Source organism: Lacerta agilis, chromosome 10 (assembly GCF_009819535.1).
Source record: "Lacerta agilis isolate rLacAgi1 chromosome 10, rLacAgi1.pri, whole genome shotgun sequence".
NCBI classification, from domain to species: Eukaryota; Metazoa; Chordata; class Lepidosauria; order Squamata; family Lacertidae; genus Lacerta; species Lacerta agilis.
Genome location: NC_046321.1, coordinates 37,991,984 through 38,250,146, shown reverse-complemented (window position 1 = coordinate 38,250,146; position 258,163 = coordinate 37,991,984). Strand labels below are relative to the sequence as shown.

Sequence of the window (258,163 nt, the reverse complement as noted above, 5' to 3'; positions counted from 1 at the left end):
GAACCTATATGCTAGTGACTTAGCACCATTGTGAATGCTTTGTATCATCTCTGCGCTGATTATAACAAACAAAACAGTACTCCAAATGTGAGCTTCAGTGGTTAGCCACAAAGTCCCAGAGTTTAAAAGAAATGACTTCGGCAGAGCGCTGTCTGGTGTTTTGTTTTTTAAAAAGAACAAACCCACACAAAACTGTATCCTGATGCTCAAAATTATCCAGTACTGAATATAGTTCCTCATCTCTCTATATCCCCAAGTGACCTTGCCAGCTTGTTTCACATGTGGGTGCTGCATGCCTACTAGAGCCGTAGGACATCTCTTCCAAGCTCAGCCCATCGTCATTCTCCAGACTTCTGCTGCCTCTCCATTATTCCATTACAACTCCCCAATCTAATTTGGCAGATACTGAGCACCATTCATTTTAATTGGTGAGAAGCATTAGGAAAGCATTCCAAAACTGATCATCTTTTTGATGATGATGATGATAATAATTTTATTTTAGAGCTGTGTGTCTTGATCACATGGCTGTGCACGTGGCTTTCATGACTGATCAGAGTCTGCATTCATTACCATACAGTGGCTTCATCTGCTTACGCAACGGGATACACCAATTAATCAACTCTCTCCACAAACTTCTTTCCCATTGCAGCAGAGCTCTTGAATCTGAGGAAATTGAGCTAGGGGTGGCTCATTGTTAAAAGCCACACCATTACAAGTATCCCACATTTGAATCATGTGCTTATTTGGTTTTGTTTTCCCAAAAGCATATAGTGAAGCTGCCAACATATACCCCAAATCAGGTGTACAGTGTACACATACCTGCATACTGCTGCTTTCAGAACTAAGGCTGCAGTCCCACATAAATACTTAACCTGGGAGTAGGTCCGATTGAAGTTAATGGGACTTACTCCTAAGAAAACATGCACAGGATGATGTTAAGAGCACAAGAAGAGCCGCTGGATCAGGCCAATGGCACATCTGGTCTAGCACCCTGTTTTCACAATGGCCAATCAGATGCCTGTGGAAATACAACAAGCAGGACCTGGCTTCCAATAACTGGTATTCAGAAGCAGTTGGCAGTGTGGTATAAACCACAGAGCCTAGGGCTTGCCAATCAGAAGGTCGGTGGTTCGAATCCCCGCGACAGGGTGAGCTCCCGTTGCTCTGTCCCGGCTCCTGCCAATCAAGCCATTCGAAAGCACACCAGTGCAAGTAGATAAATAGGTACTGCTGTGGCCACCAGAAGCAGTTTAGTCATGCTGGCCACCTGACCTGGAAAGCTGTCTGTGGACAAACGCCGGCTCCCTCGGCTGGAAGCGAGATGAGTGCCACACCCCATAGTTGCCTTTGACTGGACTTAACTGTCCAGGGGTCCTTTCACTTGACTTATTCAGAGGCATTGCTGCCTCAAACCATGGAGGCAGAGCAGAGCCATCACAGCTCGTAGTCCCTGGTCTCCCCCCCCCCCAATGAATGTTTCCGATCTTTGTCAGAGTTGGTGCTTATATGTTATGAAGAGTGTGTGACGTAAATGCAGAAAATAGTTGCCAATGATGCATAAATATTCCCACATACATGAACAATAGCCAAAACCATAATGGATTTGATGTACTGAAGGATGTTTTGGAAACACAACAACAGCACTCGGTTTAACAAGCACAGAAAACAATAGTAGGGCTGATATAATTAATTAATGAAAACCAGGTGTCAGTGACTGGGGGGGAAATGGCAGCACTGACCACACCAACCGATTGTTGGAGGGAGAATAGACATGATAATCACTACCAGTTATTTAATGAATCTGCTTGTTAGAAATCTTACATATGCACTGTGTTTTGTACGCTGTTCTTCTCTAATGGAAAAAACCTCATTCCCTCTCCAGAGGTATCAGAGGTTTACATTACTTGTTCGCTACAACTCTTCCTTATATAGAGTTTTCTTCTGACATTCTATACACTGTGCATTTAATTGCTGGTTATTTTTAGCAGCATAGATATTATATTCTATTTCTACTAGAGCAGAAGTGTTTTCATATGAGAGGAATACTGTGCTGAGGTATACACTGATCAAAGTTGTGGGCTTTTCTTCGGAGATTGTATCATTGGTAGTCAGACCATGGAACTGTCAAACACAGCAGTAGTAGGCTCCCATAGCTCCCCACAATAGTGGCCCTGGTGGTCACTAAAAGCCATCTGTTTGGACTCTGGCCTCTTGTTCAACTGCACAGACGCAGCCAGGGTGAAGAAAGGATATCCAATCTGGCCTAAGAAGAGACCTACTGGATCACATCAAAGTCCTACCTGTTTTCTACAGTGGCCAACCAGGTGTCTTGGGGAAAGCCCTTTTGCAATGGTTCCTCAAAACTGGCATAGTGCCTCTGATCCTATAATGATCACGATTAGTAGCTATTTCCCTCTGTAATGCAAACATATGTGGGTCCTTTGGGTCCATAACTTTGCACATTAGAATAAAATTGGCAACATCCAATTAACCTGTTTGACATACTGTCTCGTACCTCCAGCTCACACCTCAAACTTGCATAAACAGTTAAATCTGCATTACCCTTAAAGCAACTGGTTCACATCACAAAAGTCTGCAGTGCTTCTGAGCCAACTGGTACAATAACCCTAATGATGAAGGGTGAGTTTGCTTTCACCCCTACAGTCTGATTTCCTCACATCCAGACACCAAGTCACAGTCTGTAAGATTACCTGAGACTTAATTGTCTGTCTGTTGGAGTTGGGCTGGAAGATGGTGACTTTAAAATCTTACTGGAAGAGGACTGGATGTTAAAATCTCATTGGAAAAGGGTTCTATGAATTATGAACTTTTTAACTGGACTTATTTTTGCCTTTTGGATTTATTTCAACTAGATTTCTGCGATCCATGACATCCTTTTGACTTGCCTCCTGTTTAAATAACTTCCCTAATGCTGTGGCCTTTAAATAATCTGCCATTTGCTCTTGGTGCAGCTTATTGGTTCACAATGGTTCTGTGATTGGTTCATAAATCCTATGTCCCGTGTAGAGTTTTGTCACGGCAAAGTGATTATAACACCATTAGGCTCCAGAGAGCTTCAATTATTCTATGTAATGCCTTGTGTGTAGAGGGTCCTACATCTGATTGCAATGAGCAATACTGAACATTTTGCAAAGTAAGCTCGGGATTGTTCTGCCAATTCAGATCCTCTATATTGGAATGTAATCACCTGTGAGCATTACAGGAGAAGTCATTGTCCCACTTAAAAAATTAAAAAGCTTCTCAGCATGTGGAGGTGTTCCATTATCACAGGACAGGGAACCAGTAGCTGTGGCCCAGGTTGAATTAAAAACTAAATCACTGTTCTACCCAGTGTGAGGAGCAGAATGAAATCTACTGTCCCTGCTGCTGTGCAAAAATTATTAGCAACTAGGTAGGAGGAGAGAGGCTATTAAAATATACCTTAAAAAAACAGCCATATACTGCTAGGCTAATGAAGCTAAATATAGACATTTATGCAATAGTAGTAGTAATAATTTTGCACGCCTCAGCTCAGCACCCTGTGGGGGCAAACACCCACACCACCCTAAATCCAGTGCTGATAAGGATCCAGTAGGTTCTGCATGACACCGAACCTGCTGCAGGGGATTGGACAAGACCAGTGGTTCCCAACTTTTTTTTGACTGTGCCCCACCTAAGCATCTCTAAAATCCTGATGCCTCCTCCGTGACATAGAATTATTATTATTCAAAAAGTGAACTCCTATTCATGTGGAGGAAGCCTAAAAGGCAATCCACTGTTAATAACTCATTCTCAAATTGCCCCCCTTAAAAATCAAATTGCCCCCCTGTGGGGCATGTGCCCCACGTTGGGAACCATGGGACTAGTTGATCGTCAAGCAGGGCCGTCTTAGAGGGATCGGCCGCCATGGTGCAGCGATCCCTCGGCGCCCCTGGCATGCCGCCTCTCCGCCCGCCTCCCTCCCGCGCTGGCCGCCCCTCGGGAGGGGGGTGGGCGAGCGGGGGATGAGGGGCGTGGCGCTGGAGCAGCGTGGGGCTTTGTGCGCCCTTCCAGCGCTCCAGCTGGGGCTCCGGGAGGTGAGGGTGGCCGGCTTGCAACCCGCTAGCCCGCCGGCGCGTGAGCGCCCGCCCGCCCATGGGGGTGGGGGCGGGTTGGGGAGGGGGCGGCCGGTATGCTGGCAGGCGCACGGGGGCGCCCCTGGGGGGCCCGGCGCCCTGGCGCACCGCGCCACCAGCCCCTATGGATGAGACGATCCTCGTCAAGTTCTCTTCCAGCTCTGTCATTCACTGTGGATGGCATTGGTTGTCATCTGGGTAATACAAAATTGCAGCTTCTGTTACACCAAAGTTTTGGCTATGTAGACTCCATGTGTCTCTTCCAGTGAACAGACATGTGTGGGACTCTGCCACCAATAGCCATGCAGCTCCATGGTATTGATGAAGCTGGAATTAACTGCAAGATAGAATCCCATACCATATGAATATATGTGGCCTAATCCACCTATTAAGAGTGCAGCTCTTAATGGCTCTAATTTCCCAGCATTTTGTAGCTTGAGTGAACGCAGAAGACCCTTAACAGAAGATGTTAAACCGAAATGTTTTGGGGTTTTTTGTTTTTTTGTTAATTGAATAAATAAAATATCTATGCTTCCCAAAGTTGTCTTGAGACACTGTTACATAGTAAATTATGCATTAGCACTCAGAATTACTGCAGTTCTGGTGGTTTAAATGGCACAGTGTTCTATGCTCAGATAAATCTTTTCATATTTCTTAATTATTGTATTTGTGTCAGAAATCAGGCTAGGCTTAACGAGAAATTAGTGGCTAATAAAAGCTCCCCTTGGAAACAGAGTAAGTTTGGGGTTTTCTGTTTGCTGATGAGCTGTTATGTTGTACACACCAGTACCTGATTTGTGAGCACAAAATACATGGTTCATTAGTCCTTTTCACAAGCTAAGTACCCACTGCTCCTAATGCAAATGCAAATCACTTTTTAATGGTCAAGCTGACGAGATAGGGAGTGCTTTTGTTAGAGCTATGACTTGTAGTTAATTAAGCCAATTAGCATTTGATGTAGGCACCTTTTCCAGGCTCTCAAGAGATGGTGAGACACTGGGCAGAAATGTGACAGTGAGAAACAGAAAGTAGGTCAGAAATGGTTTCAAATCTATTCCGCACCCCTCCACTAAAGTTCTCACTAGAATATTATAATGGGCTTCTTTTTCGGGGGAAAGGACACTGGAATCTTTGGCCTCATCTGTGTTCTACCTTTCAAGCCGTATCATAGCAATTTTTAAAAAAATCATGGCTTTTCCCAAAGATTCCTGGGATTGTAGTTTGCTATGAGTGCTGAGCATTGTTAGGAATCCCTAATTCCCCTCACAGAATTACAGTCAATCCCTCTTCCCAAGGAACTCTGGGAATTGTAGTTCTGTGAGGGGACTAGTGTCACCTACTGGCTCCATCTCTACCATCACAACAAGACTGGGAGGTATATTAGGTTGAGTGACAGATCGTGACTGGCCCAAGGTCACTCTGTGCACTTCAAAGCGGAATAGGGAGTTGAATCCAGGTTTCACTTCCTGCTCCTAGTGCAGCGCATTATGCCAAACTGGCTCTCGCATTGTTGACTTATATATATACATTTTCAACAATACTTTAGATTGCTTTCCAAAAAGGATTTTTGGCTACGAATTAGGAAGTTAGGAAATCAGCTTGGCCCTTCTAAACTGCTGCTTACACACAGTTTGGAGGGAGTTTAGAACTGCATTCTCACAAAAGAGCAAAACAATGAGAAAAATGGAAATGCAAGCAATCTAGTCATAAGATGTAGCCTTTGAGGTAAAATCCATGACACACCACCCCCCCCCCATGTAAAACCCCAAGTATAATGTCTGTGATGTGCCAAACCATAACTTGTTCCAGTTTTCCACACATTCAACTGAATTTAATTATTTCAGTATCAGACCTACATAATGAAACATGATGTATCTGTTAGAATACTTAGATTTTCTTTAGTGCAACAGGATATATGGCTTCTTCTTGGTAGGGAGTTTTTCACAATGTTTTATACAGGTGAAACAATAAATTCCCCTTTCAGTCAGTCTTAATGCATTTGAACTTTAGCACTCGTTTGCTGTATATATATAATTCTGACTTGGTTATTTTTAAAATAATAATAAAAAAATCACGATGTGGAAAATGATCCTATCTGACCCAAATAAAGCAGGATTAAATTAGTATTTCGAAGACTGTCTCTCTTAGTAATGAATCATTTTCTTTCTTTCTTTCTTTCTTTCTTTTTAAATGGGAAAATATAATGAGGCAAAAGTAAAGGGAAGAGGACATTTTTTCCATAGTTATTCATTTCATATTATTGTATTCATAGTGGAAGTTAATGATCTGCGGATGAGGAGAAATGCAATCCTGGAACTAACAGCATTTCCAAAGGTCTTTTTTCCTCCCATCTCCATAATTTCCTTACACTTCTTTATTGAAAATAATAATGCTTAAAGTGACATTGAACATCACAGTAGCAGGGTTCTACTCATGCAATGGGAAGCCCTCTTCTGCTCTCCATGCCATCCCGAAACCTGCTCTAGATCACACATCATCATCATCATCATCATCGTCAGGATTTCCCCAGCCACTCTGGGCAGCTTACAGAATATAGAATACATAATAAAACATCAAACATTAAAAACTTCCCAATACAGGGCTGCCTTCAGATGTCTTCTAAAAGTTGTATAGTTCTTGGACTGTGCTTTTGACATCATTGTGAGGAGCGTCACAAGTCATTTCCACGTCTACTCACACCATTCAAAATAACCCACCAATATTAAAAAGCTCTCCCTTCCTCCTCCTCCCTTTTCTCTTTTTTTGGAAAACAATGGGTGCATGGGCACCCAAATGAATTTTTCCAGGGGGTTAAGGGCAAAGTGAAATATGGAAATATAGGAGCAAGTTGTTCTGCACGCGGAACTGAAGCAAACAATTGCTGTAAATGTGGCCTCTTAGCTCAGGTTCTATAGATGCTAGAAACTTAACAGAAAAAGAAAGCTGGGGATTGTGTGTGTTTTATGGTGAATCTGAGGAGCAACTGCCCTGCTTTGTGTCCCTCTTCTCCCCCCCCCCGACATCCATGCTCCCTAGTGCTTGATAATGTGTCTTTACCACTTACGTTTAAAAACTACTGGACTGCTTCAATCTATGCAGATAAACAAACAGTGGCCTTAACGCCCACCCCCACCCCCATAGCCCTCATCCATTGTATGGGAACTTGGTTATGACTTGATTTGGCTTGCGTTGGAAGTGCTAAGTGAAAGGAGCATTACTCTCATGAGAGGGGACCTTTGTCTGAGAGGTTCTTACTCTAAAAATGAACAGAACATCATTAGGGAAGTTCTGCACTAATTGTGGGTTACTAATAAGCATCCAGAATAGCTTGTTCTTGCAATTCTTATCAGAGAAACAAAACGCTGCACCTCCAAGGTATTGTCTAAAAAAACCGACCCTATTTGGTGAAACCTCTCATTTAACAAACATGCATACATGCTGAAGTTGTTATGGCTCAGTCAGTAGAGCATGAGACTCTTTATATGGGTTTGAGACCCACATTGGGTGAAATATTCCTGCATTGCAGGGGGTTGGACCAGATGACCCTCGTCATATGATTCTATGATATAAACCACTACACACACACACACACACACACACACACTACCAGTTTATGAATTGGAGGTGCATGAATAAATTAGCAGAAGTCTCTTAAATCCCCAAATAATTAAAACTATTAAATTTGTCAAATATCCCTGTATAAGTGTAATCCTTAACTATAATTATATCTGCATTTATTTCATCTATATCTGCATAGCCACACACATACAAATACTGCATTACATAGGACTCGTAACCATTTTTTTTTTAAAAAAACACTATGAATTAATTGGAGTCTGACATAGAGTTTCATTTCATAAAGTGTGTTTTACAAACATGCAAAGGTTAAGTGTTGGACCAGCTATTTGCTGCTGCTGCTGTTACTGTTGAAGTGTTCTGGGCCATGCTATAAAATCATGTTCCAATATATTTTTTTAAAAACTATGACTGAAAGTTTGTATGTTGCTGCATTTTTTCCTGTTTACCTTGATATTAATTATAACTGGTTTACTGATTTTCATTTCTACAGCATTTGTTAAATGAGCAAAGCAGCTAACAGTACATGTTTTATAAAGCTTTACAACAAACCTGCAAAATAGACTACTGCCAGGAATTGGCAGACTCCTCTTACTGAATGAATTCACAAACTTTCTTTCAAATACTTCTCTTTTTTTGGGAGGGGGGTTATCTTTTTTTTTTAAGTGGTCTCTCCTGGCTCATTTGGAAATGGCAGCTTTGCAAATGCTGCCTACTCATTTTCACATTGCTCCCCTAGGAATGATAGTTCTTTCCCATCGCCCAAATCCCATGGCAACTGTCTTGACCGAGGGAAAAAATCAACTGCCCCCTTTCCACAAATAAACACACTTGCAATAAGAGACTCCTTTAGATCTGGATAGTGGACTGCACCCACATAAAAGATTTGCAACGAACAATCAAGAGCACTGATTGAGCCACTTAGAAACGATACTTACCAAACAAATGGTTGGGTGGTCTGGTCAGAAGAGGTTACTGTAGCAATCCATGAGAGTTGCATGAAGAGAAAGCAATCAGCAACAATGAGGCCCGTTCCCACAACTACAAAGGCAGCAACAAAAGCTACCCTGTTCCCCCCATATAGAATCAGAAAGGCTCAAGGGGCATCTTCCACATGTTCAGCTAAACACACTTGGAATTCATATTTTAAGATAGACATATTTAAATATCTGAAAGGTTTTTCCTCCATGGAAGATGGAGGAAGCTTGCTCCGGAGGGTTGCAATGGACTCAAATTGCAAGAAAGGATACTCTGACTAAAGATCAGGATAAACTTTCTGATGGTATGAGGCTGCTTGACACCAGAATGGACTACCTTAAAAGGGGATGGACTCTCCTTCATTGGAGATTTAAAAAATGTGGTTGGTTGGTTGGCCATGTGTTAGCTGTGATTCCTGCATTGCAGGGGTTTGGACTGGATGAATTTTCTCAATGATCAAGTATCCTGATTGCACATGATTCTCTGTTGCAGTGAGTTCTGTGAGCCAGTTCAACTGAATGTGCAAAGAATCTCCTTTCAGATCTTCCCAAGCATCATGAGGTTGGAGCTGAGCTGGCACTGATGGGAATTGTGCCAAAATGAGCACACATGACCTCCGTGCTTTATCTCCCAACCCTTTGGGTTATTTAAATCCTATTCAGGAGATAATATTTTCAAGGCTGTCAATATGACTTTTATTGAATAAGAAGTTAAGGCCATTCTGTTTATGTGCCCATGAAGCCACTGGCTCTGGGCCTCTGGTCTGTTGAATGCCATCTGTGTCTGAGCAGGTACTTGTCTAACATTCCAAGCCAGAGAAGACCTTATCCAGGATATAGTGCTCGATTTGTTATATAGCCAGTCCTTTGAACTGAGCAAACTCATGTAATGAATTTGGCAACATCACCATTGTTGTGTTATGTGGCTTTGATATTCCCTGCAGTGAGGGATTACACAAGTACACATAAAAACAATGTCTTATAATGATAGTAGTTTGGTGATCTCTCTCTCTCTCTCTGTGTGTGTGTGTGTTTAAGAGGATTATTGTACTTGCAGCATCTGGTTAAAACAGATTGCTCCTTGCTGATATTAGCTCATGTGTTTGCTTGCACAGTTATGATTAAATGCATAAAATGCACTACTGTACTTTTTTCAAATGTAAAGTTGACTGCCAGTAGAGGTCACCATTTACCATGTTCAATAAACTTAGACTATGAGTTTTGGGAAAACAGAGTCTGTGTGGAGGTGGGGAAAATATGCTCTACTGTACATGAAGAGCTCTGCAGTTATTTCAGTAGAAGAGCAAAAGTAAAAAGTAAGCTTGCTTACATCAGAATGGTTGATTCTAGGAATTCTTTCCTTTGCAAGCTTCCAGCCATTCATAGTTGCAGACTAACACTTGGACATGATATGTGGGCTCAGTCTAATGAACAAAAGATAGTTCTTCATAGAATCATAAGGTGTCCTATTTTAGTCAACAATAATTCATGTTACACCAGAAAACAGATTTATGGCCAGTTCCTGTGGCCAGATGCATTGCTACTATTAACACAGGTGTCTCTTCCTAGCCTGGTGTCCTTTGCTGACTGTCTGGGTCTCCTGTTCATAAATCTTTTCCACCCACTGCATCCCCTTGCTGATACTCTTTAATGTCTTACAGTCATAAGGACTAGAAACATGATTTTTAAAAAGAGAAACAAGTGAAATAATGAAGAGGCTGAAATGGCCCAGTAATTGATTCATACAATTGTTATGTTAAACTACGTGCAGTCTTCCCTTAAATAATTAAACTAGCACAAATTCTACCTTTCCCCCCATGCCTATGAAATGAGATTTACCTTTTAAAAACTGTCATCCACAGCAATACTGGTCCTTATATGGCTGGGCATTGTTTAGCAGGCAGGATATTAGAACAACCAATGGAGATTATATTTCGATGGCTTACTTACTGTTTTATGGTGATCACCAGACTATAAGGAATCTCTGCCATATGGATCAATATGGATATGACAAGAATAATTACACTGCAGGGCATAACTCATTTGTATAAAACCCTTGTTTGCTCTTGAAAGAAATATCTTTTTTTCAGCTGTTAAAAAAGTACATTACTTTTAGGACTAAATAAATGGAATCCAGATTTTCCTTCTAATTTTCTGTGCAGGACAACTATTTGATTTTTTTTTCTTGCCCAAAAAATTCAAATAGTTATCCTGCACAGAAAATTAGAAGGAAAATAGGGCCTAAAAACAATATCTTAATGGCAATTTAACCATAATAACAGCAACATTCATTAATCCCAATCCTGTAGTATTAAGGCTTGGATTGGATACTTTAACAGATTGAGTAATAAGTGATAGTTAATATTTTATAACGATTAGTTGGGAAATGTGATTGCGCTTTAATGGTGATTTGATTAAATGATGTTTTTAATGACTTTTAATGAACATTTACATCGATATTGTATGAAGGTAAAATCCATTTTCCTTGTGACCTTTCATCTGTCATGAGTTTTGAAAGAAATGACTCCCTTCTCATAAGGCAAAATAGGCCTCTGGTCTGATCCAACAGGTCATTTATGTTGGAGGGTCTTTGACAGGAGTAGTGGCACTTCTTTTTTATTTGCTGCCCATCATGGCCATTTTGTGCTGTACCCTCAAAACTTTTATCAAAATATATGTGAACTTCATTTATATATATATAAAAACCAAAATCAGTACTGACTAAAGTCATGGAAAACTCTTCTCAGGAAGGCTTGCCTAGTCCCTAGTCTGGTTCTTTTCTTGGCACCCATGAAACTGTTTTATATTTCTCCAGTTGAATCTGATTTGGGACTGGATGCTTGCATGTCTTTTATAACTGTCACTGGTATTCTGAACTTAGCTGTTGCCGTTGAAGGAAAGCTTACTGCATCCAGGTTGAAGGAATGGTTTGGAAATGAAGTCTGCCCTCTTGAGACACTCTTCAGCCACCCATCTGATTTCTGATGTATAGAAGGATTGGCCTCTAAAAAGCAAATTTCCATAAATTCCACTTCATTTTTCACTGCAGCTCAAACAGCTGCATTGCATTATAGGTTCATAATATTTCGTTGGAAACTGCCTGAAAAGCTTTGGTGGCCCATCTTTTGATGCCCTTTTTGGAAAAATCTATCATTGGCTCCACTGCGGTTGGGATGGCCATATGTCTTACATTATGGAGGAAAATTCTCTGTCTGAATGACTCCTAATCTGTTTGAAGGGCTATCTAGTCCAGGAATGTTTTAAAGATAAAGAAGCCTGAGAAGGATGGAGCCTTGAAGTACTACATCAACAGCACCTGAACAGCAGACTGTCACCTGATCACAGTCTGTCTCATTATCAGGAGATATATTTCTATTTAATTTATAGTAGAAATAATTTTCATCTATATATTATGCTAATATGTAGCCTTTATTCTTTTGTAATTGCAATACTTTTTGTATTGTCCTCACTCTTTAAATCCAGTGGCAAATATGCATTGGCAAGAATGCACAATGGTTTTCAAAATGCCACCCTTCCCTTTCTTATTCCACATACTCATCTATTGTTACCACACTTGAAATTCCTTTCGATGTAGAGAGACCAGACATTCTGCTCTCCGCAGTGACCAGGCAATCATTTTAGATTTCCTATTTCTTGAATATGGCAACTGCTCTAGAAGATTAAAGTTCCATGGAGCCACTAAACAATAACTCAAAGAAATTTTTCATAATATGGGAAGACTTTCTCGCTGGTAGTTTTTCAACCTTTTATTTAAAAACCTCCAAGAGAGATTCTACAACTTTCTTACACAGCAAGATCCTAATTTTCTGGAATTTGTGCTTATTGTGTTTATGTGGAATGTGGAGTTTAGTGCACAAATTTAACATAATAATAATTTTACAATCCCATACACATGTTTGCAATTATATCCGTGGCATGTATATATATGCCATGGGGTGACCAAAGTTCCTTTAGGGCAAATTGTCTCAGTCCTGTTTCTCTTCTCACCTACTCTGCCATGTTGATGAAGTTTTTATGCTGTGAGCCATGCGATTGTGTTGTCCATTCTTTCTAGGTTTTGTGTGGCTCAGTGTTCTTGATCTAAAATTGCTTGAAATGTTGGTTGCACCCACCTTAGGAAGGAGCTGAAGACCAGTTTTGCCTGGTCTGGCAGATCATTTGAGAAATGGCCTCAGCGGGAACAATCAGGAGTTGGTTGGAGCATGAAAGATATTTTAGCGTGAGAGCTAGTTTGGGGATATGTGGGGTGGGGGAGAACTGGACAGATGTCACTGTGAATCTAGTTTTGCCTGCTAGCTTTTGTGTCACAATAATAATTTCTCAACCATTGTATCAGCAAACAAAGATGTTATCATGAAGACTTGTTAAATCTCAAGTGCTTTGTCTTTGAAAGGAATCTGATATTTTGAAGTCTCAGATGCTTTGTCTTTGAAAGGAAGTCTGCTTCTGGCTTCTCACTATTCAGGAAAAGGACAATGCGAATGACTGTATTTGGCAATAGTGACTGTGGCCAGGATCATGCCATGATTCATGATCTCGATATGTAGTAGTGCCTACTGGACATCATCCTGGCTGCTTCATTCTTGACACAATGATCTAATGGAACTGGTCTTTTGTGAGAATGTCCTTGGTGATGAATTTTCACAGGAATCCGTATCAGTTATTTGTACCAAATTCACCATGCAAGTTCCATTTGTAGATGTGCACATGTTTTTTGTAAGAAACAGAACCATGTATATACACATTCTATAAAAACTGCAGACAAAAAAAAAATCAAAGGGTTTTCTTTCTCAAATAACCTAGAGAAAAAAGAGATTACGATGAAATCCCTCTACAATAAACTGCAAAACTTTACACCTTACAGCTGCCAGTTGTAATCCTCAAGGAGCCAGACTTCTTAATCATTTACAACAGGGAAGTAGGTTAGGACCTTTGGTTGCAAATATTAGTGTCTCTTGAGGCGTTTTGTTTTGTTTTGTTTTGTTTTGTTTTGTTTTGTTTTGTTTTGTTTTGTTTTGTTTTGTTTTGTTTTGTTTTAAACTAGGGATTGGGAACCTATGAACCTCCAGGTGTTGTTGGACTACAGCTCCCATCCATCCCAGCCAGCCTGCCTAATTATCAGATATTATGGGATTTGTAGTTCAGCCAAATCTGGAAGGCCACAGTTTCCCCACCCACCTTTTAAAAACTCACATTTAGGGAGGAAAAGTTTCATATTGTTGAGGAATGTAATCCGGTTCTCATGTATCAAAGACCTCTGTACATAATTACATTAAGTTTGTTGTTATAATTTGAATATAATGTCTAAAATGTAAACCACACTAAGCCTGACTAGATTTATATTCTTTGAAGTTTACATAAGTCAAAGAAAAATGGGCTTGTGTTAATGGTGGCAGCCAATGTTGGTGATGATTTAATGATTTCAATTTAAACAGAAGTAATTCGATTAAACTTTCAGTGACCACATTGAACCTGTTATAGCTAAACATTTTTAGACACAGTATGAGAACATTCATACTACAGTGGTAACTCCAGTTATGAACTTAATTCGTTCCGGAGGTCCATTCTTAAGCTGAAACCGTTCTTAACCCGAGGCACGCTTTCGCTAATGTGTGGATGAGCATGCACAAAATTGCACATGGAAAAATCAAATTGGCACATCCCATTAACACTCTGGTATGCACACAGTCTAGAACTGTGAGAGCTGAAAGCTTTCTTCTTATTTTTTTTTTTTAAAGATGCGAAGCTGAAACTTTGAGGACAGAACCCTTCTATTTTTTTCCCCAAGGTGAGAAGCTGAAGCAAACTCTATCACAGAGTGTAAGTTGCTGCATACGATGGTTATGTATAACAAAAATAGGCAGGCTACGCCGCCTTATGTAATCTTCTTTACAGGGCTGAGCCATGTGTGCTGCCTAACTTGAAGGAATAGGATGAAAAGGCAGCTGAAGCAAAATACCTATTAAATCTCTGTTAAAAGAAATACTGCCTAAATAAGGAAGACAGATGAAGGGTAGGAGTGAAATGAGAATAATGTACAAATGGTGCAGTGGGTGGTTAACATCAGTTTTGTCCTATATTATAAGAACAGTACAGTCTTTGGAATAAATCTGGACAGGAAGAGTTGTGTGTGTGTGTGTGTTTTGTTTTCTTCCTTTCAACTACAGTGTTCTCATAAATGTTCTACATTTGGCAACAACAAGTTGCAAAACCATTCCGATTCGGAATCTCAGAATTGTGTTAAATAATGTATCTTTTGGTTTGATTAGATGGTGACTTTGGCCCACATTGAACAATATCAGTGCTATGTGTTCTTTTCTTTTCTCAGAAGATAGGCACTATGGGTGATATTTGACTAAGTTTTATTCAGAATAGACCCATTGAAATTAATGAACATGACTAAGTTAGGCCTATTTATTTCTATAGATCTACTCTGAGTAAAATGTAGATAAATATCAATCAATGATTTTAAAGTCTCGCCCATGAATACACACACACACACACACACACACACACACACCATCTTGAGGTAACGTGGCCAGCATATACTAGGAAATGTTCTTTACATAGTTATGGAAATTACTGTTTTATTTATTGATATGACAATATTATTTTTCCTATGTGCAGTTTATAAACCACTTTGGAGACAATTTCCTGTGGAAAAGCAACATAACAAGTTAAACAATGATATGATGATGGCTAGCAGCCATTGACAGCCTTATGCTCCATGAATTTGTCTAATCCTTTCATTAGTGGTTGGCTGTCACTAGATTTTACATTAGCAAATTCCATACCAATTTAACTACGTGCTGTATGGAGATGTAGGGTTGCCATGTGTCCTCTTTATCTAGGACACATTCTCTTTTTCAGGAGTAAAATTTCTGTCCAGGTGGGTTTTTTTAAAAAAAAACTTGCAAAAATGTCTCTGGCTATCATTTCTGGATGAAATATAGACATAAGTAGTGGCGGAAGACCAGCTTTCCTCTTCTCTTCTCCTGCCCCCCTCAGCAATATATCACAGCTTCTATAGCCTACACATAGTAGGGGTATTTAAAATGAGTCATCATAGCGTCCTCTTTTTTACTCTTCAAAATATGGCAACCCTAGGAGAAGTACTTCCTTTTCTCTACCCCATGTCACCATTCGGCTTCATTGGATGGCCCTGGGATCCTGTGAGAAGAGGAGAGAGAAAAAATATGCACAGTGTCTCCACATTCTGCATAATTTCAGAAACCTTTGCTATGCCACCCTTTACTAGCTCTTTCAACCAGACCTTGATAATCTGTGCTAACTGTCCCCTTCAATTACACATTTTCCCGCCCCCTTTGTAGCCGGTATGTGGAAATTAGTGATACATTCAAAAGGATGCTGCCTTTAATTTCTAAATTGAGAAGCACTAGGATTCAGGCAATGACATGTGGGAAGGAAGTCTCATCCCATCAATGGTGGCGGGTCCCTATCAGGTGAATAAATACAGCAGGTGCATGTTCAGATCCTCCTTTGCCTACAGATGCAGGGTGAAAGTGTCATTAGATAACGACTGGTTTAGGAAATTGATGTTCCAGCGTTTGACAATAACAAATTATGGGGTCCAACATTAGCTACTCATTGCAGAAAGCAAGAAAAATAATGCTTAATTTTCCATCGGCCTAGATGTGATGGTGACCAGGTTGCATAAAATCACCTGATGGGCACATTACGTCCTCCTGGATGGAAGCCCACCTGCAAGTTCATTTGGGTATGCTTTATATTACTGTACAGCCAATGCAATAGAAGATGCCATTCTTTAATAAGAGATATTCAAGCAGATGGAATGTGGCTGGGTTCATATTTTGTCCTGTGCCCCTACTGAACTGCCATCTTTTCATCTAAGGATCAATGGAGAGATCCTATAGGTGGGAAGTGTTGCCAATGTCCTATTTGGAGGTCTGGTGTGGAAGAAGCTCTGGGTAAGCTGTACTTCCTCATTCCAGGGTGAGGTCAGTGCATCGGTCAGGTTTTATGGTTGCAGAGTCCCATGGCCTCTCAAAGGAAAGTGATAGCCAGTTGTTCTCTTCCTCACAATGTCAGGTCCTTTGGGACCTTGTGACACCACAAGTTCCAGGGCTGGGCCAAGGCAAATCCTACCTCAAATTAAACCTGGGTAGAATAGGAATTTTAATATTCAAGTAATTTTGAGTAATCTCTTCCCTTTTGTGCATGTTGACAAAGGAAATGTGTTCCAAAAGGCAGAACACACAGGAAATCTATGTGCTCAATGACCGTATCTTTATCTTGATCAGCTTCATCTGTTCTCCATCTCTTTAGAAATACAGGCAAACATTCCAATCCTTTGAGCCAGCGAAAGCAAATTGCTGTGTGTGTGTGTGAGAGAGAGAGAGAGAGAGAGAGAGAAATAGTGCTGCTAGACAAATAATCCATCTTCTAAAAGTGATTGCTGCTACCTTAAGGCAGCAGGTTGGCAGGGCGATTTGACCCAGAGGTTAGTGATTCTTTCTCATTCACTACTCTATTGACAAGTCTTTATTTTATTTTATTTTTTAAAAAAGACCTGTCCGTGGTTTCATCTCATCTTAATCCTTTCTATTAGTGCCTGAATACATCAGTATAAAGTGCTCTGGAAGAACATGGCTAATTAGTACAGTCAATGACCCTTGTGAAAAGATACAATCATGTGGTGGTCCTTTGATTTTGCGGTGACTATTATTTTAGGTGATCAAAATACACAGTATGGAAGCAGCCTCCCACAGATTGTGTTTTTATATTTTTGAGTATGGGTGAATTGAGAAGTCTGAAATAACATTCTTCAGGGTAACTATCTTAGTTGTTGTTTGCTTTGATATCGGCAAGGAATTTCAGAGGCATTAGCTGTGCAAGCAGTCGTAGAACTGAAGGCTGAGAAAGAGAGAAATCACCAAACATCACCTTGCTCTCACTCTTTACCATACGGCTGGCTCTGCACAGCTTTGTCGATGCCATACAGGAGCTGGTGTGTTGCCGAAACCTACAGAGCAAATGCACCAGCTGGCTAATCAGATGGCATTCAATAGGACCCCACCCCCAAAATGTTACTGGATACAATTCCACACCATGGAACATCCTTTTTAACACTGTAACGATGGTTGATGCATCCAAGACTGGGAATGAAGACAAGAATCATTATGCAGATTATTGTATCTTTCAGGTGTTTGCTCCTGCTCTCTGAATGTGGGTTGTTTTTGTATGCAGGTTAAAGTGAATTTGGGATGGGATCCATAAATTATTGTTTGCGTATGGGGTTCAGCTTAACCCCTGTGATTCCATGAGAAGCAATGGATTTGTCCTTCATGTAGCGTCACTTTCCAAGGGGAAAGCAAGGGTCTTTGCAATAACTGGTCACATCCACAGCATACGTTAAAGCATATTTATACCACCTTAACAATCATGGCTCCTCCCCCCCCCCAAGAAATAATCCTGGGAATTGTAGTTCACAGAGCTACAAATCCCAGCACCTTTAACAAACTACAGTCCCCAGGGTTATTTGGGGGAAGCCATGTGCTTTCAATATATGGTGTGGATTTATGCCCTATGGTGTTCACAGTGAGTCATTTACTAGCACTTGGAATTGCATGGAAAAAAACCCACCTCCAGTTGTGCAGCCAAAGTGAATGGCTGATTCACTAGACAAGACATTGTGGGTAATAATTAGGTAAGGTGACTCACGCGGAGAAATACTAACTTTGGCAGAAACTTCCCACACAATTTCCAAGGTTTGCTCCGGAAATCTGAGGGCTAGATACGTTTAAAGCTCTATTCTCTCCCCCTGACCCCACTTTTTATTGTATTAAATGAGATTGTTTTGAAGATGAGAGAAGCACTTATGCTGCAAAACGATATTACATTATTTGTTTTGTGACTGCTATCGCACTAGTTTCAAAGCCTTCTACAACATCTTTTGTGACAGGCTGCATTGAACTTGGAGGGACTTGTTTCTGAGTAGACATGCATAGGATTGCACTGTGAAGTGATAAAGCCTGGAGGTAACACAACTTTTGTCTCTGGAGCCTGAATAAAGACTATACAGAAATAAATAAAGAATGTATAATCACAGAGGGTTAAGCACTGAATTTGGATCCCATCTTGCCCTTTGTCAGCTTCTCTTGGGTATTTCTAGAATCAACTAATTTAACCCTTTAAAGGCTCAATTACCTTTTGTGAGAAAGCACCAACATAATGCCTTGCAGAGAGTGAATGCAAGACAGGTTCAACATACCAGAACAACAACAACCCCCAAACAACCCCCCAAACCCTTACATTAAAGGATCATATATGAATTAATATATGGGATGCGGGTGGCGCTGTGGTCTAAACCACTGAGCCTAAGGCTTGTTGATCAGAAGGTCAGTGGTTCGAATCCCTGCAGACAGAAGCAGCGGGACCTGCAGCAGAAATCTCCCCAGACCCAGGAATGTTCTTGTTCAGAGCTCCAGTCAGTCTGGAAAGGGAATCTTCTTGCACTGTATGGGCCAAAGGGATGGCAGAGTGGTTGATGGGGGCTGGGGTTCCCCTCTGATCAGCTAAAGGAAAAGGACAGTTAATTTGTGGTGTTATGTGATTTTGTATGCCCGTGGTGAGGATGCAGGTGGCACTGTGGTCTAAACCAGTGTTTTTCAACCTTTTTTGGGCAAGGGCACACTTGTTTTATGAAAAAAATCACGAGGCACACCACCATTAGAAAATGTTAAAAAATTTAACTCTGTGCCTATATTGACTATATATAAAGTAATTCTCTTGAATAGGAATCAAATAAACACAATTTTTCCCACGGCACACCAGGCAACATCTTGCGGCACACTAGTGTGCCGCGGAACAGTGGTTGAAAAACACTGGTCTAAACCACAGAGCCTAGGGCTTGCCAATCAGAAGGTCGGTAGTTCAAATCCCTGCAATGGGGTGAACTCCTGTTGCTCAGTCCCTGCTCCTGCCAACCTAGCAGCTTGAAAGCGCGCCAAAACTGCAAGTAGATAAATAGGTACCGCTCCGGTGGGAAGGTAAACGGTGTTTCCTTGTGCTGCTCTGGTTCGCCAGAAGCGGCTTAGTCATGGTGGCCACATGACCTGGAAGCTGTACGCCGGCTCCCTCAGCCAGTAAAGCAAGATGAGCGACGCAACCCTAGAGTTGTCCGTGACTGGACCTAATGGTCAGGGGTCCCTTTACCTTTACCTTTATGAATTAATATAATGGCTCCATCCTATTGTTTTGTTAAGAGAAACAGATGATGCATAAAGGTGGTTAGATCATTTTGCTGTTGACTTACTCCCCTTTTTATTATGTCACTCAGATGTGTGTGTTGCTCAACAGTGTTATGGCATACTGCTGATCCATTTGTGCTCATAAATTTGAAGGGAAATTATTAGAATGGAGATTCTTGAAACCATTGAACCATTCTTGTACAGTTAGGGTTGTTCAAGCAGGGCTGAAATGCACAACTCCCCTTCAAATGAATGGCACATCAGTGCATGTGATCAGCAGCATATTAGTATGTGTTCCACACATTTTGAGGTTTATTAGTGAGCTAGAAACTGGGCATATCCCAGAAACATCCACAGAATATTCTCAGTTGCACTTTCAATTTCCAGTTTAACTAAAGCCTGATGTGAAATCGTCTTTGTATGTTTTTTAATGGACAGGCATGTGTGAATGATGTTTAAGGTAAAGAATAAAATGCCTAGACCACAATTCTCTGCAAGTCCTCTTGAACTCAATGGGGCTTGTTTCTAAATAGATACCTGTAGGATTGCTCTGTTACAGGGAGCAGAATGTTTGCTTTCTATAAAATGATGAAGCAGAAACCTTGAGGACTGGAAGTTTTTTTTTTTAATTAAGTATTTTTTATTGATTTTCACATATAATGACAAATCTGAAATAAAAGGAAACTATAGGTTGGTATAAAGGTTTCCTGAAAAGGAACAAACAGTTCAAAGAGAAGAAGAAAATTAGTCTGAAATTGTCCTTTTGTCCTTCTGACCCTCTAAGCTCAGTTCCCGTGAGATTATAGAAATGACTTGTCCTTCAGTTCAAACGAGTGCTTGGAACAAAATCTTGTTTAAAAGGAGTCAATTGGGGGGGGGGGGGGAATGGGAGATAAGAGAAGGGAAATAGCACTGGAGATTCCCTCCCCCCTCTCTCTCCCTCCCTCCCTCCCTCTCCCCCTCCATATATATTCTGTATTGTCCTACACACCACTTAGAGCAGATTATATATAAATGTTTAAAATAAATCAATAAATATAGCAGAAGTAAGTCTCATTCAGTGGGGTTTATTCCCATGTAAAAATGTAAAGGGACCCCTGACTATTAGGTCCAATCACGGACGACTCTGGGGTTGCACGATCATCTCGCTCTATAGGCCGAGGGAGAAGGCATTTGTCTGCAGACAGCTTCCGGGTCATGTGGCCAGCATGACTAAGCCGCTTCTGGCGAACCAGAGCAGCACACAGAAACACCGTTTACCTTCCTGCCAGAGCGGTACCTATTTATTTACTTGCACTTTGACATGCTTTCGAACTGCTAGGTGGGCAGGAGCAGGGACTGAGCAATGGGAGCTCACCCCATCACGGGGATTCAAACCGCCGACCTTCTGATCGACAAGCCCTAGGCTCTGCGGTTTAACCCACGTGCCATCCCGCATCCCTTTATTCCCATGTATGTGGGTGTAAATTGAGATAGCTTAGCCACAGCTGTCCATGCACTGGTAACCTCAAGGCTGGATAGCTGCAATGCACTCTGTGTGGGGCTGCCCTTGAAGTTGGTGCGGAGGCTGCAGCTGATGCCAAATGCAACAGTTAATTACTTGTGGGGGGGTGGGGGGTGGAGAGAGATGCTTGTGTGATTTGTACCGGCTGCCAATCTGCTACCAAGTTCAAGGTGTTGGTACTAACATATGAGACATCATAAAGTCATACATATATGGCACTATAAAGTCTTAATGTGTTACAGGATATGGCAGTTGTTTTCCACCAGGGGTGCTGCGGGCAACATTGGCCACTGTTCCTCTTTCCTTCCCTCCCTCTTCTGATGAGTCTCTGCCTCCCAAAGGCTTGCACAGCTGTGGGTTGCAGCAGCCCTGGCTACAAACTCCCCAGGTGAACAGTGCCTCTGGGGCTGGCCAGGGGGTGCTGGTTGCCAGGAGCTGAAGTGGCCTCGGAGTAAGCAAGCAAGTGGGCAAGGGAGCCCAGCCAGACAGTCTGCCAGCCCTTGCTGTTGGGAATGGACAGACATGTTCCAGGCCCCTGTGAGGCAGTATGAGGAGGCATATCTCTTTGGGGTACTGGGGGGCAGCTTAAAGACCAGGGGCAGCGGTGGCAGCTGCCCAAAAGGACTCGCAAGGAGACAAGAGAGGAGAGGAGACTGAGGAAACACTGGAGACTGAGGGAACACTCCACAAGGAAGGGTGTTCAAAAAAAGGTGAGAGGTTGGCAGCTCTGCAGGCAAGGGGTGCCATAACTGGGCTCCTGAGCCCCACAGGGGTGCCACAGAAAGAATGTAGTTTGTCAAGGGAGCAGTGGAATCAAAAAGGTTGAAAACCTCTGGGATATGGTATCCATAGCTGTCAACCGTCCCTGCTGTTCCCCACTGCTATATACATAGCTGTCAACCCTCCCTGCTGTTTCCCAATGCTATAATAAGGGAATTTCCCATCCCAGATTCTACCTCATTTTAGCCATTCTTCTGGTATATCTGGAATGTTCTGCTGATCTGTTTTTCATATCTTGTGTTTCATTGGCAAGTGAGGGCTTCTTCAAAATCCAAGAGCCACCCCCCAAATCATATGAGTCTAAGTTTGTACACTAAATTTGTGCAAGTTTGTTTCATATTTTTTTTCAATGATGCATGCTCCTTATAGGCTATGGAGATGACTAGTTAACTGCTGCATATAAATCATCTGCGTCACTTAAATAATAATAAAATTTTACACTTCACTGTGGCCTCGGCAGTTTTCTGATTTCCACTCCAGCCGCTTGGAGATCATATATCTCTGCTGAAAGACAAAGACACCTGTCAATTAGCTATCTTCACACAGAACAAATTATTAGCAGCCTAGGAGGGTTATAATAATGTTTATTTTAATGCTTGTACATTCTTATTTCTGAACTAGGTATATAATAGCTTTTATCCAGACATTAAGAACCTGACTATGGGAAGGTTTCTGTTGGCACTATTTGTTATAACAACCATATATTTCACAAATAGTATGTTATGATGCCTAGGTAAAGGGTAGAGTGTGTATCAGTGAGGCTCACAGCGAGGCTCCTTATCATCTTTACAGCAAGAATCAGAGGGTGTAAAAAACATGTGCCTAAAGTCCTGGTGAGCTACTTTTGTAAACTGGTGATAATGCCTTTAAATGCAGCTCCTTATATCATTTGTTTGCAGTTCTTAGGGCTGTGAAGATGTAGTGCCAGGAACAGTGGCAGGCCTTAAGGGTCTCAAATTTCAGCCATGCCCTGTACGATGCCAAAAATTGGCATGTCCCTAAATCATAGTTGCAGCTCAGTGCCACTGAAGCAGTCACTGCCCCCTAAATCCACCTCTGTCAGGAACCACTGGCACCAACTATAGGGGGCCCTGGCTGCCTGAGCACCCAGAATTTTTTTTGTTGTGGGTGCTTAGCACCCACACCACAGGGCCTCTGACGTGACTGCTTGTGGTCAGTGCACACCCTTGGTGTATATACAGAATACTGTGTCAGTGGAGCAGATTTAAGAATTTATTCTATTTGCTGTGAATTACTTCATTGTAATTGCACAAAGAACCTAAAAAAGCATTCCAGATGTGAACTGCAAAATAAATAATATATAGTATGGTAAAGGTAAAGGGACCCCTGACCATTAGGTCCAGTTGTGTCCGACTCTGGGGTTGCGGTGCTCATCTCGCGTTAATGGCCGAGGGAGCCGGCGTACAGCTTCTGGGTCATGTGGCCAGCATGACTAAGCCTCTTCTGGCGAATCAGAGCAGCTCACGGAAATGCCATTTACCTTCCCACTGGAGCAGTACCTATTTATCTACTTGCACTTTGACGTGCTTTCAAACTGCTAGGTGGGCAGGAGCTGGGACCAAGCAACAGGAGCTCACCCCATCGCGGGGATTCGAACCGCTGACCTTCTGATCAGCAAGCCCTAGGCTCTGTGGTTTAACCCATAGCGCCACCCGTGTCCCGTTAATATATAGTGGTATTTTGTAATTAATAAAGCTTTGGTCCACAATCTGTTCCAAAGCTAATTGAACCCAACTCTTACACTTGACAACAGTTAAGTGATATGATACCTAAGTAAGATGTTCACACCAGGTGCAACTTGACAAATGCCTCCCATCATGATGACAGATTAAAAGCTCTTGCAGATTTCAACAGGAGGGCCAGTTGATTAAGGCCAGCACCTCCAGCTGTTATAGTTCAAATGATGTGTCTGAGCTGCATTGCTTCAAATACAAAATAAAATAGTTTCAGTGGGGTTGTTTCCTTGTCTATGCGTTCTCCAGGACAGGAAGAACCTTGCCAGATCAGAATGGTCCATTCCAGAGAGGATGGTCAGGTGGTACAGATCTTGTTTGACTCTAACCACACCAGAATACCATGGACTGACCAGATGAACAAGAAGGTAGGCCTCCTGAAAGGTTAATAGTTGTGTAGAAGAGGTAATTTCAGCAGGCTGCAGAGGTGCCTTCTTCTACGCAAGTATTAAAGGCTGTCTATTCTATTCTCTGAAGCATCAAGCTTCTATACAATCCTATGCACCTGACAGAAGTCAACATCATTTATTGTTGACAGCGTCTGATATTCAGATGGAGCATGGAGACACTTAGCTATTATCGCTAGCAGCCATTAATAGACCTGTTACTGTCCAACTACATCCTATGACAGGCAGTTCACACAAGGTGATGCGTATTTCCTTTCCTAATGAATTTCATAGCATGACTTATTACTAATATTATGAGAAGAGAGAATCCTCTCTCTTTTCATTCTCTCATTTTATAAACTTCTGCTGTAGTCCCTTTTTTTGCCCAAATGCTTTAGCCCATTCCTCATAGGCAAAGTTTTCCAACCCTTTGATTATCCCCTTCTCCACCCACCAGTGCTATGACCTTTTGAGATGGAATAACTAAAACTGTGCACATTACTCCAAATCCAGCTGCACCCCAAATTTATATGGATGCTATTGCATTTGCAGTTTTGTTTTTGTGCTTTCCCCTAATTATTCCCAGCTTTGAATGAGGATGTGCTGGCTTTTTTCACTTTCATTTTCAGTGAGCTATCCCACTCCCCCATCTTTTTCTTGGTTAGGCATGGACCACCAGTCCAGACTCCATCTTTAAATTTGGGTGTTTTCTTGTCTTGTTAGCATGCTCCCTTGGGGAACATCTTTGGCCCAAAGGTGGGATATAAATAAATCATAATATAATATATCCCTTTCATTTTATTTATCTTGAATCTCATTTGCCATTATGTTGCCCATTCATAACTTTTTTTTGGGGGGGGGGGGTTGGAGAGTCTGGAGTCCTTCATGGTTTTCTTTGTATTTCACCATCCTGAATCATTTGGTATTATGTTTAACCTTTCCTCCATCTCCATACAATACAATAAAACATACATACAATAAAACTCTCCTAAGGAGTCAAGCACTTCTTAGCATTCTCTGTAATTTGAGCTCTCTGTTTGAAGAGCTTTCGTAAGCATTTTCTAAATTTTCCTGTGACTACTCTATAGATACTATTCTAGCCAATTTTATTCATTTGGGAAGGGCACTTGAAAAGCAGTATAGGAATACTTTAGATAATCAATCAAGTCTCATTCCAAGAAAAAGGAACACAACACTTTGAAATTCTGGGTCTGTTCATTTAGACCAGATGCCACACCTAGATCAGTAATCTGACCCTCTTCTAGTCTTAGTTTAATTTACAGCTTACATTTCAAACTTTGTCTGAAGACTAAATGAAAACTCAGTTTAAGTCTACACATTGTTTTAAAACTTAGCTGTTCTAAAACTTCAGTACTTCGGAACATCCAGTCTTCCAAATGCTTTTACCCAGCTTAACTGAGGTTAAGAATTTTAAGAGCTAAATCCAGACCTGAATACTGACTCTACACTCAATATCGTTTTGCACTGTGAATTTTGATTAAGCTTAAAGCCTATAAGAGTTTTAGCAATACCTGCTTTGAAAGAACAAAAATCCTACTGCTGTAGACCAAATGTACAGCTAATCTGAGGGATGCAAAAGGTACACTTTAGCTGAAATAATCTGAGAATTTAATTGAGTTCAATGGGTTTTACTTCCAAGGAAACCTATGTACATAGTATCGCAATGTAAATTTTTAAAACATAGCTTGAACTTTAGCTTTCCTTCCTAGTGGTGTTATCCTTGGTTTAGATTTCAGCGTGAGATGGCTTTAAGTGAGTAAATGAATAGCACTTAGCTTTCCTATAAGGAATCAAAAACTCTTCCTAGGAGTCAGTGTCTCACATTACCTTCCCAATGATGTTGTAGTTCTCCTCCTTTTTATTGGAACTGTTCAGTTTTAGGGAGAAGAGAGAGAATGCCATGTTTCTAGGGGTGTAGAGGGACACCAGTTAGGGAAACTAGGGATGCCTGCTCACCCTCCCCATCTAGACCATCTTATTTTTCCTCAGGCACACCTTATATCTAGCCAATTCCAGTTTTGAATGACAGTATCAACAATGCATTAGGCTTGCATACTTAGTATCAAAAGTACAAATCTGTAAAAAGAAAAGAAAAAAGGAGTGAGTCTCTGACCTCTGTTGATTACATTTCTATAGTTATTTTGAATTTTCAGGCCTGTGTTGATTAAATTGTCACAGCTATTATGAAGCAACTACAGAAAATACCCTTGAAACACACTGTTATTTTTCATTTTGATGTTGAATATACCTAAGAACAGGCCTTTAAATCCTGTTGCTCCTCCCAGTGAAATCTCTGCGTCCCTGAAAGCAGAAATTCCATCCCTAGAAATATTCAAAAGTCTCCACTTGCATTCTGCTTCCTATCTACCGGTAGTCCCATGCTGAGGCATGCTCTGGATTGCAACCTGCTGCAGACCATTCTCTCTCCTTCTCCAGAAGCCCTCTGGGCAGAGACCATCTGCAAGCTACCAGATGGCCCATGAAGGGCGCCTGACCTATCCTGCTAGTGGCATTGCCAAGTGTGGTGGCAGAGCCAAGAACGAGTATAGGAGTGTTTTCACAGGATGGAACAAAGGGGATGAGGTTACATTGGGAGAAAATGAAAAACAATAGCTTGTGAGTTTTCATGGTTCAGAACAGAACATCTGCTCTCTTGGCCTTTGAATCTACCCTGCTGCTGAGGATGCTGTTTTGCCTCCCTCTGAAATGCTTTATTGACAGAGCTTGAGGAACAATAAGGGGAAATCTCCCCCTCTTATTTCCTTGTCAGGTTTTACAGCTTCTCTCTCCCTCACCCCAAACTCTAAAGCACTTTTCTCCCTCGCCCTCTTTTTCCCATAACAAAATCCTCCTGATTTGGTAAAATGAATTTGTTTCTGAGCTGTATTCTCCAGCTAAAATTAAGCCAGGTCCACAGAGCCTGAACATTATTTGGTTTCACCAAGTCATGAGTTTGGCCAAACTGTGGGAGGCATTGAAAGATAGGCATGCCTGGCGTGCTCTGGTCCATGGGGTCATGAAGAGTCGGACACGACTGAACGTCTGAACAACAAAAGTCATGAAAACAAGGCCTGTGTGTGCCTGTTGCCACAGAAGTAGGCCCCATTAAGGATGATGTGTATATTGAATAATTCCATCAGTTTCTTGCTTCTGTTGTTTCTACTCCTTCTTCCTGTATCCCACCCACCACTCCCAACTTGCTCAGATGCTATGGGTCTGTCTTTCTCCTAATGTAAAAAAGAGGTGCCCAATTTATATCAGGAGACTCTGGTGCTTTTTTCTGGTGGTATGCGCCAGCACCTTTTTAAATTTTTTTCAAAATGAATAAGCAAATGATCATGTGTAAGATTTCTGCTTGAAGGATATTGTTATGAGTTTGGGAGGTGAGGGATAAGCTGTATGCTGAGACCCTTCTAATCCAGCAAGTGTTAAAATATAAGCAAGGGTTCACATTCCTGGAATAGCCAGGCTAGCTTCCTGATGAGGTGATAGCCTAGTTAATGGGCCATTGTTGTTGTTGTTGTTGTTGTTGTTGTTGTTGTTGTTGTTGTGTCGTTTAGTCATGTCCGACTCTTCATGACCCCATGGACCAGAGCACACCAGGCACTCCTGTATTCCACTGTCTCCTGCAGTTTGGTCAAACTCATGTTAGTAGCTTAAAGACCACTGTCAAACCATCTCGTCCTCTGTCGTTCCCTTCTCCTTGTGCCTTCAATCTTTCCTAAAACCAGGGTCTTTTCCAGGGAGTCATTTCTTCTTATGAGGTGCCCCAAGTACTGGAGCCTCAGGTTCAGGATCTGTCCTTCCAGTGAGCACTCAGGGCTGATTTCCTTCAGAATGGCTAGGTTTGATTTTCTTGCAGTCCATGGGACTCTCAAGAGTCTCCTCCAGCACCATAATTCAAAAGCATCAATTCTTCAGTGATCAGCCTTCTTTATGGTCCAGCTCTCACTTCCATACATCACTACTACGGTAGGAAAACCATAGCTTTAACTATACGGACCTTTGTCGGCAAGGTGATGTCTTTGCTTTTTAAGGTGCTGTCTAGGTTTGTCATTGCTTTTCTCCCAAGAAGCAGGCGTGTTTTAATTTTGTGACTGCTGTCACCATCTGCAGTGATCATGGAGCCCAAGAAAGTGAAATCTCTCACTGCCTCCATTTCTTCCCCTTCTATTTGCCAGGAGGTGATAGGACCAGTGGTCATGATCTTTAGTTTAGTTTAGTTTAGTTTAGTTTAGTTTAGTTTAGTTTAGTTTAGTTTAGTTGTTTAGTTTAGTTTAGTGGGCCATTAAGGGAACAAAATAAGTGGATTTGTGCACTCAGAGATTGAGTTGGCATGCAACAATATCTACAAACACCACCCAGAGCTCCACATTATAAACTATGGATTACGGTAAAAGAAAATGAAATTTTGGAATGGGTGACTTTCTCTTTTTTGTCCAAACAGTCCTTTGTTAGGTTAAGATGCTGGTTTTCTGCTCCTCTGTCTTTGAATCGGAATGAAGAGCAATGAAAAAGCTGGCTCCTCTTTGCCATAACATTCCCTTCAAGATTTCTGAAAATATGCATAATATATGTCCTCCTTGTGACGTGTGACAGACTGACATTCCAGGCCTCTGATTGTCTCTGTGTACACAACAGGCACAGCAGCACTAAAACTGTCTTCACATTGCCCTGAGAATGTGCACCTCAATAATGACTTAGAGGGGTTACTTCTAGCACTGAGTGAGAGCATGGAGGTCATTTAGTCTACGAGAGATTTGTATGGTCCCTTGACTAGCACCATGGAGCATGAGTGATTGAGAGTGCCATCGATCAATATTTTATACTGGAATGTGATGAAGTGTAAAAGTGTGATTAATGGGGCAATCACATTCTTTTGCTTCTCATGGGGATGTGGAGCTGCTGTTTTGCTATATTAACCTTTTATGCAGTGAAAAGTTATGTTAACTTTCTGCACTGCTTTTGCTGTGATTTACATCACGGGCAAAACTGCTTGATTATCATCTTGCATTAACCTTGTGACTATCCTCCTTCCCCCCCACCCAAGATCTTGAGGCAGATTTGTTCCACATCTTCGAGGTTCTTGGGAGAGGCCCAGCTATGAGAGAAGATCAGTGGCTTTCTACTCTTGCAATGGTGAAGTCATTAACAACAGGCTGGGGACAAAGGACTGTGACTACAACCTTAAGCCCACCTGGGTGTATAAATCCTACCAAATACAACGAGTAAATATATATCTATAGATGCACTGAAAACCTCATTTTTTTCAAGATCAAATATATACAAAGAGTAAAAACAAAAACCCAGCCATTTAGCCTGCAATCCTATACCCACTTAGCTGGGAGTATACAATTGGGTGGGATGTGGGTGGCGCTGTGGTCTAAACCACTGAGCCTCTTGGGCTTGTCGATCGGGAGGTCGGTGGTTCAAATCCCCGTGATGGGGTGAGCGCCTATTGCTCTGTCCCAGCTCCTGCCAACTTAGCTGTTCAAAAGCATGCAAGCGCAAGTAGATAAATAGGTACCACTGTGGCAGGAAAGTAAACAATGTTTCCATGTGCTCTGGCTTCCGTTACGGTGTCCTGTTGTGCCAGAAGTGGTTTAGTCATGCTGCCCACATGACCCAGAAAGCTGTCTTTGGGCAAACACCAGTTCCCTCAGCCTGAAGCGAGATGAGCGCAGCAACCCCATAGTCACCTTTGACTGGACTCCAGGGGTCCTTTACCATTTTACCTTTTACCTTTAAAGCATTAGGACTGACCTGTAAGGTTTTCTGGATCATAGGTAGCATAGACAGTTACACAAATATAGCTGTATGACTGAATGTTCTAGTTCCATTATCATTTGTATCAATGTGGATCATTATTATCAATCACATAAATAAGAGGGGCAAGCACTGTTATCTTTGGGGAGAATGGCTCCTGTGCTGATATCTGGTCAGATACTTAGTAAGGCTGGACACATTATCTTCCTTATATGACAGAGTTCTACAGTTTAGGTTTCTGTGTGCACTGATGTATGGAAAGGAAGGGGTACACTCTAATCCTTTTCAAGAGAGATCAAAGTGAGAAACATTATTTTGGGATATGTTTGAAGTACCGGTAATTATCAGGTGCAAAAAGCATTGTCTGTAGTCCATTAGTGTGTGTGTGTGTAGCGCCAGCATTTCAAATGCTAAATAATTATTAACTGTTTTACTTAGAATACCAAGTACACTTTAACTTCAACCATGACTGATTAACAAATATAATGGAAAATTGATTTTTTCCTGTTTACAGCAAGAAATCAATGGTGATTAAGAACAAGATAAAAGTGCAAAACTGAATAAATTGGAGGGCCATGTCCACTTTTAGATAGCCCTAGAAAGAGCAGCATACAAGATACAGTCTACAGTCTGTGGGTATCTTTCTAAAGCCTCCTAAATCTTTGCATTAGGATAATTTAATCCCATACATAAACTCCAGGACAGATTTAAAATATAGATTCTAGAGAAATGTAGAAATAGTAATAATTCTGTACCTGGCAAAGGGCACCATCTCCTCATTCAACAATTTTCATGGTTCAAATGATTTCACTCCAAAATTCATACTTTGTATTCATTTTTTTTTATTCATACAGATACTGATGAACCTCCTGCTAATGTAAAATTGAGGCAGTCTGCAAAATTTATGCAGGTAAAATGAAACATGAGATACCACAAAAACAAGAGCCTTGACAGGAACACTTTCTCTGTCCACCAGGAAATCTTCCACAGTCTCCAGAAATCCATCAGAGTTCAACAATCTCTGAGGGTAAACCATTCACATTGGTACCCCCACTCTGGCAAGTAGGAATAGTCTTCATCCCGTAGAGACAAGACTGGCGCTATTGTGTCAACACACCATCAACATTGCTACCACTACTGTTACTGCTTAACATTGGCATAAACAATGTGCTACATAGAAAACCAACATGACCCCTGATGTCTTTCCCCCTACATTAGAGGATCTACCGGTATAACTGCATGGCAAAGCATGGAATCTTGATATTTCTTCCCTTAACAAAGGGCTCCAGCTTCTCAGGTGACCCTGCTTAAATTAACCATAATGGTTGCATGAGAAGCAAAATTCTGAAGCACTTCAACTATATATTGGTTCAGCTCAGATTGTGTGTAGATCAAAACTAATGCTACATTAACTGTAATGTAATCCATAAGGTAACACACTGGCAATAACAGTTACTTAACATTGTTGGCATGGTTCTTCTCAATTTTTATTCCTCTGTGATTTCCAAGTTCTAATTTTCCTTACTAGATGGGCTGTCAGATACGCCTTCTATATTTCTGTGTCTCAATATGCCTATTGATCAGAAAATCGCCGGGTCAAAAGCCACTCCAGATAATTCTTTAAGCTTCTATGACAACTTGCCATTAAACAAAAAACTTCAATGAAAGCAGTTGCTGTGAAATGAATGTGTGCCAGACAGGCATGTCTCTTTGATTAGTGGCACCGTTTGTTTTTTGTCTGAGAAGCATTTATTTTTGCATCTACTTTGTTCCAAATGTTTGCATTTAAACTGCACTTCGTTAAAAAAATATGAGAATGTTTCCCTAGGTTCTGAGATAATATGCCAGCAAACTGCTTTTTCTTTTATAAAAAAAGGACATTCCATTCCTGAAATAATAATCACAAAGCAATGTTGCCTACGAAAACTGGGCAAATATTGGAGGACCATGTCGGCAAACCAATATTTGCAGGTGGGATGGGCCATTTTTCTGGACTATTTGAACCAAAGCAGTGATTGCAGTTTCTGATAGCTATGACTCTGGCATCATCACCATCTTTGTTGCCATATATCAAATATTTTGTGTGCCAGAGTCCTGTCTGAATGAGTGTTTGAGAAGCAGTTGTTATTCATAGGAAACTGGGTGTTCATGCACAATCGAGCACATTCATGCCACAAGTGTTCACCTGGGTAGCTCATACAAAATGGCTTTTGTACTCTGGGCTGGCACTGCTTAGAGTCACACAAAGAATACCACAACACTGAGCGAGGGGTGGGAGGAGAATGAATAAACAGACCTAGCTGTCAGCTTTGTTTAAATAAAAAAAGCCACAACTGTGACACCAGGCCTTGGGCTGATTAACATTCTGTGGCCTTTTAAATGTGCTGTGTGTGTGTGTGTGTGTGTGTGTGCGCGCGCGCGCCTTCTTGGTTTGTTTTTGTTTTATCATGCATTATGCATTCTCACTTCGTAATTTTATGTTGTGACCCATCTCAGGGCCACATTTAGGGCTGATGAGCCCCTAAGCTACTGAAGGTAATGGGGCCCTTTATGTGTCCAGCTGTCCTTTGTCAACAACAAATTGTCACTGTTTTTTGTGTTGAATATATGCTATATGGTAATTTATGGACCTAATAGGTATTTAAAGCCATTTACACATGTTGCCATGCAACCGGCCCATGCAGAATGTAGGTACCCTATATATAGAAATGAGCAAACCAGTGATATTTTAGGGAGCAGGCTAGCAGGCGGGGCCCATTATTAACATCATAGGAGCCTACACAACACAAAACACTGTTGCTGTAATTAGGTTTTATTTTATTTGTTTTTTTATCTTATCTTTTGGAAATGTACATCCAGGTGTTTTTTTCCTTTAATTTTTTTGGGGTCCCAAGAGAGTGGGGTCCTAAGCTATAGCTTGTTTAGCTTATACGTAAATCCGGCACTGACCCACCCTGTGATCTTTGGATGAAGGGTGGTATACAAATCTAATAAATAATGAATAATGGTCCTATGCACTACCAAGAGAAGAGAGCAGGAAAAACACCAGGTTCAGAAACAGTGGGGGAAATCCCATAATTGCAAGATATAGGGGAATGCAACTGTTAATTAGGGGAACCAAAGTACAGTGGTACCTCGGGTTAAGAACTTAATTTGTTCCGGAGGTCTGTTCTTAACCTGAAACTGTTCTTAACCTGAGGTACCACTTTAGCTAATGGGGCCTCCCACTGCTGCCACACAGCTGCTGTGCGACTTCTGTTCTCATCCTGAGGTAAAGTTCTTAACCCGAGGTACTATTTCTGGGTTAGCGGAGTCTGTAACCTGAAGCGTCTGTAACCTGAAGCATCAGTAACCCAAGGTACCACTGTATAGAAAATCAGCAGACCACAAATAGATAGTGTTTCTCTGGGTGTTCAAATCATTTAAAGTCATACCTTGGTTCTCAAACAGAATGCGTTCCGACTCCCGGAACTGTTTGAAAACCAAGGCGTGGCTTCTGATTTGCTGAAGGAGTGTCCTGCAGCCAAGCGGAAGCTGCGCCGGATGTTTGGCTTTCGAAAATCATTTGAAAACCGGAACACTCACTTCCGGTTTTTGATTGTTTGGGAGCCGAAATGTACGAGTTCCAAGATGTTCGGCAACCAAGGTACGACTGTATTGAGAAAGCAAAAATGGGCCCATGTCTTTCTTCTTACTGAATCTATGTTGCATCCACTGTGGGGCACTATGTGGCCCCAAGCTCTACCCCTTCTACCTTAGCTATTCTGTTTACAGCAGGGAAAGGGAATCTGTAGCCCTGCAGATGTTGCTGGACTTCAGCTTCCATCAACTCCAGCCAGCACAGCTATTATTCAGGGATGATGGGAGCTGCAGTCAACAACACTCCCTGTTCCTTCCTGTCAAGAAAGCTGGATTTGCAGTTGTAACGAATCGGAACTAAGTTAAGGGATTTTCAGAAACCCACGGTGTTTTATGAGTTAATGGGCACCCCAGTTTGAGTGGCAGGTATCTCATGGGAGGCAGGACATTCCACTCTTTAAAAGGAGGGAGCAGCCATTAGAGAAGGAGGGTGGTGACTGGAAGAAGGAGGGCGTGGGGCCAGGATAGTGGTGGGTAGGTTAGGGTAGGTTAGGATAGGTTGAAGATGTGTATATGATACTGAAACAAAGAGTTTACACTGTTGTGAAACTAAGCTTATAAACGATTGCATTACTGAAACCGTTATGTTCTGAAAGAAATAAAGACTTCTTATTGTTGAGCTAAGAAAGTATCGTCGTTTATTTGGTCCAGCGAGTTATGTATGCTCATGAGGAGGTGAACTCAGGGAAAAGACAAAACTGACCTGCAGGGTGATAGTTTGTGTCTTGAAGTTCCCTCAGGAGGGGCTAGCGGGCGGAAACTTTGGTATTGCCACAGAGTTGCTAAGAGGGCTTAGCTAACTGATATAGTGAGAGATCTAATGAAAGAGAAACCCCGAACTGTAGGCAAAGAAGAGTTTAACCCCTGAAGCCGAGAGTGGAGGATATAACCGGCAATGGCCGCTGGATAGGAAAACTCCCGTTACTAAGAGATTCCCAGATTATTAATAAAAGGGGATTGGACATCACAGACGGACCTCAGAGGGACAGGTGGGGTGGATTGGAATTTGACCCAGAACACCTGATTAGAAATTCACTTAGTAACAAGGGGAGAGTGTGAAGAGGAGGTTCGTCGCAGCAGTTCATCCCATTATGCCCAGTCTCATGGCTACTTTGTTCCCTAGAGCCAACCCCTGAAATTCCAGTACTGACTACTGCACATGGTATTTGCTTTTGGACATGAGTTCCCAGTCCTACAACAGCCCCGTTTTTCAACAATGAACCATTCTGTGAAAAGACACAGTCGGTTTACAACTCAACCTTGTGTATAAATGATATGATGCTGCACACAACCAAAACCATTGTTTCATGCCCATTAAGTAAAGGAATACGACAATTCCATACAGAGTGGAAAATACACTGTAGATATTGTAGACCTCCCATTTACAAACACTTCATTTGGTTTTTAAGTGGGTGGGTGGAGAGTCCAGGGAGCTATTTGAAAACTGCCTTTAGATTATATTTTTAAGAGATAAGTACAGCTATGAAAATTAGCTATTATGTCATGGTTTCCCCATATTCCATCTCCTGGGCTATAACATTGAAGAGATAGAAGAAAGTAGCAAAATGTGCAGATCCGGATACAAATTCGCTATGGAACAAAGCCATATTCTAACATCTGCCTCACCCGGGTAATTTTGCCAGTCCAGTTCCAGTGAAAATATATGACTGATGGACAAAACATGATAACTCACTACTTTCAGCGGGAATTGAGATGACAAGAAACAGATTTCGGTTGTTGCTGAAGCCTTTTCATTTAGTGGACAATGTATCTGCCAAGAAATGATGAAAGACAGGATATGATACACACACTGTGAATGCAACCTCCTTCCCTCCCCACCTGCAGAAAATCCAGGCCACAGGCTACAATTTCCTTGTACCTCTGTAGACGTTGGACATGTGGAGCTTCATTTCAAATTATCTTATTTGATTCCAATCCCAGGCAAATATATTCTGCTTTGTAGAGGGGCTGAACTAGACATTACTAGTTTTTAAAAAAATAAAAAGCAGACCTTTTGGGGGGGATTTTTGTTCTAATTTAGATTATTTGTAATAAGTATTCTTAAATATGGAATGATGAATGCTGTAAGGAGTGCTTAACCCTTTCACTGCCAGCAAGTTGGTTTTTGTTTTTTTGTCAACAACAACAATCTTTATTACGCTCCAGAGACCCAACAAATTAGGCATCTCCTCCCCTTGCTCAAACCTTGCAAGGCTGCTTTTCATTAATGCCTTTCATTAAAGAGCCAGTGTGGTGTAGTGTTTAAGAGCGGTAGACTCGTTATCTGGGGAACCGGGTTCACGTCTCCGCTCCTCCACATGCAGCTGCTGGGTGACCTTGGGCTAGTCATACTTCTCTGAAGTCTCTCAGCCCCACTCACCTCACAGAATGTTTGTTGTGGGGGAGGAAGGGAAAGGAGAATGTTAGCCACTTTGAGACTCCTTCGGGTAGTGAAAAGCGGGATATCAAATCCAAACTCTTCTTAATGCATAACCCTAATATGTATATCATCTAGTTTGGCCTTAAGAGTGTTTAAAAAAATTAAATTGTGATTTATTGCAATAGCATTAGGCTTGTAAGCATAAATTGCATGCACATGTGCATAATACAATGTCAGTAACTGTGTGACTGAACATTCATGCATGTATCTTTAGCTGGCTAATGTTTGGTGCCAGTAATCTGTATGGATGTTTAATGCAATAGATGTGCCGCCTCACATCTTCAACCACAAATCCACAGACAGTCGGTAGACCCACTGAACAAAGCTCGGGAACTACTGGTGGTTCACAGTCTGGGACCCCCTGTTTTATAGTTCATGACATGTATTGTACCTTCTATGAACTGGAAGTGGGAGTTCAACACCAATTGATGGGTGGGGGGATGGGGGACGACACAGGTTCTCCATCTCAGCTCTATAGATCATGGGTAGGCAAACTAAGGCCTGGAGGCCGAATCTGGCCCAATCGCCTTCTAAATCCGGCCCACGGATAGTCCAGGAATCAGCATGTTTTTACAGGAGTAGAATGTGTCCTTTTATTTAAAATGCATCTCTGGGTTATTTGTGGGGCACAGGAATTTGTTCATTTATTTATTTTTTTCCAAAATACAGTCCGGCCCTCACAGCGTCTGAGGGACAGTGGACTGGCCCCCCTGCTGAAAAAATCTGCTGATCCCTGCTATAGATAATTACTCAGGAATACCTGATTAATGCTTATTTTATTCATTACCTGTGAATTATTTGCATTCTTTTTTTTTCCTTTATAGAAATTTTATTGGGAAAGTATTTTTTTCAAACATTCTAAAAGCATTTGTTAACAAGTTGGGTTTTAAAAAGGTTTGTATTCTGTTGCTCCTTCTGGTGAATCCCTGTGGTCATCTTGCAATGACATCTTGAGCATTTTTTTATTTTTTTTATTTTTTTTACCATCAGTAGCCTGCCAGAGCATCTTAGGATGGTCTCCAAACCTTTGCAGTAGCATTTCCCGAAGCTGATAAAATGTAGGAGAGCCTCTGGTGCCAAAATCAAGAGGAGGGGCAGGAGATTCATCAGCATCCCTGTCTTTCTTCTTCCGGAGGGGGGCACTGCCAGGCAGTCACCTCTTTGATTCTGTTATTGTTTTCGCCTCTGCTAGCAGTGACCTCCAAGACCTCTGGAGAAACTTTGTTCTTACAAGTTGCAATGTGCAATTTTAACTCCCACTTTGGAACTCAGCGATGGGCATTGCAGGGGCACATTGCTAGTTCTCTGCCGACCTTCTGGTTGTTCTTTCTGCAATTCACCAACTGGTACGTTAACCTGCAGGCTCTGATCTGGTGGTTCTTATCAGAAGGGCATTGGGCAAGCCATTCAGGCTGCGTACTGTGCTCCTCCACACACACACACACACACACAAACACACACACATACACACAAAATTAAGAGCATCTCACTTTCTCAATTATTTGCATTCTTGTGATATGTATTTTACCTTGGGCTTCATAGATGTAGGTATCCTGAAATATCCAGCACAACAGGCCTGCAAAAGATTACTAAGAAAACTGTGGGCCAGGTGAACATGGTTGGTGTGAATAGTGAATGTTCAGGTTGCATACTAGAAGAAGTTATGCTAGAAGCTTGACTGTGAGCATTGGGATCACATACATACTGCGTCACATGCATATAATTTGAAAACGGATGTGATTTTTCAACTTCTGACTTGATCTCCAGAGACACAATATGGAAGTCACTTAGGCAAGGAGAAAACAAGTCTACTCACCATACTATTTTAATTTTGGCTTCGCCACACCCTGGATTCCCTGCCTGCCAATCTATTTGAGACATAGAAAAATACCAGATACATCTACTGCTTCCTCTCTTCTCTGCCTGCAGTTGTGATCAAAGAGAGCAGTTGCGGCCACTCAAACCAAGCCATCATTTCAACCTAAGAAATCTGAAACCTCCCAGGAACTCCTATTTCATGTAAAGGTTCTTCCTTGATTCCTAGGCACTTCTTAAGCATAATGAGCTGGTCCAGTGAAAACTGATATCTAAACTGAGTCTTAAGTCAAGATCCAGATTTCAATCCACACTTTCTCAATTGGTTACACTCAGACTGCAACCTCTCATAATAGCCTTTTCTATTAAAATATCAAGAGCGAGTGGGTTGAAGTTATTTACATTAAATGTAGTAAACATGACATAAAACAAGGTTTGAGCAGTCTCACTGGAAGAAGCTAAAAAATAGGAAACAAGTACATTTTCACGTAGCAAAAGAACTTTATATTGGTTTTACCACTGAATCTGCACAGTGTCACAAACAATTATGTTGCACTCATTTTGTAGGGACGTTACTTTGGGATTATTAACAGACACATCAAATACTTAGGATTTGGATTCCAGAAGTACGCCTGTCTTTGGAAACATTTGCATGTGCCTTACCTTTCTTTATTATGGAAAACAAATAGCCTAATTGTCATAGCACTTGCAGATGTTAAGGAGGAATGCAAAACCAGTGACCTCTATTTTCAAAGATAAACTCCATTATTTTACTGATAATCCCATGTCTGTTGGCCATGAGATTATGGATAATAGCACTATAGGGCTTTTCCAGACAGATGCTTGTCTTTATACTGCTGTATAAATATATGGTTGTCTTTATACTGCTGTACTTAATTAGAGGGGGGTATAACTGTATGTAAAAAAGGTAAAGATAAAGGACCTCTGGACTATGGGGTTGCGGTGCTCATTTTGCTCCAGGTTGAGGAAGCTAGCATTTGTCCACAGACAGCTTTCCAGGTCATATGGCCAGCATGACTAAACTGCTACTGGCACTACGAAACACCATGACAGAAACAAGAGCACACGGAAACGCTGTTTACCTTCCCACCACAGCGATACCTATTTATCTACTTGCACTGGTGTGCTTTCGAACTGCTAGGTTAGCAGGAGCTGGGACAGAGCAACAGGACCTCACCCCCATCACAGGGATTCAAACTGCCAACCCTCTGATTGGCAAGCCCAAGAGGCTTAGTGGTTTATAGCATGTAGCAAATATCAGTTCCCATGGGATTTTTGTAGAACCGTTGAATCTGGGGCTGCCATTTGCATTTATGCTGCTAGTTTCCACTCTGTAGTTTGGAATCTCAAAGATTGGCATAGTCCTTTGAAGGTGCCCTATATATCAGGTGCACCTGCTAAGTATTATCTATTTCAGGTATGGGCAACCAGATGTTGACCCTATGTTGATGGGAGCTGGAGTCCAATAGCATCTGGGTGGGTTCCCCAAATTTGACCTATTCTGGCAATGGCATTCTAGGATTTCAGGCAGAGGTCTTTACCAGTCCTGCTCAATGAGTACTAATCCTTTTAAATTTAGAGATGCCAGGGATTGTTTCTGGGGCCGCATGTGTGCAAAGCATGTGCTGTACAACTGAGCTATGGTGTTTACCACATCAAGGCCTGCAGGCATCAGACAGGAGAATAAACAAATCCCTGAACCTTAATGCATTCGTTCTTTTTCTCCTTAGGTGTGTCTGTCCTGCTGCTATACTTTAGCTCAGTGGCTCTCAAACTTTTTTCTCCAGGCCACACTTTCAGAATGAAAATTGGCTCATGCCACACTGATTTTTGTTGTTGTTAAGAAATACACCGGAAAACAAAAATAAACAACTCCTAGCAGTGCTTGATTTATAGCATAGAACACAAGTGCTTTGTAATAGGATCATGGGACATCCAGAAAATATAAAACAGTACACTAAATAAGAAAAAAATATATATTTTGATACTATACTATACTACACTGAAATGTTTAAATTGATTGCCCTTGAATCCTGCACATTGCCATCCTCTCCTGCCACACCAGTGTGGCCTGCTACACCCCTTGAGAACTGCTGCTCTAGCTCCACTGACTGATCAAAATTAGGAGCTAGTCCTTCCTAGAAACAAAACTTTACATTAATTGCTCTGCAGAGATTCTTTCTGAACTTCTCTTTCATTGTAAGTATTTTCCTTGTGGAAATAACGGCTTACACAACCCATTTTCTGCTTGGGGCCCTGGGAAACAAGGAAGTCAAATGGCACAGCATAGATTTTATTATTGTGAAATGGATTTGCTTTGAATACAATGGTTTCCTATTTCAGAGTAAATCATGCAGAAATGAAGGAATGCTGCGATGGTGATCTCCCTTGAGACAGAACGAATCTTTACATATATGACACCGTGGCAGGAGGCCAGCAGCTAAACCTCTGAAGATGTCCACAAATGATTGCTTTTAAGCAACCCCTGCTCCTGTGAATCCCTTTGTGATTTAAAAAGAGACTCTAGGAATGAAACATGGATTCCCCCCTCCCCTCTCTCACCTGATATTTCCCTCTAAATAAATGGGTAGCTTGTAGATCTATAACTCATCATTGGGAGTAGCTACCAAAGCATACTTGAGCACATGCTTTGAATGCATAAAGTCCCAGAGGCAAATCTCTAGCATCTCTTGAATTGTTTGATGAAATTTCAGAAGAGTGAACATGTAAAATTATGGCTTTAAAACCCAAATGCAGCTCATAAATACCTGATTTAATTTGAACCATAAATGAATAGTTCACAAGAGAAACACATTTTCAAATATAAGTTTAGTTAACCTGGACCAATGAAGACATGTTTTTCTTTAGGATAGGTCAGCTGCACTTGTGTAATGAAGACTGCATTGCCATCCTTAGGAATGATTACTCAGAATTAAGTTCCATTCTGTTCAGTGGCGCTTACATCTAGAGAAGTGTGCACAGGATTGCAGCATTAGTTTGGTGCCAGTTGTGACTGTCAAACACATTTGTTCCCATGATCCACTGATTTTAGACACATATGTTTCATAGAATTGTGGAATTTAAGAGTTGGAAAGGACCACGAGGGTGCTGGTTATACTTTGTTTTAAAAGTCTCTTCCTAATACTTGCACTTAAGCATACTGTATTACAATGGAGAATATATTGAACTCTGTAACATGACACACAGCTCATTGCAATAATCAAGCAACAGTATTTTTATGCTCTTCTCCAAGTTCCTTCTGTTATTTAGGTGTTAAATACAAAGTATGTTGCCCCTTTCCAAAGCATGTTCTTCTACATTACTCCTTCCAAAGCGTATTAGCACAATTCCCTCTTACTTCTTAGAAGGTTCTTTTATTCAGTTTGCTGAGGATTTATTCTTTGGACAACCTTATGAAGTTGGCACACTTTCTAGAAAGGCATAGGGAAATATATGATAGGTGATATGAAGCTGTTTTGTCAAGTCTTAGACCTGAAGTAAGGCAAGCAAGTTGCCATTTGGTTGGCAGAGAGAAAGAACCTGGTGGCGTCACTGCCAGCAAGCTGTCCAGACTGAAATAAGGCAGCAGATGTGGGATGTTTACATCAGCCAGTAGCACCACATTGGCCACCTGGTGTCACCTGATTTGCCAGGTCAGGTCAGCAGGATAATATGGTGTGGCTTGAATGCTGCAGCTTCAACTGTCTATAATTTCTTCCTCTAACCAGCCACGATGGCTGCACAAGAAAGCAATGTCTATCCACAGGGTTCCTAAAGCAAGCTCAGCTGCACCTGACAGAAGACATTATTCCATGGAGGGGTTCACCATCATTATCAGAAGGCACTGCAGTTTTGCCCATGCTAGTGAACTTGACGGTGTCCTACTATAACAGTGGTGTCCAAACTTTTTTCAAAAACGGACAGATTTGATGAAATGAAGGGCTGTGGGGGCCAACCAAAGTTGTAGAGTTTTTTTTTTTTTTTTTAGGATTTTACCCCAGGAAATAAACTGCCCCAGGAGCTGGATTAAACCGACTGGCATGCCGGATTAGACCCCGGAAATGGACTTTGGACATGCCTGTATTATAAGTTGTTTGTACTGTACAGTAGTAATTTTAGACTCTGGACTTTGCCTTATGGGAGGCACCCTCTTTAGATGGCAATGTGCATTACTTCACTTACTTGAAAAAGTGATAAGACAGCGTTGCTTCCCTTGGGAACCCTTTCTGCTGAGTGGGACACTGGACTCACCCCAAGTCCTCCCCTGACAGCACTGCTACTGTGGTACCACAACTGTTATCCTCCAAACACGGCATTGTGCATTTTATTGGGTGAATGGATATTATGCTCCTATGCTGCATCTGTTTGTCCAATGTGAATAGGGACTTTCACAACACCATATGCAGATGTGCCTTTGAAATAGCAAATTAGACACAATTTCAGCACCTCTTGAATAGCTTTTAGGTTACGCGGCTCATCTCATCTCCACAATTACTGTTATTAGTATGTGTTGTTACAACCCTCCCACACTTCCCTTCCTCCGAGAGACTGTGACAATGTTCATTTCATAGAATGAAAAGTTATTTTGAAAATGACTACTTGGTGGTATATGTGAACTCCTAAATTACCTCTCCTTATACTTGGTAATTATTGCACATGTCAAACACTCAGCCTACTGAGGAACTTGCCATCTTTGGAAGATCTGCTAAAGCATTTCACAATTTAGTGCATAGCATGTCATTCATTTATTTCAACCAGCTAAATGAAAAGGGGGTACACTTTCTCAAGCCTTTACTCTCCTGAATATATATTGTTCTCTCTGTCATATGGAATTATTTCCTCTGTTGGTCAGAGAGACTCTGCAACAGCAGGTGAAGCAGAACCTATTTCACCTGATGTTCTGCAGATTTAAAACTTGACAGAAATTCAGCTGTGTTGAATCCTGCTTTATACTTTCACACATTGCCATTTCTCAGAAACTATTGACTGCAATGAAATCCTTGCCTTAATGCCAAGTTAATGACAAAGTCAATGTTATTATTAGCACAGAGGAGAAACTTGGTGTGGGGTGGTGGTATGACACAAAATGTTCATACAATAGCCACTGGGTTAAGCTAGCCCAAATGTGAAATGCTCTTCAAATGTTGCTGAACTACAGCTCCCATTATCTCTGACTGTTGGCCATGCTGGTTGTAGCCGATGGGAGCTGTAGTCCAAAGCATCTGGGGGATACCAGGTTGGCGGAGGCAGCTGGATATTTTCTTCGATAAATTTAAAAAGCTGAAATAGCTGGAGACCTGTGGACTGCAAGTCTCCTCATCCTGATCATTGGTCATGTTTGTTGGGATTGGTTGGAATTGAAGTCCAATAGCATCTTGAGGGCTGCACCAATGTTACAACAAATGTATGCATGTAAAGCAGATCAATATGGAGGTTTGCCCTCTAAAACATTTTTTTTTGGGGGGGGGGTGTATCAGGTTCCTTGTTGTTTAATGGCAAAATCTAATTTATAGCTGGAGTAAACTAGATGATGCTTCCTCCTGTTGCTGCTGCTTAGAAGTTATGACTATGTTTTCAAAATAAGGTTTGGACACCTGACTATGGCAAATGATTCATTGGTGGAGTTGCAAATTCCAGAGAGATAGCTGTGTCAGTCCATTCCATCCAAAACAACAGAATCTTGCGGCACCTTCAAAGCTAACACCTAGATTGTGGCATAAGTCTACGTGAGCCAGAGCACATGTTGTCAAATACATGGATATACATACACACACACACACTGAACTTATAGGTGCAGAAATTTTAAAGGAACAAATTACAAAGTGAGGGCAAGCAGTGCAAAAGAAAGCAGTGGCTCGCTGTGTCACACCATTGTGTAAGCACAAACACGAGCCAAAGTTCAGTTGAATGAACACCAGAATCAAAGAGAGTGGGAGCGACCTACTAGTGTCTTGCGTGTCTTCAGACAGACGTGTTATCCCAACCATCCTAATACAATATTTGCACAAAGAATGCTTTCATTTTAATTATTTGCAACTTTGCTGTGTGTACAGTAATTGCAATTGATTTCTATGTTTTTTTTTGCTGCTGTAATTTTATCTCTTGTGAAGCACCTCGAAAACTCTATAGAAAAGTGACAAACATGTGCTTGAAGTCAGTCCATAAACACAAATTATATTCATAGTTGATTTGTGTAGGGGGGAAATCTGGTCTTCTTTTTAGCTGTGCAGAGCAGAGAGGAAAAGGCGTAAAACAGGGATGGCCCTCAGAAGTCTCTACCCGGCCCTCAGAACTCTTCCTAGCCCATCTCACTTCTCTGGCGATACCTTTCTCCAGACCACATTCCTCTCCAGCCCTGTTTTGTACCCTCTGAGTTTTTGCCTGGATAAAACATTTCCTCGAACTCTGGTTATTCTTCTTCCTTGTTTGGTTGGAGGACAGAGTGAGGTGTGTGCATTAACATTGGCTCATAGCCCTGATTACCATTGGCAGGTGGCCCCTGAGAGGTTGCCAAGAAGCAAATGTTGTCCCCAGGCTGAAAAAGTTTCCTTTAGCTTCAAACCTAAAGCTAGATGATGCCGACCTAAATTAATATCCTCCAAGTGGAAGGATTTAGCACACAGTGGCTTCCTAGAAATCAGCACACTCCATTGAAGGTTGACTAAGGACTCTCTCAGTGCTTTAATATTTCACACATAATGCATCACGCCCCCAGTTCCGAAATTACAAGGATTGGTGATGACACATTGAAGCCATTGGAACTGAGATCAGCAGGGGGGGAATGGTGACATTCAAAGACAGGCTTCACAAGAGCACTTTAAGCGCTGCCGGGGAAAAGGCCCAAATGTGCTTAATGCCTGACTTGTCTGGAGAGGATTGTGTTAAATAATAATGGGAGGGGGGTTTGATGGGGGAGAAAAGAGATTTGTTAAAAGTTAAAAGGGTTTCTCACCCTGCAGCGGGGCATGTAGTGCTCATGCGAATTGCTGCACCGCTTGAAGAAACACTTTCATTGCAGATGGCTGCCGTAAAACATGGAGGAAAGGTGGGGGGCAGAAATATATATATATATATATATATATATATATATATATATATATATAGTATATATATATATATTGTATATATATATATATATATATTGTATACCTGCCGGAAGGACACTACCCACATTGTGGCTTCTTTGGGGGAGATCAAGCTCTTTAAAATATTAGCAGCACAATAACCTCTGGAAACCCCCAATCGTGTATGCCAATGTAGTTTTCACTAGACACACAAAAACAGACTCAGGGTCTAGGTTAAGACGTTCCTGTTTGCCCAGGGGTTGCATTTGCATTTAGTCTGCAGTTTTGTTTTACATTGCATTGGCGTCACAAATTATCCTATTGACATTACGGCATTATTGTCATGCAGCAATGAATGCGATTGTTTTATTGCTTGTTTTAATTGCAGATGTTGATATTGTAATGCTTCTCTGATTGGTTTATCTATCTGCAATCCACTTAGAATCCTATTTAGCACCAAGCAGCACATAAATTGATAAAGGGTAAGGATGATGGTGATAACTACAGTAAAGGATTTCAGATGCCTTTCTCAGAAAGACTCAACTCGAAGAAATGGACAGTTTGCAAAGTTTAAAAGTAAGCAATAAAAACAATGCTGTTTATAATCTTTTCAATAAATAAAAATGGATCGTTGCAGCTTTTTTAAAAGAAAAATTAAAAAAACCACACCATTATTGTTTGGGAGGTATTTCCCCACTTCTGCATCCAAGTCCCGTCCCCCCCCAACAAACCAGCTTGCACTTCAGGACACTTTTAAGAAACACAACCCGGCCAGAGAGGTACGACAAAGCAGCCAGGGCAGAACAATGCGATGCCCTGCCAGGTTGCCACCCCCACAGATGCCTCGGCAGCATCCTTCCTCGTTGTGGCGAGACGAGTTTCCACCTGGCTTGCTCCGGAACGGGCGGGGAGAAGTAGGGAGCCTGTGCCAGTGGCGGACGCAGCCAGCCAGCCAGGCAGCCTCGCCCCTCCTCTCCATCCTCAACCCAGCCCTGGCTGGGCTTCCCTAGCAAGCAACCTATTTGTCTCCCGCCGCTTCCAGCGTGAAAGTAAAAAATTAAAAAAAGGAGGAGGAGGTGGGGAGGGAGGGAGTGGGTGGGGCAGGAGCGAAAAGACCCTCAGTCAAGGGAGCGCGCGCGCGGGGCGGGGGGAAAGGGAGGGAAGCGGTCCGGGGGAGGCCGAGGGGCGGGGGCGGAGGCGGGCCGAGCGCGAGGAGGGCGGGGCGGCACGCAAGCGCGATGGGAGCCTCGCAGAGCCCCACGCGGGCGCTCTCAGAGCCTCGGCAGCGGAGCTTCCAGTTGAGCCGCGAAGGGGCCTCAGGGCGGCGAGGCGCGCGGAGGAGCCGGCGAAGAAGAGCGGAGCCGGGCGGACAGGCAGGCAGGCAGCGCTCGCTCGCTCTCTTTTTTCTCGCGGCGTGCGCAGGGGCGGAGCGGCCAGCTTTTCTCTCCGGCGGTTGCCCAGCCCCGGCCAGTCAGTCAGTCATGGGGTAAAAAGGGGGAGCGAGCGAGCGGCGTGGAACAATAAAAGCGGCGAGGCGGCGGCGGCGGCAGCGCTGACTGACTGGGCGAGCGAGAGAAAGCGGGGGATGCCGGACGCTCGCTGAGCGGACCGAGCGGCGCACTCGGCGGCGGCAGCAGCGAAAGTGGAGCGAGGCGGCGGAGCAGCGGGCGTCAGGGAAAGCGCGCACGGCGGATGCTTTGCGCGGCCGGCGGGAGGCGGCGGCGGCGAAGGGGGAGAAGACGGAGGGCGGCGGCAGCGGCGGCAGCAGCAGCAGCAGCAGCAGAGGAGAGATGATCGCGGAGTTGGTGAGCAGCGCCCTGGGGCTCGGCCTCTATCTCAACACCCTCGGCGCGGATTTCTGCTACGATGACAGGTAGGTGGCGGCGGAGGAAGAAGAAGAAGCGGACTCGGGGCTGCCTACTCGGGGGGCGCGTCCGGCTCGGTTGCGCTCGCCGGCAGCTCCAAAGGGAGCGCGCTCTCTTCCCCCTCTGCGCCGTGGGGTTTTGTGCAAGGCTGTGAAAACACAACACGCAACTTGGTGTCCTCACTTTCCTTGCCCGGACTGCCGCCTCTTCCTTTAATCCGCGCTCTCACCTGCGGAGGAAAGGTTAATCCGATTATCTCTCCCCGGTTTAACGCTTTACGGATTTCATCGCACCTTTTCTTCCTTTGCGCGTTCTCTCTTTCTCTCGCGCGCCTGCCTTTCCCCTGGGTAATTTCGGTTCAGGAGGGGTGGGAAAGAGAGTTCAGGGCTTCCCTGATCGACTTCGCTTTGCGCTCGAATCTACCAATCAGAGGCAGGTGCAACAACAACAACAACAACAAAAGGCACGCAGTTAGAATGGAGGAGCTTGGGTGCCTTTGAGGACATTCTCCGGCTACGGATTTGTTCCCAGTACCTGAGCTGAACTTGCAATCCCTTCCACTCCTGGTTAGCAGCGATGTGCCAGTAGATCCCGATCTACCATTTGCCCACCCTAGTGGAGAGACGCAGTTTGCAGGGCTGGCTGTCAAGTTAGTTTGCTGGAAGGGGTCGGGGAACATAGGTCCCCTGGTACAGCTGAGCAGGCGAGGAGTGCAGGCAAACTCCTTCCATACTGAATCTCTTAATTCTTTCGCTCATTATGCCTTTGCCAAGACCACTCTTTCTGGTCACTTTTTGGAAGTTGGGGGAAGGGAAATCTTTGTCCTTTGGGGAATAATTCCTTACACACACTCGTGTGATTTTCTAAAACAAAAACATTCTCCATCTGCCCTTGCCCTGCCAACCAATTTGATAATTAAATGGTGTTAAGTTTGGGTTAGAAACAAGCCCTTTCCCCATTTCATCCTCAAAGCGATTGCTTTTTGAGGGGGGGAGTGGTGGATTCAACTTGTTTCTCTTGATGCTCTTGTTTCTGGAACATTTGACACTTAAACTTCCTTGCGCTTGTAAGTGTATTAAAGGGACAGCGATGCTCTGAATTTTTAAAGGGAGAAGTGTCCAAGCTGCTGCCTGAATGGAAATTAGGCTTTCTAACTAGGAACCCCTTCCCTTTAAAGCCCACAGATGTGCCCAAGTTTCTTTGTAGATAATGAGTAGTGAAGGAGAAGGTAAACTGCACATGCTGCTGTTGAATAGAAGTTGCCCTGTCATTGAAAATGCTTGTTCTGGAGCTAAAGTGCATTGATCCCTGCCTGAAACTGAGCCTTGGAATAGGAACCTCTGCTTTAATTTTGCTCACAGGGGCAGTGCTTACTTTAAAATCATCAGTGTGGCTGTTTTTGCATGTTAGCTGTGTTTGCATGTTTGTGTTCGTGTGCGCATTTGCCCTCTGAAGATCTGCTGAGCAGCTTTTCTTCCTGAAAGCTCTTCTATTCTGCTCCCCAGACTGTATGTTCAACATTCCTTTATGCTAATTAGCAAAGATGAAGCCCCCCCAGGACTTGAATTTGGCTCTTTTGAGTTTGGGCAGCTAATGAGAAGTGAACTGTGTAGTTGAAGAAAACTGCATCAAGTTCTAGAAAATGTCACAGTTGTTCTGGGTGCTTCTCCCTCCCCTTAAAACGGACAAGTGCTCAGGCACTGCTGAGAAGCTGTATTAGCAATTAGAGAAAATTCCAATTTGCGCCTTTTCCGGTGACTTACTCTGATTACAATTAAAACAGATGCATAATTAAAATATATTAGGGAGAGCAGCACGCCTGGCTGAATTTATGAGCCATCTTGGGGTGTTTGCATGCTCCATTGACGTTAAACCATCCAAAAAGTGAGCATAGATTTACTTTGACAGCTTTTCATCATTCCCTCTCTGTTTGGAAACTGAATAGATCCCCTGGGTTAGGCTGAACTGCCTTTCAGCAGAGTGCCTTTGTATTGAGGGATGCGCCTTGAATTCTCATATATGGGAGTATCAAGCACCAGAGTGCCAGAAAAGTCCAAACTAAGTGAATCTTACAAATGGTATATTGACAGTTCTGCCTTCATATATTCATTCTGTTACACTATTGTCAACTGTGACTACAAAGATATTATTCAGTCATGTGTGTGTTCAGAGATCATGCAGTAAACGCAGACGTAAGAGCTAGAGCAGCATAACTGTTGCCAGAAAACACGTCTCAAACTTTCAGGCAAATAGTGAGGGAAATGATCTACTCTAGCTTTGAAGGATCATTTGCATTGGGACATAAACTGGTTGTACTTAAGTCAATTAAGTTGCTTGATCCTGAATTTTGGTCTGCTTTGCAGGGCACTGCAGCACCTGTCAGAGTTTGGGAGTTACTAGTAGGATAAAGGCACGATTTTCTCTTTTTCCTTCTACAAAAATTGAATGCAACTTGTGTGTTTCCTTCTTAGCTATTGCAGGTTAGCAGTTCAGCAACTTAACCCTAAAGGATTTCCCAGTTTGACAGATCGTGATCTTTTCTATTTCCAAGTATTTAAGAAAACCATTAACTGCATTCTAGTGTGTTAGTGGTCTTTTAATGGGTGTATAAAGTTGTTTAATGATTATACACTGCTTTGTGCAGTTTTATGGAAAAGTAGCATAAAAGCTTTTGAAATCAGACCTGATATAACTCTGCTAATGCTGGCAGATACTTACAGGTGTTTACTATGCAGTATTACAGTAGTTGGAGGATATTAATATGGCCATAAGTAAACATACCGGGTACATCGTCGGAGTTGGAAAAATCCTGTGCACCTGGTTGTTGGCTTGCCTAAATATGTGATAATGGTACCTAAGAATGTGGATATTATTATTTTTTTGCAGCCCTGCCTTCTGCTTTATCTAGGGGCTGCATTATCAAGGTTGCTTGAGGACACTGATTGGGAATTTAGTGCTCTTTGCCAGTTTAAATCTCCTAAAATTGTATTGCAGTTTGAAGTATTGCTGAACATCATGGATGTAGAGGTCAAGCTCTTTGTTGATTTTGACATGATTGCTCTTACAGAATGTTAGTGGCAATTTAATTGCAATTTAATCTCTTTTAATTTCTTTCTGTTAATCCCAAAAGTACCGGTTTAGCATTACTCTTGTGTTGGATAAATGACATTTAAACTGCAGGTTTGTTTAATTTGTCTAAAAGCTAAAGACATAAACACCTCTTGCATTTGGAAATTCATTGGCATGTGTAAACTGAAATTATTGATTATGCTGTAGAGTAGGTCAGTTAATTACAGCATTTTCAATTACACTGGGAAGGAAAGCTGCAAACAAGCAAATGCTTTTCTAGTTCACCACTGCAAATCTTTTTTCTTTAAGTGAAACTCCAAGACCTAAAATATTTTAACTACAATCACAGGGTTGTGTGGACCATCAGGAGCTTTCTTAGAATGTAACTCGATGAAATGTGAACTGAGTAGAAGCTGTGGGATACTGCCTTCCAGGTGGGATATGGATCATACGTCCAAGTTAAATTGAATCAAAATTGTGCATATAAACTTTGAAGCTGATGATCACGTATAAGAGCAGTGCCAAATCCTTCAGGTTTTCTGTTCTATCAGATGTGACATTGATTTAGACTGTTTTTCTTCTTGATACAGTGACCAAGATTACTATATAAAAGGTGTCTGTAATTGCATTCTGTGTTTTTTAGTAGGTTGGCAAAGATTAAATGGTGTCATAAAACCTTCTTTACAGCGAGATCAATTTCTTAATGATAAAAAGTAATGGAAAACAATGTGCATTACTCGCCTGGAATGAAGTTACTTACCGTCTCAAAACAAGCATTTATTCTGAGGCCAAATCTCATTTTAAGGAAAACGAAGTCAATTCATTATTGAGTTTAAAGAGGAATTTGAAAAGATCTGACATACACCAATGTATGTGGGAAGAGTGGATGAAGGCATGGCGAGAGGGGGAAATAAATACTTGCTTGTATCCATATGACTGGTCCAGCTGCTGAAACATGAAACTAAGGACTGCCAATTCAAAGATATGATAGAGAGAAAAGCACCTCTCCCAGTTCCTGAAAAATGCATGTGGGGTTTAGTAATCATTGCATAGCAAGTGCCCCCCTCCCCATGCCGCCTTCTGTAGTTCTAAAATTCCATATATTCTGAGTCGTCTGCAAAGATTAAAGGAGTGACCAAAGATAATGTGACACGTTAAATACAGAGAAGGGGAAAATGTGGTAGTATTTTCAAAGGCTTGATATATGGGAGAAAGGGAAAGTGAGGTCTGGCAAGGGTTTGTTCCCACTTGGAAGCAAAAATGGCAAGGGAAAATTTAGTGTGCATCCTCTTAGAATTGTGTGTTCATCATGGTTGTTAAAGATGCCTACTGCATCAGTTGAAATACCATACTTTGAAAACTTTTTAAAATTTTAAATAGTGTTTGGCTTGTTGGCAGGTCATTATTTAAGTTGAGATATATGGGTGATTGGTATAAAGAGGAAAAGTGATTGTTGGTGTGTAAGATTTGGTGTCTTGGGATACTGGCAATCATACATAATTGCAGCTATAATCTAAAAAACGCCCATGCAGATCCATTGAAGTACTGCATTCCAGTATACACTCAAATGCTCAACAATCTGCACACTCTAAGGAAAGCATTATATTACCCTTTAACCTTGCATGATAAACTTTTCTTACAAAACTAATGTCTTTGAAACTTAGTTTCTGCAATCATGGGCATTGATTTTTCATTCTACAACTTCACTTACAACATTTCTGAGTGCTTTCACAAGTTCCCAGAAATGGTGTGTCATTTTTTTCACTGCTTCTGTAATGTTTCAAAGGGATCTCATGCATGCACCCCACTTTTAAAGAAATGCTTGTATTTTCCTTTTAGGAAAGTTAGGAAAAGAAAGAGAGAGAGAAAAGTATGAGGCATTGTTTTTCTATTTTGCTGCCTTTTGAAATGTGTGAAAGCACTTCACTGCAGGCAAATATGTATCAGATGCTATTTTTAAGTTGCCCAAGTGATTTATTGGCTTTATAAATTGGCCAGTTAAGTTAGTATTCAGTTGGGACCAAATTTTAATCTGTAGTGGAGTTTGAAGAAAGAAAAATATTTCTTTTAACAGTGTTTGTTTTACTAGGGTATAAATTATTTCATTTATCCTGTTTCATCAGAAGACACACTGGGATTTAGGTGAGATTGGTTAGAAGAGACCAGCTAAACATTATTTTTGTAGTGCTAATTGAAGCAACTTCAAGATGACTCGCATGAAAAGGTATATATTGCTGTTATCACAAAGTTTGGCTACACGTCATATCACAACTTTCTTAAAGGCTTATCAAATAATTCTGAAGCACATTTTTATTAGATCAGTTTAATGATACAGTTTGCGTAGAACCTCATAATTTTTTTAAAAAAGTATAAAGAAATGTGTTAATCTATCACCTGAGCTTGGTTCTACAGATTTAAGAAACAATTCTTACTAAAATTTAAAAATGGTACATTATATGCCGTGATTGTCCCAATTAAAATTTTGTAAGCTTAGTACGCTATTGCTCAGCTCCTCTGTCTGTTGTGCCACAAAAGACATTACAGCAGTATCTTGGTACTTGAACAGCTTGGCTTCCGAACAAATCGACTCACAAACGCTGCAAACCCAGAAGTAAGTGTTCCAGTTTGCGAACGTTTTTCAGAAGACAAACGTCTGATGCGGTTTCTGCTTGAGTGCAGGAAGCTCCTGCAGCCAGTCGGAAGCCGCACCTTGGTTTTCAAATGATTTTGGGAGTTGAATGGACTCCTGGAATGGATTAAGTTCGAGAACCAAAGTGCCACTGTATCTGACAACTGATCCAATACATGCAATGGAAGAAAGAGTGTAAAAACCAGAGAAGAATAGATAGCCATCTATCTCTAAATTCTTACAGTTTTTAAAAACTTAATGGGTGGCATTTACTTTTAGTCCTACCCTGAGTAGACGCATTGAAATTAATGGACATGACTAACTTAAGAGTCATTAATTTCAGTGGGTCTACTCTGAGTTGAATTTGGTTGAATACAACTCACTATATCATTTCCATAGATGTATGTAATTGTGTGGATACTGTGTGTTCATTACAGGATTTCCCTGGGTTGAATTCAGTTTTGTGCTATCATGAACATTACACCTGTGCAAGCATTGCAACTTGACAGGTGGAATGAGCCCCCATCTCCTCCCCCATGTGCTGTTCTGGGGGGGGGGTCTTCTGACACACACCCCAAGCCAATTTTAAGGAGCATGAAGTGGGAGGAGGGGGTTAAAACCCCATTTTGAAAGCAGAAGTTCATGTGCAGGCCTTCTCCTTTTGGGGCTTGCTGGTAAATCCTGCCCCATGTTATTACATTTGACCTTTCACTTTAAAGGACAATTGGGTGGTGGGTTCCTTCTAGGAAGTGTGGCACTTTCTCCACCGAGTAAGTATTCCTGTGCAAAACTGTTTTGTACTTTGCCTCTGATCAGAGCTCAGACTTCGGCAAATTTTTGAGCATGACCTCAACAGGATGCATGGAGGCATACATCCCATAAAATTGGAGATGAATTGACAATGGGAAGAAAAGTACAAGAAGTAGTGTAAGAATTCTGGGCTGCATCAATAGGAGTATAGTGTCTAGATCAAGGGAGGTAATAGTACCACTGTATTCCGCTCTGGTCAGACCTCACCTGGAATACTGTGTCCAGTTCTGGGCACCACAGTTCAAGAAGGATACTGACAAGCTGGAACGTGTCCAGAGGAGGGCAACCAAAAAGGTCAAAGGCCTGGAAACGATGTCTTATGAGGAATGGCTTAGGGAGCTGGGTATGTTTAGCCTGGAGAAGAGAAGGTTAAGGGGCAGAGCCGTCTCACCCATAGGGGCTAGTGGCGCGGCGCGCCAGGGCGCCGGGCCCCCCAGGGGCGCCCCCTTGAGCCCGCTGGCATACCGGGCGCCCCCCTCCCCAACCCGCCCCCGCCCCCACGGGCGGGCTGGCGGCCGGGCGCTCGCGCGCCGGCAGCACAGCCTCTGCCGCCCATGCCACTCCCGGGCGGGCTGCAAGCTGGCCGCCCTCGCATCCTGTCCCGGGACTGGAAGGGCGCGCAGAGCCCCGCAGCTCTCTGCCCCTGCCGCTCTGGAAAGCCAGGGGTGGAGGCGGGGGGGAGCAGATGAGCAGATGAGGAGCCAAGGGGTCTTTTGGGAAGGACGGATATTGTTTTTGGCCCCTCTCCAAAAGCGGCCCCAGCGCTGGGTGAGCGCACCCGACCGTGCGCCGTGCGCGCAACCTCCCCAGCAGCACCTCGGCAACCCAGCGGCCTCGATCCGCTCCTCAACCCCTCTCTCGCCCCCGCGTCGTCCGCTCCTGCAGCGGATCCTCCCACTCGGGCGCTGGGCTCCAGCCCCTTCCTGCCGGCTGTCCATTCCCGATTGCAACCCGGCCAGCTCCTCGGCTTCCCGAGACGGGAGAAAGAGGAGGAGGGCACCTTGGCTCGCGCGCCCCAAAGAGGCGGCGCACCAACTTTGGGCACACGTGCGCCTTTAAGAAAACAACCCCCCCCCAGCCTGCATTAATGCACAAAGCCAGGCTCTCCCCCCCCCCCCCAGCAAATGACGCAGGGAGCCGTGTAGGAAAAGCTTTCCACGTTACGATAATTCTCTCTCTCTCTCTCTCTCTCTCTCTCTCTCTCTCAGACTGAGGTGAGTGAGATGCTCCTAATCTGAGAGCCTCTGAAAAGAGGTGGTGTTTTCTAACTTTGCCTATTGTTGCTGATACTCTGTTTCTGGTTAATTGTTCCTTCTGCACGTTTCCCTAAGGAACCAAAAGACAAACTGTGAGTTTCTCTGCTTGCTTTAAACCGTTTTGAGTATTGCGTTTCAATTGTTGTGATAATAATAGTAGCTTATATTAATGCATTCTCCTCTGTGTTCTAGTTAGAGGTAGGTAGCCATGTTGGTCTGCTGTAGTCAAAACAAAATTTAAAAAAAATTCCTTCCAGTAGCATCTTAGAGACCAACTAAGTTTGTTCTTGGTATGAGCTATTGTGTGCATGCACATAAAATAACACACACTACTTCAGATACACTGAAATTGGTCCTGTAAGACCAATTGCTGTCCTTAAGTTGTCAACAGGTTTACCACACCTATCAGCCAATCACCCATTCCCACCACCCTTCTGAGTAATATCCCTCCCCACCCTCTCACTATACCTAAGGGTCTGGTGATTTCTATTTCAGTGTATCTGAAGAAGTGTGCATGCACACAAAAGCGGCCTCGATCCGCTCCTCAATTGGTCATCCAAGGTTTGTCTTAAAGGGCTAGTGGCCTCCTACATGACAAAATGACTGCTCTCTGCTCCTCACTTGCCCCTGCTCATGGAGAGAATATTTCCCATTCTGGTTCAAAGGGGTTCCTGTGCTTTAAGCAGCTTTGCCTCAATAGCAGAAATGCTTCCTGCAATCCACAGAAGGGGAGGGTGATGTTATGCTTTGATCCTGCTTGCAGATTTCCCTTAGGCATCTGGTTGGGTTAGGGGGCGCAAATTACTTGCCTTGCCCCAGGTGCTGACAACCCACGCTACGCCACTTGCCGCCGCTCCTTTGAGCGCTTCTCCAGCCTGCCGCTGCGCAGGACTGGAGTAGGGCGCGGGGCGACGGGAAGGAACCCAAGGGGTCCCGAGCCGGGCACGATCCCTGGCGGCTGCTGCTCCTCTGAACGCTTCTCCAGCCTGCCGCTGTGCAGGACTGGAGTAGGGCGCGGGGCGGGGGAAGGAACACGAGGGGTTCCGAGCGGGCGCTGTTTGCCAAAGGATGGGGGGGCGTGGGGGCGCCGGAGAGATCCCTGCACCACGGCGCAGGATAGGCTTAAGACGGCCCTGTTAAGGGGTGATACGATAGCCATGTTCAAATATATCAAAGGATGTCATATAGAGGAGGGAGAAAGGTTGTTTTCTGCTGCTCCAGAGAAGCGGACACGGGGCAATGGATTCAAACTACAAGAAAGAAGATTCCACCTAAACATTAGGAAGGACTTCCTGACAGTAAGAGCTGTTCGACAGTGGAATTTGCAGCCAAGGAGTGTGGTGGAGTCTCCTTCTTTGGAGGTCTTTAAGTGGAGGCTTGGCAGCCATCTGTCAGGAATGCTTTGATGGTGTTTCCTGCTTGGCAGGGGGTTGGACTGGATGGCCCTTGTGGTCTCTTCCAACTCTATGATTCTATGAATTTGCCACAAAATGAAGTATTACAAGAAGCTATAGAAGACAGGTGGGTATATAGAGTGAGACACCTGCCTTAGGCTATATTTGCAGAAGACCTTGTTAAAAGGGAGGTGCCAATTCACTTGTTCCAATTTATGTATTGGAGGATGATAAAGGAACAAAAAAGCACAACGGTTCCACTCATACCCTACAGCTGTAATTGTTGAGTTCTAATAGCTAATAATGTGAGGTTTGTGCTTGTCTACTTGTATAAACATGCTGGAAAATGCAGTGGTATGATTTAATCCAAGTGGCTAACATGAAAATTGAGTTTGTGCTTTGCACAGATATCTGCTGATGAGTTGTATGTGAAATGCACATTCAAGTGAAGTTTGTCTGAAGCCAAACTGTAGTTCCGGTGAGCCTAGTGTGCTAGCTGCACCCTTCTCAAAAGTGTGAGCTGCTATTGTACCCAGACCATGCTCAGCTGGTCATAATAAGCAGTGCTGATTGCAGAGACGGACAAATATGTGCAGCTGGCTTTGCTAACAATATTGTCACGGTAAGCCCCCAAACAGCTTTAAACTCTTCACAGTTTAAAAAGCAAAGTGTTGCTCAGCAAGAAGGAGAGGGCTCTGAATTGCGGCAATTGTATTCAGTATCGAGGTGCACATGTGCTACATCTCTATCTTTACCACATACCGGCATGTATTTTAAATAGCTGTGATGTGAGGCATGTTTAGATACCTGTCTTCAGTGGGGCTTAGGTCTTAGTGAATGCGTTGGAATTGCAGACTTGAATATCTTGTAGACTTTATTGCTTGATAAGCTGGTTGAAGCAATACACCAAAGGATTTGTATTTATATGATTTATGCTCTCATATTGATAGAGTTGTTAGTGTATTAACCTTTATTTGAGAGCCTGAATTTTCCAAGAATGGTTGCTGGAAATAGCCTCTCCACATATGTATTGGAGTTGTGTGCTTCCTTACTTCTTCATTTCCTTGTTACCTAGCTTTTATTCTTCTTTTAAATGTTCCAATGTTCTGTCTAAGAGTTACTGGTGGCTGAAGTTAGCAGGGCTCTTTGAGCAAGGGTTTGTAACTGAAACAAGTGGCTTTGTTATGGTTAGTCACAAACTTCTGTATTTTTAACTATAAAAATACTATTTACTTGAAAAACCGTGAAATGCACAACTTTGAATTTAAATTTTAACTGGATGTGCATAATTCTTGGTAACTAACCTTCTGGACCCACAAGCTAATATACAGCCCTCCTTGACTGTTTATGGTGGCCTTGTTGGCCATTAAGGTTTAGCAACCTTTGAACTCTTTGTGTCTCCTCTTTCGCATGGCTGACCATGTGGATTCTTCATATCTCTTTTCAAAAGGGCTGAACAGATTGTGTAGGCAGGTTGTCATGTTGACAGAAAGCCATGCAAGACTCTTGCCTTTCAGCACATTGGTAAAAGTTTGGTTCAACATGGTAACTTTTGTACCCAAGTGATATTTTACAGATAACGTTGCTTTGATGGTGGTCTAAAGAGTGGAAGGGGAATTTAAAAAGAATCGTTGTTATTTTATATACTTTGCTAGATATTGTGCTCACATAGTTTTAATGTATTCTTCCTTGGAAGATGGTACTTGTAGTGCTTTTTTGTTGTTGAGGAACTTTGAATTTTTTTTTTCAATAGAGGAAATGGATTTTGAGGATGGAATTCCGAGTTAATGCAGCATAATGTTTCTGATTCTCTTTTCAAGACAAGCAGTTTTCCCCCCGTACCATAAATGTGTTACTTTACATCAGGTAAGCTATTCATTTTGGCAGAGTGCCACATGACAATATTTTTTGTCTTGTCAAATGTTCATCATAATAATGACATGTTTTCATGCAGCAAGATGCCTTGCAAATCAGCATTATGACTTAGAATGTTTGTTTAAGTACCAGCCATAATGTTAATGAATCACAGGACACACTACTTACCGAAAAACTCGGAAGGTCAATATTTTTGCCTTTCCTTCTGTCAGATGAGAGTGAATCAGATGTTGAATTCTCTTGGTAGAACTCCCCTAAGACTTCTGTAAAGTAATTGCTGAATTACTTGTAACCCTCATCCTTCGCAAGAGCCACGAAGGCTGCATCAGAAAGTCTCCCAAACCCAGCTGGTCCTTGAAGCAAAGACTGACAGGTAATTGAACCAGGATTTTCCACATGGGAGTACAAAACGTTGCTAACAGACAACTGGGCTGGCCTGCAAGATTCCTTCTCTATTCATGGTGCTGTTGTTAGACAAAAGAGATGTTGAACTTTGACTCTCTGGTTAGCTAGGATGTATTTCAGGCTTATGAGTGGCCAGTGATGCTTAAAACCTAGCATAGATCTTTGTGGTTGTGGTTAGGACGACCTATGCTTATGACTTCTGTTCTAGTTTAAGTATCTAGATAATACTGAATTATCTCTGCCTGGACCATCTTTTTCAATTTGAGTGGAGATGATTACATGCTTATAGAAGCATATGTAAATTGGCATTGCAAAAATTAACATGGTTGTTTTATTAAAGTATCTGGCGCACTTGATGCTAGCATTTTAGAAATGTATTGCCAATTTTAAATAGCAGTTAGTCCCTTGGAGGTTAGCACCTCCTGTCTTCTTCTTCTTCTTCTTAAAAAAAAGGTATATAATGCAATTGAAATTGGTTTAGCTGATCAAGGCCTGTTTTCTTCTATTCAGGACTGAATTTTGAAAGCAAGGACTTGAATGGTACACATCACTTGCCTTTGTTTTACCAATTACCTTAATTTCCATATTTGCTGCCTGCTAGAGATGTACTTATATATTAAGTATTTTATATTTAATGGTTTACAGTGAATGTGGTCATCACTCATATTTTGTTCCTTTCCTACAGTGATAAGGAGCAACAAACCATGATCCCTGGCAGCATTAGATTTGACTTGGGAATCATGATTTGCTTCTTTTCCCCGAACATACCACAGTTTCTGGTTCAGAAATAAGGCTGAATAATGGATCAAGGTTTGTTGCTCATGCTAGGGTTGGAGCAAAGTAGGAGGCTGCTCTTTCACAGCAAATAATTACCTATGGTGTGTGATGTGTGAACACTACCTGAATGTTAATATCTTCTGTAACTTAAGGAGGCTAATGTTATATTAACCATGACAGTTTATGTCTCTACTAACAGGAGATCCTATGTGCTAGGAGTGGGGAACTTGTGGTTCTCTAGATGTTGTTGGACTTCAGCTTCTACCAGCCGAAATCCTGCATGGCCAGTGGCCACAAATGTTGGGAGCTAGCCCATTGTGAGGAATACTTGAAGGGGTGTAGTTTCTCCATCCTTGCTTATACATGTATTCCGATTTTTTTTAGCAGAAAATTGAGCTGTTCCTTCTGACAGCTTGTTGGTCAATGGGCAAATATATTAGCATGTAGTGATGTTTTTCTGTCTGTTTGGTCTCCTCCTGGTTTCTGTACACCAAGCTCTTGGCGTTCTTAAGGCATGCATGAGAGAGAAGGTTTGTGTACCTCTTTGCCACTTATGGGTCCCTCACCCTTTCAAGGACACCAGACATCTTGGGGGCGGGGAGAGGTTCAGATTTGTAGCAGCTTCCTGGGATACTGAATATTTCAGATGAGGGTATGTGATCACTGGCTCTCAGTCCACTAACAACTACTGAAATCTGATGGCTGACCTCTGAGGAGATTGCCAGCTGTTTCCAAACGTTGCCTAGATCAGGGGTAGCAAACCTTATTTTCTTGTGAAAGGCTATTCACCCACTGGGAAAATCAGTTGGAGGCCACACGTGACAGGGAGTGGAGATACTCTGCAGTTTTAATCTGAAATCTTAGGCACAGTACTGCTCCCAGAACTCAGAAACTGCTCGTGCTAATGAAATACCCTGTTGCAAAATGCACCTAGAATAGTGGGAGTTTCAAACACTGCCCACAGTGTAAGGGAGTTAATCTAGTGAAGCTGAGTTGGCTTGTGATAGGACTAGTGAGTTAAATTGCCTTATAGCAAAACCCAAATACCGGTATTTCTTTATATAGTCTATGCAACAATAAAAATGTTAAGACACCAAGCAGCTGCAAGACTCATTTTTGTTCTTGATTTCCATGGAAGTTGTTTTCAGAGGGGTGAAGTCAGTGGGATGTGATAACTGGAACACCTGTAGTTTGGAGACAATGGAAATGGAAGAAGCTTGAAACTATGGCAAAAAGTTAAAACTGCTCTTGCTAGCAGGGGCGTACTGAGCTGCTCCGTCACCTGTGGCGGCAAACCCGGGGACCCAGCGGCGGTGCGTGTGCGCAGCGTCGCTGAATCTGACGCATGCATTGTGCGTCAGACGCAGCGCGTACAATGCACTGCGCACACGTGCTGCGCCATAGCGGCGGCGTCAGGCGAGTCCCAAACGGGCCGTGGGGTGGAGCGGTCTCGCCCCGCAGCCTGCTCGCAGGCCGCCGAGCAGGTTTGCGAGCAGGTTGCGGGGCGAGGCCGCTCTGCCCCGTGGCCCGTCCGTGGCCCGCCGGCGGGGTGGGGCAGGGCTGGCCCAAGTGTCACCCCCCACCCCTGGAACCCGGGGTGGCCCACCCCCTATGCCCCCTTGCTCTGCCCCTGTTTGCTAGGTAGATATGATTGGGGGAGCATGAATAAACATGTAACTGCTGAAACTGCTTTTGTGTTAAGTAAAGGAATAAAAAAATGTGAATGTTGAGTGCTCTGGGCTCTTGCCTGAACCGTGAGGTTGGTAAGACACCATTTCTTGATCAAGAATAAAGGCTTCCTGCCTTGCTACTGCTGCTTGGCTTATTGACCAACAACTAGGCGACAAACACTTGGGGCAGTTGTCCCTTGAAAGTAGTGAGAAGGGAGTTTGTGGAATTTTGGTTCTCTGAAGAAGGTTTTAGCACAAAGTTCAGGAACTTGTTTTGTAACATTACACTTCCTTTTATCTTCCCGTGGAAGAGAATTTCACTATCCAGTGTAATTATGGCATTGGTCAGTTGTTTAGGATTTGTAACTTTGGAATGCTTGACTGTAACATTATTACTGATGATCTTTGCTTTTGATGGAAAGAAATGCATTGGTAAAAATAGGACACAGAAGTTGTTTTGTTCAAAGTGCAAGTGCACTTGCCTTTCAGTAGATTCACGCTAGGCTTTCATGGCCTTTCCCACCATATAATTGCAATTCTCTTACTATCTGCTTTGCCTGAAATGCTTGCCTCATTTTGCATTCTTATCCAAGCTCCTTTGACGTTAACGGGTTTCAGTGGTTTTAAAGATTTCTGAAGATCTGAATGTGGGATTGGGGGGTGGGACATTGTTCTGTTGTGTTCTTTTTAACAGTGGAAACTTTAGGTTTAAGAAAAATGAGATTGGGTTTAAAAAAAAAAGTCTGCTAATAAAGCTGGTTGTGTGTTAAACCAACTGACAGGACACACATTTCCCCCCCCCTTCCTGTGTGGATGGATATAATTATTTATACTGTTTTGCATTTTAAAAAGTTTAATCCAGTGGTCCAGCATGTAGATGAGGACTAAAGTTTTAAATGTTGCTGTCCAAGATTTTCCTGTCTCTTCAATGTTTAGTTGAAGCAGGCGTTTACTTTTCCAACTACTGTAGTCTGATACTCCTTCATTGAAGTTCTGCATGGTTACATGATGTATGTATACAATCTCCTCCCATTCTTGTAGTGATGTTTAAGGGAGCGTAATTCACAAGCTCTTCTTCAAACATCTCCTGGAGGATTCCTGTGATTTGAGGACCAGTCCCCCAGCACTGAGGATGGAGTTTCGCTTTATTGTAATAAAATGTACCTACATTACTTCATTGTATTCAGAATTGTCACTGTGATGAGGACTGAACTGCTTTCCTCACCTGGTTAACCCTGTGCCACGAATTACATATTGCAATCTGTGTTCTTTTTGTTTAATTTCTTGTTATCCTGTCCTTCAACCCTGTTTCTTTTCAACCAGCTGATTAATGCTCTATGGATTTTTAATTACATTGTGGAAGGGGGTCATTGGTTTGTATTCTCCTTTTGTATTTTTCTGTTTTGAACTGCCCTGGAATCTTTGGATTAAGGGCAATTCACAAATTTATAATAATTGATAATTGATAGAATTGTAGAGTTGGAAGGGACCCTGAGGGTCATCTAGTCCAAAACCCTTCAATGCTCCTGCGTTGTATCTCAACATACAATTTGAAACTGGACCACACCTTTCTTAGCTTTGCAAATGTGTTAACGGTTTTATTATTGCACCACTAGGACTTCAGTTGCTTTTAAAAATAGCTTTGTAACTTGAAGTTATGTAGTATTGTCATGCCAACTACAGTTGATGGACATATTGTACTTCTTATTCTGAAACTACCCCCCCTCAAATGTGAAAAGCTTGATATAATTAATAATAATACTTAGGGCTTTTCTAATGCGGCAGATTCCTGCTTTCATCTTCCTTTGCAGCCGAGATTGAGTTCAAGTGCAGCTGGAAAGGAAGAAATGAAAGTATTGCAAGTGCACTCCCCAATCTTTACTTTGAAGTTGGGTTACCTGACCTCTTAGTGGCACCAGGGGATTGACAATGGAATCACCTTACTAACCTGTCTAAACCACAGAGCCTAGGGCTTGCCGATCAGAAGGTCGGCGGTTTGAATCCCCGCGACGGGGTGAGCTCCCGTTGTTTGGTCCCTGCTCCTGCCCACCTAGCAGTTCGAAAGCACGTCAAAGTGCAAGTAGATAAATAGGTACCGCTCTGGCGGGAAGGTAAACGGCGTTTCCGTGAGTTGCTCTGGTTCGCCAGAAGCAGCTTAGTCATGCTGGCCACATGATCCGGAAGCTGTCTGCAGACAAACGCTGGCTCCCTTGGCCTCTAGAACGAGATGAGCACTCTACCCCAGAGTCATCTGTGACTGGACCTAATGGTCAGGGTACCTTTAACTTTTACTAACTTGTCAGAATTGCCTGGGGTGATTGGTGCAGCTCAGGATTCAGCCCACTGGATGGAACCTGTCCCCAACTCCTGATAAAGACCTTACTTTGACAATGACTCTTAATGTAGGTATGTTCATAATTTTGTATCACGACATCAATTGTGGCTTCTAAGTGATATTTTGAGGGGAGAAAAGCGTGAAGAAGTAAGGCTTTTAATGAGATTAAGTACATAGAAATGTCGTGTGCCTTTGCAGGGTACTTCCTTAGTAGTAGTTTTGTCAAAGGCTTACCCTGTGGTGGAGAGATGTGAGATAATTGAGTTTCTTTTCAACCCCACAGTGAGCTATATAACCTGATAAATACTAGGATTAGCTCATTGGAAAATATGTTTTGTTAAAGGGAGGGAAAGCATTTGCAGCCATTACTATTACTGTGTTACAATTTCAAACCTAGTCTGGCAGTAGCGGAACAGATGTTGCACGTAATATTTAAGTAACATTCTCCCTTGCTCAGAGAGCACTTAGAAGCTAAGAAAAGACAGAACTGAAGTTAAAGATGGTGTGTGTCAGAATGAAAGTGAATTGGAGATAGATAAAGACAGAGAAATGCAGCTTGGGCCATGTAGAAAATGTTTGCTGAAGGAGATCCGAGGAGGTTATTTTGAGGAGTGGAAAAGATCTCTGCTGCTTCAGTAGCACTGCACAGGTACACTCAACTTTTCCAAAATTGTACATGCCATTTGTATGCTCTTTCACATGTTGATGGTGCATGTTTGTGGACCTTTAGAAGACATCTATTGGCAGGCACCACTTGGAAATGGTTGAACTGATAGCCGCTTGGTGAGAATGTCTGCTTTATACATGGCATTGACTGAAACATTCTTGTGTAATAGCAAAAGGGACTTGTAGGAGAAATATTTTAATTCCAAATACTATTCTTTAAAGGTAAAATGACTTTCCTCCCTGCTCTCAAGACAAAATCTATACACAACCAAGTGCATGCAATTCTTGTGCAATATTCTGCCCATCTCCACTGATTCGCTAAGTCCTCTCCCCACCCCCCACCGCCACTTTGAAAGTATGAAAAGGGTTTTGATCTTAAATGGGATTAAATTAATCTTGTTGAGTGATTTTAAATTTTGCTTATTTCAAAGGTAACTTTGTGAGTGTCTCTTACAAATTTATCTTTTAATCACCTCTTTGAAGAGGTGCAGCATAAGAACCTTCGTTCACTAACAAGTATGCCACGTGTGTATAATTGTGCCTGGTGCGGTGCAGTATATGGTTTGGGACATGGAAAAATCAGTACCTGTGCAGCTGTGAAAACTGGAAATAATGGTTTCCTCAAGGCCATATAAATTCTGGCTCCATTGAACTTGCAGTGATGTTACTTTGGGGTTTGGGGTTTGAGTAGGCCTACTTTATTAGTTCAGGCTTAATTTCTGTCTTTGAAGGGTCTTCTTAAGGTTATATGAGGTGAGGTGATAAATTTTGACCTAAGACATAATCTATTTAAGGAATCTTGAAGATAAAATGCTGAAGAATTTGAATATTTAGGAGCAACATGGAGCATGAAACCTGAATGTTTCATCATGTCCATTTGGTGCTGTTGCTCTTTCTGTTCCTACCTGTCTGAGGGATATCAAACCTTGGGCATAGCCAGGGGTGGCGGCAGGGGGATTTGTCCTGCCCCTCCAATCAAGTAAATCAATAAAAATAGCTAACTAAGGTTCTGCCACCCCCAACATAAATCCTGGTTGCACCCATGTGAGCATTGTGTCATTAAAATGTCCCTGTAATACAAGGGACCTCCAAATGTTCTAATACAACTCCCATAATCCTTAACCATTGGCCATGTTGGCTGGGACGGATGGGAGTTGGAGTCCTACATTAATATGGAGGGTACCTCTGCTGTAATAGCTGCATAATGTTATGACTTTATGATGAAATTCTTTTAGATCTTTCTGACTTCCAGAAGTCTTCACACGTAACCTTGAATCTGTGCCTGTGTAGTAGCATCACCTCACTGCTGGCACAACATGTTTCTGTTGATAAGGACTTCTTGCGCAACATGTTTATATACTCAGGCACATATACCTGACTCAGATTGTGATTTAAGGCACATTCATACATTATTCATCTCTTTTAAAGTTCACAGAATCATTGAGGATGAAGCGGCTGACTTCAGTCTGTAGAAAAAAGGGAATATCTCTAGTTTGTTTTCTTGGAACATGGTGTGAACGATGTATGTAGAATATTTCTGTTTGTTTATAAGCAGTCCTGTTGTAAAAATTGCTTGGCATGTGCATTGGTAGAAAAAGTTTGAATTCAGCATGTATGTTTAGCAAAAATGACTGGAATAGCTATTTTTTTGGGGTGGTGTAAACTTCATCCTGTTCGTTTCATAGGGGAGAAAATCCTACAGATGGAATGTTAGTATGTCAGGCAACAGGCCAGGCTGAAGTCTTTTCATGCTTGTTTTTCTATTGTTTGCATTAGTTTGCTGCTTTGGTTTGCCAATCTGGGCTCCTTTGGTTGGAAGGGCTGAAGTCTGATTAAGTAAAAAACAATAACATTTCCTCATAGATATATTGTTGCCAGGACCAGTATATTTCTGCCGCCAAATGCCTGGGTGAACATGAATGCTTTAAAATTATTATGCATGGGGGACAGATGCACCTCAAATGGGAAAGCATTCCATAAATGGGGAGCCACTACTGAGAAGGTCCTGTCATGGGTAATCGCCAACCAGGCTGCACCAACACCATTCACAATGTATGAATAGTTATAATAGTTACAGAAGTTGGTGTTTTCATTTTAAAAGTTTGCATTTGAGTTTAAAGAATTTAAGACACTGCAGGAAAAATGAAAAGGTAAACCTTAATTGGAAGCTGTTTTAGGAAGTATAACAGACCCAGCATTCCTTGCCTTGCTGCTGTAAAAGGTGATTGCTTCAACAGCAAAATTTGTGTCATTGAGGCCATTTTCTTTTTTGCTGGCCTCAAATGTGTATATACTGGGGGCTGTATGCTCATTGATTGTTATAACTTGTATAACTTGTTATAACTTGTAAATAACTGTATGAGCGTACAGCTCAAATACTTGGTTACCTAGGTACACAGAAGTGTGCATGCACACGAAAGCTCATACCAAGAACAAACTTAGTTGGTCTCTAAGGTGCTACTGGAAGGAATTTTTTTATTTTTTATTTTGTTTTGTCTATGGCAGACCAACATGGCTACCTACCTGTAGCGCTCATACCATTATGTTTCACAAATGAAGAGTTGAGCTGCGTACATATAGACATAGGCACAGACATTGGGTCACAAGAACACACTAAATGACCACTGAAGTCTGAATGTATGCTTTGTCTTTATATTGATTCTTGGTATTTATACACTAGCTCAGGGCTTTCCAAACTTTTCATGTTGGTGACACACTTTTTAGACATGCATCATTTTGCCAACACAGTAATTCAGTTTTACTAGCAAAAGGGGAGTTCAACTAACCTCTTTCCAGCCCCGGGAGGAGCATGGGGAGCACTTGTGCGACACACCTACATTTCCTTCAACACACTCAGTTTGGAAAGCTCTGCACTAGTTTGTTTAGTTTAGTTCCCCCATCAGATAAAGTGAAATCCTAGCCACATTTTCTTACGCCCATTCTTACACCCATTTAAACCTGGTTTTTTTTCTTTTTGTAAAGAGATCGTTCTCACACATAGCATTTCCCAGTCTCCTTCACACTGTACATGAATTTTTTTTAAAGCATATAAAGTGTCTGAAAGTCATCTTACGGTTTCATACATCTTGGCTAGAAAGAACAGTGTAAATTAAATCTTGCTTAATCCCACGAGATTTAGATAAGCAGGGCTTTCAGTATTTGAAAGGCTATGTGAAATGTAAATTAACATTGCATTTGTAGTGGTTAGCAACCAGCCCTGCTGCAGTTTGACAATATTTGTGTGACAATGCAAATCGTTACATGCAAATAATGGCTTGGAAAGAAATAAATGCTTAAAATGCTACAGTTGCAGTTTTTCATAAATTACACTTTCTTTAATGCTTGCTTACTGATTCCTAAAATGCTAGTTGCTAGGGTTTCTTTTAAAAGGCTGAAAGCTGGTATCCAGCAGTGTCTAAAGGAAAAGTGTTACAAAGGCTCTGATGCAAACAAGTCCCTTCATTTGCAAACTGTAACAATTTAGACGGCAGCCTATGGTTAGGCATGCTTTGTCCTAGTCTAATTTCTTGACAGTGCATAATAAGTGCTGAGTAATTTATAAGTCTTCTTGATGCCAGCACAGGAAGCCCTTAAGCCCGTACAAGAAGACCTCCCTACGTTAATACAGTACTGCAGATATCCTGGGATTGCTGCCAGTATTAACACAGACATCAGTAAAGATCCCTAGATATCCTGCTCTTGTGCCAGGCAGGCCTCTAGGGTGTGTGTGATTCTAATATCGCACACTTTCTACTTTCATAAATGGCAGTATTATCCCAGGCAGCTACCACAGGACAAAACTCCCCCCCCCCGAGTTTCTGTTGCCCTTTAACCAGGGCTCCTTATCTGACCAGGAAGCGTGCAGCCTAAATTTCCCACTCTAGCCTTTTTAAATCAGAAGTCACCAGGGACAGGTCTTGACAGCATAGAGGAAAATGATCACCACCTGCTAGTAATATTTGCTCACCCAAGCTGTTTGAGAAGGAACAGCTAAATGGCTGGCTGAAAAGTTGGTTTCTCCAACTGGCACTCCATATAGATCCAGTTTTTTTTAAATTAGTCTTCATTTTTTAATGAGGAGAGGCATTAAAAATGGTATGCCTTGGCCTCCACTTGCACTCTGAGGATGAACTGCTCATGCCCGCCTTCCTTCTGCTGCATAGACCCAGTAAGAGCCACAAAAGCCTTCTAACTAATTGGGCTGAGCCCTACTGAATTCAACAACACTTGCTTCTGACTAGGCAGCAACAGCATTGACAACATTGCACTATAAGAATTTTCAAGTGATAGGACCACACGTTTGTGGGCTGAAGATTCTATGAATATCGACGAGAGATTAGCAATACCTGTGGAATTAATAGGTGACAATAGGTGTATTTCTCATCTGGGCTACACAGGGAGCCCAGAATTTTTGTTGCATTGGTTCTTGACTATCAAATAACTTTCGTATGGCTCTTAGAATCATAGAGGTATGAATTATAGAGGTAGTGCAACAAGTTATACTCTTTGGGGTGTGTGAGTGTTAGGTATTGGGTCCACATTAGCATTTTGGCAGCAATTGCTGTTAGTAGCTCCTGTTACTGTGATGACTCATAAAGCAGTTGCTGATCTTCAGATGGAGATAAAACCTAGGCTTGTTTGGGTCATAGTGAAAACTGCATTAGCTGAACATGTGTTGGGAGATGGGGACAAAAGGTAGCAGCTACCTGGGGCGTAGAATGGAATTTACTGTGCTGCACTTGAATAGAGGGAGCTAACCCTTGGCCAGTTTTATTTAAGCAGTTTCTTTCTGCGGAAGAAGAACAAAGTCTGTCTGTATTTAGGGAATCTCTTGTGGGGTATACCGCAGACCACAGCCAGGGCTCGTGACAAAGCAAGCCCAGCAAAATCTGGCTTTGGGATCTCATTGCCATTGTCAGTTATAGAGTAAGGTTACGAATTGTTGCAACCGTATTTAACAAATATAATCAAGTGGTAGAAGAGTGGGTTGGCCTGGTGCATTTGATATCTTCAAAAATAATCTGTATAAATAAACACAATGACATAATACATTCATGGGAAGCTTTAGGGAAGTATAAGTTTCTCTATTTCAAGCGTGTTTATTTGCAAAAATTTGAAGCGAAGGGTAGTTTACACTACAGCACTTGAGGGCCATTTAAAATGTTTCTAACCAGGAACTCCGTATCTGTGTTGGCATTCACTTTGGGAGAGGGGAGGCTGGCCATAAGTTTTATATAGTGTTTGACACATTTCTAAGCAGAGCTGGAAATAAAACTAAGTGAAGCTTTTGCCACGGCATCTCAAGGACATTAGCAAAGTTGTACACAAGTCATATTTCAATCACCACTGAAGCCTGGTTCTAAGAGCATTTTATATTGCTCCCATTGGGTGGTATAGGTGGCATGCTGTTTCTCCAGGCATAAAGATAGAAGATTGTTGGATAACTGTATTAGGCCTTAGGGGAAGCCTGGAAGTCGCTTTTAAAAGCTATGGATAATAATTATATTGAATGTGCTATGTAATCCTGAGGTTAGTAGCGCTATAAGGAAAGCTGAAATATATAAAGTTGTTTTAACCAGTTGTTAAAGTTCTAGGGTTGCTTGTACACTCTTACCTTGGAGTAAGGAACCATTTGAGCTCAACAGGCCTTACGTCTAAGCAGACATGTATAGAAGAAGAGGAGTTTGGATTTGATATCCCGCTTTATCACTACCCGAAGGAGTCTCAAAGCGGCTAACATTCTCCTTTCCCTTCCTCCCCCACAACAAACACTCTGTGAGGTGAGTGGGGCTGAGAGACTTCAAAGAAGTGTGACTATCCCAAGGTCACCCAGCAGCTGCATGTGGAGGAGCGGAGACGCGAACCCGGTTCCCCAGATTACGAGTAATTTAACTGTCATTCTTGTGCTTCCTAAGCAGTGGATAGGAAACTAGGACATTTGATCCTTTAGAATCTGTGAAAAGAGATGATGCTTTTCCACTTGACTGTAAAGCCATGGGATGCCTTGCATTTGTGAAATATGGAAAGTCACAGGGAGAGCTTTTTTAGTACCCTTTGCACCACTTCTACCGCTTCTTCTCCTGATGCTTTACATTTTAAAACAACAAGTATCTACATGATCCTACCTGTTTTACTTCCTTCAAATCACTCCTTGAAACTCACCTTTTCTATGAAGGTGGCTACACCTCCAACTCTTTGACCTACTGTTACCAAGTCTATGTGATGCAACTGAAATAAATGTATATTTCGTCTCTGTTTCACCTCATTTCCTTTTCCTTTTCCTTCCTCTGCTGTTTGACTGTGTAAAATTTTAGATTGCAATCCTGCCAGGGTATGAATCTGTCGTCTTGTACTTCTCAAACATTGCCAGTGTTAATGGCACTATAATAGGAAGTGTGATGCATCCCTCTGCCATTGCAGAACACAGGTCAGATGTATGGAAGCCTAAATGTTTCCTAATGTAAAAATGCTGCCAAGAGGGAACCTATCATGTCAGTAAGAGAATTACTTTCTGTGATGAAAAAAGCTGTGTAACATGCAATTAAGTACAATATTTAAGAACAAGGGATATATATGCACATATCAACTGCTGGAAGATGTCCCGTGTTGTTAAATAGCTAACTTCACTAGATCTGTGCCAGTCATTGGAGACACTTTGGGAATCCTATGATGTTTCTTACAGAATGCGCACTTAAAGAAATATGCTTAATTGTAATCCCCAAATTCTTCCACAGTTAAAGGTTTAATTGAGGATTTTTTGTTCTTGTTTTATGACTGCTGCCATCATATCTGCCCTCCAGATAATTTGGAGAACTGTGTCCACCAGCCCCAGTCTCACTAGAATAGGGTATGAAGTGGTCCTGCTCCCCTCTAGGTCTGTAGTATGCACCTTTTGTGCATTCTTTGTGAGAGTAGCCTGTGGGACAACACATATCTTTATGGGAAGCTTATAAGAGCCTCCTATTCTGAGTAATGCTTAGGCACTGGGTGACTAGCTGAGAGCTTGGTGGGAAGCAGCTTTAGACACCCAGTGTGCGTTCATTTGACTTATGAAGCTCTGTGAATTGCCCATTCACTCCAGGGTGCACTGTAAATTTGGTTAATAATAAGCTGTTTGTGGTTGATACTGACAACTTCCATGAGTTACCCTGCCACATGTGAAGATGGTCTCTCACTTTGTGCTAGGACAGGGCAGAAGCATTGAAAGAGACATACTTTGCTGTTCTCCTTTTTTATTTATTTTCTTAAAAACAACATTTTATTAATTTTTCAAAATAACATGAAATAGCAACCCCCCTACCAACCAGTACTACCATCTGGCCACCCCTCTTCGAAGTACAGTGGTACCTCAGGTTAAGAACTTAATTCGTTCCAGAGGTCTGTTCTTAACCTGAAACTGTTCTTAACCTGAAGCACCACTTTAGCTAATGGGGCCTCCCGCTGCTGCTGCACCGACGCCGCCCGATTTCTGTTCTCATCCTGAGGTAAAGTTCTTAACCTGAGGTACTATTTCTGGGTTAGCGGAGTCTGTAACCTGAAGCGTCTGTAATCCGAGGTACCACTGTACAAGTTCCAGCCTGGCCAGGCAAGTTGGAGAGAAGCAGGGTTGTTCTCACATACCCAGCACAGAGAAACTCTGTGTTATCAGCACTGAATGGAGAACTTGGAAGAAAGGACCTTTGTACCAGGAAGGAGTGGTCCCCATCACAAGTAGTTTTCTGTTCCACCACAGTTGCACCCAAGAAATTTGCATGTGAATAGTTTTCATGAAACAAAGCTGTTGGTGGTCTACTAGATGAGAATATTGTAAAAGTGGAACATTTGCCAAATCATATTCTCCATGGGTTTTTCCTAGCTATACCTTCAAAATTAGTTAACGGTAGGTAGCCGTGTTGGTCTGCCATAGTCAAAACAAAATAAAAAATAAAAAAATCCTTCTAGTAGCACCGTAGAGACCAACTAAGCTTGTTCTTGGTATGAGCTTTCGTGTGCATGCACACTTCTTCATGTACACTGAATACATTGCATACTTTGTAAATCTTTGTCGGCAAGGCAGCTGATAATTTGCTTGACCTACTTTGATTTGTTTGCTCCAGTGCTCCGAAAGTCAATAATACTTGTGTATCTGATTATTCTAGCAAACTAGATTAGCTCTAGGATTCCATGCAACTTGGGAAACAGCAGAGGAGAGGGAAGGGAGAACTGGCATGAACCTTGTCTGAAATTTTAATCCATTTTTACACAATAAAGTCAGTAGCTTGCAACTTGTCCATATTTCCCATGTTAAAATTAACACAATGTTACAGATTTTTGAAGAATTAGCAGGTTAGAATTAAGGAAGGTTTGATTAAACTGCACAAAAAATGGAAATTCCTAGGATTAGCCCATGATAACCAACCAGACCAGCCTCTTTGGGCTTTGGAGAGCGTCTCCTTGTGAGCCATTAGGACTCTCCAGGGTGCTCCCCATTTCTGGGTTTCCAGTATGTGTGATTCTGCACAAGTGGAGAGTTGCCTGTACTTTTAACAAAAGGCTTCACCTGTGGTATATGCTTACAAAATAATTGTAGAGTTTGGTATTGAACATGAGAGCTTCAATATATTGCAATATATTTCCCACTTTAAACAATGTAATAGTGTTAATTGATTTGGGTAAGGCAAAAGTCAAAGACGAAAAGATGATTAAACATTAATAGCATTGGCAATACAATTCTCAAGTCATTTTTGGGGAGATTTGATCAAGTAGTTGACTTTTGATGAAATAGTTGAAAACTCTATGTTCTCTGAGAGGTGGTTCCCATCCTCCCAAATTGAACATAGTCTTATATTGTCTAATCTATCATACAGAGAATGCCAAAGAAATGAGTGAGAGTCATGGGAAGGAATTTTCTAACAAGCCTTTTTCATCTGGTTTGTGTGAGAAACTTTGGTATAGACAGTGGGACATTAAGCTCTAGCAGTGAAGTGTTACACTGGAAGATTGCTTGAAGCCTCTGAAACGTCCTCTTGAAAAACAAATTAAGCACTGTAATGAAATAAGCAATTATAATACTTGTAAGAGTGAGAGAAAATACTTGGGTGGGAAGCTTGTGAATAAGATTTGTTAGTAGCAAATTGAGTCATCCCTTTGTGAATAATTTTGAGTTGGATCTGATTACCCTAGAGCAGGAAAACATGTTAGAATACCACCACATTTGTTTTCTTGAAATAATTGGTGCTCATCATCCCACATTGCTTGTGCTGCCCTCCCTAAATAAAGTGTTAACTTTGTGCAATGTTCCATTGAATTTTTTTGTTTCTTGTTTTGGATAAAATCCCGGAGGAAATTCTTCATAGTCTGAAGAATTGTACCAGCACGGTGTTTTATGAAGGACAGGAATCTTTGCAACTTAAGCTGTATTTGCCATACAGTACAGTTAAACTGTAGCTGAGTGCCTGTAACTTGTCTGCCTGTAAAAGATTAGTGTCGCTTCAGAGTGGATGCAGATGGATGTGGTTACAACCTGATGCTCCACTTGTTAAAGTGAGTAAGAACAGCTTCATTTTACTTTGGTTTGCTCAGTGTTTCCTGCTCCTAGTGCTTTGAAACAAAACTCATTTAGATGGATAGCTTTTACAATCTTGAGTTTGTTAGCTTGTGTCCCTAATTTTCTTTCAGTAGGGAAAATGCAGCGCACCAGCAATAACAACTGCGAAGTGGTCTTTCTCTTTGAAGTGTGATGTGCTTTGTAAAATAACTTGTATTGCAACTTGACGCTCATCCTTTTCATGCATTTTCTCATGAGCCATCTTCCTCTCCTGCCTCTCTCCTCTCATCTTTCTGTCACAGTTTGCTTGGGGACGGGAAGGAGGAAGTCTGTTTAAAAATGCAAAGAGCTATTTCAAAGGTGGTGCTGTTGGACTAGCTAATATGCTCTGCACTCTGGTGCTATTTCAGTTCATGCCTGATTTGCTTGCAGGTCTGTATTCTGATGCCTCTTTGGAAAAAACGTCCATAGGTCAAGGTGATTATTGTCATCAATTTGATTGGGATTTCCAATTTGACCTCTCAAACAGAATATTGATGAAAGTACCTTGGCTTGTATGCAGTGAAGAGCTCAAATTTTAATAATCAAATTGGATTACTGTGGTGGTGGGGGGACCTAATACGTAGATTTTGAACAAGAAAAAAAAAGCTTAGTGGGGGAGTGAAGAGCCTGAGAAATATTACTGCAGCATGGTTATTTAACATATTTTGTAAAAGGGTTTTTAATTTGTATAGGAATCTAGTGGTACTGAGCCTTCTTCTGTTTCAAATTGAGTAAAAGGATGCAACTACTGAATACTCAGTCCCAACCAGGAACACAGTAATACTTGCAAATGTCTTCCTTGTGTTGTGCATGGTTTATTTCTTCCCTTACTGCAGTACTGTACTAATGCTTCCAGATAACCTCATGGTTATCTTTATAAAACCAGGCTCCCATGCTAGTGCTTCTGCTAAGTAATTTAATCATTTTTCTCCCTGTAAACATGATCCGTTTTATATCGAGTTTGCTGAATTTGCACGCAAATTCAGCAAAGTCTATGTGAGCCTAATGGTTTTTTTGGAACTGTGTGTGGATTTCTCACATGGCTGAAGAGAGTTGGAAGGTGCTTAATACTGGAGATTTGAGGAGGATAAGGCACACAGACTTTTTGCCTCCCCTTCCTCCTGTTGTGTAGATAGCTTACTGAAGAAATGCCCTTGGGCAGAACACCAAAACAGGTGGGACGGAATCTGCTTTTTATTCAGATTTTTCCTGTCTTAATGCCTCTTTTGGCTGATTAAAAAAATGTTGTGTTTTTTTAGATGAATAGTTCTTGGGAGCTGGAAAAATCTGTATAGCTTGATTTCTGACCCTTGCTTTCCTTGGGAAAAACTGGTTGGAAGCTAACCATCTATTCCAGGTGTTTGCCAGAAAGCAAATGTAACATTTGTTTTCCTATTCTTCTGCACTACTGTGGTATTCCAGACTACAGTGGTCCCTTGGGTTAAGTACTCAATTCGTTCCAGAGGTCCGTTCTTAACCTGAAGCATACTTAACCTGAAGCACCACTTTAGCTAATGGGACCTCCTGCTGCCGCTGTGTCGCCAGAGCACGATTTCTGTTCTTAAGCGGAGTTCTTAACTTGAAGCGTACTTAACCTGAGGTGCCACTGTATTTGAAGTGCCATGGTAGAAGCTCCCCAGATCAGTCATTCTGTCACAACTTATTCCAGCTGTTTCCCCCACTGACTTGGAACAAATCTACCCATGCGTTCTCCTAGTCAGATTACCCTAACCTGGTGGCTTCATATGTTTTGAACTACAAATCCATCTATACTTCCTTCTAGACTTACAGCAGCCTACTGCAATGTGGTGCCCTATAGATGTTTTGAACTACAACCCCTGATGTGTGTTCTGTTCAGACCAATTGGGCAGGCAATGTTTACCTCTCTTATCAAGATACAAGGCAGGCAAACTCTGCCCTCCAGATGTTTTGGGACTGCACTTCCCATCATCCCTGACCACTGGTCCTGTTAGCTAGGGATCATGGGAGTTGTAGGCCAAAACCATCTGGAGGGCTGAGTTTGCTTATGCCTGATACAAGGTTTTGCGCAAGATTGCTGGATGGAGTGGGTGGGAGAACCACAGAGCATGTCTGATTTCGGCATGTGGTGCTGAATACTTCACCAACTCACACCTTCGGATTTTTTTTTTTGCCATTCTTGCCATATCCTGAAATTTGTTTGGAATTGTAATTGACCACACTTGGCTTTGAAGAACAGGAATGGCGCTTGGTAATGCTGCAGCCAGAAAAATTGACCAGGAACGCTTATATGGAACATGTGACCCATATGTCACAGCAGCTTCAGCAGATGTGGGTCTGTTTCATGCATAATTCAGAGTGCTTATTATGATCAAAAAGCCCTACATGATGGGACCAGGTTGCCTGAAGGACATCACTTTTCTGTTTGAAGTTGTGTGGACTTTAAGTTGATAGCAAAGTTTTTTTTGTTTTTTTGTTTTAATACCCTTATGCCTTTTTACTTACACAGTCAATGACTGTTTTGTGTGTGGGTTGCATTCCTGACCCACATGCACATCGGCAGAGTGCATGTAAGGCCCCCCCCTGCCCTGCTCCCCTTTCTGGCCCCTTTTGCGTTGCTGTGATGTGCATGCGCACAGTTGCATGTGCATTGAACGGGCCTAAAATGGTCACTGCCTATATTTTATTCTTTTGAATTTGTATTACTGGTAGCTGCCTAGGGCATCATTTAGCACGCAGGTAGGATACAAATTTAGGAGCCACCCAATTGAAAAGAAAAAGTTGGTGTAATTATTTAACTAGAAATAGGTTACATAATAAAATGTAGAACAGGTCATCTAAACTAAAGGATTAAAATTTTGGCAAGGAACTTGGTAATATCTTCCTGCCTTTCATAAATAGTAAGGACTCTTTTTCTTCATTTTCTCGAGGATGTCTTTGTTATGCAATGAAAACAAAAAGTCTTCTGTTGAACCCATAAAATTGCAACAGTGGCCTAGGTCAGCAACTGTTTGTTTCAGTTGCTATGTATACTCTGCTAAGCTCGATACATTGAAACTTTTATTAAACTACCTCACAGATGGGCAGACAGAACAAATATTTGGAGTATGTGACACTGACCTTACTGCTTGTTAACAGTTTTGCTTGCGTGTGAAATAGAAGTAATCCGATTTATCAAGTTTTATGTTTTGTTTTGTTTTTATAAAGAATTTATTGGTATTTCCACACAAAACAACAAATAAAAACATACATACTACATAAAATACAAACACACTACAAAATACAAATAACAATCAAATAAAAACTGATTCATACCTAACACCCCACAGGAACACAGGAACACACCAATATAATCATTTTAACCTTATTTCAAATCTTACTTAGGGGACTTCCTCACATTCTCTCTTCTGCGTTCAGTTCGAATTTACTTTAGTAACTTTGTAACTATTTTAACACTCATTAACAATTATTCTTAATCCTAATCTAACATCTCATCTTATCTCTATCAATTTATTCATAACCATAATATCTAATATAAAAAAATCACAACCTTAACTTCTTATATACTATTTTAACCTCCGATTTATCAAGTTTTATGAACGCATAAGTAAGTACAAAGCTAATATTTGTTTGAGCACAATGTACGAAATTCATGCCCCTAATTATCCAGGGCGAGGCTTTCTGGCATTGTGAAGTGTTTTTTTTTTTTTAAGGTATAGTTCATTCAATCTCCTTTGGAGAAACAGCAGGAAGGTGCTGGCAAAGTTATCAAATAGTTACGTAATTGAACATACACAACTGATTGAGAGGTCAGGCCAGTAAGGCTAGTTGCTGCTGTTGCCCTGCGCGACAAACCTGGTTCTCTTTGTCTCTTAGTATCCCAGGTGGGGAGGGTGGCTTTCCCGTTCAAGTCCCACCACTTACCTTCAGGATTCTTGCTTACTAAAAATCACTGCTATTGCTTCCCAGCACTAAGCTCTGCTTTCACATAGGAAGGGAGGTGGAAGTTAGATGGAAATGGAGCATGTGCAACTTTGGCACACAATGGAAGCCAGATGGCAGGTGAATACTGCAGCAGCCATTCAAGGGCCAAGGAGTTGGGGAGCCTTGACACATAGAAAGTTGCACAACCTGCTGTTGGTCCCTTCACTACAATCACCAAGCAACATCATGGGAAAGTTCATGTGTCAAACATTAAGCCACTTTAGGTTTCTCTAAAGTGGGGGCGGGTGTGTGTGTGTAGGATGCTGATAATTTGCAGAAGAAGCTCATAATTAGTAGCAATATATGATTCAAATGGACGGGCATTCCCACATGCACATGCAAAAACAGGTGAGGCAGCACAACACTGTTCATATAAAGTGCAATGAAAGCTACATTGCTGTGTTTATCTCCTGTGTTTGCAATGTATTGAGTATAGGCTGCACAGGGCTAAGGCAGTTTCTGTCTCTAAATCACAGCAGTATGTATGTATCTCTAAATACATTCTGAATTGTAGGTCAGGATGGGCCACGCGTAGTTGCAGTAATGACTGCTCAGAATGCTGTGATTCTGCAAAGTTCAGCTCTACTTCCAGGTTAACAGGCATTTGCCCCTCACTACTTCCTATGCTTATTTTTCTCTAGCCATAGTTTAAAATGTCATCCGTGTTCTAAGCAATGTCCTTATGACCTGCATCTCCGAAGTTTAAATTGATTCCTTAAACAGTATAGTTTAAGGAATCAATTTAAACTTCGGAGATGCAGGTTGTATTGGCTGCACTGTATACAAAAATACTGTGTTCAAACTTTGATGCTGCTTGTGTGTCTAGAAAACTAAGGCAACGTGGAGTAGCTGGAAATGAACCCAACAGTAGTGTACCTCTGAAAACAAGAGAGAGGGGTCAGGGTGCAGGCGCTGGGCAATAATGGAACATCCTGATGCTTTGCTCAGTGTTCCCACCAGCTTTCACTCCTGTATGTTATTCCCCAATATCCCACTGTCTGCTTCATCTTTTCTGTCATTGTTGAAAATTACTGCAGGATTTGAGATGGGTCTGTACTTGAAACATAGAATGTTCTGCATGTACCAATTTCAATTCCTCTGTTTCAGTCTTTAAAAAAATAATCACATTGTATTTTCTTGTTTTTCTTCTCCCTTTGAAATCTTGGATAGAAGTCAAGCTGGCCTTTGAGGATATTTTTTTTTAATACTTTGTTTTTAATGTTTTACCTGGTTACCTTGGAAGCTTTGCTCAAGGCAAGATATAAATGTTTTAAATAACAATCTGTGTCCTCAACATGTGTACCAACTTTCATTCCAATACCCTACCGTGTTATTACATTCCCAACAAACAGAATGCCAAATTAGCAAATTAAACTACAGGCCTCACTTGAGATGACTGGAAGGACTCAGAGTTGTTCTGTTGACTTTGTAGGATGCTTATATATGCTTTCAATTCTCGCATCCAATTATATGCTTCATGAGGTGTATGCTATTGCAAGAGGCTTCCCTTCTGATCAGTCATTAGGAGATTATTGTTGGTCACTGCTGTTTTGGACCCTCAATGGGCGACCTTGAAAATCAATATTTTAAAAGGCTGCACTGCTTTACCAAAATCTAGGTATGGATTCTGTTTACCCTTTTCATTTCTGTAATAAGTAAATTCTCATGAAAATTTTGCCCTGAATCTGCTTTTGTTAAATTTCCTAATCTGTTTTTGGTTGTTCATGTCAGCCTATACAAAAAAATTCACATACAGTATCGGGAACCAAAATCCTTGATTCATACCTTGAGAGTGAATCCCGAGGCCTTGTTTGGATACAGTGATAAACAATTTATTGCTATGCCCCTTCCCTCCAACAGACCTATAAAGAGAAGATTGCTAGCTTTCGCTTCCAATTCTGTCACCACGGTTTTTAGTGTTGCACCTGAACCCTAAACTGTGGTTAATCTTAATCATGGATAGTTGAAACAAGCCATCTCCATAAACTATGGTTTGATCTTAAAAAAAAGAAGAAGGAAAAATACAAGAGACATTGCACTACCTTTGTAAATCAAGAAAATCTTTAATAATAAAAAACTATGGTTTGAAATCTTTAATAATAAAAAAACTATGGTTTGAAACTATGGTTTCAACTTACATAGTTAGTTGCTGTTTGTCTGGCATTTGAACATAATGCTTAAGTAGACTAGCAGTTAGTTTAAAGTGGAGCTGAAAGTTTCTGAACTCCTGGCTGCACAGCCAAAGGGATGGAAGGAGGGGCCCTTGGGCCCTGTCTCAGCTAGTGGAAAATGTGGTGGTGGTAGCAAATTATTCCCCCCCCCCCCCGGTTTCTTTCCAGGGCGGTTGGTTTTACTGGTGTCTGGACTTGCAAGGGAGGAATCGGGGTGGGTGGGCTGGAAACAGCAGGCAGATATATGATGACACCCCATTGCTTCATATGCTCCTTGATAATGTTGATAAAATTGTGTGCCTCAATATCCTGTGCTCAGAGCAAGAGCCTGCTACTGCTTTCTGTAACTTTCTGTTCTCCGAGGTGTCTTTTTACTTTTTAACGCTAGTCTCACACTTTCCTCAGCTGATTGTAAGCATTTTCAATGAGCCAGATCAGCATTTGAGATGCAACTAATACATTGTATTCCTAGGAGAGCTGAAAACTTCTCATCTCTCTCAGTCATAAATAGCCAGAGCTCCAAATTTCTCCCTTCATTTCAGCAGGTGTTTGGTTCATTTGAACAACGCAGGCTGCAGGTTGTCTTCTGCCTTGGAAGACACTGTCAGGTCTTTGAAACTGACAGCCCTTGGATGTTAGCTGCTGCCACTGAGAGGAAAGTTACTTTTTTAAAAATTTAAAAACACTGTTCTGAGGACAAGAGAAAACAACCCTTTTTTAAAACTCACATTCAGTATGTGCACAATTGCGAACACAGGCATTGCCACAAACCTGGAAGTGACTAGAAAAAGGGCAAAAACAGTATCTAGCAATCCCATGAGCCTATGAACCAACCTTTGAGTTTGGAACTGCTTGTGGGGTCTTGCCCTGTTTCCAGGGATTCTCCCACTGGAAGCTTTTTTTTTTTGGGGGGGGAGTGGGGACACATCTGGACAGAGCCAGTTACTCTCAAGTATAAGTGAAGATCAGTGGTTTACTTAAGATGTACTTTATATACAGTGGTACCTTGGTTTGCATACGTCTTGGTTTGGATATGTTTTGGATTACAAACATGTCAAACCTGAAGTGCATGTCCCAGTTTGCAACCTTTTTTTGGATTACAACCCATTTTTTTTTATTACCCACAAAAAAGTTTTTGGAGGCCCCATTGGCGAAAACGTGCCTTGGGTTACAATGTATTATGGTTGTAAACTAAGGTGCCACTGTACCCGCTTTCTATAGAAACAGCTGCAATAATGTCTCAGGAATTTATTGCCACAAATAGTAAAACTGACAGCGGGGCTTTCTTGTATTTAAAGGCAGGAAATCTCCACCTCTGCACTGTGATTAGTGCTGCCTAATGTGCTGATAAATGATATGTACAGAACAAGAGCTCTACCAACTACTAGAAGATTTGCTGGCTGATGCATCTTCAATCTAAGTTTTACATCTCTGGATACAGTGGAGTTGACGTTCCAGTGTTGGTAGTATTTTTACATTTATTTTTTTCATGTATAAAAGAAGAGAAGAAGAAGAGTTTGGATTTGATATCCCGCTTTATCACTACCCAAAGTAGTCTCAAAGCGGCTAACATTCTCCTTTCCCTTCCTCCCCCACAACAAACACTCTGTGAGGTGAGTGGGGCTGAGAGACTTCAGAGAAGTGTGACTAGCCCAAGGTCACCCAGCAACTGCATGTGGAGGAGCGGAGACACAAACCCAGTTCACCAGATTAAGAGTCTGCCGCTCTTAACCACTACACCACACTGGCTCTCCAGAAGGCCATGGCCACCCAATGTAGGAACATTTTTGTCTTCTAACAAATTATTATTGTACCTAAGAAGAGATATATTCACTAGATGAATTACAGAAACTGTAAAACGGCTCCTTGCCCCAGAGACTGTCTATCTAAATGGTTTATAGTAATGACTTTGTAATGATGAATTCTCAACTCTGTATATTGCTTCAAGGCTTTTTATTTCTGTTTTGTTTTGTAATATTTCAAAGAAGCATGGGACTCTCTGCTTCTGATGTTGTGGAATTCGATGTGATTCTTTTGTATGATTAATAATAATAATAATACTTAGGTTCTCTTTTTAAAAGTTTATAAATAGTTTTGAATTGATTACATCAGTTAGGTGTCTTCTGTTCTCCACCTTAATGGCTTGTGGCAAGGGGACAAGGTTGTTAACTACATTCTTGATTGAATCAGAAGGAAAGCTGGAAAATATGTTTTCTTATGAAGTGCCAGGAAGGGATTCAGGAGGCAGTCTGTCTAGAAGCTCTAAGGCAGGCATAGGCAAACTCAGCCCTCCAGATGTTTTGGGACTACAACTCCCATAATCCATGACCACTGGTCCTGTCAGCTAGGGATGATGGGAGTTGTAGTCTCAAAACATCTGGAGGGCCCAGTTTGCCTATGCCTGGTCTAAGGGATGAGGGGCTCCCAACTTGACTCCCATCTTTTGCTAAAATGATCTTAAACAATACTTTTCCTTTGAGCTCTCTGCCACAAATTTACAAGTGCTCTTTAGAAGAGGGTGGCAGGCTTCCTTTTTACTGGGAGTGGCAGCCCTGAAGTGGCAGTCAGGCAATCTACTAGGCCTTGAAAGTACAAAAAAGCTACTTTTTACTAGTGCCTCTTTCTCCCTTCATCAGAGCTCTGACACAGTAGGATCCTCTCTTAATTTAAAGTGCTGATTTTAACTTTTGAAAACTTCAGATGGTTTGGGTCTATGCTACTTATAGAGTTGCCAGGCTCTAAGGTCAGCTTCAGAGGTGCGATGCAATTGGTCGGTGCATCTGGATTTTAAGAAGAAAGTTGGTGGTTCGAGCCCACCCTGGGATGCTGTGGGCAGGATTCCCGCTATGCACTGGGTTGAACTAGATCAGAAGTCAGCAACATTTTTCAGCCGTGGGCTGGTCCACCATCCCTCAGACCATGTGGGGGGGCCGGACTATATTTTGAAAAATAATAATAATGAACAAATTCCTATGCCCCACAAATAACCCAGAGATGCATTTTAAATAAAAGGACACATTCTACTCATGTAAAAACATGCTGATTCCCAGATAGTCTGTGGGATGGATTGAGAAGACGCATCCGGCCCCCGGGCCTTAGGTTGTCCACCCCTGGACTAGCTGACCCTGGGGTCCCTTCCAATTTTACAATTCTGTGATTCTATTTTACCCGCCATTAAGGAAGAACCATCAGATTGGTAGGTATCAGGGGCTTTTCAATGGTGGCCCCACATGTTTGGACCCAGGTGGTACATACAGCAGTTCTTAAAAACATTTAAAATTATTCATAACTTTTTATTGATGAAATTATTTGGCTTGGTTGATAATACTTTTACTAGTTCTGTGTTTAATTTCTGTTCACTATCTTATTTATGTACTTTAAATGATAATGGTATTACTTGTTTTTATAACGGTATATTCTCTTGTTGTAACCCACCCTGGGACATTATGGTGGAAGGTGGGTAAGAAATCTTATAAATATTAATTGCTGTAAGCAGACTTTTAAGAGAGTCACCCTAAAATGTAATATATTGTTTTCTGAAATACATGTGACAATAAATAAGTAACATATTCTTAGACTTAAAAAAAGAATGTTTTCTTGACCAGAAAGCTAAGATAATCACATACTTCCTTAGATTTGATGTTGAGGAAATTGAATAGTCAGTAGATTTAGTGATCTGATTAGGGCTTTTCTGATTAATACAATGTGCCACATCTCTACTAAGCTTTTAAAAAGTGCTAAGTGGCCTTGATTGGGAAGATAAATGAATGTTGTATGTCTCTGGCTTTGTAAAACTGAAAATGAAAATAACCAACTATCTGCTACCGTGTCAGGAGATCCTTTGGCATAATCTATAAAGGAGCAGGTTATTCTTTCACGCAGAAGGATAAGTCTGGAATGGCTTATGATGAAGAGAAACTTGGAATCAATGCTTAGTAGTACACTGACAGGATAAGAGCAAAAACTCAAGTGGAGTTTCATTTCTATTCCTGGCAGAAAAAAGTGCTAAATGATGATATGAATCTAATCTAAATCTGGGTTACTGAGAAACAGCAGTCTAGACATTTTGACAGTGCCATATACTGGGCAAAGCATATGTTTAGAACAACGTGTTTTAGTATTCTTTGACAGTTTCAAGGAGGAAAATATTGATATTCAATATTTTTGACACCCACAGCTTATTTTTATGGTGTTGAAGCTGCGTATCTTCTTCTTCTTCTTCTTCTTCTTCTTCTTCTTCTTCTTCTTCTTCTTCTTCTTCATTATCTGACTCATGGAAAGGCAGATGTAGGATTAGTACAAGAGTATAGTAGCCTCTCATTGTTCTCATTCTTGTTAGCTCTACATATTTGTGCCTAATGCTCTGCTCCTGGTACAAATAATAACTTTATTGCCAGTGCTATGAGCTAACCGTTGCCTTAAATAATTTGCTATTTTCAAAATGGTATACTTTGTATGACCAAGAGCCCATTATGATAAAGTAGTCATCTTAGCATCTCCTTTGTGGGAATTCTAGGTAGTAATTTAGAAGCGCATGGCTTTTACTCATAACTGCCTATCTGAATACCCAGTATCATGCATTCAGATATAATTATCTGTGCTTAAAGGCTGCTAACAGATCTACCTGTAGTATGTTGTTAAGTGCATTACCAACTTGCTTCTCTTAAAACCTCCCGTGCTTTTTAACATTTTGTGTGGAAAAACAGAAATTAAATCCCCTTTTCTCCCCCTTTCCAAACCAAACTCAGCTCTTCTCACAGACTTTCCAACATAAGTTTCCATTTTGTTCCAATACAACGCAACTAAGAATCACTATTTCCTTGCTGCCCTTTGAGTAATATGCAGCTTCAGAAGCAACAAGTATAAATTGCTTTTGTTTACTCAACAGCTTCAAAATGGCTTGTCTAACAAAGAATTAATTGCAGCTCTATGTTTCTCATGAATGCTAGTTTGAATATGTAAACTCTTGTCTATTGAAGGGTGAACGTTTAATCACTTGCTACAAAAACACGGCAATATTTTGGGAAATAACTGAAACCACTGAACTGTATATTGCCGGCCAGCAGAATTACTGACTTTGATATATTTTTCTGAGGTATTAACTGAATGAGAGAGTTGGTTTGTTGTGTAGTAATTACAGAAAAGAGATAAAATTATGACTATTCCACATCTTCTGCATTGCAGTTGTCTGACAGTCGGCCTGTATCAGCAATTCTTCTTGTACCTTTTGAAGCCTTTTAAAGGGATTCTTTTTCTACCCTGCCATATTTCATTCTCTCCTCCCTTCCCTAAGTGATTAAGTGTCAGGGAGTAGTCTTTGATATGCCTCTTAAAATGAAAAATAATAGGTGAGCGGGGAAAATGGGCATGTTCCCCTGTCTTTGGACTCGAAGATGAGGAGAGCTTGCAAAAGCTGATCTGATGAGGCTTCTGCAAGGCTGATGAGGGAGGTTGTGCCAAAAGTGGGGCTGGAGTGGAGGTGCAACCCTATGATGCAGTTTCCTCCCAGCATGGAATTGCCTTTCTTACCAGCATTCCCAGAGGCAAACTTTATAGGGTTCACACTTAAAGAGTGATGGTGAACTGTGTGCTCAGAGTTTCCCAGAGGAAAAGCGATTGACTGCTCAGTTTCTTTTTGCGACATTTTAAAACTTTGCGCTCAGATTTTATTTGAGTTTTGCCGCTGCTCATCTTGAAAACGCTTCACATGCTAGGAAGAAAAAGGGCAGGGTGCATGTCTTCTGAGGGCTTTTCTGCAAGATGGCTCTTACAAAGTGTAGCCTAGAGCGGCTAATAATTGGTGGTGATGGGGGACTTAAAAAGATGCTTTGACATTATTATTATTTGTTTATTATTATTTAGCAAAATTTTAGATACCACTTGATTGTGAAAACAAACTCTAAGCAGTTTTTAAAACAGAATGTTTCAAATTGTTCATGGAACAGGTTATTAAAATATTGAAAATACAGTGGTGCCCCGCTAGACGAAAATAATTCGTCCCGCGAAAATTTTCGTCTAGCGGGGTTTTCGTCTTGCGGAGCGGCAATGGGAGACGCGCTCCGCAAAACGAAAAAAAAAAGACGAATTTTTTTCGTCTTGCGAGGCAGCCCCACAGACTTTTTCGTCTAGCGGGGCAGCCTCCCGCTAGACGAATGCTTTCGTCTAGCGAGTTTTTCGTCTAGCGAAGCATTCGTCTAGCGGGGTACCACTGTATGGTTAAAGTCAATAGTAGGTTTTTTAAAAAACCAAAATATTAAAACACTAAAGCACCTATGTGTCTGGATAGGTTTGTGAAACAAAAATGTTTTCATCAGGCAGCAAAAAGAGTGCTGTGGAGGCCCCTTCCTAATGTCAATTGGTTGGGAGATGCTTCCACATTTAAAAAACTGGTTTTCTCGCAAGAGCAGAATGAGTACTCTGTGACACCTGAACAGTACCATTGCTTGTGGCGATCCCACAGCTAAACTGGTCCCAAGCTTTTGGTCAATAGTTTGACCAAACTGCGGGAGGCAGTGGAAGGCAGGAGTACCTGGTGTGCTCTTGTCCATGGGGGTCAGGAGAGTCGGACATGACTAAACAACAAATACTAATAGTAATAACTGGAACTTGGCTCAGTAGCAAGTAGGCAACCAATGAACATCTCTGAGCCAAAGTGTTATATGCTGACAGAGCCTCATTCCTGCTTCTGGTTCAAGTTCAAAGGAAGCCCCACACAGAGCGCATTGCAGTGATCCAACCTTGAAGTCACCGGTGTCTGAACTACTGTAGCCATGCTCTGCTACTCCCATAAAAGTTATAGCTCTCTCACCAATTGGTGCTTCTAGACACCAACGCTACCACATCCTCCAGTGACAGAGCAACCCCAGACTCCATACCTACTTTGCCCAGGACAGGAAATGGACCAATTTCTCAGACACACTTACCCACAGTGTCTCCATTTTGCCAGGATTCAAGCTCAACTTATTTTCCCTTATCAATTCCTGTTGCATCCAGGCACTGGGCTACATCCTGCCTGGCCCAGCCTGGCCTTATTTAGATGTTATGAAGAAATAGAGTGGACTAATAATAATAATAATAATGATAATAATATTTATTATTTGTACCCCGCCCATCTGGCTGGATTTCCCCAGCCACTCTGGGCGGCTTCCAACAAAAATCAGATACAAAAATATTACACATTAAAAACTTCCCTGAAAAGGGCTGCCTTCAGGTATTTTCTGAATGTCAGGTAGTTATTTATCTCCTTGACCTGTGATGGGAGGGCGTCACTATCGAGAAGGCCCTCTGCCTGGTTCCCTGTAGCTTTGCTTCTCGCAGTGAGGGAACCGCCAGAAGGCTCTCGGCACTGGATCTCAGTGTCCGGGCTGAATGATGGGGGTGGAGACGCTCCTTCAGGTATACAGGACTAGAGATGTGAAATCCTGGAAACAAAAGCTTGTAAAACTGGTTGGTTTGCAAAGAAATATAATTGCATTATATTTGGTTCCTTTGCTTTAAATAGTTTATTTTATTACATACTACATTTTGAGGGGAAGAACAGGCCAAATTCGTGGAGGAGGAGAAGGGATTTTAGAAACTGGGTTTTATTTATAGTCTCTGCTTTTATTCATAGTGATGTTTTTATATTTTTAGTTTTTATTGTAAGCTGTTTTGCCCAGAAAAGTGGTGTATAAATATTTTTAAATGAAATAAATTAAGCCCACCCCCTTTGCATTTGCGTCAGTTCCTTAGAACTCTTGCTCTTTCTAGACGTTCTCCAGTTTTTGTCCCATAGCTTCTTCCTGTGATAATTGTTTCGTGGATTTGCTGAATAGATGGTGCTGTTGGAACTTCCCAGCATTTTGTTTCAAGATGTTTTAACACATTTGTACAAACTGTAATTCAAAAACACATTCAATACACCTTTCCTGCAAAGAATTCTGGGCACTGTAGTTCACCTCTCGCAGAGTTACAATTCTGAGCAACCTTTAACTGCAGTACCCAGAATTCTTTTAGGGAAAGAGTGCACTTCGAATGTGCCTTAGAGGTATAGTGGATACACACAGCCTTACTGTGTGCAGAGTTCCATTTGAACTCAGAACGACTTCTGAATGAAAGGGTTTAAGACTGCACATTATGGATCAACTGCAGATCTACTTTAAACTACTCTGTGGTTATGTGCTGATACTATTTTAAGCTGTTTGTAATTCTAGTAAGCTTTTGGTAAAGTTTTTCCTCTGTTTCAAGTTTGCTCTTTGCAGCTTCGCCTTGCTCCTAGAGCACTTTTGTTTAAACCTCATGAGCACTAATAGCTGGTAAAATAACTGATACAAAAACTAAATGAAGTCTTTAACGTTTGACCACTGGAGAAATTTCATAACTGTAAACAGTTTCCCATTATCTACAATAGTTTGTATGGAGTTCACATTTATCTAATGCTCTTTTCCACAGACTGTAATAGAAGCTGTGTGTTAGACTTTAAACAATTAGCATTTCACAGCTGTTCTTGCAGTATCAGGAGGCCAGAGAAAAATCTTCTCTTGTTTCCTTTTGTATAAAAGTACATTTTGGGGGGTTAATTTTTGGCAAGAGATACAATAAGATGTATGGTCTGAATAGGTTCGTTGGAGGAATTGCATGTAACTTTTTTTTTTTACCGTGCTTCAGTGATAAGAATTAGCGATAAATAAACTAAAAGCTAGAAAAGAAGTTTCCTTTATTTCAATGCCACCTTGGTAAAATAGCATCTAAGTGTTATGTGCTGCTCATGAGGGTGATGTGATCCAGTAACAATAAAACCAGAAGTTAATCTTCTATAATGTTTTGGCTTAGTTGGCCTTTTGTTTGCTTTGGTGCAAAGAGACTTGGCTTAGCTTCTCTTTCTCAGGGCTTTTCTAGGGTTTTCAGATGCAGCTACAAACTGGATGTTTGGCACACACTATGCGAAACCTCAAATAGTCTTGGTGGGGACATTTTATTTTGTCTTGCCACTAGTGAAGAATTGAAGCTTAGCCACTTCTAAATGTAGCAGAAAGCCTAGTACTGCTTCCCGCTTCTGTGGTGTGAACAGAAATGAAGGGGTGATCATGTGCATAATTTCAAAGGTGGCCTTTTGGTTTGGCTTGGCTCTGAAGAGGAATCATAATTGATGTGAAATGCCCACGTGTCTGTCCCAAACTTCCAAAGAGAGGTTTCTGCTTTGTTTTGATTGAATGCTTAGGGTAAGGGAAACCGGGAAGTGCCACTAGATAGTGGCTGGGCACTGTTGGTTTTTTTTGCGTGTTCCATGTCACTGTGAGCACTGTGAGGGCATAACGAAGGCCACTCTGAAAGTAGCTGAGTGGCAGCTGCTGCATGCTGTGCCCATAACTCGTGAAAGATGCTCTCCACCTGGAGCAACAGAGACAAGCTCTTCACACCATCCTCAGTTGCCATGGTTGGAAACTGTGGTGGGGGCTCTCCATGCAGTTCAGAAGACCAGTGAGTCCCACATGCTAAGTGAGCCCTGTGATGCAGAAAAAAGCCTTCCAAGCAGTGTCAGACATGCATATTGTGTTTAACTTGCAAAGTGAGCTTGCATGTATTAATTATAGGGGTTAATTAATTATAGGGGTTAATTAATTATAGGGGTTAATTAATTATCCAATGAAGGAGTTCTGTTAGTGCAAGAATTTCCACTTATGCAACAAAACAGAACTTCCCTCCCTTTCCTCTCCCCGGTATCACAATATGGACTTCAAACCGGCTTTGGACAATATATCAATTTCGCCTAGTCCTAATGCCAAGCATGCAAAGAACAGATTTATCCACACTCATACTTTGAAAAAAAAAGCCATGCTCCATAGCTATGCTTACAGCCTACATAACAGTTCCACTGCAGATGTTTTGTACTCTGATTTTTATGCCTTAGAATCCAGAGAGGCCACTAGCACTCCTGCAGAATTCCAGAATACCTTGTTTGAAAAGAATGGTGGGAAAATAGCAGTGCAGTCTGTTGGCTGTTTTCCTGGAGCAGCTCGGGGATGCTTTTGACGTTGCTATTAATTCATGGTCCTCCAGTAATCAATCATTTGGGAAGGGCTGTAGCTCAGTGGTGGAGCATCTGCTTTGTATGCAGAAGCTCACAGGCTAAAATCCCAGCACCTCCAGGTAGAGCTGGGAAATATTTCCTGCCTGAAACTCTGGAGAGCTACTGTCAGTCTGAATAGACAATACTGAGCTAGATGGAGCAGTTGTCTGACTTGGGATAAGGGCAGAGCCATGGCATACATTTAAAGCACACCTGATGTTCATTTAAAGCACAGGACTCCCCCCAAATAATTATGGGTGCTGTAGTTTGCTAAGGGTACTGGGAATTGTAGCTCTGTGAGGCAGCTTCTCATGTTGCTCCATGACTGTAGGACAGGCTTCCTCAATCTTGGGTCTCCAGCTGTTTTTGGCCTACAACTCCCATGATCCCTAGCTAGCAGGACGAGTGGTCAGGGATAATGGGAATCGTAGTCTCAAAACATCTGGAGGGCTGAGGTTGAGGAAGCCTGCTGTAGGATATCTTAGTGAAGATTCAAGTCTGCGACTCGCTTGTTCAGAAAAAACCTGAACAACCTATTTAAAATCGAAAATACTTTCTAGTAGCACCTTAGAGACCAACTGAGTTTGTTCCTGGTATGAGCTTTCGTGTGCATGCACACTTCTTCAGATACACTGAAACAGAAGTCACCAGATCCTTAAATATAGTGGGGGAGTGGGGAGGGGTATTACTCAGAAGGGTGGTGGGAATGGGTGATAGGCTGATAAGTGTGGAAAACCTGTTGACGACTCTAAACGGCTGCAGTTAGTCTTGCAGGGAAATGCAAGGGGTGAGATGGCTAAAGATGGCTTTGTTATGTATAATGAGATAAGAATCCAATGTCTTTGTTCAAACCAGGTTTCTCCATGGTTTTAAGTTTGGTGATTAGTTGCAATTCAGCCACTTCTCTTTCCAGTCTATTTCTGAAATTTCTTTGTATTAAGACAGCTACTTTGAGATCTTTTATAGAATGTCCTGGGAGATTGAAGTGTTCTCCTACTGGTTTCGTTTTGACTATGGCAGACCAACACGGCTACCCACCTGTAACTGAACCTATTTAAAAGTAGGGGTGTTTTACTTTGGAATGAGGATGTGATAGAAGATATGTGTACATATCTAGTTTTAGCAATTGATTGGGTCCAATGATGCCAGTTTCCCAATTTTGAGTTTATGTAGGCACGGAGCCTTTTGGTGTTCATTCTCATGCTTATACATTCAACAGTGTCACATAGTGGTTAGAGTGCTGGACCTGGGAAACCAGGGTTCACATCCCCACTCAGTCATAAAGTCCACTGGGCAACCTGGGGTCAGTCACAGCCTCTCATTATCTCTTAGAGACTTAGACTCACCTACCTCTCAGGTTTGTTGTGAGGATAAAGTGGGAAAGGAGGAGACGTGGATACATTGCATTGAGCTCCTTGGAGAAAAGTTGGGATAGAAATGTGATAATAAAATAAATAAAAAAAGATATATGTCTCTCATAATGTTATCTTCATGTTTGCTGTGCATATGCCTCTTAGATTATGAAAGGAGCAGAACAGAACAGGTAGGTAAACTTTGCTTAAAAGTGCTGTCATATGGCAACAATTCCTGTCATGCACAATTGATGATTTTCCACTCATCTGATCTATGAAGTTAGATAAGAGTGTCATCTGCACAATAGGTAGCTCTCTAATCAGTACTTTCAAAATTGAAGAATAACTGGTTGTATATTCATGATACCACTTCATTTTTAATGCTAAAAAACCTTAGGCATTTTAGTTTGACTGTGGGAACATTAAGATGTAAAATAGACTTAGAATATTTCTGTCTATCTTTGACTTTCAAAACAGTCTTATTAAGAAGTGTTCGCAGCGTGGCAAAATGTGGTCTTAGTTTGATGTATGGCGAAAGCGATTCTAGATGGTTGAGTCTCTAGTTCTAATGCTGTTCCCTCTCTTTGTTGGATTATTTTAATCCTCTTCATTTAGGAAGCAGGGAGAAGAGCTTTATTTTAATACAGTGCGCCATCTCTAATGAGGTTGGCAAGGAGAGAATTTGCATGCTGTAATGAGGTGTTTGTGTACTGCATTTTTAAAAAGAGTTCAGTAATAGAAAAGGGTATGATGAAGGCCAATCAGTACACAGTTGAGAGATTTTTTTTAAAAAAAACCTTCTTTGACGAAATAAAGTCCGCAGGAATGTATTTCACTTTTAACAGCAACCCTCTAAAATGTGAAATGGTCTTGTTCCTCCTGTTGAGAGTTTGTATGGGAAAGATTGCAGAGGTGTGAGACCTGTTGATATGTACTGTCTTCTAACACTTGTAAGGAAAAGGATGAGTCATGCACAGAATGTTCTTATTCTTAGTTATTCTGAGTGACTTCTAGTGCTTTCATTAACAGCTGGGAAAATTACTAGCCCCAGTCTTTCTTCACATGTCCATTTATTAACAGTAACAAAATGCTGGCATTGATGAGCTTGCTGAATTTGCTTGTTCAGAGCTGTGTGCTTTTTGTGGCATGAAATGGGCAGGAAAAGGCAGCTGGCATCAAGTGGTACCAATTCTGATGCTGGAATCTGCTGGGCTTTCTATTCCTTGAATAAGAGAGAGAGAGAGAGAGAGAGAGAGAGATTCTCTTTCAGCCTTCAAGAGGTTATAAGAAAGAAGGAGATTTTGTTATCCTACGTCTCTCGCCAGTAAGCAATTATAAGATGGCAGCTATCGTACAATCAGAGTTCTCATGGCACTTTCACTTGGAAGAATTATAGGGCAACTATAGTGCCAAAATTAGGGTACATGTTAAATTTTCCCTACCCCCTGAAAACCCTTGGCACATTGTGGCCAAGCACCCTGAAGGAAAATGGCTGTTGAAATTGAGTGTGATCTGAGAAGGGGGTGGGGGAGAGGCATCTTTGCCTTTTTGCATTTTAGGATGGGAAATTATTTTAGAAACAGTTTTTTTTCCTTTTTGTCCTGGTGTAACAAACTTGGCAAAATTTCCTCTTGTAGCCACTAGATGTACAGAAGCACTTTCCTTTCCACATGGTTACACTGGTCAGAATGGTTACATCAAGATGCATAGCTTGGGCTAACTGTAAGCCACCTGCTTCCTAACTGGTACCGTCCAAATGTTTTGGACTACAATTCCCATCAGGCCCAGCCAACATGGCCATGCTGTTGTTGTTTAGTTCTTTAGTCATGTCTGACTCTTCATGACCCCATGGACCAGAGCATGCCAGGCACTCCTGTCTTCCACTGCCTCCCGCAGTTTGGTCAGACTCATGTTGGTAGCTTCGAGAACACTGTCTAACCATCTCGTCCTCTGTCGTTCCCTTCTCCTTGTGCCCTCAATCTTTCCCAACATCAGGGCCTTTTCCAGGGAGTCTTCTCTTCTCATGAGGTGGCCAAAATATTGGAGCCTCAGCTTCAGGATCTGTCTTTCCAGTGAACACTCAGGCTTGATTTCCTTCAGAATGGATAGGTTTGATCTTCTTGCAGTCCATGGGACTCACAAGAGTCTCCTCCAGCACCATAATTCAAAAGCATCAATTCTTTGGCGATCAGCCTTCTTGATGGTCCAGCTCTCACTTCTACACATCACTACTGGGAAAACTATAGCTTTAACTATACAGACCTTATGACCATGCTAGCTGGGGCTAATGGGATTTACTGCCCGAAATATCTTGAGAGCATCAGGTCAGCCAAAACTGCTCTAAGAAAACCTCAGGGATGGTGACAGCTCAACTTTGGCTTCTGTCTCTGCATCACAGGTTGAGATTCCACTGACAGTCAGCCTTGTATTTGCATTCTGTTCCTGATAGTAGCTGGAACTGTAGAATTTATTTAACTGTAGAATCTATTTAATTGTAGAATCTATTTAACAATTTAATGATTTTCATAAATCTCACGTGTCACTATTTTATTCTATGGGTTCTTTCAGATGCTGTATTTCCCCCCTCCAAATTAAAGCTCATGTGGGTCAGTGTTACACATTCTGAAACTTCTCCCCTCTTGGTAAAAAGAATATAACGAAGTTGATCCAAACAGCCTTTAGCTGTATGCATCTCTCTCTCTACAGAGCCACTTCCTGTAGACTTTGAATCAGCCTTGCATGTGACCCAGTCTCAGTAACTGAGGATAGCAAGTGGAGCTGATTCTATGCTATTTCAAAGTACCTTCATCTTTGAGTACTTTTGATTTGAAATGAATATACATACATCTGTTGCAAGCATTAAAAGATGAAAAATATCTTCTCCGTTGCACTGTGGAACCAGAGAAGAGGAAATGTACTCATTTTAGGTGGTATCCAACTAAGTTATACTCTGGGTTGACCCATGAAAATCAGTGAACAAGTTAGACCTGATTTGAGTAGGTCCACTCTGAGTATGACTTAGTTGGATACAGCCCACAATCTCCTATATTTTAATTAATTTTTCACTGCTGAATTAGCCTTAGGAGAGACAGTAACAATAATGCCCATGCCTCTTTAGTTGCCATCTGGGATCTTAAACGGAGTATAATGCCTGTGGAAGCACCATAGTCTGTATTACCAAGGGAGATGGCCAGAGGGCGTTTGATCAAGATAGGTCCCATAAAACGTCTGGCTCCAGTAGAGTTCCTTGGTCTAAGCTAGTCATTGCTAACAGTCTTGACTAAATACTAATTAAACAGTCTTTTCTGTGTGCAATTAGCCCACTCTAAACCTTGCAGACTCTTAGTTTTTATATCATCAAGCCCATTGGCATTCTGGAGCTACCTCAGCTATGGCTACAGTATATCGTGTAACCTGGAAAATCTAAGAATGTGATGGTGGCTTTAGGATGACTAACAATCTCTCTAGTGTTGTTCCTGTTTCAACAAGCAAACTCTTCCATCCATTTCCTTCCCCTTCGCTACGGTCCATTTCAACTCTTGTGAGCATCCATTTGGAGGGATACTTTCATGTTGTTTTCATGCTTCAAGTGATGATGAGACAAAACTGATGAAATCTAATTATGAAGAGACTGGTTTTTAAAGCTATAGAGTGGGGGGGATATGTTTCTAGGAACAAGGTAAAACAACTGTTTCACAAACTAGCTTTAGGAATATAGGAAGTTTCCTTATACTGAGTCACATCATAGATCCATCTTGCTCAGTTTTGCTGGCAGTGGCTCTCCAGGGTTTCAGAAAGGGGTTTAAACTTCTCTGGAGCTTAAATCTGGAGCCCTTCTGCCTGCAAGACACAGACTGTGGCTCAGTGGTAGAGCATTTCTCCACCTTTCCTGGTTTTGTCTTGCGTTGGGGTTGACGGGTAATTATTGACTCACTATGTGAGTGTAGTCTGTTTCCTGCATATGTTCAGTCCTATAATTCTTGTTAAGATGCTCTAAAATGCTTATATGTCAAGAGAAGGGTTGAAATAAATTTTGAGCCAGAAGTAATTTTTAAGCTCATTTTTAATATAACTTGGTATATGTTGTCAAATTGATACACTGTGTTAGTGTTCCTTTCAGAAATATTATTGAAATCATTTCTATTGCAGTTTTCTCAAATACAGTATTGGGGGGGGGGAGAGAAAAGAGCATTAGTTTCTACCTAGGAAATCTCAATTGCAGTTCATCCATGGGAATCCGAAACTTGATTTGACATTTTTAGAGAGTTTTGACCAAAGCTACAAAGTTCTCTTTCTCCATATGTATGTGAATCTAATTTTTTTTTTTTAAGTGGCTCCGGGTAATTTATTATTTGACTGTTAATAAAATGCACCATTAAAAGTCCAACTGTGACTTTAACTTCTGTTCGCCTAGGAAGCAATAAACCTTTCAGGCTCATGAAGCTTTGCACAAAGTAATATACTTCCAGCAAAACAGGCATGGTAAAATAATTTTTTAAAAATGCTCTTGATGTTTTTTAACTACTACAGTCAATATTAGTCTGTTGCACAATGTGCATACTTACACAATGAGACTAACTGCAGCAATAAACAGCAATTAAACTGGCTCTCCAATTCCGCAAGCGAGCTTCTTGAGAGATGTAAATGGAGGGAGGGGTGGTGGTTTTGGAAGGTATTGCTGAAGAGAAAGAAAGTAAAGCAGAAGAGAGCTAGAAAATAATGTTTTGTTTGATTCCCAAAGTCTATGTTGATTTTCAAGTCTGTACTTACAATGCATTTCAAAACACACACGATAGATCCCTGCTGCTCCATTTGAGTGTTGGCAGTTGGATATTTATCATTCACTTGACTCTGACCTGCTAGACTCTTGTACGTTGGTAGATTTTGCAGAACCATTTTGTGGTTTTGTGGTGTGGAACACTTTATTTTATTGAGTCTGAAAAGAGGCCAACAAATTTGTTTAAACTCCAACCAGAGGCTGATCCAAACCAACTGCCCTGGAGAATGAATCTGGGTGCTTAGAATTGCTAAATGTATGCCACTACCGTAACACTACTCTGTATCAGATATCAATTTTAACTTGTTGCATGACCCACTGTGTAGATGTTAGGTTTGACCTGGGGGAAAAAAATCAGACAAGAAGTACTGTATTTCACTTGGTGCAATTGGTCTCTCTCTCTCTCTCTCTCTCTCTCTCTCTCTCTCTCTCTCTCTCTCTCTCTCTCTCCCCCCCCCCCCCCCCGTGTGTGTGTGTGTTGGAGTAGAATACTTATAGAAGTTAAGGTTATAGATAAAGGACCCGCGAATGGTTAAATCCAGTCAAAGGCAACTGAAGCTGATCTCAATGCATTTAAGACTTTGCTACATCTTTACATTTTTCTGTTGTCACTATGGCAGCTGGTTTATAGTGGTACAAAGGACAGGCCTTATATCATAGGCACCTTTCTGCTTTATGTTGCCTCTGAGCACAAAGGGTGCACTCTGGTACTCACCAATTTGTTTTAACCATATAGATGGTGAACATGAGAGTTTGATCCTCCTCTCCAAAGAAAATGGTATGTTGACTTGGGTTGCTACCCTGCAACAGCTGAAAGCACAAAACTGCCTTTTATGATAATAGCTAGTGCAAAATTAAATATTTTAATGTAGCTGTGATTTTATTGAAGCTGAATTAATTATTATTATTTTTAATTAAATTTTATTGTTACCAACCCTGAAATAGCCTGAATTAGAAATAAAACGTTGGAAAACATTACTTAAGGAACACATAAGATACTATTAGGAAGCCATTGTATTTTGTATTGCTATTGTTTTCTTTAGCAATGTTCCGGTTGAGCAGGACTTCAGCGCATAAAGGGGGCTTGTTTTATGTTCTTTGGTGTGTAGGTGTTGGGGAGATTGTAAATTCTCCATTGCAAACATGAAACATTCTCCTACAATAAGAAGAATGGAGCAGCTCTTGTTTGCTCATTGTTCCAGAAAACATTGTAGTCCCTTTGTGTACATTAGGGTTTATGGATGAAGGTGAACTATCTGCAGTTAAGAAGTGTGCAATATTTATCTAGCATTTCTTAAAGCGATTTAACAAAAGAAATAGTAGCAGGTATTTGGTTTTACCATTTTTGTGCCTCAGTGAATAACTAGGGCCACCTAATCCTTGCAGTTTTGAATGAATTAGTGCAGACAAATGTCATCAGACAAGCACAGGTTTTCCCCCCACTGCGAAGGTGTCACCTCAGATTCATTGTTCCTTGTTGTTGTAAAAGGGAATTTCATAGTACCTTTTGAATTGCATGACTGGAGGCTTGTCTGAGTGCTCAGAGTGCTTTGAGGTGAGATGCATGGAGACCAATGACAGAGCTTTGTCTATGGAATTCCTTACCCTAAGATATTTGTGGCAGCAGCCTAACAATCTTCCTGGAACCTTCATTAAGCATTTTGGTGAATGATTTTTTAAAAACCCTTATTTGTTTTATTAGTGATCACCTCAACTTTTATAGTAAAAAAAAGTTTTTGTATTTCCTGTTGATAGTTTTTATTTTGTGTATTTTTATAAGCCAGTTTGAGGTTTTCTTTTAAAAAACAACAACAGAAGAGAAATGTTTCCATCGTGTATTTAATATTATGTTGGGAGCCACCCAGAGTGAATGGCTGGCATACAAATAAGATAATAATGATTATAATGATAATTCAGATGTCTTCTAAAGGTTCTATCTCCTTGGCTCGGGGATCACATAACTCCATACCTTCCAATATTTATCGAATGAAAATAGGGACATCCTACCATATCCTCCAACATTTCTTTAATAAAAATAGGGATATTCTAAGGAAAAATGGGACATTACAGGATCAAATCAGAAACCAGGACAGTTCCTGTAAATCTGGGACTGTCCCTGGAAAATAGGGACACTTGGAGGGTCAGACCTAGTGTTTGCAGAATTGAAGTTGATCTGGATAAGCCTTTCTGACTCTGTTATTAGTGATGTTAAATTCTCGAGAATAATCTTTTGGAGAATATAATACGTTAAACCATTCTAAGGTGATGGCACCAGTAATTGTCATGTTAAGCTTTGGTATAAGGAAACTCAGTAGTTAAATCATATTTTATTCTTCTATTAGAACATGTACATGTTATAGGAGAAGTCAAAAAATGCAATTGGCATGTTAAGGTTTGATACAAGTAAATTCAGTAATAGGCTATCTTGTGTTTCCAATAGCTCTAACACTTAATAGCTGTTTTGGTGACTAAAACACAGCTTGATAAACAAAACTATATGCATACATATAAAAAAGAAGCCATTAACATTAAATATATTATCATTATATGATAATATATTTCAGTATGTCAATTTCTGGGAAATGGCACTTTGTACCATTAAATGGCACTGAAAAAACCAGTTAATGGCAATAAATAAAAATATAGAAATGTCAACTGTTTAAATCAAGGCTGTTACAAATAATTGTATAGGCCTAGGTACTTTCAGTGTATAAAGCATTAAAGCTACTTTCTGTAAAAAATAAAATAAAAATCACACTGTATGGCCAAGGGTATAGAATTGCTAAGAATAAGGTCACACCAAAATAGAAAGAAAGGCTATTGCATATAGTTGAAATACATACAAATTCAAATGTTCATCAAATTAAATGAATAACATTTTTAAAACTAAAAAAAAAGTGCCAATGGTGAATGACACAATGCCCAGTAATGTAACTGGATTAATATATATATATATATATATATATATATATATATTATTCATTACTCACACTGGTAATATCACAGTTTGACTTATTATTTACTAGATTTTTTTAAAATGTGTGTTGTAAAACTGGTTCTTACATTAGAATTTACAGTTTGTGGACAATATTCTTTGGAGAATTTTCTAGCAGAAAAATATTCTCCAGAGAATATTCTCACCTCACATCACTATCTGTGATTATTGATTCCAGGGATGGAGGGAAGGTCAAACCACGTCTGTTTCTTGTTTTGGATACACTCACTGACTGATATTGCTAACTGCCCATTGAATGGTTTAAGAAGTCATCCAGATCCCCTGCTTGAGTGTGTAGAGCGATACTGAAAAGAGTCAGGGGTTGGAAGCTCTTTGGAGTTCTAGAAGCAACTTAGAGATCCTAGAAGATCTGATGTGGGAGCAGAAAATGTTGGGTAGGTGTCAGTTGGAGTGAGCCTCCATCTTTGCTCAACCTGCATATTTCTAAATAAACACAACAATTCAAAAATGTCACATTTCACAAGCTTCCTGTAACCTTCCACAAGGGAAATCAAATCCTAGTTAGTGCTACACCCCTAGATAGATACTTTCCGATGTGCATAATTCAGGAATCAATATAATCAATAGTCGAAGTAAGACAGTGTTTGCATGTTTTTTGTTGAAAGCAAGGAAACCCAACCTAACTAGGTATGCTAACTGTGTCCTTAAAAAAAAATAAATTGTTGGGCAGCTTGGCCTTTCTTCTTTGCTGTCTTCTTAGCAGAATAATTACCAATTAGTAATAGCACTGCATTGAAGTGATTTGTTTTTCTTCCTCTTAGAAATGAGAATGGGGGAGAAAGAGGGAGAAAAAGGTTAAGGGACCTTAGTGTGGTTCCATGGGATGAAACCACTTCTTTTAGAGAGAGGCTCTGTATTGTCCCATAGCGTTTTGATAACTTGACCCTATCCTGGATCTACTGACCCTTGTTTCTCTGTTCACACATGGAATGCTAATTAGGGCACTGTTTACCAGTGTGTGCCTTTTTGAAATCAGGTCCCAACCAAAAGACTACACTGGTGGTCTTGAAAAGTAAGGTTTTCTTAGTGCCCTTTCCTTTTAGTTTTGATGGGCTTCCTTCATCTCTATTATAATTTCTGAGATATTAACATACAATATTGGACTGAGTGGATGCAGAATAATGTTGTGTGCTTAGATGGTTGGGCAAGGGAGACATCTAGGTAGTTAACTAAAACTAGTTCTTGACTACAGAAATACATGTTTTCAAATGCTATGCAGGCTTCTTACAACGCATGTGTCAGATTGTCATGTATTTTATTTCTTGCTATATCTTTCCCAATTCCCATTTCCCCCCTGTAACCTTTCAAATGATGTATATAACAAAATTCTGCTGTAATAATAAAATGCTGCTTTGTCATATTTTAAAAGATGGAGAAGAGAGTTTCTGTGGGAGTTGCATTTTCCTTCTTTTAAATCTCAGAAAAGTAGGAAAGGATATGATGAAAATGGACTTTGGTTTGCAAATACATGAACAGGTTTCAAATTACTTACACCCATGTCAATGTTGTATGCCAATTATTTGTTGGACAGAAAGTGCTTTAGCTGAATAAGTAAATCATGCATGAATTTGGATGTCATGGCATTCACACTGAGGCCCAGGTGCTTTTACTGATGAAATTTGAGTGCACATGAAACTACACACCAGGAATAGTCAAAAACCCTCATATTTTCCTTTTTAATTGGGAGCTGTGGGCTTTATTATGTGGATTCTATCTCAGTGCTAAAAAGTTGATGAGCTGAGAGCATTATCCTTAGTTGCAAAATGCCTTCAGTGTAACAATCTACATCTGATTAAAGAAAAGCTTTGTCTTTCCTTTTCTGAGTGTTTTAAGTGCCCAACATATTTTTAAAAGTGTGCAAAGTGTGTGAAAATGTTTGAGTGATTCTGAACACAGAAAGGTGCACCAACCAATTCACAGAAAGAGAGGACTTATCCATGCTTTGATTGTTTTTCAGTTGCTGATCAAAAGTGGATGCCCAGCACTGTGATTTTTAAAATCACCTTTGAACACACCTATTTTAATGGCTTTTTACTAAGTTTTGTACTATTTTCCATAACAGAAGTCTAACCAAAGAATGCATTAAGAAATACAAAATCATGTTTTATGTTTACTTTCTATACTAATTAATTAACACTTAGTTACTGTTGAAGGGGACATATTGAAGTAATATTACACCTTCTGTGTGTAATATAATTTTGAAAGTAGATTTGTCTTAAAGAAACAAGCTCACCTTAGGTGATTTCAAAAACAATGTTTTGTTCCTTACTGAAAACTGGTTTTGTATTAGCCCAGAGGCTTCCTCAGTCTTGTTCAAAACCCTCAGAATTAAGATGATATTTAAAGAAAACCAAGGAACTGTTCATCTGGATTTGCTAAGTTCCTTTTTGAAAAAACGCAGGAGTTGTTAGTTCTGTACAGCAGAATTTGTCCCTGAATTTGTCCAAAGTGGTTTGGTATTTGAATTCATCTGAATCTCTACCTTTTGATCCCTGTTACAACCATGTAAAAGGTTTTTGATATTGTATGGTATAAAAAAGCAGTAAAAATAGATTTTTTTGATTTTTTTAAAAAGAAAGTAATGAGAGTAAAATGTATTTTCTCTCTCTTAATATATTGGGAGTTAGTTGTGGTCTCACAGTCCCCTCTCCCCCTCCCTGTGGATTATCCTCTTTTTTCTTCTTCTGATGCTAACCCTAGCATTATGTCTCCACTGAAGTTGATGTCATCAATGTGCTGTAAACTGATTTGCACATAGAACTTGAAATGGTTTCTTAAACTCTGCATGATGTAAACCTGCTTCATGGCTAACTCTAAAAGGTGAAAGCAGGGGAGTAATTTAGGGAAAGGAAGAGAGAACACAAACGTTTATTTTTGGGATGCCTTGATGTATGTGCTCGCAAGTTCCAGCAAGTGCTATTAATTTTCATGGATGCCAGATGGTCCCTTTGTCTGTAGATGTTCCTTGGTCATAGGTGTATAATGCAACAGTGCATCTCATTTTTTCAAATCTACAAGAGGCCAATTTAGTGACCCAGTTATTATTTCTTCATGGTGTCTCCAGTAACACGTAATGATCGTAACACATATCATAACACATTAACTGCTTTGCCAATATTACCCTCAAACCAAGAAGTGTAATTATTTTTGATGCATCCTAAAAAATAAACCTTCTTATAGAGTAACCAAGACAAAGGGTTCATAATAAAAGAGCTGTGCCTTTGTGGTATAGTATTGAGACGCGGGCCTAAACCACAGAGTCCCTAGGGCTTGCCAATTAGAAGGTTGGTGGTTCAAATCCCTGTGACGGCGTGAGCTCCTGTTGCTCGGTCCCTGCTCCTGCCAACATTGCAGTTTGAAAGCATGTCAAAGTGCAAGTAGATAAATAGGTAGTGGTCCATTGGGAAGGTAAACGGCGTTTCCGTGCACTGCTCTGGTTTGCCAGAAGCAGCTTAGTCATGCTGGCCACATGACCTGGAAGCTGTACGCCAGCTCCCTCAGCCAGTAAAGCAAGATGAGCTCCGCAAACCCAGACTCGTGCACGACTGGACCTAAAGGTCAGGAGTCCCTTTACCTTTACCTGCATGCATAAAGCCTCAAGTTCAATCCTCAGTGACTTACAGCAGGGCTGGGAAATGCTTCCATTTCTTCCTAAAGAAACCGTATTGCCAGTCAAAACTGAACAATAAATTCTATTTTGGTACTGGGCAACTTCATTGGTCTTCATGAAGCACAGATAAGGTAGCCCTATGTTTCTGACATTAAATTTGCTTTTTTGGGGGCTGAGATAAGGGGAAGTCACTGCTGTATTTCTCTCAGAAAGATTTCCAAAATAACAATTTCGGTTGCTTCCTGTCTGTCTTTCCCACCCATCCTCTGTCAGCTCCTGATTTTTGAAATTCCCACATCTGTTTAAATATATGAAATGACATCATCTGACTGACTTGAAGGAAGTTTACAACTGACAGTCCTAATTATTTTCCAAATAATGCTTTCAGACAGGAAAGTAAGCAAATTCAACTGAAGGGACATGACGGATTTCCTTTGTTTTTTCCATATCTGCTTATCCAAGGGTGTGTGTGTGTGTGTGTGTGTGTGTGTGTGTAGCAGGGACATCTAAAGACCTTAACCTAGGATCAGCCTGAAGTGGAAGTAACATTTACTTCAAGGCTACTACTGTAGTATTTCAAAGAGCTCATAAATAGTAACTGGGGGTTGCTATTTTAAGCGACATCCGCAGAATGAGTTTGGTAGTTTCAGTAAGAAATGTAATAGATTAGAACTGCTCACCTAGCACCTCAACCTTGATGGCAGAAAGTGAGGAGGAATTAAAGAACCTTTTAATGAGGGTGAAAGAGGAGAGCGCAAAATATGGTCTGAAGCTCAACATCAAAAAAACTAAGATCATGGCCACTGGTCCCATCACCTCCTGGCAAATAGAAGGGGAAGAAATGGAGGCAGTGAGAGGTTTTACTTTCTTGGGCTCCATGATCACTGCAGATGGTGACAGCAGTCATGAAATTAGCAGATGCCTGCTTCTTGGGAGAAAAGCAATGACAAACCTAGACAGCATCTTAAAAAGCAGAGAAATCACCTTGCCGACAAAGGTCCATATAGTTAAAGCTATGGTTTTCCCAGTAGTGATGTATGGAAGTGAGAGCTGGATCATAAAGAAGGCTGATCGCCGAAGAATTGATGCTTTTGAATTAAGGTGCTGGAGGAGACTCTTGAGAGTCCCATGGACTGCAAGAAGATCAAACCTATCCATTCTGAAGGAATTCAGGCTCGAGTGCTCACTGGAAGGACAGATCCTGAAGCTGAGGCTCCAATACTTTGGCCACCTCATGAGAAGAGAAGACTCCCTGGAAAAGACCCTAATGTTGGGAAAGATGGAGGGCACAAGGAGAAGGGGACGACAGAGGACGAGATGGTTGGACAGTGTTCTCAAAGCTACCAACATGAGTCTGACCAAACTGCAGGAGGCAGTGGAAGACAGGAGTGCCAGGTGTGCTCTGGTCCATGGGGTCATGAAGAGTCGGACACAACTAAACGACTAAAAAACAACCTAGCACCTAAATGTAGAGGTCTATGAATAATGGTGTTTCCATAAGATCAAAGAATTTATGTGCCTGAGACACATTTTAACCACCAGAAAGTAGTCACCTGTGACTCCTCTCAAAGCCAGCAATGTCATATTCAGCCACATATAATAATTGAGATAAATTGTTTAATAATAATTGATGATAGATGTGAATGACAATTCTGGAAATGCATCATGCTTTTAAAGCCATATATAGCCCTCTGTAAAAGAAGCAGAAATTATGGGACTCTTGGAGAGCTGAGAGTGCTCTTTGTCTAAAGCAGGGATGGGAGGGACCTATAGCCTCCAGATGTTGTTGGTCTAAGGCGACATGGGCAGTGATCAGGGATGATGGGAGCTGTAGTCCAGCAACATCTGGAGGGCCACAGGCTCCTCATTCCTGGTCTAAAGTGTTAATAAAGCAACAGTCATCACACAGCTCTTAGAAGAGTAGGGATCTCATTTCTCTCCACTATAATAACAATGGATGCTGTTGGGGAGTGGGGAGGAAATTCCCAGCTACAAATAGAAGACATCTAATATTGAAAAAATGGCATTCCCAGAAGGGAAACTGAACCCCAAGAAAGAGAACTTGGGAACAACTACACTTTTATTGCACTACCAAACTGCTGTCAAAGCATACCCTTATATGTAGGAAACCCCTGAGGTTAAAATAATGAATAAACTGATGTGGAAATAACTTTCATAATGAATGAATGGGATTTACTTGCAAGCAGATGTTCTTAGGATTGTGGGATGAATTTCTCCTGTTGGAAACTTTCTAGAGCTATTGCACGTCCAATGTGCAAACTTCTTTTTTTAAAATCCTAGATACTTTTAACTGATAGAACACTGTAGGTTCAAAAAGTAGGATGGGTTGTGGGGACCTTATAATCGTATGTTCTTGATGGCAGTGGGAAAAGCTAAAATAAAAGGGCCACTTTAAGCAGGAATACATCTGCATTTTAGGAATCAGAAACTGTAATTTACTAAATTACAGTGCTGAAAGCCAGTCCTCGCTATTACGGTATTGAATGTTTTATATGGAATGACCATTTATAATTGGGGAAAATACTTAATACTAGAGTCCCACTGAAGATGTAATTATTCTTTTTAGTTTATCTTACTGCAGTTAGAGGATACCTTACAGTCAGTTAATGATGCATCAATCAAATCAAGCAATTTTATGAAATTAGTGTCAGGATATATTTCAGAGTCAGCCTGTAATCCCTTCACAAGCCTTGTACTTCCCCATTTCTCATTCTCCATTATTGCACTACAATGACTTAAGGCTTCTAGCATTCTGTACTACTATTCCCCCCCCTCCTGTGGCCCTGTGTCTGGCTTTAAAGGAGAGAAAAAAGGTGAAGCTGCATCTATCCCCGAATTTGTACGCAGAGGCACAGAGTTAATCATGCTAGCCATTCTTCCCCCTCAAAAGATACCCTTAAAATGTTGTGTGTAAAGCAAACTATCTAGTTTCTACTGTGTGTACTTGCAAATATGCTCAAAGAAGTGGACAGCCCACAAATATTTTACTGTTCAGTGCACACAGTAAAGTGTAAAGGAGAGAAAGGGGAAAACTCTGTTCCTCTTTATAAAAAATGTCTTGCTGGGTGTTTTTGGAAAGTTTTTGTTGGAAACTGCAACGGGAACCTTGGTCTGTTATCCCATCTTGGGTGGGAGGGCGGGAATGGATTGGAAGCAAGGAGTGAGGGACTTGCAAAAGAAAAGCATCCCCCCTCCTCGCCACTGTGTATTTATCCCCCTGCAACTGTTTCAAGAAAACAGGTTGATGTGGGATGCACAAGTTTGCTTTTGTAGTAGATGATCAGGCAAGCAGCTGCTTAGGAGCCTATTCAACCAATAAAACTCCAGGGTTTATAATTTTTATTAGAAGATAAAACTTAAGCAAAAAAAAAAAAAAAAAAAAAGCACAGCACGTAGTTTCTTGATCCATCTCCATACCTATTTCTGTAAATTAGTTTTCTCCTAGAGAAACATAGACCTTTCAGCTTCTCTCTTAATTTACTTGTGTGTGTTAATAAAAAATATCAAACTGGAAAACTGAAATAAGTTCATTCACATCAGACTATTTAAATTTACTTCAAGGGGAATAGTTTCAAGTGAAATTCCTCTTACTTTTGGAAGGATGGTGTTTTGGGGGGAATTGCAAAAATAGAAAATAAAGGGAAAATAGGTTTAGGAAAAAGGAACAATTAGGCAGTAAACAAAAAACAACAAGAAAAGACTAATGATAATTAATGGTAACTGTATCCTGCACAAGCCACTGCCAGTGATTTACATAAATTCTCATTAAGGCGGATAATATATTTTCTTCAAGTCCCATTAAACAAGCTTTAGTTAGCTGAGCTTGAAAAACACTACCATGAAACTTCAGTTGTCAGGTCATTATTATACAGTACCTGAAATAGGTTTTTGAAGGATTACGTGTACACATGCAGGAGACAACTACATCCTTCAAGCAAAGATGCTGTGTAAACAAATACGTCCAGGTGTTGGAGGTGGATCTTCCTTGTTGGATTCAGCTCATGGTTGAAATACATCCCAGTAGCTGGATAAAGAGAGGGTTATGCTACCCTCAATGGTGCACTACTGTGCCATCATCCAGCTAAGCCGTGATTTATAGGTAGACTAAGCCAAATGGCCGTGAGTATAGCTGGAGGAAACTTAAGTAATGGGAACCTGTTATGGGCCTTGATTTGGTTGCAATAAAAATGATACATCAGTTCATTAGCATGATCCTTGCAGTTGGGGGCAAATAGAGATGAATGCTGTCTTGTGCAGATTTGCTAGTGGAGTGCTGTATGTTTAACAAGGCATTCAATCTTTGAGGCAAAAGAATGGATTCAAAGATAGCAGAATAATGTAAAAAAATGGTGCAAATTTAACTGAACAGGAGAAATTGGCTCCAAACTATACACTTACAGATGGGTGCAAAGGATGACCTCTTCCATTGTATTTCCAAGACCTGTAAAAAAAACCCTCAGGCATCTAGGTAACCTCTGTTTGAAGTAAGGTAAAGGTAAAGGGACCCCTGACCATTGGGTCCAGTCGTGTCCGATTCTAGGGTTGCAGCGCTCATCTTGTGTTACTGGCCGAGGAAGCTGGTGTACAGCTTCTGAGTCATGTGGCCAGCATGACAAAGCCGCTACTGGTGAACCAGAGCAGCGCACGGAAACGCCATTTACCTTCCTGCCGGAGTGGTACCTATTTATCTATTTGCACTTTTGACGTGCTTTCGAACTGCTAGGTGGGCAGGAGCAGGGACCGAGCAACGGGAGCTCACCCCGTTGTGGGGATTCGAACTGCCGACCTTCTGATCAGCAAGCCCTAGGCTCTGTGGTTTAACCCACAGTGCCACCCGCTCTGTTTGAAGTACATGTCCTCTGAGACACAAGGACTAGTTTATAAGAGTTATAGTAGCTTGTAACAAGGTACCTTGTTATGCCATACTTCAGCACAAAGAGCTCACTTTGATTCAAGTTTCTTAAGGAAGACGTGCAAAAATTTGGGGTAATGTGAGCAAAATTTCTGTGTTCAACTTTTCAAAGGAAACACCAACAAAATGTTAACATTTTTGTGTTTGTCTAAAGAATGTGTACATGCATACCTGTACACTTTTCTAAAACCTTTAAAAAAAACCTATAAATTTAAATAATGTGCATTCTAGCTTTTCATTGTTCCTCCTTTAATGGCCCTCAGTTATTCATACAACACAGCAAGACAAGCTATGGCTTACCATGACCGTGCAGGCTCCTGAAGCAGAGCATGCAACAACTTTGCTTCCTTCTGGTTTTCTTTGTTCCCTTACCGTGCTCAGCTAAGCCAAGATTTGGCTTCACACGCTGCCCAGACCTAGGCTTGACATGCTAACCATGAACTGTAGCCAAGAACAAACCTTAGCTCAGTGTGGTGTGTCAAAATGAGTATGCAGGAGCAAAGTGACTACCACCTCATTTCTGGGAGCCCACATGTTTATGCAGTCGCAGCAAGCCATAGTTTGGCTCACTGGGTCAACCAGGCCATTGTTTCCCTTTACTTATGGTATGTCTATCTCTTGCTCTTGATGCCCACATTTGTCCATCACAGTAAACCATGATTTGACATGATGTGTGCAGGCTGTAATGAGCCTCAGGCCTATTCCCCACAGCCACTTGCTTGCAGCCAAGCATGACTTGGAAGCTTTTACTTTGTTTTCCTTAAACATGTTTTCATGTTTTGTTTGAATCCAGGATTATGATATAACACTAAGCATAGTTTTAAAACAAAGGCATTTTCGTAACCCATGGTTTGAGGTGGGCTTGTTTTGAAACTGACCGTAGTTAGTGTTTAAACATGGTCCATGAATCCTTTTAAAGGTGAAATGTTTTCTTTAAGTTACAGTTAGCATGACCTTATTTTCAATTCTTTGGATAGGGCATTCTATCTATCACACAAATGCTGCATTGTGCAGTAAAAAGACATTTCCCTTTTGAGAGCTAGTCCACCTAGAAGTAATGCATATAGCTTTGGTCTTGCAGATACTTATTTAGTCCTCTGTTTTCTATGTTGTGCTAAACTTAGTGTTCTGAAGAGCTCCAAAGATTCTGTCATCCTTGGCTGCTCTGTTTTCGGTTGCCTATTTCAATGCTACAAGGAAGCCATAATTCCCAATAATTACAGGCTTGGCCGAGCTGCCTCTTTTTAGGAACAGCCACTTCCACCCCTAGACCCCAGTAAAGATATCATCTTTGCTGATGCCTGTCTGAGAAATCTTGCACAGTCTTTTGCTATGGTATGAAATACTTCTGTTTTTATGAATAGCTGCGCTCAACTGTTCTATTTAGGCATTCCACACTGTACTGTGTTTTACAAAAGGTAGTAGGCAGTTGCACCTCAAAGTATGGTACTTTGGTGATGTGGTAGTCACTGGCTGGGGGGGGGGGATCTTCTACCTGGCTTGTGCAATGTATGGAAATGCCACTCAGGTGCTTCATCATCTTGCATGGATCATTCCTATGCTAATACCATTCATTGCATCCGTGGCTGCAAGTGTGGAAACTACCTTACAAACTGTGCAAATGGTACTTGCATACATTCGTTTTTGATGTGACACCCTGACAAACATTTTTCTGTTGAAAAAGAAAGAAAGAAGAGTTGCCACATGATTGGTGCTGGTGTGAATCATACATCTATACAGTGGTACCTCAGGTTACATACGCTTCAGGTTACAGACTCCGCTAACCCAGAAATAACACTTCAGGTTAAGAACTTTGCTTCAGGATAAGAACAGAAATTGTGCTTTGGCTGCGCAGAGGCAGCGGGAGGCCCCATTAGCTGAAGTGGTGCTTCAGCTTAAGAACAGTTTCAGGTTAAGAACAAACCTCCGGAACGAATTAAGTACGTAACCAGAGGTACCACTGTATTGTATTTTAGTTGTAAACTGGAGATGCTAGGTAATATGGAGAGGTGAGGTGAGAAACACAGTATCTCCAAATATGTCCCTTACAATATTGCACCTGTTCAACTAGAGAAACCATGTCTACCAATGGTTAATATAATTAATGCCATGCAGTTCTATGCTAGCTATAATATGGGACTCTGCAAGCATTAGTACAAAGATACTGTGTTTCTGTTAAGGTATTCAGTAAGATTCCAGGAAAAGGTCTAGTGCAAAAGGATTACCTTAAAATATTGTAAGGGACATATTTGGAGGGGGGGAAACCCTTCAAGGTTTGAACTTTCTTTGTCTTAGGTGACGTGAACTGATTTGACAACTGAATGGTGAATTTTTGCATGGCTGCTGGTGTTGTTGCAACAGTATTCAGAGCAGATATCTGGTAATCTGTGTTCTCATGCCCCCCCCATTAGTAAGCATAACTGCAGGCAAATGAGAAATAGTTTATATTCAGTAGTTAGTTTACCTTTCAGCACATTATTTTTTAATAAGATGAAGAAAATCTACACAGTTATATCAGTTTCATTACAGCATGAAGCCTTTTGTGCTCAAATAAGCTAAATGTTAACGAGAGAGGATGGATATATTCTAATATTTGTGTGACCTGGCAAATGGCTTACAAATTGAGAAATAACTACTTGACCGGGAGAAAAAGGTGTATGAAAGTTCTGGCTGGGTTGTACTGAAATATATGATGTCTGGTATCAGAGCTGCCTGTGTGCGCGTATGTGGATAAGTGTGTGTTTCTGTTAAATTCTTACGGGTTGCAATGCCAAGAGACCATTGCTTAGGATACACAGACCTCCTCAGAAGCATCTTTTCTGAATCTGCAATTTTCGTTTTCACTTGTATCAAAGTTGACTGTGGGGGAGATGCAAGTTGACAGTTATCCCTTTAAAACAAAAACAGGTTGCCTGCTGCTCAGCTTAATTATCCACATTAAAATAAATATTGACCTTTTGTGGCAAGCCCGCGTAACTCTTCAAAGCTCTTTTTATTATCCTATTACTTAACACGGGTGGCTCTGGCTTCAGTAGCTGCATGGAATCAACACAGAAAATGTATATCTCAGGCAGAAGCTTCCAAGTTTCCCTTCTCTTCCCACCCCCACAATGTAACATTAATTTTGTAAGATTTTGTTTCTCACTTCTTGTCATGTCGCTGCGCTACTCTACGACGAAAATTTATGGTCGAGCGTTGAGAGAGCTAATCATGGTCTTAATCCAGCACAGCCTTTTGTGATATTTGGATGCTTTTACAGCTGGAGATGGAAACAGTCGCTGCTGCTGTATGAGAAGTGGATGGCCTTTTAATATTGCGCTAGGGAGCTGAGGAAAGTGGTTTACCAGTGACTTTGGTTTTTTAGTAGGATTGTAAAAGAGCTTCGTGTTTCACCCACATGATCCTTAGGAAAGCTAAACCTCCTGGAAAATAGCTGTTAATTTTTGCTCGGCATCCAAGTTAGTACCAAAGAGAAGGTGATAACTGCTAACTGAAGCTTGGCCCTTAAGTTGTTAGGGGCACCAGGTAGGAAGAATACTGAGAATAGAGTTACATTTTTGCGAACGCCACCAGCCAAATTCAGTCGAAGGTATTGAAATTGCAACTTATTGTTGCAGATGTAGTAGGAAGGAATGGGAACTTTATTGCAAATCCTCTCATGTGAACAGATTTTCCATATTGCTCACATTTTCATTCTATTCATGGGGAGTATTACCCAAAATTGCACTGCCCCAAGCTCATTGTGTTCATTTTACCTCTTCTACAGCAATTTCTCATTTGACTACCCGAATCACGGAAACTATAGGATTCAATCAGTTGAATTGTTTTTCATTTTATGGGTCAGTCTCCCATGTTTTTAAATTGCAGCAATTGAGAGATACCTTTATGTGTCTGTTTCCAGTGTTGTGGTTCATCCCTCTTTGCTTTATATAGGACATAAGGGATTAAGACATGCAGATGTGATGCTGTATTGACTCACTCACTAGAATGCTTTGATGTTTATGTCAGTCATCTGTTGGCAGATCAGCAGCTAGCATATTCAAAGGTGAATACATCTTAAAATTGTCAAGATGCGGTGAATCTGCCACCAGCTTGCTGGCATAAACGTCAGTATGTTTTCGTGAGTCCAGAATAGTCAAGGCTTGCAGAAGTTCAGAATCAAGAAAAGACACAAGGAAGAGCAGATGTTGCTGGTCCTTCCATGGCTTTCATAACTTGGGGTTATAAAGTTCAGGAAGGAGAGGGAAGATGGGTGCAATTAGCTTCACATCGCAAAGATCACCGTTTTGGGCAAATAAATGAACCAAAGCGTATGTTGCCTTACCATGATCTTCAAACATGTGTCTCTGCCAGCAGTCAAATAATTTAAACACTGTTGGGTTGCAATGGGATCAGAATGTGGTTAGAAGAGAGGAAAATATGGGGGAAATGTGGGATGAAGATGATCCGCTATATGAGTTCAATGGTGAGAAGAGCATTTGTGGAGTGAAAGGATGTAAACTTGTGAATACTAGACTTGTGCCCTCTCTCTTAGGCGTCTATCCGGGCAATTCTATTTTTCTTTTGCTCATTATGTGGCATGAAGGATGGTGTTCTCTGAATAGTAGTTGCTGGGAATCACGAGTGAGGAGGGGGCTATTGTACTCAGGTCCTGTTCCAATAGGCATCTGGTTGGCACCAGTGAAAAAAGGATGATTTTTTTATTTGTTCCAGCAGGACTCTACTTACCGTATATACCCGAGTATAAGCCGACCCGAATATAAACCGAGGCACCTAATTTTCCTACAAAAACCTGGGAAAGCTTATTGACTCTAGTATAAGCCGGTTCACCTTTGCCGCTGTAGAGGAGGAGGAGGAGGAGGAACGAGCAGCCCGAAAGCAGCCCTTTGGGCTGCTCCTTCCTCTTCTTCCTTTGCCAAGTTTGCATTTATGCGAGCAGTTCAGGAATGGAACAAGCTGCCTGGGGACAGTAAAGAACTGCCATTCTTGTACACTTCTTAAGGAATGGTTGACTGGGGAGAGCGGGTGGCGGCACGAGCAGAGAGAAAGGGCTTCTTTCTCGCCGCCCCCACCGCCTGCCTCACTCGAGTATAAGCCGAGGGCAGCTTTTTCAGCACAAAAAATGTGCTGAAAAACTAGGCTTATACTCAAGTATATACGGTAGGTTTTTATGTTATTCTGGAGCAGCAGTGGGGAACAACAGGTTCACAGGCCAATCTTCCTCAAACCACACCCACCTTCCTATTAGCTGATATCACTTGCAATGTTGGCTGATGGATGGGAGGGCACGATTTAATCCTGCATTGGCAGGAGCAGGATTGCACAGCCAATGCAGCAGCATTCAATTGCCTTTCATCAGTGCACAGGTGGGTGGGAAAGAGGAAAAAATGAGTCTGTACAATGCAGGTTTCTTCTCCACCAGCTGACTATCCGGGACTTGGAAAACCCACATTTGGGATCCTGATAGGTGGATAGGGCCACACACCAGTCAAATTTGGCCAATGAGGACAATCACGATAAGGCTTGTGGATTCAAAAAGATTCCCAGCCCCTGCTATTGAGTTATCTGAAATGGGAAAAGAAGGCCAATGGGATTGCCATTTCTTCTTTCATTTTTCTTGATTCCTTCATAGTTCCTAAGGTTGAGTGTTAAATATCAAACAATACACATTTTTCAAACTTTGGCCAGGAGACTGGTTCTCTTAAGGGAATTACTGAGCCAGCTTACTCCAGAAATTTAGTAACCCAATAAGGTTTCGAGAATTTAAATCATCCTGTTAAAACTTTGTTGCCTATTTCTTATGATTATATTTGCTCAGGTCTTTTAAGCTTCTTTGCATGATAATACTTGCTACAGATAAAACAGATTTTTCTGTGTCATCAGAATACATTTTTCACTTTCCGATTTATAGTCTTTCCAAATGAAAGGCTATGGTGATGAGGTTGGAACCAAGCTGAAATCCATAAAGCCCATAATTATGCAGAACATTTCCCCAGTTCCCTTAAAATCATTGTTCATCCTTGGAGGACCACAGAATATTTTACATATGACAGCAATATTCACGAGAAACAGTTTCTAATTGATTTTGACACAGGTCTCTACAGCAAGTCCCACTTAGTCTTCAGAAGAGAAAAGAATTTGCCTGGTGTGTATGTTGCCAATGTCTGTTTCAACCCTATTCAACATTATTATTATTATTATTATTATTATTATTATTATTATTATTAATTTATTTGAATTTATATACCATCGTATACCTGGAGGTCTCAGGGTGGTTCACAGAATAAAAACAAACCAACCACAAAATAAACAACAACAACAACAACAACCAACCAACCAACCAACCCAATAACTCCCTGTGGAAACTCAGGCCCATGGCCTCTATTATCTGCCCCTCATGATTCTCCATAAACCCCACTTCCTCTTCCCAGGCCCTGCCTTTCACTGATAATAATCTGTGACCACTTTGACTGCTTTTGCCTGGCTGGAAAGTTCCCTTGAGCTGTGGTGGTACCTCTTGCTTGCCGGAATGGAGAGATGTATGTGGGCAGAAACCTTTCTTTTATGTGGCTGTAACATAGCCTACTGTGTGTAGGTAAAGATTCAGAGCTGCTGCTCCACACACCTTTGCTGCTGTCCATACCCACTACTAGCACTCATCAAAACTAGTACATTTGCCCAAGAGGCAATTCAACGGTGTGGTGAAAAAGGACTCCCACCCTTGGTGCCTACTGTCATCAGGCTAAGTATGACACACACACACACACACACACACACACAAAACTATTTTTATAATTCTAATCCCGTAATGTATTTTATCATATATCATTCCATTGAATGACTAGGTTGGTATGCCTGTTTCTCTGTGTTCCTTCTCAGTGGTAAACAAGAAGCATTAAATCAGGATGAGTAATGCTTCTCATAAGTGTATTTAAGTTGCTTTCTGCACAGGTGCACAACGCTTTGCAGCCATAATTAATCAGGACCCACCATTTAATATTGTATTTAATAAGAATGGCCGACATACGGTTAATAAAATAATGGTGCTTTAAAACATCCAAACAGAAGGTGCAACAACTTATTCTGTATTGCTAGCTACGCAATGCTCAACCTCAGATGGCTTGGCTCTTTCCAACCTTGCTATGTTGCCACTGTATGCTACTGTTTCTGCAGCTTATTCAGTATTGGGGGATAAAACGTTTGTTTTTATTTTTTGCTTTTGCTTTGAGGAGCTGATGCAGCTTTACAATTCTGAATGCTTGAGTGCTTAACCTCCCCCTTTCTGCCCCACCTCCAATACATTTATCATTCTCTTAGTTTTTGGTATGACAGGATATAGACAGCCTTTCAAATGGTGGTGTGAGAACTGAGACTAGCTGATAATAGGTTTTCGATTTTGCATTTTTATAGTGGGACCTTGATTCCCAGTGATAGCTTTCATCTGTTAACTCATTTATAGCCACTAACAAGACTGGCAATATTATAAAGAATAGATTATTTTTGCTGGCATGTAGACACACTCCATTTTTTTTTTAAAAAAAGGTTTGTTTTATTTGGTCTTCCATTCTATTTATATTTATATAATTTGTATAAACTAAATCAGTCATATTGTTGAGAACTCAAAATGCTTTAAAAGACACTTGGTGGTTGTAACCTGAGGGAAAATGACACAGCTAGCAATATAACCTTGGTGCTATAGATTCTTTTAATTTTAATTTTTGGCCTTAAGCAAAGGATGAATGGGAGCAATATTATTTTGCTCCTCTCTGTGTTTCTAAAACACGCCTTATAACACAGGTTCTAAAGCAGGGGTCAGCAAACTTTTTCAGCAGGGTCCACTGTCCCTCAGACCTTGTGGTGGGCTGGACTATATTTTGAAGAAAAAAATAATGAACAAACTCCTATGCCCCACAAATAACCCAGAGATGCATTTTAAATAAAAGCACACATTCTACTCATGTAAAAACATGCTGATTCCCGGACCATACGCGGGCTGGATTGAGAAGGCGATTGGGCCGAATCCGGCCCCTGGGCCTTAGTTTGCCAACCCATGTTCTAAAGTGATGTGGATCCTTGGAACAATCCCTTAAATGGAAGTTGTATGCTATTTAGGCTAGCTCTTGAAGACCAAACAGATGTTAATATTTCCTCATTTACTATGCATAGCATGGTATATTTCATGGAGAAACCATAACATTGATTATCCATAACTAGTTTGTCAAATTCTAGAGCTGTGTGCAAGCAGTGCAGTCAGCGGGTGAATTTCATTAGCTGTCCTCTGATGTAAGGACATGATTATTTTTTCCCCTCCTTTTGTAGACCCCAAATTGTACATAATATAAATAGTTCTGTAGATGATTTATGTGCCAGTCTTCTACTGCATGTTAATACTAATGCTCTCTCTGAACTCAAGTAAAGGAAAGAAAAGAGAACTACTCCTTGGTTCATGTTCTTATGCACATGTCACCCCAAATACTTTCACAATCTCATCCAGACATTCATCACTGGTATTTAAATCCTGGCATTCCAGGCTTTTGATTCTAAGACTAGATTAGGCATTGATAATAAATCAAAAGGTGCTGAAAACACATTCTCCATAGTGAAGTTTCTACTTAAAACATCCAACTTGTGAATCGGGGCCAATGCATAGTAGGCTATGTGAACATCCAGTGGTTTTCCACTTCTCAGGGGTGTCATCACTCCCTCAGGATTGTGGGTGCCTGATGCTGCAGCTTAAATCATACACATGCCTATGGTTACCTGGAGTAGCACCTACCATATGAAACTGCATTTCTCTAGAAATAGCATGCAGCAACTATTTTATGGTTTTAAGCAGGCTAAAAACATTTCTTTTTACTGAAACATTCCTGGAAGGCTGATATTGATTCGTTCTACTGTTCATTTGGGTTCTCTAGAAACTACATTTCTCTGAATTTTTTATGATATTTTATTCTGTTTTTATTCTATGACATTTGTTCTTTGAAAAACATTGGAGTACAATTCCCTTTGGCTCCAGCTGGCATTGCCAATGGTCAGGGATGATGGGAGTTTTAGGCCAACAACATCTGGAGGGCATTATGTTAGCTAGTTCTGACTTAGATCTGCAGGTCTCCTTAGAAACATGTTTGAATAAAATTGTTTGCATTATCAGCAGGAGTTGCTTCCATACTTTCCACCCTAGGACAAAGCAACAGACACTCCTCACCCTATGTATATTTTCTACTTGGGTTCCAGGTGTCTTCAAATCTGGGCCCCTCCATTGGTAATAATATCCAGGTCAGGAAATTGGAACTGCTTTTGCCACATAGTTCTTCCTAGAATAATCTTGACAGAATCTGAGAGATTGCAAATATTATTTCACATTGATTTAAAGAAAGTAAAGCCTAAAGTAGAATTGTGGCTTAGTTTCAAATCTTAGCATGGCAAGAGCACTGAGAGTCAGTAAATACTTCGTTAGAGCCCTGAAATGGTATGTTCCCTACTTATACAATCCCATCTCTCTCCACTTACTACTTTGAAATCAGTTTAAGAGATGGACCAAATATTAATAATACTAATAATGGAGAACTGAAAGATTCTCAATGGCTTAAGAGCTGGTCCACTTGTCCCTTTAGATACGTTTCTGCTAACACTAGGGAGAATTCTTTGAAGGTGGTCCACCACTAGTTTTAACCTCTCCCATATTATAAGATCTGGTTCCCCCTTATGCTAGTGGAGTTGTAAAGTACGAGGAACATATTGGCATATGTGGTGGGGATATAGCTATGTACACAAACAGGTTGTAGATGTGATTGGCAGTATTGTTGGCAAACAGGTCACCTTGGATGCCAAGCTATATCTCCTATCCATTTTTGATGGTGCCAGTGCTGACCTTACTTCTGAACAATTCATTCTATAACTCAAGGGTAGAAGGGCACATCTGTTTATTCTGTGGATCTGTGGTTTAAAAAAAGTCACGTTCATTGCCATTTCTGAAAACCTGACTCATAAAATATGTGCCACCAAGAGTGATGTGGGACCCCTCCGACTTACCGGTCGTTTCTTTGTGGTTTATATGACCAAACAATCTCATGGTTGGCACATTCCCATTAGATATGAATTTATTTGGCAACATTCAAGAATATTTTGTATGTTTGGTACAAATACGCATCTTGTATTCCACTATGGAATGTATTTTATGCCATTCATTCCTTTTTATTATCTTGTAATTTTATTCTTCCTGTTTTTGTTATTACTTTGAGCTTGATGGTTTGCTTGTTTGGACTTTTTAAAAAATTGTAAAATGCTAGCACAAGCTCTTACAATATTAATAATGCTGAAGGTTCAACATTGCTGAGCTTACAGACAGCATTATTATGTTTCTAGGGGCTTTCATTGACTTCTAAACATCAGATTCTAATAACACTTCCCTGCCAGGTTAATCTATTTAGTTTCCCCCCCTTTCATATAGTTTACTGTAAAAAGTAAGATAATTGCAGTTGAGTCTCCTGTTGCAGTCATACACAATGGTGGATGCTTAAACATGATATAACTCACTTAGAAAGGTGCAGTGGAAATTCTTTTTCAGTGTCATATATCTAAGCTGTATCCCATTTTATGTACCCTGTAGTGATTAGGAGTTAATTGAACTAACATAAATGTTACACCATTACAGCAAGGTAAGTAAACCATTATTTGTTTTTGAGAGAGCAATAAATTAAGTTTGATTACTCTTTTGTCATGCATCTGTGCTGGGCAGCAGCATTAAACTCAAGTATGATCAGACCCAACTGTACTAATGACATAGTTTCTTGCTCATGATTATGTATGCAGCGTCTGAAAAAACTCTGAAACTACTTGTGAAACTTTTGATACCAGCAATGCCACTTTTATCTTAACATGCCTGAGTGTTTCATGATTAGTATGTATAGCATATGGGAACTGTTACAATAGTATTGAAGCCAGACACATGGTTGAACACACACACACACACAGAGAGAGAGAGAGAGAGAGAGAGAGAGAGAGAGAGAGAGAGAGTTTGGGCCACTCTAGTGATATCATTTGGATCAGTTTAGGGTTATAGGTTAAGTCACTGAGTATCATCATCTCTCTCCTTTCAAGCAACTTTGTCCTGCGTCATTGAACCATACACTTTCTCTCATCAATTTCGGTAGACAGTTTTATAGAGTGCGGATTGCACTTACCCCTCTGCTTAATAGAAGGCACAGACTGCTCTTATGCACAAATTGAATTAACACTAACATCTGAGAAAGGAAGATCTTTCTCAAGGCAAGCAAGGGATGAAGGCCAGAGAGGGAATGCAGCATTTTCTCTCTCTTGACACTTTCAATAGATAATTGGTCCACAGAATCACAGAACTGGAAGTGGATCATCTATTCTAGTCCCAACATACCTGTATCTCCAGTGGTAAATGTCTGCTTGACCTTACTCTGAAACTTGCCCTGGTGTCACCTGGTGCCTTTCACCCTAAGGTCGCTATACTGCTGCAATGTTGTTCTTGCAGTTTTTTGGAAGGCCCCCCCCCCCAACATTGGCTATTGTAGAAAGTGAGGGGAGGAAATTCTCAGGATAGCCACAGCTTCAGATAATATGTCCTACGGGCTTGCCCTGGTTTTCTGTTTTGCTCACAGAAGTAGGCCAAAGACTACAAAATTATTCCTAATCTCTATAAAGTGTTATTTTTAAAAATGTGAGCCACCTACCTGCACTATGCACAAATATCGTCACTTCAGTATTCCATAAATAGATTTCTTCTTTTGGTGGGGAAATAAGGAAGTCCTTTGCCTTGACTTTCAATCTTTTCCCAATATTTCTTTTGGCCATTTTGACAATACAAGATATATTTAAAAATACAAGCCATTAGTGATATTATGAGTAAGCCACAGATTTCCCCTGGGATGCGCAGAATGGGCAGGCAGTAAAACCTAAAGGGGTAGACTCACTTATTGAGTCTGCAGATGTTATCTGTGGCTGACAGAAAAGTGCCAGTTGTGCTGGAACTTTGACAAATGGCTCTCCTTGTGACACTTTTGCCTTTCAGGTTTTGTTTTGTTTTTAAATGGCCATTAGTAATGCTGGAATAATGACTAGAATCTGAAGATAAAATATTCATGAGAAAACTAGGTGATGGTAGTGATCTAATGTTTGCTGGTTCCTTTAACCCAGATTCTTCCTACATAAGTTCACCACCTGAAATACTGTGCAGATAGTGTCTGTAGCACTTGCTAAGGTATTAAGGAAACTGCTTCAAACATTGCTTTTGATTTGGCCAACGAACATTTAATAGGTGAAATAAACCTTCTCGCCATTTGTTCTTAGTTTCTTCTTGAATTTTTCTTTTTACCGGTATTTGGGGAGGAAGGGGGGAAAAACACTTGATCACACCTGCACAGCTGAAAGTAGCAAGGTTCAGGTGTTGCAAGCACCCTCATAATTGAGATAGCAGCATTTACCGTTCAATGCTGTAGTTGTTCAGTCTCCAAAGCTTTTCTGGTAACTGCTCCAAGGAATAACTTTCCTTGCATGCATCATTCTAAAGGACATATGACGAAACTGTGGACCTCCAGTTCTTGGACTGAAACTCACATTATCCCTGACCATTGGCCATGCTGGCGGGAGGTGATGAGAGTTGGAGCCCAACAACAACAACAACAACTGGAGGATTTTAGGTTAGTCTCACCTGCTTTAAAGCCTAAATAAATTGGTACCCTTTTATTTTTAGTTGGAATTGATTTAGTATTGTGACTTCCCCCATTTCTCTTCTAATACTTAACAGGTGTGTGTAAGGGGTGCTTTACTTTCTGGACACCTAACAGTAAGCAATCACTGCATTTTTAGAAGATTTCCTCATTCATTTATTGTTTTTTTTAAGAGTAGTTCCAGGTATTTCTCTCTTCTCTACTCTCCTCCCCACCTTTTTTTAAAAAATGGAGTAATAGAGTAGTATTGTTCCCAATAAAATGACTTTGTTCCCAATGAAATGACTGCTAGTTACCACAAAACAGAAACCACATATAGATCCTAGTTTTGTCCTAGGGCAGGGGTCGGCAAGGTTTATCTTGCCTGGGCCGGATCAGTCTCACGGAGATCCCTACGTGGGCCGGATTGTGCGTGCGCATGAGGAAGCGCCCCTGCAATTGAATCTGTTTAGTACCAATACACAGTAATACTATGTGCAAGTCCATCAATTACATATTGGTTGAATGTGCTTCCTTCTACATGCAAAGCATGCTTTCTGCTACTGAGCTGTGACCTGTCTCATAGTTTTAAGTGGAAATGGAATTTTTAAAGGTCTCTTTTCATGAAGTTCCCGCTGGCCATCACCGTACAACTGAAGAGCTTCAACAGACTTAATGCAAAACCTATTTTCTTCTACAAAGTATCTCAGCCTTATGAAACTAATTCCTATGCAAACTTCATCTCTGCTCCCAAGAATTCACTGGAGTGGGAACTCTTAACACCTGCACAGAACTCTGTTGATTTCTGATAACAAAAGCTGGATATGAGCATTTCCAATTTAAGTCTGTTCTAAAGTCCACATACACATACAGGTCAAATATTGACCAAACCAAGAATAAAAATTACATTTGTAAAGTATCAGGATAACTGCAGTCTATTGAAAATGCAAGTGATGTACATCGACAGTTGCCAGGAGCTTACTTATTTCACATTTATTTTTCGGTCTACTCATACATTAGTTTCGTTGGCTTAGGCTATTTCATCTAAAATACTTAAAAACAACAGTGACATACTCATACATGGAAGAAGTGTGCATGCACACGGAAGGTCATACCAAGAACAAACTTAGTAGGTCTGTAAGGTGCTACTGGAAGGAATTTTATTTTGTTTTGACTATGGCAGACCAACACGGCTACCTACCTATACATGGACTATATACAAGTGAAGATATGCCTATTAATGTGCATAGGAGTATGGGGTTCACAAATCAATTCTTCATAAACATAAAAATCAGGACAGGAGAGAGTTTGTATATCTCTACTGCCTGCTATGAAAGAAAATCATATTTGGGCAGGTCTCAGCACAGGAGATGATATGAGCACTGTTACACTATAAACATCAAAAGGTCTGTGGAAACAAATGGTATAGCATGTTAAAGTAGCTTAAACATAAATAGATATAGAGACATGCGCCTAAAGACAAAGCAGCCATCACTCATACATAAAGCTCAGTATGCTTAAGTAAGTGTTCCATTATAGTCACAATTTAAATTAAGTAAAATGGGAGTTTTATAAGAACCCTTATATCCTTTAAAGTTCAATTATGACAGAAGCGTTTTTGTCATGATGTGTCAGTGGCCTATGAAGACAGATTTCTCTACCTGTTTCATAGCAGTCTAGGGGAGGGGAAGTAAAACAAGGCATAGGGATCTCTCTGGAGCAGCTACTCTTATTTGATGTTTTTTCTTAGACTGAGGAAGATCAATCAAACCAGGAAAGCCACTGAGGCACCTAAATGAACTCTAGCCAACCAGCTGCAATACCTTTCTCTGGCCATTATTTGTGTGGTGCTGCAGTGCAGTAAACAAAGGGATCCCTCTGTATACAGGTGGTGACCATTTCATGTAGGGGTTTCATTTTTGTTCCTTGCATGTGTTTGCGGCGCATGCATTAGCATGCCTCGTCCTGCTATGAGGGGATTCTGCCCTCATCCCCATCCAAAAGGACCTGTGCGTTGATGAACTATGGGGGAAGAGACCAGCTGCCAAGTCACAATTCCCAGTTGTAACAAAGCAGCATTCTCTTCCTTCAGTGAGACCTTGAGGAAATCTGCCCATGGTAGGGTCTCTTTTCCAGAATACCTGCAAATGGGCCGTAACATGTGGGGAATCAAGTGGGTAGAAGAGAAGAAGGGAGTGAGACCTGTCAGGGATTTTTTTTTTAAGTCAAAGACAACCATGGGGTTGTGGTGCTCATCTCGCTTTCAGGCCGAGGGAGCAGCGTTTGTCCACAGACAGCGTTCCGTGTCAAGTGGCTAGCATGACTAAACCACTTCTGGCACAACGGAACACCATGATGGAAACCAGAATGGAAAGTAACACTGTTTACCTTCCCACCTCAGCAGTACCTATTTATCTACTTGCACCGGCATGCTTTCGAACTTCTAGGTTGGCAGGAGCTGGGACAGAGCAATGAGAGATCACCCCGTTGTGGGGATTCGAACCACTACCCTTCTGATCGGCAAGTCAAAGAGGCTCAGTGATTTAGACCACAGCGCCACTCACATATATATATTTAAGTCTGTTGGAAATGTTTGCCTGATTTTGTGAAACTTCAGAAATGAATCTTTTTAATTCTCCTTGTTATATTTTCTAGTCCTGTGAAGTTCATTAGCATGATGGACTATGTTGCCTCAGTGTAGACTTTCTGGAAAGTGAAGTCTTCCATCATTAAAGGCTGGTCTTGTTTGGCTCTGGTAGTGGATTGGAGGCAGTCCTTGATTGATTTCAGCATCCCATTCATTGTCTCTCAGTCTGGAAACTTGTGTTTCAGGATATGAGATCACAAACATAAGATCCTGATGTCAAATTAAAGAATGATGGGGCAATAAATATACCAGAGATGAAGATTTTGTTTGTCCCCCTCCCCCTTTTCATTTCTGATAATAGTTAAGTGGAACCAGAAATGGAGGCAAAGTTGATAAACAACCTAAGCAAAAATCAAAATAAATATTTTACTGACCTCAATCTATACGCAAACAAAATGGATCTACATGCAACAAATGTTCCTTAAAATGTTATAGCAATGTACTTTAGACAATGGAACTGCCGAGCTTTGTATTAGTATGTACTGTATTTGCAGAACAGTGGTCTATTTGCAATGTCAGCAAATTCAATAACGGCAGCAATTTTTTTCTATTTGGAGCAAACCTGCTGAAAGCAATCCATTTATATATAATGCTCTTTAAAAAAAAAAAGCAAAAAGGATGGGTAGTAATGTGTCTGAGGATCTCTCATGTTTTCTTTCTTTCAGTTTCCGTTGCATCACTGCAGGAATGAACTCTGGTCGTAAAGTGTATAGCTATGTCTGAAATTTTGAATAAATCTGTTTTCCTATTAATTCAATTTGCAAAAAGTGGGAGAACATCGTTTTTGTATCTTCTTTGCCAACCTAAGCCCAATATCAGCCATCCCATTTGTAAGATAAAGTTGTCCAGTGTAACACTTGGCTACATTGTGTGTGTGTTTGTGCTTAATTGTTACATATCCTTTTAGCGATTTACCTATAGACCTGCTAATAGAGAGATATTTGCAACTAACATTTGGGAAGGGGACCCAAGTTTAACAACTTTGCATCCAAACCAGTGTATAAAATGTTATATGTATGTGTATAAGCTCACGCCAGGAACAGATTCCTTTTATGCAAAAATAAACACATGCACACAGAGAGATTCTATTTCTGTTTTATTTCAGCTGGTATAATACAGTAGCTGAGGAAACTGAGTTTATACCTGTGCCATTACCTGTACGGAAGCTGCTATGGAAAATATGGGGTCAGAAGGGAAAAAATAAAACAGTCACTTTGAATTTATGGAACTGGCTACCAGCAAAACTTGACTTTGGGTCCCTGTGAAATCCACAATCTTTTAGCCACCTATACTTGGTCAAACAGGGGCTGCAGGATTATCTTTATTAGGCAGATTTGTTGTGTCTATCAAGGAATTTCTCTGTGGATTAAAAATTTGCATACATCTGGTAACTTTGTGTAGTTATTGCTAGTTCATGTCAGCAAATTTAATTCCATCATGTAAATTAAAATAGGTGTGCAAAAGGCCAATTGGGGTTTTTAGTTTGGAACTGGTAAGAAATTGCTAGTTTAAGCTGCACTTTTTTTGTCAGTTACTCATATTTCTTTTACATTTTAATTATAACCCATCAACTCATAAGTGATTGCTTCTGGGTTAGACTCAGATGAATGTCATTGAAGGGTGTTTTAATTTAATGGATCCAGCATAACATCTGTTTCTAAGGTTTTAAAAGCCAATTTATATGGAAATTTATTGTAGCAAAAAGTCAATAGAAGAGATACTTCTAACACTGCTTGTACTGCAAAGTATGAAATTTTAAGAAGTGGAATAGCTCTGATATTACATATTTTTTGTGTTAATTTAGAAAAAGAAGAAGAGAGAATGTGCATATAATTTAGTAATCTCGACTGTAGTGGTCATGTAGTCTGATTCTTTCTGTGTTTGCTCTTATTTTTTAGCCGAGCTATCAAGACAAACCAGGATCTTCTTCCCGAAACGCCATGGACTCAGATATTCTACAATGACTTCTGGGGCACTCTCCTTACTCACAGTGGGAGTCACAAGTCGTATCGACCTCTCTGTACGCTCTCTTTTCGAATAAACCATGCTATTGGAGGAATGGATCCTTGGAGCTACCACCTTGTCAATGTCCTCTTACATGCTGCAGTCACAGGTCTTTTCACAAACTTTTCCCGAATATTGTTTGGCGATGGATATTGGACCTTACTGGCTGGCTTGCTGTTTGCTTCGCATCCCATCCATACTGAAGCGGTTGCAGGAATTGTAGGAAGGGCTGATATTGGAGCTTGCCTTTTCTTTCTGCTTTCCCTAGTCTGTTATACTAAACACTGCTGCACAAGGAACTACTCAGAAGGAACCTGGGGCTGGATCTTGGGTGCAGGGCTATGCGCCACTTGCAGCATGTTGTGGAAGGAGCAAGGAGTGACTGTTCTAGCAGTTTCAGCCGTTTACGACGTCTTTGTATTTCATAGGCTAAAAATGCACCAAATCATTCCTGCTGTCTATAAGGTAAGAACTGTGGCTCGGATGTATCAATTTCTGCACCATATTGACAAAGTGTGTTTATCTAAAAGAATAAAGAATCACTTAAATACTGCCATATTTAAAAACAAAACACAGATGCCTTATGGTCGAAATATAATTCAATTCATTCCACAGTGTTTCTTCTCAAAGCTGGCATCTGGCATTTCCACCTTGCTGTGCTTGGTGTTGTCCACTAAATGCTTCTTGGGCAAGTATTATTGTTGACTTGCTCTAACAGCTTGTCTTCCAATGATGCGGGCTGGGGGCCGGGGAAATGCACATTTTTGTCCTGTAATAATTGACTTTATTAACCAGTGATTCTATACAGCACTGGTTCCCAGTTAGCTCAGTACTGCAGACCCTCAGTTTTCCAAAGCCACACTTTGGACCTCCTACTTTTGAAAATGTTGATATCTCTATGGTAGTTTTTGTCATGTGAAAGGTGCCACAGTCTCCCTGGGTGTGTTACACGGACCCCCTGGGGTATAAACACATGCCCCCTCTCTCATAGCGTATTTGCATGTTCCTGTTTGATTTTAACCAGGTGACTGGCCCAGATTGCGTTTACTTGTTCATGGCAACTTCACTGTGAGCAAGAACCATGGTTCTGCACATTAATTTAACCAACCCTCATGTGTGTTGTGGGGTGACATATTTAATCTTGAATTGTGGATACAATGGAGCTCTCATAGAGCTGCTTTGCAGTGGGTATGCTTGAAGCCACTCACTATGATGAAAAATGTTAACCTGGCCAGAAAATTAGGCAGTTGGCCTTGTGCCTAAAGGTGATGTGAACTGATCCTCAACCTAATGTGGGGTTATCTCAAGATGTAACAGTCTTAAAAGAGATATGAAATGTTTTTAAAATGTTTTTCTTACTTTTATTTTTTTAATATAAATTGAAAAGAACTGTGCTTGTACCTCAATATTGTGCAAGACTGGCTTGAAGGGTGTGTTGACTGGACTGAGGAACACACTCTATATTGAAGCTTTCTTGAATAGCTTTCCATAACTTCTACAAGTATGTTAAGTAGACTGCTTGTAGGTAGATTGATTTGCCTTGTACATGTAACTTGTGTATCCCGTCATTCTGAATGTCGGCAGCGAGATCTGTACAAATTATACTAAAACATTAATGTGGAGCCAAAATTCAGCCAGGAAATGAGATTTGAAGAGGGTTGTAATTATAGAAACTATGCAAATTCAGAGGCCTAATTCTTTTGCAGTTGCAATTCCCAGCCTGAGAACAGGGCCGTTAATCAACTTTGCAGATTGCACAATTCTGTCCAATTAGTGCTACAAAGCTAATTTAAGCCTTTGTGCTCTGCCTTTGAAAAAGGTGGGGGGAAGATGAAGCAAATGGGGCAGAGGCCATGACAATATTTTGATTTAAAATGCATTAAAACTAGCTCTTTATTGGATATGTTATTAATTCAGCAGTGCTAAATGCCTAGCGTTATATGTTCAAGTCACAATTATCTGATCTGAATGTGCACCACGTAGTGTTAGGAAATGCTACCAAACAACATGCCATTATTATGAGTAGGTCAGGAACCAATGCTTTCCAAAATGTGAATTGAAAAAAGTTTATTTCCTTATTATTATTTTAAATGGAAAATGTGTAATTCATGTGGAATACATTTCCAGTTATCTGTAGCATTAAATGTGTCACAAATGTGATAATGCAGTCTGTTATTGTAATCTGGTGTTATACCCACAGTGTCATAGCATATTTAATGAAATTATATGGCAGCTAATTTTAGTTGTGGAAACTTAATGCTCTAAGAGTGACATGGCTAACACTTCACCTTAAGTTTGAACTTGAAAAAAAAATTACACGTTCACTTTGAACTAAAGATTACTTCAAGTCCGCAGTTTCCTTCTTTTTTCTACTACTCCAGAAGTTAAATTTCTCAAAGCAAGTGTGTGTTTAAAAGTGTAGTCAACCTTGCCAAATGAAACTCTGCAAGCTGGTATCAGAAAAATAATCTAGAAATATCATTGCAATTTTGGAATGCCTAGTTGAGTTGTAAGACTTGTTGCAACAGCAGCAAATTGGCTAGAGTGGAACAACGTGCTCAACTCAGATATTTAGGATAGTATATCACAATATGATAAATGAAATGTTTAACCTTATTCATTCACTTTTTGTTTACACATCACACCATACAGCTTTTCTGGCTGTTTTTTTAAAAACACAAACATTAACAACACAATAATCACTAAATATCAAGCACCATTGTATAAAATCCCCATAGCATATCGGTAAATTAGCTTTTTAAGAATGGCATTGAGGATTTTTCAGTCTTCATTTGTGACTCTACCCATCGATGCTCCTGAGCTCAAGGGGTTCCTTTGCAGCACTTACCACAACACTCTGTAATTTTAATTAGAAAACGACTGTGTCCCAGCAAAAATTAGTTCCTAACAACCTGCTATGTAGTAAATGATTGTTAGATTTAGAATGTGGCCTGACCTCTTGCCAATTTTGCTATCTACGCATAAGTGATTGGAGACAAATGTGCGCACACAAGTTCACTAAACTGTTAAACATGGCCTTTGTTTGTCTTGTGGATTCTTACACTTCGAAGGGCTAAATAAAAGATCGGAACCACAACTGATTACTCCCTTGTGGAGTCCCTTCATTCAGGGTTATTCAGCTGAGAATTAATTTATCCAGCATTTATATCTCATTATAAACGTGTGAAAGTCTGAACAAATATTTGCATTTGTTTGTGCCCTGTAGCTTCCTTTCTTCTAGAGAACAACAGGTGCTCTCTAAAAAACAAGGCCATGGTTGGTACTTAGGTCAAATGTCTGGAGCAGATTGTTTAATAATTATCCATCTTTTGTATACTGCTGCTGCTGCTGCTGCTGCTACTACTACTACTACTACTACTACATTTTATTATTTATACCTGCCCCCCAATCTGACTGGATTTCCCCAGCCATTCTGGGCGGCTTACAGCACCAGTTGGTGCTTTGCTAAATAGCATGAGTGGCAGTTCTCTACTCAGTAAGCCAAAAGTTAGATAGGAAAAGAAAGCAAGGATAGAGAATTGGTATCTATAGTCTCAGTACAAATCTAGCGGGTTTGCAGGAACCTGGTTCACATTAGCTATGGTTAATGTTGGCAATGCTACAATACTACACCGTGGCTAAATATGACATGGTTAGGAAAGAGGGAAGTTAAGAAATTGCTTTCCAACTTTGAGACATAGATTAGACATGGGCTTCTCATTCACCATCATTGCCATTTGGCTTGGAAACCTCTTGTGAAAAATGGAGCAATGGAGAATTTTCAGGATTCCTTTTAAGTCATATGGGAAATCTCAGCTTTTATTGTTACAGTTCTGGGCATTAAGGACATAAGAGGAAAGTTTCAGCAAGACTTTCTGGGGGAAACTATTCTGTTGTTGTAAGAGTTAGTTCAGCAGAAACCAGGAATAGTTTTGGCTTGACAAGTCCAGTTCAGCATGTCAAGTCAAATGTTACTCAAGTTGGCTTCTGAATACAATGGAATTGTAGTTAAGAAGAGCCTGCTGGATCAGGCCAATGGCCCATCTAGTCCAGCATCCTGTTCTCACAATGTTCAACCAAATGCACTTGGATGAACCCCTTAAGCAGGATATGAGTACTCTCTTCTCCTTTGGTTTCCAGCAACTAGTATTCAGCAGCATTACTGCCACCAACTGTGGAGCCAGAGCGTAAGCCATCATAGCTTTCAATGTTTCAGGTTGTTATGCATGATATACTATTGTAGTATAGTTATAGTGATACAAATTGCAATTACTGTAGATGGTTGATTTGTAGAAGGCAGGTATTACACAACTGGAAGGAATAACTCTGTGCAGAGCTGTGATGATTATTCCCCTGTTATTATCTATATTATTTATCTAAAATATTTAAATACCACCTCCTAAGGTGGTGAAGAATAAAGCCATCAAATACAAAGCAAAAATTCAATGCACCATATCAAAATGGTAATAACTGATCATTCAACTGATATCAAAGAGCAGGGAAAGCTGGAGCAAATAGAAATGTTTTAACAACTGGTGAAGACTCACCAGCTTAAGTTTCTGATGTATCTCAGTGAGAAGCTCATTGCATAGCTTTGGAGTCACTGTGCTGAAATGTCACCTTGCAAGGCTCCACGAGACAAAGCTCTGAAGGTTGTGTGGCATAATATCTTAGTGAAGAAAGAGGTCCATAGTGGAAAAAGGGTAGGGAACTTCAATCCCAAGCACTCTAGACCTTTTTATCTGGCCAACACCACTCTCTCAAATCCACACCTGAACTTTCCTCTAGTGCTTTTGCTAGCTGGAACATACTCCTGGAACATAATGCCTGTTGCTTGCCTAGATTGTGTATAGAAACTGCTTGCTTTTTGAATGGCCAGGATGTTACCTACTTTACAAGACCCATTGTTCCACCCACTGTTTGTCTCTAGCCCTTGTTACCACTTTGCCTGGGAAGAAAGTTTCCCCAACACTGGGTTTCAGTTTCAAAATTAGTCACAGAACTGATGCAGAAGACCCCTATTTTTGGTAGTCGAGATGGTATGAAATGCCATCCTGAACCATGCATTTCATGCTCTGTCCACACAGAGTTGGTTCTGATGATTATTAGAAAGTGAACATGTTCTGTTGTGGTTGCCACAATTCTGAAACATCTGCACCCAACATCTCACCCGACATCTGTTTTATACAGTTTAAATGAGCAGTGAGTGAAGTTTATTTTAGCACCGCTTTTGCAATTCAATTGTTATGCTGTTCATATTATCCTTTGATTTTAGCAAGTTCATATTTTGTATTTTTGCTGTATTTCAGTGCTGTATGAGTTTCTTTGTTTTGAAGAAAGCCTTTCATCCCCCCCCCCTAGTTAGGTTTTTCTTTCACATTTAGATTGCATTTTTTCTGTTCTGTTTCTAACCCACCCTCTCTTCTGTAGACATAGTTTTAGATAGGGTTTTAGAACTGACAAAAACCCTGTCTCATTAACTTAACAAGAATTATACAATACATTGTTTATCATATACAATAGTAATCAAATCTTGAAATGAGTTAAAATGGTTCCACTGGTAAGGTAACCAGCTCATTCTGTGAAGGGAATATTAATATTTTCTATTACACATTTGCCCTTTATGACAAGGCATAAGCGTGATGTTGTCAGAAACTCAAACCTTAAGTAACAGCAAAGAAGCAAAATCATTTGAATGTCCTCTAGAGTTTCCCTAGGGTGCAATTATTCTTTGAGGCATGAGGTGAGAATATAAGTTTTCATGGGGATTTGTACAGATGGTGTTAAAGGTTGTTTGTCATGTTGACTTTACATGCCAATTGCCAACTTCAAGAACAGTATGGCTTATTCTCAGGCACATCTATTCTTCAGGGTATTGGTGGACTTGTCACATGCATTCAGATGAATTTCTCCCCTTCTCAATATATGTTGCCTTTTAGATGACTGACACAAAATGTTGCATGAAAGGACAACCTTAAGGAAACCCAAATTTTCAAAGAGCCTACATTTGACACAAATTAGTCCAAAGTATATTTGGAAGATTCTTTCTAGAGAGAGATATTTGGCAACTAGTTTATATATTTCACAAAAAAACTTCATTGCTAGACTCTGGATTGTTTTAAGTGGTGTTAGTATGTGTTAGAGTAGATGGTGGATTATCTTTTTTTTAAAAAAAAAAAAAAAAATAGAAAATTCTTGACCTTTCTCAACAGTCTGACCCAATCTGACACTTCTAAGCTTGATTTTGGGTTAGCATGCAACTCCCAGTTGTATTCTGCACTTTTGCGGATTTTGTGGTACGGTTTCAGTGCGCGCACGTAAAAAGACTTGCTGGCTTTGTAAGGAATTTTGTGTCAGCAGTTTGCAGTTGCATAGTGGCCTGGAAGGTTTCTGTGACCTTGCTTTCTAAAGTTAATCTCTATGGCTCTTAAAGAGCACCAGATGGTTTCTCTATGCTCTGCTGGGTTTCTAAGCCCTGCGATGAAGAGAAAGGACAGGAGTGCTGTGGAGTTCTTGCACTAATACCCATTTGTGTTTCTGATTTAGCCTGTTTACCACTTCTCTTGAATGGCTGTATGGTTTCCACTCATGCCTGTTTCCGGTCTGCCTTCAAATGAGTAGGTTATACAGAACAGTCAGGTTTCTGCAATGCTGCATTCATAAATATTATATATATATATATATATATACACACACACCATAAATATAATTAAGCCAATTGTCTTCCTCAGTGTCCTGAGATGTGGTGATTAAAAAAAGAAAAGAAAAGTCCAGTGCAATATCTATTTTATGTTAATTCCTTAATTGTACTAGAGGTCAAAAATCAGCAGACCTGTCATGGGATGCATAGCAAGTGTTCCATTATGTTGGATATGATGGAGGTAACTAATGTGGTGTTCTTAGTATGTTGCCGGACACCTGCACTCACTACCCCATCAATGGTCAGGAATGATGGGAGTTGTCTGCCAGCAAAATATGGTGGCCTCTCCCTAGGTTATGGTGATTCCTGTGAGTTTATGCTCATTTTCATCCCTTAGCCAGCAATGGGAACACTGAATCCATGCCAGGCGAGCATGATTGCTGGCTGTGAAGTTTATTGTAGCGATCTATTCAGTTTCTGAGTCTTAGCAATATGTTTTTATCTGTTACATCCTATGTGTGTTTGAATTAGGATCTGTGCTACGTGGGCCACAGTTATAGTAACGCAAAGTTGTTATCTTTTACTGCTGCACAAGTAGGAAAGATTATATTCAGATTAATATCCAGCAGCAATTCAGATTTCATTTATACTGTTAGCACTTTCCTTGCTGGCGTTTTCAGAACTTGACCTGTGGAAGTTGGAACATCTGATAAAACACCATATATCTCTTCCCAGCAGGCTCGCAAATGTTGAAAACCTATCCAGGGAATGATGGACAGCTTGATGAAAGTACTTCAACTAGAGCACGATGCCTAAATGAGGCAGAATTCCCATTAGACACATACCTTTAGGAGCTAATACAATTACTGCAGTTTGTGGCGCAAGTTGTCTAATCTCATGAGTTTGGCTATTAGCAAAGAGGGGTGGGTGCACAATGTCCTTAAGAGAGGCAGCATTGTCAGCGTAATTTAGCACACACTGATGAGCTGCAGTAATTGCAAAAGACCATGTCAGGTCAGAGTCATTGCTCTAGATCATTAAAGTGAGTTGGTTTTACACTAGCCATCCGTTAACTGATTACAGCATATAATTATTACAAAAAGCTGAAACATAGGCAGATGTAGTGGTTCTGACATCACTACAGAATTTAACTGGCAAATTGATGCAAGGTTAAATTATCTTCCATCCTTATCATGCTGCGGTACACCTAACAAGATGAACTATGTTAAGGGTGTAGGTTGCATGAAAATAGATTCAGCTGTTAGTCATTGTCTTGCTTTTATTGATTAGCTCAAGATGTCAATCTGACAATATTGTCTATGTGATTTATTATACACTGGTAGCATTAGTGTATAATCTTTTGGCATATATTGTCTGGAGTAAATGATGCATGCTTTATTCAGATTGTGGGTTTGTGTCTAAAGCTGATCCTAGAAGATGAATAGAAAAATCTATGAATCTATAATATCAGTCAGTTGTGGCTTACAGGGTGTGACTAGTATTTTTTTTAAAAAAAAATAATGCTGGGGAAGTAACTTTGGGAATTACAATATCCTTTTAAGATCAGTGTTTGAAGAGACACCATACAGTATTTGAAAAGTGTTTTTTTGCTTTCCTGGAATGGTATGATAATTTGAACAAACTGCAAAAAGAGGACCCTGATAAGCAAGTTTAATATGGTTATAATAAATTTATTGCTATACATGTATCATTCAGATAAGCAAATTGCCAAATGTTAAAATGAAGTCTGTCTGTGGATGAATTCAAACACAGGGTAAGATAATGTTGGGATAACAATGGAAATCACTACATAACTGAACTAAGGTATCTCATGTCATTATATATGATGAAAATCTACCATGTTATTAGACAGGAAATAAAAGTATGAACAAATGTACTTCCTCTCTGTTAATGTACTCATTTGCAACCCCCTGTGCATATCTTCATAATCCTATCCATATGTCCACATATGCCCATTCTACCTGAAACTGAGAGTGAGCAGGGATTGACTGCTAGTGTAAGTTATCGGGAGAAAAACATTGCTGATTCCCAGAAAACGAAAACGAACCATTGTCCACATTCACTTGGCTTTTCAGTTGGAATATTTCCTTAAATAAGAGTTTTCCCAAAACTAGTCTTTTTCAATGTGAAAGTTAGAAATGCTTTCCTGAGAATTTTCAAGGGCAGGACACCAATTATTGCCTGGAATCCTGGGAATCTTGCGAATCTCCCAGCTTCATTCACAAGAGACAAGGATATTCTTGGTGCACATATACAGGAATGCACACTTCACTAGATAGTGGATGTAATTACCATGAATAGCCACCTGTGCTGTGTGAGAGGCAGCTGGTCAGTGCTATAACTTCAGTCAGGTGTCAGTCGGAAGCCCACACCACCTGTTAATTACCCTTTCCCCTTGTGGGTCTCCTTTGTCTGTCCTCTAAATAGAGAAACACAGATGTTTGTGTACATTTTAATTAAGTGCAGACCTAGAATTAAGTGCTATGGTTTAAGATGCCCACTTTTATTTTGAGACGAATGTGTTGCCACCTATGGAAGCTGAAAATCTAAATATACCACAATTTACAATTATACTTGGATATTCAAGACTCTGACACTATTGCTAATTAGCATTTAGATGGTTCCTAGGTAGTAATTTTGTGTGCCTCTCTCTTTCTTATTTCAAGTAAGTTCTGGCCCTCCTCTTTTTTGTAACTTTATGTCATATATATATGTGTATATATATCCCTAGAATCCTGTATTATCTCCTTTAATGCTGACAGGGAACTTGCTGATTGCAATGCATTTATAGATTTTTAAAGAAATAATTTGAATCAAGCCATCTGGTATGATGGGAAATTGGAACAGGATATCAGAAAATGCATTCTGAAAGGGAGTACCGGTATATAGTGGCTTTGCTTTGATTGGCGAGAGGAAGGTTATACCTTTTGAATGGGGTGGGCCAGAGGGAATGTGACCTTTCTTGCTTTACCTGGTTCTCTCCATGGCTTTGGATACCATCAACCATGGTATAATGCTGGACTGTCTCTGCAGGTTTGGAACAAGAGGCAGGAGGTCCATTCCTACCTATGAGACTTGTATCTGAGAGTATCATTGGTTGACTGCATTTTGACCCCCTGGCAGTTATGCTGTGAGGTGCCACAAGGCTCCATTTTCTTTTCCCCATTGTTGTTTAACATCTTTATGAAGTGATAGGGAATGGCCATTAGGGAATGGATTTGGGGCGGAGTGTCATCAGTATGCAGGTGATACCCAGCTCTGTTCCTCTGTTACAGCTGAACTGAGTATGGGTGTGCATGTTCTGAATTGGTGCTTCAGTGAGTGGTGGACTGGATGAGAGCCAATAAGCTGAAATTAGAAACTGAAGCCCAATAAGATGGAAGGGCTGTGGGTGGATGGTTTCTATTTCCAGGAGTTAGGATAGTTGCCTGATCTGGTCAGGTCTGCATACCTTCTGAAGACAAAAGAACACAGCCTTCATCACCAAAGTTCAAAGCTTTCCCCATCTTTGACTGGTGTTCCAGGTAAGGCCATTTCTGGACAGGCATAGGCTGTTCCATACATAGGTAACCTGAAAACCGGTATTTGATTATTGTAAGGTGCCCTGTGTGGAGCTACCAGGTAGAGCACATCACAGTAACATTAGTTGTTTCAGTGCACAATGCAGTGGTTAGGGGCACTGACAGGAGTGACCTAGCATGCACATTTGATATCTCTTCTGAAAGAACAGGCTGTCAATTTGCTATCGAGCCCAATCTTAAGGTACTTATATCTGTTTATGAAGTTTTCAAAACTTGGAACCTGGATATACCCAATATATTTCCGCCTGTATGTTGAGGTTTTCGGATGAAGCCTGTCTGGTCTGCTGAGGTCAACTTTGTAGCAACTGTAGGGAGGGCCTTTTCCATCGTGGCTCCCCCTCTGTGGCTCCTTATCTGTGGGAGCACCTTCCCACCAAAAATAAAGAAACCACCAGCTTTGGGGAACCATGTAAGATTGTACCATGGGGACACAGTGGTCTGTAAGGTAAAGGTCAAGGGACCCCTGACCATCAGGTCCAGTCGTGTCCGACCCTGGGCTTGCAGCGCTCATCTCGCTCTATAGTCCGAGGGAGCCGGCGTTTGTCCACAGACAGCTTCCGGGTCATGTGGCCAGCATGAGAAAGCCGCTTCTGGCGAACCAGAGCAGCACACGGAAATGCCGTTTACCTTCCCACTGGAGCGGTCCCTATTTATCTACTTGCACTTTGATGTGCTTTCGAACTGCTAGGTGGGCAGGAGCTGGGACCGAGCAACGGGAGCTCACCCCGTGGCAGGGATTCGAACCGCCAACCTTCCGATCAGCAAGTCCTAGACTCTGTGGTTTAACCCACAGCGCCACCTGGGTCCCACAGTGGTCTGTAGTCATACTAAATTATGGTTTTGAGAGTTTTCCCTCTTGAAATTCTTGGTAGTAGCTATTTTTGTTAGTATTGTTGCTGTTTAATGTTGACATGCAGTGCAGTTTTACAGTAGAAGTACTGAAGTACTTGTGCACTGTTCACATTTTTTGTCTACATGGATAAATTCTAAATTTGGAGGGCCTCTCTGATTATTGAGTTCTCTCTGTCCCTCATGTAGGTTTTAAAGCTATGTAATGCTGTCTGCAGTAGGTTGCAGGATTTATTAAACCAGGTTGTTGAATCAAAATAAACAATTTCCTGTTATATTTTGGCCTTGGGAAGAGAAGAGAGTGCTTCTAAGCTATAGCAATAGAAGAAGCAGTGGTTCATACATAGCAAATTCACTATAAATGAGGCAAAGCGAAAATCACAGAGAGTATCATTAGGATATCCTGGGGCACAGACAGAAGAACTGTCTCTGTCAAGGTGTTTTTCCCCACTGCCCTGCTTTCCACCCAGCGCCATAAATCATGACTGAAACTGTGATGCCAATATTTTACAACACCCAGAGTGTTCTTTCTGCTTCATCTGGGCTGTTGGATAATGCTTCAAAATACAGTGGTACCTCGGGTTACAGACTCTTCAGGTTAAAGATGCTTCAGGTTACAGAAATAGTACCTCGGGTTAAGAACTTTGCTTCAGGATGAGAACAGAAATCGCATGGTGGCGGTGCCGCGACAGCAGGAGACCCCATTAGCTAAAGTAGTACCTCAGGTTAAGAACAGTTTCAGGTTAAGAATGGACCTCCAGAATGAATTAAGTTCTTAACCCAAGGTACCACTGTACATATTAGGGCAATAAAAAAGGTAAGGTAAAGGACCCCTGTACGGTTAAATCCAGTCAAAGGTGACTATGGGGTTCGGCGCTCATCTCACTTTCAGGCCGAGGGAGCCAGCGTTTGTCCGCAGACAGCTTTCCGAGTTTACCTTTTATTAGGGCAATATCTTTATTAGGCCTACCTAAATGTCAGAAAATAGAAATTCAAGGTTCCACAGAACTCTTCATCAGGCTCAGTGATACAGAACTCATGGAAGCAGAACTGAGTAAGAACTGTTTTGTTTTCTGAAAGGGCCTTATTTGAGAGTTTACTAGCTTCTCCCATACTCTGTCATAAGATTATTACCAGATACAGACATGGTTTGAGCAATATAGCCCTTTCTCTCTTTTACTTACTGCATTTTTCTTTAACCATCTAGCCTGGGTGAAAAGTCGAGGGAGCTTGAAAGTTTGCACATAGTTTTATGTCATTTTGGTTGGTCTAATAATGGTATTGCTCTAAAAGGTAATTTAGATTCCCCCCCCCCTGTGAGCCGCTGTGGCTACTTTTTACTTTTCAAGAGTAATGCTTGGTTCTATATCTGTAAACAATCTCTTGGGGGAAATGTGATATATGTTTGGATATGCTAGCTATCATGAAAATATCAGACTTACCTACTCAACACAGTCCAACATTAGACTTACCAACTCAGTCCTTTTCTGAGGATATGCCTTCACTTCATATGACTCTTGAGCTCTTCCCTTATGTGGAAAGTTTAACAAATGAGTAGAGCAGTGTAATGTAGTTATTTCTTAGCATAGGGTTTACCATTTGCAGTGTTGGTAGGACACTGTTGTGGCTGCTGCCACTGTAAATGTCAGCAGTAGGAATTGTATTGGCAACTTGGCTGCCATTTTGCATCCTCCACAGTGGCCTGGAGTTGTTCCAAGGCATTTGGAGTGGGGACAATGATTTTTGCCACAAAACAGCGAGTGGATATATGGGGGGGAGGGAGAATTCTATGAAACTTTTTTTTTAAGGTGGGGTGAGAAAAAGAAAAATCTTGGAATATTTCTCAGAAAAGTGTCTCCTGGGAAATTTCTGCTCAGCTCTACCCGAGGAAGAGTACATGGGTGACCCCAGCTATGTCCCATGGGTCAGATAGCATGAGAAAATTCTCTTGGAAGGGAGCCAAAGTACATGTTTTGAGAGGTAGAGATGTTTTCGAGTCAATAATGATCTCATGCAGGCATTTTAAAAATGGGTGCATTCTGTAGTTTCAAAATGAAAACATAAGGAGTGCCCTCTTCTAGGTCAGAAGCCATGACCTTCTTAGCAGCTTGGGCTGCTAACTGATTTTTAGCATCACAAGTATTGGGAAAGATCTTCTCTTCTCCTCTCTGCTTCTCAGCTTGCTCTTACAACCTTTTGCTTCCTATGCAAGCTTTCCAGCTCAGTCCCATGTTTGTGGGACTTCTTTATGACAAGACTTATTTGTCATAAAAGTCAATGCACCAAACTACTCGGGGTGCTGCTTTCCATTTAGTTGGCCAATTACACCCTTGTTGTACCTTAGTCCCCCCCTTGGGAACGTGAGACAGCGCAACGTAGTGCTGTCTGTCCCTTGGAGTTTGCTTTCTTGAACCAAACAAATCTCAGGTCATTAGTGTTATTGGCCAGGCCACTCTTGAGTGGTGGCGATGTGGGATTTTGATTGTCTGCTTAAACTGGGGGTTAGTAGCTTTTCCTTCCTATGTTTTCTCTCAATTCCCCCTGCTTTATTGGATCTTGAATGTTTTTTTAGTAAGTGTTTTAGATATCTGCAAAAGAACAACCAGTCCAAAGTAAATATGTACTATAAAATTATTGTTTTTCTAGGGAAATATAAATGCCAGTGTTTAGAATGTTGTCTCTGCATTTTATTTTTCTGGGAACCCCTCCTGGGTGAAAGAATGAACGATGCTGGCATTTTTAATGAACTGTAGAGCTACTTATCTGCCCTCAGGCTGACTGCTGGCAACCTAGCAGCCATCTTTTCAGCCTTTCCTTTCCTCTAGAGCCGACATATTTCGATCTATTCCTGAACTATCCTAAATTAGGACATTACATTGGTATGAGGTAGTGAGTTTACAGTATAGGCACCCAGAGCATTGGAAGACTCAAAACTAACTTGTGCATAATGAAAATGGTATTTTGGTCAGAGTTTAAAAAAAAAATAATGGGTGGTGTTGGTGTGAGTTTTAAATTAAGGAATGGGATGTGTGTCAAATTCTCAAAGCCAAGATAGCACTGATCTTCACAACCAAGATTAAAAGCTTTTGGTCCCTCCCTCTGCACAAACTTAGTCTGAAGCTGCATATCTAAATAAAGGTGGCAGAAAGAACGGTGCCACTTCAGATCGCAGATGAGAGATAACGTCATTTTTGAAAGCTCCTTTGGATTTTACTTTTGAAAAGCAAACTCAGGTAGAAACCTAGCACATCAGTGATAAGGTAGGGACAGAACTTTTCTCCCCACTGCACTAATTACCTTTGCTTTTAAGATGGGAAAGGCATCTAAACGTCCCCAGCACTGCTACCATCACCATATGTCCTCAAACTTGTACACTTCAAGACTTTAACCAGCTCATTCTGCTGAAACCAGTCCTGATTCAGGGTTATTACAAAGCATAACTTCCTGTTGTTAACTTCATGGGCTGACATTTGTGTTCAGAATTTTGCTTCTGATATGAAAACATCTGGGGACACGGGTGGTGCTGTGGTCTAAACCACAGACCCTAGGGCTTGCCGATCAGAAGGTCGGCGGTTCGAATCCCCGCAACAGGGTGAGCTCCCATTGCTCGGTCCTTGCTCCTGCCAACCTAGCAGTTCGAAGGCACGTAAAAGTGCAAGTAGATAAATAGGTACCGCTCCAGTGGGAAGGTAAATGGTATTTCCGTGCACTGCTCTGGTTCGCCAGAAGCGGTTTAGTCCTGGACACATGACCTAGAAGGTGTCTGCGGACAAATGCTGGCTCCCTTGGCCTATAGAGTGAGATGAACGCGCAACCCCAGAGTCATCCACAACTGGACCTAATGGTCAGGGGTACCTTTACCTTTTTATGAAAACATCTAAAGGCATAAGCTTAATTACATGAAAGTATATTGCAACATTTCTGTAAGGTGCTACCCTTTTCTCTTTTTTTGGAAATTCTGCTGTAACAGCTTTTCAACAGTAAGTAGCATGGTTTCACTAAAATAAAAAACAAGGGTGTGTTTTTGCTACTGGAAATGAGACAGCTGTAACATACATTTCTCACTTTTGAATGTTTATTTCTCTTTGCTACCTTTAGGAATTTAGAGAGTGCAAAAGCTTGGGACAAATTTTGTATAAACATTCATGCATCTGCACTGGGGGACTAGCTATGCAGGGGATTTTCACAGCATCTCTTATACTGCCTCTCATACTGACACCTCCGGGTATAGGGTGGTATATAAATTCAATCAATCCATGCAAAATTCATTTGAGGCCTCTGTTTCCATAACAGGATCCTTGTATGTCTTCATGCATGTGCAAGAGCCCCTCCCCTGAGGGGTTGCTCAGCCTTTGGAGAGTAACCTCACTGAGCCTTTATTGCTAGCAATAAACACCTTTTGTTTTCTCACTGCTACCTGGAGATTTCCTTCAGCCTCAAATGTTGATTTTTGCAACAGTTGCACTTTGCTAATGGGTACTACAGTACTGATCAGAATGTGGAAGCTGTAGTTCAGCAAGATCTGGAGGGCCAAAGGTTCTCCACACTTGAACCATAACTGGCAGCAAGTTTTCAGAATCTGGGACAGAAACTTTTCTCGTCACCTGCTACCTGATCCTTTCAAGTGGAGAGGCATGGAATTGAACCTGGTGCCAGATAAATGCAAGCTTACTCCCCCATAATTAGTATTATGCAATCCTTAAATATATTTGGTCTTCATCAAAGCAGCAGAGGCACTAGCATTGCTTGTCTTTGTGGGGAGGCCTTTACATAGCAGACAAAAAGTGACAAAGGTATATATACAATATTTCAATTCGCACATATATACAATGTGTATATTTGCATTACTGTAATGATGTGTTGTCTTGGTGGGTTGAAATTCGTGGTGTAAGGTTTGTCACAATAAAGACTGAAGCTGGAGGCAGTGGCAACTGAAGCCAGAGATTGCCATTCATCTTACTCTAGTAAAGGTGAAGCCAGGTAGGCAGGCAGTTGGGTGTTCCAGATCTGCAGGACTTAAACAGCTCCTGGAGCAGAGCTGAATCACACATTAGCGAATATCCTGAAAAGTGCCTTGGGCACTGCTTATCCTCAGTTAATAATAGATTCCTTGACATTTATCCTCATAAGGACCAATATGAATTGATCCTGAAATGGAGGATTCTGAACAGAAGTGCCCTGGAGATCTCTTGCTGAACTATTGCATTTAAAATAATGTTTACCCCACTGTTCATCTAAAAAAAAAATCCCTCCCCAGAAGCTTACAGCAATCAATAAAACACACAGTCTAAAAGACATGACACAATAGGAGAAGGATTAGGGAGGGAGCAGGGGGCAAACCTACCTCCCCTTCCAGCAGGGAGAGGAGAAGGAAACTCCATGCTGTTGCTCCTACTCTGAGCAAATGATGGGACTAGGGTGGTTTCCCCACCCACTCGCCATGATCTTCTTGGGAGGCAGCCTCTCAGTAGCACTTGGCCTCTTGGCCCATGGCAGAGTCTTTGCAGTCCCATGTCATTTACAAACCTGACAAGTAAGCAATTCAAGGTGTGAGTGACAACAGATTTTATAAGCAGGCTTCTGTAAGCCTGAAGGTTAGAACCATAGCTGTCAAGTTTCGGATTTGAAAATAAGGGATCAGCAGTCTCACCTATCCCGGGGACAGTCACATGTCAGTGGTGGGCGGAGCCAGAAGCAAAAGTGGGCGGAACAGCAATGTAAACTCCAAGTGGGCTCGGGCTCAGAGCGGAGCAAAGAGGAGGGCAGACATGTGCTCCGCGTGATGGAGCCCCATCGTCTTCTTGTCTGATCCCATCAAAACAGGACAGGAAGCAGCAGCTGCTCAAAGGCAGCCAGGCTCCGCCCACCAGCTAACCCTATTGGCCAGCTGAGGGGCTCGGCGACAATGGACAGGGGCTGATGCAGGGGGAGGAATATACCCCCCCTGTAAGCACAGGAAACGGCTCCCACTTGCTTTGAGGGCTGAGGCTTTTCTCTCCAAGTAGGCGAGGTCTTCCCACCCAGTCCCTGGCCAGCAGGGGAGGAACTGCTTTCATTAAAAAAAATTTTAAGGGAAATAAAAAATAAGGGAGAGCAGCAGGAAACTGCTTGAAATAAGGGAGAACCCCGGACAGCACTGGTTAGAACCGGGGATCAACAATGATGGCACCATTTCTTTTCCTGCCCATTGAAAATATTGACTGATCTAGACCAGGGGTTGGCAACTTTTTCAGCAGGGGGCTGGTCCACTGTCCCTCAGACCTTCGGGGGGGGGACTATATTTCTTTGGGGAAATGAACGAATTCCTATGCCCCACAAACAACCCAGAGATGCATTTTAAATAAAAGCACACTTTCTACTCATGTAAAAACACCAGGCAGGCCCCGCAAATAACCTAGAGATACATTTTAAATAAAAGGACACATTCTACTCATGTAAAAACACACTGATTTCCAGACCATCTGCAGGCCGAATTTAGAAGGCAATTGGGCCGGATCTGGCCCCCGGGCCTTAGTTTGCCTACCCATTATATAGACTCTGCCCTATTGCTGTCGGTTGCCAGCCTCCATTTTGCCTTGGAGCACTGCAGGTCCCTTAACACTTTGAAGGTGTGAGCTCGAGGTATTCTGTTCAGTAAACTTTGACCTGTTTCTTCTGATATATGTAAATCTGGCACCAGCCTGCTTTTCTAAAACACAAAAGGGCCTTTACTTCAGCTGAAACTCAGCAAGGTGGGCATACATGTAACATAATATACCGTCTTCATATGTAGGGTGCTTTTAGTCTCTTCAAGAAGGTCTTTCACTCATTAAGGAGTTTCTATTATGATAACTTTGAGAGGAGGCTGCCGTCCTCAGCCTTCCCACTGAGTTGAAGTCTCATTATAAATTGTCTCTTTATGTTTCCAAAATGCTGGGTTCCCAAGCTTAGCTCATTAATGAGACAGGAATGTATTTCATAATGGCTGGCTTGTTGCACCAGAACCACACAGAGTAAAAAAAGAATGTTGCAGTTTAATTCATTGGTGCTGGAAACACATTTGCACTTCAGCAAGCGTGCTAAAGAGAACGTGATGAAGATTGATTCCAACTCTCCCCCCTCCAAAAATGAAATTCACTTACTTTTGTTTTTCCTGTGTCTCATCTGTATACCTACGTTTTTTTTAAAAAAGCTTCCCTTTGACAAAATGCATAGGAATTATTACTTTTAACCCCCCCCCCCAGTGAAACTGAACTTTCTTTGAGGAATATGCTGTTTTTCAAACAGAAGGAAAAAAGAATGCTTTCAGCCACAAAGACCAAATTGCTTCACAGCTAAAACTGGTTCAGCCATAGTCTGCTCCCTGGCGGGAATCGCTAAATAAGATTATTCCAAAAGCTGGCATTCAAATACTGTAGCTTTTTGCTTAATGGCATAATAGGTTAGGGGTTCCTACAGTACAGTGCAGAACCAACAATTGAACTCTTTAGGTGCTTAACATCCTAGAAGTTTACTTTAGAATTAGCTTGCCTTTAGAAGGCAAAAGACTGCTAAGTATTTGATTTTGTGACATTACTTTAACAAAGAAGTAACCATGTCAGCTACAATACCATGAAATGGAATAAGCATTTCCTGTTCTATTATCTTCACAAGGATCTCTGTCCCCCCTTCTTTTTACTTGATTGAGGCTACCATTTATCAATTGTTATGTTTGTGATAGCTTTGTATGCTGAGGATCAAATGGCTATATTAAGAATGTTAAAATGTTTTGACCTATATAAGAGATTCATAAGTATATCAAAATAATTTTATGTCATTTTGTAATTTCTTGAGACTTCAAACAACATGCATTTAACATATCTTCAGCTTTGGGAGGACTCTTCCTACCCCATGTCCAGCCCATCAAATTATTGTATAATATTTGGGGTAATTTACTGTTGCTTGAAGGTTTTAATACTGAGCTTGCTGATAAATGGATTGCCAGATACTCATTACCCATAGCAAGAAAATGGTACTTGCTGCACATAATTTTAATCTGTTCCTTTATTCTTTTTCTAATAGTGCTCCATTCCAATTTCCACTTAGTAGAATACATAGGAAATTAATGAAAAGCCAAACTCCAAAACAGGAGAGTCAGAGAGAGAGGGGTGTGTGTGTGAGACCAACACATGTAATTTACATGATTTATAAGGCTAAATCCTTGGTTTTTCTTACACATTGGGTGGGCACATCATTGCTCCCACATGAGATAAGTAACATTTCACCTGGGAGACCCACTCTCTGGAACTTAACGTACAAGTTTTGTGCCTCAAAAAGGAAGGTGAAATCTCAGTAGCTGAGGCTCCCTGGGAATTTGGCATCAACATGGATGGAGACTTATGTTTCTTTGAAGCTTGTTTTGTTTGTGTGTGCATCTTGAGCTAGGGAGGTAAGACTGGCTATTCTAAAAAGCTGCAGTCTGCTATTGGCTTATCCTTTAGCTGCAACCACCATGCATTGTTTAGCTCAGGGTTCTGCCAGTGGTTGGGGAAAAGCCTTTTCCACGGAGAATTCTCACATTTCTCAATGTGTAATATAAACTGCCTTATCCTTACCCTAGATTGTCTCAGGGGAGTAGAAGTGTTCACCAACAACATGAAATTTATGATTCCGTGAAGCTGCAGTCATGGGGGCTTCAGGCTGCCGATAATATTAATGTAAAAAAAAAAAAAAAGCCAGTAAAAGTTAATCCTAGAAGCAGCAATTTTATAAAGAGCGCGTTGAGGATAACACTGTTTTACGAGACTGAGACGAATGATAAGCCTCAAAGAAAGAAGCTATGACGAGGCATCAAACATGCTAAGATGGGGGGTTGTATCAGCATCTGTAGCAATGTGCTTTCACAAACTGTGCCATGTCAAGAATTCAGAAACTACAAAGGTGGAAGAGATGTTTAATAAAGAAAATGAACTCACACATCTGTAAATGCATGGAACTCTTTGAGTAGCAAACTGCAGTCTCTAATATACCACTAATACCGTATATACTTGAGTATAAGCCTAGTTTTTCAGCACATTTTTTGTGCTGAAAAAGCTGCCCTCGGCTTATACTCGAGTGAGGCGGGCGGTGGGGGAGGCGAGAAAGAAGCCCTTTCTCTCCGCTCGTGCTGCCACCCGCTCTCCCCTGTCAACCATTCCTTAAGAAGCGCACAAGAACAGTGTACGCTTGTTCCATTCCTGAACTGCTCGCATAAATGCAAACTTGGCAAAGGAGGAAGAGGAAGGAGCAGCCCAAAGGGCTGCTTTCGGGCTGCTCGTTCCTCCTCCTCCTCCACAGCAGCAAAGGTGAACCGGCTTATACTTGAGTCAATAAGCTTTCCCAGGTTTTTTGTTGGAAAATTAGGTGCCTCGGTTTATATTCGGGTCGGCTTATACTTGGGTATATACGGTACATTGCTTATGCATCTTTGTTGCTGCGAAGCCAAGCACAGACAAAACAGGGGATCCAATACAGCCATGAGAAAGACACCAAGGAAACAAAAGGCCAATCAGACAAATTGGTATTGTTCCCAATGGTTTTTGAAAACATTTCTTTCTCATGGGAAAAGTTTACTAGACAAAACTTGAATACTGCAGGTAACCAAAGCAGACTGTAGTTCCAAGCTGCTCTCTCTCTCTCTCTCTTTTCCTATAGGAAATCAAGCACCCCACAGTTGCATCATAGGCAAATGAATGGGGCAGTGCCCCAATAACTTTTTGGAGTTAAATTTGCTGGTTTGCACTGGACGGGCATTAAATATAAAGAGAGTTAACAGCATGTTCAGGGTACCTTTCTATAGTAAAAGTGCAGTCCTATGTGCATGTACTTGAAAGTAAATCAGTGTGTTCAGTGGTGCTTACTTCTAGGTAAATTTACATCTGTTTGCAGCCAAAGTCCAAACTCAGCCAGAGTTAAAAATATATATTATTGGCTTGTAATAAAACCCTGGTCTGTCCCTAGTTAATATGAACAGTGCAAATAGTTGCAAGAAGTACACTCTAGATGGGATAAAAAGCAATGTGGGCTTAAAACCATGTGCAAGTGAGCTACCAGGATCAGCATGGTTCCTAACCTACATCCCATTGCTGACTAGGCACCATGGAGCCTAAGATTTGGTCTGTATGGTTCCTAGAGACTGGAAACAACCAATCTCCGTACCAGGCATAAGAAAAGGGAGAGCACTATAACATATTATGCTGCCATCAAAATCTATCATGTGGAAACTATTTCCAGCTTCCTCTATGCGATGAAAGTAATGTGTAGGCCAGCCGTATGAAACAGTTTATCATGTCATTCCCTCCCTCTTCCTCATCTCCTCAATTCAAACATAAAAGGGGATAAATCCATAGGCAGCAGCACATAAAAAGAGGAAATATAGATAATGCTGACTCAGTTGATAACTGGCAGGTACTTCAGCTGATTGGATTCCAGTTACATCTGGATAGCTTTTTCTGTCAATCCCAGAGCCAGCTTGCTATTTATACTACAAATAGAATTCAGTATTGGATCGTTTTCCACTGCTGGATTGTTAAAGCTGCTTAGACCTTCCAGAGGTTTAATTTGGGATTAAATGACATTTTGCTCATAAAATCCATTTAGTTAATTCGCTTGCAAAGTGTGTCCCCTCCTGCAGTTTTAATGTACTACTTATTTTTTCTTCTTCTTCTGTTTGAAATAAAACATGCTTCTTGGCTTTAGGTTTGCTTTAGCAAGGCACTATTAGGTATTAATAATACTGCAAACAAATGAAAGACTTGGCATAATCATTTGAGCACATTTTGTAACTGCTGTAACTCTTTTAGCAACATTTGAACATTTCTGCCTCATTTTGTACATTTTCTGCAGTACAAAAAAAATGGCAGACAAGAATCTACTGCTGCCGTAGTCCACCCAAAAGTCTGCAGTATCACACCAGCATACAACATCTGCTGTTACAAGGCCTGGTATATGCAGAAGGCATGTATGAACACTTGAAGTTTTCTCCTTGGCTTTGCCTGGAAGAAGCAGCAACCGGCATGGCCTGCTCACAAGATCTGATCAAGTTCTTTCAATTTACACCCCCCCCCCCGCCTCCTTCTGTGCCCAACAGAAATTTGGCTTTGTCCAAAGGTTTACCATGCCATCAAATGTTTAACATAGCCTTTCCCCAATCTTGTGCCCTCCAGAAGTTAATGGATTCAAATTCCCTTAAGCTCCAGCCAGCATGGCAAATGGTCAGGAATTATGGAAGCTTTAGTCTATAACACATCTGAAAGGCGTCAGGTGGTTTAGCACATTTAAAAACCTACTGAACAAAGCAACACATCCACCAAACAAAATATAGCTGTCCTGATATCTTAGTGCCTTCAAAAAGCAGCCCATGTAACAACATCTCTCGCCATTCCTAAAAAAAACACCTAGCTGCATTTTGGTTTGGAGACTCATTATTTCTACTTTTATGGAAGCACAGCTTGCAATGTGTCTCCGTTTGCTATGCTGTTTGCCCAAGGCACATAGATACATAATGCTTTTGTTTGAACTTATTGTGAAAGGGTGTGGTATCTTCCAGAGACACTGTTTTCCTTGTTGATTATTTTTAAAAAAAATCTAAGCAGTGTACAAAATGGAAGCAACAACAGACAACTTAAACAAAACATTGCAAAAATACACAGTAACATATAAAAATGTTGCATTAATACAAAGTTACTAATATACAAATGTAAATCAATATCAGTTCATTCTCTTTTGGACCACCCCCACTCTCAGCCTCCAAACAAACTCAGCTCACCCACAAAAAAAGAAGAGTTCAGCAGACATCACCCTAGTCTTTCACTAGAACCATAGCATTTTAGAGTTGGAAGGGACCATGATGGTCATCTAGTCTAACTCCCTGCAATGCAGAAATCTTTTTGCCCAATGAGGGGCTCAATCCCATGACCCTGAGATTAAGTGTCTCGTGCTCTACTGACTGAGCTATCTAGACTTGCTTTTTTATGGACAGGCACAAGGTGGGTGGCACTTCCTTGGGATGCCCACAGCTGTGTCCTATTCAGCTGTACTCTCCACACATCGTTCCAGGTACAGCAAGTTGTTGAGTTTCCCAGGGGGTCCAAAGGATGGGAAACCCCCTTGTGCACTCACAGCTTTTTCTTTCCCCTCTGTCCTCTCCTCTTCCTTCAGCTGCTCTATTTATGCTGGAAATGTATAGACATGATACTAAAACTGTGATCTGATGGCTTTTAAAATATTTTAAGTTTAATTTTGTACAATTTTATTGGCACCTGCAGATTGTTTCTCAGCCCTAAGCATTGTTAGGGTGTGGTTATAAATCTAAAAACAGAAAAAAATCTAGGGTCTCTTCAACAACCTTTTGATTTATAGTTTTTTGTGTACACAGTAGTAATATATGAAGACCCCTTAGAATTTATATGATGAAAATGTCAACACGTTGCTGAAGAACACATTTTCGAACACCTCTTTAGAATGGATAACAACTGGAGAACAATCCTTGATGTCCATGGCTCTCTCCACCACCAGATGTCAAGTGGATGTTGTATGCAGTCACCTTTGGATGCATGAAGCTGAGGTTGCTGAGAGCTTTAGAAACTATAAAGAACCACTGTAGATGCTCTGAACCACTTTAATAAAGTCCAGTGACCCAGCTCTTCAAGAAGTGGCTTACTTTCTATAGTCTGTGCAAACAAAAAATTCTGAACATTTGTGTAATGCAGCCCAATTTATATTGGTTGAAGGCATTTATGTTCTTTTGAGATGTTTGGAAGGTTATATTTATTTATAAATGCTGGCATATACACCTCTTTGTAATGTGAGAATAGTCTTGTGCGTTTTTGAACCTTTTCATGCTTCGTGCCATGCTTTCAGATCTTCATAGTGTGCTTCTTTGATGTTTGTTCCTAAAAGGATAAGGAAAGGGCAAAGAGAAATAATGCTTGCCTTCTGGAAACACCATATGCCACTGGATAAATGAGGACTTCACATTGACAAGGGCTACAGTGTGGGATAATCTGCTGCGGAATTTAATTCAGCAGTATTTATGGTAGAGGTGTGCAATCGGAATCTGAGCAAAAGTGTTGCATCATGCAGTATATGGATTGGTTGGGTTTGGTGAATGTACAAGACGATTCACTGATTGAAATGCCACACATGATTGCTGTGCTTTTAATCAGATCTTTGGAAGAAGAAAAAAAAAACCCTGTGCACATTCATTTTCTTTCCCGGAGGAAAATTATAGCTGATGAAGGGTTAGAGGATTTATGAGGGTGCCAAAGCATATGGCAGATGGGCTGGATTAGGACTCAAGAGTACAGTAATCCAAATCCTTGTTGCCAAGTATTATAAAGAACTCTGCCTCCTGCTGGGCTCTTCTAAATTTATAGCCTAAAAAGCAAGGGCTGCAGATACCGAAAATAAAAGTACTGTTTGCAGAGCTGTTCCCTAAATTAATGTCTGGATAAACAACTCTTTTGGCTTTTCCACTCCAGTAATTATCCTGCCCTCACTGAAAATTTATTACAAAGTGCCATGTTATGAGCTACTAAGAGTGGTGATGTGTTTGTAGGTTGTGTTTGGAAATGGTTTGAGATACGCACTGCTCACAATATTAGGTTTGCGCCCTGATTTGACACTTCATAAAGCAGCTTGTTTTGATGTGAAATACTTCATAGGCTGTCTGATTGAGATCAGTGTCTACTTGAGTCTGCATCATTCTCTGTTCCATCTCCACCCTGAAATCATCATTGGAATTTGCTTTTTAAGGCTATGACTTCCATTCCTTTTGACAGAAGTGGATGAAATTTGCTTCCTAGGTCCATGTGGCTGGAAACAGTCCCACAAATCTACAATCCTATATTGTGAAGCATCAGGGGAAAGCATATAATAAAGGGATTCAACCTAAGCATTAGTCAAGGGTGCCAACTTGAATAATTTTTTTTGGGGGGGGGGGTTAAGCCCTGCCCCACATAATTAATCACATGACTTGGCACACATGAACATCATTTGAATGGCAGTGTCCATTAATTTTGGCAGGGTTCTAGAGCCCTTACACCTCCTTCCCAAAGCTGGGCAAGTGCTTGCAGGACTTTGGGGAGTAGGTGAGAGGGTTCTAGGACCCTGCCAGAGCCCTTTCGCCTCCTTCCCAAAGCCAAGTAAGCAGCCCTCCACCTTGTGGGATCTGGTTCCAGGGGTTCCAGGCTTTCTGCTTTTTGTGTATACATCTGGACCCTCAGAACCAAGCCCTGTATACCTGATGGAGCGTTTCCATACCCACTGTCCAGCCCAGACACTGAGGCCCAGCTCTGGGGGGCTTCTGGCAGTTCCCCCACTGCAAGAAGTGAAGTTACAGGGAACCAAGCAAAGGGCCTTCTCAGAGGTGGCACCTGCCCTGTGGAATGTCCTCCCTTCAAATGTAAAACAGATAAATAACTATATCACTTTTAGAAGACATCTGAAGGCAGCACAGTATCGGGAAGTTTTTTAATGGTTTATGTTTTATTATGTTTTTAACATTTTGTTGGGAGCCTCCCAGAGTGGCTAAGGCAGCCCAGTCAGATGGGTGGCATATAAATACTACTACTACTACTACTACTACTACTACTTGTATTGGTTCCAATAGCTGCTTACTATGTTCAGAATTCTCCCCCCCCCACTCCCCAAACTCAGAACTTTCTGCACTTTTCTGACTTTTAGAAGAACTTTTGTCAAGCAACATATGCCCTGCTGTTAGGGAAGGCAACTTTGTCACCTGCTTCCTGCCACCTTCACGCTTACAATGTTGGACTTGAAACTGCTTCTCTCTAGTTTTGCTACAGTTCTACAGTACGTGCATGCTGGAAAATATGACATTCCCAGTTTCAGTATTGCATAAAATGGTCAATCACAGATGCACGTGTAACCTTTGCTAGTGCTGGCACCAGGGTTACCAACGCATCTTTTGAGTTGTGGTTCCTTGGTAATTTTGCTAATTGTACTCTGTATTGATTCTACAAGATATACTGTAGCAGCATATTCTAAAATCTGATTGTCAAGGTTTTCTCTTTCACAGTCTTCATTTAAGAATCTTGGGAGACAAGCAGAAATTCTTAAGTATGGTGTATTTATGCATGCTTTGTGGCTCATAACATTGTCTTGTGTTATGGTTGGCATGCTGGAGATTATTAGGAAGGCTTCCAATGTAAAACTATGGAAAGCTCAGTGAACACCTAAGCAATATGTAAGCACTGAAGGTGATAAGGGGAGGGGGGGGATGCCAAAGGAATTTCTGCAATTTCAGATGCCAGAAAAATCACACGCAGAAACCAAATAATGACCATGATATACAGCATGAATATGATGAGCAGTTCAAGCAAATGTCAAGCTATTACTGCTTACCATAAATAAACTAAAGGCATGCTTTAAAGTGCACTTGTTGTAGCTAGTTTGTTCATGTCTTTGACCCTTGGACCCCACATAGCAGCTCAGTATAGCTGAAATTGCTATTTTGAATGGTGCTCCAGATCGTCCCTGGAGGGAAAAAGAAATGGAAGAGAGAGAGAGAGAGAGAGAGAGAGAGAGAGAGAGAGAGAGAGAGAGAGAGAGCACTATGGGGAGGATTCTGGAGAGAAACAATTTTACCTGTCCTTTGGGGGGGGAAAGTGGAAAGTGTATTTGATGTCCAGGCCAAAGCAGAGACTGGCATTAATGAATGGGAAAGGAGCGACAGATTTTCAGTATGCTGATTGCAACTGTATTATTACAAGTGTGAGTTTAGATTGCCGCTTGTGCAATTGAAATTCTGGTAGCTTCTTTGTGTAAAGCAAAAAGCAGATTAAGCAAAGTGTGATGAAATCACATGGCCGTCTCATGCACGTGCCTGACGCTCACATGCAGAATCAAATCATGCAAGTGGCCTAATTGCGCGCGCACACACACACACACACCCCGCAAACAAGGTGGGAAATTTGCAGGATAAGACAGTATTTCTATTTTTATAACAGTGTAGCTTCTGGCTTACAACAAAAACCTTAGTGATGGACAAGCAATTCTATAAAAGCATTTAGACATAATATATTGTACTGGAAAAGCTTGTAGGACTGTACAGTTCTTTAGGGAAGGTTTTTAAAAGCTCACAGCAGCAACTTCAGAATCCCCAAAACCAAAATATGAATGTAATTTTATTTATTGTTCTTTTTTCCCTTTCAGCGGAAGAATTTACCCCTTCTTTTGAGCATTGGTTTATTGATCTTCTGGGGAGCTTTGCTACTAGGTCTTCGCTTTTATTGGATGGGGAACAAACCTCCCAGCTTTTCCAACTCTGACAACCCAGCAGCTGACTCGGAGAGTTTTCTAACACGAACCTTGACCTTTTTTTATCTGCCAACCAAAAATCTTTGGCTATTGCTGTGCCCGGACACTCTTAGCTTTGATTGGTCCATGGATGCTGTGCCTCTTCTCAAAACAGTCAGTGACTGGAGGAACCTACACACAGTGGCCTTTTACGCTGGACTTCTCCTCCTTGCTTACACCGGTTTGAAAAGCTCCAGCAAAGAGAGAGAATGCAATGGGAAAAACGTAACAAATGGCAAGCAGAACACCAATGGCCATAACTGCCTATCAGAAATGGAGTATAAAAGCTTGGAGTTGAAGCCCAGCTTTGTATCTAAAGAAGAAAACGGCATTAACAAACACTTGCCGCAGAGACCGCAACTCCCCTCAACTGAGAATATTGTAGTTCTGTCTCTGTCCTTATTAATTGTGCCCTTTATTCCGGCCACAAACTTTTTTTTCTATGTAGGCTTTGTGATAGCAGAGCGTGTCTTGTATATACCTAGTATGGGCTTCTGCCTGCTGATCACTGTGGGCACCAGGGCCCTCTACATCAAAGCCCAAAAGCGTTTTCTGAAGAACTTGTTTTTTTTTGCCACTGCTGCATTAATATTTTTCTATGGACTCAAGACTTTTGTCAGGAATGGGGACTGGCAGAATGAAGAGATGCTGTATAAGTCAGGGATAAAAGTAAATCCAGCTAAAGGTAATGTTCTCTATTTTGTTTTGTTAAAAAAAGAATTCACTGTCTATAATTGTTTTCTCTTTCTGGATTGAACACTTACGATATGGATCCTAGGTAAAGGTAAAGGTAAAGGGACCACTGACCATTAGGTCCAGTCGCGGGTGACTCTGGGGTTGTGGCGCTCATCTCACTTTACTGGCCGAGGGAGCCGGCGTACAGCTTCCGGGTCATGTGGCCAGCATGACTAAGCCGCTTCTGGTGAACCAGAGCAGCGCACGGAAACACCGTTTACCTTGCCGCCAGAGTGGTCCCTATTTATCTACTTGCACTTTGATGTGCTTTCGAACTGCTAGGTGAGCAGGAGCAGGGACAGAGCAACGGGAGCTCACCACGTCGCGGGGATTCGAACTGCCAACCTTCTGATCGGCAAGCCCTGGGCTCAGTGGTTTAGACCACAGTGCCACCCACATCCCATGGATCATACATGTGCATTTATGAACAGTTTAAATACACTAGTTGCAGGGGTCAGCAAACTTTTTCAGCACGGAGCTGGTCCACTGTCCCTCAGACTAGACTATATTTTGAAAAAAAAATATGAACAAATTCCTATGCCCCACAAATAAGTCAGAGATGCATTTTAAATAAAAGGACACATTCTACTCCGTCCAAGGGCCGGATTTGGAAGGTGATTGGTCTGGATCCGGCCCCCAGGCCTTAGTTTGCCTACCCATGCACTAGTGTATAGTAGTATACCATACAAATAGTACAGTCGTATAGAATATAAATTTGTTTTGATTCCATATTAAGAGGAATCATTTAGCATGCAGTAAAAACAGCCACAAAAAGGTTTTGTAAACATTTCACATATCTAACAAACTATGCTATAATGAATTGTTACTTAATAAGCAATACAGACAGCCCCCAGTTTATGAACTTACAATATGCGTACGGCCGTGTATACGTGCATTGCACCGAACATGGAAGTGACCCAGAAACATAAAAAAGAAATCACTGAAACATCACTAAAAGGGCGGGGTGGGGCGGGGCGGGTGGGATACGGTTGGGCAGAACGGGGGCAGAACAGGGTGTGTGCAGGCATTTTCAATGGGTTTTGATTGTATGTGATTTCACTGATGCACAGGGTTCCTTGGAACATAACCCCCATGTAACCCCCTGCCTGTACAAACATGTTTTAACTTTGTCCCGGATTCAGATATTTGAATCTACTTCCACAAGCGAAGAAAAGTTTGGTAATTAGTGGGGTGTCTAAAACCTGTGGATCAGATCAACTTTCCCCCTTTTTCTTGTTTTCCTTTGGTTATGGCCAAAAACCTGAAACTTGAAAAAGACAGCTGGCACAGAAATTTAATGTTAGTGGTACTGTCCTTTTGACATTTATAATGAAACATCAGTATTGGTTACATAAACAGTGTGATTTATTCTGAGCTTCCCTGATGAAAATGGCATTTTCCAGGTATTTGAAATGTTAGGAAAATCTAACCTGTTAATAGCTGCGTATCTGAATGAACAGCCTGTCTTTGTTTCACATGGTGTGTGGCCGCAGCAGTGCACCTGGGAAATTTAGGTTGGATTTAAGCAAATTCAAAATGGCTTGTATGTAAGAAACAGTATTATTTTCAAGCATACTGCAAGTCTTGGATGTGCTGATTGCCATTTGTAGCGAAGCAAGCTATGTTTAGCAATAAAGTTTTATAAATTGCAGCTTAAAAATGCAGACTAGGGGTGGGGAAATGGGTGCTGAGGTGCATAGTGGTATTATCCTGTTGTAAATAACGGTCCAGTATTTCAGAAACAAATGGGTGGGAAGCAAAGGTTGCCTTCCTTTGATGGGGAGAGGCTTTCTGTTAGAACCTTTGGGTTCAACCCATAAAGTTTATCCCCTTTAGAAGAACTTCAGACCTCTGTAACATTAGTTGTCTGGCAACATTACTCATCACATTTGATAGCATCATAAAATTATCTGGCACTTCTGAAACTACAGTTACATAGCAAAATATGAGACAGATCAGATTCAATGATGTTCATAGAGGCTACCAAAACTTGGAAAAATTATCTTCTCTTCAGCTCTTTCATATTCCTAGTCATACTTCTTCATATCTATTTTCTTGTGGTTCCATTATTATAGCAGTGGAAAGAGCAGGTATCTTATATGATGTACATGGAAGAATATGGTTCCTGCTGGTGTATACAGACACAGCAACACAACAGTATGCTTTTCATGTCCATAAGGGAATTCAGACTATTGTGAACGTAGCACTCAATTCTGAACAGTTTTTATGCAGAAGCAGGATCAGAGTAAGTGTGCTTCCTATTTATTTATTATTTACACTGCTTCCTCACTACTCTTCACCCAAAGCTCTCAGAGAAGTTTACAGTGAATAAAATAATAACATAACTTTGTGTGAGTGCTGCTTTCTCATTTGCGTTGCCTTCATTTGCAGTTCTAGCGTAGGGTCTGAAGCAGAAATGTACATTATTCTCATGAAGTGAAATGCCTGAGCTGTACCTGCATCTTATGCGAATGCATTTTGTTTCTGGAGAAATTGGCAAGTTTCTACTTCAAATATTCCTTCAGAAGCAAAAAAGAAAGGAGAACAAACATAATTTGTGCATCATTTTGTGCATCAAGCTGTTTGCTTGCTCATGCGTAATGTACATATATGTGCCGGACAGGACCCTTGATAAATGAATCAGTTTTGAGAAGATGGGAGAGAAAACAGATTGGCATTTCCTTTCCTTTATGTTTTGATAGTAATATCAGATTTATATTTTCTGGGCCGTAGGGGTAGGTAGTTATCTCTTGTTTTTTCTGTAAGAAAAAAAACAAAAACAAAAGATTTAACAAAAAAAAAATATCTTCCCATACTAGCTGCCCAGCCTAGCAATTGATACTTCTTGGAGAAAAGGTGGGATATATATGTAATCATAGATAAATGCGATGCTTGTTCCCCGCTCAATCAAACAGAGAAATCCAGCCAGTAAATAATTTGTTGACAAGTAATGCACAACTAACATGACTCTTAAGTGAAATGGCACTAACCTGATGCCATCCAGATGTTTTTCTGTATTACAGCTCCTATTACCCAGGATTCATTGTGGGATTCCATCACTGTTTAAAGTGGTATGATGCTGCTTTAAATGTATAGTGCAGATGAGACCTGCAATACTAAGTGCAGAGAGTAACCCGAATTCTTAAGATTCTCACTAATCCGATCGACAGTGCAGGCAGAGCACCATTTCATATTTATGTAGTTCGTGAGCAAAGTGAAAATGAGCTACTCCAAAATGCATAACACACAGTTTTGCTCACTTTCGGGGAAGGAAAGGATACCCAAGAGTACCAGCTGAAAGGAATGTTGTACTGCTGCCTAAAATTCTCATATGCAAAGGCCAGTCTGTTTGACCCCAAGTTGGCAGGGAATCTGCCAGTCATTAACTGAGGGGAAGCTGCAGAGCAAAGACTGAGAAGATCATCTCTGTATCTCTTGTAATGTCTGCCCATTTGCTTTTCTGATATACTCAGGGTTGGTGGGTGGGTGGGTGTTGGTTGGTTAATGTTATATTTAAATAACTCCAAACTAGTTGAGCCATGCTGCTTAATAGTGGCTTTCTTTGTTTTTGTTTTTAAAAGGATCAGGAGAAGAGTGGCTGTGGTTAATTAAGGTGAAATCTTTCTTAAGTAAAATTATTAGTAATAGTAATAGTAATTGTATTGTTTATACTCCACCCATCTGGCTGGGTTTCCCTGCCTTCAAATTTCTTTTGAACATTTGAACAATGGTTTGCAGTTGATCTTAAGAGCTTAAGTTCAGACTTAATTGGCATAAATTAATATAGGGTTGTGGATTGTATTGGCTGTACACACCCCTAAATTTCATTGTTTGTCTTATTTTGGACTGATATCTTACATCCTATAGGAAAGCAAATTCTAAACACTTGGCTAGGGCTCCACTTGCTTCTCCTGGGAAAACCATTTTTATTTACATACATACATCAGCTGTCATTTGCACAGCAAGACCTGTGCACAGCTTATGCTGTGATGTTATAATGATATACTGTATTCTAATTGCTTTTTTCCTGGTGTAGTAAGTTGTAGGATCAGGCCATTGGTTCCAATTAAATAAACACATTCTAGTCTCTTTGGCCAGGGTGCTCTCAAATGCCTCTCAGATTTTGAAATACATTTTGTCAACACCTTCATGTCCTTTTGTGCATATCATATATGAACCAATGAATCTAGGAAGAAATCATAGGGATCATCCAATACATTTTGGTGTCAACTCTATAAGCTGCATTTGATTGAAGAAAGCTGTTATAACCACATCGTCAAAAGTTCTTGTAAAATCTATTTTCGTATTACTAAAATGAATTTCAGACTTGTGGAACAATTGACTAGTGTATACCAACTCCCATTGGTAGTGATTCCTAAATTCTTGAAATAAATTGAACAGTGACATTGAACAAACTATATTCATGTCATAAGATATCCTTTTTTTGCTAATGCAAAAAAAGGATACCTTATGGACGTTATAAGAAATATTGGTTGTCAGACTTGAGCTAGCATGAGCAATTGCAGATATTTGCTTGTATGTAGAATGAATGCATAAAACAGATTAATTTTGAAAGGTGAGCTTGTAGAAAACATTTATTTATTAAGAAATGAGTTATAAGAGCATTTATTTTGGTGAGTTAAAACCTTGGCTTGCAGTAACAGAATTAATCTAAAAGATGCTGACAGATTTCTCATATTACATAAAATTCCAGACGCAGATAAAATTAAAGTGTATTTCGGAAAAGTGTATACAATTTTATAGCTTTTGCTTTGCAGGGCACAAGATATTCCAAGGGCTTTGTTTCCTGAGCACCTAGAAATAATTATGCTTTCAACTAGGTTTTTAAAAAATGTTTCCTACACTTGATGCTGTAGGAACTCAGAATGCTGAACAGTACATTCCAGAAGGCCAGAGCAACACAAATGCCTAATATGTACATGAATATATTGTGGGATTAACAGTTCACTGTGCAAATTTGAAATGATGATTCGGCTCTGCCCTGATCCCCTCACCCCACCCCAGGAGATTTTGCAACTTGAAGGCAGTGAATTCAGGCTCACACAATGACATCCTGGCTTTTGAGGCACCTCCCCATGCCGATTTATTGAAAATTACTTTGCGAAGTGCAGGTACTTCTTCAGTGCGTCACAGAAGTGTTGATGATTATTAATATCAGTCAAGTGCTCAAGGGAAGATAAGAGGTTTTCAAGTACTTTGACAGAGAACAGAAGCAACTGATGTGATTCACCTTGAAAACTATCTACAATATTAGACTGTTTTTCGTTTGGAGGAGCTTCAGACGTGAGAAAAGAGATGCTTTAGCTGCTGGTTTCAGGGGAATTGACACAAACCTTAATGAAAGTAGCGGATGTTGCAGTGCAACTGAACCTATTTGATGTGTGTTGTACATCTTTATTTATGTTTTGCCACTGTAATTTATAGCATGCTATGAAAAGGTGTTTAGGAAAAGGTGGTGCAGGATGATGTATAACAGCACCAAACCTAATCTGTCATGGTCTAGGAATTGGATGCCCATAAAAGTTTAATAACAAACAAAAAGATGAGATTTAGTGGTCATATTGGATTTATTTCTAATCTTCTAAAACTTATAGGTGAATGGTGCTCATCAAAACTGTTCAGCTGAGAGCCCCTTCATATTGAAAAGTCTCTGCCCCAGTGACAGAATAAGCTGTTCCCCTGGCTATTGCATTTAGTGCTTCTGGTTTTGGCTGGTACCCTTAGTAGATATCTGTATAATAGGCAGCCACAGGGTTCCATCTTGTTCCCAGTGCTGCATATATGAAGCCACTGGGAAATGCCATTAGGAGATTCAGGGTGAAGTAACACCAGTGTTATCAGATATGTAGAATGTTGGTGTGTCAATGTCAATCTGTTTTTGAACTTATCACTGATTTTGCCTTGTTTCTGAATGTTTCAAGTAGTTGCTTGTAACTGTTTATAATTTTTGGCTGATAATTTAATCTCTTGAAACCAGTCAGTATTTAATTTTAATAAATAAATAAACCATTTTGGTTTTTAAACATGGGTTGGCTAGAGTTTGTTGTAACCAAGAAACAATGGCAGTGGAAGTGCCCTCCTGGCCATTGTAATGTGGCAATCAGGCCATAGGTGACTGCCATGATTCTCTTCAGAATTTGGACAAAAGCCTGGTCCAGACTTGGTGCCCAAACCATCACTGGCAGAGGAAGAGGAGTGCGAGTGGAGCACACTGCCCCTGGCAGTGCGATCCTGGTAGGGTGCCATCACGGCTGCCCCCCAGCCCACACGGGGCGCCCCTGCAGGCAGTGTGCCCCGCCCCAGGACATACGCTATGCCCCTCCGGGCAGCACACCCCACCCCCGGGCGGCACACCAGCCCTGCCCCTGCCTGCTCTCCGCCCCCCCCCATGCCAGAGCATGAAGCTCCACCACTGCAAACCATTTGTGTTGGAGGTGGTGGTGGGAGACATAAAGGGAGCGCATGCTTTGCTTTCAAATCATAATTGGAAACTGTGGTTTGAGTTGAGTTTCCAAGTTTGGGTTGGAAACAAACTGTTGTTTCTGAAAAAACCATTGTTTGCCCAGTTTGGAAAACTGTGGTTTGCTCACACTAGAAAAAAAGAAAAAGGAGAGAACAGAGTTTGTATGGGTAGGAAAGCTTGAAGCCCATGATTTCTCTGTGACCTCTGAACTAGGTCTACTGACATTTGTTCTGAAATCAAATTTCAGTTTTCCTTTAATATACTACAGTGTTTCGTGGTTATGTATGAAGTCAATTTTGAGGTAACTATGCTGCAGCTAAGTGTTCACTCTGAACAAAAATGAATTGAAAAGGAGCCAAGGCAGTAAAGACAGCTTCTGCAGACAATGGAAATAAAGAATTTTAAAGAGAAAGACTTGAACTGTTCCAGCCTTTAGATGGTCAGTGAATATGAAACAAGAGCCAAAACTGTTCTCTAATGCTGGAGGCATGTTTTCATAAATGGAAGTATTTTAAAGAGGAAATTTGCTTTGTCACAGAGGTATTTGTATTATTTTAAACTTGCTAATTTATGGCAACCATAGAGTTAGTGCTGAGTGATATAGGAAGAACATAAGGAATAAAACCCAGCAATATTATAACCCTAAAGCACACATTAATAACTATATCACCAAGACCTAAACGTTTTAGAGCTTGTCTTGCTTAGTATGCATTTCCTTCCATCAAATGAAGAAAACTTAGAATCCGATACTGTGGTTTAATTAGCTGAGCACCTTTGGAAGTGGTTTCATCAGTGTCTTCTTTAGGCAGTCATGCAGATTGGGCATTTGTTGTGTTTGTCCCTGTTTAAGGTAAATGCATCTGTATCACAGGGACAAGTACCACCATCTCCTGCCGTGTCATAATTCAACTCCACCCAGTATTCCATTTCTCAACCCCAAGAGGAAAGTGTGTTTGTGAGCATTACAGAGGAAATCCAACAATGCTCATAACATATATTTTTTTAACGTTTCTTTCCCAATGTGTATTACGTACACACATAGCTCCCATTCCTGTAATCCAGAGAGTGGGGAGCCTATTGCTCTCCAGATGCTGTTGGATTCCAGTTTCCAGACCCATTCCCATTGCTGTCTGGAGGTGATGAAAAATGGGAGCAACATCTGGAAGGCCACAGGTTCCCCATCCTGCCTATAGTCTCATCCTCATTGTACATTTTGACTTAGATTTGGAACCCATTGACTATAATTTAGTTTTGGCCACTTGTTGAGTGCATATAGTGAAAGCTACTATTTCACATGTCTGGGCTTGCCAGATTTGATGTGTCTCAGATACAATCAAATATTACAATCCACTATTTAGCAAAAGCAATGAATAAGGTCTCAAAACGTTGCCAAATTACTCATTCCAAAGAGACATAAAAAGTCTTCATTTTTCAGTACATCACATATTCTCTTGCCTAAACATAATGTGCTAATTAGGATGTTATTGCCATGTCCCATTTTTTGAAAAACCATTCAGATAAAATGAAGGGGGGAAATTCATTTCCTCCAATAGAGTGAAATTGACATCTTAGTGACTATCTCCACATTTTCTCCACATCCAAATATTTCAAAAGTACATTTATTGAGTGTTTTGAGTACTCTGAGATGTGTACATTGACAGAAATCTATTGTAGTTCTTACACCTATTGCCTGGGATCCAAACAGCTACCTTAGGCAAGCTCAAGGCATTGCTTATGGCCAGTGGGATTTCCCTCTTTCAACAGCAGATTCCCAGGCTGTATTGGAAACAGTGGTTGAAAATGTAAGTTTCAAAAACAGCTTGACACTTCTCATGAGGGCCTGCCATTCACAAAACAGAAGACCAAATGCCCCCTTCAGGTATTTGAAGCCAATCGTGCTGTTCTTTCAATCTTAAACATTTTAGATAATGCTGCAGTTGTGTTTGTTTAATTTTATTGTGTATATGGTATCATAGGCAGCACACTTTCCCATGTAGTTTTGGTTGTGAAGTCTTTCTTTTTCATTTAAATGCATTAATGAAAGGAACAGCAGTCACAAAATTGGAAGACGCCTGCTTCTTGGGAGAAAAGCAATGACAAACCTAGACAGCTTCTTAAAAAGCAGAGACATCACCTTGCTGACAAAGGTCCGTATAGTTAAAGCTATGGTTTTCCCAGTAGTAATGTACGGAAGTGAGAGCTGGACCATAAAGAAGGCTGATCACCGAAGAATTGATGCTTTTGAATTATGGTGCTGGAGGAGACTCTTGAGAGTCCCATGGACTGCAAGAAGATCAAACCTAGCCATTCTTAAGGAAATCAGCCCTGAGTGCTCTCTGGAAGGACAGATCCTGAAGCTGAGGCTCCAATACTTTGGCCACCTCATGAGAAGAGAAGACTCTCTGGAAAAGACCCTGATGTTAGGAAAGGTGGAGGGCACAAGGAGAAGGGGATGAAAGAGGATGAGATGGTTAGACTGTGTTCTCGAAGCTACCAACATGTGTCTGACCAAACTGCGGGAGGCAGTGGAAGACAGGAGTGCCTGGTGTGCCCTGTCAATGGGGTCATAAAGTGTTGGACATGACTAAACAACTAAACAACAACAACAACAATGAAAGGAAATATGAAATACTTCTGTGGTCTAAAGACGCTTGTTCCATACTTGCATCTTAACATTTTTAATTTGCAGTATAGCATGTTTGTGATACATGTGAGTGTATCTATTGTCCATTATTTAATACTGCCTCTGCCAGCCAGTTACTAGCCTAGTGCTCTTAAGACTTTGATGCACCTGCCTGACTTGGAGGATATAAATGTTGGAGCTGAACTACAGTATATGAAAAAATAAATAATAAAATTCCTTCCAATAGCACCTTAGAGACCTTATATATAGTGAGCGAGTGGGGAGGGGTATTACTCAGAAGGGTGGTGGGAATGGGTGATTGGCTGATAGGTGTGGAAAACCTGTTGATGACTGTTAATGACTGCAATACCCACTAGATATAAGGGTCTGGTGACTTCCGTTTCAGTGTATCTGAAGAAGTGTGTATGCACACGAAAGCTCATACCAAGAACAAACTTAGTTGGTCTCTAAGGTGCTACTGGAAGAATTTTTTTTATTTTTTATTTTGTTTTGACTATGGCAGACCAACACGGCTACCTACCTATTACAGTATACGAAGCTACACAGAATGTTGAGAGTTATCCATACTTTGCTTCAGTTAGTCTAAAAATACTGTATATAGGAAAATGATGCAGAGAATATTGCATTCTGTAAAGGAGAATCTCTTGGTTTTGACCAAGCCATGGATATCCCTATAATTCCCCTCCCTCTGTCTTCTATTTCTTTATTTCCTAGGGACTTGGCCAGAATCAATAATGTTCTTGTTTTCTGTTGCCCAGATCCGATAGCTTGAACTTTCCCATTTCACACCGTAACACAAATGTTGTAGGGACATCTATACACTTGTTCACAAATCTATGTTTCACTTGTCTATTCTTGCATACCAGTGTACTTCAGTTGTTCACATGGTAATGCTCCCTGATCCATCTACTTGTCTATTGATTTCAAGCATGCCTATGATACGGTAATTGCTTTTATGTCCCATTGAAATCCTGATTGCTTATGTCCTGCCTCTGAAGGTGAGCTTTGCTGAATGGAAGTCATTTACAAATAAAACAGTATAAAAGTGCCCATGCTACAAAGCTGATGCTCCTGAAGTGTGCTACCTCAAGGGGGAATTTCCTCTTGTGTTATCCGAGTCCTGTGCAGCCTGCATGATACAATTGCTGTGCCTCACTTGTTTGTTTCCTCTCAACTTTCAGCATTCCAGTGTTGCTTCTGATCCTACCAACAGATGACTTTCCCCCCAATATATATGCACTCTGGGGATTAAACTGTAGAGCATGCATATTGTTGTTGCTAATAGAAGAAACAATGCAGTGTAATAAAAAGAGGGGATGTTTTCTTCTCCAGGTTGGAGAAAAGAAAAGAGAGTTGTGTGGGTTTTTCTCCCTTAGGTCCTTCTTGATCTTCAGGTACTACATTCCATATAATTGGATTGTGTCTCTCTCTGAATACTGCTTTTTTCCCTCTTGGCAGCATGGGGTAACCTTGGAAATGTTCTGAAGAGTCAGAGCAAGATTTCTGAAGCTGAAAGCGCCTATAGAAATGCCTTGTACTACCGCAGCAACATGGCTGATATGCTTTATAATTTGTAAGTATGCATGGCTTTCCTTATGCTATTTTCATCTGCAAAGCCTGGTTGTGAATGAGGCCATTTATATGGCTTCTGGAAATGGAGATGATATTTAGCTGTTGTTTTTTTCTGCCTCTGCCCCCTTGCCCTTTCATTCATCATACTTCAAACTCAGATAGACAGGGTTCCTTCTGTTCTCCACATTTATCAGATCATCATGCATTTCAACTCTGTTCTGCGGTGAGTAGTAGAAGTTGATTTCCCTAAAGATCTGGTGTGCTGCTGTGTCTCTGAATAGGCCCTTGCCTGTGTCCCAGCCCCTCCCCAACAAAGACACCGTTCACTAGTATTTCTCAGCATGCCCAAAAATACTGAAGCAGTGCAACTTTGCCTGTCAGCTTGAGTTAGGGAATCAACAATTATAGCCATTTCTCTTTGACACCCATCCTCCATGTTCTGGGGATCTCCTGTTTAGACCACTGTGTTGCAATCTGCATGGAGCTATCTTTAGAAAATGACTTGGAAGTTCAAGGTTAATGCAGTATTCCTGTAGCGAGCCTTCTAACAGTGGAGGAATTCAGAGAGAATACAATACCATATTTAGTTCATCTGAAATACTTGCCTATATAGTACTCCCAAGCCCAATTTTATCCTACTAGTGCTTAACTTTAAAGCCCAAAATGGCCTGGATCAGAGTCATGTTTCCCACAAATACATTTGTACTAAAAGTGGTTCACAGAACCTTTGGGAATACATTCCTCCATCATTTATCCCTGCTGTGTGATATCTGTTGGGAATCTCCTGTTCTGCATTCTATAAGCTGCAAAGTGAAGTTGTTGAGGTTAAGGAGAGTTTTCTCCCTTGTCACTCCGATATGATGAAATTCATTCCTGAAAGAACCTGTCAACCTCTTTAATCAGTTTGTGTTATGTGAAGACTTTTTGAAGGCATCTTTGAGTACCTCGGATAGGAAAGCTATTGGTAAACTTACTTTCATTCAGAGCAGACCCATTGGAATTAATGGACCTAACTTAGTCATGATCATTCATTTCAATAGGACTATTCTGAGTAAAAGTTTGTAAACAATGTGTGTGGTGTGTGCAGTGCTATATATATTGGTGCTAGGATTATTTATAATCACTGCAGCCTTAACTAGCGAGATACAGCCAGCCCCCTAGTCTGCCTTGCCTGTCTCAAAAAGTTACCACTTGCTTAGTCAGGCCACTTAAATTGTACCATATGGCACCTTCCTATCTTCTTTGTTGTGGTACATATGAATTAATGTGAAAAGAAATTAGAATACAGCTTTACAATATACCTTTCTCCATAGCAACCAATTCTTTACAAAAAAAATGTTTGGCGGTAATGTGTAATTGATAAATTAATCTTCATTACAACACCTGTTTAGGTATTGGAAGTTCATTTTCTAATATGCTGTAGAGATCAAGAAATGTGTAATGAAGAGTAAATTTTGCAAATAAAAAGCATAAGACCAAACATGAACATTTCTAAAAGCAGGCTTACTGAAGCAATTGTTTGTGCTCTCTTTTCTGAAGCCAGGCATAATGCAGAATTGCAAGAAGAACTGTAATGATGCGTGAATGTTTGCCTTCTTCAGTGTAGAAGTACAGCGCACACACACACACACACACACACACACGTACGTTGTGGTCTTCATATCTTCCAATGAAGATAACATTACTTCCATCTACTGCCCACAACAGTAATCATGATTTCACTCCTATGTAATGTCTGTTAGTTTCCATCTATGTATATTCACTGAGAAGCCTGTACATATGCCAGCCTCCAGATGCATTAACCCATTTGAATATACTGATTTGGTCACGAATGCTACATTTTGGTGGTATTGTTTTTATGGCGCTTTATATATGTATATGTATATATATATATATATATATATATATATATATATATATATATATATATGCATATAGAATGTGACATGGTCATTAGCATTCTGACCATTATCAAATTGTTATAAATTGCACTGAATTGTTGTTGTTGCTTCTGCTGCTTCTGCTGTTTGGTAATTGATGGACAGAAGATAAATCTTTTAAATAAAATATTTTTGGGGGGAATTTGGTTATACTGAACCCAGTCTTGCTGTATCAGTTGAATCTGTCAACTGATACCTTCAAATTTCAGTGTGTTTTTAATTGCTTCCCCTTCCTAAATTCATTCCAAGTACATATTTCTCAGAGCATTAGCTAAATTGTCTTATACTGAATGAACCCTTGTTTTCTACCAACACTTCCAGAGATTTATAGATGGTGAGTTACTACCTACCTTCAAGTCCTTTGGCTGATGTTAGAGGATGGCTAAACCCCGAATTCTTTGCCAAATGCCATTTATGCAGGAATCAATGATTTTCAGCTTAATCTGCCATTTCACTTTTATAAATCTCCTCTACAGAGATTTATGACAGTGCCCCTCATTTGTTATCTTGGCAAGTGCTGTTAAGATATGCCTATCTCTTCAGTATCTCTTTTTGAAAAGACAGAAGAGAAGTGGCTCTGTACAATATATGAATCCTGCATATTTGCGACTGGATCCAGGAATTAAGAGGTGAAACACAAGTGATGGGTTGAACTACGACCACATTTTATTTAAACTACATATGCATGGGGAAATGAGAAGAGTGGGGAAAGCGATCTTCAACTTCAGCTTTTGGTGAACCAAATCTTGCCCATTCTAAGGGGCAGGACAAGGCATTCTCCCTCCCAGGCCCCAAAACTCTGCGCAGGTGCACAGATAAGCCTTAAGAATGCCCTGTATCCAGACCAAGGGCCTCATAGCCCAGAGAGTGCTGAAGTGTGCTCACCTGTTAGGTTAGCTAACCTTAACCTTTCCCCACACTTCCCTGCCAGCTTAACCATCAAATCATATTGACCATATCAACCTATTGAACAGCACCAACTCCTAAACACCAATCTTCTCTGAATTCAGTAGGCAAAGAAAGAAAGAAAAAACTCTGCTGCTCCAAATGTGCAGGCAAGCAAGAAATTCCTATGCAGCCCTGAAACAACTGGCAGACCTATATTAAAACAGAAGGGGGGTGTGGGGGAGAGATGTGTAGAATGGCCTAGACTAGAGAGTCCCTTAGGGGTGTGACCAAGGCTACTAAACTTCGCCCCTCCCCCAACATTGGTGCTGGCATGTGTGTGCATGCCGAGTAACCTTGTCTCCCATCTTCCAGGGTTGTGTGCAACAATGTTCCTAGATGTAGCATTCCACAACCGGTGGAAGCAAACTTCTCTTAGCCTTGATGTGCCTGTGGCCAGTTAATAATATCACAGCAAGACCTTTTACTTTTAATAATTTTTTAAAAAAATGTATTTGCATCTTCAGAGGCTGAAGATGCTCTTTGGCATTCCTGAGCCAAGTTTTATGGGCTCTACAATTTACCTTGTGTAAATTACACTTCCATTGTTTTTAAAGGATTTGTTTTTAATAACATCAGCTCTCGGTCTCACTCTGTCTTCATTTGTGTCCTGGGGCAACTGGCTGTTTCCAAAGGTGCAACAGAAACCTTTGGTTTATAAAAACAATAGTAGAATTGCCATGGGCAATAGTTAGCTGGCAAGCTGCCACAGGAAAAAGGAAACAGGTCTTGCTAATATATGTAACTTCAGTGTGTATGTTTATCAGGAACTACATAAACTAAATCTTCAGGGAAAATTGTGGACACACTTCATGAAATTAAGATTTTAAATTCTGTTGTGTCTGACTTGCCTTCCATCTTAGTGAGTAATGTGCAGCCAAAGGTATCATTGAGTTTTCTACTACAGCAGCTTGCACACAATGAATGGGCAAGGCAATTTTGAAACGAAATACAATTTTCAAGTGTAGCCAGGTGAGTGGGTTCAGGAAAAAGTTTCAGTAAACTTCCTGCTGTGTGTGCAGTGCTTCCCTGCATAGTCATGTAACTTGTGCAAAGTGGCCACCTTAATGCTAGAAGATGATACACTTCTCAGTTTGGAATGCTCTGGCAAGTAGCTGTGCCTCAATTTTCTAAATTTGTATACGCACTATTTGTTTCCCTACAAACTGTATATTCTGAACTGGAAACTCAAAGTGCATGGTTGTACCAAGCTGCAAACCAAGCATATTTTTTTCAGATATCTAGCCATGAGGATCTGTCACAAAATTGACCCTTTGATTTGAAAACAGTCTGAGCCAGCCTGTTAGCTTTGGATTATAATTATTGGCTTATCTACCTCCAGGCTTTTGCAAATTTGGAATATATAGTACTTGGGTTTAATACTACTTTTATAGAAAGAAAAGTGGATGAAAGAGGGAAAATAATCATACCCATATTGTGTTGCGCAGGATACAAAGCAAGCCACAGCAAATTCATCACCGGTGCAAACAAAACACAACCAATCTTTAACCATAGTTAAGGGTTTGGGGGCAGGCATGGGGAAATATATTATCTCCCCCACCCCTGCTCCTTCAAAGCATGATTCCCACCCCCTTCTGCATCCTCCTGCCAGCCTTAACTACCACTGACCGTGCTCATATAGTGCTGTTGCCAAGTTTCTGAACTGAATGGATTTTGAAGTGACCTTCCCCAAGGTTGAAAACAATGGTCTTTTTACGAGGCAAACCAAAAATGCCTTTTAATTTTGGCTTGGTCTGTAAATACACTCAGCCTTATTCCAGACTACCTCTGCCCTCTTATATCTTAGCAGCAGCAGCAGCAGCAGCAGCAGCAGCAGCAACCAGGAGGAGGGAAGCTGTTTCTTGGGTCACTGTTAGGTCATAATGGAGCCTTATTTGCCCTTATGGGTTCCCACGGTTGCGCCCGGTGAGAAAACATAGAAGCAGAAAAGACACCGAGGCTGCTGGCTTCAGAGAGAGAAAGATTTATTTTCTGCATGCAGAGGCACTTGCGGTGTTCAGACACCCAAGCAAGTACAAAAGCTAGTCAATTTTCAGACAGTTCTTATAGACAGTTCTCTGGCTCACCTTCCCACCCCAGGAATCTTGTCCTTGTCCATATAAGGAACATTTCCTGTTCTTGCAATACATAACATCCTTGTCCATATAAGGAATATTTCCTGTTCTTGCAATCTTAAGGCAAAGCCTTGAGTTGGTTCCTGTGCTAGCATGCGCACTTCAGCAAGGCCATCCTATCTGTCTCTGACCTAGACAGTTCCTCTCTGTGCAAGGTTGACCTTCCATCGTTATCTTCAGACTCTTAGTCATAGCTTACACAGTAATATGCCAATCAGGAGTGCAATGCAGATCAAAGTTCACAGCAAAAAAAGAAAGATTTCATACAGAAAAGCCTCCACTCAAAAGAGTCTCTAACAGTACATTCAGGTAAATATATCCAGGTTAGCTAATTAACCCCTTCAATAAAACCATACCAACAGGGTGTAAAGGGCCATAGATCGCCAGGGGTTCTGGGCCCTTAGATAGGGATGGAGGAGAGTCCACCAGTGAGAGAGATTTCCTTGCAGATGGTTTACATCCTTACCCCTCTTGCTTGGTAAGTTTGCTAAAAGCAGCCATGTTCTGGTATTTGCCCAAACGTGCAATGTTTAAATGTGAGGATGAGGGTGCGGCACTCATGCAAGCCCCACCAAAACACCCCTGTTTGAGTTCCCTTAGAGCTTCCGCTGTTGAGTGGGCAACATATGTGTGTGGGGTGGTGGTGGTGGTTATTCTCTTGAATGGGATTGCAACACCTTGGATGATGGGTGATGTTGCTTGATTAGTGTCCCTGATTGCGAAGAGTTTAAGTGAATAGAAGTAAAAATCTGTTGCAGATTTTCCCTGTTCAAAGCAGAAGGCTGGAGCCTGGACACACCAGCCTGACGCACATGGGGTTACTAGGAGCATGGCTTTTGTGCATGGTCCATGCCCCGTCCCCACATTTCAACATAGGTATGGTTCAGGCAAATGCTTGAACATGGCCAGAGTAATGAAGGCAAGTGTATGGAAGGTTGGAGAGAATAAATGGCTGTCAAGAAAGCACTCAAAATGGTCCTTTTGAGCTTTCAGAGAATTTTCTGAAAGAGTTCAAAAAGTCCCAACCAAGATGGGTTTAAGAAAGAGGAATGTCAGAGCAGTAAATCATTTTATCACTTGTCATAGCATCAACTGGTTCTTTAGAATAATATTAAATATAGGTAGATGCAAAATCTTCCCTGTTATGGATAAGTATATTCTTGCCTTGCAGAGTGATATTGCATGCTTGTGGCATTCATATGCAAAAACAAGTATACAAGGATGGGGTTTTGTCTGTGATTAGTGCACATTGTTTCACAGCCAAAATGTCAACCAGCATGCTCTACCCTTGGTTCTTGGCTGTTGCTTATCACTATGCTAAATTAAAGAGCCAAATAGCTTGCTGTTATGCTTGCTATTGCAAGCAAAAATCATGAATATTCAATGCACCCCTAATTAAAAGTGATATTTTATCAATGTGACACCCAGGCAAAATTATTTCCATGAGGAAGTATCTCTACATGAATAGAGATTTAGGATTGTATCAACTCAGTTTTTCTCAGCTGATGATAAGGCTTCCTTCAGTGAAATGAGGAAGGAAGCAATTTTCAACAGTTTCCCTCTGAGTCTCTGCTCCCCTAATTTTTTATGCGGGGATCCTCAGTCATCTGGAACAAATTTGGCAGGGATTCAGGGGGAGGGGGGAGTGCCAAAAATTGCCTACATTTCCATTCCACTGAATGAAGCCTTGCTGTCAGTTCAGCTACACCAGCCTAACACATTTGCATCATTTTTAAAATTAAAAGTTTAGCATATTATCATATCATGCAGATACAGCGTATAGTATATGCCTAAACTTGACCTATTAGCTAAGCTTGGGCAGCATGCTAAATCCAGGAGGAAGATTTTGGAAGCTTCTACTTTTGGTTTACTACAGTTTGTCATGTCACCTGAATCAACAAACTGTGGATAACATAAACTAACATTAACTTTAGTTGATTTCAAACAGAACAACTTCAAAGCTTGGTTTCCAGCACTGACTGGCTTAAAACAACCACAGTTAATCACAATCAATGAGTTCAGACATTATGGTAAGTTGTGGTTCATCAAAGGCTGAAGCTTCTGAGCAACTCCTCCCAGCTTTGCAGAAGGAGTGGAGATGATAAGATGTGAGAAAAGAAGGACATTAGGCTTGTGCATGCCTTATTATAGCATAACATCTGAATTATGCCAATGTGAGGCTTTCCAAGGCTGAAGTTATAGTGTGTAAAGTTCAAAAGCCGAGGATGGTAGGGAGTAGAAACTACATGGGAAACATCAGAACAAATTATTTTATCCACCTGATAATTACATCTTTTGTCTTTTTACAAGTTTAAAAAGGTTAACTGTAGGAAATCTGTATGTTGCAAAAAATCTGTGTCTAGCACTAATTCTACCTTACTCATCATGTCTTGATAGTTCACTTGAAATTAATCCTTATTTTCGTTGATGTGTCATGCCTTTAAAATAAATTTAAGGATAGAATGTACAAACTAGTGAGATGCAAAATAATTTTCTCTGAAACATTATTTTTTTAGTACGTTGAATTGTTAGCAATGTAGATATGTTTTCAGTCTCCTGCTTCCTTATTTAACTTTGACATAAGAGCCCAAAGCAAAATGTTGTTGTTTTTTTCAATCTAAGACAATTTGTGTGGGTGGGAATTGTTTCTCAAGGGTGAACTTTTAGCAGCAGGTTCTGCAAGCATTTTATACGGGTTATTAGGTAACTGAATGAACATTTCAGCTGTTTTGTGGGGGAAAGTCTTTTTAAAATATCTATTAAAAAGCTAGACTAGTTCCAAAATATCAGTTATCAATAAATAAATGAGTTTGGAGAAACACATGTTTTTGGTTCAAGATACTTCACAAAAATACCTAGCAGAGTTTCTTCACTTTTTAACTGGAGGTTTCATTTTTACTGTGCTTGATGTTTTAATTTGTTGGAAGCCAACCAGAGTGGCTAGGGCAACCCAGTCAGATGGGCGGCATATAAAATTGCTGTTGCTGCTGTTGTTGTTAGACATTATTTCTTGCCCCATAAATGCTGCTTACAGTCATACCTCGGAAGTCGAACGAGGTTCAACTTCCAAAGCACAGCTGCTAGTTGGCTTCAGGATGCTCCTGCAGCCAACCAGAAGCCACGGAAGCCCCATTGGATGTTCGGCTTCCAAAAGAACACTCACTTCTGGTTTTCGATCATAAGGAAGCCAAAACTTATGAGTTCCAGGGCATTTGAAATCCGAGGTACGGCTGTAATTGTTTGCTTTCACAAAGTTGCCAGTTTCTGGAATTACAGTTTAAGAAGGACATTGATACAGTAGAGTGGATCCAGAGGCTCAGCCAGGACTGTGAGGTGTCTGAAAACCAAATTATGTGACAAATGGTTGAAAGAACTGGATATATTTAGTGTTTAGAAGATTAATGGGAGATTTGATGCCTGTCTTCCAGTATCACAGAGACATTTTCTGTTCCATTGTCAAACAGTTTTAACCCTTAAAAAGTTACCTGACATTAGGAGAACCATCTTAAAGGTAAAAAAACTGTTTGACGATGGAACAGAAAATGTCAAAAAGTGATGGCTCTTCTTCGCTGGCGGCTAAATAGCCATCTGACAGAGTAAAATGCTGCAAATGCATCCTGTATTGCATTTCCTAATTGAGCAATGTGGTTCTAAGATTGAGCAAGATTACTTCCAAAGTTGCTTCCAATTGTAAATTTTTTATTATTCTTCTCTCTTCCTTTGTGTGTGTATAATATATGTGTCTTCGTTAAATATTTTCCTTTTAAAGGTGGAAATAAAACTGCAAAAGCCCACTCAACATTTTCTTTTGGACACTACAGCAAAAGGGATAGGGTATCAAACACCCATCCAGAGGCAATTTCACTTTTGGAAAAAGATTTTTATTTCCTTATTTTTGCCTGATGAAGAATCTCTAGGTCATGTGCAAGACAATGTTCCACCAAAGTTTATAAACAGTATTAAGCAAAGCTAATTATTTACCAGAATTCAATATTCACTCTTGCATCTGCTCTTCATTTTGCATCTATATGAATTTTAAACAGCTAGTAAAACAGCTGTAAAACAGTCTGTATTCTGAAACAGAAGGGAAAAATAAATCTGTATTGCCTCAGTGGATGCCAATATTAAAGCTGCTAATAAAAGCAGAAAATTAGTTCTGAGGTCCTCTAATGAAGAGAGCAGAATATCCAAGTGGCATAAACATAATACAAAAGTGATGCTATATACTGAGCACTACAAAAACAATAGTTAATTGTTTCAGTATGTGCAAGCATCTCATCTAAAGTTTATAACAATAGAGCCTTTCCAAAACAAGGGGATTATGGACTGAATATATCAAAGAGTAACTGTATAGGCAAAGCAGAGAGCAACTGGAAAATTAATTCAACCTCTGTTCTTGCTTTAGTATCCCAAACTTGTGATGTGTTGTTGTGACTGAAGTGTTCTTCTACATCTACCTTATTTTCAGTATGCCCATCACTGTTTTGTCTCAAACTTTGTGATTGTTATTGATGAAGGAAAGGCCACTACAGTGGCATGGTTCAGACATAATAACAGACCACCGTTTGTTGTTCTTGCATGAATCTTGTGGCTTCCCCTCTCCTTTTCATACTGCAAGATGAGATTGAAAGCTTCTGTTTCTTGTTAAGAGTCAACCTCAGTTTGCCTTTGTCTTAGAACTCTGCAAATGATGGTATATTCAGGTCACTCTTAAAAAATAAGAAGAAAAACCAGGATCTCCTTGCAGCATTGTATCTTGCTCCTTGCAAGTGTGGTGCAACAGCCTTTGCATGCAGGCCCGTCTCAGAGGGATCGGCCGCCCTGGCACAATGATCCCTCGGCGCCCCCAGCCTGCCGCCTCTCCGCCCGCCTCCCTCCCGTGCTGGCCGCCCCTCGGGAGGGGGGGTGGGCGAGCGGGGGATGAGAGGCATGGCGTTGGAGCGGGCGCCCGCGCTCTGGCAGGCGGAGGATGAGGGGGGCGGGCGGGTGCTTGCGCACCGGCGGGAGGGCGGGCTGCAAGCCGGCGGGCGGGCGGGCTGCAAGCCGGCCGCCCTCACTTCCCAGAGCCCCAGCTGGAGTGCTGGAAGGTCGCGCAAAGCCCCGCGCCACTTCAGCGCTCCAGCTGGGGCTCCGGGAGGCGAGGGTGGGCGGCTTACAGCCCGCCCGCCCGCCGGCGCGCGAGTGCCCGCCTGCCCATGGGGGCGGGGGCTGGTTGGGGAGGGGGAGCCCAGTATGCCGGCGGGCTCACGGGGGCGCCCCTGGGGTGCCCTGCGCCCTGGCGCGCCGTGCCACCGGCCTCTATGGATGAGACGGCTCTGTTTGCATGATGAAGTTAGCCACTGTTTCTGCTGTATTGGAAACATGACGAGAAAAGTTACAGATTGACATCCCTTCACCCCTACCCATACTATTTCAGCATGGCACAATAGGGAAGAAAAGTGGTGTGTAGTTTTACTTTGAGAGACCAAAGGGAAAATGCCAATTCTCTGGGATTGCAGCCAATATTTGGGCATCAGCACAGACAGAAAGGAACAGGCCAAAGAAGTAAAGGTGGGTTTGGGAGCATTTGTAGAGCATAGCTTGGTCTACAAATGCTTTGTCCTTCTTCTGTGGAATTCATGTATTTTAGAAGATGGGGGAAATTTCAGGATTTATGTATAATTTTTGTGGAACATGCATGTAGGTGTTTGTGTATGTAATACATTACACATATATATCGCCCACAGGCCAGTGTCTTTCCAGGCCTTTGGTAACTATCCTGTCTTTATCCAGATAGTTGCAAAAACCTGATTTTCTTCATTTTCTCTCTGAGAGTAAGTATTGCATTTTCTCAGGGAGTTTTTCAAGTCTTATATCTTGCATCTTCTTCAAATATAATCACTACAATTTTGCATCCTATGCAATCATATAATTTTGCTATAGTTATCCAATTTTCTGTCTTTATCCAGAAAAAGTTTTTGAGCTTTATTCTTGTCTCTTGTCTTTCATTGTGGCTTAGCACAGTATCATTCTAGTGACTTATTGTCAGGAGAGAAAGAAAAAAATACAACAGCTGTGGGCAGCAGGCCTGAACTTGGGATCTATTATTATTTGAGTTACTATATTTAACTGTTTAGCCACTGGCTACAAGTCATACATCCTCAGTGGTGTACACAAACTTAGATCTTTGTCCAGCAGTGCTCTGTCAATCCTATAAAATAATAAAAAGAAAAACCACCAACTAGTGAGTGATCTGTAGTAATATTAAGCCAACCACTCTGTGGCTTGTTTCTCTGTTCAATGAGAAGAGGAGCTCCATGCAACTTACTGCACGTAAGAGGACAGAAGATTGCAGGCAGCATGTATCATTCACCAAAATAAAATTATAGCAATTGCCCCTAGGTCACTTTATTTCTGAGTGGGGATTTGAACTCTGGTCTCTGAGATCCTAGTGCAACACACTAACACCACACTAGCTTGTGTCATGCTATTATTGTATGCTCTTCCATGTCTAACCTGCTGTAAATGGAAAGCTAAGGGCTGCCTATTCAGATGTTGCCTTCCATTGCAAAGATTCCAATGGACCATCCCTGAGAGGATGGCAAGGGAAAGTGGAGAATCTGACTCTTTCTAAGCATCTACACAACACAATCAATTTGTTAATGTATGGTCCCCCAAAATCTATGGAAATAGAAGTTGACATTAATGTAAGACCTTCCGCCATGCTTATAGAGAGGCCATGCCATGGAGAGTTGAAGCCTTTGGTATTCAATGATTCAGTTATTCAATAGTGCCCCCACTCAACCTTTTTTTTCTTATATGTGACTAATATAAGCATGTAACACTCTACAAGTTTTGTTGGAATGTAGCAATGCAATTTTACTATAACATTAATAAAAAAGAGCTTTACTAAAAATAAAACTTTTTTGCCTTCTTATCTACTCAACTCAGAAGACTGTGGAGAATTCCTGTCCTATGCCTTGTGTTCAAAAAATGAAATAAAAGTATTTCCTGCCTGCCTTCCACCCTCTCCCTCTTGCCCCCCACTGAGAGTTGTGAGCTAGGGATAAAATTATCTACAGTACACAGATTCAGAAAGAGCAATACCTATATGAAGTATGCGTGATTCTGATTGGCTGATTGTTGATAATATATCAAGGGGCAGCTGAACATATCCCATCCCAAAATTGGGAAAGTCATGCCAAAGTGACATTTTGGTCTGCAATATTGGCTCAAAATGATGACTGGCATCCAAATATTGACAATGGCCACTGCTCCCAGCTTGGAAACCCTCTTGCTAGGTTTGGTGATGATATCTCAAGAGGTATTTCAAACCTATGGAGAACAGATGGAGAGACAGTCAGACCACTTTCTGAAATATATAGTAGATAGCCATTCTAGGGAGCAATCTACTTTACCCTGCCTGTGAAACAGCTCTAGCCACTTTCTATGACCTTTCCCTCTACCTGAGGAATTTATCAGGTTAGATCTACTAAACAAATCACTAGCAAGGCCCTATCTTGCAGTTATACTTGCAAATTCAATCTTTTCCAACCTCTCTCCTTCCTGATTGAATGTTTCCCATCCCAGCCGTGATTGGTTTGAGAGTATCCAGGAGATTGACACCATGTTCTGTCCATCACTGGTACTGCCATCACAGTATTCGACTTCGTTTTCAGCAGCCAAACATTTCCTTGATAAAGAAACATTTCTCAAAAACATTTCAGCTACCAGTCCGTGCAGCTGTCTTTTTGTTCTTTTGCAGTATTCTCCCTCTAGATTTAATATGACATTGATGGAAATTCCAAACACTGAAATTTATTATAAGTGGGAGCTGAACCAAAAATTTGTGGGGTTCAGTTTTTTGTAGCAAGAAGATTACTCTTTGTGGACTGCACGCATTTTCTCTGAAAGATATGTGCTGTTTAAGGAGACACCCCTCTCAAACTTTTCTGTGTTATTTGGATGTACCACGCAGCCACTCCCTGAAAACATTCAGCAGATGTTTTGTTCCATTTCATACAAAGCCCTGGGTTTGATAGTATTTTTTTCTTGAAAGAACAAATAATTCAGTTTTCAAAAGTTTCAATCATTTCCAACCAAAAACACACTACCAGGATGTGTGCAGCCATTGCTATTGACTATTCATAACAGTATTCAACCATGCAGAGGACCAATCCCATGCAAACATAGGCTATCATTTGCATCACAACAAATGGCGTTACCATTTTTTAAAACAACTTGAGGTTTTGCATCAAGGCTTTGGAGGTTACAGAAATGCATATTTATAAAATCCCATTTTCTTAGCATTCAGATTCTTTAATCAAGAGAGCTAAACAGAACAAATTATCCTAAATAACATAAACAGCTATAAAAATGCTTGCCTTAAACGGCCTTTTTCTGCATATATAAATATAGATGTTTTAGTGAACTGCTTAAGCTTTTGTACTTAGAAATTTACCTCTTTTTAGTTTCTTCCTTGCTTGTGGTAAACGTTTTTGTTTAACAGTACATTGCCAGTACATAGACCAATAAATTGGACTCTTGTTACTTTATTTTTTATAATTAAATTCTCACTCTCTATACAATTATCTTTCCCCCCTCCATTTTTCTTCTAAACACAGAGGGCTGTTGCTACAGGAGAACAGCAGGCTTTCAGAAGCACTACATTACTATAAATTGGCCATTGGAAGCAGACCTACTTTAGCCTGTAAGTAAAGCTGCGTATTCATTTGTTTTTAAAAGATGCTTTTCTCTCGTGCTGTGGTATAAATACCACTTTTGGAAGAGAGCGCTGAAAAATACATTTTATCTGCAAAGAATTAATTGTGCACAAGGGAGAGATTCTGCTTGCACATAGGTATTTTTCATAATACCTCCTAAGCCCCCTACATGCAAAGTTTGCTCATTACCAGCCTTCCTTATTTATTTGGAGAATAGCTACCATTCCTGTTGAATTTTATGACAGAAGCTTTGTTTGTTCTTCAGACTCACATACCTACCTGGTTGGGGCTCAAATGTTTCTCTTGTTGCAGTAGTAGAATGTGGCATTTTATCGTACATAATCTTCTCTAGAGGAGTGGCAAGAGTCTTTTAATCTATAGCATGACCATTATCAGTCATGATGGGACAAGTTCAGCAACATCTGGAGGGCTGCAGGTTCATTGCCCCTCCTTTATACCATATGGTTTTGACAATAAAGAATTGAACTATGTTGGAGATTGTAAAGATCAGTCTAGTTTTACAAATAAGCACTAGCAACTGTAGTCATCACGGTTTTGCTGGTTTTAAGCAAGCTTTGCTATAGTGGGATCCCATATGAATGTGTGATATCTTTTATTTCTCTCTCACACAGCTGCCTATTTAAATACTGGTATCATCTTAATGAACCAAGGCAAGGCTGACGAAGCCAGGAAGACATTCCTGAAATGTTCAGAAATTCCTGATGAAAATTTGAAAGATCCACATGCTCACAAGAGCTCGGTTACTAGCTGCCTTTATAATTTGGGGAAACTCTACCATGAACAAGGACAGTATGAGGTGAGACCTTTTTCTTCCACAACCATGTTAGATACCTTCACAAACTTCATGATAATAGTTGCTTAAAACCAATTGTTTGAGTCCAGAGTTGTGCTTAGCAGTGTTCCACCCTTGCTGGGCCAGTTTTTTTTTGTTTTTGTTTTTTTGTTTTTTGCTCATCCTCATCTTCCCAGACCCTTTGCATCTCCTGAAGGTTTGGAGCCTTACGTGAGGCAGCACAGGGAAGGCAGAATCAAAGATGGCTGAAACAATAAAGTATGATATACCACTAGCTCTCCCTGAGTTCTTTGTGTTTTGAATAACGGTATCTTTGTCCTTACATTGAGAGGAAATTGTTCTTGGGGATTTTTATTTGCGAGAACATGGCTTTGGGCCCAGCATGATACTTCTAGAGATCTGCAAAGGGTATGGGAGGGTGTCATTCAGTGAGAACGAAAATTAATTTCAAGCAATTGCAATAAATAAACTATGAACAAACATTGGAACATAGGAAGCTGCTTTATACCCTTATACACATGGGTCCATCCATCCAGGGCTTGAAAATGCACACACACACTGCTCCATCCCTCCACCTCCGCCATTGCCTGATGTTACTGGAGGTGGCCAGGGAAGCCCTGGCATGCTAAATGCAGCGGGAGAGAATAAAGGAGTCCAGAGAGGAGCAGGCAGGAGGAGTGGTGGTGAAGAAGGCAGCAGCGGGTGACAAGTGCAGGAGGCAGCAAGCCTCACCCTCCTGGGGGCCCTGGATCTGCCCTCTCTGTTGTCCCCAGCCTGCTACTTGAGGTGACTGCCCCATTGAGCCTCATGAGCAGGCAGGTCCTGCATCTAGTTCAGTACTCTTTGCACTGACTGGCAGCAGTTCTCCAGGGTTTTAGACAGGAGTCTTTCCAAACCCCATGTGCAGATGCCAGGAACTGGGGACTTTCTGCATGCAAAGGAGTTTGTCGCTAAGCTCCCTAGTGAGCTTTGATCCTTGTCCTGTGGTTTTTATAAGTTTATGCTTGGGCTAAGGTAGCCTAGCTGAATAAGCCTCAATGCAGAGCTGCTTGTATTTTATGCATTCTGCATAAAATCAGTTGTCCTTCATATTCTTCCAGCCTTATGTATGAAACAATACAGATTGTAATAGTGATTTGTGTTTATAGTAGATTGAGAGCTATCATTGTGAGCATTTGAATCACATGATAATAAAAATACTCGTCTGCAGTTAAATCCTAATTTGTATATTGTGTAATTCTACAGAATTTTAAATGTAAGCTAATGAGCCTTTGGAAGTTCTTAAATATTCCATTTCCCCTTCTTCAAATGAGATGGGAAATGATGGAAATTATTCTGCATTGCGTTGAAGAGATTCATCTTTTTTGTTGACTTTTTTATAAGTGGGAAATGTGACCCTCTTCATGATTAATGAAGACAATTGGATCTTTCTTGTATTAAATTTGCATGTAAAAATTGCTTCTGAAATCCATGCTCTGATAAGAATATTTCTTTCTTTCTCTCCCCACCCCCCAGGATGCCCTTACAGTTTACAAAGAAGCAATACAGAAAATGCCAAGGCAGTTTGCACCACAAAGTTTATATAACATGATGGGTGAGTACAAAGCAAACATTTGAAAAGAAAATTCAGCATATTCAACATCAAGGTGATTAGATTATTTGTAACTCCCCATTTGACTCCTGCAGTTTCATTCAAGATTATTTATATTGGCCATTATATATGAGACACTGAGACCTTATTGTTCTGCCCACGGTACATATTTCTGTTTTTCTGTTCAATTATTTTTTTTTAAAGTTTAGGGAATGTATTATTCCCTCTTCATACTTTCAAACTTGATAGATGAGGGTTGTGGAAACAGACCCCATCCCTGATCACCTATGAATATACATTCACATGGGCAACTAGAACCATATATGTGTGTAATGTCTTCCACAAGTTTCTTTTTTTTGGGGGGGGGGGGGTACCAGGCTCCTTGATCAGACAGAGAGATTATGTATAAACCACTTTCCTATATTTGTGTATCCAAAGTGCTGTACAGTCAATAAAACCAATTTAAAGCAACAAAAGATCAATACATAAAACTCACACTAAAAAAGCAGTAGCAGATGAATCAGGAAAGACAAATTTTAAACTCTGAATGCCTGTTGAAATAAAATAATCTTAAAACCATATCTAGAAGTGATTAAAAAAGAGGGCCTGCCCTATCTTCCCAAGAGGGAATCTCCAGAATTGTCCCACCACCACTGAAAAGGTCACTCCTTACTTTCATTTGTAAGTGGGTTTTCTCCTCCCAATGAGGAAGAAAGTCTCATGTGGCTTTTTTGGAGGGGGGGGGACATTTCTTTCTCCCCATGTGGCCTGCTTTGGGCCAATAGCACCAGAAGAGTGAGTTTGCATATAATAGTTTGCTCCTGGCCCAAGACCTTTCTTCCAATCTACAGCCCATGGAAACAGGGCATCCAAAGCTGATTGAAGGGCTTGGTAAGTTCCTGTGTGCTTAAAGCAGTCTTTCACTTGATCCTGACCTAGACTAGTAAGGAGTTTGTCAGGATTAGCACACGGATAGGCAACCAGTTGATATAAAACCATCATAATCTTCTCTGAACAAGCACCCATGCATGTTCTGGCCACCATATGGCTCTGTTTATATCTGCAAATGTGTGTGTTTAGTCAGCAAACAGGGCTTGCGACCATGATCCCATACTGCCCATAACCTGCATTCAGCTGGTTGTCTGAAAAGGGTTTGTATTATGCAAGTTGGACATTTGTTTTATTTTCTTGTGACAAAGAACCTAATGGTGCAAATATATTTTAATATAGCAAGGTTATTCTGAGCCAGGTGTGATCTTCAGGACTTGAGATTTAATGTTCTAGGTAGCTGCCATTGTACATTGGCTAGATTCCCTGAACTGACTTCTAAACAAACTGGGAAAGGGACAAACAAATGGTTTGTATTCCACTTACCATATTTATTGAAAAGGACTGAAGCTAGTCTTGCACATGGCACATCTCATCTTCTTCCTCTTTGCTCACCACACAGTAAGACAGTTGAACTAACACCCTGCAGAAAGCTTTGGACATTCCAAGCTTGAGAAGATAAATGCTCATGGGTGTTGCATTATATTTGAACTGAGGTTTATTGCAAAAATAAAAGTTCAAGGAGTGGGTCTGTTTAACTCTTTCATTACAATGTGTAATGGTGCTTTCAAAGAACAAGAACTCCAGTTAGACCTATTATTAGCAATTTAGTGTCAAACTTGTTAAAGTTATGTCAGTTGTACCATCTGTTTTCCATGATTTTCAAGGAATATGCCCAGTAGTTTTTGCCTCACTGGTCTGGCCAGCTGGTTCCTACTTTAAAAATGTTGCTACTTTTACTGTAGATTGACATTTTTAGATTTCAGGTTTAAAATTTAACAGTTTAGTTCTCTTCTACTTATTGGTATCATGGTCATTCTTGCATTGTCTACCGAGAATGTACATCGTATATGAAATTGTGAAATAATTTTGGTTTGCAGTATTGGCGTGATTTATTTGGCCAGGTGTGCTTGAATCAAACTAAGGAAACCATATGTTTGGCCCTTTACCAAAGGAAAACAATTTATCAGTCTTTTCTTTTCACTTTCAAAAGAGAGAATTAGTATGATTTAAAATGATTATCAGTCTAATTTTTTAAGATTGCATGAAGTGTTTGTTTGGTGTATGTTTTCCTTTTTTGGCACTTAATTTTAAGAAGAAAGTATAAGGGTAACACAGATTAATTGGCTTGGCATTCGGACATGCCATACAAAGGCTAAAGTCCAACTCAGCTGCATTAAATAGGTAATCTATTTTGTTTTAAGGCTTCAATTAATTCTTGGGGTCAAAAGAAATAATGGTCCCTATGGGAACTTGAGTAGTTTAATGTTAAAATTAGGCTTGCTTGGTCCTTTTCTGCCCTGGAAATATGATATTATGCAGTTGATTGTGTTGCATTGGTCTTAAAACCACACAAGCCCACCTGCTAGAATAATTCATATGTTAGTCAGCTTAATAGTATAAATGTAAGCTGGAGCATAGGGGCTTTATTTTAATATTAAAAGGAATAGGAAAGAGAGCAAGGCTGATATACTCAGGTTTCAGATCATTAGTTACACACATTTTTTCCCTGTAACTTCATTCCTCTAAGTGCACCTGAGTGCCCGTCCTTCAGGTGTAATTTTGATAAATCATCTAGGTGGTATTTTGACACTTTGTTCATCATTTGTGCCTACAATTACTGGTCACAATTAGGTATCCCTCTTCAAATACACATGGCTTTCCTTTTTTATCTTAAATATGAGGTGCCATGCTAGGAAATTCAGGTGTGGCTTATGTGCAAGTAGTTGTTGCAGCTGTTTTTGGCATCTTGTCTGTCCCAGGTGACAATGGAGTGTGCCTCTGGGAGTGAAGTCAAACCGCTGGAGAATCACAGTGCCTGCTGTGGCCGCAGAGACCGGTAACAGCTGCCACCTGTATTGTTTTTGCTGTGTTAGCAGCACCAAAGTGAGCTCTCTGGGACACAAGCCTGGGCAGTGTGTATGGAGGTCCTGGGCTGCTCAGATGACAAGGCCACCCTCTTGGTCTTGCTGATGTGAACCAAAGGAAAGCAGAGCGATACATTTGGCAGAAGCTTTGCTGCAGATGTTGCTGGTAGGAGGCATACAAGATGCACAGGAATTCATGAAGATGCCCCCGAACAGCTTAGTAATACAGTCTGTCAACTTCTGTCTTTTAAGCATGTGCTGAGTATGAAGATTTGGAAATCCATAGTAACCGCAGTATGGTTTCTGGCACTTACAGTGTAGCTGCAGAAATTGATCACTGGGTGGTCGAAGTGTTTTAGGGCTCGAAGCACAATTGTTGTTTCCCTTTTGTCATGCCATATGCAATGGCTCATCTATCTAATATGTACTCTATATACCAAAATAGGTATCAGAATAAATGTTAGTTTATGTGAAATCTTAGTAACAACGTGCTCTTCTTTATCTGATGAATGTGAATACCTTTATAAGAGACAATCTAGTGTCTCCAAGCTGAGTTCAGGGCCCTCATTTTCATCATGATTTGTTCATGCTCTGGAGGTTATAGGATTGCAGAACTCCTATGGTCTAAACGATTTTTCTCTTCCTTGTTGAAATTGATTAACTTTGGATTTCATTTTGCATCTCCGTTTTAGCTGTTGATTCTGCTAAATTACTTTTTTTTATTCTAGTGAAGCCAATTAACTAAGCTCGGTGTTGATTGGGTGTCTGGTTCCATAAGGAACCATTCAAGCAAAATAAATAGAAATTGACTCTGTTAACAAACACTTACAAATTAGATCAAGGTGCCTGGGCTCTTCAGAGGCTCTTAGCACAAAAATGGAAGATGTTCTTGATCTGCCCAGACACATGTTGACAGAGCACCCTTCATATATATTCATTCACACACAAATTATAAAATATATCTTATCTCTTTACATTTGGATTTCTCATACACTTGGATTTATTCATGCATAAGTTAGGCTATAAAACATTTAGGTCATTGTTTAAATCAGCTGTAGGAAACCATTGGCTTTCCAGATTTTGCTGACCTACAACTCCCATAATCCCTAGGAATTAGCCATGTTTGTGGATGCTGATGGGAGTTGTACTTCAGCAACATCTGGAGGGCCAAAGGTTTCCCCACACCTGGTCTAAAAAGTTTTATTTCATGACATAGTTCTGACACGAAAACATTTATAGTATGATTATATGTGTACCCAACAACAATATGCTATTCCCCCTTTTTTTCTTTTATCCTCTCACTTAAATACACGAGAGATCTGGATAATTCATTGACATTTCGACGTAAGATCACTTACACATGGGTCAGCCCTATATCCACAGTGTTAACATCTGTAAACAGATGGAGGTTTACTGGTATTAAGGTTGAATGATAAGATTAGAGGGAACTGCAGAGTTATTTCCCATGAAGGTGTTTCTCCTTCACAGTAGCTGACAGTGAGACTGAATGATGGAACCCAGACATGAGCTACGAAAGTTATGAGATAATGCTAAACTATAGTTTTGTGAAACATATATGAGTCTTAGGGCCATACTTCCATACTACTGTTTGAAGCTGGCTTTGTTTCCATAAACCATAGTTAAGAATAACCACAGTTTTTCAGGGTTTGGACACAATAGCAAAGAGTGGATAGATAGAAACAGAAACAGAAGCATTCAATCTCTTCTTTGTGGTGGTTCCAGAGAAGATGGGGAACTCATGAGCCTGAGTTTTGTACATAGATATAGTTTTTTATAGTTATAAATGTACACTCAGATAAACATTTGTTTTGAAATTATCACCATCATCATTATTTCAACTTGTTAATTAATTGTTACACAAAGTGTCTTACAACACCTGTAAGAACATAAACAAGTGATACCATAGAAACAGAACAAAACAAATTCCACATAACAGTCATAGGAAGCTATGCGCATCACTAGCAACAAAAGGTATCATTGGACCTCCAAATTATTCTGCAAAAGACCACCATCACTACCAGTCTTGACCATTCTTTGTTTCTTTTTGCTCTGTATTTCAGGGCTATTCTTTGTTTCCCACCAAAGCTGCTGCTTCCTCAAATTCAATCAGGAATTGAAATGAAAGTGCACCTAGTTACCTTCACTATCCCATAATTTGTTTCCAGTATTCAGTGAATGTCATATTTGTTCTGTTAATACACCTTGCAGATAAAACCACATAGCACACACATGTGTTAGTTACTGACAGAATGAAACAAACAAAACCCCTAACTTGTGAAAGTTTGCCTGTTCACTTGGAAATAGTTCTTACTTGCCACAGATGGCAATGTGAGCAGCTTTTTGGAAGCCTCGACAATGTGTTCTTCACCTCTCTCACATGCACAGAGTGCTTCAGATCAGTCTGTATTCAAGCTGACATCCCTTGTCTTACACTTAATGTATTTAATAAAACACGGAGAGTTTTAAGTGGAAGTGAATTAATTTAAGTGTTCTGGGCATTGTAGCACATGTTCCTTTGCACCAATATTAGTGGAATGTTTTCATTTTTATTTTTTCTGTACTTGAAGCCAACCTTGAATCATGAGACATTTTTATTAACTGGGAATAAACCAAAAGGAAGACCCTACAGGCATAGTCTTTTAAATTTGGAACACAATGTGTACCTCCTCTATTCAGATTATGTAAATCCAGATTTTGTTACAATTTGCCCCCACTGAGAAATGAAGTAAAATATAATTGCCTCTTTCCCCCTTGTCCCTTAAATACTAAGATGACATTCAATTAGTATGCTAAACAAGGTGCCTCACTGTCTGCATATATTAAACAGTTCCTAATCTTTCACTTCATATAACAATTTTTGTCTGGCATAATTAAGACTTTGGTATTCTCTTGGGCAACTAATGAATCTTTCCCTACCTTTCCCTTTTTATGCTGTGATTTAAGTTATGTACAATTGTATTTCTATCATGCAGACTCTAGGGATGCATTATTAAAAGTCATCAGATTTCTCTTGGGACCGTACTAGAAGTCTCACAATTGATCTTTCTCTGTTACACGTATCACTTAAAGAGCAAAGCTGTCATTAATCACAATATTTTTGTTGATGCAAGTCCAGTTCAAAGTTCTACACTGCATATACGTTTCCTATCTTTGTATTAAATTGTGAGCACTAACACAATACAGGGCAAAAAAATGTCCGCATGAAAATATAACATTCGTTGCTATGTACTTCCATTCACATCCAGCTATCCTTTCTTAACTGGGTGGGGAACTGCATGCTAGTTTTCCATTTCCAATCCAAAGGCTATTCCACTCTTTGGGGATCTTATTTTTTTTTAAAAAAAAATAATTTTATTAGGTTTTTGATAATTTATACATATAAAACATAACCTTTTCAAACATTCAAATACAAGGTTCTTTTGAACCTTCGGACCTCCTCCCTCCCTCCATGGATTCCATATTTAAATTTAAGTTTGCCACATCATTTACCATTATCTATCTATTACTTAACCATAATTATCATAAATAATTCCACATTACAAGTGTCCTTACATCCCTGCCAAAGATTTTAACTACAGGTTAACTACAGCAGTGTTGGTCTGCCATAGTCAAAATAAAATAAAATAAAAAATTCCTTCCAGTAGCACCTTAGAGACCAACTAAGTTTGTTCTTGGTATGAGGTATGATTTTACCTGTTTAAGTAAATTACAAATTTACTCCAGTTTTTGGTAAATACCCTATCTTCCCTGTCAGTTTCGCCGTCTCTGCATACTCCCATCAGTTTCATCTGCCATTCTTCTTTCTCTTTAGTAAATACTTGATCTTCCAGGTTTCGGATCTTCCCTGTCAGTTTTGCCATCTCCACATACTCCATCACTTTCATCTGCCATTCTTCTTTCTCTTTGGGGGTCTCCCCCCCCCCACCAAAGCTACAACGGGAAGCAAGGCTTTTTATTCAGTATACCCACTGCCCCTTCTCTGCTATTCAATCTTTTTGCCATCTACACCTGTCTCTTCCCTCCTGGTAGCCTTCTACCTGCTGAGCCTCTCACCATTAGGCAAGCCAGCCCCAGCAGCTGAACACAGCTGTAATCTTGTGACCTCTGCATCGGCTGTCAATCTGCATCTCTTAGCTGCAGCACCAGCTACAAAGCAGAGACAGAGCCACTGCTGCAATTGTTTTAAAAAATCTTTTAACTGTTTTTAATTTGCGTGGGGTTTGGTGGTGGTGGCGGTAGTGTGGTGGTGGTAGTGTTTGTTATTCTTGAGGAAGGGGAGATGTGCCTGGGAGGAGATGTGTCCATTATATTTATTCGGTACTTGTGAATTTTTATTCACGCTGATATATTTTAATGATGGCGATTAAGAAATATTTTGGACAAAGCAAACCAATATATTTGCATGGCAACTACTTAACAAATGCTTGCAGAGCTTTGTTTGCCATTCTGTGCTGTGCAGCAATCTAAATATACCTAAAATGCTGTTGCATGTAGCATAGACTTTTGAGACAGTGTTACATGTTTCAAGAGGCTTAAATCTGTTAGTCCACCAGGATGGCTAACCTGTAGCCTTCCAGATGTTGCTTGAACTACAGCTTGTATTATCTCTGAGTACTGGGCCTTGCTGGGTCTGATGGGAGTTGTAATTCAGCAACATCTGGTTTGCCACAGGTTAACTGGTTTGTCCTCATGTGTTTGGAAAAGGTACAAATTGTACACATCCTCTGTATTTTCAAACAAGTGAGCTCTAAAGGATCCTAGTTCTAAGGTAAATTGGACCCTTAAAACACATTCAGCAAATGTATGCATCCCATATACAGGGACAGGGTAAGGAAAGAGGATTTGCTTGTGTCTGTCATTTTTTGGTAACAAACAGTAGCATTTTACAGACCTTAATATTTTAAGCCTCCTTTTGCTGCCCCCAAAACTGCAAATTCAGGTTGCCAAGAAGCATCTGGAGCTATAAAAATTGATTTATTTCAACAAAAATGAATAATTTACTTCGCTGAAATCTTTTGGCTGAGCCTTATTTCTGCTTTTAACTATAATTTGTTTGTCTTTCACAAATATGATGCTGCAGGAGGAAATTCTGCTGCATACTCAGCTATATTCGCATGTTTAGAAGCTACTGTGTAGTAGATACTGGAAATTTAAAATCCAGTGTTCAGCTATGTGTGTGAATTCATATAAAGGGGAAACACATTAAAGTTCACCACACTCTTGTGTTTGAAACCCTTATTTCTCACCCTAAAGCTCAAAGTATCTTATTGCCAAAAAATTTAACCAACTGACCACAGCTGTTAGTATCAGCTATAGACAGATGCATATTGCAAACTGAAAGGTCTATATAAATAATCATTGCATATATGTATGGTGATGCATTTTAATACTGCTTGACATTTAAGGATCAGTAATGGAATTTCTGGCAGCACGGTCTAAGATAACTTTCAGAGAGCAGCTAATTTTAGTAGACAATCTACAATGATCTAGTTGTTCTGAGATGATTGTATGAAATCTAGTCCATGGTGTCCTGAATTTCCTTTCCCTCTTAATTGGTGTACTCTCATATAGAAGGTAGCACATCAAATGTTATTGACATATGGTAGTAGAACAAGGACAGGTAGATCTGAAGGAAGCTTCCTTACATGCCCATTTCCGTCAGGGATTTTGATCTGTTTACATGATTGTGGTAATATTAGGAGCCCTTTATTTATGAACTTCTTCTGGAAACTGGGAAGGGGGTCGTATTTGATGTTGCTCACTGGCAAAATGCTCACCAGTTATGAAAAATGCTGCTTCTGGAGGTCCCTGACAATAATGTCAATTTTTAGATGCCAGCTGTAGACTTTTCTTTTTCATCTGGCTTTCTCATTGACTTGAGTAACTATCCATCCTATTAACAGACAGTTGAGTTTTAACGAACCCTTGCTTTGTTTTTTTCATGTTTGGTTTAAGTTTTAATATTGTAATACATGCCAAGGTCATCTGCAAAGGGTGACACCCAGCAAAGAAGATTAAGAAGAGAGACAATAGCCTTAGGCAGCAGTGGAGTCTTTTCTTCCCATAGGGTTTTTCTCCCTTGACTATGCTTGGGAGTTCAGAGCTACATGTACCTACCTCTTAACTAGCCTGATCCGTAATAGACTGGAGGCAAAGTCTAGATCCTATCCTGTTTCCAGTGGTGATGCTAGAGAAAGGTTGGAGCTCAAGGATAGAACATCTGCTTGCATGTAGAAAACTCCAGGTTCAATCCCCAGCATCTCCAGGTAGGACTGGGGAAGATGCCTTGTGAACTAAGTTAAATGGTTATATCCCATTAAATTAACTCAGTTTTCTTTTTTCTCTCTCTCTCTATATATATATGTATGTATATATATATAACTCCATGTTCTCTAATTGGTTTCCCATTCTGCTGTGCAGGGGAAGCCTACATGAGACTCAGCAGATTACCTGAAGCAGAACACTGGTATGTGGAATCACTGCGGGCCAAAACAGACCACATCCCAGCCATCTCTCACGTCATGGGAAACTCCTGGCTTTAACGGTAAGTTATTGTTATATTTATAAATTTCTATACCACCCTTCATCAGAAGATCACAGGGTGATTTACAATATAAAAAAACCACATAAATAACTATCTGGAAAGAATATGTTCATTTTGCTGAAATTCTAGTGTTTGTTTCTAAAGAACAGACAAAAGCAAATATTGAAGTTATCTTTCTAGTCAGACTTCCCAAAGTTTGCCTTTAATTCTCATATATATATATATATATACATACACACACACACACACACATATATCTATATATATATATATATATATATATATATATATATACATAACGGAGGCCTATAGATATATATCTATATAAATATATCTATATAGATATAGGCTCCTCTTCCCTGTTCCCAACTCTGCTCTCTTCCTGCCTTATTCCTCAATTTCCCAACCATCAATGAATCTGGAGAGAGAGGACACAGTGTGCCCTGTGCCCAAAGCTAACATGGCTGGTGAGCTCTGAATAGGAAGAGCTGTTCCCCTAGACCACAAGACCGGAAGATGAGCTCCTCCGCAACAGACAAATTTTGTTGTTCATCCTCCATTCCCTCTCCTCAACCCAGCTCGTAGTTATGCTGGGGTATTATAAACCTATTGTCTTCTGTTCTAAACCATGGGGCTACTTTCAGGAGAAGGTGATGTTACTTCCCATCCCTGTGGAAGTCTCTGCTGATGATGGATGGTCCATTGTCAGGAATGGTGGGACTGCAGCTTGTTGCCAAATGAGGCATTTGGCTTCCCCCCCATGTACACGAATGAGAACATGGACATGAATGAGACAATTCTCTCAGAGACACCCTGGTGAGATCAGTGTTTGAAATGAATTTGGAAAACTGGTTTGGAGCAGGTCATCACTTCAGGTTTTCAGCTATAGATGAGAGAGAACTTTGACCAAACCCAGCAGAGGGAAGCTGGCCATTGGTTAAAAGAAGGATACATAAATAATAATAATAATAATAATATTTTTTATTTCTACCCCGCCCTTCCCGATCCAAAAAACCGGGCTCAGGGCAGCTAACAACAAATGTAAGACAATGCTTAAAACAACTTAAAAAACAGCTAAAAAACAGCTTAAAACCAAACATCAATGGGATCACCAGGGCTAACTGGCCAGGTTAGTCATGCTAGGCCAATAGGGAGACCAGGGAGGAATTTTAATGTGGGGACCAGAAGGGTTTCTTCAGAAAAAAAGGGAAGGGGAAAAGGAATAGGGGATCAGGCTAGATTAAATAGGGAATAGGGGATCAGGCTAGATTAAATGCCAGGCGGAATAACTCTGTTTTACAGGCCCTGCGGAAGGAGGTCAGGTCCCGCAGGGCCCTAGTCTCGTTGGACAGAGTATTCTACCAGGTCGGAGCCAACACTGAAAAAGCCCTGGCCCTTGTGGAGGATAATCTGGCTTCTTTTGGGCCCGGGACCCTTAGGCTATTGTTATTTGTGGACCTTAAGGTCCTCTGTGGGGCATACCAGGAGAGGCAGTCCCATAAGTATGAGGGTCCTAAGCCACATAGGGCTTTAAAGGTCAGAACCAGCACTTTGAACCTGACCTGGTAGTCCACCAGGAGCCAGTGCAGCTGGTAAAGCACTGAATGAATATGCTCCCATGGCAAGGTCCCCGCAAGGAGCCTCGCTGCAGCATTCTGCACCCGCTGGAGTTTCTGGGACAGTCTCAAAGGCAGCCCCGCGTAGAGCGAGTTACAGCAGTCAAGCCTGGAGGTGACCATCGCATGGATCACATGTGACATTATTGAGATTTCATAGATGTGTGTACATGATTAGTAAAACAGACATATCTTTCCTCAAGCAGAATTTAAAAACACACACACCAAAGTGCTGTCTCAAATGTATAATTTTCCTGAAGTATTATGGGATCACCTACGTAAAATACAAAAACAAACTAAGCGACAGGATATATGAAGTCCGGGGTGGGGCGAGGGGGGGGGGAGATATGAGGCTGTTGCAATCATTTAAAGCCTATCAATGGTTTTGTCTCTTTTAAAAGGTCCATCATCGTTTTAGATACCTTGAGGATTTAACATTCTTCACCTTGCAGAATGTTTTTCTCACACTCTGCTTACAGGTTATGCCTTCTGCCATGTTGAATGGCAGATAGAAACAAGCTCCTGTCTCCCAGTGGATTTGTATTTGTAACCTGAATCAAGCAAGAGAATGTAATCAATTCTGTTCTATAATGTCCCTTATATGATGGGCCAAGGGAAAATGGGGCTAGATTAGCATCCTGTTCTGACTGAGAAATCATCTGTTTTCTATTAGAAAAATTACATCCTTTGTGACATGTAGAACAGCACTGTATGTTTTAACTGCAAGGAAACTTCAAGTAAAAGAAGACTAAAGCGTTGGGACAACTAAGGAGTTCTAAGAAGATAACAGATTTTTTTAAAAGATATGGATGTTTTTAGTTTAACTTGTATCAGGTTAATTTTATAATTTTTATAATTTTTAAAAGAAATTTTACCTGAAAACTGTCAAGGCCAATGGCTAATACAATAAAGCTGATGGTGACTTTAGTCTCTATACTGCCTGCAATTGTTAGAATTTAAAGTTACAGGTGGGTAGCCGTGTTGGTCTGCCATAGTCAAAACAAAATCGAAAATTCTTTCTAGTAGCACCTTAGAGACCAACTGAGTTTGTTCCTGGTATGAGCTGAAGTGTGCATGCACACGAAAGCTCATACCAGGAACAAACTCAGTTGGTCTCTAAGGTGCTACTAGAAAGAATTTTCGATTTTGTTTAGAATTTAAAGGCATATGTTCTTGTGTGAGTTTAGCATATAATATGGTGCCATATAAAATGTTTTGTGTTCATAGAAATTAATGAAGTGCACTGAAGTTATTGTGCCCAAAGAATCATGAATTAGTGCAGAAGACAAATAATGTGACTTCAAGCCATTCATTTGAAACTCATTATTCATGCCCGTGTCAGTATGTAGAGAAAGCTATGCCAGTTTTGCATAGCACTGCTCTAGATTTTCTGCTTAACCTTGTTTATGTTATCACATTTTAAGCACAAATTTTATCTGTGTTCTGTTATGTTTCCTATGCTAATTTCCTAGGCTAGTAGGAGATAGTATTTTATGTACCTCAACTATTTTATGAAAGGCGTTTTATATCTTAGTTTGGGTGGCACAGAATGTGAACATGGAACACTTTTTACACTATAAATCAAACCCGAATCTATATTCGCAACAGAATGGCTAGTGAGATGATGATCTCCCTGCCTACAGTCAACTGGAAGAAATTGTTTCACAACCCACATATCAAGTAATATTATAAATTCATATGTTAAAATTATAACTCACCAGGGTGTATTTTACCAGAAAGCGTAAGAGGAGGAAAATTTAGTGGTTATGGCATATGAGTAGTGGCTCAGCTAGTTGAATAACTGGAAGGCGGCCAAACCTGAGCTAAAGCCCCTGTTCTTGTTTTATTTATTTTTCCAGAAATGGTATTTAGCTTTTTGAAGGTACATAGCACCATGATGATGCTGTTATAAACTCCCCAAGATCTCATTGTCGAAACGTGTTACTTAAGGGAAGACGCTGTTGAAGCTAACTTCCTTCTTATTCTAGAGCTGGTATTGACTGGTATCGTCAGAGCGCTGGAGTCCTTCCCTGATTGTGATCATTTACAATATATGTATTTTCTGAATATAAACATGTTTGTTTTAGATAAAGCTCTAACATTACAGCATTCCTGTAATATGTGTGATTGTGCTTCTTACAAAAATAACAGTAAAAGGGGAACCCAGAGTATTTAGAATAGTTAATTATCATTTGGTCAAGAGCTGAAGGAACAAAAAAAAGTGTCAGCAATCTAATGTGAAGGCAATTTTTTTTTGTACAAAAATTGGAGGTTGAGGTTCTCATCATGTTGGCTAGGCTTTTGACTGCAGCTTGAGAGGCATTTTATCTGTACTGGTGTGTCTGCTGTGACGTTTATCACATAATGCTGGGTTTGAGTTCTCAAATGCACTTATCCCAGATTGCATATCTCTCTCTACACTGTACCGCAGTCTTGCTTGAATGCAGTTATAATCTAATGAGAATATTCACAACCTACAGACAGCAGGCGGTTATAGTTGGTACAGTTGATCTCCTCTGATGTCACAGAGGGCCTTGGCAGGAGAGCTGTCATTGGCTTAGCTGCTGTGATGCCACAGAGTAGAAGTCTCAGCCAAAGTAGCTGTGTGCTCAGGTGGGTTTGGAGACTTTTACCCTTGGGGCTATGAAGTCAGTAGGCAACTATTAACAGGAATCATGCTGCATTGCCTGCATGTCCATGGGCTTTGGGATAACATTTTATTGCTGCATATTGGTTGAGTAGTTTCAGGGTTTATGAATGGAAAGCCATTGTCCACAGATGCCTCCTACTTATGGTACGTGCAGTAGAATTCCATTCTCCTATCTCAGAAATGCTGAGGACTAGGCATAGGCAAACTCCGGCCCTCCAGATGTTTTAAGACTACAATTCCCATCATCCCTGACCACTGGTCCTGTTAGCTAGGAATGATGGTTGTTGTAGTCTCAAAACATCTAGAGGGCCGGAGTTTGCCTATGCCTGCTGAGGACCTTGTTCTGTTCTGCATACTGATAGAACAGCATCTCCTAGTTGGAAAAAAAAATCCAATAAATCCCCCCCCAAAAAAAAGCCACTAGATAAAAAAAAATCATGAGCAATAGAAGGGAAGCCTGTAAATAAATCCTGTGTTCCACCTGAACATCCAGAAAATTTCAAGAACAGTGAGAACAACCCAAATTATTTATATTTTGTTTGTTAAACTTAGATAGAAGAAGAAGAAGAGTTTGGATTTGATATCCCGCTTTTCACTACCCGAAGGAGTCTCAAAGCGGCTAACATTCTCCTTTCCCTTCCTCCCCCACAACAAACACTCTGTGAGGTGAGTGGGGCTGAGAGACTTCAGAGAAGTGTGACTAGCCGAAGGTCACCCAGCAGCTGCATGTGGAGGAGTGGAGACGCGAACCCGGTTCCCCAGATAACGAGTCTACCGCTCTTAACCACTACACCACACTGGCTCTCTGCTCTTCCTCCCAAAGGAGCTCATGGTGGTAATTTTTTTAACCACCATTCCTCCTTCCCTGTGACCCCTTTCCCCTATGTCAGGCATAGGCAACCTTTGGCTCTCCAGATGTTTTGGCCTACAACTCCCATGATCCCTAGCTAACAGGACCAGTGGTCAGGGATGATGGGAATTGTAGTCCGAAACATCTGGAGAGCCGAAGGTTGCTGACCCCTGCCCTATGTTCTTTGGGGAAGGAAGAGACTCTAATAAGTGGCAGGAGATTGATATTACTAAAAAAAAATCAGCTGGAAATGGTGAGTTATATAGCTCTACAGTTCCTGGCTGCAAATGACAGCTCTCACTCAGTCATTTACAGCTGCCACCTATCTGCAACTAGAAATGTTGAGGCTTGCCAGCCTCCCCAATACCTGGCTTCAGGTAGCACTTTCACAGGGCTGTGAACCCCTGTTCGAGTCAGTCAAACCTGAAGGAGGTTTTGTCAAAGTCCAACTGGGTTTCCCTTCCCTGATGGGAAAAGTTCCCATTCTGAGCCTGGTACTTTAAGGAGTAACTCATTCCCTGACCAGCAGCAGAGCACTTACTTACCACACTGAGCTAAATGCTTAGGCAAACAATATTACTGGCACCTGAAAGACATGAGTGTGCTTAGGACAGTGTTCCACAGATTTAGTGCCACCACATAAATGGCCAGTTTCATTTCACAAGTTTTGGATGATAGCCAGCTATCACACTCAGGCCCACTGAGCTCAAAGGGCTTAAATTAAGTTTGTTGATTTCAGTGGGTGGCATGCAACTAAGTTTTACTCAAGAGTAGATCTCTTGAGATTAATGGACCTACCTCAGAAATGTTTATGAATTTCATTGGTCTACTGAGAGTAAAACATAGCTGAATACCAATGGGTTTACTCTTGAGTATGAATAACGTAAGGTTTATTTTTCATTATTATTTGTGTAATAGTTTGAATTTTTATTCAATAGGCATAGTTCCCTGAGAAAGAACTCAAATGTTATTTTCTCCAATATGCTTCAAACTTCCTCTTGTGGACCTCGAGGCTTCCTTCCTGCCTATTACCTGCAACTGGTGCTTTCCTCCTGTCGTCCCTGCAACCCCCTGATTTCAGCCCACCAAAATCTTAGCAAGTGGAAGCATCGCCAGATGTTTTTAAGGGGAGTTCATGCAAGAGTAGGCATTCCTTGAGACCTACTGTAGAGTTTTAAACCAGCATTTTCATAGAGTCATGGAATTATAGAATTTGAAGGGACCTTGAATCTCACTTGGAAAAGTTCAGGAAACCACTGAAGCTGTTTTAGCACTCTTGAGATATATGTGCCATAGAGCCTGTGGAACCAGCTGAAATTCCAAAAGCTCTTAGAAGCCACCACCACATTGAATCCACAGTCAAACCTGAATGTTACTAGGTCATGCATGACTATGGAAAGGAAATAGTAATTCAGAGTAAAGTTAGCTAAGTGTGCGGTCTTGGTGAACACTGTTTCATGTGTACGCCTTTATTTCATGCCTCTCTCCTTGGCTCCATATGTCCTTCTGAGTAACTTTTCAGCCATTTTGCCAACATGCTTCGCTGAGTATTTTTATCCCAAAACTTAGAACATTAGCATGACTGTAGCAAATGAAAGCTGTTCCAAAATGTAGTTACATTTGTAAACTGGCATCTGTCAACTTTGCTTCCTTTTGAATTTGGCCACGTGCCAAAAATTACGTTTTTTGTTTATACAGTATTTGCATTGACTTTGCCATCCAATTACAGCAGATTTGTCTGCTTGCCAAAATTTTGTAACTCTAATTATGAAACAGAAGGCACTTTACGTTTTAAAATAAATACTTTATAGCATCCAGTGGTGACACTATGTTATTCATTTCTTGATGGTGAGAGGGGAAGGTTGTAAATGGCACTTTTCAGTCTCATCCCTTTTAACCTTCCAACTGGCTTTATTTAGAGGTCTTACACATATTCACCCACCTTGGAACTAAGGATCACACCAACCTTGTAGATATGATTTTAGTAGTGGACACCAGGGAGCACTTCACAGGCATCTAAGGATTTCACCTCCAGATCAGACAGTTCACCTGCCCAGGTGAGTTAATTCCATTAGTGAGTTCCCCTCAATAGATGTTTTGGAGCCACTGGACCTATCTGGACATATTATTATTGCAAAGCTTCATAGTAGTTGTAATAATAATTTTTATTTATACCCTGTCCATCTGGCTGGGTTTCCCCAGCTACTGGTGTGCTGCATCATAGACTTAAGCTGCCACAGTTAAGTTTCCATCTGCTCATACACACCTTGTTTAACTGAAAGGAGGGAGTCTTAATACCCCCCTTTTGGGTGGGAAACGTAGAAAATGAATTAGATTGAGAGAGTAAACTAATTGTTACCTGGCAGTGAATATGATTCTCTACAAGTGCATTATTCAGAACTGCTTGACTGCACTAATCTCCCTCCTATTAGCTTCTTAGAATTTTTAATTCTCCAGTAGCTTAAAGTGTGCCAGCTGCATTACCTGGTTGCAGAACATTCTACCAGCTGTCAGAAGATACTGGTATTAATGGGGAAACCAAAACGTCCAGTAATAGAGAGAGATGTTGATGTAGATTTCTTCCTTCCTTGCATGCAAATTTTATAGCTTCTTAATCAAAGAATAATGTCAGTCTATTTGAATAAAATGTCACATTTTATTGAATAATTGGATTTCCTTCCTTTCAATTATTCTCTGGGTTCCATTATTTCAAAAATGTTTTCAATCAGAATCCTCAGTGGTATACATCTAGCATTGCTTACTGGATTAGCTTAAGGCCACTATGATATGCTCTCGCCAGCTACCCTGAACGGTGAATAGTTTCAGGAGCAATCATACAGGGTTTAGTTTCCTTTGTATGAAGGCAATTCAAAGACTAAAGCCTATAAGTGTATTGTTTGCTTTATTTACAAAGGTGTAGGTACTAAATGGCTCCGGCCCAAATATTTTTAATAATCACCTACTCCAAAATCAACCAACTATATACATTCCCACGCTGTGTGTAAATCAGTCCGTAGCCTACCCAATTGTTCACTTCTTGGAGGCATTTAGCTGATAAATTGTACCTTTGTGCTTGTGTCTATTTTGTGTCAAGAGGAAGTTAGTGATTTGTGGGAGAATGACGTTTCATACTACCCTAATATTCAGAAATCATTCCATGTATAAATAACAAAAAGTACTAATAGACGTTCAGCACACATAAAGGGGGAAGGGGAGAATTCACAAGCAATAGAATATGGTGTAAATTACTTAAGCCATTTTAACAGTCACATCAGGTTTTTGCCTTAAAATGAGAAAAGATTCCTCCATCTGCCATTTTCCAACGTTCTAATCCTTCCTTGGGTTAAGTTCCTGCAATGTCGGAGCTATAAACCTCAGAGTGCATGTCTAACTGCCGCAGCATATGTATGCTCTTATTTAGCTTTATGTGCGCTCCGAGTAAATCGTATTAAGAAAAGGAACATTCACATCATTACACTAAAAAAAAAGTTGTTGCCTGACAGAAGATGAAAGTTTGATAAATGCCGCAAATTAGTAGTAAAATAGCCTGATTCTGTCAAATGATAGATGTTACACTGTTTGACAGGAAAGAAGAGGTGTGGAGGAAGCTTGAAAAATACATTGTTAATGGCGTTCTTGTTTTTTTAAGAGTTGGAGAAGGGAGTATGCAAGGTCTCTGGTAATTATTTAACAAAATTTAGATATAGTCATGGTGAATAAATTAGTCTTTTTCAGTTACTCCACCTATGGCTAAGCAAAGAAATCTGAAAACATTTTCTGCTAAAGATTTTCTTTTTCTTTTTATTTCAGCGATTCAGAAAACACCCATTTCTTATACTTGGTGCCATCTTGAATTCTAGTCCCCTCACATTGCTGCCCACCAGTGCATTCAAACTGAATTTAGTAGTAATTTCAGGAAGCTAACCATGGTATTGTGACATATTATGAAGAACTGAATGAATGGGGAAACTATCAGGCATTCCTTTTGGTTTCATGAAGATAATTCTGTAGGCTGAAGCTTAACAGAAAAAGCAGGGGATCCAGAGAATTGTTCCTTTTTTCTTAGTAATAGAAATCTGAGTATGCAATGAGACATTATAATTAGCCAGCTAAGACTAATAGTATTTGCCTGTTTCAGGGCAATGACACAAGAGATGTAAATGTTAATTCAGTCAGCATTAGCAATGTGTTCCAGTTTCATCCTGTTATTTGGGAGACCTGCACATGAATGCTTTGTTACTTTAAATGTTTTGCCAAAGGAGGATAATAACTTTAAACCCTGTTGTGATTTTTAATATGTTGCATTTCTCCTATAATCCAAATTTGCCTTACAGTTGTGCCAGGAGGCACCAATTCTTCCTTCTTACTTATTATTGTATTCCTTCCTCAGGGCATTGTTTAAAATACAGATGAATCCAGGTAGATTTCTGAAGCTGGGGGTAATGGTGGGGTGTTCATGGAGATTTAGCAAGTAGTTCTTTGGAAGTCTGGGGCTCCACTTGGAATGAGATGACTGTTGCTACAAGGACGTCCTGGTCTATGTGGGGCAGACCATTGTGGATTTTCTCTTTTAGTTGTACTTTGAAAGACAGTTTTATTCCTTTGTTCATGATTTCACCTCTCCTGTTCAACTCACAAGGTTAACAATAAAACATGTGACACCAGTGTAAGATTGAAGTTAACTTCAAGCTCTCACCTCATGGGTGTCTCCTCATGGGAAAGCCCCTAACTTTCTGCAGAAAACTTTCTACATGATTGCATGTTACCAGGGTTGGAACAGGATGGTCTTACCTTTGGGACACGAAGGAGCCCTTGTTGAGGAAAATTCACCTGACCCTCCCATGCCTACCCAGACGCAGACAGCAGTAAGCTGAGCTGAACTTGCCAGAAGGCATGGAAACTCCCACAGGCAATCCCTAGAAACGGGGATGTTTGAGTAGAGGGATGGAGACAGTTTATCTCCTTAATCCCAGGGTTTGCAGTCAATAGGAAGATACACCAAAAGGGTGTGTGATGGAAGAACAGTTTGCTATGCATCTCATCAAAAGATGGAAGGCAGTGGGGTGAACCATCTCAATTTGGCCCTGCCTGGACACAAACTGTATTGCATTAGCAAAGAAGAAACACCATGGCATGGATGTTTGGAGAGTATATTATATGTGTGTATTAATGAATCTTAACAGAAGAGAAATGGAGTGAACTTCATGTTCATGGAGGCCTAAGCTATCATTAAATGAAATCAAGAGCATTCTATTTTTCCCCCAGTTGTAGATCCTTATCTTGCTTATTTGTATGGTAGTTTTAAAGCATGGCAAAGTTGCAATGACATGGTTTCCAAATGATCCATCTGAGTATGTTTTCTTCTCTTTTCCTTAAGGGCCGCAAGTGAAGCAGAAAAGTATTTCTTAAAGGCAATTCAGCTAGATCCCACCAAGGGAAACTGTTATATGCATTATGGTAAGTTTTCAATAGATAGTGTTTTCTCACATTACTGTTGCACTCAAGGATTTAAAACTGCTACTGGCAGGACATTGCAGTAAAGGAAAATAATAATCATGCCAATTAAAACAATTTATCCTTCCGATGTGTAAATCACAGTCAAAATAGAACGTCCCCTTTCCTTTGTGAATTACATGATATGAATGAAGCTCACTTCAAAATTCCTGGTCGTCTCAGTTGGCATGGGAGGGAAATTAATAGTTATTAAGTGCTGAAAGTTTAATAAACATCTTTGTCATCATCTAACCTTCTTCTGCCTTACAAGATTAGACTGGCCCCAATGCACAGATCACAGAAGACCCCTCCCACCATCAAGTAGTTGCTTTGTGCTTTCAGCTTTGACAGTGTTGGCTACCTGTGCGGAGGAGAGAGGGCAGATCTGGATTGAGTTGTGGGATTCTGTGTGCATAGTACCAGAAATGCAGCCAGCAACTGCACTTAAAGGCTTTATGAACAGATACAAAATCATAGACACAGAGCTGGGTTGTGAAGGAGAGGGAGCTGGGCTCCTTTACACATGCACCCACCTTCCAGCAGCTTCTTATGCATGTGGCGGATGTACAGAAATGTTCAGTTTGCACAGAAAAATCACACTGTTTGTTCACAACTCTCCTTTTTAAAAAACTGTTTTAGTTAAGACCAAAGATATATAATGAGCATGCAGTACATTGCTAATTTGGATTTAGAATGTCTTTTTAAGATTGGTTCTACACAGTCAAAGATACATCGCAGTTAGCTTTTTACTGTTTCTAATTTGATGAGGATAAATTCACTGATCATGAAACCTGGAATTGTAAAACTGCAAGGAAACTGAGTAAGTTGAATTGATAATGAGCGACAACAGCCGCTGCAGGATGTGTTTTTGTTTAGTTATTTTAATTTACCTTCTCATTCCAACTGGCACAATTAAATGAACAGCAGGCATGGTACGCAAATGGAAACAGTACAGAGCAAAAGTTGGTTATTTTATCTTATCTCATTTTGGTGTAAGATTTATAACTTGTGAGGCTTGATTCAGCTTTTAGCTGTATGTCACTAATAGCCCATCCATGAAGTGCAAGAGGAACTGATGAGTCTTCACAGTACATACCCATAAATTTCCATTTCTGGATCACCTCATCTATAGGAAATGTGATTTTTGGTCAGCATAAGGAAGCTCTTTGTGTGTGTGTGTGTGTGTGTGTGTGTGTGTGTGTGGCAGTCCCCTGCCTGTGAAATGGTCTCCCAGGGAAGATTGCCTGACACTGACTTTGTCATCTTTTCAACTTCAGGCGTATATGCTCCCCACCAAAAGGCATTTAATTAGCAATAATTACAGTATCTGGCTTTTGGTGGCTGTTTGATGTGGTTGGATAGTTTATGTTCTTGGGTGATTTGGGGGAAGGTGGTGAGGGCCTTTAGCATATATGCATTGGTTTAATGACTTTTCTATCACATATTTTATCTTTGCATTTTTATTGGCTTCCAGATTGCTTCCTGGTGTACTAAATGGCATATAAATTTAGTTAAGCTAAAACTCAGGAGAATATTTTGTATGGTGTCATCACTGTGGTCCTCCAGAAATTGTAGTCTCAACACTTCCCATCCACCCAGCCATCATGACCTGTGAGGGATGATGGGAGTTGCAGTCCATATTTGCCATGCTGACTGGGATGGATGGAATGTGTTGGACTACACATCTGGTGGATTGCAGGGATGTTCTAAAATTCATATCATCCCAGACCATGAACTATGCTGGCTGGAATGAAGTTGTTGGGCTACAACATTTAATGGGCCATCAGTCCACTGCTGCTGCTATAAAAACTTTGTAGTGTAACAATTGTGTGAAGTCAGGACTACCTTTTCAGTAGGATGCTCTACTGCTTTAAAATAGAGATCCATTACTACATATATCTACCTGAGATACAGAACACAAAAAGTCAAGTATGGGAGAAATCTTGCATGTTCACTACTGTCAGGAAACCCCCCTCCCCACGACAGGTAGCATCCCGGGAGCGCTTGCAGTACAGGGAACCACCCCCTTTGTTCACCAGTTCATCATCCCCCTCCTCAGCAGGAAGCGACCATTCCTCCAGTGGGTGGGGGAGTTAGAGGCAGGAAGTCAGCGCAGGGGCTGTGAAGAGATCGCAGAGCCTGAGCACCAAGGGGGAACGGGGAACAGGGGCAGTTTCCCACGCCCCGAGTTCGCAGACAGGAAGGACGTGGAAGGGGGAGACGGGGTTCAGGATCCCGTGCCTCTTTTGCTGGACAAAGAACCAGAAGGGTTCATTCCTGGACTCTGCAGAGGATGAGATGGACATTGAACTTTTGCTCCACTGTAAATATCTGCTCAATAAAGAACTTAGTTTTAGAAGTTCTGCGTTTGGCTGATTTCTCATGTGCACCACCACTGAACGTCCTTACACCTACAGATAAATTTCTGTATTTAAGCAGTCCCCATAAATTCTATAAAGTAAGAAGATAGAAAGCTGCTTCTCTACTAAATCAGACCACTAATCAATAACTCAGTAGCAGCAGTAGCCAACATGGTGCACTCCTGAAATTGGGAACTACATTTGCACGATTCCTAACCATTTGTCATGCTGGGTTAGGTGAAGGAGGTTGTAGTCCACAACATTTATAAGGTACCTTCTTGGCTATACCTGGTCACAGCAGCTTCCAGCAGTTTCAAGCCAGTGTCTTTTCCAGCCCTACCCAGAGATGCCATGAGCTATGACCCTTCCTTTAAAAGTATGTGACCAAGGATAGAGCCATTTTGCAACCCAAGAAATGAGTGGACTAAAGCAGCACAAAAATTGACACTATTTGACTGATGGACGATAGAGAGAATTTGAAAGTTTCGGAGAGAACAATGTTATGAAAGTTCATTGAAAATTGAATAAATAAGTGGTTTTGAAGACATGAAGAGTGTGACCAAAAAGACCCCCAAGATGCCACACTTCGATTGACTGTATGCTGTTTCTTTAAGCAGTGTTTTGTAAGGTTTCCAATCAAATGTATAGATTTAACCCATGCTTTAACCATTCTTTTGTCCTCCTTTTTTTGCTGCTCTTATTTTAAACCACCTATCAAGCAGTATGAATAGTTGACTCCAAAGCAATTCCCATTAGCAAAAGCATATCTCAAGTTGACACTCAAGACATTTGCTCTCAACTCTTCATGAATCTGCTTGAGCAAGTATACTTCATAACCCATATATCCCTGCAAAACCACAGGGAAATATATCCACATTACCAATGTAAACTTATTGGCACACCAAGGGATTTATAAAACTGGTGGAAATATCTCTAGTGCTGCTCACCAAGGAGTCAAAAGGAATAAATGGTCACTTGTGACTTGGAATCTAGTCATACTCTATGCATTATGTATTTATTTCTGATGTATTGAGAGTTTCTTCTGATGATATTCATCTGCTTGCCCTCTATACATTTTTATGGTTCCTTTGTAACACCTATAGGTTTTATGTAATTGAAATAGAGTGAAATCCTCTGACGTTCATGTGCAAGCAGAACAGAATTCCACTCACATAATAGAACTTGAGCTTTCTCTGCCCCTCTGTGTGCACCCACAATCTATTCTGGAAGGCTGGAAACCTCAAGAAGGAAGAGAAGAGAGGGAAATCCTGTTGTGTGAGTGGAAGACTGCTCCCACAGCACTGGATGTTCCCTTATAGTATATAGGATGTACAGTGGTACCTCGGTTTCGAACATCTCCATTGACAAACATTTCGGTTTCTGATCGCCGTGAACTTGGAAGTAAATGCTTCGGTTTTTGAACACTCCTCAGAAGTCAAACATGCCATGTGGCTTCCACTGAGTGCAGGATCCTGAAGCCTAGCTGTTGGCTATTGAGTTTTCGGTTTTCAAACGTTTCAGAACTCGAACGGTCTTCCGGAACGGATTATGTATGAAAACCGAGGTACCTCTGTATAGGAATAGAATTTTGTCTTATATTCTATATTGTGATTAATACAGCTAAGGATAGAGAAGGGTTGACTAAATAAAAATGACAGAAATAAGATGCTTAGGGTCTTTGTTCTGTACCATGGAAATATATCCATAACTATTCACTAGTTTGTTTTTGGATGAATTTTCAAAGGGTTGCTCAGTAATTAAACACACATTTTTTAATTGTATTTTGGAGTCACATGTTTAGATTTCTATATGGGAGTGCAGGGAAGGTCTCTGTAATCCCACTAAACCATCATGTCATAGACATCCATTGGCAGTAGATTTCATACAATTTGCTAGAACAGGCAATACCTGTATCAACATACATATTTTTGCAGTGTCTAGACATGACTCCTTCCCCATTTATTTAAGAATCTTCCCTATTAAAAAAAATGTAAGTCTTTGAGGACTAACTCCTTAATGTCTTCAATGTTATCCAATTTCCTACTCAAACATTAAAAGGTTGTGTAACAAACACATGGTGGTCGTATTTGGGGGGTTGACATGGTGCATGCTCCAGGTCCAGGACAGAATAGCAACACTTAAACATCAAGTAACCCCCTTCAAGGCTTTAGGAAATAATCAAGTACTCTTAAATGAAAAGGTTTTTCCAAAAAAAGAATTGCCCCGTGCAGTGACCCATGTATACAGAGCATTTTCTGGATCAGAGGTATTCATCCTGATCCTCAGGTGGTTTAGGGTTGTCACCTTTCCTGTGTTATTCAAGTTAGGTTGCTCAGTTGTTGCCTCTTTACTCTGTGTTATGCCACTCTAGAATCCTCAGGGTCTCCTTGCCTAATATGTATGAGTCCCTTGATACACTCAAACAGGGTCCCTAAACTAAGGCCTGTGGGCCAGATACAGCCCGTGTGAGCCAATTATGCGGCCCCGCCACCTACTCTTACCGGTGCGCACGGCTGTCCATCTCTGGGTCGGCGCAGTACCAGAAATAGCTTGTGCACATGCACAAGCGCCATTTCCGGTGCACTTCTGGCGCAGTGCAGCACCGGAAATAGCTTTTGTGCATGTGCAAAGCATAATTTCCCGGCGCACTTCCGGGTCTGCGGAGGCCCGTGCGCATATGCACACACTATTTTCCGGTGCCGCGCCAACCCAGAAAAAGTGAGTGCGCACGCGTATGGGCGCGCACTCCCCCGCCCTTGGTCCGCCATGTGATTAGCGCCGGATGAACCGCCCTGAGGCCAGGTAAGTTTTGGGACCCCTGCACTAAAATAATGTGCAGATGGTTCTTTCAAGGTTGGACAGGTGACACCTCCTGCATGAGGGTAGCCTTAGTATTGTGGACAACTCCTACCATCCCGGATCAGACCTCCCACTTCCATAAGTTTATTTCTTTTTGGAAACGTAATAGTTAAAATAATGGTTTTATTTAGAATACCTGGCAATGTCTATGGTTCATGAAAGAATGGATTTGCCTGTAAGATACTTAAACACATGGAAGGATAAAGGTGAAAAATGAGGAGGGTTTCCAAAACCCCACTGACACAGATAGAAAAAAGGCTTGATTTATATTACAATAGCTACGAAACAACAGAGATGTTCTGCTAAATAGCACCCCTTTTATTAATAACCACTGAGATTTGAAGTTAATTTCCGTTGAATAATACATTTTCCTAATAATTGTAAATCACTTAATGATTCTGTGTTATAATAAATTGATTATTCACATTAAATTACTGTAATTATGCACTCACTTGATGTAATGTACAATTGATCATGTAGTGTGCTGTTCTCTGTAGCTGAACCTGCAGAGTTTTTGTTGGTTAATGTTTCTGATTTTTGTTCTTGGTTCAGTCTGGTTAACGTAGCATGCAGTTAATAAATTACATGTATCAGTCTATTATTGTAAGTAGGACTGGATCACAAAGATCCTGGAGTGCTAAAAGTATTTTTGGCAGCAGATTTTTTATGCTTTAAAGTACAACACTTCGAATGAATAATTATAATTGGGGGAGAATAATTGGCTAGCCTCTAAAGTACATTTTCACAATTTTAAAAGTTAAAACTTTTTTTTTTATTTTCTGTAGTGATCTTTGAATGTTAGGTGCATGGGATTGTTGTAGCCTCTATCATTCATAAAAGCTGGTGTAGTCCGCAGCTGATCTAGGCAATCCACACAAAATGATAAATTGTGAAATACACAGGCTTTTGTTAGATTAAATAATACTCAAGAGTGGACCTGTTGAAATCAGTTGATAACTGACTTGTCCATTAATTTAAGTGGATCTACTCTGAGTATTACTTAGTTGAACACAACTGGATGTGGAACAGGATTGGTACAAAACGTGGGCCTGGGGAGGGAATGGTCTAGGCGGGAGATTCCAGAGGGCTGCATTTGGCCCCTGATCCTGAGAATGCCCACCTCTATTGTAGAGATACAATTTACCACATGCACTTCATTCATATCCTTTTTGGTATATTGCATCACTCCAAGACTAAACTGATTTAGGTCCCCAACCACACAAGCTGATTGTAAATGATGAGGGCAAGTTTCCATCTTTGCAGAAAGAGTGCAAAATCAACTTTTAAGATGTACTCTCAATCTAATCGGTTTAGGGAATTTTCAGCTGATATCCATATCTATCTATCTATCTATCTATCTATCTATCTATCTATCTATCTATGATTGATAAGAGATGTTTACCTCACAGCCTTTGCCATTTGTAGAGGAAGTGGATTTCTAGATCGGTTTCAGTCAAAGTTTTGTCTAATGATGGGTCTGAGACTGTTGGTGGTGTCATCTTACCTAGTCATCACCTAGTCTGGACATAGATGCTGATTCTCCTTTTAATGCTTCTGGGTCAATTAATAGGTTTTTCATGGTACCATGCTGCAGTGTTTTTGGTGTGATGAAATGGCAAGAGGTTTGGATTTAGACCAAGGTATACCTTGGTTCACTTCCCATTCCACCATAACATTCTGTCTCTGATTTTTGTGAGGACGAAGTATGTCCCTTTCAGTTCCTTGGAGAAAAGGTTGGAATACAAATGTAAATAAATATTTGCCAAACTATTCTGTAATAGTTCATATGAAGTTAATATGACAAGGTATCTCAGGGTCGTAATGTAATATGAAAAGAGTAGTCCTTTCTAACTTTGTTTCCCATACTTAAGTGTGTGCCTTCCCTTTTGAGCTCATATCAGTGCTACATATATTTCAGGCCAGTTTCTCTTAGAAGATTCTCGCCTAATAGAAGCAGCAGAGATGGCAAAGAAAGCAGCTGAATTGGATAACACAGAGTTTGATGTTGTCTTCAATGCAGCTCACATGCTCAGGTTTGTTTGTATTTGCCTCTTACTTTTTGTCGTCCTTTCATTTTTAGGTTTTGAAATCTGTAATTTCATTATGTAAAATTCCGTGCTTGGTAACATGTTTTGAACAAATGACAACATGAAATACATGCATTCAAGAGAATTAATTTCTGTGCGAAGATGATTTCCCTTTATTCTCTAAAGTAGATATTGCCTTACTGTATTAGTGTTTTATAGCATCAAGACCTGGTGGGGTAAGAGCCAAATGCTAAAATCCAAGCACAGATCAAGACTGAAGGGACTAGAGATTAGCAAAATCGCTGAAGACAAGACAGCGGTCATGTTCTGGAGCAGGTAGAGAAGGATTTAGGGCAGTATCTGGACTACTTTAGTGACAAGTTCCTTAGATTGGTGAACCAGCCATAGAGCTGCTCAGGTGCATATTGCTCCCTCAGGTCCCCTGCATCAGCAGTACTGTCTTCCATTATATGAAACAAAATAAAAAAAAAATCCTTCCAGTAGCTACTTTGAGATCTTGTATAGAATGTCCTGGGAGACTGAAGTGTTCTCCTACTGGTTTCTCTGTCTTGTGATTCCTGATGTCAGATTTATGTCCATTTATAATAATAATAATTTATTATTTGTACCCCGCCCATCTGGCCAGGTCTCCCCGGCCACTCTGGGCGGCTTCCAGCAAATATTAAAATACAATACGCAGCTTCCAACAAATATTAAAATACAATACAAAATACTTCGGCATAGGGTTTGGCCTGTTTGTCCAAGATCTCAAAGTAGCTGTCTTATTACAAAAGAATTTCAGAAATAGACTGGAAAGAGAAGTTGCTGAATTGCAACTTATTACCAAACTTAAAACCATGGAGAGACCTGGTCTGAATAGAGACATTGGATTCTTATCTCATTAAACATGATAAAGCTAAGTTTAGCCATCTCACCCCTTGCTTTTTCCTGTAAGACCAATTATAGCCGTTAACAGTAGTTAACAGGTTTACCACACCGATCAGTCATTCCCACCACCCTTCTGAGTAATACCCCTCCCCACCCTCTCACTATATAAAAGGGTCTGGCGACTTCTGTTTCAGTGTATCTGAAGGAGTGTGCATGCACACGAAAGCTCATACCAAGAACAAACTTAGTTGGTCTCTAAGGTGCTACTGGAAGGAATTTTTTTTATTTTGTTTTGACTACGGCAGACCAACACAGCTACCTACCTGTAACTAGAGCCATTATATGAGTGAGGCTTTAGTACAACAGAAAGAAGGATAATAACTCTGCCTGCCTTAGGTTTGACCCAATGACTCAGAAAGTGATGTTCTTTGCCATTGCTGTCAAAGTCCTTATTCTGAGGTCTCCAGAGCCTTCACACATACTTAAAAGAAGCTACCTTTCACCCTATAGAAGATCTGTCTGGTCTATTCTACACAGATAGCTCTCAAATAAAGTGAAGAGCAGATCACAGGTCTCTCGAGTTTCGTTTCTTTCATTCACCGTTAATTTATCTTGCTTTTTAATCTTGCTGCTGCACCCATGATTAATTTCATTAACATGATAACATAGCTGGAATGTCCCAGTGCCAGCCAAAGTCATGCCCTCTGCTTAAGGGCAGATGCATTTATCCTTTATCAAGCAATTAGATTCTGCCAAACTGGAAATAAGTACTGGGGCCATGAATCTACCTTCATTCCTCCCTTTGTCTTTTCTGCTTGCTTACTGGCTTTAATGCTCAAATCTTAGATTACATTAAACCACAGTTTATCATTCTTTCTGAAACGAGGAAGTGTGATGAAATGTCAGTTTGACCCTGGTTTCAGATCCTGGTTTGTAAATTGATACTAAACCACAGTTCTTCATCCTGCACCTAAGGAGGAACAGAGTTTTAATGTAGCAAGAGCAGACACATGTTGGGATAAGAGATATGAGGACCACACTGATCCAATACTTCATAAACTATGGTTTACTTAGCCAGAAACATTGTCTGTACAATCTACTGTGTGATTCCTGAATTACCCATGGGACTAATTCAGGAAGCTTTGCTCTAATGCTCAGCTGGCTTCTTTTTCTTTCCTTCAAGCTTGTGTGGTTTGTTTGCATTGCTAAAATAGTTTTAGCAAGAAGCTTAACATTCATTTTGTTGTAGGTGTCTCTTAAATTCCATTTGTGTAAATGGTAAACAAGTGCACTACAAAGGGGGGGGGGTCAAATGCTGTCCCCTTTTTCAGCATACTATGCCTGAGGAAAATGGTATCTTCCAAACCTGCTTCCCTGAGGGGTGGGGTCTTTTTATTATTAACTTTTGAGTAATGAATTTGTTGCCTGTTTTCTCTCAGTTGCCAGTTACCAAGTTTTGGAAATCAATTCTCTTGTTACACTATACACCAGTTCTGTAATTTGTCTCTGAGAAAGAAGTTATTTTTTAAAATAGGTGAATTTACCTTTAAACAGTTTCCAATCATTGAGACCACTCAAGCCAACTAGAGGGCTGTAGTAAATAGCCAAATCTCCTTACAGAGCAAACCTAACCCCTGATATGTGGTGCTGGAAAGGGGTTGGGATAAGACAGAAGTGTGTCTTACCTGAGTTATCCACAAGCTGAAACCACGAGCTGGTTTGCGAAGCTAGCAAGTGTAGGATCCTGAAACTGGGAGTTATGAGGGCTGGGTGGAGCAGAACCAATTGTGGAACTGCTGTATCCAAAGCTGATACAGCCTTCTTAGAATGGCCCAGTTGGAACCACCTTGCAACTAGTGCAGCTGATTCTCCCACCCCCCGCCAAGTTCTACTCACTTGCCTTCCAGCAAGCCTTGCGATGCCACGATCAACCCTGCTACTCGCCAACCAGAATTTGGTTTGCTCTGCTTGTAAATCTACTTAGTAAATAGTTACATCACAAAGCAATTTCAGCTTGTTTGAAAAATATGTAAAGTATGTGTGTGTGTGTGTGTGTGTGTGGCATAGAGATGTAAACCATGAATCTGCATTGTTTGCAGCAGTTATTAATGCCTATTTTTAAAATAATATCATTATTGTTGATTAATTGTAAAAATAAATTATTTTTTATTTCCCCTCTGAAGAATTGTAGGTTCCCAATGTGATTTCAACTGAACTTTAATTGTCTCCCCTTCTGTTCTAATAGACAAGCTAGCCTCAATGAAGCAGCTGAGAAGTATTATAAAATGGCAGCTGAGCTGAGACCTCACGTAAGTACTTCCTTAGAGAGGGATACAGAGTTCAAGCCTGCTATGCTTATAGTAGTGCAAGAAAACGTGCTATCCTGAGAAGAATTTAATTTTGTGACCATTTGATCTGTAAGCGTATGTTGCAAAGGATAATTTAAGAGATAATTTATTCATTATTAATATTCTGATGAAACCTTTGACATTTGTCAAATCAGTTGCTGCAGACAGGAATCTTGATGCAGTCTTTAGAAATGCTCAATTTTCTGCTTACTATTTGTATGTTTTAAATTCAGCTTCTTGGCCTAGATTTGAATCTGAAAAAGCATAGGTAGTTGCTGAAAACAAATGAAAAACAACATGCATGAACGCCAATGTATTCATTAGTTTTTGGAGGGGAAATGAAAGGAAATGGATTGAAAATTTGTTAATTTTATTAAATTGCTTTACACCAGAGGCATTATTTTGCACTGAAAAAATAAACTGCAGCGCTATCTACAGTTCATAGAGAGGTCACAGGGAAGGAAGGGTGAAAGGGAAAGCAGTGAAATTGACATAATGTAAAGCACTATTTATTTTAGATAGAAGAAAAGATTGTTTGCCTCTTTTTTAAGGTTACAGATAACACGAGGATCCTTTTTCATACATAATTGAAATGTGGCAATTCTGATATGCTGGTGAGGGAGTGGATACTAGTATGTTTGAAAATAGGCAATAGGATCAAAACAGGCAGAAGAAATTCAGCTATCTCCAGCTGAAATTAATAGGTAGATTATAGGATACATTTTTATATAATTGCCTATATAAGACGCCCCCTTTGCCCCATCTATTTGAAATTTGATATGTCTTGTATAGGGGGTGTTATTATTGACATAGTTTCAGAGGATTGCCTGGGCCTTTGATTCTGCTGCCTGTAACTTTGGTGTTTTCACTGGAAACCAATGGAAAAAAACGAATGAGTGAATGAATGCAATTCAGATGAATAGAAACGGAAATGTTTCTTAACATGTGATTCAGATGAATGAACTATGAGATCTATGAGAGTAAAAAATAATAATAATGAAAAAAATTGAAAAACAGTCCACCACCACCCCCAACCTGTTTGCTAGGGATGGAACAACCTCTTCCATTTTACCATATTCTCTCAGTCCAGTTTTACTTGAGTGGGCATGACTCTGTGGATAGCTAATAGGTTGTTCAGTTAATCATTATTTTAAATTGTGCTAATGTACCTTTTGCCAGGGTTTTCCTTAAATGTGTGGCAAAAGGTACATTGTGCTAATGTACCTTTTGCCACACATTTAAGGAAAATGCAGGGAAGTTCCAATCTGCATGAGGAAGCTTGACTATAGAAAAGTCTGGGAATTCATGTTGAAGGTGGAATTCATGCTTCATGTGTATGAATTACTTTTCCTGTTGTTTTTTGTAAGTAACATTAAAATGTTTAGAATCACTTCTAAAAAGAAAAGGAAACAATGTCTTTTAAAAAATGTCAAAGCAAAATAAAAAATAAAAAAATTCCTTCCAGTAGCACCTTAGAGACCAACTAAGTTAGTTCTTGGTATGAGCTTTCGTGTGCATGCACACTTGTATTTGTTATTGGAGAAGTGCTTCATTCCTGGATTAAGTTTTAGGCATCATTGTTTAATATAGTAGGATGGGATGCTGCTATTGAGATTTCCTGTCTCTCCATCCATTTAATGGCTCTCCCCGCCGAAAAATTGCTCATTTAGTAGCCATTCAGCATGCTCAGTACTAGCTGAGGTGTTTGGGTGCAAGGGGACATTCCACCCCCTCCCCACATATTTTACTTTTTTTTAGTACTTCTGAAAATCTTAAGGTTCCCCCAAGCCTGCTCATATTTCTTCCTTGTATGTCATCCCATTTTTGCTACATAAGCAATGGCACTCTTGGCTTGAACATCAGAAATAGACGAAAAGATTGATCCTATTGAACTAACTTGTTTTGACTGAAATAGTTGCCATAAAATGCTACAAAGCTTTACAGAGCGGGAAGAAAGGATACTTGGTGTTAGATGTCAGAAATAGGCACTCTAATAATAGGATATTACTGGTTTATAATGCCACGCTTCAGATGTTCTGCCCAGAGCTTTTGTCAGTGAAACGGATTCCTTCTGGCTAAATTGAGATGTGGAAGGGAAGAAAGCAAGTGCGTTTTCTTCCTAACTCATTTATTACAGTAATACAGTAAATTGTTGGAAGTGTGCATAGGTTAGTAGCAAGTGTTAAAGACTACAGGTGACTTAAGGTCACTTTATATATTATATTTTTAGGTGTACAGTTAAGTCCAAGTGTACACAGCACAATGTACAGTGTGAATGCAATACATTTTTGCAAGCACATGTATAATACAGGTATACTAGGCAGCAACATCTTTCTGTTCAGTTTACACTCAATACTTAACCCAGATTTGTCCCTGCATAATGTATTAAATCACCTGCAAATTGGCATCTATTTCAGATTCTTCCTACTTGCTGGCTTCTATGTACCTATAGGAAAGGGTTTCTGAACCCCCCACTCCGAAATGAATGGATGAGGACATATTTTGCAGATCAGAATGTATTGATTCCAGTCTTCACCAAAGCTTTACAGAGCAGAACGTAGAAATTCTGCTCATCCCCAGAAAATTTGTGGCCATATGAACCTTTAGCGGCTTTATCAGAACATGTAGTCTGATGCAAAGTATTATTTCTCTAGGTTGATAGAAATGCCTCTTCAAATAACTTTTATCTGGGCTGTTTGGTCACCACAATTTGTAGTGTTCCTCAGTGTATTCATCTCAGAGACAAGACCTTACTGGTAATTCTTGTTGTATGTTTAGAAACCAGGATTTAGTTACTTTAAAAGTATATATTAGGCTAGTTTGTAAAAAAATCTAACTTGCTTCATTCTAATGACCTTTTCAAAAACACAGATAGCTCAGTTGGTGGAGCATGACACTCTTAATCTCAGGGTCATGGGTTCGAGCCCCACGTTGGGTAAAAGATTCCTGCATTGCAGGCAGTTTGACTAGATGACCTTTGTGATCCCTTCCAACTCTGTGATTCTATAACTCGCATCTTCAAAGTGAACCCTATGTCTTTGTTGGATGGAGCAGTAGTTCTCTAAAGATGCAACATTCAATGTCTTTTTTGTGTATGAACTAAAAAAAAAAACCTTCAAAAGGTTACTGAAGCTACCCACACATCTGCTCTTAACAAGGCACTTTGAAGTCTAGCCTCTAGAATATCAAATAAAAGCTTACTAGATCATAGGCTTTTTAGCCCACAACCTTGGTGTGTTCCTTATGAAGATGCCACAGCCTACAAGCTATCAACCTCCTGGTCTCATATCAGTCCAGCTTGCAAACTTCAACTCTTGACAGCTTTAAACTTATGTCTTCACACCTTGTCAGATACAGCTGTTTCTACTCTACCATTTCAAAAAGCTTTGATTGAATATCTTACTGTAGCAACACACACAAGTGTGCTTCCACCCACCCAAATGAGAGGCTTGGGATTAGCTTTGGGCAAAACAAATGCAGCCTACACTATATAGCTTTATTGGGAGATAGAAAGTAATTACAGCTTGAGGGTTCCATGTATGTAAATGGCCAGTATATCTTGAGCACCTTGAAATGTGTTTTTTGTTCAAAGGTCTAGCAAGTAAAGCAGTCAAGCTGTATTGCACAAAGGAAGTCTTACGAAAGAATAAAAGGTCTCTGCCACACATGGAATTTCCCAGCAGTGAAAAGCAACTATTTGCCTAGCTTTCTGGTTTCTATTACCAGCAAACTATGCTATGTTAATAACCCGTTAATAAGAAACGGATTGCGGTGCCTCCTAATAATGATGATCATGTGCTGTCTTCATAACTGATGGCACTTTCTATTTCATTACGTGTCCAACTAATTAAAAGTCCACAGTGCTTTTCTCCAACCTGAATCAAGCAGCCCTCATCATGGGAGGGTGCTTTGAGGAGAAATATTGATCATGCAAAATTTACTTCAACCATTTTGAAAGAGCGTCCAGTGTGTGTAACTGTTAGCATTTCAGAATCTGGACTGGGGAGACCCAGGTTCAGATCTCCACTCAGCTGTGAAGCTTATTGGTGACCATGAGCCAGCAGCCGTTGCCTCTCAGCTGGATCCACTTCATAGTTATTGCTGAAATAACTATGTATGTTGCCTTTGTTTTCTTGGTGTGATCAGCAAGTGGGTATTCATCATGATAGCTGTATGGATCTCCTAGGCAATATGCCAACAACCAATAGCTCAGTTGGTAGAGCATGAAACTTAATCGGAAGGTTGTGGGTTCAAGCCCTGCATTGGGCAAAATATTCCTGCATTGCAAGGGGTTGGACTAGATGACTCTTGTGACCCCTTCCAACTCTGCAATTCTGTGATTCTATGAGTACAAGGTGCTGGGGTACAACAGCAGAAGAAGGCTTTTGCTTTGCAGGACCTCTTCCAGATTTCTTAGTCATTCATGGTTGTCTTAGTCATCCACGGTTAAGTGGAGCAGACTTCCTCTTGCCTTGTTTTGCACCTTATTTGATAGTACATTTGAAAGTTATGAGATAATACACATACAAAGTTATGAGTATTCATTAGGCTAAGGAGGTGATTGGTTATAACTTTTAAAATGTGATGGCTATGTAGTCATGCTTGAATAGAAAGCATATACTGAATTGGGCACATGTCTGTGCTTTTTATTTCTCACTAATTACTCATAATCCTATAACAATTATGCCCACATAATTTTCTCTGCAGAGCTGTGCTCTGTGCCTTTTGAATGTACCCCCCAGTGTCAATCAAAATAAAGTGCAGCAAAATATAGAGGTCACAGCAGTACACCAGCATTTCAGAAATAAAACCATCTATTTGAATTACTGCTAAAAAGAATCCAGCAAGATTTTCACCCCTTGTAGAGAATTTTAAGTCTTATTTCGAAAACAGCCCCATTAATTGATTAGATGGTGGAGGGATTTCTTTTAAAGCAAAGCTTCATCTAACTGCTCGTTCATTAGTGTGCTTTTGTGATAATATTCTAAGCCCTTTCTTCTAAATTATAATATATGTATTTTTGTGTTTTTATATTGTAAAACGCCCTGTGACCCTAGAATGAAGGGTGGCATAGAAATTTAATAAATAAACCAATGTGTTTGGTAAGAGACAAATGCTTAGTGTAGTAGTATCTGATAGAATCTATTGATTGATTGATTGATTGAATTTATACCCCACCTTTTTCTTCAAAGAGCTCAGGGTGGTAAACATGACTCACCCCTTCCTCATTTAAGTCCTACAACAACACCATTGTGTAGGTTAGGCTGTGTGGTTGTGACGGGACTAAAGTCACCCATTGAGTTTAATAATGAGTTCATATTTGAACCCTGGACCCTTGGGGCCTAGTCTGGCACTCTAACCACCACACTGGCTATGCAGGATAGCGGAGACTTGTTTAGGGTTGGTTTTAGTCTGTTGTTGTTGTTGTTGTTGTTGTTGTTGTTAAAATGTAATGGGTTTTTATTGTCATATTAAATGTTTTTATGACTTTTTATGGACTAGATACCATTTTGTGAGGTGATTGCTCTAAATAGTGGTACAGAGGCCTTCTAAATACATAAATATTCTATTTACAACAGCCTGATTTCAAAGGGCATCAAGCATCACTCCCTCTAAGGCCTAGTTGTCATGAACAAATCTCGCCTGTATAGTCTCATGCTGTAGGTGGTATTACTCAATTGTGTGAACGCCCACCCACGGTTCTGCAATGATCCCAGCATTGCAGAGGGTTGAGCTAGATGACCATAGGGGTACCTTCTAATTCTATGAGAGGGGTACAGCGTAGAAACAATTTACTTCTTCATTTGCTGTTTTTTGAGAACTTGGTCCAAAGAAATGTGGCTATCCTAGTCATATATTTAAGTCCACACTCCACTTTTCTTTCCCCCCAATACCTTTTCCTTACAGTACAGTGCTACTCATCTGATTTTCCCTCCCTACTGCTGTAAACGTCTTCAGAACTGAAACAGTTAAGTTTTTGTTTTGTTTTGTTTTTTGCTGTGTGTCACTATTTTTCATAATGGACCCTGCTGCTCTGGCATTAGGCAACTGGCCAAATTAAAAAATAATTACTACATTAAACAGAGCAAGGGCACATGAAAAACGGGCCACGATTGAAAAATATAATTGGAAAACCACATGCAGATACTATGAGTCTCTCCATGTGATCTTATTACATGGAAAAGAAATTAGCAGCTAGTTCAAAAGCTTCTGACCAGGAGCTGAGCTCCACCTGTGTGTACTGGAATTGCATACAAAATACACATCCTTTAAATAGCATTGAAATGTTCCAGTGTTATGGTTGGAAATTATCCTGTTCAGTAGCTCTTCAATCTTTCTCACCTTTATGTTTTGAAGGCTTGGTTACTGGCAAGCACCTCTGGTGTATCTGGAGAACACTGTTTAGAGCTGGAGCATAGTTGATATCATAGGACTATAAAATTGTAGAGTTGGAAGGGACCATGAGGGTCATCTAGTCCCAACACCCCTGCGATGCAGGAATCTTTTTTTCCAATGTGGGGCTCAAACCCACAACCCTGAGATGATGAGTCTCATGCTCTACTGACTGAGCTATCCCACTTGCCTTTTATATTTAATATTTCACAACTACTTTCATTTTTTTTAAAAAGCAATATATTATGTGGTGTGAAGGAAATGGGCTTTTTCATGGCTTCTGCTTTTATGGCTTGTTGCATACTGTATGGGAGTGTGCATTTTACTAGTCTGTTTGGTTGGGAATTATTGGGCTAACTCTCTATGTTTGCCTTGCCCTGGGGGCTCAAATTTATTTTGCAAATTGACTATTATTATTATTAAAAACACCTAACCTCAAAATCTTAAATGTCTTTCCATTTTTGTCAGATTCCTGTAATTCTTGTACGTTCTTTATCAGGGCAAGATGAAGCTAATAGTACTTTTCTGTTGAAATAACTACAATAGACTTTAACTTAATGGACAGAGAGTATGAAATCAAGGTTGCTGCTTAACTTAAATCAAAACCTAGGACCATTTCTAGCTTCATTGGCCTAAATTTTAAAAAGACATAAGGTTAACTGATATATATGCATGTTTTGGTTTGTTTCAATTATACTAAGTTCTCCCAAGGCAGCTTATGATAAAAAATAGTAAAAACAATGGAAAATTTTATGTGTTGGGGGCCAGCAGTACAATAAGTAAAAAGGATGGGGTTGGGGGAGGGGGAGGGAGAAGTCTTTGGGGTCTGTTTAAAGGCTGTAACTACTAACTGTTTCAATTCAATTCAATTTATTTATTGCATTAGCCCTATGGCCATAGCACATAGTAAAAGACCAGGCAGTAGCCTGACACGATTATACAGCGAATACAACAGTTAAAACAATTGGAAGTAAAATCGAACAGGTTAAAACAAATAAAATAAAAATAAATAAATAAAAGGCACTAGCAGGCGTGACGACAAACTGTTTCATTTGATAAATATCACTGTCATGTTCTGTTTTGTAGTTTGCGTTTGGAAATGCAAACAGTGGTCCATTCATGGAGTTCTTGAATATTCATGTTGACAATCATTGTGATTCCATCTAAGGTCCCTGTCCCTGTCCCTTTCCCGTTCCCAATCCTGATGCCTTTCTTCACAAAGCTTTTCCTGAACCACAAAAGATGCACCTGTCATGTACTGTCAGCTCTCAATTAATCATCTCTGCCCAAGTTTTCCTGCCGTGCAGTCGCATTGCTTAAAGTGGTCAGCAGCGGTCTGGAGAGCTCTGCTCAATGCCCTGGTTGGAGAACACAGAGAGCATTTTCTCACACCCCATTTCCCCCCCCCCTCCTACAGAGAGTGACAGAAACAGAGAATTGCTCTCCATGCACAAGCGAAAGGTGGGAACTGTCAGGTGGAAATTTGAGTGATGTGAATGGCAGAGCGCCGTTGGGCCAATGCCTCTGACGTTTTTGGCCATTAGCATGTTACAAATATTTGGGCTGTAGCTCGGTAGCAGAGCATCAGCTTTGCATGCAGAAGGTCACAGGTATAAGCCTCAACATCTCCAGGTACAACTAGGTGAGGCTCCTTACCTGAAACCCTGGAGAGCCACAGTACTGCACTAGATGGGGCAATGGTTTGGCATAGCACAAGGCAGCTTCATCTGTAACTGTGTGTGTATTTAGCTATTTTCTCCTCATAGCTCAAGTGAATATGAGAACGTATCAATGAAAGTAGAGCGTGGAGAGGAATCTTGCAGTGAAGCTATCATGTTCATTGACAGAAACGGTTTTGATGGACTAGACCAGGAGTCAGCAAACTTTTCAGCAGGGGGCCGGTCCACTGTCCCTCAGACCTTGTGGGAGGCCAGACTGTATTTTGAAAAAAAAAATGAACGAATTCCTATGCCCCACAAATAACCCAGAGATGAATTTTAAATAAAAGGGCACATTCTACTCATGTAAAAACACACTGATTCCCGGACCATCCGTATTTAGAAGGCGATTGGGCCGGATCCAGACCCAAGGCCTTAGTTTGCCTACCCATGGACTAGACTGCTAGTTGTACTCACAGGATTTGTGGAAATTCTTGATTATTGGCAGGTCTTAGAATGATCTTAGAATGTTACTTTAAAAAAAAACAACACGTTTTCATTGTCATTTTTTTTAATGGGTTTGACTGTTTTAACTGAGGATACTTTAATGTGCTTATGGAGTTGTTATTATGGAATTTAATTATGTATGGATTGAATAATTGATTTTAAAGCTGTAAACTGTGTAGAAGCCATTTTGGCCTATGGGTGGTACATAAATTAATAAATAACAAGAACAATAATAATTCATAAACCTAACACCTTTCTTGGTGGCTTATTTTAATTTGAACCATATTCAAAACATCAGAAGTATGATAACAACTTGAAATTGTTTGTGTAAGTGAGAGTACAGAACTCCATAATACAAATAGAAATGATCTTGCAGTTAGTGTACTTCCCCGGATCAGCGTGTCTCTGATCATACTGGCTTACAGTCATTCCGTTCTACCTCTGGTATTTGTTTTGCCAAGCTATTACAGCTTATGGCATCGAATGTCAGATATTGCAGAAGTTGCAAGGTTGCCATTGATCTGAATCACATCTTTCATTTGATAGAACTCCCAACTGCTAGTAGAAAAAAGCTACTGTCTGATAAATCCAACAAATTGCTAGATGTGAAAATGATTGAATTGCAGGTTTTAGTATTGAAAGCACAGCTTGAGACCTATAAACAAAAATTCAGTGATTTGAATATGCTTGCATTTAACGCCAAATGGTTTGACAATTGCATGCAATAATTATGGGCTGTATAATCCTGAAAGTATTTGGTTTAGAAAGCCAGAGGAGTTTAATTATAAGCACTTTGTGAGGTCCGTAACACACACGTTAGAGTTTTACTTAATTTTTTTTTATAGCTGCAGTATTTTAAAAAATTATAGCTTTTATCAGTGTTTGGTAAGTTTTATTATACTTATGAAATAATATTTTTAAATATGCAGCTTGGTTTCCATATGGCTTGAATGAATAATTGTGGAGAGCATATTTAACTGTGTATCAGAGCTCTCAGTGCATAGCTATTGCAAAAACCGTAGACCTACTTTTGCTGTAAATGTTCCCTTGGGATTTCTAGGCTGCCATGTAATACATAGTAGTTTAAAGTTTTGTATTCATACTTTGCCAGTATGTAATCCATTACATAAGAAATTTGTACAAACGTAAATGGCAAATGGCTTTCACCAGTTGAGTATATTTGAACAACGGTCGCCCCCACAAAAAAGTAAGTTTTTTTAAATAAAAAAAATCCAAGTTGGAAGAAAAGTTTGGAGGATCAGAACCCAAACAGCAGGACATTCATTTCATGGTGCTAATGAACTGTTCTCTTTTGATATGGTAGCTTGAAAAAGTAAAGTACAGTAGACTAAACCAGTTCCAAGATGCTTCTCCCTGTTAGGGTTGTATGTCAACTATCCATTATCTGTTGAAAGGAGATGGTCCAAAAGTGGAGACCATTACAAACCGTTCCATCATGTACAGAGCATTTCTTTCTGTGGTTTCCTGTTGTTTAAAATTCATATTCCCTCCCAGAGGCAGGTAAAGGACCCCTGGATGGTTAAGTCCAGTCAAACTTGACTATGGTGCTCATGCATTTCAGGCCAAGGGAGCCGGCGTCTGTTTGCAGACAGCTTTCCCGGTCAGGATTTGTGTGTTGTAGTTCCTTGTTGGGGATCTGCACCTTCTTTCTAAAGTAGCACCACCAAGAACCTCAAGGGCAGCCATTCCCCCCCTCCCCCGTCTAACTCTGAAGGTAACACTTTGGGGTTTGTCAAAAAATAAATGCCACATCCGAAATGATTCAGCTGTGCACAGTTCTCTTTAGCAATAAAAAGAAGCTGTTGACATTTTGATTGCTTTGGAAAATAGCACACTGCAGCATGACAGTGACATCAGTAATAAAAGTTCAAGTGAAAATTCTTGCCGTCACCACAGGAGGATTAAAAGGCCTGACAGCACATTATAACTTGGTCATCGGCAAGATGAAGCAGGGCCACCATGAGCAGCTTTCATGCTCGGTGATGCTGCCTGCAGATAAATCTTTTTCATTTTCTCCTTTTATTACTTCATTGCGCTTTATCAAGCCACTGTGCATGTTTTCAATTAGCAAGCTGAAACCTCCAAATGGAGATCAGTTGCTCTTTATATTTAGAAGAGGGAGCTGTCTAATGACACGGCTAAAATATTTGGGAAGCGTGCTTTTCAGAGCATTAAATCTCATTCAGCTGCAAAGGCCTTACAACTGTTTGTTCTTTAAAAAGAAGAGAAAACCACCTGACTGAGCATGCCTGATGTGAACTAATGGCACTTCAATCAGTTTTGGAGAGTTGGGAGATTTGACCTCTATTTTATTTTTTCACTAAACCATGTTGATTGTTTCACCCAGCAAACAAGGGTATTTTGTTTACCAGAAAGAAACTTGTTAGAAATGGGGAAGGTGAGAGAGAAGAAGTTGGGTGTCTTGTCAACATATTTTAATCACATATTCTGCACTGGAATGCATAAATCCCTCCCTCCCTCCCTCCCTTCATTCATTCTTGGTCAGAGTGAGAAATCTGACTTTCAATTCAATGGCCACCCCACCCACTAAGGCATGTGTACACACACACACACACAAAATAATAATAATAATTAATAAATTAAAATTAAAATGTTATTTTGAATTCTTTCTTATTCAAAAGCTCTGCATTTCATGTTTTTTGAAGTGAACTTTCACTTCAGTAAGGTTCATCAGTGAGCCCCCTTAACTAGTTCTTAAATTAAATCTATATTTAAACTCATGGATTCCAAGGCATACGGTGCATTCATGAAAAATGGACATCAAGGTTATGCTGGATACTCCTGAGATTCACATCTTGCTGCCAGGGGTCTGTTCAGGAAGGGCAATCCTCAGAAACACAGAAAAGCCAAGATTGGGACCAAATGTACCTTATAACTCCGCAGGTCACCAGGTAGAGGAGGGGCTAGCTATAAAGGTTGGATAGCAGCTCCCTATAGGTCTCCTTTAAATGTAAAGGTAAAGGTACCCCTGGCAATTAAGTCCAATCACGAACGACTCGGGGTTGTGGTGCTCATTTCACTTTACAGGCCGAGGGAGCCGGCGTTTGTCCGCTTCCGCAGACAGTTTTTCCGGGTCATGTGGCCAGCATGACTAAGCCGCTTCTGGCGAAACCAGAGCAGCACACGGAAACACAGTTTACCTTCCCGCCAGAGCAGTACCTATTTATCTACTTGCACTGTGTGCTTTCGAACTGCTAGGTTGGCAGGAGCTGGGACCGAACAACGGGAGCTCACCCCGCCACGGGGATTCGAACCGCCGACCTGATCGGCAAGCCCAAGAGGCTGTGGTTTAGATCACAGCACCACCCACGTCTCTAGGTCTCCTTTAGGTATCCCTATTTTGGGGTCTCTGAATTTATGCCTGGGGCCCAGTTTGCATCTGAACTCCCATCCCAGCCCCTGCTGATGAGCAATCTCTTAGCTTTAAGCCACCCCTCCAGTATCACAACATATCTGCTGCAGATCCTGCTTCCATACTGGCTGAACCTTTACTGAAGCTGAAGCTCAGGCTCGCTCAAACCTCAGGTACCATGAATGGACCTTGAACAAAACATTAGCCAACCAGTGCATTTTTTTGTTGTGCATGGCCTCCCCTGTCAGGAAATGACAAAGCACTGAATGTCTGGACCATTGGTCCGATGGGAGCCTCTTGAAATTTTTCTCTGTGGTAGCAATTGTCACATGGGCAGCAGACTAGCAATGCATGTTTGTCTTCCTATTTCAGAACATGCTCAGCATTTAACAGAGGTGTGCAGGTAGTTTGGCCTTGTATGTGGTGGTGTCTGTAATTGTCTACCTATAAGCAGGGAGCTAATTCAGGCAGCAATTTCAAATAATTGTCAATGGCCCGAGGGTAGTCTGAGTTAGCATACAAATTAAGACCTTCCCTGGCCCTGTTCGAGATGGAGAACAGCAGAGGCAATGGGAAAGAAGATTGCATTTTGGAGTGATAGAGTATATGACTTGAGCTTAGCAGGGAGACAGAATGAAGAGATGGAGTTCCCTTGGCTGACAGTATAAAGGCAAATGAGGGATTGTTCAGCAGAGGAGCTGTGTGGGAGTGAAAGGAGAATGCAGGATGTGGTCATATATGTTGAAAAGAGAAAGACATAAAAAATCAGCCAGTGTAGTGGGGAGACCAAACTGTGTGAGAAAAGGCAGAACAGGAGAGGCAGCAAGATTGAAGCCCTCCAGATGTTCCTGCACTCCCATCAGCCCCAGCAAGCAAAGCCAAAACACCAGGGTTGATGGGAGTTGGAGCCCAACAACTTAAATTCCCCACCCCTGCTGTAGAGGAACAAAGCATGGCACTATCAACTATACCTAGAAGTCTATAATGCTTGTCGCAGCACACAAATCTGATTCCTGAAAGGTGGTCCTTCCACAAAGGATTCTAATTTGGGTTCAGGGTGTACTCTTTAGCCTCTATAGGCAACTTCCCATTTTTGCGGAGGTTATGTTCTGAGACACCGCATGCTTAAGTGAAATTACGTATATTGGAAACACCTTTGAAAAAGCCTGCAAACACTCTCTAAACCTCTGGAAAACCTTGAAAAAACAAAAACCAACCAACTCCACCACAGTTGCTCCCTTCAAACCTAATTGCTCAAACTCCAACTCTCTTAATAGGCCTCAGACATCAGTGCAAAGGATCCTAGGATTGCACTTGCGAAGGCTCGTGGGATTGCTAGACACTATTTTTGCACCGTTTTGCCCTTTTTGCCCTCTTTTAGTGCTGTTTCTCCCCATTTGTGCCACTTCTGGGTTTGTGGCCATGTGCACGCGCACAAATGGGAAGTTGCCTGTACTTGCAAATGCTCTCATTTGCTATATTTCTCCTTTTAGTTCACTCCTTAACCTATTGCTTGTTAAAATTTTGTTGTGTAAAGGATGTTTCACCTCTTAGGCTGAACCAGTTGCACTCTTATCATGTGCATTTGCCACAGTACCTAGGTGGCTGAGCTCACGCACTCGCTGGCGAACAGTTTTCTTTTTTACTAGCACAGCTAAGTCTGAGGAGTAAGGCAATAAGTTCCCAAAGCCTAAGCAAATGATTAGATGGGAATTCTCTAATAATGGAATAATTCCTAGAATGCCATAAAGAGACTTCCATTAAAACTCTAATAGGACTTCCAGCTGGCTCCGTTTGATGCAAAGCCTCCGTCTCCAAAAGGAAATGAATGAAGGAGTCGGGTTTCCTTTCATGTGGTGTGGGGGGTCATTTGTTCTGCGGTTGCAGCGAGTTCCACACTATTGCGCTGGTAGCTGCTGACTGGCACCACTCATGTGTTGTAAAGCTTCTTCTATCTTAAATCAAAGATTATGTGTTTGGAAAAAAGCCCCAGCAATTGTGGCAGAGGCTTCATCGTGTTCAGCTGGCAGAATGCGATAACACTGGGTTAAGCAGACAGGTGCCATCCATTCTTCTGTCATCCATGAGCCACAGAGAGTGTGTGTGCCAGTGCCAAATCTCATGCACCACAAAGCAATGTGGAAGAGTTGCTTGGCCAGGAGGTGGTGGTGCTGTGTGGATGCTTTCAACTTTATGTGTTATCTGTGAGAGAGGAATGACTGTTTCCTTCAGAGGTGAAAACGTCCTAGCTGGGTGAAAATGCTAAATAAATAATATTTCAAACAGGCAAGCACAGAGTCTGCAGAGATATATTAAGCAATTTGCATAGTTTCCCATTTCTAATGTTAAACATGACCCCCCCCCCGAAAGATATCAACTAAAGCTAGGTAATTAATTTATTACATTCTAGGGTTGCCATATTTCAAACAGTGAAAATTCAGACAGAAAGGGGTTTGTTTTTTTTAGTTTCCCCCAATGTTTTTTGTTTGTTTGTTTGTTTGTATGTTTTTGCAAGATCACAAAAGCATTTTCTGCTATTTTAAGGGGAAATTGGCAAAATCAGCACTGCCAACATGGGCTATTATATGACCAGATTTTCCCAGACATTTAGTCGATTTCCATCCGGATGCTGCTGGTGAATGTGATATTCCGGATATGTCTGGGAAATTCTGGAAGCATGGCAACCCTATTACATTCTTGGTTGAAGTGACATATGTAGAGAGACAAATAAGGAGCATCCATAATTTAAAAACCAAGTAGAATTCTTATCTTTAAAAGGTATCTCACATTTCTTTTAATCTGGTGCTCCAGTTAGGAACTTCTCACGTCTGCCCATCTCTTCACAATATGTTGACATTGAGAAGGAGTTGTATCTCATTTTCCAGCAAGGCATCCCTCAGAGGTTCTGAGTGCCATGATACTCTGGAGAAATAGTTGACAGGGGAAATGTATTTTCTCTGTGGGAGATACTTAGAATTGGTTCTGTTCAACGTAGGATATGCCTTACAAAAAGGAAGTGAAACAAGCACAAAATGAACTTTTCCACCTCTGTAATGTGACTGCAAGGAGAGTGTCCTGTTTTTGTGACATCCCACTGTCACAATAGTTGTTGCTCCAGAAAAATGGAGCCAATCCCAAAATTGGTCTCATATGCAAAAGATTGCTTGAAAATTCAATCTGTTGATTTCATTAGATAAAAATGGACAAGATTCATCCCTCCTAGATTTTCACACTTAGGCTGAGAAAGAGATTTTCACCCAAAAGAAATTAGCTGTCAACTCTGGAGGTGTGTTCCTTTTTTCCTCAGACCCTGTCCAGTAGAATGGTGTGCTTTCACATATTTCCAGACAGTTCATGGAAGATACCTGATTTGTTAAGTCTTGCTTTGTTTTCATCTGTGTGTCATAGATGAAGTGCCCCTTGTTTTCTGTTTGTCACATTATCTCCTTTATGTGAGTTACTCATGCACTGTGGATATGACTTGCCCTGTGAAGTATCTATGCTGGGGCAGAAAGCTGGGCCCGATTTCAGCTTCAGAGCTTACAATTCGACAAAAGCAGCTGGTTTATTAGCTATATTTATAGAGAAAACAGGTTGCAAATGTCAACTAGGATAGCGTCTAAATATAATCTGAAATAACATCTAAAATGAGTTTTCACTTTATTTGATATTTAACCTGCTTTCATGAGCTGAGAATGAAAAAGCATGATATTTTTGATACATGTAAACAAGATTGCTTTCAGAGCTAGCAGTATGGTAATCAGGGTGTTGTATACTGCATGGAAATAAAGGTACTTTATGAATTCATTTATTAGTTCTCCTTGTTTACAATGTTTGAATAGAATGACATGCTGGTTGTACTGAGAAATAGTGCACGTATGGCAGGTAATATTACTATTAAATTCTAATTCCCTAACAGAGAGAGAGAAAACAATCTAGGCTTACGTTGCAAAACCAAAATCTGCAAATGGTAGTATATGTTTTATAAGCCCAGTGTTACCTGGTTTGCTTTGCAAAGGGTAAATTGTTTTGCTTTACCTCTTTATTCCCTCTTCCACACCTCATTTTCCAATAAGAAGAAAACAGGATTAAAGAGGACTGTACCAATTATATACATATATTGGGTGAAGTCTCCTTCCTGTCCTCCCTCTGCAAACCAGCCAATTACCACCACCCTCACAAAAAAAAACTGCTCTAAAGGATTTGGAGAACTTCCAAAGCATATTTTTTTTTGGGGGGGAGGGGAGTTCTGGAAGGGTAGAACGACAATCCAAAGAATCCAGATGTTCCATTGCATAAATGGATTTTGGCTATGCAAGTGGGTGAACATCATTGGGTGGGACCCATTGATTTCTGAGGATACATATGCCTGTCTCAGTTGGAGCTTTGCATTTTTTACACATTGCATGGAGAGTGACAAAGAATCCTACAAACATCTGGAAAGGGAAGCGCTATTTCAATATTTTAACCATCATGAAATACACTAAGTTATTTATAGCTCTATGCCAATTATTATAACTTTGTTATTTCCTTTGGCATTCCTAATTTCTTTGACATTCCCTGGAAAGTACATGTGGGATTTGAGCTGCAGAGAAGAAATGCGTGCATCTTGAACTTTAGTTACAGTTTTGCCATGAATCTCAGTGGCAATCAGTTTTCACACTGGGAATGGTGGGATTTGACTATGATATGTTCTGGGTAGCAGTGTGTGGTGGTGTAATGCAGTGTTTTTCAACCGCTGTTCCGCGGCACACTAGTGTGCCGCGAGATGTTGCCTGGTGTGCCGTGGGAAAAATTGAAAAATTACTTTATATATAGTCAATATAGGCACAGAGTTAATTTTTTAAACATTTTCTAATGGTGGTGTGCCTTGTGATTTTTTTCATGAAACAAGTGTGCCTTTGCCCAAAAAAGGTTGAAAAACACTGGTGTAATGATAATTAACCTTATTCATTATATCTTCCAGTGTGGACCAAGTCACATGCGATAGTGCCTTTATTTTAGGCTCTAAAACCATAAAGAGGGAACAGGACATTGGCTGGACTCAGCTCTATGGATCCAAAAACACATTTAGGTCACAACTTGGCCAGCTGCAGCAATTCAGTATTGCCAGCCTATTATTTGGTAGCGAGCTTTTAATGAGATTTCAGCTAGAAAAACTCCCTTGCCTGGTGCAGAATGTTGCTGTTATTTCCTACCCATTTTATGGAGTAGGATGCCAGACGGTTTCGTGGATGCCTCTTTTAAGTGTTTGTCTATAATTACTTTTGATTGCCAGATTTCAGTTAAACACCTGAATTTTTTTCGCCACTTGTCTTAACACTAATCAGAATAATATGATCATCAGCTTTGCACTTTGAAAAAGAACAAAGTAAGCAAGCCCTTAACTATTGCAATAATTTATGAAATATTTGGGTTGATTTAAAATTAATTACCTCTCACGTCAGCCATCAGACTGGCACTGCCCGAACTGTATTACTAAATGTAATACCTGTGGTTTGGTCCTTAATTTGGGATGGGAGTGGGAAGAAAACTCTCCCATGTCTACACTGCAGTGTGCCGTGTCTGATGCACAAAGTCCTATATAGCTCAGGACCAGGATACCTGAAAGATCGTCCCACTTCTTAAATACCCAGTTGATCACTATGCTCTGCAGATGACGGCCTCCTGCAGATACTATTTTCTCAAGAGGTCTGTTCCACACGATACAGGAAGTGGGTCTTTAGAGTTGTGGCATCTACCCTTTGGAATGCCCTGCCCATAAATATTAGTCAAACACCATCTCTTATGTATTTTTGGCACCTACTGAAGTCCTTCCCCCTCCAACAAGCCTTTTGACTGAGATCTTTCCCTGCCTGTATCTGAACTGTAAATGTTTTAAATATGTTTCATTGTTTTATCAATTGTTATTTGCTGTCCTGGGCTCCTTTGGGAGTATGGGTATAAATTTAATAAATAAAAAATGCAGTAAGCATTAAATCAGCCCTTGCCCTTCTTACCTTTGCATACTTATTATGAATTGTTAAATTGCATCCATGAAAGTAGGCTACAAAAACATGAAGGACTAATTTTGTGACTTTTGGCGAAGGTTATCTAGAGAAAGAAAATACAAAATAAACTTTTAATCACGTTTGCTTTCCCTTTTCTTGCTGCAGTATCCAGCTGCCCTAATGAATCTGGGGGCAATTCTTCATCTCAACGGCAAACTTCTGGAGGCAGAATCAAACTATCTCCATGCCCTTCAGTTTAAACCAGATGATGTCATCACACAGTCAAATCTACGCAAACTCTGGAATATTATGGAAAAACAAGGCTTAAGAACATCTAAAACATGACCTGATGTGCATTGGAAGGGGGGAAACTCGGAACCTTTCTTTGCAAAGAGTGAGAGAAGTCTAATCCAGAACAACTTCCAGGGTGCTATTTTGTTGAGTGCTCTTGTTGGACCGCACTGCAAGTGTCGAAGGTTGTAATTGCTGCTAGGAGAACCTACAGGGCTGCTTCTTGGTGTGACATTTTGATAATGAGAGAAAGGTGGAAACTCTCTCAGGAGTTTCATGAAGGACTTGATAGTTACTCCCACAAGCATAAAAATGAATTAGATTTGAAACTGGAGCACTTGAAAGGGGGGCCCTTTCGAGCATATTTGCCAGGCCATCGTAGTCGTTTTCACATTGCTCATTTTCATGTGGTTTCTGGTAGAAAAATCATGCTGGCCTATATAACATCCATCCAGTCAACATGGGATTTTAGTAAAGGATATAGACTGGCTTAAGTTATTTTCTGAGGCTGTAATTCATTAAAATGTATACTAAAACCCAATGTGTTTGCAATTTGTCTTAATATTGTGTATCTCCTTAGGGCTGGCTGCTTATCTGTTTCACAGATGAGTGCAACCATTTGAAAGATGAAACACAATTTGCAATCTATCTTGACAAGGGCACATTTTGTTTCAGCCTGTTGTTAAGAACATTATTTGAAGACGTTAACAAATACCTTGTTAGCTGTGTTTTGAGGGGAGTAAGCGGGACAGCATTACCCTCACCCAACAGAAATGTCTCCAAGTAGGAAGAATTAAGGCAGGCTGTAGATGTGATAAACACAACCATGTTTGTTTTCTTGTGTAGCTGCTTTGTTTCTGTCTAAAGTGGGAGTGGTCTAAAAAAAATTGAAATGAAAAGTGTGCATTGAAGAACAGAGCTGAACATTCCTCAGAGAGCTTTCCTCCGCCACCTTTCTTTATTGTGCTTTATAGATTCAGGCACAGTTATACCAGTTCAGCTCACTTCTGGGACTGGAATCAGATTGCAAAAAAAAAAAAGGAAGTACCCCAAGTGATGGAGAAACAGGATGTAAGGGAGGAAGTACAGATGGCGGGAAATCTTATACAATTCACACTTTCCAGAACAATCAGATCCAAAACATAGCCATCCTTCGAAATCGGCACTTTTCCAAATTTTGCAATGCAGTTCTCCAACCAAGTAATGAGCACAAAAATGGATATAATTGAGGGAAAGTGATGTGCAAAACAAGAAGTGTCTATGAGGTAAAATTGCATACAAATAGGTGAATATTAGGATAAATTTGCACTGAAATTCTGGTGAGGGTAGTTTAAAAAAAAAAATCCACAATCTAATGTGGAGAAGTGAAAGATGAAAAATGGAGAAAAGCCAAAATTGTTAGATTTGCCCATACCTTGCAGGAAGAGGGTTCACTTTCTCCTACTAGCATGCAACTTTTGAAAAAGAAGCGTCCCACACATACACACGAACACCACTCTTTAGGTGCAAATGGGGCAGGCACATGGGGAAAAAACATGGGGGAGCTGTCACATTTTATTTTGAGAGCAAGGGACTTTGTAGGACCAGCTGGCAGTGGTCCTGACAACAATTGCATCCATCCACACAGTATAGGTCCTTTAGCTTGAATATTCCATGCCTTGTGGCTCACACAGGACAGTTGTAAGCATCAAGCTGATACGCAGCTACCTTGTGCCGAAGCGCAGTGCAGCTGTGTTCCTGTTTTTACTGTCAGAACAGAATGCTAACCTTTTACTTGCATCTCTGCCTATGGAGCAGCTACATGTTACTGGAACAATTTGAAGACGTGTGCAGTTGGTGAATATGTTTGTGAAATGTTAGCAATGAGAATTATCAGCAGTTTGTGGGAAGGGAAATATTTTGCTACAAAGCAGCAAGAAACTAAAAGGATTTAATGCTTTTAGCATCTAGCGAATTCACAGGGTGTTAGACCGAAAGGGATTATGTGACTGACAATGGTTGCCAATTATTTTTGCATATGCTTAACGTTTTTACATACAGGGGGTGAAATTTGTGCAGACTTTCCAACTCAGTATTGCATCTCTTTTTTTTTTCTTTATCGCAATAAAGTGGCACCATTAGTTTTCCTTAACATTTCAGTTTATTTGGCATAGTTATTGCAATCTGTAATTTTTAAAAAAAAAAATATTTTAAAACATATTAGACTGATCTGTGCTCTTTCAGCCATTTACCAACTTCTTTTATTGGGTAGGCAGGTTTTTAAATGACCTAATAGGATCTATTTCAACATTCATTTCGACACAAGTGGGCATAAATTCAGGCCAGGTTCCAAAAAACAAATTTAGGCATGTCTGAGGGCAATCTTTTTTACTTGCATGCCATATCACAAGCTGCTACTGAAACTCTTTTTTTGTTTCAGTGGCCATTTTTAATGGAAGGTGAGGCTGCAGTTTGTGAAATGAAGAGTTAATCATTATGTGGCTTTTTTGCATCCTGGCCTTATATCATGGAATACCCTTGAACTGAAGATTATTAAGGAAACTCCCATAATCCATTATGTGAAAGTTTCCTTTGATTGAGTACTTCTGGATTAATACATTGTTGACACTCTTTATTTTTCAACTGCAGCAAAAAATAAAGTCATTACCTAGTGTTTCACAACTGTTGTTAGCCTTCTAGTTTGCTTTTCACGCTGTGTTTTTAAATGTTTTGAGGTGTGTATTGGTGCTTAGAAGGAAATGAGAACACATTTATTCTGTGCTGTTTAATCACTTCAGCTGTCTTAATGTATACATGTTAAGGAATCTTGCAATATCTCTCTATCGGCATAACTACTATTTGTCACTATTTGTAATAGCATTTTGCATTAGATGCACTTTGTTTTTCTTTTAGCAAGCTTGGTAATCATAGACCATCAGTTACAAGCGTCTTACAACCCTCTCCTTAATTCTGACTTGTTGACCTTCTGCAGAATCAATGACCTTTGGACTTAGCTCAAGGTGAAAGCCTAAACACTGCTGTTATAACATAGTAGGAAGGAGGAAACTAAAATCTTACAAGTTTGAAATTCAACATTTCAACATTTCAGGTGGAGTCATATGATAACATATTACAGTCTTTAGTGCTACAGCCATCATTCCACACCATATTTCTGAGCAGCTATAAAAATAAATGCTATATTAACATCTAAAACTGCTTCTTCTTTTTTACATTGTAATCATATGCATATCTACTTAGAAGTAAATTCCATTGATTTCAGTGGGCTTACTCCTATGTACTTGTGTGTTGGATTGCAGCCTAATTGGCATCCCCAAATGGCTCAAATTTCAGCTTTCAGATGCAAGTACAACTACCTGGTTGTAACATTTCACTGTTGCTCTAGCTTCTCCATTTCTTTTGTTTTATTCTTTTTTCACATTAATTGCACAAAAGCAGTTCACACTTTTATGGTGGCATTGTCTGTCTCATTTCAAACAACTACAGTTGGAAGTTTTTTAAAAAAGATTGTTCCATGTTCCTCCATACATTTTCACTATGGGGCTGGGATTTGTAACTTTCAATTTTGGAATAAGTTTAAATTGTTGTCTCTGCTCAGGGATTTGTGGTGGATATTGCAGACAGTGCTTAAAAAAAAGAGAGCACAAGTTTACTAAATTAAATTTTTATTTTTTTGAGAACTGTTATTTGTATAAATTATCAAGATTTGTAGGCTTTCCTTTTTGTAGACATGATTGTTTATGTGCCAGATAAGAAAATCCTTTTTGTTTTCAGTAATAAATGATTGATAACAAATACTTCGCACATGCTGTCATCTGTTACACTCGATATTATCGTAAAACGAATGGTTCTACCCATACTCAGTTTAAAGAAGCCAACATTTGGGATGTAAATCACTTGCCAGAACTTCAGAAAGTACATTTTCATGTACATTTAAAATAGGTACGTGTCAGTCTTTGCTTGTGTGTGTGTGTGTACATGTACTACAGTTATTCTAAAAAAGATTCATCCCTATGCTCTGTATGCAAGAACTCTGTACCCAATTTAAATTGGGAAAATCAGTGTTTTCCTTCTTTCACTGTTAGGCTTTATCAGGGCCGTCTTTAGCATATGCGCCGCCGGGGTACAGAGATCTGCCCAGGTCAAAGTTGCTGAGCTTTCTTTGGGGGCACAAGTCTTAAGTCGTTGGGCTTTTAAGGAGGGGAGCAGCAAAAACCGCTAACATGAAAAAATAATAAGCGACAGCGAAAACTCCGTCTTTCGTTTTTGTGGTCATGCGAAAACGAAAGACACCGCTAGGAGGCACTTCTGGATACATTGATTCTGCAGCTCTTCCACAAAAGAGAACAGAAATGACCCAGTGATCGTGGTCAACCAGTTGGACATCCTGGAGGTAGATAATTAAGAGCTTAGGCAGCTCTAAGAATTTGGTGTCCGGGTGCATCGCAGCCCTTGCACCCCTGGGTAAAGACGGTCCTGAACTTTACATAAGAACAAGAGAAGTCACATCACCTCAACAGCAAGGCAAGCCCAACCAATAGCAGTAGTTATAGAGCAGGGGTAGCTTCCCTGTGACCTTCTAGATATTGTTAGGCCACGGGTCCTGTCATACCTGACCACTGGACATGGGCCTCATGGGAACTGGTGGCCAACAATATCGGAAGGTCACATAGCCACCACTGTTACAGAGAATGAGAGTAAGGTTGCAATCCCATACACACAGTAGGGCCTACTACTGAGTAAACATGCTTGCACTGTTAGTAGTTCTTTACTCCAACAGTGGTATGACAAGAACATCATATTCCTGGCAGAGACAAAAGAACAGCTTAGGAAAACACAGCAGAAAGAAGAACGTGGGGAAAGAACTTCAGGTTTCAGGACTGCACAACAGTGAGATGGGATAATAATTCTCTAGATCTGAATTTTCGTTTGATTTCTTAAAAAAAAATGTTTAGGGATACTCTCATTTTCCTATTCATTGAAATACTGCTGCTCAATGAGCCCAAACTTAGATTCACGAAATGTTTAGGGGTATGCATACCCCCAGAAAAAAGCACTGCTACTACCCATTGCTAGCAGTTAAGACACCCTCATTCCTGTGAAGGATCGTCAGACCGGAAGCTTGTCATAATACAGTCTGTGATTATTCTTATTACATAAGGAAACATCCTTCAAATACAACCATGAAATCTGAAGTTTCGCTGTTGAATCCAGCAGGGCATTGTTCTGTGTAAGTGTAGATACACGAAAGATTGCACAACACCATCCCCTCAAACGTTAATAAAGTCTTTGTACTTAGTGGTACATTGTGATACAGTGAGGCGAAAAGATCATATGGTAAACAACAGTTACATATTTTGAAATCTGCTAATACCTGGTCTAGTTCTGACATATTCAGGAAAGCCACCAGTGATGGAAGAATGCTCACTTTATCTGGATGAAATATTGGGAAGAACAGTGTCTGGTGCTCATAACATTTGATCAAATTAAATTGCTGGTAGAATCTGCCTCATTAATGACTCAGCATCCTACACGCATCACAAATAAAGCCAATTATCTGCAAGCAGATTTTCAGAATGTGGAGCTCATCAGCATTCTTCAAACGATAATCAATCACTCAAAAATTTCATTTGATGACTGGGTGCTACAAGTTAGGCATACCAAGCAGTTTTCTGTGCTGATGGCATGAATGCATATATAGGTTTTTGGTTCGGTTTCTCCCTACCCCCTTCCAGGCTACTGTCATAATCTATCAAGCATATCATCATTTTGTCTGCCAGTCAGAATGTTGTGCTGGCTGTTTAGAAAGGTACTGTACACAGCATGTCAGAAAACTGCTCAGTGTGAGTACCTACCCTACTAGGCCATTTCAAAAAATTGATTCTGTGGCTTGCCATGTGTCAATGATAGAGGCATCAAAGACAGTCCACGGAGAAGTACAAAGGAGCTAGATTTTACAAAGAGAGACAAAATCATAAAATTTTACTTAGGTATTGTATTTCTTATTCAGCTTTATTTATTTATTTATTTATTTATTTATTTATTAAAGGAGGGGTGTCTCCAAAAGTGGCCTCTTGGCAACTACAGTGGTACCTCGAGTTACAAACACCTCAGGTTACAAACGCTTCAGGTTACGTTACAAACTCCACTAACCTGGAAGAGTTGCCTCGAGTTGAGAAATTTGCCCCAGGATGAAAACAGAAATCGTGTGCTGGCGGCTCAGCGGCAGCAAGAGGCCCCCATTAGCGAAAGCACGCCTCTAGTTAAGAACAGTTTCAGGTTAAGAACGGACCTCCGGAACAAATTAAGTTCATAACTAGAGGTACCACTGTAAATTCAAAAACAATGATACTGAGAGGTTCATACATAGTTTGCAAAGCTGAGAACTTAGTTTTAAGAGCACAGTCCCAGCCCACACCCACTGTTGTTGGCTAGGATGCTGCATAGATTTCTTTTCACTGACCTTTGCCAGACCTTTGTACACCACTGGTGGTTGGGGTCTGCCATCATGGAGTTTTTGAGCTATTCCTAAGCTTCTACCACATGAGTGGTGGAAAGCCCTGGAATGTTTTATTTGGGTTGGAAACTGAGCAGCTTTACATCTGAAGCCCATAAATTCCTCTAACAGCTCAGTCCTCTGGTCCATCAGCTGTACCAGCCTGGAGTTGGCATACCAATAAGTCCAGCATGGATGCAGTGCTGAATCTGCCTTTCTGCACCTCCCTTATGAGGCTTGCTCTGCCCAACACAGAAAGGAGCAGAGAGAAACAGTGGTCAAATGAGGTCAGCTTCACCATGCCAGAACAATGAAATGAAGGTCAACAGAATTTTTTCCCTCCAAACTGATAATCTTTCTGTGATAGACACAGCTTGGCTTTCTGTTGGTCCTCTAGCCATAGTCTGCAGCCAGGCTGGCTTCCTCTTAGCATGACGCTCTTCCTGAAAGGCACAGATGAAACTTCCCAGCTGCATTTGTACCTGTGGCAGAGGCCAGAGTGTCTTTCCCTTTACTTTTTCCTCTCTCAGGGCAACTTAATGGGAATAAGCTCCCGCGAACTCAAAGGGTACTTTGAGTAGACTTGTACAAGATTGTGCCGTTATGAGTCTCTTGAATGGGATGAAAGCAAGTGGGTTGGGTGCTCAGTTTGTCTTCTCCGTAAAGTACATTAAGCAACCACATTAGAGCTATTAAGCACTTAGGTGACTGATGCAGAAGTCCCATTAGTACATAAAGCACATATAAATATGTTTTGACATCAGCTAAGAAGTAGCACTTAGCCCACTGCATATCTTAGTCAGTCAGTCTATCAGGAGGAAGTCAGTGTGAAAAGGCAGCAGGGACCACCGGCACTACTCTAGTGCCAAACATTCCCTCAAGAAAATGGGGTTGCAGCATCCTCACAACACTGGCTCTCAGTCCTTTTAAGCCTTAATATTACGTTGACCAACATTCATTAACCACTCATTTCAAACAGGGTTGTATCCAAAGTCACTGCTCTCTTAGAACAACTTCTCATTTTGCAATGGAACTTCTCTCTCTCTCTCTATTTAACTCCCTCCATACTTTACATATACTTTTGCATATACTTGGTTGGGCGGGGGGTAATGTGACAGAAGGAGGGGAAGTTCCACTGGATAAGCAAAAATCAGCTGCCTACTGGCACACAGGAGTCTTCCCCCTTTCCATCTGTGAAAGTTATTGAGTTTTTCATGGGAAACCAATCGCAGTGCAAATTAAGAAGTTGCACAAATGTATTGCTTCGCTCCTGAAGACCATATCTCATCCCCACAACTATTTGCAGTATTTCCCTTTTATTAAGTACATATCACTGACCCAAGAGCAATATATGTTCTTGCCCAAGAAGTGGAGAGAAGGTCAAACTTTGGCACCATACATGCTTTGATTTATCAGAGTAATCTTAAGCCACATTATATATATTTAAAATAAATGTGTGTGTGTGTGTGTGTGTGTGTGTGTGTGTGTGTGTGTGAGAGAGAGAGAGAGAGAGAGAGAGAGAGAGAGAGAGAGAGAGCATTGCTATCTTTAAAAAAATGCTTTTGCGATTGTACATATGCAGGTGTCTGGATGTGCTGAATATTATCTGTATTCTTGAGCTTAGGAAGGAATAGTAATAATGTGTATAATAATCTAAGGGGGTGAAATGAGTTCTTTTTCAAAACTTCATTATAATGACAAATTTGAAATGCAATGCATTTTCTATTAGTATGGCATGGTAGTGGTTGCCGTGGTATTCTGAAATTTCCTGAAGTATACAATAAAATTAATACAATGCAATCTATTGTTTCTTGCCTTAATGCAAAACTGTTCTTTCCTTTTTCTGGTTTACATCCTCCTAGAGAAGGCACAATTCCAGCAAATACTAAAGCATATTCTCCTTCAACTCCCACAAATGCAGGAATTCAAGTTCCCCTTTGTGCTGTGGTTGTATGTTCTGTATTAAGTGATGGGGAGCATATGGTGCCAGCAAGACTGAGTTATCATTGGTCTGGAATTTACAACAAAACTCATTAATATCTGGAGAAAATGCATGCAACATCTTTGCCTTCCTTGTTTCTTTATTTGATCCATCTTCTAGCCTTTAATTTGAATGCTTGCTCTTTCAACACGAGTGAAAAGATCCAACAAAATATGTTATCTGTATCATTATTCAAAAGGAAGGTGAATGAATGAGATGCGTATATTGGAAGCTCTACTTTGTTCATATAACTTCCCTGTAAGGCTCCTTCTTACTATTTCCCAGCTATTACTCTATGCAGGTGACTAAATTACATGGGATTGACTGTGAGCAAACCAACGCTTACTGCAGAAATAATTTGCTGTCCTAAAGATTGCACCATGGACAACTTTTCCCAGCGTTATCTAACCAAGTTTGAATCTGGCACAGGAGCTGTGCAGAAACTGTAGTAAAGGGAGGGCATCAGTGCTGAAAAAGACCTGCCCCAGATAGATGTCAGATTTATCCCTCATAAAGAGGGCAAGCAAGCAAAGATTCTATGTGAATACTGTATCTTAATGCACATCTTATACTGAAGATCTTACATTTAGAAGGCATTATCTTAAGATACCATATTCCCATACCGTTTAGGGCTCCATGTATCTATAGCCAAAGACAAACCATAGAATCAAATCTTTACTGACAGCTATCATTCCCCAGTGGGGGAAAAAGCTTGCAAGAAAGTGATTCTAGACCCCAAATTATGTTGGGACAAAACAGTAAATCCATGAAAGCCATGACTAAAATTCGAAACATACTTGTCTCAGTAGGATTACTTTGTACCAAAACGATTTGAGACATCTGCATAAAACATCCGCCGAATTAATGTAAGCATGCAATTGTTCTCACTAAGAAATGCATAAAATTGCCTTTAATAAGTGCATGATCAACATGAGCTGTGAATAATTTGAAAATAATTAGGGTTATTTTATCAGTGCAGGTTATGGATAGAATACACAATGGTTCTGCCTGTGATCAGCCATACTAAATCAATATTTTTGCTATTTATCATGCTGCATTAGACTTTGGTTTCTGACCACCACCACCCAATTTCTCTATAACCAAGCTATGCTCAACCTTTAACTGTCTCACTATCATCATCCTGTGTTATATTAGCATAAACAGCAATCAGTAGTTCTGACTGAGAAGGGGTTGACTTAATCCAAATGACCCTGACCATGACAGAAAGGGCAAGCCATTAACACCACACATATTCTTCTCAAAGCTTTTGCTGTCTCAGTGCCAGTAATATGTGATTGTCAATATCTTGTGACCTTATACGAGTGTGATTTGTTTCAAGTTTGCTGACTTTGGAGGACTAACAGAAAAGGGGGAAAGTTTTGTCTTGTGCCTTAACACTTGCTTGATTCATCAATGGACTAACATTGGCCATGTTAGATGCTTTTCATCTGGGTCTTTATGCCAGTTTGAAAGCTCAAATATCTTTGGTATTAGCGTGTGTGTGTGTGTGTGTGTGTGTGTGAGAGAGAGAGAGAGAGAGAGAGAGAGAGAGAGAGAGAGAGAGAGGGGAGTTTAAAAAAAAACACTTTGGTTTGTTTGCTTGCCTGTCCTCATAATTACTTATTCACTTGAGTAATTTGTTCAGTATTGCTGGCATTTACCTTTTTGCCAGCAGGTTTAATTAACAACAAATACTCAAGGAGTCACTTATATATCAAGAACCTTTTTATTCCGCAAGGAAGTAGTCATGTTTGGCAGTCTTCTAGTTGTGAACGTTTTTCTAAAGCCCTGAAGATGTCAGTTGTATCTAAGATCTGAACTATCCAGGAAAGACACCTTGGTCATTGTGGATAGGTCAATGAAAATGATGTGAAGGCAAATTCTGTGCTGGAAATAATTAGGAAGGTGGGGGATTCTTTACAGAGGTTTAGAATACAATCATATGTCGGGTTACGGCTGCTTCAGGTTGTGTGATTTTGGGTTGCGCATCGTGCCAAACCCGGAAGTAATGGAATGGGTTACTTCTGGGTTCCGGCACTCGCGCATGCGCAGAAGCGCTAAATCACACTTTGCGCATGTGCAGAAGTGCCAAATTGTGTCACGCGCGTGTGCAGACACAGCGGCGCGGGTTGCGAATGCACCTCCAACACGGATCACGTTGACAACCCGAGTGTCCACTGTATGATAAATGACATTGAGAGAGTGGGAAAAGAAGGGTTTCTCTCTCACAATACTTGAACTCATAACAAAAAACAAAAACAAAAACCTGATTAGCAAGAGATTCATAACAGGCAGGTAACAACTACATGGCTTTTCCCAAAGAATCCTGGGAATTGTAGCTTGTTAAGAGTGAGGAGTGCTTTTGAATTATGGTGCTGGAGGACACTCTTGAGAGTCCCATGGACTGCAAGAAGATCAAACCTATCCATTCTGAAGGAAATCAGCCCTGAGTGCTCACTGGAAGGACAAATACTGAAGCTGAGGCTCCAATACTTTGACCATCTCATGAGAAGAGAAGACTCCCTGGAAAAGACCCTGATGTTGGGAAAGATTGAAGGCACAAGGAGAAGGGGACAACAGAGCACGAGGTGGCTGGACAGTGTCCTCAAAGCTACCAACATGAGTCTGACCAAACTGCGAGAGGCAGTGGAAGACAGGAGTGCCTGGTGTGCTCTGGTCCATGGGGTCACAAAGAGTCGGACACGACTAAACAACTAAACAACAACAACAACAACAACAACAACAACAAGAGTGAGGGGTAAACTGAAGTTCCCAGGATTCTTTGGGGGAAGCTGTGACTGTTAGTACACTATATATATGTGCTTTAAGCAAACGGTGTGTTTGTGACCACAGTGTAAAATGAATTAATGGATTTCATTGCCATGAGATGTGTTGATCGTCACTTGCTTAGATAACTTTAAAATGAATTCAATGGATTCATGGAGAATCCATCTGTCACTTGCTATTAGTCATGATTTCTGCATGCAACTCTGGGCTTTCCTGTTGCCAGAAGGTTCATTAATGTGTCTGATTGCCAGCTGCTAGGAGGCAACTTCCTGTTGATCCTGTTGTTACCAAATCACTCCATTCAGGTGGAACTCTCTACATGCCCCAGGACTCTGTGTGTGTTTGTGTGAGCAATAAGAGCCTTCTGGCAGTAGATCAAGGAATGCCCTTATGCTTTAAATAAGTGCTGTTCACAGCACGACCTAGCCACGCTAACAGTAGGTTGTGATTGCTTAACTGATTCTCTGGAACCCTGTGCCATCTCTGTTGCAAGCAACACCTTTAACTTGGTCATCAATCACCTCTTGGGAATGAATAGCCAGGCAGCCTGTATATCATGCCTCAATTGAACTCAGCATCCTTTTTTTTCATTTCTACAGAGGCCAGAGCTCATCCCCCTTTTGGCAATATTTGAGGGATGGAGACACCCCAACAGCATTGCATGTCAATTTAGTGGGTACCTTGCTATTCACTTACATGCCTAACTAAATAATACAGTTTAGAATGAGGATCTCACCTGAAGATAGGCAAAGATTTGTCTCATTTGTCTCATAAGGTACCCATTTCAGCCAAGTTTGTGCACAGTGCTAAAATCAGTGCTGTGATTAAGACAACATATATCTTTATTATTAACATTTGTGATAAATTAAGGGTGGGGCACCTGTTCTTTGCTTGTAGTATTTGTAGTGTTACAAATTTTTCATTGTGATTGTTCCTCTTAGAAGTGGAGGACTCTATAAATTGTCCATGTGCACAGATTTTCAAGAAAGCAGCATGAAGACATCTGCTTTGCCAAAATATATTAGGTGATCTAGTTTGTCACAGTGAGCTTTGATGTGATTTTTCAGAGAAGTGAACATCAGAAGACTCCCATATTGTTGAGGTAAAAATGCTGAAAAAGAACCAGAGGCAATATATGGATTCTTTAACACAAAAGACCCATATTATTTAAACACCAACTGTAATAATTGGAGACCCAACATATTGTGTTACCCTCATTAGATGGAATCAGAATAAACAACTGATTATAGCAAAACCAAGTTTAAACATATTCCCCAAACCTTCTATTAAGGAGTAGACTATAGATTAAAGACCTGAATATTTGTTTCATATTTCAATCACTTTGGTTAAAAATAGTCAACCAACTGCTGTGCTGTACTCAAATTCAGTAGCAGCATATGCTATGGCCATCTGTTAGCTCAAAGCATTGTGTTGTACACAACACAATACTCATTCTGCAGATTGTGTAGCCATAACATTGGCATAGCTATAAGGAATGATGATCTCCTTTCCAAAGGACGTTCTCTGTTATTGTAGTGGGGACTGTAGAGAGACTGAAACACCCAGTAGGCAACAAACTGCTTTATTTTAAAGAGAGAGAGAGATTTTAGCATAAATGGCTTAACTGAGCCTGGCCAGAATCAACTGTATTTGGCTCCATCCCTTCTAGAAGTCTATTCATCAGCAGCTGTCCTACTTGGATGCTTTAGCTGAGATTCCTGCATTGCAGGGGATTGGACGAGATGACTCCAGGGGTTCATTCCAACTCTACAATTCCATGATCATATGTGTGCACCTGGGAAGTAGATGAAGCCCTTCCATCAGGCTGGTGAGGACCAAGTACTATTTGGCCCCTCCTTCACCAGAACTGTCATAGGCTACAGTCTTGGTACCTGAATTTGCTTATTTTCTTTTCACTTCCCACCCACCCTGGAATAAATAATAGACGAGAAAACTATTCCAGCAGTAACAATGTACATGATTAGCATTGAAGTAAACACGGGACATGGGAAAACAATATTGCTTTTTAAAAATGCAATTAATGTTTAATAGAACATGTTCATTTTCATGGAGTATTCAAAAAGTCTGCGAACATAGGCTGGGAACAGATCTCATGGTTATCCGGTTCAATACCCTAAACCGTATATAAGGAACCAGACCTAAAATATCACTGAGTTTCTGGAAATGCTATGACATCCCAGCCTAGAAATAACCCATTCACCACTAGGTTTTTGTTTTCCTGGCAAATGCAAAAAAAAAACAAAAAAAAAACCAACCACCACCAGGGCTTTAAAGGGAATGATGTCTGGTGACAGCAGAAGCTCCAGCTACACAAGTTTTTGCACAGAGGTCCTTGTTCTACCTTCCAGCCATCCTTACCCCAGTCTTATCTGGATTCAGTTACATTGTCCTACAAGATTTCCAAGTACTGAATCAAGGTCAGATGTTGGGGAGAAAGTTGGTTGGTCAAAATCATTGTAGAATCTTCATCCCAACTGTCCTTTTTTCAAGCAGCTCTACATACACTGAATAGAAAGAACACAGGAAGCTGCCCTGTAAAGAGTCCATAGCCCCATTTTGCTCAGTAATGCCTCTTCTGACTTGCAGTAGCTCTTCTGGATTTCAGACAGGGAATCTTTCCCAGGCCTACCAGGAGATGCTCGACCATTCAGCTACATCCCTTCCTTCATCCATCAGCAATATTCATAGGAATCAGGGGTGCCATCTCGCCCTCAGGATTGTGGCTGCCCACTGCCACAAGCCCACAACATGGATGTTGCAGCAGCCAGAAGCTCTTCTTCCTCTCCCCTTCCACAGCCAGCAAGGCACCTTTTCCTGCAGGGAGGGGCTCTGCATCCAAACCCTCACCCCGGAAAAGGGTGCCTCACTCGCAGGCTGCAGAGGGCAGAGCTGAACTACTTCTCTCTTGAAGGCAGCGCTGCTGTCACCTGCCAGTTTTTCTAATTGATTTTGTGGGTGCCTGGCCCCCACAATTATATTATTGTGGGTGCCCAAGCACCCACGCCACCCTGGAGTTGGCTTCTATGATAGAAATTAATAGTTTGGAGTACCGTATTTTTCGCTCCATAGGACGCACCGGACCATAGGGCGCACCTCATTTTTAGAGGAGGAAACAAGAAAAAAAAACATTTTTCTGGTTTTCCTCCTCTAAAAGCTGTGTGTGTGTGTGTGTGTGTGTGTGTGTGTGTGTGTGTTTGAGGATCAGCTAAAAGTTTTGCAGCTTTTTTGCAAGGGGAAAAGCCCTGGCTTTTTTGAGGACTAGCTAAAAGTTTTGCAGCTGTTTTTGCAAAGGCAAAAGGCCTTTTTTAAAAAGGATCAGCTAAAGGTTTTGCAGCTTTTTTTGCAAAGGGGGAAAAGCAAAGCTCCTTTTGCAAAGGGGGAAAAGCAAAGAGGAAAAGCCCCATTTTCCTCACATTTCTGAAAAATCTTAAGGGAGCTGTTTCTACTGTTTCCAGTCAGATAATCTAATCAGCCAGTCACATGTCCTGGGGAAACAAACAACCTCCCTCTGCAGCACATTCAACAAAGGAGGGCGGGGCTGAAAGGGAGCAGGGACTCTTATCTCTCTCCCGATCTCTTGCTGATCAGCTGCTGAGCGGGTCCTTTCAACACTCCCTTTTCTCTTTGTAAAATAAAAAGCACAATCTGCTTTTGGCCCCTGGACAATTCAGCTCCAGGGACCACCATTTGCTCCATAAGACGCACAGATATTTTCCCTTACTTTCTAGGAGGAAAAAAGTGCGTCTTATGGAGCAAAAAATACTGTAACTGGGAAATTTGCTAGAGAAGCTGTGTCACCATTTTGGTCTCGACATAGAGGTGCTACAGACTTTAAGGCCTACAGGTGTCTAAACCTCTCAAAGTGGGCACTACTGCAAACAAAGATGCCATCTTTATGTGGGTGACTTTTATTGACCAGGTTAGACCTTTGGATCCACTGATAGCTTGCCATCAACTTTGTATATGAAAGGACAACTGTGAAGCCATACTGGGTAACTGTTAGATCATGGCTGACTTTGTGAAGTGCGAGGCAAGCTTGTTGCAGTGGGCTTGCTGCCTTGGAGTTGAGCACTGTAAATGTACAAAAGACAACAACAAAGTTTTTTGAAAGAATATTTGCTGAAGTCAATTCAGCCTTTGTAATGATTTGCAGTCAACGTGTTGTGTGTTACAGAGCAAGGTCGCATTATCAAATAACAACAGACTTTATAAAAATGAAATTTTATTCCATTTGTTTAAGAGAAACACCATTTACTGGGGGATAGTTCTGTTCTGAAATGCCAAGAGAATTTCTGTTAGTGTTACGCTACCATTTCTGGCTGAGCATTAATTTGTGTTTGTTTGTTGAGTGTTTGCTTATAATTATTGTAGTGTCATTCTCCAAAAGTATTCAAAAGCCCAATACGAAGGTGCTAAAGCCTGATAAGGAGGTGATCTCACTCTTTCTGTTCAGCAAACATATCCACCATTTGCAAAAAGCATTATGCCTAGTAATATCCAGACTAACCTCTCTCCTGACACACAAAAGCTATACTTCACAGTCTACTGAACAGCGCAGTTCGAAAATTGATTAAAAACCCTAATTATTGTAACAGGACTATAATAATGATTGATAGGACAAAGAGTAGCAATCATGAGAGAGAAACTGTTCTCAAAATGTTCTGTAGTCCAGGGGGGGAATTCAAACATAATTTGTGGGGAGAAACCTCTTCGTTTTAAATTACACACTTTAGAATCCAAAAATAAAATAAAAAGAGGAGGATGGTTGTTGGTTGGTTGGTTGGTTGGTTGGTTGGTTGGTTGGCTGGCATTTTTATCTTTTTTGTTTAAGTGCATGAGTTCTTTTGTTGCACTTAGACAAAAGAACAATGGTGATTGCTACAATACTCACTTCAGGTTTTGGAAAACAATGTGCTGCACAGTTTGTGAAGGAGACATCTGCCAGCTAAAGGCAGGAGGAAACCAAAATTCTAGAGGCAGGTTGTAGCTTTAATTTAGAGAGAGGCTGCCAATGAGTGAAGAGGTTTAGCCTGGATTAGCTAATTCTGAGTGCAGGTTTGGCGGGTGCAATAGTGGCTCCCTAGGAATCTGATGCAGGATCAGTGGTTTTGCTGCCTGTTTAATAAACATCTGTTTTGCTTCCAGGGGACCAGCTTTGTACATCTATACTAACAAATCCTATGCACACAACATAAGTATCCAGCGTTCTGTAATCAAAACACAACTAAATCTTGCCATGCTGCCTCTGGACCTCTCATTTTTTGGGGAACTGGGGAATGTGTAGCAAAATCTACAGCTGAGAACTCTGGGGAGTGGTGTGAAATGCCCTTAAAATCTTTAAAGTGGGCAATGGCTTCATATTTTTTCTGCTTCCTTTCTATTTATGAGATTAGATTTCCATATTTATCTTTCTCACTGAAGACAGTAATTAGCAAGTCTCTTTGTACAGGGGTGACTTTGTTGGCGGCCTGCTAACAGTATCACATCCGAGATCTCTTGATAATAAATGACTTTGACTATAAGGGGAGGGGGATGACTGGCTTTTCTTTTAGAATTAACCTTCTCTCAATAAATTTAGGTTGTTGCATGCAGTATACAGCAGTGAATAAGCACAGTCTCCACTGATTTTAATAGAAGAAAAAAGCAGTGCCATTTCCAATGTGTTTCAAATTCTCTGCTGCTAGGTAATAAAACACCTGAAGTCAGATTCCCCTTCCCCTTCCCCTGAACTATATTTTTTATTCTGGAATTCCAAGCTCTATGGCAATATTTTTTTCCCAGAACGGGGCAATATTTTGCTAGTACATCATATGAGTTCATTCCTACTCACAATAATGTTGCAAATTACACAGTATAAGGGAAACTGCTCTTTACATTTTTTGGGTGAAAACTGGAGATGTTTTTTTTTTAAAAGTTTACATCTCAAATGAATGCTGTGTGTGAACAAAATAGACATTTAAGATCCATGCATTATGCTGCCGTGTTCCTTGGAGAGCAAGGATTTAAAGTGGCTTCCTGTTGCATATTCAGTGTTGCCCTATTTGGGTGTTCTGCTTGCCCAATCACACAAGGGGTGGGTGGTAACATCCTGCCAAACCCTGCCACCTCTTGACACATCACTTCCTCCATCTTTTTAAGTCCTCCATGAATTGGAAGCTGGATGTATGAAGTGGAGAAGAGGATTCCTGTGTGATTGAGGACAAGTTTTGGATTGCGTGGGAATTCTTCACAGGTACAGGAGACTCCTGGCTTTGAATTTTGTTGATGGCTGGGAAAAATAAAAGGATGTAACAAAAGGCCAGGGAGAGAGGAACTGGCAACATGCCTCGGACTCTCCCTTCTGTGATTGTCATTTTGTGTGCACAAGAATAGCGCATGAAAAAGACTTCTGAGGTAAAATCCACAGGTTTGTTGCTGGGTGTCACTAAGATGAAGGAGCTGTGGTTCTGGCTACATTCCATAGCATTCCTCTCCCAGTTCATTCAAATAAAAACACAAGTGAGCTGGAGAAGGAGCAGCTGGATGGTAGCAGATGTGAGTCATGAATCAGATGCCCAGAGTGACTATATAAAAGGCAAGGTGCAGGAGTGTTGGAGAAGAGGTCCCAGGAAATTCATGACTGGGATGCAAAAGATGCTAGAAGAGGGGAAAGGAAAAGACTAGGAATGAAACTTGACTGGCTGCAATTAGAGCCAGAGAGGAAAGAGTTTTAGTAAGGGGAAACTGAGGAACAGTGTGAGCAAGTGAAGGGAATCACTATGCTATATACATAGCATAGCGATTCCCTTTAGGTTTAGGTAGGAAATTTAGGGTTCCCATATTTCAAAAAATAAAAAAAACCAGGAAAGCTTTATTATTATTATTATTATTATTATTATTATTATTATTATTATTATTATTATTACTATTAGAAAACCCAAAAGTTGTTGAGCAGCCCTAGGGATGTATGGCAGCCCTAAAGAATTTAGAAGGGATCCTGTGATGAAGAGGGGATTGCCAAGCCCTAGAGGTAAGGGTCCTACCAGGCAGTCTCTGAGACCAACTGGGGTTCTGAGGATCCTAGGGACCTAAAGAGGGAGACTTTGACGCTGGGTAATGTCTCAATTGACCTGAAGTCTGTGAGCCTCTTCACTACATTCTGTTTTTCATGCTTAAGGAGGTTTTACAAGCACAATGTGTGAAGTGTAAGGAACAATGTGGCCTCATGAAGCAGGGATTTCATCCCTTGCAAAGACACAAATAGGACATCAACATCAAACATAAAAGAAGAAAAGCTGTAAACTTTCATGTTCTTTTGCCTTTTTACGTCTTTATTGAAAGTTAAAAAGTACATATTTATATGTGCACTGATCATGGTGAGACATAAAGAAAGAAAGAAAGAAAAGGGAAAAGAGAAACAGCACCCATGTAGAAGGGAAAATAAAGGGGGGGGGACCCAAAACTGTATACTTTACAAAGTTGTTATTGTAATTCACCTGATCTTAACCTCTTACAGTATTTGTATTGGATTCCAAATATCATTGAGTTTGTCCATGGCAAGTCTGTGTTTATATGCAAGTTATTATATGTTGCGAGTTTGTATAAGTCTTCAATTCAATTGCAGAAGGGAGCTGCATTTTTATTTTTCCAATTCATCAGTATCAATCTTTTTGCTGTGGTAAGGGTGCAGAGAGTCCACTCATATTATCCTTTTGTAAGGTTCCATGTGCTGGGTATGTAATTCAAAAGGATATTTTGCAATGTAGATGTAAGATTATTCCGTACAGTTCTGTTGATAGTTTCAGTTACATTCTGCCAAAAATCTTTCAATATAGGACAATGGAAATACATATCTTTTAGAGAAGCATTATCCCTATTGCATCTCCAACCATTAGATACCTTAGACAACCCTTTTTTAAACAAACGTAATGGGGTATATTCTAAATATTTTTTGTCATATGAGCCTCAATTTAAGGTCCAGAGATGCCCTTGTTACAGAAACTTAAAACAGTTTCTCACTATGTGGTCAAAATTGAGATCTCTAATTCTTTATTCCATTCCTCCCTCAATACCTGTATATCAGATTGGTTTGCTAGTAACGAAGATTTATACATGTTGATTGCCAGTTTTTTTTTTTGTTGTTGTTGGGTAAGAATTAATCAACTGCTTCATTATCTCTGGGGTCTCTGAGGCTGTAAAAGCTGCTGTCCATAGATGGTGGTTAGCAAGTTTTTATCTGGAGATATTGCCATTGAGCATTTGTAGGTATTCTGCATTTGTATCTTAAAACGGAATATGTACAAAATTCATCCTCTACGTTTATCAGCTGGTCTAATGTTAATATACCCAAATTCATCCACCTCTTCCATACAACAATTTCTTTTCCAATTTTTAAATATGGGTTTTCCCATAGTCACTTTGCCATAGGAGAAAATGTCAAATTTATATTCTTTGGACATGTGGTGCCATATCATCCGAACTAATGTTATTGTTTCAATAGCATCCCAAACTTTCATGTTCTGGAAATTGTTGTGCAGTGTATTTCTAACAGAGAACTGTCAGGTGATTTGTTATACCTAGGGTTTGTTTCCTACTAATGTGGGCCTCGATGCTAGCATAGTTGGCTAGACCCAATACGATATGCAAATGACCAAGGCTAAGGATGTTGCTTGCCCTTCATCATCCCCGAAATAAATTGCATTTTTGTTTGTGTTTGATACTCTTCAGCCACTGCTTCTCCTTCCTCTTCCCCAATTAAAGAATGATGCTTTACATGGAGAATTGGGATGAAGTAGTAGGCAGCTGAAGAATCTCATCAGTGCCAGAAACTAAATGATTCTAACAGGAAATGATGGGACATGGGTCAATTGAATCATGATGCTTTGATGGTGTTTCCTGCTTGGCAGGGGGTTGGACTGGATGGCACTTGTGGTCTCTTCCAACTCTATGATTCTATGATTCTATTCTATGATTTGCTACCAAGGAGAAGACTCCACAGGACCTTAAATTGATTTCAAATAATCATTGGTTGTAAAGGGAAAGCAGGGAAGAAATGGGTAGCAGTGGACCAGCAGAGCTTATAGGAAAGTCCTATCAACCCTAGTAGAAAAAAGATGCTAGACATTGCTTACTGCTGAGTAAAACCATTTTTCCTCTTAGGGAAGACAAAAGGAGAGTAGTAGAAATAAAGTTGTGTGAGCTCCAGTTTGACTTGGGCTCTACTTAAAGGGGGGTGTAAATGGCTGAAATTAAGGCTGTTTTATTTGACTAGAGTGGTGAGGAGGCTCACATTTTTGACTGCTCATCCCATCTTTTAATTGAATCATGATTTGTATAGAACTTTACCAGCACTGTAACTATTGGGGGAAGGGGGAGAGTGATTTGGCTTCATGTTACATTACTATAATAATCATATTTAAGCGCCAGTCACTTCCGTCTGCTGATTGACATTGTTAGTCTCCTTGTTAGCACAAACTGCAAGGAGCTGCCTTGCCAATCCTTTTAATAGATAACATTTTAACAGAAGATGTCACGGTTTAAACTTGGGACCATTTGACACAATGCACGTGCTCTACTTGGGTTCAAAATGCCCTTGGTATTGTTCTGCATAGTGAGCCAAGGCACAGATCTCTACCCCTTGCCAGGGTTTAGGGTTCAGAGTCCACCAGTGATTTCTATGTATATGATAAATATAATTGCTCTGTAACATCTCAGGACTATCAGCCTGGAACCTTTCAAAAGAAAGGTTGCATGGGAAGCTCTAATTTGAATTGGTGAGCAGAGCTGGGAATATGCCTTTGCTTCCAACGCAAATAGCTCTTATCACTTTCTACAGGATCTCATTCCAAGCTGTGTCATTGGCAATTGCACTCCATCTTTCATCTGAGAACAGGAGGGTTTTCTTGTATCAGATTGGCACGCACAAATTCAGCCTCTTAAGTGTTATTCCACTGCAGTTTTCTAAAATACTGTCTTGCCATTGATAAGCTTTCGCCAGCTATTTCAAATAACTTAATTGTAAACGTATGATTGTAGTTGTAGTTGCAGGGGAGGGAGGGAGGGAGAGAGAGAGGGAGAGAATGCAGGTGGCTGCCCTGTTCTGGCCACTGAGAGACATTTTAATGATGTGAAGAATAGGAGTCTTGGATTATTGGGTAGGATCTAATGTTGTTGCTCCATGTGGAAGGCGCTTTTGTTCACAGAAGAAGAGTTGTGCTTGTGGAGAGTTGCTTCTTTGGGTGCCATACTCCATCTATTAATGGAGCAACAATGTTGGATCTTGCCCATTGTCTTTCCCAAGAGTCTGTGGGTATCCACTATGGAAAAAATCAGAAAGTCTCCTTGTGGTAGAAAAGATGGGTATGGTTGTGTTTCATTATCACATTTTTGTATTGGATTCGATTGTTATAAGGTTTACATTCTTTGTTTCTTCAGCTTGCAAACCACTTTGGGTATTGTAAGATAGAAAGATGGTATACAAATTAAAAGTGATGGTGAGGATGATGGTGATCATCTGTTGTTGTTCAGTCGTTCAGTCGTGTCCGACTCTTCGTGACCCCATGGACCAGAGCACGCCAGGCACGCCTATCCTTCACTGCCTCTCGCAGTTTGGCCAAACTCATGTTAGTAGCTTCGAGAACACTGTCCAACCATCTCATCCTCTGTCGTCCCCTTCTCCTTGTGCCCTCCATCTTTCCCAACATCAGGGTCTTTTCTGGGGAGTCTTCTCTTCTCATGAGGTGGCCAAAGTACTGGAGCCTCAACTTCAGGATCTGTCCTTCTAGTGAGCACTCAGGGCTGATTTCTTTAAGAATGGATAGGTGATCATCTGCTTAATACCAAAATAGGCTTCCAAGCAGTTTGCAACTATAAAAACCACCTATGCAAGCAGTAAAATATAAACACCCGCAATTAAATACACAATGCCATTAAAACATTAAAAAATAAAAATCCATTATTAAAATATGCAATAAAGCAGTCCTTTTAAAACATAGTACAATCGTACCTCTGCTTACGTACCCCTCTGGATACGTAAACTTTGGGTTGTGAACATGGCAATGTATACTTCTGGGTTTTGCTGTGCACGCATGTGCAGAAGTGCTCTGTGCACAGTGCACATGCGCAGAAGGGCACCTCTGGTTACAGACTTTTCGGGATATAGCCGGGCCTCTGGAATGGACCCCATCTGTAAGTGGAGGTACCACTGTAATTAAAGCAGGATACTGAGAGATCAATGGTATGCCTATGTGAGCAGGTGTGGCTTAAAAAAAAACTCCATGGGATTGTCAATACAGTTGGGTCTTCTTGTATTTCAGTGGGGAGGGCATTCCACAACACAGCTGCCACCAATGAAAGAAGCCTGCCTCTGTGTCACTAGCAAATGGATATGGCATGGCATGACTAACCGGGTTTCTTTTTTAAAATAATAATCACCTTATGGAGGAATGCAAAGACTGTCATGTTGGTTGGCCTTCCAGTGGCCTGAAGCCAGGCAGACCAAATGCTATTATGTGCTTTACAGTTTCTAAAAGAGTGGACTTGAAAGAAAGAAAGAAACCCCCAAAAAGAAGTGTTGACAACAGTTGAACTCTACAATGTCAGCTTGGTGGATGAAGATAATATTTTGATTGCTGTCCCAAAAAATACTCACAACAGCCTCTACTGAAAGTCTTGTGGAAGAAGCCAGTGCCTTTTCTAACCACTTCACATCATTCCTATGGGAGGCACCCTTCAAATTCCAACATTAAAATGCAGAAAAGAATCAAGGAGAATGAGGATGGAAGTCCCCTTTGAACACAAGCTCCCCTGATGTAAGCCAAATGAAAACAAATTGACATTTTTTTTTGGTGGGGTGGGGAGACAAGGGAATAGGTAATGAGAAAATGTCTTTTGAATAAAATATCTGCTGAAACCCAGTCAAGGGGAGCCAGCAGTGTGTGGTGCAATTCATTGCTAATAGAAGGGATGGGATATATCAAGGGCAGGGAATGTCATGCGAGAATGCTTTAAAGCAACAAAAATGAAATGATCCCTATCCTATCTCCCTTTCCAGATGCTCTAGGAAAGAATAGTTGTCAATTATGCTTGGGACCTAACTGCCTCGATTTTTCCTAGTATGCCATGTATTGAATATCTTAAGCCAGCCAGCCAGTGTCACTGCTGTCCCGGCTGCCTTGACTAACAGCAGGCTACCTTGCATTCAAATAATCTTCATAGGTGGTTATGAATACGATTGCCTCTATAGTCACTCCCATTCACATTCCATTGCAGTAAATGGATGTTGTGTAATTGTAACAGGGCCTTGCTGTTTCTTTCTAATTTGACAGGAGAGATCAATGTGCCCATTCACATCTGTAACAGAAGCAAATTCAAGACACTAATGAAAACATGTATACTTACAGGGAAGGGATGTAGTAAGTATTATTTATTATTCAGGCATAGGCTTTCTTTTTCAAATATGCTTGTTGCAAAAAAAAAAAAAATCCATTGATGAAGTGAACAGCAGGCAGTGTCCACTGTGAATGACTACAGAATGAGACTGGCACTTCAAGTGCTAGGCGATTCTCTCAAAAATATTGTGTGATTTGACCTTAAGTTAATGACCTGGTATCCCCTTCCTAGGGATGAGAAAGAAATTCAATTCATTTTGCATTGAAAGACAAAAACCACTTAATCTGCAGTTTCTGAAACAATATGAGAACCAAATCTTGGTCAGCCCTCCAAATTCACACTTCTTTGAATTTTGCGATGCAGTTCCCCAACTAACCAGTATTTACAAAAAATGTGTGTGTGTGTGTGAGAGAGAGAGAGAGAGAGAGAGAAAGAGAGAGAGAAAATGAATATATTAGTCAAAATAATCTAAAAAGTGCATTATATTAGGGGAAACAGCTTGCAAAAATGTGTATGTAAGTCAAACTTCACTAAAATACATATGAATTTTAAGGAAGTTTTTTTTTTTTAAGCGCTGCTGCAGAAATGTGGAGAACTGAATATAAGATTGGGAAAAGTGAGAAATTGAGAGGGCTGAAATTAGCAGCTCCATCCATCTCTGCTCTTCTAGCTCATAATCCTTATACTTGGTCTTTTCATTACCTGAAAACTTCGCAAACAGCTAAAAAGAGTGAAGAAGTCTAAAGCAGTGGGTCACCCGCTCAGGTGGTTGGATCTTCACTATGTTCACCGACAGTTCAGTTGTGAAGATGAGCTGAAACCACTGTGAATATGGCGACAGTCTTTTTTTAGTTTTAAACATTTTTCTTCAATCTAAGATGAAGCAACAGTAAGGAGTCAAGTTCACTGATACGATAATTACTGTCTCCTGTCAGTACCATAAAGGCAAATAAAGAATGCCAAACTGAGATAGTTTTTAAGACACAAAAATCCACCTCAAATGTCACCCTGTTTATGTGCCTGATGTGCTAGGACAAGACTCCCCTTGCATTTCTGTCAACATGAGAGATAAATACTACATGTTAATCTAGTAGAAGGGAAGTAAGAACTCTTGGGCTGAAAGCTCCTAGAAGAACATTTTGACAAAGATGACCTATTGAAATGTCAAAAAAGAAGAGAAAATGCCACCCCTGTTTGACAGTCTCCAAATTTACAAAAATGACTGCTACCATCTATTTTCTATGGAATGGCAGAGGAAGATAAGGGCCAAACCACACATGTTAGTTTGTAGCTGTGGCCTTAAGTGCAGGGTTGTTGTTGCTGATATTTCTTATAAAAACCACAGATTGCCTTTGTGGGGACGCTGTTTGCTTTGGGATTATAGCATAGGGAACATGGGCTTTTGCTCCCTGGTATGTACCTGAACTGTATCAGGACCACTGGGCTAGCAATTTGCATAAGGGAGAAATCTTCCATTGAAGCAAAATGGAGGCTTTCCCCCTTATACAAATTGATTGTGCAGGGGGCTGACCTGGATTGGGACCATGGTAGGAGCCAAAGGGTTAAAGCAGGCATAGGCAAACTTGGCCCTCCAGATGCCCTAATAGGACAAGTGGTCAGGGATGATGGGAGTTGTAGTCCCAAAACAGCTGGAGGGCTGAGTTTGACTATGCCTGGGTTAAAGTCTACTACTCCTTACAGTAGGGTCCCAATCAGAATCAGTCCTTCATATGCTGACAATTTGTGTCTTAAAAATCCTCTTGTACTTAAGGCACAGATATGGTGGTTATATATTATCTAAGTTAGCGCTTAGAGAACCTAATACAGATGTGAAGTGGAATTTATCTATTTATGTTACAGTTCCAGGACAGGTAGCCCCGCCCCCATGGGATAGACTATGGGAGCAACTTCCATTGAACTTAACTAGACTGATGAACATATACACTAGACTGAAGAATGTACAATCTACAAAGGTTAAAGTATGTTAGGTCCATGTAGACAGCTTTATGACAGACTTCTCTGGTCTCTTTCAGCTGTATAGTGTAGGTTCTTAGCTCCAGAAGGAGGGGTCAGAGGGGGCAAGGAACTAGGGCATTGGCTGCTGGAGAGAGATGTCAGCTCACTGATGCAGGCCCTCTGATGTTCTACAGAATATAGGTAAAAGAAAATCAGGATGAAGTCTATGTTAATTGTGAACCCTGGCAAGCTGCACAAAGTTGATCCTTCAAGGCTCACATAGCTGACAAACCTGAACAGGAATGTGTGGGAATTTCTACGCTTGTGGGCTCTCCTAGTTCTGTTTACAGGGACATTCACTCATTGGCTGAGCTCATCATAGAAGCCTGACTGGGTTATTGCCCTGCCTTGAGCTACACTACTTTAGTTTTAGCTATGTTCTTGGACCTTCTAGCATGGCTAAGGTTAGCAGCAATGTATCCAAGGATCAGTTGTAGTGGTAATAATGGTTTGTGGGTGTGTGGGTGTGAAGGCAGGTCTGAGTGTGTCAAGGTAAAGGTATATCTGCATTTTTGGAGCACTCATTGTGCTGAAATTTCATTACCACATATGCCATTTGTCTGTCCTGTTTCCTGCCACATCTAATTTCCCACATTATTCATTTTCTTATATCAAATATCCAGTTAAAAACTTGGTATGACTGCCAGTTAAGAACAACTTAAAAAAACAACACAAGCCCGATTATGGATTTTTCTTATGTTTGTCTTGCTGAATATTATGAGTAGAAAATTCTGGGCAGACTCCTCTTCTGGTTGTTTCCTTCCATCCCTCTATCCATATAAATGCAACAGAATTGCAGCAGGATTTTATATTTGTCAACAAGACAATTCATAACCGCAGAGTTAATAGAATGTCTGCGACAGGGAAGATGTAAAGCATCCTCCACAGATGCTGAAGGGACATCAAGCACATTTTCCATTTAGGAAATGTGAAGTCAGATTAAATTACATAGAGAATACCTAATTAAACTGCTCAGGTTTTTTTTAATTAATAACCTTCTGTGTCCCTTGAACAGAATTTGTCAGGAAAAGGTATTTGAGAAGACATGTGACAGTATTTGAATGTAAACAGCCTTTTGTCAATTAGTTTGCTTGACAAACTGTCAGTCTGACAGTTTGACATTAGAAATGGCAATAATTTAAAAGCAGTAGGAGAACATTTCAACTTCCCTGGACACTCTGTAGTAGTTATTCTAGAACAGGCATGGGGAACCATTAGCCTTCCAGAGATACAAATTTAATAAATAATAATGATGTTGCTGAACTACAGATCCCACAACCCCTGGCTGTTGGCCATGCTTGCCGAGGCTGGTGGAAGTTGTAGTTCAGCAATGCCTAAGAGCCAAACACTCTTCATACCTGTTCTAGAACAGCAGGTCAATCGCATTTGACAGGATGTCCAACAGGTCAATCGTGTTTGACTGGTCGATCCCTGGGATGTTCTGGTCGATCCCTGGGATGTCTGGTCAATCCTTTTCCTTTGGGGTGGCATAATAGCATCCAGACCCTCCCCCTTGCCCCGTCCTCCATTTTAGCATGATTACTGAAATAGAAGACGTAGTTTTCACCATGATGCAGATTGATTCCTCAATTCCAAAATCTCTCTTTCCATAACGTGACAGTCTTCCCTTAAAAAAGCTCAACAACTTTGACCTGACCCCCCCCCCGGGGTAGATCACTGCCAGTTTTTTATACTCTTTTTGCTGGCCCATGTAGGACCAGCATGGATAGTTGGCCCCGGTAAATAATTGAATTTTTTTCACGTTATGGCTTTGATCTATAGGCCGCTAAAACAAGGCTGCATTTTAAGCTGCATTTTAAACTCTATTCTAACTTATATTTTAATCAACTGTTTTTGTTTTGTTTTTTGTTTTGTTTTTAATGTTTTTACTGTATTTATATTCAGTGTTAGCTGCCCTGAGCCCGGTCTTGGGTGGGGAGGGTGGGGTATTATTATTATTATTATTATTATTATTATTATTATTATTATCATTATTATAGATTGCAGTCTGTTGGGAGTTGGACGTCCCTGATCTAAAGGTTCAGTGGTACCACCCATCGTTTGAAATTTTGTTTTTAATCTCATGTGATACCTAGCTGAACAATGGCAGCATGTCAATGTTATCACAAGCAAACTATTTTGTGAAGCGAACACAGTTAATTACAAATTACATTTTTGGGTATATGGACCACAATAAAGCTCTCTCTCTGTGTGAATTATAATGATATCAATAATTTCTGTATTTCCTTTCCTTCTGAAATTACTGCTTACCTTCCCAACTACTCTCTCTCTCTCTCTGTGTGTCATTTACATTTGCCTGTAAATTGAGATAACATTTCATGCTTTTGGTGAAGTGGAATGTAGTCCATTTAAAATGTGTTAAACTATAAGGTGCTGTGAGATTCTATGAGAACCAGTGTGGTGTAGTGGTTAAGAGCGGTGAACCGGGTTCGTGTCTCCGCTCCTCCACATGCAGCTGCTGGGTGACCTTGGGATAGTCACACTTCTCTGAAGTCTCTCAGCTCCACTCACCTCACAGAGTGTTTGTTGTGGGGGAGGAAGGGAAAGGAGAATGTTAGCCGCTTTGAGACACCTTTGAGTAGTGATAAAGCGGGATATCAAATCCAAACTCCTCCTCCTCCTCCTCCTCCTCCTCCTCCTCCTCCTCCTCCTCCTCCTCTTCTTCTTCTTCTTCTTCTTCTTCCTCCTCCTCCTCCTCCTCCTCCTCCTCCTTCTTGTTTTTGCTGAAAAAACTTATTCAGTCCATCTCATCAACATATGTAGCTAATGGCCAAATTGCATTGAGAGATCTGAAACAATAGGCTTCTACTCCAAGGGAAGGTTCAATTCAAACATTTGATTTGCAACTAAACAGTCATTTTCTTGCCGTATTTATGAATGTTACTTTTTTAAGCAGTGTAAATGAGAGCACCAACCAAAGAGATTGCAGATGACCTAAATACAGAGTTACCAGTTGTAGAAGTAGGTGAAAAGGTGTCAACAGGCAGATTTAATTAGGGCATTATAAGGAGGTAATCAGGAGGGAAGATTAACTGTTGCATCTCGAGATTATCTAAAACTCATTTACAAAGAATCACAAAGGGTATTAAGCAAAGACAGTGATTTAATTAAAGCTAATCTAGAATTATCCATCTTAATTGTTTGTAAAAACCTTCTGTCTAAGTTAAAAAATGTCAGTTGCTCTGTGGTTTACAGCTGTTGGAGTACTGCAGCTATTTGTACAAAAGTAAAAATACAGCATTGCTGATGCATATTGAAATGTATTCCTTTTTTACAAATTTAGAATCCATCTACGGTTGAGCCAACATTTGCAATATTGCAGCAACATTATCTTAAATAAATAAAAGAACAAATAAGCAGGAACGGAAATTCTGCATAATCTTTGTCATAATCCAGATCTTTGGAAGGCCCAAATGTGATGGTGTTAGTATTAATCTTCAGTAATCTTGTGGCAGCACAATTAATCTTCTTTCTTCATTGCTTATTATAACAAGACTCAGGTTTAGCACTGATCCTCCTGTTTTCTTTGGTGTTCCCTCCCCTTAAATGTCAACTGTTGTTTTAAAGTCGGAACCTTGTCTGTAGAACAATATCTTAACTTGCCTGTTTAACCTTGGTGAGACACCCTGGTCCTTAAAGAGATTCCTAACCCTTTTCTGCCCCCAGCCTCCACTGGCTGGGTGGGAGTCACAAGAAAAACCAATTAAGATGAACATCAAAGTGTCCCACCATTATCAGCAGAATTAAATCAAAAATAACATAGCCCAGTGGAAGACTGACTGCATCTTTTGAATATAGAGCAATTGCTTTGCTGAAAGGCCCAGTGTAATGAAATCAATGAGGTACTAATATGATCATTCCATCAATGCAAGCATTTACTGTATACTTGCCAGATGGAACAACCTCCCTTCTCTTCCCCCTGCATCTTGTTCTGGGGTTTTTCCCAACCCCCCCAGAGCCAATTTGGGGAGCTGAGTTGGGCATGTGGGAAAGAAGAGGGGGAAGCCCCATTGAGCTAGTGGGAGTCCTTCTGCTAGCATGCTAGATTAGTTGAATCCAGCCCTAAGAATCCCT

General features: G+C 40.6%; 1 protein-coding gene across 1 annotated transcript; it reads left to right on the top strand.

Moving 5' to 3' along the window:
- The first annotated feature begins 46,871 nt into the window (after positions 1 to 46,871).
- Positions 46,872 to 228,942, top strand: TMTC2 (transmembrane O-mannosyltransferase targeting cadherins 2). Its single transcript, XM_033163126.1, has 14 exons — positions 46,872 to 46,983; positions 124,522 to 125,092; positions 151,892 to 152,720; positions 163,357 to 163,471; positions 177,094 to 177,179; positions 177,825 to 178,009; positions 179,522 to 179,600; positions 188,954 to 189,051; positions 189,533 to 189,544; positions 197,761 to 197,789; positions 199,580 to 199,650; positions 206,824 to 206,938; positions 210,066 to 210,129; positions 228,276 to 228,942. Exons 1-14 carry the CDS (start codon positions 46,901 to 46,903, stop codon positions 228,453 to 228,455), a joined length of 2,517 nt encoding a protein of 838 aa, XP_033019017.1. The 5' UTR covers positions 46,872 to 46,900; the 3' UTR covers positions 228,456 to 228,942.
- Positions 228,943 to 258,163: the final 29,221 nt, after the last annotated feature.

Coding starts and splice junctions, on each gene's coding strand:
- TMTC2 (XM_033163126.1), top strand. CDS start 46,901: ATGATCGCGGAGTTGGTGAGCAGCGCCCTGGGGCTCGGCCTCTATCTC. Junction 152,721..163,356: donor AAAAGTAAATCCAGCTAAAG/GTAATGTTCTCT, acceptor CCCTCTTGGCAG/CATGGGGTAACCTTGGAAAT. Junction 199,651..206,823: donor AAACTGTTATATGCATTATG/GTAAGTTTTCAA, acceptor CATATATTTCAG/GCCAGTTTCTCTTAGAAGAT.